At 37.1% G+C, this 241,965-nt stretch overlaps 1 protein-coding gene across 1 annotated transcript; it reads left to right on the top strand.

The window, feature by feature from the left end:
• The first annotated feature begins 38,230 nt into the window (after window positions 1-38,230).
• LOC120532863 (ras GTPase-activating protein 1-like) lies at window positions 38,231-221,737 on the top strand. The gene is made up of 25 exons (XM_039759308.1): window positions 38,231-39,410; window positions 115,831-115,983; window positions 120,313-120,448; window positions 130,212-130,282; window positions 134,788-134,905; window positions 136,390-136,421; window positions 146,915-146,967; window positions 148,289-148,439; window positions 153,805-153,883; window positions 155,781-155,904; window positions 155,986-156,142; window positions 165,472-165,559; window positions 166,820-166,897; window positions 167,219-167,376; window positions 177,422-177,498; window positions 180,961-181,133; window positions 193,967-194,126; window positions 197,419-197,561; window positions 197,674-197,789; window positions 198,748-198,834; window positions 201,162-201,229; window positions 205,198-205,286; window positions 206,206-206,283; window positions 212,300-212,431; window positions 219,981-221,737. The coding sequence occupies exons 1-25, from the start codon at window positions 38,869-38,871 to the stop codon at window positions 220,062-220,064; spliced, it is 3,147 nt and encodes a 1,048-aa protein (XP_039615242.1). The 5' UTR covers window positions 38,231-38,868; the 3' UTR covers window positions 220,065-221,737.
• The last annotated feature ends 20,228 nt before the right edge of the window (window positions 221,738-241,965 follow it).

The raw sequence follows: 241,965 nt of genomic DNA on the forward strand, positions 1-241,965 counted from the left end.
GCCTGCCTCCTCTGGGCCACTCCCTCTGGCCCAATCGGGGCTCGGTTTGGCACGAGACTGGCATTCCTTGGGCCCGCTCTATCCAATCATCGGCGGGCACGCAAGACACACCGCCAATCCCGCGCCTGTCAGCGGCGGGACATCCGCCCGCGCCATCTTGCCTCCCCTGCTCCGAGCGCGGAGACGCGCCTCTTCGCTGCGTTGTGACTGCGGCGATTCCTGAGCCGCAGCGGCTCAATCCGCAGCCCTCTTCGCTGCCTCCGCCGCCGCTGCCGACAGCGGATCCGTTCGCCCCTCCCTGCTCGAAACAAAGGTAAGTTCACCTCGGGGCGATGATTGCAGGGCAGGGCACTCACCTCCCAAATCCGCCATGCCTCGGCGTGGCCTTCAGCGGCAACGCCGCCTGGCTGTCCGCCCCGACAGCGTGACTGGAGCCCGCTGCGCCCGCGATGTCGAAGTTCTCCTCCGCACTGGGAAAGCCATTCCGCTGTCCGAGGCGGTTTCTGGGGCGTAAACGCCCGCTGGGTTGCACGGGCGGCCCGCGGCCAGTGTGTGGGTCCGCTGCCGCGCCGGCCGTTCACAGAATTATTTTGTTTCAAGAACACAGGTCCCCGCCTTGAACCAGGCGGAGTATCCTGCCGACTACGCCACTGTGAAACCTGGCCCCGGCACAGACAGACGGACATCATTTTTGCACCCACACACCGTTTATTTACACTATTTACAACAATATAATCGTCACGTGCACTCACGAACCCCAGTGCCTCTTGCACCGAATCCCCCAAAGTCCAGGGCCCACAGTCTCTGTGCCTTTGTCCTGGCCGCTCCTGTCCGCTCTCCAGCTCAGTCCTTCTGCCTCCCGACTTCCACCACCACTGGAGGGAGGGCTGCCCTAAATAAGGCTCCCGGATGAGCCCCAGGTGCTTCCGCCATCTGCTCCTTGGCCACGCCCCAGCGCAGAAGTGTCGGCTGCCTTCCTGGCAGCTCTCCGGCGCCACACAAAGTCTTCCCCGGCACTTCCTGGTGTGGCGGAAGTGCCGGGCTCCGGGATACTAGGCACGGGCGCCGCCTGGCGGTGGCCACGGGTCCCTACAGGGCTGGGCTTCCATGCCCTCAACCCGTGGCCCCTTGCCTAACCAGGACGGACGCCCCCTCGCGGTCTGGAGGAGGCACAAGCCCTCCTCACGCCCCTCCTATGCCCCGCCGGGCTCCAGCCCCGGCCGGGGCCACAATATATATATATATGTATTTGTGTGTATATATGTGTGTGTATGTTTGTATGTGTGTATGTATATGTATGTATATATATATATGTAGATATATATGTATGTATATGTGTGTGTGTATATATATGTGTATATGTATAGATATGTATATATATATGTTTGTGTGTGTGTGTAAATATATATGACAGCAACACTCATCACTCACAACAGTGACAAAACAATTACATTGACAATCATGTTACGCTATTTTCAAAATGTTTCCTTTTCTTTTTCATTGCTTCTTTAACACACTACTTCTCCGCAGGACTACTTGTCCTGAAGCCACTTGTTTGATATTTTGGCTGTGTGCTTAGGGTAAAAGATGAACCGTCGCCCCAGTCTGAGGTCAAGAGCGCTCTGGAAGGAACAGGTTTTCATCCAGGATGTCTCTGTACATTGCTGCAGTCATCTTTCACTTCATCCTGACTAGTCTCCCAGTTCCGGCCGCTGAAAAACATCCCCACAGCATGATGCTGCCACCACCATGCTTCACTGTAGGGATGGTATTGGCCTGGTGATGAGCGGTGCCTGGTTTCCTCCAAACATGACGCCTGACATTCACAGCAAAGAGTTTAATCTTTGTCTCATCAGACCAGAGAATTTTGTTTCTTATGGTCTGAGAGTCCTTCAGGTGCCTTTTGGCAAACTCCGATTGCAACTCTGATTGCTAGATTGCTGCAGAGATGTGACCTTGAGAGATGCTCTAGACACAGTGGCTCCCCTTAAAACAAAAGTGATCAAAGCACATAGAAACTCTCCCTGGTTTAATGAAAACACTCGAGTTCTTAAATTAGTGTCGAAAACCGGAGCGCAAACGGAGAACAACAAAACTACATGTCTTTCAAATTGCATGGACAGAGAGTGTTAATAAATATAAAAAAGCCCTCTTTAAAGCTCGCTCAGAATACTTTTCTACATTAATAGATAGCAATAATAAAAATCCTAAAATTAACAAATTAACAAATGGGAATTCAGATCAACAGTGCAAAATACCAACAGATATTAGCAGTATAGACTTTATGAACTTCTTCAATGAGAAAATTAAAAATATAAGATCCCAGATCTCTGCATCACAGTACAAACCAAATACTAGCTTAGCAGACCCTGTCTCACATTGCATTCAGCACTTTAGTAATTTTAATCCTGTAACTGAGCAGGAAGTCTTAACTTTACTTCTAAAATGAAGCCCACTACTTTTTCCCTAGATCCAGTGCCAACAAAACTAGTAAAAAGTGCAATGGATGTTCTTGCAGCCTATTCTAAACATTATCAATAGTTCATTATTGCATGGCACAGTACCTGATGCACTAAAAGTGTCAGTCATTAAACCATTACTTAAAAAGTCAGACCTAGACCCACACATACTAAATAATTATAGGCCTATTTCAAATTTACCATTTTCTCTAAAATACTAGAAAAAGTAGTCGCCAGTCAGCTTCAGTCACACCTTACGCATTACAATTTATTTGAGAAATTCCAGTCTGGTTTTCGCACTGGTCATAGTACAGAAACGGCACTAACACGGGTTGTAAATGACATTCTGATATCCTCTGATGAAGGAAACTCCACTGTAATTATGTTGTTGGACTTAAGTGCAGCATTTGACACCATTGACCATTCTATTTTACTGCACAGGCTAGAAAATGATGTTGGGTTTACAGGCCCCATGCTCGCTTGGTTTAGTTCTTATTTATCAAATTGATTCCAAAATGTACAGAAATGTGCTGACAGTACTCCATCATTATACACAGAAGTTCAATATGGTGTCCCGCAGGGCTCAGTACTGGGACCTTTACTGTTTTCACTTTACATGCTTCCACTGGGATCTCTCATTAGGAAACATAATGTTAATTTTCACTCGTATGCAGATGACACCCAGTTATACCGTTCATTTAAATCAAATGAAGTTTCTCAGATCTTTAATTAGTTGCGTTATTGAATTAAAGGAGTGGATGAATAAGAACTACTTGTCTTTAAATACAGATAAAACAGAGATGTTAATTGTTGGAGGGAATGACGCTGATCACAACAATATTTTGTCATCATTTAACTCAGTTGGAATCCCAGTTAATTTTACTGAATCAGCCCACAATCTAGGAGTTATCTTTGACTCTAGCATGTCATTTAAAGCGCATATTACAAAGTTGTCCAAAACATGTTTCTTCCATCTTAAAAATGTTAGGAAATAAAGGCGCTTTCTAAATAAACAGGATTCTGAGAAATTAATTCATGCATTTATCTCTAGTAGGATTGACTACTGCAATGCGGTGTTCACTGGCTGTTCAAACTGTTCTCTATACAGCCTCCAGTTAATCCAAAATGCGGCTGTAAGAATTATTACAAGAACAAGAAAATATGAACACATAACTCCAGTTCTTAAATCCTTACACTGGCTCCTGGTTAAGTTTAGGGCAGATTTCAAAATCCTCCTTTTAACATATAAAGCATTAAATGGCCAAGGTCTGGCTTACTTGTCTGAACTTAATCATGACTTACAAACCTAAGTGCACATTAAGATCTCAAGATGCCGGTCTGCTTACGATTCCAAGGATTAATAAAATAACAGTGGGAGGTCGAGCTTTTAGTTACAGGGTCCCTAAACTGTGGAATGGTCTGCCTGCTTCTATAAGAGATGCCCTCGGTCTCAGCCTTTAAATCCCGGCTGAAGACTCACTACTTCAGTTTAGCATATCCTGACTAGAGCTGCTGATTAGCTGTACAGACTGCATCTCTGTTGTTAGTCATTAGCACTAAAACATAAGTAACATGATAGTTATAATTGAATACTAACCCTTACCTATTCTGTTTCTGTTCTTGGTACTCAAATGTGCCACAGCCCACCTGCCAAGTTGTTTGCCTGCCTATGGTAAAGTCATCCCTGATGGAGGATCGCAGGAATCATGGGAAAGAGGGTCCTTTCATCGGATTGGCTGGGCAGCACGGTTTCAGCCATGGAATGGCCAAATGGGGGAGGCAGCTTGATGGATGAGGTCTCCAGGACTCTAAAATATCCAAATCTTGTTATGTGATATTATCTACTGTTAAATTCTGCTCCAAAATTGTAAAATATTTATTTTTATGCTGTATTGAGGATTTGTTCTGTGTATTGTATTGTATTGTATTGACCCCCTTCTTTTGACACTCACTGCACGCCCAACCTACCTGGAAAGGGGTCTTTCTTTGAACTGCCTTTCCCAAGGTTTCTTCCATTTTTCCCTACAAGGTTTTTTTGGGAGATTTTCCTTGTCTTCTTAGAGAGTCAAGGCTGGTGGGCTGTCAAGAGGCAAGGCCTGTTAAAGCACATTGCGACACTTCCTGTGTGATTTTGGGCTATACAAAAATAAACTGTATTGTATTGTATGTTTGTCCTTCTGGAAGGTTCTCCTCTCTCCACAGAGGCCCTCTGGACCTCTGACAGAGTGACCATTGGGTTCTTGGTCACCTCCCCTGACTAAGGCCCTTCTCCACCGATCGCTCAGTTTAGATGGCCGGCCAGCTCTAGGAAGAGTTCTGGTGGTTTCGAACTACTTCCACTTAAGGATGATGGAGGCCACTGTGCTCATTGGGACCTTCAAAGCAGCAGAAATTGTTCTGTAACCTTCCCCAGATTTGTGCCTCGAGACAATCCTGTCCCGGAGGTCTACAGACAATTCCTTTGACTTAATGCTTGGTTTGTGCTCTGACATGAACTGTCAACTGTGGGACCTTATATAGACAGGTGTGTGCCTTTCCAAATCATGTCCAATCAACTGAATTTACCATAGGTGGACTCCAATTAAGCTGCAGAAACATCTCAAGGATGATCAGGGGAAACAAGATGCACCTGAGCTCAATTCTGAGCTTCATGGCAAAGGCTGTGAATACTTATGTACATGTGCTTTCTTAATGAATACTTATGTACATGTGCTTTCTTAATGTTTTTATTTTTAATAAATTTTCAGAAATCTCAAGTAAACTTTTTTCACATTGTCATTATGGGGTGTTGAGTGTAGAATTCTGAGGAAAAAATGAATTTAATCCATTTTGGAATAAGGCTGCAACATAACAAAATGTGGAAAAAGTGATGCGCTGTGAATACTTTCCAGATGCACTGTAAATATATCTTCTTCTTCTTTCGGCTCCTCCCGTTAGGGGTTGCCACAACGGATCATCTTCTTCCATATCTTTCTGTCCTCTGCATCTTGTTCTGTTACACCCATCATCTGCATGTCCTCTCTCACCACATCCATAAACCTTCGCTTAGGCCTTCCTCTTTTCCTCTTCCCTGGCAGTTCTGTCCTTAGCATCCTTCTCCTAATATACCCAGCATCTCTCCTCTGTACATGTCCAAACCAATGCAATCTCGCCTCTCCGAATTTTTCTCTAAACCGTCCAACTTGAGCTGACCCTCTAATGTACTCATTTCTAATCCTATCCATCCTCATTACACCCAATGCAAATCTTAGCATCTTTAACTCTGCCACCTCCAGCTCTGTCTCCTGCTTTCTGGTCAGTGCCACCGTCTCCAATGCATATAACATAGCTGGTCTCAGTACCGTCCTATAGACCTTCCCTTTCACTCTTGCTGATACCTGTCTGTCACAAATTACTCCTGACACTGTTCTCCTACATTCCCACATTCCGCCTTCCCTGCACTCTCTTTTTCACCTCTCTTCCACAATCCCCATTACTCTGTACTGTTGATCCCAAGTATTTAAACTCATCCACCTTCGCCATTCTACTCCCTGCATCCTCACCATTCCACTGACCACCCTCTCATCTACACACATGTATTCTGTCTTGTTCCTACTGACCTTCATTCCTCTCCTCTCTAGAGCACATCTCCACCTCTCCAGGGTCTCCTCAACCTGCTCCCTACTGTTGCTACAGATCACAATGTCATCAGCAAACATCATAGTCCACGGGGACTCCTGTCTAATCTTGTCTGTACATCACCATTGCAAAGAAGAAAGGGCTCAAAGCCGATCCCTGATGTAATCCTACCACCAATTAGAATGCATCCGTCACTCCTACCACAGACCTCACCACTATCACACTTCCCTCGTACATATCCTGTACAACTCTTATGTACTTCTCTGCCACTCCCGACTTCTTCATACAATACCACAGCTTCACCTTGTCATGTGATTTCCCTAGGTCCACAATGACGCAATGCAACTCCTTCTGGCCTTTGCTAAACTTCTCCATCAACATCCTCAGAGCAAACATTGCATCTGTGGTGCTCTTTTTTTGGCATGAAGCCATACTGTTGCTCACTAATCATCACATCACTTCTTAACCTAGCTTCCACTACTCTTTCCCATAACTTCATGCCATGGCTCATCAATTTTATTCCCCTGTAGTTACTACAGTCCTGCACATCCCCCTTATTCTTAAATATCAGCACCAATACACTTCTTCTCCACTCCTCAGGCATCCTCTCACTTTCCAAGATTCCATTAAACAATCTGGTTAAAAACTCCACTGCCATCTCTCCGAAATACCTCCATGCTTCCATAGGTATGTCATCTAGACCAACGGCCTTTCCACTTTTCATCCTCTTCATAGCTGTCCTTACTTCCTCCTTGTTAATCCGTTGCACTTCCTGATTCACTATCTCCACATCATCCAACCTCTTCTCTATCTCGTTCTCTTCCTTCACCAGCATCTCAGAGTACTCTTTTCATCTGCTCAACACACTCTCCTCACTTGTGAGTACATTTCCATCTTTATCCTTTATCACCCTAACCTGCTGCACATCTTTCCCTGCTCGGTCCCTCTGTCTAGCCAATCGGTACAGGTCCTTTTCTCCCTCCTTAGTGTCGAACTTCCTATACAACTCATCATACGCCTTTTCTTTAGCCTTCGCCGCTTCTCTCTTCACCCTGCACCTTATCTCCTTGTACTCTTGTCTACTTTCTGCATCTCTCTGACTATCCCACTTCTTCTTCGCCATCCTCTTCCTCTGTATACTCTCCTGCATTTCCTCTTTCCACCACCAAGTTTCCCTTTCCTCCTTCCTCTTTCCAGATGTCACGCCAAGCACCCTTCTTGCTGTCACCCTTACTACATCTGCTGTAGTTTCCCAGCTGTCCGGTAACTCTTCACTGCCACCCAATGCCTGTCTCACCTCCTCCCTAAACTCAACCTTGCAGTCTTCCTTTTTCAACTTCCACCATTTCATTCTTGGCTCTGCCCTCACTCTCTTCTTCTTCTTGATCTCCAATGTCATCCTACAGACCACCATCCTATACTGCTTAACTACACTTTCCCCTGCCACCACTTTGCAGTCTTCAATCTCCTTCAGATCAAGTCTTCTGCATAGGATGTAATCTACCTGTGTGCATCTTCCTCCACTCTTATACGTAACCCTATGTTCCTTCCTCTTCTTAAAATACATATTCACCACAGCCATGTCCATCTTTTTGGCAAAATCCACTATCCTCTGACCTTCTTCATTCCTCTCCTTGACACCATGCCAACCCATCACCTCCTCATCTCCATTGTTCCCTTCACCAACATGCCCATTGAAATCCGCTCCAATCACCACTTTCTGTCCCTTGGGTACACTGTTCATTACTTCATTCAACTCACTCCAAAAATCTTCTTTCTCACCCATTGCACACCCAACTTGCGGTGCATATTCACTAACAACATTTATTATCACACCCCCAGTTTCCAGCTTCATAATCATTACTCTGCCTGACACTCTTTCACCTCCAAAACACTCTTGACATACTGTTCCTTCAAAATAACTCCTACCCCATTTATCCTCCCATCCACCCCATGATAGAACAATTTGAATCCACCTCCAATCCACCTGGCCTTACTCCCCTTCCATTTAGCCTCTTGCACGCACAATATATCAACCTTCCTTCTCTCCATCATATCTGCTAACTCTCTCCCCCTTACCAGTCATATTGCCAACATTCAAAGTTCCTACCCTTAGTTCCACTCTCTTTACTTTCTTCCTCTCCTCCTGCCTCTGGACATGTCTCCCCCTTCTTCTTCTCCTTCTCCTTCTTCTTCTTCAGGCAACAGTAGCCCAATTTCCATCAGCACCCTGTTGGCTAACAGTACTGGTGGCGGTCGTTGTTAACCCGGGGCTCGTCCGATCCAGTATGGAAATTTGTATTGTTGTCCACATATTGATTTGGCAAAATTTTACACCGGATGCCCTTCCTGACATAACCCTCCCCATTTATTTAATGTTGTTTTACTGATGAACTCTCCAAAAACCGACATCCATAATCAAAATTATTAATTCAAAATTCAGAAATCCAAGTGTAAAGTTTTAAAAGGACAAGAACTAAGCCTAATAACTTATAAGACTAGCCCAAAATAGGACCCAAAGAACAGCTAAAGTTGTCTTTTGCAGTCCTCACACATGATAGCTGTACCTGAGAGGGGTAGTTCTAATAGTGGCTCTGCTCCTGCAACATTGTTAAGTATCAGGATGATCTTACAATCATGAAGTGAAATAAAGGCAGAACATCATCATGATTAATAGAGAGGGAGAAATGAAAAATATAAAAGAAAAATGAAAACAGGGTAAGGCAACGCTGGAATCCTAACAGCACAGATAAATCCATACCATACCATTTTCCAAGCCTGCTTAATTCTGAGCAGGGTTACAGGGGCTAGAGAACCATCCCAGCTAGCATTGGGTACAAGGCAGGAACAATCCCTGGACAGGGTGCCAATCTATCACATGGTGAACACACTCTCATTCCTGTATGCCCACCACCATTTTTTTTAATTGTATTGATTTTATTAGAATCAAATAACATTGCATACAAATAAGTTTTACAAAAAAAAAATGTTTGAAACAAATCAACCCCCACCCCTGAGAAAGATAGCTAGGCCAGCAGTGTAAAACCTTATGCTAGTAAAAATAAGTAAATAGATAAATTAATAAATGAATAAAGATAAATGGAGTAAAAGAGGGGAAAGAACCTGCTTCCTAAATTCTGTTAGTGCTGTTAGGACTGCAGGCACAGTATTTTGTGGATCAGATATATACAGCACCATTTCATCTGCCTATAGAGAAACTTTCTCTTCCAGTCCTTCTCTGATAATCCCCTTTATCTCAATAGCATTTTGACAGTGAACTGTCAGTGGCTCAATGGCGATTGCAAAAAGCAGTGGTGACAAGGGACATCCTTGTCTGTTACTACGCTCTAGTTTAAAGTAGTCTGAATTAATGTTGTTAATACAAACTGAAGCTTCTGGATTGGTATACAGTAGTTTGATCAATGCACAAATGTTTGGGCCAAACCCAAATTTCTCCAGTGCCACAGCCAATTTAACATTGCCAATCCACCCGTCCTGCATGTCTTTGAACTTTGCACTCAGAGGAAACTCATAGAAAGAAAATGCAAACACCACACTGGGAATACCCAGGATGTGAACTCCGGTCTCCTTACTGTAAGGCAGCAGCACTACCACTATGCCACCCCACCGATAAATCATTCTACAATTTTGTTTACATTAATGGACTAATTAGTTTCTGGTAGCTTGCTAACATTTCTGATTCATATAAACTTCATGAAAACATCTTTGTTATTTTTCTCTGGTGCAAAGGAAAGTTTGTTTTTTTCTGGTCTATTGCATCCCTGTCCTGTTTAGTTTAGTTTAGTTTCCCATTTAAGTGTTATTTCTTTCCCTCTTTGTGGAGTTTCTCTTTTTTTATTGTGATTGTTTTTATAAGTATATTTGTCTATTTAGTTACACAAAGCAGAACAGATGAAGTAAGTCCTTGCAAGCTACATCATAAGACATTCAATAGCTTCTCCTGTTTCTTACATGTAACATAAGTGCTTAGGGCCTGCATCATTTTCAGTGCCTTTACTTATGTTAATCACCAGTACATTCTTTTTCTTTTTATTCATGTCTGCTGTCTCATATCAGTCTGGGCTAGGAGGAGGGTTTTATTTAAATAATATTTAAATTTAGATATAAAGATATAAAATAGATTCACAGTAAAATACTGTAGATATAGATATAGATATAGAAATCAGATGGGCATTGTTATGATTTTTTGGGATTTTTCAAGGGTTTGTACTTATTTTTGCCCTTATTTTCCCCTTATTGTTGATTTTGACCATATTTTGTTATTTTATTGATGTTTTACCATCACCACTACCATTTTCAGCATCTTTGTTGATAGAATTAACTACCATTGCTACCGTTTGACAAATGAAAGTCATGTCATGTGACATCAGAAAACTGAGCCAATATTTAAGGCTCAGATTAACTGTTGCCAGCGTCCAGGCTTCTGGATATTATAAAACGTTTCCATGTCCATTGTTCTCTGGTTTTGTTTCATGGTTGTGAATTTACAGCTCTCCTTTTTTGACTATGATGTTTGGTTAATACTTTGTTTGAGTAATTATGATTTTTGACAGATACTTGGCTGAAACCCTTGTACGTACTAACAACTTTCATTTCCTTAGTGATTCATTTCCAGGTCTACTGCTAATTATCTTAGATTTACAAAACTGTTAGGCAAAACAGACATTTAGGATTAGCTTTCCTTGACATCTCACAATGCATTTGCTGTAGGGCAGAAAAACTATTGTTTGACACTTCTCGAAGCTTGCACCTTAGCAGTGTAATAGATGAGTGTCCTCATCATGACTAGGACAGCCGACTCCATTTCCAGTTTTAGAATATAACTGAAAATGCTGCTGTACCCTGAAACCTTAAAATTTTATCCAGTTTCTTTGCATTAGCTTATTATGTCAGTTAGGGGTATGTGTTTATGCTTTTTGCAACATTTGCCCTCTGTATGCTCACTTCTTTTCTCTATTTTAACTACAGGTCACATATGATATAACCTGATTAACCTGCACTTAAGCATAAATGAAACTGCACCATACATACCATTTTGGTAATAGTTATCATGCACTTCTGATTTATAAACTGCTTTGGATAAAAGCATGTGCTAAATAAATAAATATAAATGATACCATCAGAAAAACATTGCTGTTTTCAAGGTGCCTTTTTGAATTTACTAGAATACAGCATTTGTTGCGTCTGCTGTGCCTTTATGTTAGTCAAGATACTGTATGCTCTTAAGGTTCAGTGATGCAAGGTGTTATGAGAGGCTATAGCAATGTGAAGGCAAGAAAAAGCTGGCTGAATTCAAGATGGTGAAGTATGGTGTTCACACACTTCCATAGTGCCTAATTAGTTACAGTACAAATGTATTTTACAAATGAAATAAGATTGATACATTTATTTGCACAGAAACTGAATCTGCAATCTTGTGATTTATAGCCTGTCTCCTAAACCACTAGACCACACTGTATTGCCAAAGTTTCACACTCAAGAAACATTTCCAAGTGTGAAGAAATTGAGCAATGGGGTTCACAAATGTTCAGAGGTGTAATCCTTCCACTAAAAAAGAAATCTCAGCTTTAATCTGTTTGGTAGAACTTATTTAAAATGGTCTCACGAAAGTGTCTGCTCAGAGTGTCATCAGCACAGTACACTTGAATTCTCTTATGTGAAAACATCAGGCAATAACACAGTAGAAGGACTGCCATGTAAGCTAAGGTAAAATATTTAATTCAATTAGGACTTGTAATCATGAAAATAGCACCCTTAACTTTTTGATTTAGGATAAGGAGAGGATTTAAAGATTGTTGGTGTATAAATCCAGTTAAGAATAAGAATTGGGACATGAGATGCCTGGAGAGAAAATATGCTTGCAAGAACAACTTGTTTGGTTGTGTCAGTACAATTACTTGGTGCTGCTTGGTGATACTATGTCCCTAGAGTATCAAGGAATAGGTATCTTCAAAGTGATAACTTAACGGAACATCACTAACTACAGGGGACATTAGCTATTTGTGACAGCAGAGTAATATTATGCCTTATACACTACATGATCCTGTGTTACCTTTTATATTCAACAGGCAATACAGAGGTTGTATGGTACTTTGATGAAAAGGTGAGACAGAGTACAACAGAGACACCTTGGGCCAATAAAGGCACCTCTGGAAAGGAAGCCTCAGGAGATCAAGCGACCTACTCTAACTCCAGAAATTACCCTCAGGACATGCCTTGAACTGGTTTGGGGACTTTAAAGCTTCTTCCACCTAATAGAAGAGCTTGAAGGTATGCGCTAAGTAAGTGTCAGGGGATGATTTGGTGAGAGGTGGAAAGGCCAGAGTCACAGACCAAGATATGGGAAGTGAAGAGAGGAATGTTTTGTTGAAGTCCTGTGGTGGGCAAGGACATAAGGCACCCTACTGAGTACACTAGGTCTGTTAGTCAGACACAGAGAAAAAGTGGGTTTCATGTTTTTCTTGCCTTTGTTTTAAATTTTGAGGTCTCCTTTTGTAATTTACTGTACTAATAAACTCTATTTTTCACAGGTTTGATCTCTTTGGCACTTATTCTGGATTCCAATTAGACAAAAGCTTCCCTGCTTGTCATAACATGTAAAGATGTCAAGCTACACTGGGTTGACACAAGTGTTCAGCGAAGTAATGAAATTACACTTTATTAACAAGTTCATTATCATACTTTGCAAGTGTGATATACAGTACATAATTACAATATAAAGAATACAAAGTACATGTGCTGGTGCAATAGTGCAATGAATAGCATTACTGTCTCACAGCACAGTGAGGATCTATTCTGTGCGTAATTTGAACTTTCTTCACAAGTTCAAACGGGTTTCCCCCAAAATCCCAAACACATAATTTCCAGGTGATGGAGAGCTTTCACTTGGCCTCTTGTGAGTCAAGTTGTCTTCTGATGTTCTAGACTCTTCTATAGGACTGCCACCTACCTTTCTCCCAATGCTGTCTGGATAAACTCTTTTCCTTTCCTTTAAGGGACATCAGAAGGATAAATAGACTTAAGTTGTTAAAATAAAGATGAATGTTATTTTTGTGCTCTGCATAGACTACTGTCTCTGTTATACATCTTAGAAATAGACTGCTCTCTAAATGACTGAGGCATTGCATTACTCATTGCATTCTATTATTCAAAGTTCTTTTATGACACTGTTAGCAGAAAGCATGCTATGCAATAAAAACTAACCAACAAATTCATGATTGCATTAGAAAGGTTCTGTGAGTTGTTCCTCACAGGACATTGCACTCTGATTGGCTTTCAGAAGAGATTTATTAACAGGAAACTCAGGCTACTCCTTTAACCATTTAGATGAGGTTAAAGTTAGGATGTGGTTGAGAGAGACATCAGGCTTGTTTCCTGTAAAAAAACAAAAGACGTAAATGACTACGATTATGGCTTTTACTCAAAAAGACTAATTAAAACAATCATTCAATGATGATTTTTTTCTCTGATTGTGTGCCATGCAATACCGCAAATCTGATTTGAATTACAAGCATCCCTCTAGATCTGGCATGAAGAATGGATGTATCAAATGGTGAAAAAATAGCATTACAGTGACAGGAAAAGAAATGGCTTTTAGGCAGTGGTAATTTTGCAAAATGCAAAGCCTTGCTGCTTCCTCGTCAGGTTGTTTTAGCAACTGAGATCATACTAAAAAGGTAAAATAACATACACTTGGCCTGGTATCCTCTGGTGGCTTTATCTACTTTTTAGGTTCTGGACTGGTTTTTAGAAAATATGCTTCTGTAATATAGTTCAGTTTTCTGGTGAAAAATGCTGCTTCTTCCTAATGCAATCAATAGAGCAAAAATAAGCAAACGTCACTGAACTTCCTTATTAACAATGTATTTAAAATGGAGGAATGCTTTTTGCCAAATCCTAACTGGAGCAATACCCATCATAAGCAAAAAATCTTGTGATGTCTTGTGACTATATCTAGTGAAAGACATAGTCATTTGCTTGTATGTTTAATTCCTTTTCTTTCCTAATATTTTACCCCACTACCTATCTACCATAATTTTGATTACCCCACGCTCTAGCTATTATGACAAGTCCACTAGCTGACAAAAGAATAGTAGGGCACAATGGGCATTAGGGCACTACGGAATAGGAGATAGGCTCACAATAGTGAATGGAGGTCCATCAATGTACAAGTGACTTAAATGCATACCATAAAAGATAAGTGTACTGAAAACATATGGTAAGTAATCTGAATACTCTGATGAAACACTGACAGAAAGCCAGTAGGGTTTCTCGAACTAAATAGCTGATGAAAAAAGGATCCTACACTTGGTAGAGGAGGAATATTGTTGTAGTATAGGTGACCTATAAAGTACTAAAGGGTGTCAGAGTGGTATCAGAGGTGTAGCTTTCCAGCGACATGCAGAACATTTAGAGCTCTGGGATTCGGGAGAATTTCCGTGATCCCAGAATTAGTTCTAGGAATAGCCGCTAAAGTGACCCAGAAAGGTGTTTTTTATTTGACATAAACACATGTTCCATTTCATTCTAAAACAGAAAAACTCAGTCCATGAGAGTCAAGGCTAACTCATTGCTGTAAATGAACTCTTCACTTATGATGACTTTTGGTTTTTCTGTTTCTGTACTCATTCCCTTAAATTCAAAATTATCCTTAGTTTGAAACTTTGATTGATTTCTGTTCTGGCATATGTTTTCATAATAATGCATTTACAGACTAACTGGTTTGTTACTATTTATTTGTTGTTATTTGTTGTAGTAATATTGTATGTTGTGTATACTTTTGTACATATATTTAAATGAGGAGAGTTCATAAAGAGTTGGGGTACAATGGGATACCCCATTTAATGTCCAAAGTTTAAATTAGGAAAAACTATACAATCACTACAAATGGCTTTGCAGGCCAGTAAGTTTAGCTCATGACCTATGGCCCTCTTTGACACTTTGTTTACTAGTGAATACTGACCTCCGATCAGCACACTCTTTAAATAGGGCAGGAGGCGGGGCTGCTGATGATCCTCCTGAAATGACATCAGCACTGTTCCTTTTTGGGTTTTTCTCCATTCTACAACAGGAAACAAAAGAGTGGTTAGTGATAGTGTCACCTTTTTTATTTTATATATATATTTTGCATGCAATGTATGTTTTTGTGTGTGTGTCTTGGTTAGTATTGCATAATTGTTACTGTTCTGTGGAGACATGAAAGTAGGAATTTCATTGTACTGTGTTCACTTGACAATAAACCTGAACATGAACTTACCTTAATAATTACTATTTAAGCACCTTTCATCCTTCAGCACCTTCAGCTATTTGTGATTCTGAGAAGGAATTAGTAGATGCAGTTAATTGATGGATGAATATTTAGGTGCAAAGATAACCTAATTTAGAATAGGTGATGGGAGTGTTATATGTTATAGTTAATGTACTGAACTTTATACATTAAAGATGATATTCAATATTCCCTTCAGGTGCATATGTTATCTTAAGTATATAACTCACTTGACTTGCTCATGCTACGGTGACAATTACAAGTCAATAATTGTACTAAAGTACTGTAGAATTGTATTTCACTACAGAACGATACTATGTGTAATAGATTTTTTATAGATAGATTGTCACAAACACAAGCCATGGGGTCAACTACTGACTTTGAGCCTGTGACAGAGATGGGGAAAGGTGAAGATGTGACAGTCTTTAACGACCTGTCTTTTGGAGCAAAATTTTTCAGGTGAACTATGACACCCTTTCAGCTCCTTGTGCAGCCCCTATTTATATCAACATTCCACTGGATTTTGTTCCATAATAACAAGAAAGACACACCATTGTATGTGGAATGCTCAAAAGCAAGTATTTTGAAGACTACACTCCTATACCTTGCTTTTTTCTTATTTTTCTTTTGATTTTATCTCTAAGTTAAACGGGTCTTCCGCCTTGGCGACCCAACGCCCTGACACTATCTGGTCTTTTACTTCGCAGTATCTAGATACTGTGTTTTTTAAATTATTGCGTACATAGTATGTACTGTTTTTATTTTGTTGTATTGTAGATTATTGTCTTTAATTATACAGTGTATCTAGAGTGTGCAGCATTCTAATTTTGTTAATAGAATTTTCAGATGTAAGAATAATTAAGAATCGTCAGTACATGGAGGCCAGGAACAATCTTTTTAGACTGACATAATGATGCTCTTCAGTAATTATAGGGTGATGGTTGGACAAAGTTAATTAAACATTTACACAAACTTTAAAAACTTTTTACAGGTATTTCTTTTAAATGTTATCTCTTAAGCATATTTTTGATTCATTTTTCAGTACTATTTCATATTAAGGTTGTTCTGTGTATCAACAGAGTATTTCTGATATTTTCTTACTTTAATATAATGATGACAGTATAGACCCATCCTTGCAAATGTTTCTCACCACCTTTTTGTGATGCAGTTTTCTTGTTCACATAGATCTTAACAGCTTGAATACTGAGTATATGTATTGTGAAACCTGGCCCCGGCACAGACAGACGGACAACATTTTTGCACCCAACACACTTTTATTTACACTAATATTATTTACAAGTTCGCTCACGTGCACCCCCAGTGCCTTCTTGCACCGATTTCCCCAAGTCCAGGCCCACAGTCTCTTGTGCCTTCCTGGCCGCCTCCCGTCCTCTCTCCCCAGTTCCGTCTCCTTCCTCCCGACTTCCACCAATGACTGGAGGGAGGCGGCCCCTTAAATAATGCCCCGGATGAGCCCCAGGTGCTTCCGCCATCCTTGGCCACGCCCCAGCGTGGCGGAAGTGTCGGCTGCCTTCCTGGCAGCTCTCCGGGCGCCACACAATGTCTTCCCCCCGGCACTTCCTGGTGTGGCGGAAGTGTCGGGTTCCCGGGATAATCAGGCACCGGGGCGCCGCCTGGCGGTGGCCACGGGGCCCTACAGGGCTGGGCTTCAAAGCCCTGTACCCGAGGCCCCGTGCCTAACCAGGACGGACGCCCCCTCGCGGTCTGGAGGAGGCACTCGCCCTCCTCCGGTCCTCCAAGGCGTCCCGGCCGGGCTCCTGCCCCGACCGGCAACCGCACAGGATAAACCGGCATCGGAGCGCCGCCTGGCGGTGGCCACGGGCCCCTACAGGGAAGGGCTTCCATGCCCTCAACCCGTGGCCCCAACAGAACCAGGACGGACGCCTGGGTCTGGAGGAGGCACAAGCCCTCCTCACGCCCTTCCTACGCCCCGCCGGCTCCAGCCCGTCAGCACAGTATGTAAATTGTTGATGTAACACATTTGAAAAATACACTTGTCTTTATTGTGAAAAATTTCTAAGCTGAAGAAAGAAGGTCGAAAATAATGCAGAAACTGGATGGTTAAAGGTTAAAATCACTGTCATAAAATACCCCTGAATTTCAAGTGAATTCAGCTCAACTTAATGTCAAGCCTAAACTAGCTGTCAAGTAATAATAACCAATATTTTTTTTTCAAACTTATTTACAAATGATTTTCACTTAATCAGATTCCATTGATAATGAAATACTGGCTAAATGAAAATTATTTTTACATAAGCTCAAAAAAACTAAAAACGATTTGTCGATTAGAGAGAGAGTGGCAGAAGCCGGTAATGCAGAAAGTGAGAAGACTGGGGGTAGCTGCCCCCAATTCTGACTTCTAAAACACCCTCACTGGCATTGAAAGAAAACTTGCTAGAACTCTGTGAGAGGTAATATGCTCTGTGAGTGCGAGATTTTGCCAATTAAGGCAGAAGATGATGCAACCTGGAAAGAACAGTGATGAGAATAATCAGGTGGATGTGTAAAGTATCATGGAGGGAGAGGAAGATGCATGTTGAGTTAAGAGAAAGACTTGGTATAGAAATGGTAAGTGCTGTGCTGAGGAAAAACAGGCAAGGTGGTTTGGGCATGTGAATGATAAGGTGATGATGTGCTTCAGGAGGTGGTGGAGGGCTGGGGCCAAGAAAAAGACTGAATAAGCAGTGATTGGGGGTGATGTATAATAATATGAAAATAAGTGGTCTCACCCTACAAGACCACAGATACTGGAAAAACGGATTTAGGTGGTAACAGGCTAATATGGGTATTGGAATAAAATGGCTGTTAAACTGGTGGCGGTGCTGCTGATGATGAAAATGACAGTTTTTCAGATCATAAAAAGTTGATTGATAACATACTTTAACTATAATTTAGTTTTATTTCAAATTATGTTTTTTTTTTTTAAAAACATTACAATAAAGTGTTACATTTGATTTGACAATAATGGTCCAGTATTAGCCACACTGAGGATATATGGAACAATGCTATTCAATGAATAAATGAGAAGTGCATTGAAAATGCATTATTAATAGCCAGCATAATGCTGTACAACTACATTATGTGAGTTTTTCAACAAACTAGGTGTACTACAAATTGGTTCTAAGGCATCGGGTATGGTTTTCAGAACCAACTGTAAAATTACTTCTTCAGCCACAAATATAAAAATATTAAGTTGGTAAGCATAAAGGGTAAAATGCTATGATACAATTAACACAATATAGAAACTTACAGATCAATCTATAAATTATTTTGCCAAGCAGATTATTAAAGAAATCCATAAACTCATTGCTACTAAACTAGATGGCTTAAAGCCAAACAGTTCTGATTTGTTAGGGTAGTTATTCCTCTAAACAAAACTGGATGTTTTTTAATATTTAATTCTAATAATCTGGAGTAGTTATGAGCCTTGACGATAGGTTTTTGTACTGTTAAATACTTTCAATACAAGTAGACCAATAAACTTGCTCTTTTGTTGTTTCAGTTAAGTAATTCTCTGTTTACTCTAATTTAAGAAAGTGTGTAGTATTACACAGTAGTGACTTCCTGTTGACTTCATTTGCTTTAGTTTTGAGAGGATCTTTTTTATCTAAGGCCTGGTCTACATGCAGGTTGCCATCTTATCTACATTAGCATTATGCTTATAGATTAGTTCTGATGTTGTAAGAATAGTAATCAGCTTTTGAGTTACTATTTTTGTTTACATGATTCATAATTCTGATTATTAAACTAAATGTTTATTGATAAGAGCCGGAACAAAGCAGCCATACATGAAGCAGCACTAACCAGGCTACCTCAGAAGCAAATCATAAGTAGTCAAGTAATAATTTGTAATGGTTCAGTTTGCAAGAGTATATTTTCAATATTGTAAGCGTGAATGATAAATGACTGAATTTAAGAATAAAATGATGAATAAACCCCTGTTGGATTGATATTATTAAGGGATACATGGGGAAATAGGATAGGATTCCACTAAAAAGTAGGAATTGATAAAAAACAAAACCTGCAACATTATTTCAGCTAGACCGAGTTGCCATATCTTTGGTGATGACCTGTAAAACCTGGTGAACATTAAGCCTACATATTTCTCCCAATGTTTTTGCATAAAAAGTTAAACTATTGAAGCAAATCAATGTTGTTCAATTATTTTATACCACGGCCTTGAAGAAAAAAAAAAGATTATTCTATTTACTTACACATAATTAAACTAACATTCACCTAATCTAGTTCAAAGTCACAGAGGATCAGAGCCATTTTCATCAGCTTTTTGCCGGAACCAAGCCTAAAACCCATGCATATCCATTGCAAGTGTCCATTCTTACTCACCTAAACAGAGCCAATTTAAAATGTGTCATTAGTCTAACATGTACAGCCATGACAATGTCCTCATACTTACTGCACAGAAAAAAGAAAGCATTATTTTAGTGCAAGTTCTCCAGGCACGTTTTAAACTATTAGAAATGAGGATGCTATGGATGCGGCAAAGCAAACCTGCAAAAACAAAACATATAATGCAAGGGGAAGCGCCATAGACAAAAGGAGAGAAAACACAAAACCATTTAAATAAAATAAGTGTATTGGGCAATTTGTAGCATCACATTATGTGCAATCCCTCTCAGAAAAGTCTAAAGGTGGCACACATTCATTTGTTGGTAATACTTGTTGCAGGTGGTGATAAAACTGGATCCATCTTTTTTTGGATGCAAATGTTCTACAAAAAATATCCACAAGCTGTTCAAAAGCAGCAGGCACATTATCACAAGGCAAAAAACCTAAAGCTAATAACATTTTAAAGTGCAGGAAAACCAATTTGTCATATTTGTAATTGTCCTCTAAATTTAATTTCTGTACTTTTCTCCACAGTGACTGTCTGAGATGGAGAAAGTAACTGCCTAGTTGAGCAGCTGGGAAGACAATTTTATATGCATTCTGGCAAACATGAACTGACAAAAAAGGCGAGGTGATACCTTGAATATGCATACTGTACATTTGTTTTCCTGTGCATATTTGTCACCGTATGATTTTCTCAGCAGATTATCATTGGCACACATTTCTCTCACACTTTCTTTGTCAACGAACCAAAAAATCTTGCTTTGCTATTTTTAGTGAACTCTGGCTCTCTCATAGAAAAGGAGGAAGAAAACATTCTTAAAGGTAACAGGAGGGTAAAGGGTGCAGATCTATTAGTATAACCATATGTAACTGTTCTGTTTTTGTAACACTGAATGTTGCTGACAAAACCAATCCAATATGGAGCTGGTTAAACCCTCCCATTAACCCACCATCCTAGTTTCCCTATTAAATTCAAAAGGATCTCACCTTTTTCCCTCTATGTTTTTCTCTGTATTTTCTTGTAATGAAAGTCTTGTCCCCTATTATAAGTCCCTAAGTTTCTTATGCTGTCTTGATTTGGTGAAAATATGAAAAACGTCTTGGGTCTTCACCACATAGCCACAAATTACTGTCCCATTTTCCATAATACTGCTCTTTGTGCTTGTGGAAAAAAAACATTTCCTTCCAACACTGGGCAAGTCTAGGTATTATAACATTTGGTGACACTTTTGATGACTCCAGGCTTTGAATGTTGTAAAGAATGAGGTCCAGGGTTTCTGACCCTCTTTCTTTCTTATTTTCTATCTTCACCTCAGGTAAGTTCCAAAAAGAATTTGTGTTCCAATATTTCTCCACTCTCTTCTCAACCCCTTTAAACCTTTCTGTGTTTGCTATTTCCAAACCTAAAGCCACTGACATCCTTGTATGCAACCTGACATACAACCTATTGGATATTTTATTAATTTGTTTTGGGATTATCTCCATACATTCTGTGTATGCTGTCTTTAACTGCCTCATCTTCTATTACCTCTACTAACATTACTATTTTGCAACATAACATAACTTCTACTGGACCTCTCTGATCTTACTTCATTTTTATCCAGCATAGGTTATTTATCTGGGGTTGGATTACTGGTAAATTAGTCTAAGCCTCTTACTGAAAAGCTCCTGATTTCTGTAAATGTTGTTTTAAATCTGCAGTTACTTTAACTTTAAGTGATTCAAATGAATGGATTGTCTGGCTTCAAAGCTGAAGAGTGGCAGTCAAATGTGTATTTGGTTCAGAACTTGTTGGCTAATGGTTTGTTTTGTATTTCCAGTTTTAATTTCTAATTTGTCCTTTTTGCTGTGCCTCTTCTCTGCTGCCAGCCTTATTTCACTTCCATTCTTCATGGACATCAATGACTTTACTCCTTTACGATCTAGGTCTATTTTTGTCTTTCTTATTGGTTTTGTACTACTGTCATTAGTCTGCGAAAAGCGAGCAAGTAAGACTTTAATTGTACTACAGTATGTAGACATTAAATACACTTGAACTTAAATTACAATCATTCAATTCAGATTGGGAGAAATTTAAGAAGCATCTCATAACTGGAGATGAAACTTGGATACATTGAAGGGTTTCCAAGACAACATCACTATGAACCAAAACCTAAATCAAAACAATGGAAACGTGGTGGTTACCCAACATGATAAAAATTCCAAGCTCAAAGCCAGTAACAGTAAGATTACATGCGCAATATGAATACATGCCATAAAAGGTCCACATAACTATTCAACATTATGTTCATATCTTCTGATAACTTTCATAAGTTAGGGAATAGCAGCAAGAAAAATGGTTGACAAGCTGCATTCTGTTGCATGACTATGTCTCTTTTTACATTGCATAGGTTGTAAAGGCTGAATTTTGGAACAGCAGATTCAAAGACACACCATACTCTCTATTTCAGCACCTATTCCTTCTCCTGTACTTTTCATAGGGCTGAAGGGAGGTGTCATATGGGCTTCAGCTGGGGGTGGGGCAGTGTGGCAGACGACCAGGGACCTTGCACTACTGGGATGCCTGGATCAGGGAAGGACTGGGAAAGGGGAAATATCTCTCCTGGGTGCAAGAGGGCTGCCCCCCGATTTCCAACAAAGACCACGGATATAGAGCTGGGAGCTCAACCCTGTGGGGTCCATGGCCAAACCCAGGGGGTGCCTGGATGGTTCCTGAGCCCTGGAGGACAGCACTTCCACCACACCAGGAAGTGCTGCCGCTCAAGGAACTGTGTACGTCTGGAGTGCTTCTGGGTGCAAGGGCAGCACTTCCTAGTGTGGCTGGAAGACCATCACCAAGCACACAGAGCACATCCAGGGCGTGGTAAAAGGGGCCGCCTCACTCCCTTCAAGGAGCTGGAGGAGTGGAGGCGTCCGTAGAGAGACAAAGGACTGGAGGAGCCATGTGTAAGTCGATGGAACCACTGTTGTAAATAGTGTGAAATAAACCGTGTGTTGTGGACATTGCGATCATGTCTGTCTGAGGCCGGGCTATCTGTTACTATATATATATATATATATATATATATATATATATATATATATATATATATATATATATATATATATATATATATATATATATATATATATATATATATATATATATATATATATATATATATATATACTGTGGTGGATTGCCGGCATTTCACTCCGCCCTCAACCCCAGGCCGCCAGGAGGAGCTCTCCCGACAGCATGATCATGCCCCGAGTTCCAGCAGGGCATCATGGACTATGTAGTGCTTGTACACAGCCCTGCTGGATACCTTGGGGGCCACCAGGCGTCGCTGTAGGGGGGCTCGTAGGCTCTTATGTGCCCTATAACCGGGAGGCCACGGTCACGTGACAGGAAGAAACGACGTGCTCCCGGGTTGAAGAAAGGACTATTTACCCTGACCCGGAAGGAATAAGGACTTGTGGACTGTTGGGCAGGAACACCTCCGGGTCAGGGAATATAAAAGGACTGTGGGAGCTCCCAGACGATGAGCTGAATTGGGAGGCAGTGTGGCTAAGCGTCTGGGAGTGGAGGATTGGTTTATTAATTACTGTATTGTTTATTGAGAACTGTGGAGAGGAGCATGCTTTGTGCACTTTATTATTATAATAAATATCATCATTGGACTTTTACCTTGTGTCTGACGTATAGTCTGAGGGTACAAGGGTGCGAGAAGCGCCCTATTCTATTACAATTGGCGTAATTGGCAGGATTCTCTGGCCGTCAGTTTGGCAGAGGACCTGTATTTAAAAAATGTATTGTGGACAGAATACCCCGGGAAGACAACGTCACAACACACACAGGAAAAATCACCACTAACCCTATTTTCAAGTCTGTAATGGTAAAGAAGAAGACAAAGCAGAGCGCCAGCCACTGCGGTCTAAAGCTCGGCATTGCCTACGCTCAAGATGAGCCATGGAGCAGCTACGCGTTTCGGGAGAGATTTCGAAGAGGACGTCTCCGACGAGGTATGTGCAGGGAATGTACTTTACAATCTTTTTAATGTAACACATGATGTCCCATGTACATACCTCCCAGATGTCCATCTGAAGGCTCTGCGGGAGGCAGAGGACAAACCTGAAGGCGATGGTACGCTCTCGTTCAGGCAGCCGAGTAACCCTAAGGACTTCCGCATTACGGGTGCCGGCGAAGGACACGTGACCCACCCCGGAAAATTATGGGAAGGAGAAGGTCCGTGTTCAGCTGCTTGTGGCTTCACAAAGGAAAAGACGGACTTGATTTTTTCGAAGGGGAAAGGGGAGGTGAGCGAAGCACCGCTCAACCCACGAGAAGGTAAGGAGGGCCGGGAAATGGCTGGTCGATCTACCGACAAATTAATACAGGCAGATCGCAGACAGCCAAAGATGGCGGCCCGGTCCTCGTCCGAAAAGAACTCCAAATCCCAGGCTCCCTTGCGGGACCTGTCTGAGCACGTGCCAGGAGCGGCCGTGTTTATTGGCTCCCACCCGGAGGGTAAGGCTAATGATGGCTCGAGCATGCCTCCGGGTGAATTAAGTAACTTTTTGGACGTGCACGAGCTGGAAAAGTTGCTTCAGCCCGTGCACAAATTTTTACAGGTGGTGGAGACAATAAAGAAGATCGCTGGGGATCTGGGAGCAGCGGCAGAAGCGCCTTTAAGGAAGGTGGATGAATTCTTACGGCGATTTGGTCGGGAGTCTCCCATCATGATTGATTTGGCGGTACAGGTGAGTTTTACCGGTACCGTACAGAATAAGGGGACACAGAGTGACACGGGACCGCGGTTAATTAGTAGCGGGTGCCAAGTCACTACTAGCCCTACAAGTGAATGTGGGGTGATGACAGAAGGGGCGGTGGAAGCACCGATCGTACTAGAGCAGCTGAAAAGTGCTGTCTCTCGGAGCGATGCGGTGCTGAAGATGCCGCCTCTGGTTTCTTTAAAGTCAACGGGCATGCAAACAGCAAAGAGGCTCTCTTTTCCTAATAGAAAGACTCAAGCTGTGCACCGAACCCAGAGTAAGCAGGAGATCCCCGAAATATACCGTGGGTCTCCTAACAAAGTGGAAAAAAGAGCGGAGAGCAGAGAGGCGGCCAGAAAACCCTCCTTAGTGGGGGAAAGGGTGGAGCTGACAGAATTCCCGAGATGTTTCAGGTCTCGGGAATAGAGACATTCAGGAGGACGTCGGCGGTGCTACAACTGTCGGCAACCAGGACACGTGTGGCGTGATTGTTCCCGGAGGACAGGGGAGCGGAGGGATAGAAGATACACCATTCCCCCAAGGTTCGCCGGGAGGTGCAAACAATACAGCCAAGGTCCGGATGACGCGTCCTCCTGGAGGAGGACGCCCTCGGGATCGACGCGCCCGCCCCAGTTGTCGCCGCTAAGGGGGAACTGTGGTGGATTGCCGGCATTTCACTCCGGCCCTCAACCCCAGGCCGCCAGGAGGAGTTCTCCCGACAGCATGATCATGCCCGAGTTCCAGCAGGGCATCATGGACTATGTAGTGTTTGTACACAGCCCTGCTGGATACCTTGGGGCCACCAGGCGTCGCTGTAGGGGCTCAGAGGCTCTTATGTGCCCTATAACCCGGGAGTGCGTCACGGTCACGTGACAGGAAGAAACGACGTGCTCCTGGGTTGAAGAAAAGGACTATTTACCCTGACCCGGAAGGAATAAGGACTTGTGGACTGTTGGGCAGGAACACCTCCGGGTCAGGGAATATAAAGGACTGTGGGAGCTCCCAGACGATGAGCTGAGTTGGGAGGCAGGGTGGCTAAGCGCTGGGAGTGGAGGATTGGTTTATTAATTATTGTATTGTTTATTGAGAACTGTGGAGAGGAGCGTGCTTTGTGCACTTTATTATTATAATAAATATCATCATTGGACTTTTACCTGGTGTCTGACATATAGTCTGAGGGTACAAGGGTGCGAGAAGCGCCCTATTCTATTACAATATATATATATATATATATAGTGACAGATAGGGGGCGCTCTCACTCCCTTGGACCCTTGTCCACGACTCCAAACACCAGGTAAAAGTCCAAACATTGACTTTATTAATCTTCCACAGTGCACAAAGCACCCTCTCCTCCACAATACTCATACACAAATCACAATACTCAATAATAATCCAATAAACAATTCTCCTACTCCCAGACGCGTTGCCACCCTTCCACCCAGCTCAGCTCGCTGTCTGGGAGCTCCTGTAGTCTTTTTATATATCGTGACCCGGAAGCATTCCAATCCCCAGTCCATGTGACTCTCAATCACTTCCGGATCAGGTAAAATGTTCTTTTCTTCACCCCGTAGGCACGTCATTCCCCTTGTCCATGTGTACTTCCGGGGCATAGGGAAAATACCCGTTGTTCCTCCCTGCAGCGTCTCCTAGTGGTCCCCACGGCATCCAGCAAGGCTGCGTATAAAAACTGCAATGTCCATGATGCCCTGCTGGTCTTCGGGGAACCTCCATACTGCAGGGAGGGCTCCACCTGGCGGCTTGGGGGTATTGGCTGGGATAAATGGCCGGCCATAGACTACTATATATATATATATATATTGTGAACCCGGCCTGGACACAGACAGGCGGACATGGTTGTTTCTCAACCACCACACGTTTATTTACAATATTATTTACAACTATAATGTCACTAAGACACAGTCCAATGGTCACTCAGACCTCAGTCATGTGCACAAACCCCAAAACACACAATCCTGGCCACAATGCCTTTTCTTCGGGCCTCCTCCACAGCTCTCCTGAGCTTTGTCCTTCCGCCTCCTGACTCCAGCCTCGAATGAAGGGAGACGGCCCCTTTTATACAGTCCCCGGATGAGCCCCAGGTGTTCCCGGCATTCCTCTTCTAGCCACGCCCCAGCGTGGCGGAAGTGCCGGCTGTCCTCCCGGCAGCTCTCCGGGCGCTGTCCTAATTCTTCCCCCCAGCACTTCCTGGTGTGGCAGAAGTGCTGGGGTAACAGGTCCCCAAGGCATTGGGGCGCCTCCTGGCGGTGACCACAGGCCCCTACAGGGTGGAGCTTCCATGCTCTGTACCCGTGGCCCCCAAAGCAACCAGGAAGGCAAACCCCACGTGATCCAGGGTGGGCACAGACCCACATCCGGTCCCTCATGGCGTCCCGGCCGGGTCATGGCCCCTGGCATCCCTGACAATATATATATATATATTTATATATATATATTTATATTTTACAGTGGTCACAAAAAAGGCATGCCACATTCACCCTATTCTCCAGATCTGCCTTCATGGGATGTGCAATGTCAATAATGAAAACATAAAGTCTGTTATTGAAAAGTGGTTGCACGGGAAGCACAAAATATTTCAGTAGCACATAGACACTTTATAAACATTATGAGAATGCCAGACATGTTACAGGCTAGACATTTCAGACCACAAAGCTTTTTTAGTTGAATAATAGCCAAGTTATCCCAATATCTAATCCAGTTGTCAAGGTTTCTGCTTTAACTATGTGATTCAGCAGTTTCTTCCAGATTTCCAAGACCCTTTGTGTAAAAACATTAAACTGCATTTTTAAAGTGTCTGCCCTGTGTTGAAGATTATCCAGATCTTTTTGAATTATTTGTGCTAACTCCCTTCATGTCAGAGAAGTTTACTAACAGTGCCAGAATCTAGGCCATTAACATAATTTAGAAAAAATGACAGTCCAAGGACAGACCCTTGAGTGACTCAACTGATGACCTCATTCAATGTGGTGCATTCCTCTTTTATGTGTACCCTTATGTCTGTGACTGATTAACTAACCTGAAATGCAGCTTTGCGAATTACCTTTGAGGCAAATGTTTTCTAGTTTCAAAATGAATGTTTGTTGTGTAACTGTATCAATGTTTTATTAAAAGTCTAAAGCCCTGACTCTTCCAGAGATTTTCAAGTCTAGTGTTTGTTTCCATATATTAATTAGTTTCAGTCACACTACATACCTGTGACCTTCAGAAGTGTCTGTCATAACACCATGTGGCTATCTACTAAAGTCTTGATTTTCTTGCAAGTCATAAAAGCAGGCCCTTGTGCGTACAAGAGTTTAAAACCAGTAAGACGTCAGCAGGAAGTACTATGAAAACAATGCCCACAAACAGAGAAGAGTCCAATTAAATCTATGAAAAACTGAAGGACAGAAACAGTTTCAAGAAATAAAGAAGACTTGGTGTTCTGGACCATGCAAGCAGAGGAGATGCTCATGATGAATTAGAGCCAGCACACCATGCCATCTTTGTCATACCATGAGAGAGTGGAGAAAGAAACGGATTGGCTACCAAAATGTGTCAACCTTGCACTATGTTTGTGGCACAATAGTAAATTTGAAACTATAGTAAGAAGTCATGATGGAGTTGTGTAATTGGTCATCCTCAGAATTTTTCTAGTTGTGTATTCTGACATCATTAAAGTAATGAAATGCAGAAGTTGAAGTCATTAAGGATGACATACTCTCTGAGTCAAAGTCATGTAGTGTGATGTTGGCCTAAGTAAACTTTTATTGCATGCTTTACTTACTGAATACCACTCTAGTTGCTTGCTCAAAAAGACTAATGGGTAAGTTTGGTAAGATAATCCTTTATTAAAGCCATGCTTATATATCATTTTCTTAAAAATAGACTTCTATTTTTTATGATTAAAGTTTCCATAATTTTGCAGATGTAGAGGTAAGGCTTTATTGGTCTATAATTACTAGGATACATTTTTGTATCCTTATTGTGGATTGGATTTCCTTTTTTCAAGCCATCAGATAATGTTGGAATATTTTTAGTAAAGGTTTATATAAACCATCTTTCATTTATTTCAGTGTTACTAGTAAAATCCCATCAGGTCTATTGGTCTTCAATGCAAGAAGGGCCTGAAGCATATCTGACTCTTCTATTATAAAATCAGCAAACTCATTACTTGTGTTTAGTTTTGCCTGAGGCATTTAATTTTTTTCTATCTTTTACAAGTTTTTATTTTAAATATTTATTTATAACAAGTGTTTAAAATGTGTAAAATTTTTCATGATGATTACGTTAAAAAATAAAACATAATTTTAGTGGTGTTTCTCTTAAAAGGTTAACCTCAAAATGGCATGACGGAAAACTCAAACACACTGCAAATACAATTAACGTGTTTGGAGCTGAAGTCTGCAAATTGAAGACTAACAGTATCACATTGATTGGTATGGTCAAGATTGAAAACATATGGCAAGTTAAAGGGGCTTTTATTTTAAAGAGAATAAAACCAGGAAATAAGGGGCTTCTTCAGACATGAAAGAAACATGAGAAAAAGGAATTAGCTTCATCGAGAACACAAATATCAAAATTAAAAAATAAACCAAAATATTCAAAGTCTGTGCCTAATGATTCTCTCCCTAACAGCACAAAGAGAGTTTGTTTTGCTTTGTATTTGAATATATCCCAAAGGTAGAACAGTGACTGCTGCACACCACCATCATAAATAGAGACAGTGTGACGATGTCATAAACCACACTCATTGAGATGTCACATATCACCTCCAAGTACCAGTGACAATGACCACCTCAGACCACTGGCCTCCAAATAACTGAATCTGTGGCTGAGAAAACAATGGAAAGAAGCTGATAACGAGGTATAGCAAACCTGGCAAAAGCACTGGAAGAATGTACAAAAAGACCATGTGAAATAATTATACAACAGTGTACCACAGTAAATTATTCATGTTTTGCATTCTACAGTAAATGCAAAATACATTCCCCAGTACAATCATACCAAATAGTGGCTTGTTTTAAGATCACAAGATATTCTTGTTGCTACTTGCAGTAAAAATGCTTTTTTAATTATTATTCTAATGTTACATACTGTTTTCACAAGCAAATAAACACTGCTCAAACAATCTGTTTTAAATTTAATATTATTTGGTGGCTACGGTGGGTTGGCACCCTGCCCGGGATTGGTTCCTGCCTTGTGCCCTGTGTTGGCTGGGATTGGCTCCAGCAGACCCCCGTGACCCTGTGTTCGGATTCAGCGGGCTGGAAAATGGATGGATGGATTATTTGGTGGTCTAAGACTTTTGCATAGAATATATACACACTAACATATTCAATAGTTTGGAATCACCCACATATTTTCATGTTTTTGATAGAAATTGATGATTTTTATGAAGATACCGTTAAATTTATTTAAAAATACAACCTGGATAAGTGGCTATTAGTGCTTGAAATGTCAGATTTATAATGTATCATTCACACAATAGAGATATAGTTTATCCTTAGGACACCGGAAAATAAGGCTTTGCAGTCATATGTGAATAATAAATTATAAATCAGTCATTTCAAGTAGTAATAGGCACTTGCAACATCAGTAATGTGTTGGTTATATTTTTAAAATCAATTTAATGGAACCTTGATAAAGTATTAATTTGTATCAAAAACATGAACATTTCTGGATGACTCCAAACTTTTGAACACTTGTGTATATTATAGCACTGGCAGTCAGTGTGGCGCAGTGTCTAAGGCTTTGGACTTCAAACCTTGAAGCTGTACATTCAAATCCTGCCATTGACATTGTGTGACCCTGAGCAAGTCACTTCACCTGCCCGTGCTCCAATTGGAAAAAGAAAATAAAGGTAACCAATTGTATCTCAACTGTTAAATAATGTAAAATGTACAACAAACACACTTCACATTGACTGGTATCAAATAAAAAAGTACAAAAGGAGTTAGTGGCAAAAATCTAGTTTACTTAGTGCAGACTATAAAAGGACAATTTCTGACACCGTAAAACAAAAACAATTGTAACCTTTTAGTCTTATTTATAATTTTTGTCTTGGTGTAATACTTAAAGTCTGAAGCATTTTGTTCCTTGGATTTTTGAGAAATTTTTCTTCAATCTCATTTGCCACTTGCAAATCTTCTTATATAATATGCTACTGTGGTAGTCTGTCCAGCTATAGCTTGCAAACCATTTGAACTATTGTCCTGAAATTTGGTTCACATATACTAAGTGACGTCTACTATCCACTTTCAGGGTGATGACTGACCTCCAAGGTTATTCCTCTTTTTAGTTTTATTTTATTGTAGAATCAACTCTCAGCAGTGGCCAGCAAGGTGGCCATGTGGTGCATGTGTACGGGCACCATTCTCACCCCTACCACCTTCGCCATCACTTCCCCTACCTCTTCATATCTTAAATCATTCTTGAGGCAGATTGAAGAATTAAGTGCCAGCTTAAGTGAAAAATTAAAGAAAATGTAGTAAGTAACTGCAACACCAACACTGACTTAAAAATCAGTTTTAACGTAAAAAGATGGCAACGAAAGAAGAGAAGAAGTGGGCCGTCAAGGTGGAGAAAAGAAAGATCAGGAAGAAGCAAGTGCATCAACCTCTGAGCAAATGAATGCTAAATGTACAGAGAAAGAGGATGAAAACTATGAATGCTCAAGTCAAGTGTATTCGCAGTGTGCCGTTACTGGTATACTATGCTTTGTACACTTTCCTTTTAACTAAAGAAACTTTATTTACAGGGGGGGGATTCCCTTTCTGTTCATTGGTCAAAAATAATAATAAATGATCAATGATTGTAAAAGATTAAACTGGAAAAGTGGTTTACCTCATTCAAAATCGTACTTTAATGTTTGCTTCATGTTTCTTCATCATGCAGTTGTGTTACTTTACATCATTTTCATCAAATTTTTATAACACTTTTATAACACTTGTGTAACAGTAAATTACTAAACTGAAATGATGTATTTTGAGGCTTTTGTTAAGAGCTCTGGTGCATTTATATAGTTTTTTTTCCCTTTGTCTTAATTGTCACGATCAGGCTTTTGTTTTTTGAACTTTTAATATTTCTCCTTGTCCTCAAAAAATTATACAAACTTTGTTTTAGGGGGTTTGGATGTTAAGGAATATCATGTTGACATTAGTTTTTATGCTTGATATATTTTTAACAATGTCGAAAATAAGTAGCGGTCTTTCGTGATGCCATATTGTTTTTGTTAAGTGCACTTGTAAGAATGTAATATTTTGTCCATGGTTTCCAAGATTTAAATACTGTGTATTCAGCTCAGACTTTAAAACTATTATTCCCTTGTTATTTTGAAAAGTTCCAGTTAACAATTTATGGCTCAGTTTCATGACTACAATAAAACATTAATGTTTGGTCTCTGGTTATATGAGTATTTACTGATTTTTGAATTTCTGCCCCAATACTTGGCAATGATTTTTGTTGTATGTATTGAGCCATGGTTCTTTTTTTCTCAGCTTCCTAGTTAAGACTTTTGGCTTGTCATTTTGGTTATGATTTATCTCCTGAATCCAGTTCCAATTACAATCTGCTGCTGCCCCATGCAGTCAGCACATTAATAAGTAACTTCAGTGAAAGAGCAGAAGATTTCTTGTGAAACTCACTAAGAAATTAGTTCAAGTATTCGGGTTTTGAATTCTAGTAGGAAGGCACCTAATAACCAAGAGTACTTTCTTATAGTCCCATGATACATCTGTCTCAAGCCGATACATACAGGTATAAATTACCTCATTTTTCTTTATTTATGAATCTTGTTGCAGGAATGGTAATAACTGTTATACAAGTATCACCATATAAGTCCAAAAAGATGACAGGGAAGAATAGTGGACAATTATACCTGTCGGATGATGGCTGCACTTGCAAATGTGTGGTCATTTTCAATGTGTGTGGTTTACTGGGTAAATTTAGCATTATTTGGGAGACTTCAATGATACTCACTTCTTTTCAGTCTCCCTCCCAATTCCTCGTTCATTTTTTCTTTACTTCTCTGAGGATAGGGATCTGCACTGGCAGTTGGAAGTTTGCCAGTTTGAATCCTGTAAATGCCAGAAGTGACTCTGCTCACTTGGGCTCATGAGCAAGGGCCTTAACCTGCAATTACTCCTTCCTCGGTATGATGTTAATCTGCATCGAGCCCTGCAAGGAGGTCCTCCAACTTGTAGGTAAAAATTTGGGGGGTGGAGGCTGGATTGGCACTCCAGTCACTGTAAAAAAAACTCACACTGTTACAGTGTGGTACTTAGGTGTCACCTGTTACACTCAGATCCCAATCCAGGTGGCTCATCGTGGGGTGGGGGAGGCAACAAGCTGTAATCAGTGCACGCTCCCAACCAACCTCTGCTGGGCATGTATCTCATGGTGGCTTCATATAGTGTAAGATCTACAAGCAGCATTAACAAGAAACAGATCACTGAGAGAAAAAGTGGTACATGCTCAGCATCTACCAACTTTTAGCAATCTCACCTCACTGTATGCCTCAGAACTATTTGTGAAGACTCATCATAGAAAACAAGGTACACTAAAACCAGGGACCAGCTAATGAACTTTAAAAATCTAGACACACTCGTGCTCATTCTGCCTTTTTAAGTGGCTCTTTTTTCAGTGAGTGGCTTATTATCAATTTAAGAACCAACCTTTAGCATTCTTATTCAAAATCAAATGACAATAAACATCCATCCATCCATCCATTAATCAACCCGCTATATCCTAACTACAGGGTCACAGGGGTCTGCTGAAGCCAAACCCAGCCAACACAGGGCGCAAGGCAGGAAACAAACCCTGGGCATGGTGCCAGCCCACCACAGTTGACAATAAACAGTAACTTTTTATATTTCTCCTTATTGCATTTTATAGTAGAACAGAAAATAATAAAATGCATTAATGTTGATATCTGTTGCACCACTGATAAAAAATTTGATATAGCAAAGCAGATGAAGTTTTCTTCTATGTGAGGATACCCATGGTACTGGCAATATGCTTCAGACAGGTTATATGGTTTTATGTTTAGGTTTTCAAAGAAGTAAGCAAATTATATTCATTTGAACTACGTAATTAAACGTGAATTACTTCTGAAAAGTTTTCTCCTATATATATATTATACTCCACCAATTGCAGCTGACATGAACAATTTTTAATAATGGACACAATCTATACAGGTAATTTACACAGTACATCTGTGGAGCAGCAATATGTGGAAGCACATGATTTTGAAACCTGCAGTCTAATTCTGTACGGTAAGGATCAAAGAGTGAATTGTAAACATTTATAAAATGTATTTTCCACCCATTAGGGCCTTTCTACACATATTTGTATTTATTTAAATGTATAAATCCATTCACTTTTACACCCATTTTCCTTGAAAGGGATTTTTTTTTAACTTATCACCATTTTTTAATTCAGTGCCTTGCAGTAATACTATTAAACTCAAATGCCATTTGTTTCTGTTTTGTCATTCCAACATTTGAAATCATGATTCAGATTCTGTTTAGCATCACTGACCTGCTGTTTATGGAAATAGTTAAGAGAAAGCCAGATTTTGAGGTTAGAAATTATAATAAGTTCATAATATTTCACTTGCCTTTGGAGGTAGAAAGTTATCTTCTAATGCATTCTAATGCATAAAGGACTCATTTATACAGTGCAACCCAAATTTAATTGGTTAAATGCTTTTTTTCCAATAGTTTCCTGTTATTTTGACCTTGAGTAAGAGTAAAAAAAGGTGGAAGTCACTTATTTTTACATACAATATTGGCTAACTTTAAAATTTATCAAGGATTGTGCATAGGTTTCAACACACTCGTTTATCTATTGCTTGGAATTTTAATCTTTCTCCAACATGCTCCTGTCTAAAGTGATCAAAGTGTGCTAAAGACATCATTGTTAAACTAAGTAGTTAATGGTAAGTTGATTGATGGCATTATTGTTTTCAAAAATGTTTTTTAAATGTCAATAGCTGAAAAAAGACAGAAATACCTCTAACATATCAGCTTTAGCCATATTTTATTATGCTCACAATTATTTTCCTAAAAATTGCCCAATTGTTTATCTTATTAAAGGTAATAATAATAATTAATGTATAGCATCGACCTGGATGAAGCAACATTAGTCATTTATGTTCCAGGATACTTACCACACATTTGGTATTAGGTGGTGAAGGGGTGACAGAGATGGTTATCCAGTAAAGGATGGGGATAATTAGGGGGCCAGAATCACAAGGCTGTGGCAGGCAATTCAGCTAGGACATTGGGAACAGCCTACTCTTTTCAAAAGATGCCAAGGGATCTGTTATGACCACACAGAATCAGGACCTCAGTTTTACACGTCGTCAAAAGGACGGTGTCAATTTTTTCACAGCAGTGTCCCTGTCACTGCACTGGGCCATTGGGATCCAGCATCAAAACTTCTTCCAGAAGCAACCCAAGCTAATCTTAGATGGTCTGCCATCCAAGGACTTGCTGGGCCCAAACATATTTATCTTTAGGTGGATTACCTGTTCTGAAGCACAGGTGGTATGGCTGCTGGTCAAGGTACAAAGATCTGACATGATACATTTTAATTTCAGACACTGCATCAACCAAAGCTTTAATATTTTATCTCTAACTTTTCTATTTTTTGTCATCATGGGAATAACCTCTATCTTTTTCCTATTTTGCAAATGCACACTGAGACAGCCTTTGACTTATTCTGTTTATAGTGTATTTAAGTGTACAATAATAGCACAATCAGCATAACTACATATGCTATCTTGACTTAATTGTATGCCAAAATTAAAAAATATACAGTTGTGCTTGAAAGTTTGTGAACCCTTTAGAATTTTCTATATTTCTGCATAACTATGACCTAAAACATCATCAGATTTTCACTCAAGTCCTAAAAGTAGATAAAGAGAAACCAGTTAAACAAACGAGACAAAAATATTATACTTGGTCATTTATTTATTGAGGAAAATGATTGAATATTACATATTTGTGAGTGGCAAAAGTATGTGAACCTCTAGGATTAGCAGTTAGTTTGAAGGTGAAATTAGTCAGTTGTTTTTAATCAGTGGGATGACAATCAGGTGTGAGTGGGCACCCTGTGTTATTTAAAGAACAGGGATCTATCAAAGTCTGCTCTTCACAAAACATGTTTGTGGTAGTGTGTCATGGCACGAACAAAGGAAATTGCTGAGGACCTCAGAAAAAGAGTTGTTGATGCTCATCAGGCTGGAAAAGGTTACAAAACCATCTCTAAAGAGTTTGGACTCCACCAATCCACAGTCAGACAGATTGTGTACAAATGGAGGAAATTCAAGACCATTGTTACCCTCCCCAGGAGTGGTCGACCAACAAAGATCACTCCAAGAGCAAGGCGTGTAATAGATGGCGAGGTCACAAAGGACCACAGAGTAACTTCTAAGCAACTGAAGGCCTCTCTCACATTGACTAATGTTCATGTTCATGAGTCCACCATCAGGAGAACACTGAAGAACAACGGTGTACATGACAGGGTTGCAAGGAGAAAGCCACTGCTCTACAAAAAAAAACATTGCTGCTCATCTGCAGTTTGCTAAAGATCATGTGGACAAACCAGAAGGCTATTGGAAGAATGTTTTGTGGGCGGATGAGACCAAAATAGAACTTTTTGGTTGAAATGAAAAGCATTAAGTTTGGAGGAAGGAAAACACTGCAATCCAGCATAAGAACCTTATCCCATCTGTGAAACATAGTGTTGGTAGTATCATGGTTTGGGCCTGTTTTGCTGCATCTGGGTCAGGACAGCTTGCCTTCATTGATGGAAAAATGAATTCTGAATTATATCAGAGAATTCTAAAGGAAAATGTCAGGACATCTGTCCATGAACTGAATCTCAAGAGAAGATGGGTCATGCAGCAAAACAATGACCCTAAGCACACAAGTCGTTCTACCAAAGAATGGTTAAAGAGGAATAAAGTTAATGTTTTGGAATGGCCAAGTCAAAGTCCTGACCTTAATCCAATCGAAATGTTGTGGAAGGACCTGAAGCGAGCAGTTAATGTGAGGAAACCCACCAACATCCCAGAGCTGAAGCTGTTTTGTACGGAAGAATGGGCTAAAATTCCTGCAAGCTGGTGTGCAGGAATGATCAAAAGTTACCGGAAATGTTTAGTTGCAGTTATTGCTGCAAAAAAGGGGGTCACACCACATACTAAAAGCAAAGGTTCACATACTTTTGCCACTCACAAATATGTAATATTCGATCATTTTCCTTAATAAATAAATGACCTAGTATAATATTTTTGTCTCATTTGTTTAACTGGTTTCTCTTTATCTACTTTTAGGACTTGAAAATCTGATGATGTTTTAGGTCATATTTATACAGAAATATAGAAAATTCTAAAGGGTTCACAAACTTTTAAGCACAACTGTAGTATATACATAGCTCAAAAAGGCACCAGCATTAACACCGTCACATTATTTTATATGGTGAAGAAAATTCTAAATTGATTGTAAGTTTCATGAAGAGACAATGGTGATACATATCTGTTTAATTTGTAAAACTAGTTCTTCCAGTTTTCCTTTATTTTTCCTTTTCAGACAGTAGTTTCCTTTCTAAGCAAAAAATATGTGAACTGCAATTGTGAGAAATTGCCCTGTCCTGGACTGATTCTTATTTTGTGCTTGGCTAAAGTCACTAAAACCACTGCTGTTCCTTAGGTCCCAATATCTACAAAATTTAATTTAAATTGTGAATTACCTGACTACTCAAATTAAGTTTTGTACCCAAATTGTAACTTAAATTAAGAAAATTTAGTGAATTTCTGCTAATCTAATATACTGACTAGACGACATTTGTCCCATATGTACAAAGTATTAAATCCTATGCATTTAAATTAAAGCCACTGAGGGCTCGACCAAAATGACCAGTCACTCTCTCAGATTGCGACATTAAAATATACAGCGTGACAGCCACCGTCACCTCAGTAGGAGCAGAAAACTGACAATTTTTTTTTGTATTGCATTTTGGATCCAGATACAAAAAAGACATTTGAATTGTTTTCGATACAATCAGAATCGTAGCTCGGTAACGTGTACTTGGATTTTGTCTTGATAATATATTTTCCAGTATAAATTATATACCGGAACAACTATAGTAATTATTCAATTAATATTATCATATGCCGGGACATTTATATTCCTGTATAAAACCGTTTAGAAAACAGTACGGAATTTGTTACGTTTTGAAAGAAACTCGTGTAATAGAATTTAAGCTTTAATCCCTTTGACACCCCAGGATATTTCAGAAAAAAATCCATTCAGACCACTGATTTTTCTTAAGCTGCAATCACTGACACTAAAGTGCCAACTTTATTAACACATATTTGAAACGAAACACTCTTGCATCAGAAAAGAATAAGGGACGCACTGGGGCGGTATGGCAACCGTACAATTCAGAACTAAAAGCTCCGAATGGAAATCTTTTCAGCAACTTTCTTGGCAATAACAAACGATAAGCTAGACATGCCTAGAGATCCCGGATAGGGCTTCTCGTGTGGTTTTCGTCGCATAGCAAGGCCATGCAGTCGCAACGAACGCGATTTTCTTTACAGAGTAATACTGCCTCTCGAAGCATGCATGAACGCCCTCCCGCTCCTACTTTTTGGAAAAGCAGCTGACTGTGTAAAGATGGATTGGCGTTTTTGCTTCTCCTGCTCTGTGTTTCGACGATCGCTTAGTCGAGTCTATGCGCTTGCTCACTGTAGTTGGCCGGGTTTGTTGGAGGGTGCGCTTACGTCTCGGTTGGCTGCTGGTGGAGCAGCTGCGGCGGCGGGTCTCTGTCTTTTTATTTTTACTACAATAAAAGAGACTTTCGAATGGCTGAAAAAGAGTGACCGTTTATTTTGGTTGTGTACTGAACGTGAGCGAATAATACCAACTCTGCAAAAAGAAGCCACGGAAAGTGAAAAGGATATATCTTGGCACGGAAAGGAGCTGGAGAAGTCAAAAGAAAAAAAGGTGCAGACCGACGACGGGATTCCGGACAAGTGGACTGCCGTGCTGCTCATGAGGTATATATGAGTAGTGAGCTTGCAAAGCAAGCCGCGGAGCACGACGTGCAAGCTGCGTGTTGCTCAACTTTCTCAATGGTTCGTGTGTGTGTACTTAAAGTTACTTTTTGAAAAGTTTTGTGCTCCGCGGGAAAACAAAGATGAAAATACGCCTGTGAGTTTGAGATCGGAGCCACGTCTGTTTTCTACCTCCGGGACAAGACGGCTTCTGGTTTTTCTTTTAATAAACGACCCATGCCTGCGTCTTAATCGGGACGCACAAATAAAAAAGGGGACTTTTTTCTTTGTTTCGTCCATATTTCTTAAGGAAAAACATCATGATGGCGGCTGAGATTGGCAATGAGGAGCCGGGCTCAGTTTCAGCTGGAACGGCTGGTGGTGGCGGTAGCGCTGGGGGTGGAGGAGGCCCCCAAAGCGGCCAGTTTCCGATACTCCCCATTGCAAGAGTACGAACAAATAAGATGGTATATCAATCCCAAAACAGCGATACAGACTCAAATTCTAAGTCGGAGGTGTGTCCGTGCCCGCTTCCCCCATTGCCAGTGTCCGGAGGCCAGCCCCCGGTGCGGACTAGTGGCGATGGGTATTCTGCTGCATTTGGGACAGGTCATACTGTAGGGAGTACTGCGTCCTTCTCCTCATCAAACTTCTCGTTAGGAGAAGGGCAAGGTAATCGGAATTCACCTAGCTCTGGGGGCCCGGATGGATCAGCGTCCACTAATCCTGCATCGCCTCAGCCAGCAGTCCCACAGCCAGCTTGTGGTGGCCAGGGAAATGTAGATGAAAGCGATATGATGGACGGACAGGAATACGAGGAAGAGGAGGTGGCATTCCCCCTATCTGCGCCACCTACGAACCAGTAAGTTGTTTGAGCTTGCGTGCATGCGGTCGACTTTTTCACAGCTCGGTTGCATTTGTGGGGGCTGCCGGGGCAGTTACTATCTAAAGGAAACTCATCCGGAAGTTTTGACGTAGTATGGATTTTCAGGATGCCAGTGCTATGGTATTTTCACCTTTACAGCATAATACCATGTGTCCGATGTACTCGTTTTCACTTAGTTTAATCCCCGTCGTGTTTGATTAAAATAATTGTAAAAGTTGTTTTTGAAGTAGTTTTTTTTAAATATGTTAAGTCTGTTTGCAACGGCGTTTTTTTTATTATTTTTTTTATCCGTTTGTAATGTAGTTTACATTGAGATACAGTGGTATGTTTCCATGAAACGAATCATTTGTAAATTAAACGCAAAATTTCAATGTGGTCGTTAAATAGACGGAATATTTACACAATTATTAATTTTCACACATTTAACAGAAAACACATCCTACAAGTATAATTCATAAATAAGTTTTGAATTTTGACTTTGGACGAGTTAATTTAGGTTGCGTTATTCCCACCCACTCGCTTCTTAAAAATGTATGTGGATTTTAAATTCTGTGCTTGCCTAACGATTTCAGCTACTCCTGGATAATAATCAGATTCTGGGACTTGAGAAAGCAATTCTAAATCGGTTACTAATCTTTATTATATAAAAGAAAGGCAAAAGGTCATGAGAACTAGTTCAGGAAAAGTACCCACTTAAGACTGACACATGCTTAAAATTTCAGGTTATAATGATACTCTTTCATGACTTTTTTTGTTGTTTGTAAAATAAAAAGAAAATAGTTTTAACCGTGCGTGAAAATTGGGAACAGTCTCTGTTCCCCTTCAGGTTTTCGTCAGCATCACGCTTGCTTTTTTTTTTTTTTATAGAACCGTCTTCATCAGCCACTGATGTTTTGCATACTAATTATTGTTAAAGGTTTATTTATGTCCAAGTGGTTTCTTCCAATTAAGTAGCAATTTGGTTGATGACATTTTCTTAGTTTTTAAACTAATACTGCATTTTTGACATGATGGCTGTCTATCAGAAAAGAGTTGATTTCTCGTTTTTGGGGATTTGGAACTATTTTTTTTTTTTGGACAGACGTTTCACAATCTCTTGCTCAATTTTTGAAGATTTGTGGAAGCAAGAGATTGACAAAGCATAGTGATGCAGTTTCGCAGGTGAAGATTAAGGAATCCAAATTTTTAGATTGAATTCCTTATTTGTAGGGGGTGATTTTCTACCATCATCCTTTTTTATACTATGGAGCTGTTCATAATGTTTTAAAAAAATGTGCATCTGTCTTCATAAAATAATTTATATTTTCTAATATTTAATTGTTTCCATCCTTAATCAGAGTCAGTTTTCCGAAGGGACTGTTAAATACATTTTTTCTGTTTCAGTACTAACTAGTTAGTCTTTGTGATATTGTGAAATAGTAGAGTACTATCTAAAATAACATATAAATTGCAGTTTACTTCTGTAATTGTATTAATATGTCAACTTCAGTTGATGTGATATAGAAAGTAAAGAGAGAAATATGAAAAGATGAAGTGGGTAGCAATGCCAAGCTAAGTACCATCCTGCTCTTATGATTCTGCAGCATGCCATCCTATTTCATTTCATGCCTTCTTGCACTTTTAAATATACAGTGCACAAATTATGAAGCACCATGAAATATATACAAAAAATATATATAGTATATGTAGTTTCCTGAAGTCCCATATTCTACTTTCTTAGGTCATCAGCATCATATTATGGTGATTATAGAAGAATTCCACAAATGTCCTACTATGGCTTCATCATATACAATAACTCGCTTGCATAAGATACACAAAATTCAACTGCCAAATGCTGAGAAGTGAAGGAAAATAGGTGAGACTTTCTAACTGCAAAGCAAAACATCTTAGATAGAGTGTCATAAAGCAAATGTGAGAAGTGCGCGTTATAATAAAGTAACAAGTCTACAGCCTTTATTTAAATTCTGAGAGGAAAGAAAAGCCTCCTTGTATTTGTAGGTATTTTGTTTCTTAGTTTAGGTTACCTTTTCCAAAAGAATCTGTTTTTCTACAAGTTTTACTAACCCTTGTAAGTTTAACAAAGCCAGCATCTTGACATGTACGTTTTCAAATATTTAATCCTAATTATTATGAGAGTCATTCACAACTGCTCACTGAGAGAAAACCGAGGACTTGTTGGACTAGGTATCTCTCTATACTGGCCTGTGAATATGTGTGAATTCCCAAGTATTTGAAAGAAATTGATGAGAATATGGTACCCTGGTCCATTCAGCTCAGCATGTTGCTACCACAACCCCAACAAGATAAGATGAGCACAATGAGTTGTACCTTGGTACAACAATGTTTGTCATGGTGAATTGGAATGATTTCTTTCTTTCTGTAGTGCTTATTATTTTGTGATGTCATTTGATTTGGGAGTCTGCAGTGACCATAGATGCAAAAAAAAAATATTTAGTCAGTGTTTGTTTTAATTAAAAAGTAGTTGTCTATCAACTAAACATTTAGCTTTTAATACAACAGTTTAAAGTACTATGTGACATGAAATTGCAAGTTTTTCAATTTGAAGAATGTCATTAATGCTTCCTGTAGATAGGTGGCTGAATTACACAACATAATGAACCAAGCTTGAATGTTGCATGGTACACCAGTAGCTCTTCAAGGTGCCAGCAGAGTAATTTTAAACGGAGTAATACAAATAATATATATGAATATCATAATATATAATATTACAATTTAAAAGTATTACAGCTTACCCAAGGTCTGAAAATCCTCAGAATAATATTAACAATAACAGTATTTCAGGTATAAATAAATCTGAAGAGCCTTTCACTTACTTACTTACAATTCTAGATACAGACAGCATGAATAGGTCAGCTAACTCACGAATCTCGCACTTTGTTTTTTGCATGGAGTTTGTATGTTGTTTTTAAACATGTGCCTGGTTTGGGTTTCCTCTCACATTCTGAAAGGCATGCAGGTAGTTAATTTTGTGATTCCTGTTTTGACAAGTGTAACAATGTGCACAGCTGGGTGGTGTGATACCCTGGTGCTCTGTCCATAGCTGGCTCCTACCTAGTGCCCTGTGCTTCTGGAATAGGCTCCAGCCCCCCTGACCTTAAGCAGGTTTAAGAATATTATGTTGTATTATCCTGTATATGCTGTATATTACTCTTTTTTAGCTAACCCCCAAAAAAAGTATTTGGAATAATAATTAGTTACTTTTCCGTTTTGGCGTTATCCGGTTGATTGGAGTTATCCCACATGTACACACATCAGTTGTAAGTCATAAATGTAAACACTGATGTGTACATTATTTACACAGTTATTTGAATTAACTTCAGTTTAACTTGTCAAACTTGTGCCTTCACCTCTTGTACCACATTATGCTGCAGTTACAGTGATTGTCATCCATTCACATGTGCACATAATTACAGAATTAAATGTTGGCACTTCTCTTGCTCCTAAAGGTGCTGTCATGAGCTGGAGTCCACTGCTCTGGATTAAGAAGTATTGATAAAAGACAGCTGAATGCAATAAAATGATCTCTGCAAGTACAGTATTAGTTCATTTTGATTGTAATTACTTCATAGACTCTTAATTATTACTCTCTCTTTGCTTTTCATCTGTTTTCTTATCTTTCCATCTGTTTTTTCTTATTTGGCAAAATCCTGAACCTGAGACCTTATTTTAGTGCAACCCCTTGGAATACAATTGTTCAGCACTATCAAATGATGTATGTTGGAAAGGGATCTTTATCTTAGTATGTATATATTACGTTTGTTTATTTCAGTTTTCAGCAATTGAAAAGTTAGTAATGATAAATTAGTTCAGTCAAAATTAGAATCCAGACATCATCATATCAATGCCACCTGAACCTCTTAGTATTAGGATTACCCTAAATGCTTTTTGTTAATAACCTTTTTTTCCAACAATGCTTTAACAGTTAAACATTAGTTGAATAATAGCACTTAGTAAAAGATTGAATTTAATTACGACTTGCCTATGACGTCTTTCATTTCTAAAATACATTCATGTCTTGTTCTGAAGGCATCTCTCATAGATGAGTAGATGCTTCCATCTGTGGATTAATCAAGAGTTAACGCTATAACAAAACTCACTTTAGCTGTATAAATTACATTATTTGTAGATACAGCTTAAACTGCCAATGATGACACAGATTGACTATACTATACTGTATGTACAGTAATGATCCCTTTCATTTTAGTTAAGTTTTACAATGATGGACTGCAGGGCTGTGTATTGGCAAGAATCTGTAGCTACAATATGATATAAGAGTTATGATTCAATATATTGTGGTATATTTCAATATATCAATTTCTTTAAATTCAATTTTAATTTTAGAACACACCATCATATGCATATAATCAGAGTAAAAAAGTTTACTTTTTTATGCAGTGTGAACAGTGGGATCTGCATTTGAATTTATCAAACTCCCTGTAACATCTAACCTCATAGCACTTCTTTTTGTACATTCCGAGCAAAAGAGGTAACATTTGCCTATATCAGTAAAGACTCATAGTATGTTAATTTTTAATTACTCATGTAGTTAATAAAAGAAAATGCATAGTCCCTGTAACATCCAACAACATAGCAGTATTTTTTTGTGCAATCTGAGCAAAGGAATTAACATTTCTATGTATCAGGGAAAAAAGGTGTTTGCAGTACTCTTTATGTAAATAAATTAAGAAAATAAATTATGAACAGTGTTACACATATGCAGAGTATGTATTTTAGATCCTGCTTTAAAGGTTGACATTCTGTTGAGTACAATGTATGCCAGTTTTTAACTTCTCAGTCTTGAGCAATTTAATAAATGAAAATGTATAGCCCCTGTAACACCCAACATCATAACACTATGTTTTGTGAATCTGAACAAAGGAATTACAACTGCCTATATCACTGAATAATAAAAGTGCTTTCAGTATTCCTAAAAAACATTAAACAGGAAAATGCATATAAATGGTGAACATTCTTGGACACTTAACTTTGACTGCACGTTTTTCCAGTTTGTATATATGTCCTTGTTTATTTTTGTCAAGGTGTACAGAAAGATGAGCTGGTCAACATGCCCAGCTTACAGAACACTTTTCTGTTGCGATGTCTCCTGCAGAGGCAAAAACTCTCACCATAGAGATGTTAAGCCAGAAATGCACAGTAAACACTTTGCTACTCTGGATAGCTGAGGGTTCCTTTCACCATCTGAGAGGGTGTTCTGGGAGTGGCAAAATGGTTTCTTCTCTAAACCTTTTAATCTCGGCTTCAGCAGCATCATATGCAGATTTTGAAGAAGATGTTGCCTTTGGCAGAGGCAAACGTAGCTCTAAGCAAGTCAATCAGTGCACAAGCTTGTTGGTCTCTTCATGGGGGTGTGGAGGCAGATCCATCCTGGTAGTAAGGTGGGTGATCACTGTCTTCTGAGTGGTCAGCCTCCTCCATCAGACCATCTACCTCCTCATGCTACTGAAAAAAAATTAAAGCATCACATCAAGCTATTATTCGGTGGAGTGGTGGCTCTGTGGCTAAATATTTGTGGTGACATATGGAAGGTTGCTGGTTCAAATCCCCTTACTGCCAGAAGGGATCCTATTTTGTTGGGCCCTTAAGTTGAAAATTGCTTCAGGGGCTCTGAACAGTGGCTAACCCTGCACTCTGACCATCTAATGTAATGCGAAAAGAGAAATTCCCTCAGGAATTATTAAGGTCAAAATCAAAATTTATTTTACAGTAAATTTATATTAATTGCCACAATATATAATCTGAGTTCAAATTCCTCCTATTGCACATTTTTACTTTTGTACATAATTGTTTCAGTCCAACTATTAAAACTTAGGCCCTGTCCACACGGGTGTTAAAATTTTGTTTAAATGAATGTGCTCTGAGTTACCTAGGTGTCTTTTTTTAGTGGAGCTTAATTTACTTCAATTTGACTTTCCATTCACATTTGTGTACCTCTGTTAAACACCAACATGCAGCCCAGATTGTAGTTTTGTGTGTTTACCTATGGGGAGCAGTCATCAAGCAGTTCCGAGTGTTTTTAACCTGTGGGGTTTGAGGTTCATCCTTTATTGGATTCATGAAAAATGTATCAGTTGGCTTTATTATACCTGAACCTCAACCACCTTGTGTTAAAACTCCTCCTGCACAGCGTGTGAAGAAAGGGAACTTTTGTGTAGTCTATGATAAAATTCAGCGATTTCTGCATATGTTCTTCAAATGCTGTCAGATGTCAGCTTTGAGTTTTGGTTGCCTACTGTAGTTGGTTCAGTACCATATTGCACGCCTGTTAACCCTGAAGAGAGTCTACTTGTCATCTTTAGGTAAATAATGTGCAAACAGTACTCATGCTTGCACTCACCCACCAGCATTAACAATCCATAGTAGCTAAAGTTATCTCATTGGCACAGACCTACAAACTGTTTCGAATAGTCCACTATGATCATTATAATTTTCTTGATAATGTGTGAGTCTATACACTCTGCTCAAACACTTTTTAATTGGGGTATAGCATCAAGTCATTGAAATGTTTGGGATATTGATCTAGTCCGTTAAGTAGCAGAGGTGGTTGTTAATCAGTTTCAGCTGCTGTGGTGTTAATGAAATTAACAATAGGTTCCCTAGAGGGGCAACGATGAGACAACCACCAAACCAGGAGTGGTTTAATAGGTGGAGGCCGCTGACATTTTTCCCTCCTCCTCTTTTCTGTTTTTTCACTAGTTTTGCATTTGGCTACGGTCAGTATCACTACTGGTAGCATGAGGTGATACCTGGACCCTACAGAGGTTGCACAGGTATTCCACCTTCTCCAGGATGCCACATCAATATGTGCCATTGCCAGAAGGTTTGCTGTGTCTCCAAGTACAGTCTCAAAGGCTTGGAGGAGATTCCAGGCAGGCAGGCAGTTACTCTAAGAGAGCTGGACAGGTCTGTAGAAGGTACTTAACCCACCAGTGGAATAGGTATCTGCTCCTCTGAGCAAGGAGGAGCAGGATGAGAACTGCCAGAGCCCTACAAAATGACCTCCAGCAGGCCAGTGGTGTAGTAGTAGTTTGTTTATATAGTGCTCTTCACAGACCAAAGGTTATAGAGTGCTGAACAGCAAATACAGTACAAATACAGCAGTTAAAACATAAACAAAACCAATGAAAATAATAAATAAACAAACTGGAACTATTCAGCACTGATTAAAAGCCTGTTTAAAAAAAAAAATAATAATTTTCAGAATCAGCAGACTTAGCTGCACACAGTCTATAAGGCAGGCTGTTCCATAGTCTTGGTGCCACAGACTGAAAGGCACAATCCCCAAAGGTTTTTAGCCGAGTGTGTGGGACAAGGCACTGTTGCCCAGATCTAAGAGTCCGACAAGCTGTATAGCTTTGGAGCAGAATGGTTCGTACTCATGGTACTTTGTCTATGCAAAGCTCTGAAAGTAAGTACCAAAACTTTAAAATGAATTCTATAAAACACTGGGAGCCAGTGCAGTGTGTGCAGAATGGGAGTAATATGATGGCTAGTGCTAGTTAGGAGCCTGGCAGCTGCATTTTGGACTAAATGAAGACATGAGAGAGAGGACTTGCTCAAACCCATATAGAGAGCATTATAGTAATCAAGTCATCAGGAAATAAAAGAATGAACAAGCATCTCCAATTCTGACTTTGAAGCAGCATTTCTTAGTTGAGAAAGATTTCTTAAATGAAAGAAACATCAGTGGCTGACTGATCTTACATATTAATCAAGCGTCAGGGACTGGTCAGAAATAACCCCAAGGTTACGTAAACTCGATTTAATAACAGGAGAGAAAGAAGATAATCTAATCTCAGAGTAAAGAACAGGAGGAGCAACGATTAGTACCTCAGTCTTTCCTGAATTCAACTGCAGGTAATTACTACTGAGCCTGTCATTAACCTGAGACAATCAACCAATGTGACCAAAGTATTAAGTTGGGTAGGTTTAAATGAAACATAAAGCTGTAAATCATCTGCATAGAGATGATACGAGATATCCTTAAAATAATTAAGAATCTGTGATAGGGGAAGAATATATAAAGAGAAAAGTAAAGGTCCAAGAACTGAGCCATGTGGCACTCCCAATGTCAAAGGAGCAGACTTGGGTGAAAAGCCAGCCACACCGACTGAGAAACTCCTGTTCGACAAATAAGAGGAGAACCTGTCCAAAGCAGAGCCAGAGACACCTAACAGCTCTAATCTATTAATTAAGATCCGATGGTTCACTGTATCAAAAGCTGTGGTAAGATCTAACAGTACAAGCACAGAGCACCGGCCTGCATCAGCAGCAATTAAAAGATCATTAAAAACTTTTATAAGAGCTGTTTCTGTAAAATGTAGGCTCCGAATCAAAGAACAGCTGCTCCTCTAAGAAGGCACAAGTTGCTGTTCAACCACCTTTTCCAAAACTTTGGCAATAAAAGCCAGTTTTGAAATTGGCCTGTAATTACTCAAAATAGAGGGATCAGAATTAGATTTTTTCAACAGCAGTTGAATTACAGCTTGTTTAAAATACAATGGAACCACACCAGATCTCAAGGAACAATTTATGATATTCAAAAGGAATGGACCTATACAACTTGAAGATTTTAACATTGATGACATTGGCAACCGGTTAGAAGGACAGGACGAAGTTTTCATCTTCCTGAGCAAGTCAGAATGATCAGAAAGTGAAACTTATGAGAACATAAAAAACTTAGAACATGAATGAAAGAGGTCATTAGGTAAGACAGAGAGATAAGTTAGGAACATGCACTGATACAGCACATTGCTGCACCTACCACATGACAAACCACCTCAGGATCCCATATTAGAACCCAAGTGCAGCCAATGCGATAAGTGACCCCTCAGCATCACACTAGTTCAGATGGAGTGGAAAAGTGTGAGATTTTGTTATGGTGGCTGGAGTGCCAATTATGCTACCAACCCCCAGGTTTTTCCCTGCAGGTTGGAGGGCCTACTTGCAGGGCTGGATGCAGATTAATGTTCTACCCAGGATGGAGCAATTGCTGGATAAGGGCCCGACGAAGTAGAGTCACTTTTAGCATTTACAGGAACAGCTGGAACAATATTAGCCTGAACAACATTAACTTTGCAAGTAAAAAATGTAAGAAAATTGTTAGTCACTATCAGAAAAAAACTTAATAGATCAAGATGGAGAAATAATATTTTGAATAGTATCAAGTAGCACTTTGGGATTACGCTTGTGAGTCTGAATAAGATTAGAAAAATAAGCTGTTGTAGCATCCCTAAACCAAAGAATTAAAAGAAGTAAGTAAATCCTTTAAGTGTGAACGATGAACTTCCAGATTTGTAGACTTCCATAGGTGCTCCGTTTTTCGACAGGAATGCCTGAGATTAGGGTTAGGGAACTGGGTGGGTAACAGAACGCTGCCTGATTTTAAGAGGAGCTATCTCATTCAAAGTACTGGTACAATGGTCATTAAAACATTGAACTTCTAACTCAACATTATCAACATTACTGCCAGCATCAGATGCCACAAACAAATCAACAAACTAATTAATCACTGACTCATTAATGAAAGGAGTATGCCTAGAGTTAACACAAGGAGACAATTCTAAATTTGAAGACAAGTCCAACAAAACACACTTATGATGACTAAATGTTGCATCACAAATTGTAACATCATTCAAGGTAACTCCATATGAAAAAAACAAATCCAATGTATGCCCCCCAGTATGGGTAGGGACAACAACATGTTGCACAAAATTAAGAGTCAGTGATACACAAAAATTTGGAAGCCACACTAAATGAAATATCCTCCACATGGATGTTAAAGTCACCAAGTATTATTATTCTATCCAGCTTGATAATGGTGGATACAAAATCTTAAAAATCAGGAAGTAAAAGACTAGTCACACCAGGTGGACGATACATTAAAATACAATATATTGGGGTTACATGCCCAACTTTAATAAATCAAGTTCAAATGTCTTATATAAAATGGTAGGAGCCGAATGACATAAAAATAACTTCTTAAACACCATGGCAATCCCACCTCCACGACTGGAGTGCCGTGGTATGCTAATGAAAGAACAGTCCTCAGGGCACAATTCTGTCAGATTAGTAAAATCAGAATCGTGCTGCCAAGTCTCCGTTGGGAACATGAAATCCAACTTATGACTAGTAAAAAAAGTCATTCAAAGTAAATGACTTATTTTTGCATTAATCAGTTCTTCCTTAGCTGGTAGAGTCATAAAAACAGCAGCTGTCAAAGTAGCATTTCCTGGAATACGATATGTGAATGTCTCTGACTAAACAATCAGAAATGGACTTCATGAGGGTGGCCTCTGGTGTGGTCCTCTGGTGTGCCCTTTGTTCACTACCCGACACCCTGGAACTCGATTGACATTTGCCATAGAATTCCAGAATTGGCATGTCACAGATGAGAGCAGGTTCACCCTGAGCACATGTGACAGACGTGAAAGGGTCTGGAGAAGCCATGGAGAACGTTATGCTGCCTGTAACATCGTTCAGTATGACTGGTTTGGTGGTGGGTCAATGATGGTCTGGGGAGGCATATTCATGGAAGGATGCACAGACCTCTACAGGCTAGACAACGGCACCTTGACTGCTATTAGGATGAAATCCTTGGACCCATTGTCAGACCCTATGCTGGTGCAGTGGGTCCTGGGTTCCTCCTGGTGCACAACAATGCCTGGTCTCATGTGGCGAGAGAGTATGCAGGCACTTCCTGGAGGATGAAGAAATAGATACCATTGACTGGCCCCCTCGACCTAAATCCAATAGATCACCTCTGGAACATTATGTTTCAGTCCATCCGACACTCCCAGGTTGCACCTCAGACTGTCCAGGAGCTCAGTGATGCCCTGGTCCAGATCTGGGAGGAGATCCCCCAGGACATCATCTGTTGTCTCATTTGTAGCATGCCCCGACATTGTCAGGCATGCATATAAGTACGTGGGGGCCATACAAACTGACTACAATTTTGAGTTGCTGCAATGAAATTTGGCATATGCACTATCCTGCTGCGTCATTTTTTCACTTGGATTTTCGAGGTGTCTTTGAATTCAGCCATCTGTAGGCTGATAATTTCCATTTCCATCAAATGATGTGGCATCCTTTCATTCCTAACGCATTACCCAGTCCATATCAGTTTAGATGTCCAGCATGATTTTTCTTCCCATTGAGATTTGATGTGTTTGTAGTTCTACATAGTTTAGATATATAAGGTCATAAAATTTAATAATTCCAAATATCATATATACCTATGTCTCTCTTTTTTGTCAGTGTGGCTTTGACATCATGGGCCTTAAGGCGCATACTAATTCAGCGTAACCAGGAACACTCAATAAAATTGAATAAAACAAAATCAAGTGTCAATGAGATACGAATAAGGCAGATTTGTCAGCGTTTGTGACTGACAGAATAAAAGTGAAAACAAAAAAAGGTAACTTTTACAAGTACTTCAGGCTTTATACATTATATAGTTTATGTATACATTTTGTCATTTATTACTGAAATATGAAAAACGTTTCAGTTTTAATGATGTATTTTTTTGGTTAAGTTAAATACACTTCTTTTTTTTTGTTTAAACACTACGTGCACTTTAGTTTGTATTGTTTTAATGTTTTTTTTTTTTTATTGTGATGGTCACACTAATATAAAAACGTGATTATTGTCAAATTCCTATGTTTCACTGGTTATTTTAATTTGATTATTATTAATTTTAATCGTGTTAATGCAGAGACAATTCAGGGTGACATTCACAGGTTGACAGACGTGAGCAGATGAGGACTGGAGCCCAAAACAAGATGTGCAACCACAGGTCGCAGGCATCAAAATAGTCAGGCATGAAATAATCGTGTCTAATCGACTAATTGAAAAATAAATAGAACGATTAGTCGACAACCAAAATAATCATTAGTTGCAGCCCAATATCTAGCTGTCAGGGGTTTTAACACATTACAAATAAACCACTTTCTGCCACAAATTTTTGCATGCAAACTAATTGAAAATCAATAAAAGTTTTTGAGAAAGTGTCTTCAAAATGTGATTCTTTTGTACCAACAAAATAGGCTGTTTTTAGCAGCCCAATTAACTGTCTTACCCTGTGATGCTGAGCTGCTGTTGATGCACTGAATATGTCACTGGACTAGTCTGCCTCTTGTTTCTGTTTTGAAACTGCATTATGATCAAAGCCATTTGAGTGTGTATCTAGTGTGGAAAGTTTATCCACTTACATTATATTCTTGTAATGAAGTGATGTTCAGTTTGAGGGGATGTTGTAGAATTATGGTTTTGGTAAGTGCTACATCTAAAACCTACTTTTCAATTGAAGATGTTATACCTCCACAGTTTAAGCACTTGGGCTTGTGTATGAACACATGCCAAAAAATATAAAACACTTGAAAGGATGCTTAATTTGTTTGTAAAACAGGTGAGGAGATTTTTGTTACCACTAGTCCTTCAGTACAGTAAAGATGCTAGCACCCTAGCATTGGCAATAGAAACTCACACAATTATTACTAAAAAAAAAAAATCATACTCTGCAAAAATCAGTTTTTGGTCAGCACACTGTATGATTCTGCATAACCACTTAATATTATGTTACAGAATGGCTTCATTTGCCAATACAAAAATCTCATACATAGTGTTGGGTGATTTTAACAATCTAATTAATTAATTAATTAATTCTAATTTGCATCTTAATCCAATTTGCTTATAAGAAGAGTTGTGTCTTGTGTACCTCCTATGAGAACTACCTTGGGAATTTCTAACTATTTGCCCACTTCACCGTAACTAATTCCTCATCATTTGGGAAACCAGCAGTTCTACTTAGAAGTGGTCTTGTGTTGCTGATTCCTTTCACCCTATCACATTGAGAGCCTCATTTTGGTCAGTTGTACAAATATTCTTGTGTTGACTCATCAGCACCCATAATGACAGAGGTATGAGAAGAGGAATGTGTACTGACTATTAAATCTACAGCTTCATCCTTGGACTCGGCACCCATTTCACCACCAAAATTCAGAACATCTGTAAAACAGCTGCTGCTACACTCATTTATTGGTGAGCCTTATGATAATCTCTTCCCTCCCTCAAGAACAATACGCATATGTTCATGAAGTCCTCTGCTTGGGAGAGGCACATGTCTCTTGTTGGTTGGAAAAAGCCACTGTTTTCCATGGGAGAACTCTGACCTCCGATTTGAAGGTGCTAACTTTCAACCAGGCTGCTATTTGTCAACCTTCCATGTGAGTTCTAATTCCTTTACTGCCCGAAAGGTTATGTTCAATGTCCACATAGTCCGTATAGTACAAGAGTCTCATGCACTTTTGCCATGTGGGTTATGAGTCACATGCAGATCCACACTGCTTCTGTGCCAGATCACCCTGTTATTTGGACACTAGGCACTTGCCAGTGAGCACGTCTTAAATTAATACAATTTATAAAAATAAAAATAGAAAGTAATAGTAATGATGGTGCAACAGATTGTTCTTTGGCAGAATATTATGGTGGTCAGATATTTACATGATGCTTTGTCAGTAAACTGCCTCTTTCACAGAAACTGGGGAAAAAAAAACTTTTCACTTAAATTACAGGTTTTATTTGAAAGTTTTGGAGTAATGTGATTCTGACTACATAAGCCAAATTGCAATTTTAGTTAATTTATTTAAAACTATTACGTTTTTAAGAGAATTGTGTGTGTGTTCATTGCACAGCCAGTGCCAAAAGTGCTACTAAATATTTTTTTTCCATTTATTATTATTTATTTTCAATGTATTATATAAATGTTGTATAAAAGTCTAGATTTTGTTTAAAATATCTATAGGTAGTAGTGTGCACCGATATGGAAATTCTGTGTGATACCAATAACCGATATGGTTTTGTCCATCTTTGCTAATACTGATAACCAATGGCCAATATTTTTTTTTAATTTCAGGTCTGAATGTTTTGGTTATGCTGAAAATATATTATGCATTATCAAAGAAACAACAGTAGCATGTGAAACAGAGATTAAATTTATTTTGATTAACTTGCTGACTTTTGTGCTGTTCTTTGCTATAGATATTAGCAGCCAGTACTTTCTGTGGGGGGAAAAAGAGCAAGATATGGCTTCTCTCTATAGAAAAAATACTCCAGGTCATGTACAGAAATCTGCTTAACATACACATTCTGGGTAACTTAAGCACATCAAGACACTATGCCATTATATAACATGACATTGGGTATATTAACAAAAAAAAAAAATTGTGCATATTGTTTTGTGCTATAATCAGACATATATTACTTTAACTAAAACTAAAATTAAAGGTACAATGAGAAAAGTAATTCTAGGTTTAAGTTGACTTCTTTAAAAGTACAAATAGTAGGTTTTTATTACCAAAAACAAGCATTTCTGTCTTTTCACCAGCAGGTCTGTTACTCTTTTCATTTACTATATTTGACAAAACTGAAAAAAGGCCTTCACTGTCTACACTGGTACAAGGTACCAATAGGTAATTGATTGCTGCCTTGGCCAAGGTTGGTAAAACGGGCTGCACTACTTTTCCAATACTGGTGGGTGCAGTTATTTCTGTAAATAGGGGGCTCGCTGAGATATTTATTCAGCTGTAAAACAAGTTTACATACGTTTACCTTTATAATAAAAAGAATATATATGTTATTAGGTTGACCAGATTTGTGGTAAAGAAAAACAGGACAGCCATCTATACCAACCACTGCCAGTAATAATAATTTGTGATGTTGAAAGCTTTATGTATAATGATTTGGGTCATATAAAAGGCGTTCTGTATAAAGTGTTATGCAACACAAGCTGTTCCAAAATGAAACACTTTGTAGCACAGGTGTGCCTTGAAATATTTAGAGACTGCTGTATATTTCAGGGTGATTTTGTTTTAAAGTAAAGCTTACATTAAAACTGGTATAGATCTTGTCTTAAAATCTTTTACAGTTCAGACACAGGAGACACATCTTTCACAAGGTACAAAACTTGAAGCTGTATTCTAGCATGCATGCGAACCTTTTCCTCCTTTTTTTTAAGTGCGCACTAAATTAAATTCTTCCACTATTTTTTCACAGCAATGCAAATGTCTAAAATGAAAAAAAAACACAAAGTGCGCCGCTGCAATTTGTCGGCAATCTGGTAAACATAAATTGTAAAAATCTGATGAAAAAGGCGATATGATGCCGTTAATGTGTTCCTTTTCTTCTCAACTAATGTTTGCAGAGCAGTTTGCCCCACACACTTAAGTTATGCATGGTCCCAGCAAGCCGCCTTGCAGTGCTGACTGTGAGTTTCCGACAAATGCACAATGATACTGATTGAATATTTGGAAGCTGAAGTATATGGTTTAAATCCGTAACAAAGTGTTTTTTTCCAATAGGGACTTATGGTCAACCTAATCAATATGATTATTGTTAATAATTTTATGATGCTGTTATTTTACCTTGGCGACAGTTGAATGTGGTTTTGCTGCCACATAAGAATTTTCTTCAAGAATTTCATACACCTTTAGCAATGTAACAGCAACATCTTTCAGAGTGCAAATCTTTTTCTCTTGTGGTTTGCTGTTGCTTTCTGCATTTCCTTCACCAGCTGACATCTTAACCAGTAGTTTTCTGAAGTGCATTTTGTTCTTTTGTTCATTTTGTTTTTTGGTATCTTGGTCAAAAAAATCGATCATTGTACAGTGGATAGATAGAGGCTTGGAGAATGAACTACTGAAGTGTTTTGTGACGTTTAAGCGCTTCAACAGATGGAATCACATCCGTAATTGTAGATGAACCTGTGCTTGTGTCTTTAGTATGTTTCTTGAATGGTAAAGTCCCATTGATGCACTGTGAGAGAGGGAGGAAGCTCATACTATGCAGCACCATACGCGGCATATGTGTTCTTCTGATCAACCAGACTTTTCAGCTGTTTCAACAAGTAGGGACATCTTGCTGCAAATAGCGAGCTGTCAGTGCTTAAAATGAGTAACTATTCACTTCCCAATAACAATACAGTTGGGAGATGCTTCTCTGGCTCAATAAGCCTTCATTTACAGTAAGCTGCAAAGTGTGAGCCATGCAACTTAAACTTTTAATGCCACTTTCTTCTATAGCTTTTGCCATATTGTGAGCATAGTCATGAAGCACAAAGTGAACATTACTTTTGAAATGTTCTACTTTGCTTACATGGAATTGAAAGCTTGTGTGAGGAAGTTGCAGAATGAGAACCGGAAAACTCATTAGCACACAACACCACTCTGTTTGACTCAAAATTTTCATCAGTCCAGTGTGCCATTAGACTCAGCATGCTCATGGGGCTGACCTCTGAGCTCCACATATCTGTAGTGAAGCTAATGCTGGTGACAGTAACCAGGTTTCCATCCAAGGAGTTTTTACGAAAAAAATATTTAGCGCTTCAAATTTTAGCTGATGGAAATGCTAATTATCGATAAAATGTTGTACATGTCGACATAATATTTTTCCGTTTAACTTTAGCGCATAAATTCCATATCGATACTTCAGATGTTGCAAAAACTATATTGGAAACACTTTTTTTCGGGAAAAAAAAGGGCTTTAACGCAAATAAATGTGTCACATGATACATTTTCATCACGTGCAATCAAAACGAGAATAGCGGAGCGGTTCGCATGGTATGATGAAGAGACTCGTTTTCTCTTGATGAGCCAATGCAGTAGCGGATAGGCTGGGTCTCCTGCTACTAAAAGGGGTACCTGAACTCCCTCCATATCAACTGTAGCCTGGGGGTGTCTCTCAGGATGTCTTTTTTCTTATTATTAAATGGCAGATGTTTTAGCATATATAAGAAATTCTTTCATTATTATTAACTTTAGTTTTTTTTTGATTAAACGTTATTTTGTATTAATTCAAATTTCAGTTTTAATTAAAAACCTTAAGGGAAGCAGGTTACAGTACTAATTCAGTTGTTATCGCACTGAGAAGGGATGTTGAAAGGTAGGCTCACCTGTACAGATCCGATGCTCAAACACAGCTGCATCATGGGCACTTCCAGGAGTGCCAACGCAAATGTCTGATATCATGCACCTGTCATCAACAAGGGCCTGGAGAACAATAGATGGCCACCCTTTGTGATTAATGTAATCGCGGTAGCCTTCCGTCGGTGGAAGAATAGGCACATGCGTGCCATCCAGCACAGCGTAAATCTGTGGCACAAGATGCACCAAGAAATTGTGGTATGAAATTTCATTGGCCTCCGCTACAGTCGGAAGTCTGATATAACGCCGCATTAATTTTTCTTTAATAGCAGTGCACACAGCATATACACATCGATGGACGGTAGTTTTACTAACCCCAAAAGTTTCTCCAACTACTTTATACTCGGCGCAGGTTGCCAGCTTGTAAAGGGCGATGGCAATTCGCTTTTGGGTTGGAACCAGTGGTCGGTGGCAACCTGTGATGGGCGCAACATCAGGACTGATGAATCCACACAACATCTCAAACATCGGCCGTGTCATTCTAAAATGTTGCAGCCAGAGATTTTCTGTGAAGTGTCTCCCCACCACCACCTCTCAGAAGGTCTTATTCCGTCGTCTCTCCCATACCCGTGGGTTTCGTCGCACTGGGGTACTTTCTTCGAGCTCTAGGGCTATCAGACAAGCAGCTGCTTCATTCTGCTGTTGTCTTCGGATATTATGTACAATTTCAATTATTTGTGAAACTGAAATAACAGTAATCTGGCAAATTTCAAAAAACTGTCTGAATAATCTCTCCATTTCTTTGTTTCTTTGTTTAGTTGAGGGGGTTTAACGTGGAAAACAAAAGGTAGATAATTTGCGACATACACAAAATTATGTATGGAAACGGCTCAAGGGCAGATTTTTTTTCGCGATACAACAAAACTTATGCGACACTTCGTTTTGGAGGGGATGACGTCATCATGCACACCATTTTATCGATAAAAAGCCAGTTGGATGGAAACCAGCTGGAGACAGCAAATTTCGCACATTTTTTTACGTATATTCTGTTTGTTGATAACAAAACTTCGCAAAAAACTGGATGGAAACTTGACTAGTGTTTATTAAAAGCTCATGGATATGTGTGACAATCACATCATATAATGCAGGCAGTGAGACATCTGCAAAGTATCTATCTCCAGCTTGGAAAAATGTACCGAGGTTCTAAATGATGTAGTAGCCAACTAAATCTGTCAATCTCTCAACTAGGGAAAAATGTTGGTCATCGAGTGCGATCATTTCCATTATTTTAGTAGTTATGCCTTTAGCACTGGCGCTGTCTTGAGTAAACGTCTTTATGTTTTGAAGGGTTTGCTGTATGAGGCTAAAGCTAGTGAGCCTGGTAGCATCTGATTTAACTTTCATTTTGGTAGCATTAACTGCTAGAACTTTTGTATATAATTCGTTAGGTGGTTCTTCAGATGGGTAATTAAATTGGTGTTATTGAAAGATTTAATTTTGCATCCTCCTCGCATTATCTCAATTTTGCAGTTAGAGCAGATAGCAACTCTGTTGTCTTCCTTTTTCACAGAAAAATATGACCACACAGCTGACATGCTGCTTTAGTAACGATATCTGCCCAATGAATAAACAATGCGCGTAATGCTCCTGTCAGTAAAACAGTGAGAGCAAAGGGCTGTGCTTGCATGCATGTTTTTCTGCACCTTAATGTCTGCCTCACCAAACAATAAAAACAACATTTAATTATTTAGTTAACTGACACTATAAGCCGAATTATATTGGTTGGCTGTATTAATTAAAATGTACACATCTGACCGATTTCGATGTCATCATTTTTAATGAACATCGGTCAATAACAATACAGTCCCCAATATGTCGTGCATCTCTAATAAGTAGTTTATTTTTTAAAAAATACATTTCTGAAAATTTTGCAGAGACCTGTTGGTGAAAGGTACCATTCGCATTTAGGGCAATACGCTTAGTGGAGGATGCAGTTAATTAATTCTTGCAGTCAATTCTTCTGCACCTGGACTTGCCTGGCACCTTGCGTCTTGTTTGTAGATTTCTGTTCAGCATTCAATACCATTGTTCCGGAGTTGCTTCAGAATAAACTAATACAGTTAGGTGTACCCTATGGTGTCTGCCAGTGGATTATGAGTTTCTTGACAGGTAGGAATCAGTATGTGAGACTGGTCCTCCATCTGTCAAATCCAATGTCAGTTCACATAGACTCCTTTACAAGGCTGTGTTCTTTTATCCCTCCTGTTTTCATTTTATACAAATGACTCATTTCTATTAATGATGTGTCTTCCTATCAAAGAAAGGTCGTCTGTCTTGTAGAATGGTGTTCCTGTAACAACTTGGAGCTCAGTGCTATTAAGACAGTCAGTGGAAATGAGGATTGACTTCCACCCACAAGTCAGTAACTGTCCACCTCTGCAAATTAATTGCCAGGCTGTGTCTGGTTCAGTTGTTATCCATTATCCAACCTGCTATATCCTACATTTTTGCTCTTTTAATGTAACTCATTTTTACTACTGTATTTTAAATTGCATTTTTATTGTGACCACCTCCATCACCGTTTGGCGATGAACAGATCTTTTAATGCTGGGAGATTACAGCCAATGATTTCCTCAGCTGAACAAATCACCTGCTGCAACTGACTCTTAGGAGGAGAAAAAAAAGGAAACCAGAGTAGGAAAGGTTGCCGCTGACTCCACCCACCGCAGCAGCCATCTGCTCATTAAATTGCCATCACAGAGGATGTAGAGGTCTATTGCGACCTGAACTACATGCTATCACAACAACTTTTTTCTCGTAAATAAGCTTATTAGGGTTTAGGGCTGCAACTAATGATTATTTTGGTAGTCAACTAATCGTTCAATTTATTTTTTGATTAGTCACAATTATTTCATGCCTGACTGTTTTGATGCCTGCGACCTGTGGTTGCACATCCTGTTCTGGGCTGAAGTGCATGTCTTACCTCATGTGCTCACGTCTGTTAACCTGTGAATGTCACCCTGATGTCTCTGCATTAACATGATTAAAATTAATAATAATAAAATGAAAATAACAACCAGTGAAACATATGAATTTGCAAATAATCAGATGTTTTTATATTAGTGTGACCATCACAATTAAAAAGAAATACATTAAACAATACAAACTAAAGTGCATGTAGTCTTTAAACAAAAAAAAGTGCATTTAACGTAACCAAAAAACACATTGTTAAAACTGAAACGTTTTTCATATTTTTAGTAATAAATGACAAAATGTAGACAATCTATATAATGTGTAAAGCCTGAAGTGCAAAGATCAAATAAACACTTTCACAAAAGGTTCAAGGACGATAAAATAGCTTCTGTGGTGCAGCGGTAGGAATTGCTGACTTATAATCAAGAGTCCTCTGGTTTGATCCTGACTGCCTTGTATATTTACCGTTTTGAGTAGTGAGTTGCTGTTATTGTTATTATACAATAAACACCTACATTTGATTTGCATCTGTAACAGCCACTGTAAATGTATAGTACTTGTAAAAGTTACCTTTTTTTTTTTTCTTCACTTTTATTCTCTCAGTCACGATCATGATACATATCATCCCCCCCAGGGATCTGACACTGTTACTTTTTATCTGCAACTGGGAATAACTGTAGATGTGAGTGGTGTTTTGAGACAATCAAACTGGAAATTATTTGATCTGGATAGATAAAAGCTGACACACAAACGCTGGCGAATCTGCCTTATTTGTAGCTCATTTTCACTTGATTTTTGTTATTCAGTTTTATTCAGTATTCCTGCTTACACTGAATTAGTATGCACCTTATGGCCTGTGATATCAAAGCCGCACTGACAAAAAAACAGAGATATGGGTATATATGGTATTTGGAATTATTCATTTTATGACCTAATAGAACATTTTGGCACGGATGCAATATTATTCATATTCATTCGCGTCCCTTCTTGCAGTTGTAATCAGTGAACGCATGTTCCTCTGCAGGGTGAGCCATGAACACTCTTCTTTTCTCAGTGGACCCTGTACATGCCTTGCAAAGTACATGTGTTTTGATTGCTGCCAGGTCAAGCTTGTTATAGCACAAGCAACCGGCCACCTGCGTGCTCCTGCTAGCGCTGAATAAGATCACGCCTTCTGATGTCAGCGTGTAGCAACGGGAATAAAAAAAAGAGACAAATATGTTGGACATTTTGAAGAAATCATTGTAATATTATATGAAAATTAACAGATTGGGTATAAATTTGTTACTTGTAAAAGTTTGCTTTTTTCACTTTTATTTTCTCAGTGTCGTTCACGCTCTCCTTCCCCTCCTGATCTTACCCTAACTAACTGAGCCAGCATAAATTCTCAATAGACGGCCGCATCACAGCATCGCTGTGGTGCTGCCATGAAAAGAAAGCTCCACTTTGCATAATCTGCATTCAACTTTTTTTTTCTTTTTCGGTGAAGTGCTCCCACATTTTAGGAAGTTTCTGTTTCAGTTTTTTCTCCATCTCCTTCCCCCTCCTCTATCCAACTCGCCATTGCAACCACATTTATTTTCCTTTACATTCTTCTTCTCCTCAGGTGTTGTTCTTCGTTGGTAGGACTGTGTGCAGTCTTGAAAAACAATAAGAAATGATACTGCCCCACAGACGTTAATGTAGTGCATTGCAGTTACAAAAACTAATGTCGTTTTTTGTGAGAGGAGCCTCTATTGAAGGTTCTGTTTATGACGCTTCAACAATAAAAAATCCACATTGATGATTTTTTCAGTAATCATCATCGATTACGTCGATTAATCGTTGCAGCCCTACTAGGGTTACACCCTACTGTTTTACAACATATAACTTGTAACTGTGCTGTTTGTCTATTCGTAAATGCTTCATACTTGCTCAACTTGTACTATTTGCTAACTATATTGTTTTTTATAGTTTTTCTGTTTATTTGAAGGTATTATTAAAGTTTGTAAATGCTGTATTTTGTATTGTTCTTTACACAATGTCAACAAACAAACTTTTTTTAAAAAAGAACACAAAGCAATTGTTTAACATATCCAATCAGCAACAAAATTACTTTTGACAAATGTTACTGTCTTGCATGTTGCATGAGCCTGCATTTCACATACATATCACATACATGTTACCCAACAAAGTCCTGCAAAGTACGATATCGCTCAAAGCAGCCAATTGCATACATTGCCACATTGCACTGCTTACAATATGTGTTGCACTGATGCCTCCTTTTCAATTATCTGTTGCTGCACTTTCTCACATATATCATTAGTGTGTACTGTAGATAGACAAGTCACCGTTTGACATTGTGCCATGCCAATGCCTCCAAGTTTTCCACCCGCATGAAAACTGGATTGTCGCCTGTTTTCATCTTCAGCCAGTCTGGCTTCAACTGTGAGGGACTGTCTCTCCTGTTCACCCTCACTGTGCCACAAGCTCCAATTCTGCTCTTGAACAATTTTAGGCATGTATAAAAATAGTCCATGTACACAACATGACCCAAATGTTCATAGCCCTGAAGCAGCTCCAGCACAACCTGACTAGTCAAGGGACAGTTCTATCTTTGAAAGAAATACTTTCCTGTATATGTAATTACTTTCAGGCATAAACCAGTGTTTGCTTCTACCAGTACAAAATCCTTTATGCCATACTTTGTGGGCTTGACTGACATATATTGGCTGAAAAAAAGGCGTCCCTTTTATTGTATCATAGATTCATGGGGAAGGGGAGCCGACGGAGCTGAGAACACACCAGATGATTTTTCAAGCGTTTGACGCGTGATGACTCGTTGAACGGCCGAAAAATCGGCAGTGCATCTGTAAATGTATGGGGGCTTTAGGCTAGGTTCACAGTTCCCTGTAATAGTGGAACACAACACAATGGAAAACGGTGCCGCACCTTACCTGTGCATTACATCCCATATAGTGACGCATACAGTCAATGAAAAGCATGCTTTATGGTTACTTGACATGTTCGTTTTGTGGTAACATTATGCACTGCGTGCATTGGGCTTTATTCTTACAGCAGAGAAGTAGTTCATTATGACTGTTTGTGAATTGGGACATTTCAACTTACTTTTTTAATTCCCATTTAAATTTAGTCGGAGTCGGCAAAAAGTTAACCAGGTACCCAAAATTGTCTCTGACTCCACAGCCCTGAACATTTCTAAAGAATGCTTTCAGCACCTTGTTGAATCAATGCCACGTAGAATTAGGGCAGTTCTGAAGGCGAAAGGGGGTCAAACACCATATTAGTATGGTGTTCCTAATAATCCTTTAGGTAAGTGTATATGTGTGTGTATATATATGTGTCTGATCGCTTGGGCCTGCTCGAGGATTCGCTCCACCATTGCCAGTTTGGAGCCCCAGCGAGTTGCGCAGTCCTGCCGACGGATGGATGGATGAATTAATTAATGAATGATGAATAAACGATTAAATGAATGAATAGGCCTAAATAAACGAATGAATAAATAGGCATAAACAAATGAATGAATAAATAGACATAAATAAATGAATAAATAGGCCTAAATAAATGAATGAATGAATAAATAGGCCTAAGTAAACGAAATTCGTTTTATTTAGGCCAATTCATTCGTTAATAAACGAATGAATGAATAAATAGGCATAAATAAATGAATGAATGAATAAATAGGCCTAAATAAACGAATGAATGCATAAATAAATAAGTCCATTAACGTTTCTTATTCCATTTGGTCAAATTTGCATGCACATTTATTTTAGGCTAAATAAGTCCCTTATGCGCATCAAGCCTGCATTTACTTGATAAAAAATACAGGAAAAAATTACAATTTAAAAAATGGTTTTCTATTTTAATATAGCCTACTTTTCAATATAATTTATGTGATGCAAAGCATATATATACTCGGCAAAAAAAGAAACGTCCTCTGACTTTCAACTGTTTTTACTTTCAGTAAACTTAATGTGTAAATATTTGTATGAACACTAAAAGAGTCAACACCATAAGACATAAACTAAAAATGTTTCACAATGTGTCCCTGAATGAAGGGAGGCTCAAAATCAAAAGTACCAGTCAGTATCTGGTGTGGCCACCAGCTGCTTGAAGTACTGCAGTGCATCTCCTCCTCATGGACTGGACCAGATTTGTCAGTTCTTGCTGTGAGATGTTACCCCACTCTTCCACCAAGGCACCTGCAAGTTTCTGGACATTTCTGGGGGGAATGGCCTTAGCCATCGATCCAAATCGATCCCGCTCCAGGGTACAGGCCTTGGTGTAACGCTCATTCCTTCGACGATAAACACAAATCCGTCCATCACCCCTGGTGAGACAGAACTGTGACTCATCAGTGAAGAGCACTTTTTGCCACTCCTGTCTGGTCCAGCGAAGGTGGGTTTGTGCCCATAGGCGGCGTTGTTGCTGGTGATGTCTGGTAAGGACCTGCCTTACAACAGGGCTACAAGCCCTCAGTCCAGCCTCTCTCAGCCTATTGCGGACAGTCTGAGCACTGATGGAGGGATTGTGTGTTCATGGTGTGACTCGGGCAGTTGTTGTGGCCATCCTGTACCTGTCACGCAGGTGTGATATTCGGATGTACCGATCCTGTGCAGGTGTTGTTACACGTGGTCTTCCACTGCGAGGATGATCAGCTGTCCTTCCTGTCTCCCTGTAGCGCTGTCTTAGGCGTCTCACAGTGCGGACATGGCAATTTATTGCCCTAGCCACATCAGCACTCCTCATGCCTCCCTGCAGCATGCCTAATGCACGTTCACGCAGATGAGCAGGGACCCTGGGCATCTTTCTTTGGCTGTTTTTCACAGTCGGTAGACAAGTCTCTTTAGTGTCCTGCGTTTTTAGAACTGTGACCTTAAATGCCTACTTTCTGTAAGCTGTTAAAGTCTTAACGACCATTCCACAGGTGCATGTTAATTAATTGATTATGGTTAATTGAACATGCATGGAAAACATTGTTTAAACCCTTTACAATGAAGATCTGTAAAGTTATTTGGATTTTTGAAACATTATTGTTGAAATACACAGTCCTGAAAAAGGGACGTTTCTTTTTTTGCTCAGTGTGTGTATATATATATATATATATATATATATATATATAATATATGCCCCTTTTTTTTATATTTGAGCCACTGCCCCTGAGGAACTCTCTGCACGTTTTATGCTTACCGTTATGAGACTATGTTATGAGTCCAAAGTCCACTTGCTTCTTGTGGAGTTCATGCTTACTTTGCTAGCTGTGTGAAAAGGCCCCGACAATATTACGGCATAGTCCGAGGGCGCGAACGTTTTTTTGCCTCTGGTCATGCAATCCATTTGTGACAGCGAAGTTCAGATTGTGACTGAAGCAGCATAGCCATGGCCAAGGCACGGACCTGATTGTGGCATGAATGTTGGCAGTGTTGTCAGTGGTTATGGCTGAAAGTTTTTTCTCGTCAAGTTGCCATTCCTGAAGTGCAGCTCTGAGCGCAGCAGCAAGATTGTCCGCTGTATGACTCTCAGGAAAATACGTAGTTTGGAGACATTTGGATTCAAGTTTCCAGTCAGGTGTAATAATATGGACAGTCAGAGACATATATGGTGTCATACATACATACATACAGTACATACATATCTACATATACACATATATATATATATATATATATATATATACCTTTCTACATCACACATACATACAAACATACACACAGGTATATATATGTGTCTATATGTGTGTGTATATCTTTGGTCACTTAGTGCAAGGAAAAAATAATAAAATGTAGTCTATATGTTATTAAACAGTTAAACATTAACGTTTTAAGAAGTACAGGTACATTGAGCACTACTAGAGTGGTTGCGGGTAAACTACATTTTAAAGACTGTGTAACACAACAGGTAAGTAGTACTAACAGCAGCTAAAATGTATATGGATGATCTCTCGGTAGTAGATCCCTTTTGAAAGGCGCTACACGACGGCTGTGGTATAGAAATTGCATTTTCTATGTGAAAGTCCAAATTTCTGCCTCTGGTAATGTGCCTTACCGGCATTACCAGCAATTAAAGAAAATTAGTTTTGTGTCCTCTGCAGTGTTAAGAGAGAAAGGCTTTGGTTTGGGATTAAAGGAAAAAAGGTGTAAAGAAAGGAAAGTTGCCTTTTTCTTTTATATAGTATAGAGAGATGTGTTCGCTGACAATATGAGCACCTTTTGGGGACAGTCGCGGTGGGTCTTGTGTAGACTGGTGAGACGTCACTGCCATTAATCGGCTGTGATGGCACTGTCAGTCCTCCACTCCTGTGCGTGTCTTCATAATCTGAGCTGACGACCTCATAATCGTATACGTGCAAAAGAAAGTGCGAAGCGCCTTAATATTAGTTTGCCGCGGTGTAGAAAAGGGATCCCATGTTTACACTTGTCTGGGCTATAGCTCAGGGGGAGGATGAAAAAAATTAAAAGTGCTCACTTTGACTTAAGGCAGAAGCGCAGTCAGCGTCTCAAAGGCCGACACAGCTATGCGCGCGTGCCGGCTGCTCGACTTTTGCTGGGCAGGAGACCCCACTTTTTGCAGACACGTTCACGATATCAAAAGTCTCCGCGCTCTTTGGATGTCATTCATATATATATATATATATATATATATATATATATATATATAGCAAAATACCCGTGCCTCACAGCGGAGAAGTCGTGTGTTAAAGAAGTAATGAAAAAGAAAAGGAAACATTTTAATAATAACGTAACATGATTGACATTGTCATGAGTGTTGCTGTCATATATATGCCTGCCTGTATAAGTCACCCTCGCTTCGCTCTTACTTTTTTACCGTTCATTTAATCATGGCTAGTGCCGGAAAAATTATAAAATGGAAGGAGAATTACACTGAGTATGGCTTTACCAAAACAATTATTGATGGCGAATCGATTATTCATAAAGCTTGAATTAGTGATCTGTTTTTCTGTGTTAACCTCATATTTTTTCATACTTCTTCTCAAACCAAGGGGGTGCGAGGGTAAAATGAATCGGGAAGCGCTGATCAATGTAATCGGTGTACTAGGAAGTCATGCATTGACAAAAGTTCCCCTTTGCTTGTAATGCAAAGTGTGATTAAATGCATAATTTTTTAACGCGTTATGGAGCACATGCATCAAAGCTTCTCAGCTGTGCTTGTGCTAATAAAAGGAAACATTTTAAAAATAATGTAACACTATTGTCAATGTAACCTTTTGTAAGTAGTGCCTGGAGGATTCAGTGTGGAGAAACAGACAGCGTGTGTATTTGTGAGTATTTGGTGGCAGTGTGACGAAGTTGCTACGGAAGACGGCGTTAGCCGCGGAGCTCAGCTCAGAGCGAAATGAGGTGAATGGGAGGGTAGATGATGACGTCACTCCTCCACCCGCCTTAACTGTCAATCCCCCCACAAACACAGTCTCGAAATTTGCATAAGCACAGCCTTTGACCAGCAATTTGAACTTAGTTAGAAAGTGATCAAAACTGTCGTTTATACCCTGCATCCTCTCATTAAACTTGTATCCCGCATTAGCCGTGGGCATGACAAATGCCAGCGGCAGCCTGTCTATGAACTTAATTTAAACTTTAGGTTTACACCTTGCTTTGTTTCTGAAGTAGCAGCACTCATGAATATGGTTGTATATGTCATTCGCTTGCTTCTTATTGTTTCGCTGCCTTCTCAATCGCATAATGCATGTTTTCTTCAGCGCTTTTTGGAACTCTTCCTGGTTTTCTACGCACTACGTTGACCGTCAGTTCATGTGATTACGTGGGAGGCGTAATGATGTCACATGAAACTCCGCCCCCACGGCTTTCGAGCTCAACTCCATTACAGTAAATGGAGAAAAATAGCTTCCAATTATGACCATTATGCGTAGAATTTTGAAATGAAACCTGCCAACTTTTGTAAGGAAGCTGTAAGGAATGAGCCTGCCAAATTTCAGCCTTCTACCTACACGGGAACTTGGAGAATTATTGATCAGTCGGTCAGGTCAGGGCTTTGCCTTTTATTAGTATAGATAACATCCCACGCTCATGTGCCTCTTCACTCGCTTCCTTACTTTCCTCAGCTGTTCGTCGTGCTCATTGCTCCCTTCTTCTTTACTCCACCGCTTCAAACCTGTTATTGTTCCCCTTGATCCATATTTTCTTGCTGGTGACTCCTGCCTTTTCATTTAGTTATTTCCCACTCTTAATCATCCGGGCATGCCACCGACATCATCCGGGCATAAACCTACGACACTTACATTGACAATCATGTTACGTTATTTTTAAAATGTTTGCTTTTCTTTTTTATAACTTCTTTAACACACTACTTCTCAGCTGTGAAGCATGGGTATTTTACTAGTTGATAATACACAAGAAAGTTATCACAGGTGTCTTGCTCATTTTCTTTTTTTTTGTGTGTTTTAATGACTTTGCAGTGTTTTAACATAGGAGACTTCCAGAAGAACACTTGCCCATATAAATGTTTTTTTTTAGAAACCAGGTTTCTGCCTTAACCGGGCTATGCACCATAACCCAGTTACATGTATGCATGTAAATGATCTAATTGCTTATGGAGTAATCTCCCATTCTCATAACATAAAACAGGAGAGTCCGACACAAAAAATTGATTAATTTGAACAGGTTCATTGGAACGTTTGGTATAAATGGCTTGTGTTTTTGTGATAGGTTTTTATTGTGTAGAGTTTTTCTTTGGTTACTTGAGAATACCTTCAAATTCTATCCAAAGAAAATACATTGTAAAAGTGTATATTGAAATTTCCTGAAGATATGCATTGTAGAGTTGGCTTTAATGAATTTAAGATCTGTCATTTTGGGGTGTGCATGAAGGGAATGTGGAGGAGCTTGAATTTTATGCAGAGGTACTGCTTACTACTAATACTTCCACTTACTATTGAAGAAACAGTGGTGTTATTCATAATTAAAAAAATATGTATACAAATGTCCCAGTCCTTAATCCCATTATTTAATCTTGTAGCTATGCTTCTTAGTGTACTGCCAAATGTTTAAATTCATTACCTATCTTTTATATCGACTACGAGACTTGAAACACAAAGTTATTTTAGCGTAATACAAATATATTCTGTTTAAGGCAAAATCAATTCACTTGTGGATGCAGCATTTGATTTTTCTTAGACCTTTCAGAGTTTGTTTTTGGTGAGCAGGACATTTTGTGTGATGCGTGCAAAAGTTTTTAACGGACAGTGTGTCAGATAAGAAGCCTTTTCTAGGGTGATTGTTCCCCTAAAATGTATTGGATAATTGTGTACATGTGACTGTTGTCCTTTGAGTGGCTAAAGTCAGAACCTAGTACCTCATCTGAGTAGATGCTATTGGCTTTTTATTATCATGCAATTATTAACATATTACATATCTGCTTTAAGGAACACTAGCAAAATACCTGCGCTTCGCAGCAGCGAAGTACTGCATTAAAATTTTTATTAAGAAGAAAAGTAAACCTTTTTAAACTGAGGGAAAATAGGCCAATAATTATTTGTTAAGGATCTCTTTGTATACCATGTTGTCAGTTCGGCCCTCCGGTTGTAACATGACCAAGCTGTGTGCTGAGCTTACTCTTAAGGATGCAACTAAAGTTGGCCATGTGAGCAGTAATCTTGTCTCAAATCTCACAGCTTGGATTGCTGCTGTCATAATCGGTTTGAGTTTCATGGTTTGTTTCAATTACGACAGTATTTGCAGGATTTGTTGTGTTGAAGTGACATTTGGCATCTGTCAAGCGTTGTAAGCACACAACTGGTTTCATCGATAAAATCACATCCAGCTTTCGAGAGTTTAAACATCAAAGTGTGCACTACTGAAATCGTCACCTGTGAATCTAAGTTTAAGAGGCATTGACGGTTGTCTAAAGGTGTAAAATATTTGGCCATTTCGGTACACTTGAAAGCAACAACCAAACAATTCAGTGGCAGCCATCAACTCGCATGCAGAACCATAGGTGAAGGGCTTAAGCATTTCACTCTTATAGTGCTCCTGTGTAGTATAATTATCTCCTGCACCATCATCAGTCCACACCTTGAACCTGTCCCAGTCATCTATACTAATAAAAGGCAAAGCCCTCACTCACTCACTCACTCACTGACTCATCACTAATTCTCCAACTTCCCGTGTAGGTAGAAGGCTGAAATTTGGCAGGCTCATTCCTTACAGCTTACTTACAAAAGTTGGGCAGGTTTCATTTCGAAATTCTACGCCTAATGGTCATAACTGGAAGGTATTGTTCTCCATTAACTGTAATAGAGTTGAGCTGGAAAGACGTGGGAGGGCGGAGTTTCATGTGACATCATCACACCTCCCACGTAATCACGTGAACTGACTGTCAACGCAGTGCGTAGAAAACCAGGAAGACCTCCAAAAAGTGCTTAAGAAAACATGCATTATATAATTGAGAAGGCAGCGAAACAATAAGAAGTGAGCGAGTGACATATACTACCATATTCATGAGTGCTGCTACCTCGGAAAGAAAGCAAGGTGTAAACCTAAACTTTAAATTAAGTTCATAGACAGGCTACCGCTGGCGTTTCACATGCCCACAGGTAATGCGGGATACAAGTTTAATGAGAGGACGCAGGATATAAACGAGAGTTTTGATCACTTTGTAACTAAGTTAAAATTGTAGGTGAAGGGGTGTGCTTATGCAAATTCCGAGACTGTGTTTGTGGGGATTGACAGTTAAAGGCGGTGGGGAGTCACGTCATCATCTCCCCTCCCATTCATCTTATTTCGCTCTGAGCTGAGCTCCGCTGCTAACGCCGTCTTCCGAAGCAACTTCGTCAGACTGCCACCAAATACTCACAGAAAAATCCACAAGTTAATACACACGCTGTCTCTAGAGTTTCTACACACTGAATCCTCCAGGCACTACTTACAAAAGGTTACATTGACAATCGTGTTACGTTATTTTTAAAATCTTTCCTTTTCTTAGCACAAGCACAGCTGAGAAGCTTGATGCATGTGCTCCATAACGTTAAAAATAATGCATTTAATCACACTTTGCATTACAAGCAAAGGGGAGCTTTTGTCAATGCATGATTTCCTGGTACACTGATTACATTGATCAGCGCATCCCGATTCATTTTACCCTCGCACCACCTTAGTTTGAGAAGAAGTATGAAAAATATGAGGTTAACACAGAAAAACAGATCACCAATTCAAGCTTTATGAATAATCGATTCGCCATCAATAATTGTTTTGGTAAAGCCATCCTCCTTCCATTTTATAATTTTTCCGCCAATAGCCATGATTAAATGAACGGTAAAAAGTAAGAGCAAAGCGAGGGTGACTTATTTAGGCAGGCATATATATGACAGCAACACTCATGACAATGTCAATCATGTTACGTTATTATTAAAATGTTTCCTTTTCTTTTCATTACTTCTTTAACACACTACTTCTCGCTCAGTGAGGCGGGATTTTGCTATATATATAATATATGAATGACCTCCAAAGAGCGCTGAGACTTTTGATATCATGAACGTGTCTGCAAAACTGGGGTCTCCTGCCCAGCAAAAGTCGAGCAGCCAGCGCGTGCATAGCTGTGTCGGCCTTTGAGACGCTGACTGCGCTTCTGCCTTAAGTCAAAGTGAGCACTTTTAATTTTTTTCATCCTCCCCCTGCGCTATAGCCCAGACAAGTGCAAACACGGGACCCCTTTTCTACACCACGGCAAAATAATATTAAGGCGATTCACACTTTCTTTTGCACGTATAAGATTATGAGGTCCTCAGCTCGGATTATGAAGACACGCACACGAGTGGAGCACTGACCGTGCCATCTCAGCCGATTAATGGTGGGGACGTCTCACCAGTCTACACAAGACCCACCGTGACTGTCCCCAAAAGGCGATCATAACATCAGCGAACACATCTCTCTATACTATATAAAAGAAAAAGGCAACTTTCCTTTCTTTACACCTTTTTTCCTTTTATCCCAAACCAAAGCCTTTCTCTCTTAACACTGCAGAGGACACAAAACTAATTTTCTTTAAATGCCGGTAAGGCACATTACCAGAGGCACAAATTTGAACGTTCACATAGAAAATGTAATTTCTATACCACAGCCGTCGTGTAGCGCCTTTCAAAAGGGATCTACTACCGAGAGATGATCCATATATATTTTAGCTGCTGTTAGTTACTTACCTGTTGTGTTACACAGTCTTTAAAATGCAGTTTACCCACAACCACTCCAGTAGGCTCAATGTACCTGTACTTCTTAAAACGTTAATGTTTTACTGTTTAATAACTTATAGACTATATTTTATTATTTTTCCCTTGCACTCAGTGACCAACATACATACATACATACACACACATATATATAATTTGTGTGTGTGTATGTATGTATGTGTGTGTATATATGATGTAGATAGGTATGTATATATATATATATGTGTATATATAGATATGTAGATATGAAGATATGTATGTGTATATATATATATGTGTGTGTGTGTGTATATATATATATGACAGCAGCAATCCAAGCTTTGAGAAAACAGTAAAAAGGAGGCGTGTCAGATGGTGGTACATTTTCTGATGCAGCTACCGAAAACAACTTTGTGACGCTGCCGCCAAATACACAAAACAATTACTTTGACAATCATGTTACATTATTTTTAAAATGTTTCCTTTTCTTTTTCATAACTTCTTAAACACATGACATCGCTAAGCGCTGGTATTTTGCTATATATATATATATATATATATATATATATATATATATATATATATATATATATCACATTCCTCCAGTGTCCTAACGGCAAACTCTCATAGCTTGTTCTTAATTAGTTATCTGTTAATACTAATTGGTTATTAGAAAAAACTTTCTAGTTGCATTAGTACCACTTAAACCTGTTATTTCGTTCATTTCTAAGGCAATGTACTGGCATTTTAACATTTAGTTCTGGGTTGAAAAATGGCCAAAATGAAGCCACTTTTTATTTTTTGCAGAATGAGGGTTATTCCTTATGACAGATTAGTAATCTATTTTTAAATCAATTTAATGATCTCTTGACTAAAAAGGTATCAGTTTCTACCAGAAACATTAAACATTAAAATATATGGGTGTCCCCAAACATTTGACTGGTACTTTATATTGGCTTTAATTCCAAATAGAGGAGTTGTAGTTGGTGGTACCAAAAATTTAGGAGTCTGAGCTGAAGGTTTGGTTTACCGACTGCACAGCTCCGACTGTTAGTTAAATTGGTCTTCAGCAGTCTACCATGTTGGCAGCACTAGCAAGGAAAATGCATTATCAGATGAAATCACATAGCAGGTTTTTGTAGTGATGCAGAAAGACTTGTAACCAATCAATTTGATTGGCGGCAAAAGGCTGTTGACAGATGATCAATAATCCTGAGCCAGAGTGCAACATTCAATTTAGAAGCATTGTCACCAGGCATATATATGCTACAGACATTTTTTTTTAGCTCAATATACAAGCTCAGACTTACTAGTGTGTTGAAATGGAGTGGTCACTTATTCATCTGTCTCCATGAGCCTGGCCCAGTAAAATTTTTTGTTCATACACATTAAAGTTGCGGTCAGTGACTGACGTCTCATGTATCTTAAGTGTGGCAAGAGGCTACTTGAGCATGTCCAAAATATTAATGTTGTCAAAGGTGGCTTTTCTTTCTCGACTGCCAGTGCAACAGCCAGTGCATATTTGTGTATATACTGTATATCCACATAATAAATAAAACCTTTTCCAGAAAATTAATCGGGGTCTTTCCCTCTCTCTTTTTTTTTTTCTTTATTTTTTCTTTTAATAGTGGCATTATTAAGCGATGAATTATCAATTGTGACTTTGGTGTTGGGATAGCAGTAGGCTATGTAGTTACCACTTGCCACACCTTTTTTTGGGATACACGAGAAGATTATATCTGTATCGTCAGTTAATGGGTTAAAACAATTTTATCGGCATTGGACTGATGACTAAATTGGACCATTAATTTAAACCGATATTGATGACGCATTCACTGTGTTCCGGATGTGCCAGACCTTTAGGTGATGCTGGGCTATTGTGCGAAAATGTCTGCGGTGTGGAAGTTTTTCAAAGTGAGTGAGAGCGACATAAAATATGCCATTTGCAAGACTTGTTCGACTAATGTTTTGTGCGGAGGAAGCAAAGTGCGAAATTTCAATACCACCAACTTAATTACACACTTGAAGACACGCCATCCTGACAAATATACAGAATTCCTCAGAGCAAAAGAGGAGAATCCTGCGCCACCACGCACAAAATCAAAAACTGCAGTTGCTCAACGTGTTGATCAGTTACTTGAAAACTCAAAGAAATTTGATAAAGATAACCCTAAAGCTCAAACAATTACTACAAATGTGATGGAATTTATTGCTCTGTACGATCAGCCATTTTCTGTTGTAGAAGATACGGGATTTCGAAGGCTGCTTGAGCATCTTGAGCCCTGTTACCAGATACCCAGTCTGCATTATTTTTCTGACATAGCGCTTCCAGAGTTACATAAGATTGTGGAAAGTCATGTGCACAAACTCCTTGCTGAAGATGTCACAGCCATAAGCTTTACCACTGATATATGGACATCTGATATGAGTGCTATTAGCATGCTTAGTTTAACTACTCGGTGGATTGACTGCAAGGTTGAATTGCAGAAAGCAATCTTGCACGCCCAAGAATGCTCTGGATCACACACCGGTGTTGCACTCTCTATTGCAGGGGTTCTCAACGTCGGTCCTGGGGACCCCCTGTCACTGCAGGTTTTTGTTCCAACCAGCTTCTGCTTTTAATTGAGCTCCTGGGCTAATTAAGTGAACTGATATTTCCCAAGTTCTGTGTTTAGCGAACAAATGTATTAATTAGAAAACTAAGTTTGCTAAAAAAAAAAAATGTACCAAGCATTTATATAGTATTAATGTATTTTTTTTTCTTTAGCAGTATTTTCACCTTGATTTTCATTCTACTTTTCTACTTTTCAAGGTGTTCTAATTGTTTAATTAATCCATTATTTACTAATTAGTAGGTCTGATGCTAAAGTAGTTGCAGCCTTTGATTATTCAGTGCTGTTTGCCAGCATGTCTGCTCATTTTTAATTGTCATTATTAAGATACAATGAAGGGGGGAAAACTGCACAGAGAAAGGGCAAAATCAACAAAAGAAAGTTAAGCATTTAAATCTTTAGCAAAAGCAGAAATATTTATAAATGTCTTATAAATGTAAAAATCATGCTGCTCTGGTTTTCTGAATGTTGAATGAAAGAAAATAAAAACAGCAAATTAAATGAGCTCAATGTTATCAGGTGTTGTCACTGATTAGGAATCTGGTTGGAACAAAAACCTGCAGCCGCAGGGGGTCCCCAGGACCGAGTTTGAGAAACACTGCTCTGTTGCGTTTAAAAGAATGTTTGAAACATGGAAAATACCCAACGAGAATGTTCATGTAGTTTTTCCGAGACAATGTACGCAACTTTGCAAAGGCTATGGAGGAATGCGGGATCCTAAGTTTGCCATGTATGACTCATACTTTACAACTTGCCGTGAACGATGGCGTACTATCCCAGCGCAGCGTCTCTGATACAAGAGCGATCGGCAGAAAAATAGTCGGTCACTTTAAGCATTTACAATTAGCCAACTCGCGTCTCAAAACTATACAAACTGAACTTGGTTTGCAGCCGAAAATGCTTCAACAAGACGTTTCGACTAGATGGAACAGCACATTCTATATGCTGCAAAGCTTCGTCAAGCAGAAAAGAGCCTTTGGGGCTTATGCCTCCGATTTTGAGTTACCTGCAACTCTAACGCCTAATCAGTGGGGTTTGATCGAGAACATAATCACACTCCTTGCTCCATTTGAACAACTGATAAAAGAAATTAGCCAGTCTGAAGCCTTGGCTTCTAACGTTATTCTCAGTTAATGCTTTAAAATAACTGTTGACTAAAAGCGCTCATACTGACTTCGGAGTCAAAACTAGTAAAAGCGCTCTCTTGGATGCTGTAAACAATCATTTCATTGAGATTTACACAGAATCCATGTATTGTGTTGCCACTATTGTAGACCCGAGATACAAAGACCGCCATTTCAATGCAGATGTAAAATCACTGGCACTCAAAATGTTGCAAGCCAAGATTGAACTTGCATCGAACGAAATGCAAACGAGTGAATCACAGATAGATGGTCCACGACAGAAAAGGGCCAAGAAAAATGACGAGGTGGCATGCACGAAATGTACAGCGAAATTCTTGAAGAGAACACATTGATGCCTCAGGAAAACAGCCAGATGACAACAGAGGTGAATTTAAAAAAAAACCTCTGTGGAGATCTTTACAACATTGTTTTAAGTAAATAACTAGGGCTGTCGAAGCGAATATCACTATTCTAACATAATTCGAATGTATGAATAAATAATCATGGAAGGCAAGAAAGAAAAACGGCAATCGAATGGAGAAGAGTGGTTGTTGGTTTTACCTCGCACTAACTTTGGCTTCATGTTATTTAAGACGTGCTGGACACTGTTTTGTGGGATTTTACAGATCTGATTTTGCATGTAACTTTTTTAGGATCAGCCTATACATGTTTCTAAATTGTTAACCCATATTGTTATTAGTCATTAATTAAATGGTCGGCATCTTCTGTGTTAAACACACCCATTTTAAAGATCACTAGTTTTCATCAAGCGACTGAGCCAACGCCTATACTTCTCTGCTTCATATTTTTGTTCGGTGCGTGTTAACTAAATACAGTAATCCCTCCTTGATCGCGGGGGTTGCGTTCCAGACCCCCCCGATAGGTGAAAATCCGCGAAGTAGAAACCATATGTTTGTATGATTATTTTTATATATTTTAAGCCCTTAGAAACTCTCCCACACTGTTTATAAATATTCTCCGCACAGTTATACAGTAAACCCTTGTTTATCGCGGTTAATCCGCTCCAGACAGATAAATGAATTTCCACAGTAGGATTCTTTATTTATAAATCTAATATTTTCGCAGTTAGAGCATAGAAAACCTGTTTACGACCTTCTAAATAAGTTTTTTAACATTATTAGAGCCCTCTAGACATGAAATAACACCCTTTAGTCAAAAGTTTAAACTGTGCTCCATGACAAGACAGAGATGACAGTTCTTTCTCACAATTAAAAGAATACAAACATATCTTCCTCTTCAAAGTGCGTGTAAGGAGCGGAGAATGTCAGAGAGAGAGTAAAGTAAACAATGAAAAATCAATAGGGCTGTTGCGCTTTTAAGTATGCAAGCACCGCGATAAAGCAGCGGCAATGAAGGGATCAATGCGAAGGTAGCCTTTCAGCATTTTTTACAGGAGCGTCCGTATCTTCTAAGCAAACAGCCTCTGTGCAAAAAGCCCTTCTGCTCACATCTCCTCCGTCAAGCGCAGAGAACGTCAGAGAGAGAGAGAGAGAGCGCAAGATTAAAGCAAACAATCAAAAAATCAATAAGTGTGCTTTTGGACGCACCTCGATAAAGCGGCATTTCTTAGAGGAGCGTCTGTATCCACTAGGCAAACAGCTTCTGTGCAAACAGCACCTCTGCTCACACCCCCTCCATCAGGCGCAGAGAATGTCAGAGAGGGTGAGATAGAGGCAGAGACAAGCAAACAATCGAGCACCGCGCAGGAGGCATATCTTATAGCATTGAGGAGTTTTAGTTAATATGTAATACGTGCTCTGATTGGGTAGCTTTTAAGCCATCCGCCAATAGCGTCCCTTGTATGAAATCAACTGGGCAAACAAACTGAGGAAGCATGTACCATAAATTAAAAGACCCATTGTCCGCAGAAATCCGCGAATCAGCGAAAAATCCGCAATATACATTTACATATGCTTACTTATAAAATCCGCGATAGAGCAAAACCGCGAAAGTCAAAGCGCGATACACCAAGGGATCACTGTAGTTTCATAAATAAACATAAACTCGCTTTACATTTTTTTGTTACTTTGAAAAATGCTGTCTGCTAATAATTGATATTACACAAAATACTGAAGACCTCAACAAAGTAACATTTAATACACTTGTAAAATTCATTTGTAAAACACTTAAAAGGTCAAAATGCTTCAGTTTATTTACTGTAAAAGATAGACACATGCATATAAGGTCCTCTGGCCTCTAGAAAAAAAAAAAGAAAAAAATGACTGCATTTACTTTGTTTGAGCAATTTTGTTTGTTTTTCTTTTGAACATTGTCGTTAGAAAGTGCCAGTGCTGTGCGTGTCTTATTTCTCTTTGCGTTGCTTTTTGTGGGAGTGCCAATCACATTCATGGAAGCCACTGTTTTCACCTGAGTCTCTTAAGCAATAATGAGCAACTTGTAAACAGATCATGATCCACAGTGAAAAGTAAAAATATTTGATGTTTCCAAAAACAGCAAATACAATACAGACATGCATTCAATTCAAATGCTATATACTTATTTTTATTGTAAGGTTTTTAATCTTAATCTGACAGCCCTGGTAAAAGCCAAAATGTAGATCTATCTTTTAGATATGAAAGATGACGCAGAATATAATACTGTATATGTATGCATGCTACTTGGCAGGTGCAGGGATTTCTTTCTGAAGCACCAATCCTGAGGAATTAAAATCCACTGAAATACTGGAACAACAACTGGAGTCGGTTTCCTACCATTGCCAAAGTAGCACGCAAGTTCCTGTCAGCCCCATGTACTAGTGTGGACAGCGAGAGATTATTCAGTTTGACTTCTAATGTGATCAACGAAAAGAGAAACAGAATTTCCTGCGACAAGGCAGAAATGCTCTTGTTCGTTAAGAAAAACCTCCCCATCATGCTTAAAAAATAGAAAAGAATAATAAGCCTCTAGAAAAAAAGTTATTTAATTATTTATTATTGTGTGCTTTTCCGATTCTTAAAATTATAGATTGGTTAGATTTATTCCACTAAAAAGAAAGAAAAAAAGTTATGTGGTATTTAATACTGCAGACTGTACAACAAAGGATCAGATAGCCAGCCAAATGTGGTTGAGCAGAAGCCATTTTAATGATTGTAAATAATCTGCAAAAGTTGTTCTTAAGTGGTATTGCTTATTTCATTGTCATTGTACATTTTACCATTTTTTCAGTTTTCATTTTTTTGATTATTGTTGAATTTGTTGTATTTGTTCCATCAAAAAGTAAGAGAAAAGTGTTATTTAAAGCAACAACCTGCAAAACTGTTTCCCATATAACCAACAGGTAGCCAGCCAAATGTGGCAGATATCATTTGTTTTTAATGATTGAATGTGGTGTGCAAAATTGTTATACAAATAAATGTTCACTTTATAATTCTTGTCCATACAGATGAAGTCCCATTTTTCTCTGTATCTTATAAATATGTATATCGGCATCGGTAGATAAGTACATAGGCATTATTGGATATCGGCATCGGCCCAAAATTCCCATATCGGTGCGTCTCTAAGTTTTTTTTAAAACAGTAATATGCTGAAATGGTATTCTGATTCATTTTAATATGACTACACATGCACATTCTGTCCTTGGTATCTTGTTGTATTTCTGTTTCCCTGAGGATTCCTGTCCCTTGTCATGCCCTTTTTTGCCAAAAATGTTCAAAATCTTCCCCAGTTCCGTAGGACTTATCTTGAGTGTTCATTAGTGTTGTATCAAATTAGTCCTGTCATATATTTTTTATCAGCTTAGTGTTCAGGCTTAGAAAAATATATGTGAAAATGAGATACAGTTCATATAAATCAACTATAACCATGTATGGTCTTTTAAAAGTGAAGCACAATGAAGTTCCTTGTCCTTTCAGAGGTCAACATTCAACAGCTAGCCTTATCAGACAACCTTGTGAAGACTGATTTACAGGTCAGACAAGAGCAGTCATCAAAACAGTGAATGCAAAGATATGCTTCCTTTTAACTTAGTTGGAAAAAAATGGTTGGCTAGTGCAACTGGCAAGATTTGGTCTGAGCCTACTGCATTAGTGCCATCATAGAAGCTGTTTTCCTTTGCAGGACTCATGAAATACTGACTGCACTTTTGTTTTCATCCAAGACAGTAGGATAAAAAATGTTGATAGGCTATTTAAGGAGTTGCTTTTAAGTTCTCAGTGGTCACACATAGTAAGGTGTTTTACCATATTAGCTGTTATGGATGCAATGAGAAGTCAAGCAAAATTGTATCTTTTATTGGCTAACTGAACAGATTACAACATGCAAGCTTTTGAGGCTGCCAATAAAAGGTGTAATTTTGCTTGACTTCTTGTATCAGTCACACGCAACTTTAATGTAGGTTAGTTTGCAAAGAGTGTTATTAACATTTTACTAGAAAAAAATAATATATAGCAAAGACTTTTGTTGGTGTTTACTACTTTTGATTTGGCCAGCCTGAAATGGTTCTTACTGTTCAGAAGTCATGAGATAATACACTTTTCCCATGAGATAATTCATATTGCTTTAGGGTTAAAAATAAATTAATCCTAAGCTATGAAATTTTCATAAAGCATATCTAGAATGTTGTGTTGCTTATTGAAATTCCTAAATAGGAACCTTGCAAAATTAATTGAAATCAGTGTACATATGCACAAGTTTTACATACGTTTTTGTTTTTTTTTTCTTTTGTATTAATATCTTAAATATTAATGTAAAATATTTTCAATGCAGTAACATACAGGTAAATGCTGTATGTTACCACATGTATGCAAGAATTTCACTTTATTTCGTACATCTGACTCTAATGACCCAACAATATAAAGTTACTGCAGTGCAAAACATACCAAATTTAAAATCAAACATTACTACTGCAATGGTTGCCCTTTTATTTTCTGCATGAATGCCTTACTGCCCATTAGCTGTGGGTCCTGGCTCGAGCTACGAAGAACTTCTGTTATATTTCCTTTTAGGAAGAATGAGAATTTGAACGTTCTTCATGAAGCTGAGACATCTGCACTATGACTTTATTCCCTGCAGCCGAGTCACTCACTGAGTATGGATATAGCAGGGACAGATGTATAAGTTGACTGGAAAAGTAAGTATTGGGGAAGTTGTTTTTTAAGCTAACAAGTCTATTGTTTACTAAGCAATGAGGGCCATTCTCCTTTACAGATTGTATTTCTAATTAAAAATGTAAGCCGTTATACTAAACGCAAGCTCACAGACTATTTACATTTAGATGAGGAATGTCCCTTTTAATTAGAGGACAAAATGAAAAGGTTTGAACTCCTCAAGCAAGCTACTAATTTAATTCCTGCCATATATTCTTCTACTCTTAGGAATTTTTATTGTAAACAAAAGTAAAGTTTAAAATGAAGACGAAATATATTATTAATAAAACATTTTCATAAATTAACATAAAATCATTAATAGTTTCATGAAGTTTTAGTTTTTCACTTAAGTTTTATTAAAGTATCTGAAGAGACTAATTGGGAAATAAAGAAATACAGCGCTCATCTCAACTAGACTTATGCATGGGCTGACCTGGGCTGCTGTGAAATTAATCAATTAAACAATATGAATAAACATTTGTTCTTTACTTTTCAAAGATATACTCCGATCTCTGAACTTGCTGATCAAGTCCTTTTTACACTTTTCCTGTTGTTTCCACAGTAACTCATCCATTGCCAGCTGCATGCACACAGTTATCCCTTTATTAAACCAGATACTTTGATATATTCAGTATTTTTCAAGTCAAAGTGATTTCTTTACAAGTGCTTTCTATGAATTTAAAAAAATATCTATTTACAATGTAGGGTATGGGATATGGAGGAGAAGCTTAACAACTTCTCAAATAGTCAATATTTTCAATCCAAGACAACCATTGACTATTCATCCGCACCTTTTGTGTTTCTGACATATGTTTGTGACAACAAAAGGGATCTGGAAATACTCATTGCATGTTCCTAATACTATTTTTTTGTCGTGGTAAGGGTGCTTTTTGTATTTGATTGTGCAAATTCTCATGTAAAAACTAAAGTAAATCAAAACACTAACAAGCACATGGCATGAAAGGTTTACTATGATTTGGAGTGTCTGGAGGAAAACACCCCCACCTCATAAGTGTCACTTAAAGCTGCCGTATATGTTACTTGAACACTGTTCTTAACTGAGGCGATTTACTTGCAGCAGGTTATGCACGGGTTAGGGCAGCATTTCCAACTCACTGATACATTTGTACTCTTAGGGGTTTTGGCCAAACAGTCTCTGGTCTTTGAAGTTTCATCAAAGTACGCAGCTCTGACCAAATTTGTTTTTCTGCCACTTTAGAATTAGAAAGCATGTATGTCTTTCGCATATGCCCTGCTGAGTCTTGTGGAGGATGCTGGACTTTGGAGTCCAATTGGCCATTACAAAGACTAGTCTGACTCAATGGCATCATTTTACTGCAGAAATCCAGACATTGTTCACAGCTTACTTTACTATCTATGCAAAAAACAGGATGCATCACATGTCGTTATTTCTCTCTTGTTTATTCCTGTGGTGCAGTGCTCTGTGATTTGCAGTTCCAAGTCTCTCCTGTCATCTTTCAAATGACCATTTTTGGCTAATTGGCAACCACTGACGGAGCTGCCCCTGGGGACTTAAGTGTATTGCGGCCATCTTGCCTAGGGGTAGAGGAATGTATGAGCTGGCAAGACACAGACTTGCTGGTTATAAGGTAAGAACATTGCATTCTCAGTGATCGCTTTATCAGCCGTTCAGACCATTTGACAGACAAGAGTATGTCCTTGTAAAAATGCCCCCCTTTAAATGTCGGTCATCTTAAATTGGCTGCAGCAAGGGCCAGTATATCCATCCATGTATATGTGTAAATGTGTATTAGGACTGGGAATCGATTTAAAAAGAAAAACACAAAAAAATAAATAAATAATTGCATCATTGTATTTAATTAATCACATCTACTGTAATATTAAAACATGTAATCGTAAAATACTTAAATCATGAAGTAAATATACATTGAATAAAAAATAATGTAGAATCAACACAATGGAATTTAAAAATTAGTGGCAGGGATTAAACTTAAACAATGAACTTAATACTAAAATTTTAACAAAATACAGTGATCCCTCGCTATATCACGCTTTGACTTTCGCAGCTTCACTCTATTGCGATTTTTTTCTCATACACGCTTACGTCACTATGCATGCGTTTTCTGAGAACTTTTATCTAAGCCCTATGATGGCTCCTGAACATGCTGCTTTTTCTAAGCCTTCTGACAATAAAACTAAGCGCCGGAGGAAGATGCTTACTATCCAGGAGAAGGTGAAACTCTTGGATATGATTAAAGATGGCAATACCCTACAAAAGCCTCCTCACGCATATGAAACGACAGCGCCAGCAACTGCCTGTCAAGATGTTCTTCAGCCGCGCACCCAGACACCCACTGCCTACTCCTAGTACTTCTTCACTGAAGACAACAACGCACCTGCTGAAGATACTGCACCAACTCTGAAGACTCTCCTACTGAGTTCGTGCCTTCATAGGTTAGTGGTTGTGTGCAATTAAATGTACAGTACAATAATCTATATAAAAGCGTTCGGGATTGTCCTTCCGTCCTGTGAGTGCAAAGCATAGCGGTATTCCGCTTATTACAGACTTACTACTTGCGGCTTGAGGTATGAAGCGACGTGATGTGAGCAGAGTTCTGGTGCTCTCATCGTTCCCTTGCTTTTGTGCGCGATGTGCTGGAAAAATAGACAAAATTATGTCTCTGGAAATAATTAATGTTGATGGAGTACAAATACCTCACCACGTAGTAAATATCAGGGGAGATGGTTCTTGCTTATTCTCATCTATAGCTTATTTAGTGCATGAAACTCCATCTTTAGCGGTACAGATTCGGGCTGACATTATACGACTTTGGACAGGCACTTGAGGGGATAAAAAAATAAACGTAGGTTTTCGGGAGATGTTATGAATGGGCACTTTGATGTTCTCATTCCCTACACTTACATGCCTGATGTACACTTGGAGCGCACAGAAATTGAGAATAAAAGTCGGTTGCCTTAAAAGGCGAGTGCGCCTAGTAATATGATATTTGTAACGTCTAATATGTCTTATTTTCTCTTATTTTGTCTAATATATTGGGTAATACGAGTGTAATGGTGACTAAAGGGTGTTATTTCATGTCTAGAGGGCTCTAATAATGTTAAAAAACGTATTTAGAAGGTCGTAAACAGGTTTTCTATACTCTGTGAAAATATTCGATTTATAAATTAAGAATCCTGCTTCGCGAAAATTCATTTATCACGGTAGAGTCTGGAACGGATTAACCGTGATAAACGAGGGTTCACTGTGCTACTTAAGCAAGTACAACCTAAATTCGAATGCCTTCCTAAAAGGTTGGAAAGTTTAGCACATATATGACATTTAATGCTTTTATAGTTGGTAGAATCATAGTGTGTCTTGGGAGTTTTGTTTTACAAAATGTGTGCCACCACAGAAAAATGGCTAAAAAAAACTACCTACACCATTGCTCCTGGCACGCTAGAAATGATCTTTGTAGTTGCTATCTTGCTTAAAAACTAACACTGTGAATTACTTGGGTGGTTATGTTGTGTTCTTTGCATAAATTAGCAAGTATTACCTCTGTGTGACAAATCACATGTGAATTTTAATCGTTCAATTTGTAGTGTCACAGTGTTGTAAGAGAACAGAATGGTGATCTGCTCTTTTTAATACCTTGTCCTATAAAGACCCTAGGAAAGAACGGAGGCTTCACATTCAATCTGATTACGTGAAACATGTCCACAGATTTGCTTTTAAGCATCCGTCCATTTTCTAACCAATTTATACTGTTTGCTATCACAAAGGAAACATTTCATGCACTATTCATATAGCACTGTGTGCGCTGGCAGTGTGAACAGCTGTAGCAAGTAAAAGTCGAGGGAAGTTCAAGACAAAGTGGCTGTTTGACTAGCCTAGTCTGGCAATAATCTGTTCTACTTGCTGACCAAAACAAAATTTATTTAGTTGTTTGAAGCACTGCGATTATGCCAGTTAGTAGAATGGGCAAAACGAGCATACTTATTTGCTAAATACAGATATGTAAATGCTGAATCTGTGTTTATTCTAATAAATAACTAATGCCTATCCATTTAATCCTCTAAATGTAACAAATGTAGTGAAGGCACATATTTGTCATATATTTGAAAGGTATGTTGTTGACTGTAATACAATCTACCAGTTGCAATCCATTTCATATTTTACTTATGAAATAGCTAAGCAATAAGTCTAAACAGTTATATAAGATGCTTTGAAAACAGCAGAACAAAGGACATTTTTACAGGATTTCTAAAATGATTAAGTTAAAGCTTACAATATTGTTTTTGCGAGAAATTAAAATGTAAAAAAAAAAAAATAACAGAAAGGACATAGTTGGAAAATTAAAGTTCCATGATTTGGTGACATTTGAAAATGTAATCAGTATGACTCATCCATTGCTCTTTAGTATGTTTTTAACCAGCTAATGATGCCAATATAAATCTTACAATAGCAAATGTTACAAACCTAAAGAGTGATTCTCTGACAAACCAGATTTTAAAAGCATGTTGTAACAAAAGCAGCTTTAGAGATTTTTAAATTAACATTTTCTGAGTTATCTTGTAATTCATTAGTTCAACAGTACATATTTGCAGTTTGCATTTTTATGTTTCACTTTTCAGTTACTGGAGGGAAAATATCAGAAAATAAATTTGATATGTTCACGTGGTAAGATCAGGTAGGCTGTTCATGTTGATATCCTTTATAAACCCTATTCTGAAATCACCTCAATGTTATAAAATTTCCCCCATTTAATGTTACACTGCATTCTAATTTGATATTTTTGATTGCCACTGCTAGTTTACTTAAATGATAGTTGAGTAACTTCTTGAATGGTATGCCAGTATTTTAAAGCTGCTGTTACTACTGTGACAGTGTTGCATAGTTTTTGGCAAGCAATGTGGCATAGTGGTTAAGACTTTGGAAATACATCCCTGAGGTTGTGGATTCAATTTCTGCTACTGACAGTGTGTGACTATGAGCAGGTCACTTCACCGGTCTGTGCTTCGATTGGAAAAAACAAAGAAATGGAACCAGTTGTATCTCAGATTTGTAAGTCACCTAGAATACAGGTGTCAGCCATATAAGTGAATATATTAGTATTTATACATCTTCTATTCTATTACATAAAATTACACAATTTTGTTCACTTTCATAATATAGGTACCTTTAATAAAAAGTGGTTGAATGAGATTTCTGTTTTTGTCGATGAATCTAGTATTGAGAATTTTCATTGGTATTGGTTTGGTATTGAATACTAAAATGCTGGTTTTGTAACATCTGTAGTTGATGGTTAGTTTGTATTGAGGCAACATGCTTTAGAAGGCCCAAATATCTGATTTGTTGTGATGTTTTTGGAACATAATCAAGGAAAAAAAAAGCTCTATACTTGTAAAACGTTTTATAATTTATTTTATTTTTTTATTTTTTAATTGGCATTGCAATGTGGGATTACGAGATTTTAATTCTAGACAAACTACAAACTTGCAAAACATGGTAAACTATCGAATGTTTCTTATGTTTGGTCCATGCTTCCCTAATCAAAAACAATTTGATAAAAACCAATAACTCAGTTCTTCATTTGTAATGTTAACTTGGGTGTCACTTTTAAAGACAGACAAGCAAAATACCTGAGCTTTGTAGTGGAGAAGTAGTGTGTTAAAGAAGTAATGAAAAAGAAAAGGAAACATTTTGAAAATAACGTAACATGATTGTCAATGTAATTGTTTTGTCACTATTATGAGTGTTGCTGTCATATATATATATATATATATATATATATATATATATATATATATATATATATATACATACACACACACACACAGTGGAACCTCGGTTCACGACCATAATTTGTTCCAGAACTTTGGTCGTGTACCGAAGCAGTTTCCCCCATAGGATTGTATGTAAATACAATTAATACGTTCCAGACCGTACGAACTGTATGTAAATATATGTAAAGATTAAGCACAAATATAGTTAATTACACCATAGAATGCAGTGTAATAGTAAACTAATTTCTTTGCACATGCTGTTTACACAGAACTAATAAATTTAAGTCATAATCTAGCAGAGATTCAAAGCCAGTCAATCAGTGGACAGGCAGGGAAGGTAAACAATGGTGCAGAAACGCTGAAGTTTATCTCTGAGAAGTGGGAAATGATACAGGTGCACTTATATGGAAACTATGGAATTAAACTGCTTGAACTTGTTGCACAAACATTTCACAGAGGACACAGGAAGGTACATCTATTATGTCCTATGGTAAAGCATGCTGTTTAACCAGATGCAGCTCACACTGATGCTTCTAACTGTGGCAGGCTGTATGCTATATATGGGATTTGTTGTAACATGATATTTTTAAACTGCTTTGTGACAATACTTGTTTAAAGTGCTATATAAAATGTTATGTTAGCATTAAGTAGAGTCAAAACTAATTTCTTCACACACCACATATCTACAATGGTGCATTCTGCCATTTTTTTTTTCTGTCTAACATTGCCTCGCTGACTCCAGTGGAACCTTTTAATTTATCCTGATAGTTTTATATTCAAATGATGCATTAAAAAATATTGATCATATCATGGCACTGAATATATTGCCCATGCCTGCAATGCTGTATGCAGAGATTATCCAGAAACCATATATACAAGTGATCCTTTGTTTTCAGACATAATTAATTTTAGAATTGAAAAGGTGAGACAGCACAGTAAAGCAAGACTCTCTTTACTGTACCAGTCAACCTGCAAGATGTAACAAATGCTGATGCAGTGCTGAGTCATTTCATGAAATGTATGGTGTGCAAACTAAAATACTGTATATACTGATACAGCAGGTAATTTTCAAATGTTTTGCTGCGACTGTGATAATGACCTAAAATTTTCAGTTGCTTGTTGATGATCAAATAATCAATGTTTCAACAGTGCTTCTATCACAAATTAAGTGTTCAGTCTTAGTAAGTGAACATTAGCTCTCTGATTTTCAAAGGTTATATACTCCATTGCAGACAGATTTTGCCTTATGCAGTTACAGTCAGTGCACAAGAGAAAAAATAAGATGTTCACCATTAACCGATATGTACACTGAACGTCTAATAGGTATACTGGAAGTTGTGAAAATCTCCTTACTATTAGACCAAGCACTGCAGGGTATGAAAATGCTTTTTCAGTCTTAAACCTCATCTTTACTAACACGAGGACTCACTTAATGGTCCAAACATGACACATTGCAGCTAATACACAAAGCACTGGCTATGGTAAACTAAAGATGTTTGACATTGTAAAGGACATAATGCACCTCAGAATAATCCTGAATTTCAAACTGATGATGATTTTGACAGAGAAATAAATTATTTAGAGGCTAAAAGGTCTAAAATTAAATTTGAGAATACAATATAACTGCTGTATTCAGTTCATTTTTGATAAAATATTGTTATGTACATTGGAAGAAAAGACTACTTGTCAACACAACATAATCCTTTTAAGAATCATCTGTTAACTAAAGTATTCTCTTCCAAGATGCTGATTATATTTATATTGTTAGAAGAGTGCTGTGCACTCACATGCAACAAATCATTGCTGTAAAAATAATATGACATGGCAATTTCCCTTTTTTTTGATAATCAAGACTATAGATATTTGGGAGTATGTAAAAAAAAAAATATATATATATTTATACAATAAAGTTCTGTAAAAGTACTGTTAAAAGTGGAAGGGTTTTTTTAAATAAAATTTTCAGTTTGTTTTAATTAGCTAAAAGAAGTTGTTATTCTAAATGTGAAGAAGTTAACACTCTGGTACGGTTTTGCTCAGAAACTAAAGAGAATTAAACCTGTGTTCTCTCTTTTTAACATTGCTTTTCCTGTCTACTGGTCTTGAAAATGCTATCCTTAAATTCATTGTGAATTTGTTCAGCACTGCATTGTTTTTGGTTATGACAATGTAATTTCTTTGGTGTATTTAGCTAAAAACAGCTGAAAGCTTAGTAAAATTTCTCTACTTTTGTGTAATCTCGTGATGCATGAGTAATTAAAGGATTGTTATTAGGTCTTGAATTAATTGACTTTGTTGGAGATGGAAACAGAAAGCTGTCTCTTTTAGCTATTGTGTTTTCAGCTTGGCCATCTGGCGTAAATATAGGCTGGCAAGGAGTAGCATTTGGTGAGTTTTTAATTTATGCAACCACTTTTGAAGCCTGAGTTGCTGCACTGCACATGATGATAGGATACTGATTTTTTTTTCCCCTTTTTTTTTCCAAGAATAACCTGATCAGTCTTAGTTTTACCATGTGTAGAAATAGTCAACAGGGCCATATGAAAGGCGAACTTATAGTAAAAATGCAATTCAGAATACATAAAAAGTCTGATATTGGTACTACTTTTAGGAATATATTTAAAAACTCAAATGTAAAATAGATATAATATGCCTTCTGTATTTTGTACAAGCACACAATATATATGTTTATATATACTGTAAATACTGTATATGAAGGAAATAAAGGAGTAAATGCTTCATTAGTTGTACCCACTCCCTTACTTGCTCTTTAGTGAAGCTTGAATTCCTCAGAACCTGTACTCAACAAGTAGAAGCGACTATTGCATTCAGATGTTGAATATTGATTCTGAACTGCTTGTTTAATCACCTTTATTACATAATAATAATGATTAACTTTATATAGCACCTTATAATACTTTTACATGCAACTGAAGGTGCTTTCCATAGATGAATCAACAAAAAAATATTTTCCGCATTTACTTGGAAAATATAATTCACATTTACATAATTGGACTAGAATATAGTGAGTGTAAAGGGCACAGCATTAATATGAATTATTTCCATGAAAGAGTTTGGTGTGACTATTATTGTTGTTGTTGTTATTATTATTATTACTGTTATTATTATTATTATCATGATTATTATTTGAGCAGAAAGATTCCAAAGAAGGAAAACCTGAAGACAAAAAGGGGTACTATTAGAGAGAACAGAAGAAACTGTGGTACAGCTCACAAAAGGCCAAAACTTTGACATTTCTAGTACATGTGTTTTTAAAAAAACAAACCTTGCATGTTTAGAAGAGCAAAGAGAACAAAAGAAAACAATAGAAGGGCCCATAGTAAACTGTTTATGGGAAGTGATGTGCAAGCAGTGCACACATTTGAATTGGGTGTGTTGTTGATTGGGATTTCTAGTGGCAAAAGTTGTTCTTAAAAATCAGGTTGCCGTCAATGGGAGTAGATAGTGATAAATCACGTTCTCAGACCGACTAAATGGACAAAGACTTGAAGATTGCTACTTATGCTTTTTATGTAAGGCTGAGACAGTTTTTGTCTGAGTGGACAGGGAATGAGAAAAAGTCAAGTAGATGAGAGGAGAAAAGAGAAGACAGTGAAATTCCACTAGATCTGGTAACTGACTGGAGTTGGAGATTAAAGAAAAATGAGGATTATGAAATACCTCAGCAATTGAAATGTCACAGTCTGGCTATTTTGGGAATGAGATTAGATTATCTGTTATATGGAGACTGGGGTTATGTTTCCTTTTTAGGGTGCAATATAGCTCCCTAATTGGAATTCTTTTATAATTGCGGCGTTTTAAGTAACCGAAAAATATTGAGATATGGTATTAAAAGGCAATATCCCTTCCATAGTGATACGGCGGTAAAAATCACATAAGAGAAAATAACTTAGCTTTATTTACTGACGATTTACATGGAATTACAGACGGGAAGCCATTATAGCAAAACAATACCAAGGTGGGATCTTGATCTATACAGTCTGCCATTGTTTTGTAGCTGCACTGGAAGGCTTTTCAGGACGGATGACGATATCACCCATCCGTCCATCCGTTGGCTTCAGAGTATTTGGCTGCTGCCTAAGTCTTTTTATACTGTCTTCCCCACGTGCAGGCCCTTACGTCAGCAAATAGTCCATTTCCAAACAAGGAAAGAAGATCCAGTGCTCACTTCAAACAGAGTACAAAATAGCATACACCTGTCTTTAAGCTGACTACACATTCCTCAAGCTGTCTCCGTCCATCTTGTCCTATGTTTGGCTAAGCACTTCTAAATGCTGAGAGCCCTTTTGGCCTGGCCTGTACATGTGAATGGATTTATAAAATAATTTTTTGTACACAGCACAGTGACATTAAACTTACATTCTTGTTACAATGCACACATTGTCACTGGATCAGTGACAAAACAATCCCTGAGGGTCTTACCTACAAAGCAAAAGGTACTTGATCCCCCTTCACAGTGTAGACAGTTCCTCAAGAACGTTTGTGGAAATGTGGGGTGTAGTGCCACTATAGCTCCTGTTTCATTCATCTAATACCAGCGTAAGTATTAACAATGATAAGTTACAGTACATTTGGACAGTTACATTTAACATGGTGTTATTAAGTAGTGATCATTGTATCTCACCAGTGGTGTAGGTGGAGATATTCTGTTATGTCTTACATAGTCAGTGTTGTAACTAAATATCACTGAGCCCATGCAGTGGGTACCATAGCCTCAGATTACATTATAAATCTATATAGCATCTTGATGGACTTCACTATTCTTTAGCAGTCATAACATTTCTAGCTATTTCTAGCATGTTGATATATGTGCACCACCCTTTGGTGTCTGATCCCTTTATACAGTATGAGTTACAATAGTTGTAACATAAATCAGATGCTATTCTAGATCTATTGCAATGATTATTAATTGTTCTTAACTAGTATTATTGCATAATTGTACGTTATTTTTATCCTCCTCCAGTTCACTATCGGATGTTCTATTCCCTTTCAATTTACAATTTAACATCATTGGTGGTAAATTATACATATTCTCATACCTTTGAGCCCCATATGTTTCAAGTATACTCCTAAACTTTCTATATTCATGCCTTGTCCAACTCAGTGGTTTGTAGAGAAAGTCTTTTGCTTGGTGGCTTTGCAGACCCTTCCGAACAAATGTGTGGCTGGTACAGGAACTAAAGTCTTTGCCATTACTGAATCAGAAATTAAACAGTTCGATTGCCATTAGAGAGCTCATTAGATGCACACATGGTGACTGTCCTTTTTAGCAGAGGAACACTTCACTTCACCTGCACTGGATGCAGCAGTCAATCAAGGGAACCCTTCGCATTCAACAGCTGTCATCTCACTTCAGTGGCATTTCACAGTCTGTTTCTGTCAAAGTCCATAAAAACTTTGTTTCTGCAGAAAAATGTCTGCACAACCATATCAAGGCTTCAGATTTACTTAGCTGGACTTGCAATCTTTGCTTGATTCCGCACTCCTCCTATTTTGGATAAGCGAGTCGTTGCTTCACCAGCTATTATCAGGTATATGCAGCAGATCGAGTCATTAGTGCATTACAGTCACTTCAAATCTTCTTTCGTAGCATACCACCTTTTCTTCATTGATAAAACTGCACCACTGATTTGGAGAGGCCTTAACATCCACTAAATTGAGTGGCCAAACTAAAATACTTGCTATGCTAATTAAAGAAGGGTGAAGGGTTGAGCAAATACATAACATAAAACAATTCTTTATCAATCATATGTATAATACAATGCACCACTATTAATGACAATCCTAGACTCTCGTATTATAAATAACAGTTATAGATAAATTAATATGGCAAATTATTACATTTAAACCAGGCCAGTGAAAATATTTCTTCAGTAGGATAATACACTAAACAAAATTAACACATTGCATCAGTTATACTTCACAGATGTCTTAAATTATATCAAGACGTTGCATATTTAAACTTGAGTGTTTTTCATAAAACTAAAATCTTATAACATCTATACCCTATAATAAACTGTAGCTTATCTTTATCAAGAGACAAATATTTTAAACATCTTTAAGATATTACAACAGCACAGTCTATATAGACTAATGGTTGTAATGTATAACTGAACAATCAGTGTGAATTATCACTGAGCACTAACTTTAATACATTGATGTAACAACAAATCTTCATAAAATTAATCACTAACAGATACAAATCAATACATGTATTCAGTTCTAATACATTTCATAATTACTGAAGTGATAATAATAATACTCATTTGACATACATCAATATATATAAACCCTCTATACTGTATTTTATATAAAGACTAGAGAAAGAAATTAGTCTAGTTTAATATGGCAACATTTAACCTTTTGTATATTTTAATTATTATCATTTAAACATTTTTATTATACAGGATGTTATACCCTTACACTTGCACTAATCAGCATGCAGGGAAATAATTCCAATAACTGCTGTTCATTAATTTATGATTGATAATCAAACATTCACCACCCTTTGGTCAGATTATTTCTAATTTCTCTGCCCAAACTTGCTGTTAAGATATTTCTTGCAGATTTGTATAGAAAAATAGTTTGTATGTTTCATCCATTGGTCACAGGGTTTGCTGAATCTGGAGAAAAAGAACATCTATAGTTTTGAAGTTGCGTATTCTTTATGCTTATAATACTTTTATTGAAATTCAGATTTTAAAATTCTTAATTCTTCAACTGACCATGCTATAGGCTGTCTTTCTGCCTTCAGTTAAAATTTTCTAAGATTCATCTTGGTCAATAAGTCATGGCTTTATTTAACACTGCATCTGTTTGTAGGCTTCAAAGACATTCCAGGCTCACTGACTAGGCACAGAATGCGTTACAAATACAATTAAATTTGGATATGATCTCTTACTACTATGTTATGTTAGTATATGGGACGTCGCCCATCTTTTAGGGTTTTGTTTCACATTATTGATTAGTCAGCTGACAAACACAGAAACACGTACTGTTAATAGACACATACTTACAGATAATGACATATGTATGTGACAAATAAATAAAGAATAAGAGCATCTACTACCCCAGACTCTGAATAAGAATAATTAATCTTCTATTTTCCTTTCCCATTATAAGTAGTTTACTTGGCTAAGGCAGAAGATTTTAAACAACATTTGGCACACTGGAAAAAGCAACTGTTCACAAACAAACAGCCTTCACTCTTTGCAGTCATTTCAACACATTTAGCAATTGCTTCATTCTTTCAAATATCATCCCATATTCTTATACTTAAATTCTCTTTTACAATTGTACATCATTCACAGAATAAAATTCTCTTACAGTTGCATTTCATTCACAGAGATCTCTATCACACATGCTATAAACATACTCGAGGTTGTGTTTTTTTTATTTTATTTATGAAAGGTTTTCACCGTTCAACGCACTTAAACACTTCTTGCCCTTAATGCTTATCATGACCGTCAAGCAACTTCTGAGGACGCAAGCTGGTATAACTTACATTAAATTAGGAGTGTATCTCTAGCTCAGTTTCATACGGCGCTAGTCTCCAGATCATAAAAACTCCGTGGCGAACTGATTTAGCGACAATCAAGGAAAAATATTTCCGTGGCGATCTGATTCAGCAACATGATGAATCCACCCATTGGGAAATCACGCAGCACAATTCCACAACAAGAAAGCATTTCTAGAAAAAGTTGCGCAGTCACAAAGAATATCCTGACTAACCAAGGAAAATGTACATGCTTAAACTTTTATTTCCAATCGCCGGGAAAGTGTGCTAACCACTGCACCACCATACTCTTTACCTTTATGGTTCCTAAAATACACAACCTCTATTCACGCACATCAGGCACATTCTGCTTCTCGCAAAAACTTGTCTCCCTTCTCATTTATTATTATAAAAAGGGCATTTTTTCCTTTAAACTTGATCAGGGTTTAAAAGGAAAAATGTTTTGCATGTTTATGATAAGCTTTCAGCAAAAGTGGAGACATTTTATTTACTGTAACTCAATTATACATATCGATAATTCTTTTTGTCATGTGAGAAACTGTCTCATTTTTAAATCCACACTTATCCAATTAATACCTTCTTAAAAGTATGGCCAGTACTTGCAGGAAGGTAACAGAGGCATGCTTCTCATTGCAAAGTTTAATTAAATGTATTTATTCTTTTTCCAATTTAAATTAGAGCTCTGTTACATTTGATTGCTATCTGTGTACACATTATACAGTTTCATTTTAAACACTAGCTTATGTCGTAGATTCGTAATTTAAGCTATATTTATTAGATGATTTCAATAATTTCATTAATATCTGTGTGTTTTACCACATGGCATAAAACTTTTAGCAGTATAGGTAGGGGGGGTTTGCCAAAACCTTTAACCTTTTAGGCAAAGTGATAGGAACAGCTACATAGCTCATAAGCTACTTTTTAACAGATGGATGAATCGTGTATTTTGGATTACATCGGGCTGCTTTTATGCCATTAAAGATTTCTACAATTATTTTTACTGAGTGCGATCGAGCCTTTATGGATTCTATTGCCATTGACACTGCTTATCTTTATGTATTTGACTACCAGACCCGCTGGATGCGTGACTCGTCAGACAAGGTAAATGCATGCCTGCATGCATCAACTTTTAATAATGCGCAGTTTTTCATAGCTTTTACAAAGTACTGTTTCTAATGACTAAACGATGCAACTTTTTTAAACAGTGTTCCCCAACATGCCATTTACTTCTTTGGCAGGCTTTGGACTTCGTACAGCATCTGATTAATCTGTGTTGTCCACTCGGGTGTCGTTTCACTTTATTCTGGACAACCAGTCTCGTGTCTATATGTTTAAATCTGTTGTTTTACAATTTATTGTGTCTGACTTAGTTTTGTCCTTTATTCCCACATTTTGTAATCATGCTTTGGACTTTTAAGTCCAACTCGCATAGTGTAACGTTACCACGACTCACCGTGTTTTTTTTTATTATTGCCCCATGCACTGTGGCCCATGTTACAAGACTGCCTCTTGTACTTTGACAGGATTAATTAATATGCCTATTCCAGTTAGGGCCAGGCATTTAAGGCAGTATAACTTGGTCACGGGAGTCCATGACCATGTGCGCGACCATCCCGATACACTCAGCATCTGACCTAGACCTTCCATGACGTCATTATAAGAAGCATTTTACATATATATATATATATATATATATATACATACACACACACACACTAGCAAAATACCCACGCTTCACAGCGGAGAAGTAGTAAACAGAAACAAAAATATCATCCCTGGTTAAAATTGGGCAGACTTAAAAATAAAGTGGTAGTTTAAGTACATTTTCAGAGTGGTATTGTCTTTAAATAATAATAACCAAAATTTCAACATAAAGTGCAGTTTTTCTTCTTAAAAAAATAAGTCAGAAACATAAAAGGTAATTTGACCAACTTAATCTTTAAACTCTGAGTAACCTTAACCAAAATTATTTTGTACATTAGGCTAAAACAGTGTGATCATTGAACATTTTGTAATTAGATGTAATTAGAATTACTAACGGTCACGGAAGTCCAATGATCCCCAGTAAGAGCCACAAAGTCCGCTTTCTGTAATGCATCTAATTTTGCTTGCTTTTCAGTGTGCACAAAACCATGCTTTTATGAAGGCTTCGCTCGGGTAGGTTTTTGAAATGAAATTTGCCTCCGATTAGTTGTAGGAACGCACTTCATTCCAACTCTAACATTTTTGTAGCTCTGATGTGTGCATCAATGTAATCGATGTACCAGGAAATCATGCATTGACAAAAGTTCCCCTTTGCTTGGAATTGAAAGTGTGATTAAATGCGTTATTTTTTGTTATGGAGTACATGCATCGAAGCTTCTCAGCTGTGCTTGTGCTAAGAAAAGGAAAGATTTTAAAAATAACGTAATATGATTCTGCATTAACCGCATATTTTTTCATACGTCCCAAACCAAGGAGATGTGAGGTTAAAATGAATCGGGAAGCGCGCGTACATACTCAGTGCATCCCTTCTCGGGAATTGAACCTCAGATGTCGGCGCTAGAGGCGAAGCCTCTACAATTGCGCCACGGCGTGTGTCTTGTCTATTTGAGAATATGTAGATCTGGGTATATATATATATATACATTCGCAGCGGAGAAGAAGTGTGTTAAAGAAGTTATGAAAAAGAAAATGGAACATTTTAAAAATAACGTAACATGATATTCAATATACAGTAATTGTTTTGTGAGTGTTATGAGTCTTGCTGTCATCAAGTATTTGATTATCATTTGTTTCAATCAGGGTCATATTTGTACGATGTGTTGTGTTCAAGTTACAGTCTGTGTTTGTCAATCGTTGTAAAGATAAGAGGTTTCATTCATCGATTTGTTTCTTACTGCATCAATAAGCAGCTCGTCTTCCTCTTTATCTGAGATGTGACACTGCATGCACGGGTTTTTTTTTTTTTTTACTTTTCTTCCTTTAGCGGGACATTCACTTTTTCCTCCGTGTGCTTTGTTTCCGCAGTAGCTGCACTTATGAATATGCTTGTATTTATAAATACGCTTGTATGCATCACTTGCTTCATAATCTTTTTCTGCCTTCTCAATTGTGAAATGGCATTTTTTGTTCAGCGCTGTTTGGAGGTCTTCCTTGTTCTCTACGTACTTACGTAGGAGGAGTGATGATGTCACACGAAACCCCGCCCCCCACGGCCATCCAGCTCAACTCCATTACATTATATGGAGAAAAATAGCTTCTAGTTATGACCATTACGCATAGAGTTTCGAAATGAAACCTGCCCAACTTTTGTAAGTAAGCTGTAAGGAATGAGCCTGCCAAATTTCAGCCTTCTACCTACACGGAAGGTTGGAGAATTAGTGATGAGTCAGTGAGTGATTGAGTGAGTGAGTCAGTGAGGGCTTTGCCTTTTATTAGTATACTAGCAAAATACCCGCCTTGGAGAAGTAGTGTGTTAAAGAAGCAATGAAAAGAAAAGGAAACATTTTGAAAATAACGTAACATGATTGTCAATGTTATTGTTTTGTCACTGTTGTGAGTGATGAGTGTTGTTGTCATATATATATATATATATATATTTACACACACACACAAACATATATATATACATATCTATACATATACACATCTACATATATACACATACATATACACACACACATAAATACATACACACATACATACATACACACACATATATACACACAAATATACATATATATATATATATATATATACATACACACACACATATATAAACATATATATACATATACATACATATCTACATATATACACACACAGCTATTTCATTATCAGTGCAATACGCTGTTTGTTAAAACGGATGACACCCGCTCTTACGTGCAAGTCTGCGTGGATATTATGAACTATCGTATTTGTTCAAGTTCTATTTAAATTTTAAATAGAAGGAATTTTTATTTAGTCGACAGAAATATCTTTGGTAGGAATGGTAAAACAGACAGGAATATTATTCCTGAATAAATCAACTCAAACCTTAAACAACTTATAATATTTTGCTCTCCATAAAAATATATCCTGTCTAAATTATACAAGTTAGAAATAAAGTAAACATTAAAAGAACAAACATTCAAATTTCTTTACTCTTATGTAATTTTATATTTTATAAAAAATAAACTTAGATTTTAAATATCCCAAAAGATTTTGCTCTCCATAAAAATATATCCTGTCAAAATTATACAAATTCAAATATGAACATGCTGCATAACAAAACCTAGAAATATAAATAAAATGTGTTCCTTTCAGCAATAACAAATCAAATCATTCAGTTGTCTTTGCTCATATGTCATTTTAGAGCTGGACGCCTGGCATCTTTTTGGCAACAGGTTCGTTTCTGTTTGGTGTGAGGTTCTGTGTTGTGGAGATTCTCAGGATGGATTGCAGGTGCTCATCAGTGAGGCGACTCCTGTGTGCTGTTTTGTTAGTCTTTATCACTGAGAAGAGCTTCTCACACAGATATGTGCTACCAAACATGCACAAGGTTCGAGCCGCATGTAGACGGACTTTTTTTGTTCTTCAAAGTCACCAAAGCGCCGTGCAAACTCAGTGCGCTCAGTTTATCAGCAAAGTGCGATTTGGGAACACCGTAGTGACGACTTGGTTTAACATTACTTGGTAATAGGGAAAGTGGGGCAAGTGGTTGTGTCTCCCATAAAAGCAGCTCAATTGAAATCACTTTGTGATTGTGCACGGTAAAACGTCCGCTGAAGTGTCAGATTCTTATTTAATTCTTCTGCTTTCTGTATCTTCTGCATTGCATTCAGGTCTTTCAGGTTACCCTGATGTTTTGTTTTATAGTGCCGTCTTAGATTAAATTCTGTAATTACAGCCACATTAGCTCCACAAATGAGACACACGGGTTCAGTAAACATATACTCAGCCTCCCATCGGTTTTAAAGGCTCTATTTTCAGAATCAACTTTTCTCTTCAGCATCGTGTGAGCTAGCTTCGCAATAACTTGCAGCATCTTAAGGTAGACTTGATTAACGGTAACTGTTGGCAAGGCAGCTGAAGCGCTGCATTATGGGATCTGTAGTTTATTGTGTTACCAGCGCTTCATATACCGGGCTTTAATAACAATAATACAGTATATAAAATGATCTCGCGGGCGGATGTGGCCCCGCTGCCCTTGAGTTTGACACATATGGACTAAATAGAACTTGAAAAGATATATTTTTTCAAATGTGATCGCAATTCAGATAGAGTTGACGCGCACTACAGCCTGCATGCCTCAATAAGTCATCCTCCCTTGCCCTTACTTTTTTACCGTTCATCTAATGAATACACTGAGTATGGCTTTACCAAAACAATCACTGATGGCGAATAAAGTATCCATTATTCGAGTATGTAGATCGGGTTATATATATATATATATATATATATATATACCCGTATCGCAGCGAGAAGTAGTGTGTTAAAAAGCTAGAAAAAAAAGGGAACATTTTAAAAATAACGTAACATGACTGTCAATATACAGTATTTGTTTTGTGAGTGTTACTGAGTGTTGCTGTCATCAAGGATTTGATTATCATTATTTCTTTCAATCAGGTTCGTATTTGTAGGATGTGTTGTGTTCAAGTTACATTCCGTGTTTGTCAATCGTTGTAAAGATGACAGGTTTCATTCATCGATTCGTTTCTTACTGCATCAATAAACAGCTCGTCTTCTTCTTTATCTGAGACCTGACACACTGCATGCACGGGTTTTTTACACTGTCTTCCTTTAGCGGGACATTGACTTTTTCCAACGTGTGCTTTGTTTCCGCAGTAGTTGGATTTATGAATATGCTTGTATGTATGAGACGCTTCATATTTTTGCTGCCTTTTCAATTGTGTAATTCGGTTTTGTTCAGCTCTTTGGAACTGTTGCCTTTTATCTGTGCACTGCGCCAGTTCACGTGAGCTCGGTGTACATGCATCGAAGGTTCCCAGCTGTGCTGGTGCCATCTCGTGCTATGTCCATGGCTGTATTTAATGTTACCTTAGTCCTGGCACTTAAAACTTTCTCTCGCAGTTTAGCTGAGTTTATGTCAAACACCACCCTGACCATCTCATCTTCCTCTCCATAAGCACAGTCCTTAACCCGTGAATATTTAGTGGCAGTTTGCTATTGGATTGCGCTGACGGACGGCCTTATATGGGCAGGCACTAAATTACAAACGCCAGCGCAGCCTGTCTATGAACTTAATTTAAAGTGTAGGTTTACATCGTGCTTTGTTTCAGTAGCAGAACTCATGAATATGGTTGTATATGTCACTTTCGCCGCTTCTTATTGTTTAGCTGCCTTCTCAATTATATAATGCATATTTTCTTCAGCGCTTTTTGAGGTCTTCCTGGTTTTCTATGTACTGCGTGGTTACGTGGGAGGCGTGATGATGTCACCCGAAACTCCCACGGCGTTGAAGCTCATCTCCATTACAGTAAATGGAAAAACTGCTTCCAGTTATGACCATTACGCGTAGAATTTCGATATAAAACCTGCCCAACTTTTGTAAGGAAGCTGTAAGGAATGAACCTGCCAAATTTCAGCCTTCTACCTACACGGGAAGTTGGAGAATTAGTGATGAGTCAGTGAGTGAGTGAGTGAGTGAGTGAGGGCTTTGCCTTTTATTAGTATAGATATATATATTTACACACACACACATAAACATATATATATATATACATATTTATACATACAGTGGTGTGAAAAACTATTTGCCCCCTTCCTGATTTCTTATTCTTTTGCATGTTTGTGACACAAAATGTTTCTGATCATCAAACACATTTGACCATTAGTCAAATATAACACAAGTAAACACAAAATGCAGTTTTAAATGATGGTTTTATTATTTAGGGAGAAAAAATCCAAACCTACATGGCCCTGTGTGAAAAAGTAATTGCCCCTTGTTAAAAAATAACCTAACTGTGGTGTATCACATCTGAGTTCAATTTCCGTAGCCACCCCCAGGCCTGATTACTGCCACACCTGTTTCAATCAAGAAATCACTTAAATAGGAGCTGCCTGACACAGAGAAGTAGACCTCAAAAGCTAGACATCATGCCAAGATCCAAAGAAATTCAGGAACAAATGAGAACAGAAGTAATTGAGATCTATCAGTCTGGTAAAGGTTATAAAGCCATTTCTAAAGCTTTGGGACTCCAGCGAACCACAGTGAGAGCCATTATCCACAAATGGCAAAAACATGGAACAGTGGTGAATCTTCCCAGGAGTGGCGGGCCGACCAAAATTACCCCAAGAGTGCAGAGACGACTCATCCGAGAGGTCACAAAAGACCCCAGGACAACGTCTAAAGAACTGCAGGCCTCACTTGCCTCAATTAAGGTCAGTGTTCACGACTCCACCATAAGAAAGAGACTGGGCAAAAATGGCCTACATGGCAGATTTCCAAGATGCAAACCACTGTTAAGCAAAAAGAACATTAGGGCTCGTCTCAATTTTGCTAAGAAACATCTCAATGATTGCCAAGACTTTTGGGAAAATACCTTCTGGACTGATGAGACAAAAGTTGAACTTTTGGAAGGCAAATGTCCGTTACATCTGGCGTAAAAGGAACGCAGCATTTCAGAAAAAGAACATCATACCAACAGTAAAATATGGTGGTGGTAGTGTGATGGTCTGGGGTTGTTTTGCTGCTTCAGGACCTGGAAGGCTTGCTGTGATAGATGGAACCATGAATTCTACTGTCTACCAAAAAATCCTGAAGGAGAATGTCCGGCCATCTGTTCGTCAACTCAAGCTGAAACGATCTTGGGTGCTGCAACAGAACAATGACCCAAAACACACCAGCAAATCCACCTCTGAATGGCTGAAGAAAAACAAAATGAAGACTTTGGAGTGGCCTAGTCAAAGTCCTGACCTGAATCCAATTGAGATGCTATGGCATGACCTTAAAAAGGCGGCTCATGCTAGAAAACCCTCAAATAAAGCTGAATTACAACAATTCTGCAAAGATGAGTGGGCCAAAATTCCTCCAGAGCGCTGTAAAAGACTCATTGCAAGTTATCATAAGCGCTTGATTGCAGTTATTGCTGCTAAGGGTGGCCCAACCAGTTATTAGGTTAAGGGGGCAATTACTTTTTCACACAGGGCCATGTAGGTTTGGATTTTTTTTCTCCCTAAATAATAAAACCATCATTTAAAAACTGCATTTTGTGTTTACTTGTGTTATATTTGACTAATGGTTAAATGTGTTTGATGATCAGAAACATTTTGTGTGATAAACATGCAAAAGAATAAGAAATCAGGAAGGGGGCAAATAGTTTTTCACACCACTGTATACACATATATACATATATATCTACATATATACACACACATATATACACACATACACACACATATATACACACAAATACATATATATATATATATATATACATACATACACACACACATATATAAACATATATATACATATACATACATATCTACATATATACACACACAGCTATTTCAGTATCAGTGCAATACGCTGTTTGTTAAAACGGTTGACTCCGCTCTTACGTGCAATAACAAATCAAATCATTCAGTTGTCTTTGCTCATATGTCATTTTAGAGCTGGACGCCTGGCATCTTTTTTTGGCCACAAGTTCGTTTTTGTTTGGTGTGAGGTTCTGTGTTGTGGAGATTCTCAGGATGGATTGCAGGTGCTCATCAGTGAGGCGACTCCTGTGTGCTGTTTTGTTAGTCTTTATCACTGAGAAGAGCTTCTCACACAGATATGTGCTACCAAACATGCACAAGGTTCGAGCCGCATGTAGCCGGACTTTTTTTGTTCTTCAAAGTCACCAAAGAGCCGTGCAAACTCAGTGCGCAATAACTCTAGCCGCAATAACTTGCAGCATCATAAGGTAGACTTGATTAACGCAGTAAGTGTTAGGCAAGGCAGCTGAAGCGCTGCATTATGGGATCTGTAGTTTATTGTGTTACCAGCGCTTCATATACCGGGCTTTAATAACAATAATACAGTATATAAAATGATCTCGGGCCAGATATAATTACGCGGGCGGATGTGGCCCTGCCCTTGAGTTTGACACATATGGACTAAATAGAACTTGAAAAGATATATTTTTCAAATGTGATCGCGCAATTCAGATAGAGTTGACGCCAGCACTACAGCCTGTATGCCTCAATGAGTCATCCTCCCCTCGCTCTTACTTTTTTACCGTTCATCTAATGAATACACTGAGTATGGCTTTACCAAAACAATCATTGATGGCGAATAAAGTATCCATTATTCGAGTATGTAGAGCGGGATATATATATATACATATATATATACCCGCGTATCGCAGCGGAGAAGTAGTGTGTTAAAAAAGGTAGAAAAAGAAAAGGGAACATTTTAAAAATAACGTAACATGACTGTCAATATACAGTATTTGTTTTGTGAGTGTTACTGAGTGTTGCTGTCATCAAGGATTTGATTATCATTATTTCTTTCAATCAGGTTCGTATTTGTAGGATGTGTTGTGTTCAAGTTACATTCGTGTTTGTCAATCGTTGTAAAGATGACAGGTTTCATTCATCGATTCGTTTCTTACTGCATCAATAAACAGCTCGTCGTCTTCTTTATCTGAGACCTAACACACTGCATGTACAGGTTTTTTTTACACTGTCTTCCTTTAGCGGGACATTGACTTTTTCCACCGTGTGCTTTGTTTCCACAGTAGCTGCATTTATGAATATGCTTATTATACGCTTCATATTTTTTGCTGCCTTTTCAATTGTTTAATTCGGTTTTCGTTCAGCGCTCTTTGGAACTGTTGCTTTTTATCTGTGCACTGCGTTAGTTCACGTGAGCCACTCGGTGTACATGCACCGAAGGTCCCCAGCTGTGCTGGTGCCATCTCGTGCTATATCCATAGCTTTATTTAATGTTACCTTAGTCCTGGCACTTAAAACTTTCTCTCGCAGTTTCGCTGAGTTTGTGTCAAACACCACCCTGACCATCTCATCTTCCTCTCCATAAGCACAGTCCTTCACCCGTGAATATTTACCTGTGGCAGTTTGCTATTGGATTGCCGCTGACGGACAGTCTTTAATGGGCAGGCACTAAATTACAAACGCCAGCGGCAGCCTGTCTATGAACTTAATTTAAAGTGTAGGTTTACATCGTGCTTTGTTTCCGAAGTAGCAGAACTCATGAATATAGTTGTATATGTCACTCGCTCGCTTCTTATTGTTTCGCTGCCTTCTCAATTATATAATGCATGTTTTCTTGAGTGCTTTTTTGAGGTCTTCCTGGTTTTCTATGTACTGCGTGATTACGTGGGAGGCGTGATGATGTCACACGAAACTCCACCCCCACGGCGTTGACGCTCATCTCCATTACAGTAAATGGAGAAAAACTGCTTCCAGTTATGACCATTACGTGTAGAATTTCGATATAAAACCTGCCCAACTTTTGTAAGGAAGCTGTAAGGAATGAACCTGCCAAATTTCAGCCTTCCACCCACACGGGAAGTTGGAGAATTAGTGATGAGTCAGTGAGTCAGTGAGTGAGTGAGTGAGTGAGGGCTTTGCCTTTTATTAGTATAGATATATATATATATATATACATACACACACATACACTAGCAAAATACCCGAGCTTCGCTGCGGAGAAGTGTGTTAAAGAAGTTATGAAAAAGAAAAGGAAACATTTTAAAAATAACGTAACATTTGCTTTCTATTCGTTTGCATAAGCACAGTCGTTCACCAGCAATTTTGTGTAGGTATTTAGACTTTTACAGTTTACTGTTCAGGTACCCATTTCCTTCCTTTAATCCGCTTCTTCTCTGCTGTTTTTTTTTCGTTTATTACAATTATAGTTATTTCTTGAGTCCCTTTTTTGGCTGACTGCCTGCCCGCCCATATAAGGCTCTGCGGTGTCTTCATTCCCGTTTCCTTTATTGAATCCGCGGCTTCTCTGCTGTTTTATTATTCGTTTATTACGATTATAGTTATTTTTTGATTCCCTTCTTTGGCTGACTGCCTGCCCATATAAGGCGCTGTGGTGTCTTCATTCCTTTCCTTGGTACGCAAAGGAAGCAGCCTTTTTATTTAATCCACGGGTTCTCCGCTGTTTTATTGTTCGTTTATTACAATTGTTATAGTTATTGTGTAGGTATTTTAGACTTAGTTTACTGTTCAGGTACCCATTTCCTCTATTGTTCCAACCGTACCCCCATTAACATGTCTATCGAGGTGATCACCATCGATCAAAGAACTATCACTTACCGAGTGGTTTCCATCCCCGGAGATGGCTCCTGCCTTTTCCATTCTCTGTGTTACATATTGCATGGACATATCAGGCTCACATTTGATATCCGGAGGGACATTGTGTCTTATTTATTGAATGACTGGGACCGGCTCAAAGTGTGGACTGACCCCGCGTCTTCTCATTAAACTTGTATCTCGCGTCTTAGGCATGACAAACGCCAGGGGCAACGTGTCTATAAACTTAATTTAAACTTACGGTTTACACCGTGCTTTGTTTCCGCAGTAGCTGCACTTATGAATATGCTTATTTGCGTCACTCGCTTCATATTCTTTTGCTGCCTTCTCAATTGTGTAATGCATTTTTTGTTCAGTGCTCTTTGGAGCTCTTCCTTGTTCTGTGCATACTGCGTTCACAGTCAGTTCACGTGAGCCGCTCGGAGTACATGCATTGAAGGTTCTCAGCTGTGCTTGACTATCTCGTGCAATGTCCACGGCTTTATTTAATGTTAGCTAATACCCGGCATTTAAAAGTTTCTCTCGCACTTTCCCTGAGTTTGTGCCAAACACCACCCTGACCATCTCATCTTCGTTTGCTTAAGCACAGTCCTTCACCCGCGAATATTTAGCGGCAGAGTGTTTCTATTGGATTACCGCTGATGGACGGCCTTATATGGGCAGGCACTTAATTACGTGGGATGCATGACGATGATGGACGCAACTTCGCCTCACACTGCGACCGAGCTGCAGGCTATGGCCTTATATATGTACATAAGTAGGTTCCAGTTATGACCGTTACGCGTAGAATTTCCAAATGAAACCTGCCTAAGTTTTGTAAGTAAGCTGTATCGACTGAGCTTACTTAGCTTACTTATTTCAGCCTTCTACCTACACGGGAAATTGGAGAATTAGTGATGAGTCAGTCAGTGAGTCAGTCCGTCCGTCCTTTGCTTTTTATAAGAGTACATATATAAAATATAATAAATATGATATGGTTATTCATTTAGCCACAATCCTGCTCGCACCACCATTAAATATAGAGATTTATTAAAAAGTGATATCACTCCCATAGTGATACGGCGGTAAAAATCACATAAGAGAAAATAACAGCTTTCTTTACTAACGATTTACACGGCATTGCAGACAGGAAGCCATAATACCAAGACAATACCAAGGAGGGATCTTGATCTATACAGTCTGCCATTTTTTCGTTGCTGCGCTGGAAGGCTTTTCAGGACGGATGGCGATATCACCCATCCATCTGTCGGGTTCAAAGTATTTGGCTGCTGTCCAAGTCTTTTTTTATACTGTCTTCTCCAAGTGCAGGCCCTTATTTCAGCAAATAATCCATTTCCAAACAACGAAAGAAGATCCCGTGCTCACTTCCAACAGAGGACAAAATAGAATACTTGTCTTTAGGCTGACTACACATTCCTCAAGCTGTCTTTGTCCATCTTGTCCTATGCTTGGCACTTCTAAATGCTGAGAGCCCTTTTGGCCTGGCCTGTACATGTGAATGGGTTTATAAAATAATTTCTTGTACAGAGCACAGTGACATTAAACTTACATTCTTGTTTTTATTAAAATGGGGATATGGGTATAAAGGTTTGGGACCTATATATTTATCTTCTTTGCACCAAAAAGTTAGTGCACAGAAGTTAATGGATCTAATTTAAGGGTTTGCTGTTTTATATTTACAGAAATAAGGTTAATGTCAAGTGATATACATGTAAATCAGGTTTTGCCATCCTTAAATATACATGTTACTTGTCAAGATGAAGTGTTTGATGGAGGTTCTTTTTCCATCCCACATGAACTGAAACCGGGGAGATTGACTTCTTGCCAATAGTTTAGGGGGTGGGAAAGGGCAAAATTTCAACAAGAGGCAATATTAATCTTAACAGCCAGTCTAGAACAGAAGGATAAAACATGTGAGACGTAGAGGATATACAGTCTCTAACACTCTTAAAAATGTGTTGATAATTTTTTTCAGTGATGTGGTGTATAGAGGATGTGACGTTGATTCCCTAGGTATGTGATCCTGTTTGCACAATTTGATAGTCAATGATGAAAATAATTCAGTAATGGGAGGCTCGAAAGGGAGAAAAGCAGTCTAATTAATTTTATATCCAGACAGGGCTTTGAAAGAACTAAACTAGCTAAAGACTTGAGAAAGGTCAGAGAGGGTATTTCTCAGAAACAGCAAAATGTCATCAGCATGGAGGAAGATTTTGTGAAGAGTATTGTGTACATTGTTGGGAAGCTGACACTTCAATAATATCTCTCTTTTACCAGATTGCAAGCAGCACACGTTTCTGCTTGGCGGTGCCATTGAATCCTGCAATGTACTGGTACATGTGCTTCGTGCCTTACACCCAGTGCTTCTAGGACAATAATAACACAAGTGTCTTTGCTACAGTAAAACAAGTATAGTTATGTAGTGACTTATGGAACCATATGGAACCAACAGTTTTGCATTTGTGAAATTGGTTGTATGTCACTCAAAAAGTGCATGGGGTCATTGCAAGTTGAGACTATGCGAGTCTGATGTGGGGAACTTAGTATGCATACTTCAATTGCTGGTGTGGAGTAGCACAAACTGATCTTTGAGTCATGTCATGGCATCCAAATGTCATATCTGCATAAGGTAGTATTTCTCAACTACTGAGTCACACCACCGGTGAGCTGTGGGATGTTGTCATTGGTTCACAAGTGGTTTGTCTATGCCAGTGTTTCTCACTCAATGGGTTGCAGTGCAGGAGGCCTCTGATGGCTCATGGTGTGCCTTCATTGGTTTGTAAATGGCTCGTGGTTGGTTGCCTAAGCATTGGCTGCACTTTGTAATATGCTTCCATGTTCCTAAATGCGCTTGTTTTGCCCTACCTGGATCACACTTATTTCACCAAGGGGGGAGTTTGACATTATTGCTAATGAGTTGTCAGTGAACTTAAAGGCAGAGTTGGGTCACAGGAGTCGGGACCATAATTAAAACAAATATTGGTGAAAGGGAAAGTGGTGTTGGCTCATACTTTAAAGGACCCATCAAGATCTGAAACCTTGTGAAAAAATAATAATATTGAAAGATTTGTTACTGCGGCTGGTTTTGCCCATTTTTAAAACTTTATTACACTACAGTACCCTGTATTCGGATTCAGCGGGTTGGAAAATGGATGGATGGATGGATGTTTTCCTGTGATCCTCAGTCCTAAGTCTAAGTTATCTTGACTTGGTCGGCCTTTAATCAGCACATGACTGTATCATGTTAGGGAACTCTTCACTTTACTTTTAAAATGTTATCCAGACACTATGCTGCGAATGTATTGCTGTGCTTAGCATTTTGTGTTCAATTCATCAACATTAATTAGTGATTTCTGAAATACTGTGACATTATTTCAACCAAGAAAAGGAATAATGTGATCGTCTGAGCATTTGCCTCAGGAATTTTTTTAAAAGCGTGTGTGAAGCCAAGGTGGTGAACAGGGTGAAGTGGAATTATGCACAGTCCTTAAGTGTAACACGATTAATGGTTTACATGGCCAAATAACTGGGTTAGTCCCAGAGAAATCTTTGTTAACCTGTTTCGTAGAATTCAATATCCTGATTTTCTAACTGCAATAAGGGTTTATATGGCATTTTAGAAACCACATTTATGTGAAAAACTGGGTTATTAAAGCACAAGTAAATACATTGACTGACTGGAGGAATTAGTCATTAAGTCATTTGTGGAAATTAGGTAAAGTATGGCCGTGTGCCCCCCACACGGCATTTCTCAATTCCTATTCATCCTCTTCCAAATCCTTCCCCATGCTGGCTGCGGCCTCCCATACACCCCCACGCCGCTTTTCTCGATTCCTATTCCTCCTTCGGACTACTGCGTTCCCTGCTCCTCTCTCATGACCCCCATTGGTGTCATGTCACTGCCGAAGTGAAAGGTCACGTGACCAGGCTAGATATAGGGTGATAATGTGATGTGACCAAGTTTGAAGAGGAAACAGGATGATCCAGAAGATAAATATATATAAGAAATGTAAAAAGACAGCTCTGTAGGCTGTTGGAAATACCTGCATGACTTTTGTCGGCCAGTTAAAGAAGTAGATAAAAATGGTAAAATATTAAGATGTTTAAAAAATTTTTTTGATTATTATCTCTTACTCAAACATGATTATTAAGCAGAAAAAAATCCACCAGTAATTTTGTCATTTTGATGATAATGATTATTTTATGATTTTTTGGGAGAAAATAATCAAATAAAGTAAATAGAAACTGCAGTGTCATCTTTCACTTCATAAAAAGAGTTATCAGGAAGGCTTTCTTAGTGTTTAAATAAGATCTTTTATAAGTAAAAGCAGCAAAAGTGATATTATTCTCAAAACACAACAAAGGAATTTGTATTGTAAACATAAATACAAGAACCTAAAAATGTTCCTCTTTGCATAGTGCATGTATTATGCAATTCAGAATTCAATCAAAGACAACAGCCAGTCAGTATATTAGACTTTACACTATGTTACATTAACAGCAGCAGTAAATATTAAAGCTTGGGTAAATAGATAAACCTCCCAAATTTAAAGAAAGTTGACAGATTTGAGATATAAACAATAACACATTTTATAATAAGTGTAATAACTACGCTCTTATGTAATATTTTACAGTAGTCATTGTGGATGGATACACTGTATTCAATAGCTGTATTGTAAGTTTGTGTAGGCTTTTGCAATAAATTAAAAAAAAAAGAAGAATATTCAAGAATATTCACAAGTCCCTCACAGGTTGTCTACTAAAAACATAAGTCCTTTTGATTTACTCTAGTTTAAGAGTGGCACCACTTTCGAAGACTTTATATAACACTGTGTCTTTTTCAGTGTAATTGATGACAATGTTTGTCCCACCTCTCTTCCATTTCTTCTTATATGGTGGTTTCCTGTTAAATGAGAAGACAAGCAAAATAACACCTTTTATTAATTTGACCCTTTTCTATGTTTTCTCTCTTCACAGTATCTTAATAATGATAATTAAAAAGAAGCAGATCAGACAAAGAGGCAAACCAAGAATAATGAAAGGCTGCAACTACTTTAGCGTCCGACCCTCTAATTAGTAAATAATGGATTAAATATCTAGATCACCGGGTGAATGAAAATCATCATGAAAATATTGTTAAACTTCATTACTCCCATATAACTACATAGTATACTTCAATAAAAAAAAAAAAATACCAAGCTTAGTTTTGCAATTTCTACATCAATCCCAAAACACAGAAACTGAGAAATAATAGCTGACCTAATTAGGCCATGAGTCCAATTGAAAAAAGAAGTTGGTTGGAACAAAAATCTGCAGACACATTAGGTCCCCAATGTTTGGGTTTGGGAACCACTGCTGTATAGCATATGAAGGGCTGGAGTATAACATTATTTAACGAAGGTGTATATTAGGGAATATAATTTTTATCTTGAAGTGTTTCTAATATTGATTGTTTATTTTAAACAATGTGATGCACACCTGGATTATTTTTATATTTACATTAATTGTTGGTGATTCAAAACATGTGCAAAGAAATTCAATCAAGACTTTCATTTTAAGGCTAACCAGGCCTATCCATTACCTTCTGCCTCCTTCTGTTGTCTCAAATTACAAACATTCACAACCCAATAGTTAAGCTGAAAGTCAGGTCTTTCAGTCTTTCAATATCCTCCTTTTAATATGTGGTATTTTTGCCTTCCTTATAAGTAGGCTTTCAGCCGACTCAAACTTTTTAAAGAAGGATTTCTTAATGTGAAGGATTTCTATGAAACACAACACTACACAATTCCGAAATTTACAGTAATTTGTTGAGCTTCTTTTTTAGGGTTTTTTCCATTTTCATAATCAGATTGGTGTGACTTTTGTTCTGCAGTCAGTGTGTATGAGAATTTTACATACACACTCCGCCTCTGCATGACTTAAAAATGTTCCATTTCGCTTGGATTTGAAAAATAAATTTGTTTATAGTGACAACCATTTTTGTAGTTTATTGTTAGGTGAGTTGGGGCGGCACGGTGGCGCAGTGGTAGCGCTGCTGCCTCGCAGTTAGGAGACCCGGGTTCGCTTCCCGGTCCTCCCTGCGTGGAGTTTGCATGTTCTCCCGTGTCTGCGTGGGTTTCCTCCGCGCTCGGTTTCCTCCCACAATCCAAAGACATGCAGGTTAGGTGGATTGGCGATTCTAAATTGGCCCTAGTGTGTGCTTGGTGTGTGGGTGTGTTAGTGTGTGTCCTGCGGTGGGTTGGCACCCTGCCCAGGATTGGTTCCTGCCTTGTGCCCTGTGTTGGCTGGGATTGGCTCCAGCAGACCCCCGTGACCCTGTATTCGGATTCAGCGGGTTAGAAAATGGATGGATGGATGGATGTTAGGTGAGTTAACATATTCTTTAGCAGTTATTTAATTATTTCTGATGTCCTCCTAATTTTCAATTAACTTTTATGAGTGACATATAAAACATTTTGTCCCTTAAGATATGCTTTGAGTGTTTAACGTTCAAAGAACGTTAAGATATGCTTTGAGTGTTTAATTTTCAAAGAAATTTCCTGTCATTCCAGTTTGGTGCGTATACTGTATGTTCACCAGAATTATTTTAGTTTTGTTTAGTCTCCTAACCACTATTATTATCTTGGAGACTACAAAGGAGATTGACTTGTATATGAAATTTCCTACTTTTTGGGGATTACTGTTAGAGCACTTTGGTCGACCTCTGTTGTTTTAAATGTGCTCTGTAAATTTCCTTGACTTTATAGGTTGAATGAAACACTTGACCAATTCAGTCTCTCTTCAGTTGAAATGAATCCCTCGAATCTATTGGTTCTCAAGCAGAAATTCTGTATCTGACTTAAATGAATTAAGATGTGAGAGGACTTTTTATTTTGAGTTAATGATTAATACAGTACATTTAAAGTTCCAGTTTACCTAGTTTAGTGAGAAAAAAGACCTCTTCAGAGTTTACTTTTGTAACATACTTCTACAACTCAAACTAATGAACACTGCAAACAGTTGATGCATTCATCAAAATAGCACATTTACAATACTGGTATTAGAATAGTGTGTAAATCTTGTGCTTTCTCTTTTAACATCTCTTCCCAGTTTTGGTCCCCAAAAAAGGCTAAGATCCCTCCCACTCAAATATGAATTCAGAGCCTCTTCAAATAAAAATTAATTGCCTTAAATACCAAAGCTCACTTTTCATTGAATATGCTAACATGATGTTAACATACATTTCACATTTTCAGGTTGATTGTCCTCAAATTCATTGTTTTTTTTTCCCTCTCAATAGTGTTCTCCACATACAACAACATGAATTCATAGCTTTCGTAAAACTTACTTGAACATACATTTTCATCCTTTATTTCCTAATATCATTCATATTTTGTCTTGATTATTCCACAAATCTGAGTAAATTCTAAATATTCTTAAACATGAGTAAAATTGAGAATGATCGTCTGGTGTTGTTATATTTGAGATGCAATCATACATATATATTTCATATTTTCTGTTTTCAATACATTTTAACTTTTCTTGGCTATTCTTTCACTGGTATAATATAGAGACACAGTCCTAAAGGAGTCCATTATTCGTCTCAGGTCACTGGATAGCATCCAGGTCTCGCAACTATATAGCAAGACAGGAAGCAACATGACTCTAAAGACTTGGACCTTTGTCCTTTTGCATAGATATCGGGAACACCACACACCCCTTTCCAGCGACCTCATGACCCCCCCATGCTCTCCCAGTTCGTCTACTGACTTCATAGGAAGAGTCACTAGAGACATGAATGTCACTGCCAAGGTAAGTAAACCTCTCAACAAGGTCAATACTCTCTCCGCAAACAGACACACTGCTGATGGCTTTTCCCAAGAGGTCATTAAAGGTCTGGATCTTGGTTTTTATCCAGGACATTCGCAAGCCCAGACACTCAGACTCCACACTCAGTCTCTCGAGCGGAAAATCCTTGGGTAACATTGCTTTGACTTTGTGTCGAATGAGCGGTTGCTCATGGAGTCCCGAATGAGGCACATTACCTGCATTGTGAGGGAACGTCAGTTATAGCACTACGGCCATGTGGCGCGTTTTCACGAGGGTGATAGCTCGTAAGATCCTCGTTGTTGGGGACCCGAGTGGCTGGACCAGGCCAAGGGGTCGCCCACATAACAGCTGGCTGTGGCAGATAGAGGGTCATTTCCGGAGGGGGGGACTGGACCGTGCGTCTGCCTAGGGGGTTGCAAACTGGGATCCTGAGTTGTTTCGCCATGTAGTGGGTGCGACAACGCACTGTACCAGTGCATGCTCCCCAACTTGACTTGGTAAAATATCAAAAACTTCGTAAAGGAATACTCCACCCAAAAATAAAATTTTGCATAATACTACAGTTTAAGCTAGTGATCTTCATTTTAGTTGGTCTGTCTTTTAATACTGTATTCTTAAAGACTTAATATGAAATTGTTAAATGGTGAATTAGTTGAAAAATCAGTTTTACCTTTTTATTTGTTACAATATACATGAAGCATAGTTTAAAAATTTGTCACTCTGTTTTTAACACAGTATATTACTGATATATAATTATAAAATATTTTTTACATAAATTTGATGTATTTTCCAATAAAGGCCTTTGAAACTTATGAAATGTTTTTAATTGTTTAATTGTTAATCAGTATACCATAGAAACTTGAAAAATAATCTGAAAATGCTGAAGCAGCAACTTTAGCAAAACACATTTGTGTCACCGCCAAAACTTTTTGCCTCCCCTATACATAGAAGAATGCAATGCTGTCTTAAAATTTTACATGTATTGAGTACAGGTGATGATATCCCAAATATATTTCAAATGCTGGATTTTTACACAAGTATAAGAAATATCAAAGGTTGATTACTCACATAAGAAACCTTTAAACCAGTAAAACAAAGGTTGTTTTACAGTAGTTCTAGAATAAAAGATTCATGAAAAACTGACAGGTTTTAAAATTGGGAACAATGTAAGTTGACCAATTTATTAAACATACCGTGTTTTTTTTAACCAGCTAATTAAACAAACATATATCTTTGCAATTATCTAGATAAAATTTGTAACAGAAACTCTGACAGTATTATTTAGTGAAGCTTTGGATTTTTATCGATTTAACATATGACATTGTGTTTTATTCTAGTTGTCTTTGTGTGTGGCAATGTCATTTCGGCATGTAGTTGGCAGTTGAACTCATTGTATGCCTCAATATATACCTTAAGGAATTTTGTCCTGTATGTTCATTTCATTACTGCAGGTAATTTGGAGTCTCTGGTACTGTGATATGTGTTAAGAAGTTGTCCACTGTATTTTGTCTGCAGTTTCTTAGTGCGTAAAGTTTGCTGCTGTGTTTAGCATTTTAGCTTTTCATATGGCTTGGCTGTTCTGATATAAAAATAAAAACTAAATTACTGTCTACTGCTATTTATTTACTGTTGCTGTTACATTTTATGAAAAGAATAATGGTAAAGAAACATTAATCTATACTGTTTCTCTTTCAGCAAATTAGTAAACAATTCTAAAAGTAGATCAGTTCAGTTTACAGTTGATTTTTCAATGCAGCGATGCTACTTAAGTAAAAAGATTGGTGTACTATTGATCACCTTTCAACCTAAAATGTGATGCTGTAGCAGATAATGCCATATGAACAACTTTTGTAGTGGTATTGCATATAATTTAATCAAATGACTAATAAGCCTCCAGAATGGTTAAAAATTTGCAGGCTTTTCAGCCTGAGTTGATTTCCCTGTGGAGAATTAACATGAGGCAGAGGCATTCTCCAGAAAGCCCGTACAGAAGCAGGAAATCCTTTGTCATAGAGCTGAGTGGTATGCTGGTAGAATGTTATTCGCTAAACACTATCTAGTAATTCACTGCTTAAAACTTGTTTTAAACTCATTACTATAATAAAGCCATTTGGCTCTTTGCTATCACAATAAATAAATCATTCTGTACTCCTGTATTGTTGTTTTACCTTCTCCAGATTTGTAGTATTTATTTTCTACTTTCTTATGCATTCCATTATCTGTGCTGCCCAAGTCAATACATACAGAATGCTGTCTTCTGTTTTACTATTCCTCACAAGTCTTGTTAATTTACCAAATTCCTATAAATTTAAGACGTTTTTCAGAACTTTTCATTTTAGAATTGTCATGCCTAAATTTCAGATGCAGTCTAACAGGGTGCTAAGTGCCGGGAACCTTTCACAGAGTAAAAACTTTTTTTTTTTTTTTTATATAAAGGTTCCTCAGAGAGTCCAAAAATTGCTCTTCCATATACTAAAATTCAAGGAGTTATTTCCATTTATGATACATCATTGAAACTTTATCACTGAAATGCTTTGTAGATTATACAAAACTTATTACACCTGATGTATTTGATGAAAAAAAAAATGACAAAACACAGATAGTCTCCAAATTTAACAGGGCTCAGTTTTTAAAACTTTCAGGAATTATCCATATTGTGCTCGCAGTATGTGCCTACATCTTACCATTGAGCAGAATGGGATATCACAGACTGAGTATTCAAAGAAATATGAAGAGAGGGATCATGTTTGGTGGAAAAGTCTCAAGTGTACATATAATGCCATTTGATGTTTTAGTTTTTAAGCAAAACTTGTTATCAAAGATTCTTTGTGTTTTTGGTAGTACCAAACAATAATAATCAGGTTTTCAAAGACCGCCATAAATTAACTGCATTACTATATACCTGTACTACGATCGAAGTTAACCAGATTACCATGTTATCTGGTAATATTTAAATACATGTACAATTTATTTTCTTTGTAAATGACAAGATCTGTTAGGCGGAATTAATTGTATCTGGAATTTATATATTATGTTAATATGTTTCCTGTAATGTATTTTGTTATTGTTCTCTTTTAGATGGTATCATGGAAAACTTGATCGAACAATTGCTGAGGAACGTTTGCGGCAGGCTCGAAACCCGGGCAGTTACCTCATTAGAGAAAGTGATCGGAGACCAGGGTCCTTCGTACTGTCCTTTTTGAGCAAAACAAATGTGGTGAACCATTTCAGGTAAAACAATTTAGATGCATAGGGGTAGGTTAACAGTGTGTCAAAAATACTGACGGAAATTGTGGAAGGGAATGCCAGTGTAATGACCATTAAATCTGTTGCTGTTGTATTAGTAATAAAGAACAGCATGCATATAGTGCATTTGTTGACATATGACTGAGTTCAGAAAATTCATTTATTGATTTAATATTAAGTAATCGAAAAAAACTTTTCTCATTGTCTGAAGATTTTTATTTATGGTGTAGTAGAATTATCTTATATTGTACTTTGTTGTGTTTTTTTGCTATTAATTGCATTTTTCTGTGTTTTGAAAAACATCTTGTAATACTCTATTGCTGTCTGTAAAAATCATTGCATCAATATTGATAAAGTTGAAGTGCAAAGAAAGAAATCTAGTGTTTTCAAATCCAAATACATTTGCCTTTTCTGTGACCACCCACTGTTTATCTTTTGTACTCGAGATTCCTATACTAAGGAATTGCACAACATAATGATTTGAAGTTTTAAGGTATCAAGATAGGAAATTATGATAGCTTAGAATAGGGCTGGGTGATATAATAAAAAAAAACAAAACTTTTATTTTAAATTAATGGACAATTTATGATTTATTTGAATATTTTAACAGATACTATTTTTGAGGTATAGATGAACAAAACGAGAAGGTTGCCCACATTTTACAAACTGAAATATAACTGTATACATCTTAGAAATATACAGACACACACATATACTGCATATAAATAAAATATAAAAAGAGAGAGAGGAAAGGTGCAAAATAAGAAACCTATTTTGTGCAGACTGATCTGTACTTTTTTTTTTTTTTTGCAGTTTTTACATTTGAAGCTGCCTTCTCTGCAGGCTCCATATTCCTTTCATGTCACTTACAGACAACTTTCCATCAGCTTTGCAATTTTCCTTATAACATTTTCTTTTTATAATATGCATTGCTCTTACCTATAGCTTAGAAGCACCTTCTGACCACCACAGGTCAGTTTTCATGTTTTCCCAGACAAACAGTTCACCTTGCAGAGTGCACTAGCCAGATTCTCCCTTATGCTACAGCTCTTCAAGGTGACTAGCCTGTACGACAGAGGTTCTTAAACTTTTTGACTTGTGAACCATTTTTAGTTTGTAGCTTTGTGGCCTTTACAGATTGACGTAATTTACTAACATTACATTGAAGAGTGGGCAGATTGGAGTTGTGTGTGTCTACATTTACTAACATTAGATCAATCAAAGAGCAGGGTTTCGAGTTTCTGGATTTAACAACAGTGAAGAACTAGCTCTTGTTACAGGCCGACTTCTTGTTCTTTTCTCCCATCTTAGCCTAGGGCCAAAAGGCACAATGGACATCTCTGGTGTATTCTTCACCCAGCCTCAGACAAGGCATGATCTCTTCATAATCATGCTATTTACCTAGATGTATAGTAGGGAAGCACAACTTGTGTGGTACATGCTGAAGCGTTACCTTGTGCTTTCTTGTGTTGGTCCCATTTGCAGGGTGTTTGCTTTAAGTGCTGAATTAAATTTGATATGCCACCACTTTTAGCTGCTATCTTCTTTTTTGCAAAATTTGCTTTTTATACTAGTTTGTTCAGCATTTAAATTTTCATACCCAAACCAATTCCAACAACAGACTTAACACTGCAGCCTTTCTTTGGAGAAAGCACTCCTCATTTTTTTTTGCATTAATATGAGTCTGCACATGTGACCAGCTGATCAAGCTGGAGTGTTTGCTCAACTGTTTAACTCTCTGGAGGCAGTGCCAGGCAAGTTTAGGGGCATTTTGGCTGCTATTTCCATTAAGAATTCAATGCTAGATTTTAAAATAAAAACTCGACAAAAACATCACCAGAAATTTTAGAGTGTACACTTTCACATGTGCCCACTGTTAAGAAAACATCATTTTTAAAATTTAGTGAATTGGACACATTTTACTGCTACTCTTTTTTCCCAGAAACAGTAGTGTTTCATCAGGAGTGCACTTGCAATGCGGGAGGTACTGTATTCACATGCTAATAAAATGTAAATTGATCTTCGCTTTCAAGGATGAGCACAGCTGTAGAGCATAACACACACTTGATCATTATGCTGGCTACGCTTTCCAAACTTGGTGCACATGGGGAAAGCATGAGTCTTGTTTGCTAGTGCATTTTGAAATACCATTCAACAAATTTATGTAGCATTTTGGGCTTTGGTAGGTGTGGTTGATTTGGCACTGGTAAAAATGACATTGCATGTATAGGTGCCAGGCTACTCTCTCCTGACACATACAGCCCTGGCAGGCAACGGTAATTGGGGCATTTTTGTACGCGAAAACACCCACTAAAAACAAAACAACCAGTGAACACACTGAGTGCTTATGTAGGCAAAGAGACCTTGTGTTAGGGAAGGACCTTCATTTGTGAATTTCCCCTTGGGAAAATCTATCTATCTATCTATCTATCTATCTATCTATCTATCTATCTATCTATCTATCTATCTATCTATCTATCTATCTATCTATCTATCTATCTATCTATCTATCTATCTATCTATCTATCTATCTATCTCTATCTATCTATCTATCTATCTATCTATCTATCTATCTATCTATCTATCTATCTATCTATCTATCTATTATGGCAGAAGATGAACACTACTTGTAAATGCAGTATGTGTGATATCCTACATTGCACCGAGCTTACTAGAAACTGTTTTAAAAATGGCAAAACAATTTTTTTTTTTTATTAAAATCAAAACAGTTCACAAGTGCCTATGTATCATACCTTCCATGTATATTTTTGCAGTGGTCTTTTCCAACTAGGGTAAAGTAATAAGTCTGAAACGCTGATACGCATTTTAGAAAAGCATAATTTACTAACATTGAAATTTATTAAAATAAGACAATTAAATACAAACACTTTCATACTTGTATGGTGTAATTAGCACCCGTTGAAAAGTCATTCACCTTTCCACACTGAATATAGACATGTATGGTGCTATAACTTCTTCTGAGATTCCAGCCAGCTTTCATTGTTCGACTCTCTAACAGAACATGCAGTAGTGAAGCAAACAAGAAAATGTATGAAGTAATGAAGTTAATAATCCATCAACTTGGCACTGCCAGATCTAAACAGCAGCGTGGTGAACTGCTTGCATACTGAAGTGACTTTAGTTGCAGGTGGAAGTCCCATTTTACTTTATGGTGCTAAGCAAAGTGCAGCAGTCTATTACCCAGCAAAAGCACTGTGAAGAAGCTGTCTGTTGTTACAGTCTTGCATTTGTCCAGTCTGATAGCAGACACGGAACATCATATCTTTGATTTCCAGTACAACAAAGCAGACTCAGCCACAGCACTGCTCTTGTGAAAAGAATGGAGATAAACACCATCAACTCAGAGAAGGAGAGGCAAGTTTGTTGTAGCTCGTCAATGTCTCTGAGAGAATAAAACTGGGTAATAAAAAAACAAGTGCTAACTTTTACAAGTAGGAAAAATTTATGCTGGGTGTTACAGACTTAAATCAAATGTATGTGTTTATTATATTCTAGTAATAATAATAATAATAATAGCAGCTCGCTATTCAAAACGCGGAACGCCTGGTATCTAACCCAGGACCTTTGGGTTTTAAGGTAGCATGTCTTACCTCTGCACCATTCAAGAATGCGTATAAACTCCCTGTTGATTGACATTTGACCTTGGGTATTTAACTCATTGACATCAGCATGTAAATCAAATGTTTTTTTTTTTCACTGGTTATATTCTTGAATAAAAGCACACATGTTTATTTGATATTTGGACTAAAGTCTTCATGCATTATACACTTATGTCATATATTAGTATAACATGGAAAAGGTTTCTACTTTAGGTATTTAAATCAGCTTAAGGCTGTACATCATTACATTACTAGAGATATGTATTATATTAGACCAATTTCAAAATGTTTGCAATTGACAGTATATGGTCAGTATTCTTGTATACTTTTATAGATTTGTATCCAACAGCAAGTTGGGAAATACTATTACTCATAACAGCAGTAGATTATTGTTCCATAAACTACCAGTGATAATTTTGATTAGCCCTCTGTTTATGTCTTATTTTTATTATTTGTGGTTTGCAACAAGTTTATTTTAAAAAGTTATGTTAAAAAAAAAAAAGAGCACTGGATAACAGAATACTTTTTCTTTAATACTTCATCTGAGTATAGTGGCTTAACTATTAAAGGTATGCTTTAGGTAATACCAAAATGCAAACTTGTCCAACAGTATAAAATATATGTTTAGTCTGGTAGTATAAATCATTTTACAGATAAATAACTGATATTTTCTTCTTCATTATTCTTTTTTTAGGATTATAGCAATGTGTGGAGATTTCTATATTGGAGGTCGGCGCTTTTCTTCACTTTCAGATCTAATTGGTTATTATAGTTATGTTTCTTGCTTACTTAAAGGGGAAAAGCTGCTATCCCCTGTTGCACCTCCAGAGGTAAGATAAACTTGTTAAACTGTTGTTTTTAATATCTTTGAAAGCTAGTGTTTTTTTTTAATTTACTAAAGATTCCGAAGGTATTACTTAATTTGTTTGTTATGAAAGATTAGGGCTGTTAGATCGAACGTTGCTATTAGAATATAATTCTAACTTTTAAAAAGGTCGTACTTGAAGTCAAAAGTTGACATTTATAAATAAAAGAACAATTGTTCATTTTACACTAATTGCACTAATTTTGACTGTGATTTATTACAGATGTGCTGTGCAAAGCTGCAGTATTTTATAGATCTGTTGATTTGTAATCCTGAATGGTTGGCCTGTTATCTTTATTAGTAAAACTTAAAGCCATACCCCTTCACAACATTTTTTTTTTTTCTTTTTTTCTGTCCCACTACTCCTCACTTCGAACAACAAGTATACTTGGAGCAGTTTGTCTAAGTAGTTTTCTGGCACCCCAAAAATTGTTATATCGCATCTGTCCAATTCACTCTTAAACCTGAGATTCCTGACTGTTTAATGCCAAAACCTTTTTCGTTAAAGCAAATTATCTACATTGATTCTGATTTTCCTATTATTGTAACACTTTAAAATCCCAACTTTAAACAGCCAATATGCCATATCCCACAATTAGTTTCTGTCTTATGTGGCTGCTGATTTGACTCACAGTGCAAAGAACGATGACTTGTAATTAAAAATGTATTATGCTCCACTACTATTAATATTTTTGCATGAAATGCTTATGATAATGTTACGTGTTTACCATTTGTTAGTACTGAGCTGGCACTATGAATGTATTGTGATGTGTATTTAAGTAACAGTTTCACAAGTACTTTCAGATTGTTTGTTCTTGTTGTGGCTGATGCTGCCATTACCATAATAATAAAGTATATATTAAAAGCAAGTACAAATGTTAAAGTTATCATCATAGTTTTTAACCCAAGTTCAAATGTATTGGAATATTCATACATTGTTTTATTACATTTGACAGCCCTTGTGTAGATACTGATCTTTTCATGTCAATTCATTTTTTTTTAAATTGATTCATTGAAAATCATTTTTAGGAACCTAAAGCAGTTCAGAAATCTCCTAGTTAACTATGTTGAATGATGATATCACCAAAAGTAAAATGTGTAAATGACAGCTTGTTTAGTCCTCCTTTCAGCACATGACATAAGAATCATACCTGTTTTTAATGCAGTACCGCCAGAGGGCCTGAAGATCATGGGCATCCAATATTGATTTTTGGCATTGTCTGTTGCGCAAAGAGATTTCTCCAAATTCTCAGAATCTTTTGATAAAATTATGTACTGTAGATTGCAATTTTACATTGAGGAACATTATTCTGAAATTGTTCCACAATTTGTAGACAGCTTTTTGCATATTGGTGAACATCTGCCTGTGTTTACTTTTGAGAGACTCTGTGTCTCTAAGATGCTCTTTTCATACCTAATTATGTTACTGACCTATTGCCAATTAACCTGTTTAGTTGCAAACTTTTCCTTCAACTGTTTCTTTTTAGTACCACTTTGCCAGCTTTTTGTTGCCCCATCCAAACTTTTCTGAGATGCGTTACTCCATATTCAAATGTAGGTAATATTTTTTATGAAATAGTAAAATGTCTCACTTTCAACATTTTATACATTGTGTTCTGTTGTGAATAAAATATGAGTTTATGAGATTTGCAAATCATTGCATTCTGTTTTTATTTGCATTTTATACAGCATCCCAACAAAAAAAGTATATTAATATAATGAATTGTTGTGCCAGTGTGCATGACACTGTGCAAACTCTTTCCTGTTATAGAGTGTCTGCATGGGATTTTGACATCTGTTATATTTAAATGAAAAGTGTTGAAGAATCACTAGAATTTTTTTCATTTTGGTTTTTGCTCTTGCTGTTGCCACTTCCACTACCATACTAAAGTAAAATCGAGAGTGGTCTCCCCTAGACTTTCTCGTATACTCAGATATGGGGGATAGATATTTGAGGAGTAAACTGCAAGACAATGATTATATTTTTATATTATGTACATTAAAGAACTGTCGGCAACAAATCAAATCAAATTAATAATATATTGAACAATTACTATAAAAGTAAAGTTGAATAAATCAGACTCTGCAGCTGCATGAATAAAAGGGAAAATATCACTTCTGGCTAATTGAAATAGCCCAAAAGTTGATAGAAATCTGCGTTCTGTACCTAATATTTCTATGCAAAATTTAGTTGAAATGAGTGAAAGTGTATTCAAGTTATCGTGTTTATACACACACACACACACAGGTAGACAGACATAATTCCAAAAATGGTATTTACAGACTCGGGGAGATCTAAAAGGTTGAGATTCATCAAAATCTCATCATTGAATTTTCGGACAATTACAGTTCTTTCCCTATACAGTGATACCTTGAGATACGAGTTTAATTCGTTCTGTGACTGAGCTTGTAAGTCAGAATGCTCTTATCTCAAGTCAGTTTTCCCCCATTGAATGAATTGAAATGCCATTAATCCGTTCCAGACCCCCAAAAAAACACTGAAATTTTTTTGTTACATGTTTTTAAATAAGAAAGATGTACTTATAAATAATGAATATTGTATAAAAACACAATACAATAGAATGTACTGCAATAAATTGGTTTAATTAAGTACAGTACAGTATAATGTACAGCATTTACCTTAGAGATAAAACGATTTGAAGATGGTGGTGGAGAAAGGCTGAACTGAATGTTATTCACTGATTTTTGCCCTTTTCGTCTCACCTTCCTCACTTTCATCTGCACGGGTTTTCAAAAAAATGCGGTCCAATGAGGTCTGTTTCATCCTCCCTTTTAGAATGTTTCTAAAGTGCGTCATGCAAGTGGCATTAAATAGCGCAGTTGCGCGCCCAGTTTAAACTTTTTCTGGGTGTTTCTTTTGAATAAAGTCTGAAAGTTTCTCCCACATTCCCAACATTTCCTTTATCTCACTTGTAGAGATAACTTCCTCTGTAACACTTATTTCCTGCAAAACCTCTGTGTGCTGCTGCGTCTGTAGCTCCTTTAGCTCCTATGTTGTCAGTTCCTCAGAGTGCTCCTCGATGAACTCATTGATGTCACCTTCATCCATGTCCATGCCCATGGTGTTGCCGAGGGATACAATCTCCTCCACCACTGCCGCTTCGGATTCAAGTCTTTCAAATTCTGTTTCAGACACAACCTCAGGCCACAGCTTCTTCCATGCAGAGGTCAATGTCCTCTTTGTAACACCCTGCCAGACCAAATCGATAATTCTGAGGCATTTCACAATGTTATAGTGGTCCTTCCAGAACTCTCGAAGGGTGAGGTTTGTGCTCTCCATCACCTCTGCCGCTAAATATTCACGGGTGAAGGACTGTGCTTATGGAAATGAAGATGAGATGGTCAGGGTGGTGTTTGGCACAAACTTGGCGAAACTGCGAGAGAAACTTTTAAGTCCCGGGGTCTTAGCTAACATTAAATAAAGCCGTGAGCATCGCACGAGATAGCGCAAGCACAGCTGAGAACCTTCGTTGCATGTTCTCCGAGCGGCTCATGTGAACTGACTGTGAGCGCAGTACGCAGACAAAAAGCAAGAGCTCTAAAGAGCGCTGAACAAAAAACGCAGTACACAATTGAGAAGGCAGCAAAAGAATATGAAGCGAGTGTCGCATACAAGCATATTCATAAGTGCAGCTACTGCGGAAACAAAACATACGGTGGAAAAAGTCAATGTCCAGCTAAAGGAAGACAGTGTAAAAAAAAAAAACCTGTGCATGCAGTGTGTGATGTCTCAAATAAAGAGGAAGACGAGCTGTTTATTGATGTAGTAAGAAAGGAATCGATGAATGAAACCTGTTATCTTTACAACGGTTGACAAACACGGAATGTAACTTGAGCACAACACATCCTTCAAATACAAACCTGATTGAAAGAAATAATGATAATCAAATCCTTGATGACAGCAACACTCAAAACAGTCACAAAACAATTACATCGACAATCATGTTACGTTATTTTTAAAATGTTCCCTTTTCTTTTTCATAACTTCTTTAACACACTACTTCTCCGCTGCGAAGCGCAGGTATTTTGATATATATACTCCGATCTACATACTGTGAAATAAACGAACCACACGCCGTGGCGTTAGCTGACTTGCTGACCAACCACAAGCGTTACCTGGTAGGTAACCACCCATACAGTCAGATTGTGAATCAGACTACGGATGCCTTGAATGTAATTACCCCGATCTACATACTGTCAAATAAACAAAACCACAAGCCGTGCCGCAATGTAAGAGGCTTCGCTGCTGACGCCTGAGGTTCGATTCCCGAGAAGGAGTGCAGTGAGTGTGTACGCCTGATGAGCCCAGAATTAGAGCAAAACACATGTCGCGTAATGTTTGCATTATTTGACAGTAAAAACTATTTCAACTATTCTATGATCTGCTTCTCGCAACTGAAAGAGGGCAGCGTGGCCAACTTGCTGACCAACCACATGCGTTACCTGGTAGGTAACCACCCATACAATCGGATTGTGATTCAGACTATGAATGCCTTGAATGTAATTACCCCGATCTACATACTGTCAAATAAACGAACCACACACCGTGGCGCAACGTAAGAGGCATTGCCTGTGACGCTGATGCCCGAGGTTCGATTCCCGAGAGGGATTGCAGTGAGTGTGTACGCCTGATGAGCCCAGAATTAGGGCGAAACACATGTCGCTTACTCTTTGCATTATTTGACAGTAAAAACTATTTCAACCATTCTATGATCTGCTTCTCTTAACTGAAAGAGGGCACTGTGGCAGACGTTAGCCGACTTGCTGACCAACCACAAGCGTTACCTGGTAGGTAACCACCCGTACAATCGGATTGTGATTCAGACTATGAATGCCTTGAATGTAATTACCCCGATCTACATACTTTCAAATAAACGAAGCACACGCCGTGGCGCAACGTAAGAGGCTTGGTCTCTGACGCCTGAGGTTCGATTCCCAAGAGGGAGTGCAGTGAGTCTGTACGCCTGATGAGCCTAGAATTAGGGCGAAACACGTGTCGCATACTCTTTGCATTATTTGACTGTAAAAACTGTTTCAACCATATATATGTGTGTGTGTATATGTAATATGTATGTGTGTGTGTGTGTGACAGCAACACTCATAACAGTGACAAAACAATTACATTGACAATCATGTTACGTTATTTTTAAAATGTTTCCTTTTCTTTTTCATTAATTCTTTAACACACTACTTCTCCGCTGCAAAGCGCGGGTATTTTGCTAGTTTGCTATAAAGTAAAGGCAAAGCAACTTCGGAAAAATTAATAAATAAAACATGATGACTGCTGTTGTTTGAATTTACTTTCTAAAGATAATTGGAGTCATGAGTTAGCCAAACCTGGAAGTCCATTCAATGAAATGAGATTGGAGGTGTGGTGTAGAGATATTTGCTATTCACAAGAAGCATCTGCTGATGTGGAGCATACCTTGTAAAAAAAAAAATATCTTTGAAGATCTACAATCAACAAATATTGATTTAAATAGAGCTGGAATGTGTTACAAAGTAATTTCAAAGAGTTTAGATATTTGTCAGCTCACGGTTAGACATACCGTGTCTAAATGGAGACAATTTAGTGCTGTAGCTGCTCTCCTAAGAAGTGGGCACCCAGCCAAAAAGAGTTGAAATGCACAATGCAAACTGCTCAGCGAAGTACAAAAACAACCCCAGAGTAAGAGCTAAAGGTGTAAAGAATTATTGGAGCAGGTTAACATCCCTGTCCATGGAAGCACACCACACAGAAGCTACTACTCTCCTAAAATACATCACTGCACATCCAATGTTGGCTGAAAACCATCTTGTTACTCCAGTGTCATTGGGAAAACATTTTGTCGACCAATGAAGCTTACGTTGAATTGTTCAGGAATAATGTGCAGAAATACAGTACATATGGCATGAAAACGATACCTCATACCTACATGAAAACATCTTTGCTGACTCTGGGCCTGGACAGCTTGCCAATATCAAGGGGAAAATGAATGCCCAACTTCATCAAGGCAGCTGCAGCTATAAGTAGGGTGATACAGTAGGACAACAACTTGTAAGCTTTGAAATAAATCTACTACAAAATTTCTTCAGTAAAGGAAAATCTGTCTTTTGCAGTGGCCCAGTCAGACCCAAGACCTTATTTTAATAAACATGCTGTAGAATGACCTCAGGAGAGCCAAACACACAACATCTTATGCATATGGCTGAGCTAAAGCAGTTTGTTAATGAAGAATGGTCCAAAATTCCTCCTAAATGTTGTGTAGGTGTGACCCGCAGGTACTTGAAGCACTTGTTAAAAATTATTGCTGACAATGGAGTTTCAACTAGTTACAAAATCTAAAGGTTCAGTTACTTTTTTAACAGGGCACTGTAAATGCTTGATAGATACGATAAAGACATGAAAGATTTATTTTTTTGTGTCTTTTATTAGCTTAAGCATATTGTGTTTGTCTATACGTGTGACTTAGATGAAGATCAGGTCAACTTTTGTGACCAATTATTATAGAAAACCAGGCAATTCCAAACGGTTCACATACTTTTTCTTGGCACTGTACATATAAAATATTTCATGTAGGAAGTAAACATGTTATATTTAAATGTACAGCAGAAGGTTTTAAACATTAAAATACAACTTTAAGGGCCTAGGAGTCTTAGTGGATTTGTCTTTATCTACATCCAGTGTGTATAAGCCATTAGGAAGGTTAATAGAATATTAGGTTATATAGCATGATGTGTACAGTACAAATTAAGGGACACTATGTTTAAAATATAATGCAGTAGTGGGGCCTCATCTGGTGTACTGTGCAGTTTTGGTCTCCACATTACAAAAAACACTAGAGAGAGTTCAGAGAAGGGCAGCTAGACTGATTCCAGGGATGGAAGGTTTATGCTGTGCAGAAAGATTGGGAAAGTTGTACCTTCTCAGTTTAAGAGAAGTGACTTGAAGATTTTAAAACTATATAAGGAATTAGTGAAGTGGATCCCAGTTATTACTTTAAGTTCTTCAACATGATTACGGATGCACAGATGGAAATTTGGGTAGATCTCACACAAATGTTAAAGTTTTTCGTTAAACAGAGAATCATGGACACATTGAATAAATTAGGTAAAAGGGTAGAGAGTAGTACTTTAGGGACTATCAAAAAAAATAGACTCTTATTTTAGAAAAATAGTCAAATAGGCATGACAAGCTTTGTTGGGATAAATGGCCGATTCTTGTCAAAACTGTTCTAATGTTTTAATATAAATGTTAACTGTGGACAGTAGAGTTTTAAATTTGCATGAGAATTAAACATATGTCAACAAATACAAAACTTAGTTACATGGAAAAAATGAATAACATTTTTGTGAACATATATATTCTTTGCCGCATAGAAGAAAATGACATTTCCCGCAGAGGAAACAATTATTTCTGTATTTCATTTTCTTCTCCATTCATCTCTACTGGCTTATTAAACTAATCAATTTAGATATGCTTACAAGCCTTAAGTTTTACTCCGTTAGCCATGCTCTCTCTTTCAGGGGGTGGGGGTCGACTTGTTCTCAACCCTTCTTTTTGTAAAAATTGATTGATTTGTAAGGAATGATTGCAATAAAATTAATAAACATTTCAAAAAAAAGAAGAAAATTACATTTCCAAAAATGACTAACAGAAAATAAAAATTGATCTAGAGCTAGTATATCCATAAGGCATGCTGAACAGAGGCAATCACTACTGACTCAACAACTACATATCTTGTAACATCAACATATACAGTGTGACAGATAGGGGGTGCTGTCATCCCCTTGAACCCTCTGATCAGACACCAGATAAAAGTCCAAATAATGCATTTATTATAATAATAATAATAATAATGTGCACAAAGCACCCTTCTCTCCACAATACTCATACAAATCACCAATACAATAATCAATCCTCTACTCTCCCAGACGCGTTGCCACCCTTCTTCCCCACTCAGCTCGTCCGTCTGGGATTTCCCGGAAGTGCTTCTGAACCCTCAGTCCATGTGACTCCCCAGCACTTCCGAGTCGGACTAAAAGCTCTGCTTTTCATCGAGGAAGTACGTCATTTCCTCTGTCCCTGTGACCAGGACGTACTTCCGGGTTATAGGGCACATAAAAGTCTCTGAGCCTCTCTGCAGCGTTCCCTTGTGGCCCCCATGGTACCGAGCAGGGCTGTGAAGGAAAACTCTAATATCCGTGATGCCCTGCTGGAATTCGGGGCACCTCCATGCTGCCGGAAAGGGTCCATATAGCGGTGTGGGGGTATTGGCCGGGATGAACGGCCGGCCATATCTCACAGCAGTAAAAATGTAAATCACAAAAATGTTAATTTGGCTTATGTTTGTGTGCATTTGCTATACAATATTTTAAAAAGGTGTTTAAACAGGAATGAGTTAAGATGTATAGCTTTGTTCACACTTCATGTCAAATATTAGATAGATAGATAGATAGATAGATACTTTATTAATCCTAAGGGGAAATTCACATAATTATTAGTCTTTCTTTTCTCTGACATGGTAGCATATTTTATTCTCGCCCTTTGTTGTCCTCACAGCAGTAAAAAGATAATCTATTCTGTTAATTTTTTTTTTTTTTCAGGTGTTTGATATTAGTACATATTTTTCATACTTAAAGGTGTTAAATTGGAAACTGTCTGAAGTTGTATGTATTCTCCAACAATCATTATTTGAAAAGTGATTTTTAAGAGATGACAAAATTGCAATACAATACATTCCCTAATGCATTTGGGCAAAATTAACGCAGTAACATTTCCAAAACTTTGAGCCAGTTAGTGGTAAGAAGGAGAAGAAAAAATGGGACACTAGAACCATAAGTGCATTCTGGGACTTAGGTCCAGGGTGGCCTTAATGCATTATATATTCACAGACAATATGCTTTTTTCATCCTCTTTCATCCTCATGACAGTTGATTTTCATTTTTAGTAGTATTAAGTATAGCATTTATAATATGGTAAGTAGTTATTCAAGAGCCAAGTATTGTTATGAAATTGTACTGTAAATGTCAATGACCCCCATGACCCTGTAGTTAGGATATAGCGGGTTGGATGATGGATGGATGTCAGTGTTAATTTTCAAGACTTTATTACAAAAGCCATAATCACAATTCATAATTAAATATGTACAATTTTTTTTGTAATTTTTTATAAGATATATACTTTCAAAAATGTGTTTAGAAAGAATGTAACAAACAGTCATGCAAGGTATATGCAAATACTGCTTCAACACAAAATTATGCTTTATTGAACAGCTTCCAACATTACATGATTGTAGCACTTAACTCACACAAGCACATACATATGCACACTGAAAAAACTAGATTTGCCCTAGTTACTGTAAAACAAATGCCTCTTTACCCCTGATTAGTAATGCAGTCTGAGCTTTAAGAATGTTTTCTTCGTGTTGTTAGTAAAATTATATCCTTCCCTTTTCAAGTGTGTTTTAGTTTATCGTGCAGTTTTTTTTTAAATGGCAAAAATAAAATGTTGTGAGAATGATTGATTCTGCAGTTTGGTCTTAATTTTGGTAACTGTATTGCCATAAACCTGCTTCTCTTTCTTATCTCAGCATTTCTTTATAAATTAGTTATCATACTATTTATTTAAAACTCAGAAGAATTAAGATCTCTTTAATTACTCTTTAATAGAGTTACATTGTAATTTTTATTTGAAATCAAAACTTGTAAATGTGTATATTTTACAGCCTGTTGAAGATCGTCGGAGAGTCAGAGCTATTCTGCCATATACCAAAGTGCCTGATACTGATGAAATCAGGTAATTTTTTTTCTGCAAATTGTCTAGAAGTTCTGTTCTTTTTTGCTTTAAAGAAGTATTAAATAAAACAAAAGGCTACCTAAAATTACCTTGCCCTTCTCCCAGTAATGCATCAGAATGCATTAACAGAACATATCTAATGAGAAATAATTCCAAATAAATTGAGTCTTGTACTAAGGTAGTAGAGTAAGCCATTTTAAGGTTGATTAAAGACGAATCATCAAAAGTAACCTTTGAAAGCCAATGTAATGGGTTTTGTTGGGTTACATTCTCCAACTGAGAAAAATTGAATATTTTATTTATGAATTATACCTTGAATATTAGATGTTTTTGTTTAAAGATTTGTTAAAGAACATCCATCCATTTTCCTAACTGTCTTATCCAGGGTAAGTTTGCAAGGTAGCTTGAGCCTATTCCAGGAATTAAGAGGCACAGGTAACCTCGCCTGCTCATCCTCATGCATGTAGCAAGCAAACAGGAGTGCCTTAAAGGAATACTTTACCAAAAATTGATACTACTTTTAAATGTTACCTCATATAGTTTGCAGTGGTCATGTTTCATGGAGAAATTAAATATTCAAACTAATCATGGTTGATAAGTGTCCAGTGCTGAACAGTGGCAAACTTTTATGGTGAAAATATGTAAAATGTATTAATTTTTTGCAAAATATTAACAGTTCCTGAAATCTCTGCATTGAATGTCAGCATTAAAATATGAGGGGGAGTCAACCTAAAGTTAGAAAATGGGATTTATCAGAAAATGAAACAAACCTTAACAAAACTGATAATGTCATTTCTCAGTGTAGTGTCCACCCTTATCAATGCGCTTGCGCCACCTGCCTGGAAGTGCCTGGATTCTAGCAGAATAAAAGGGTTTAATCTTGTCCTTGCAACCACTCGTACAACGTTTTCTTCATGTCATCATCTGTCTTGATTCGACGACCATCCAGGTGTTTTTTTTTTTTAGAGGTCCATAAAGATGGAAATCACACGGTGCCAAATCTGGCAAATAAGGAGGATGTGGCAATACCTGAAACTTCAGTTTCTCCACACAACTCTTGGTGTTCTTAGCAGTGTGTGGGCGGGCATTGTCTTGCAAAAGGACTCCTTGAATCACGTCCCTGGTGTTCCCTGCCTGGAGTGTGCATGTTTTCCTGGGTGGGTTTCCGTAGTGTGCTCCGGTTTCCTTCCAAGGACATGCAGGTTTGGGGATTTGGTGATGCTAAAATGATGCTAGTGTACATGTGTGCCTGTATTCATTTTGCGATGAGCTGATGCTCCATTCAGGGATTGTTTATGTCTTGTGCCTGATGCATGCTGGAATTGGCGCATCAGGGTGCATGTAATCATTAAACATCCATCCTTTTCAAAGATATTGTGACAGGTTGTCCTCGGAACTTAATGAATGTTTTCACAAAACAGGAAAGCTGAACATTTTCTCACCATGATGATATCTCGGACTGCCAGCTGGTGGAATCTTCCACATATATGTAAAGTATGCGTGCAAGTATAAACAGTACAACGTTTCAGTAGAGTCCGCTGGAGCATGCATTGCGTGAAGTATAAAACTGGCCTAAAACTGTCAAACATGCAGCTCAAAAACTTATCGTCCTTATTGTACCACTTTTAAGATGTCCTTGAAGCTGTTGTCCCGTGAGCTGCCTATCATGCAAGGTGTTTGCTCTCTGAAATTGTCTTCTGATTCTTTTGAGGCTTTGGGTCTGCCAGACCTGTTCCTGTCACAGTTTCTTCCAGTTTTAAAGTTACTTTTGATGGTGAGGAGACTGTACTTGTTGACACCTTTCCTTTATTTGCAATTTCTTTAAAGGCCTGTATTTTATAATAGTCAGTCTGTCTTCCTTTGCTATCTGGCTTTTTCTTGACATTATGATAGCAATATACTACTCTTTGCAGAGCAGTATTGTCGAAATAATGCTTCAGAGAACGTAGTAACAGATTTTTTTCCAACACTGCCTTTATACAGACAGAGTTTAAGTATTCAGGAATAGTTTTGGCACCTGTAGGAATTGTTGCATGAACCTTCAAGGCTAAATTAGCTTGCACTGCTGCAGAAAAGCTGTCAATCCGTTACTTGTTCCCAGAGAAGATGCTTTTTTTCTATAACTCTGAAAAATACATTATTTTTCAGGTTTTGATAACCTAAACTTTTTTTCACAACTTCTGGTAGTCAGCTGCTTACCTGTGTATCATTTCAGGCTATTCACTAAACCTAAACTGCTTAAATTTTAATCTAGTTTTCTGAAACTTTTGAATAGTAGTGTATAGGTGTGTTTCTGTGTATTTATGCTGTATATTTAATGTGTGTATATATGGACATTGTGATATACTGTAGTATTCTTATTCTTCAAGGATATTTGCAGGGAGAGTTCAATTATATTTAAGGTATCTCAAATGGAGCACACTGTGCATATGTTTCAGTTTTCAGTAACTCCGTGTGAAAAGATTTGGAAAGTGGTTTAAATTGTCTGTCTAAAAACAGAAAAACATTCTGTTGAAATGGCTCCTGAGTCACATGCACAGCAGAGGCTTCTATCTGATGCTGCCTGTTTTAGTTTCAATAGTGACATCAGTATGGGCTGACCATAAGCAAAGACCAAGTAAGGAGATAACCGAAGATGCTACATAAAGGAAGAGGTGCAAGACCAGATGGAGTCAGTCTTTGAGTTCTCAAGACCTGTGCTGACCAACTTTGTAGTATCCTCTGTCACCTGTTCAGTCTATCCCTGCTGTTGTTGAAAACATCCTGTATTGTTCCTGTTCAAACGAAGGCAGACACCTCTTCACCTAATGACTACAGACCAGTGGCACTTGCGTTTAGCCACGTCATGAAGACCCGATCCTAGACCATATGAATCGTCCTGTGGTATTCCAACCTAGACGACCTGGAGTTTGCCTATAGGGAAAAACTTGGAGTAGAAGATGTAACTGTTTGCTCCACAAGACTTATTCTCACCTGGAGAAAGTTGCCACAAAAATTGCATTTGGAAATTTTAACAAGGGTATACAGATAGGGTTTTTTTGAGCTTATGCATCTTTTAATTTCTCTTATGTATAGCAAATGCTTTTTAAATTAATTTTCTTGTGTATTAAGTTTTTGTGAGATGGGAGCATCATTTTCATGGGGTGTATAAATGGAATTAAACATGGATGTTCCAAAATGACAGAGTTCTATATTTCAAGCTCATTTTCATTGAATTATTGACCTGTTTTTCATGTTATTGTATTATGTAAACAACTTTCATTTTAAGTGTTTATCAAATAAATGGTATTAATTTTTCTTTTTGTGTCATATTCATTGTAAGTTTATTTATAGTATCAAAATCTAGGGGCAGTAAAACAGACTGACGTGACCACACACAGTAGCGTGGCTTTCTAAGCAGACACTGGAATATGACTTTTTGGCTTTGTGAACAAACATTATTATTTTATCTGTTTAGGGTAGATTTTTCTAGAAAGCTTATGTTTCATTCACATTGGTATTTATAAACTGGGCAATGGTATAGAGCAGGCCTTGAGTGCCGCAGTGGCTGCAGGTTTTCATTCTTGCCATCTTCTTAATTAGTGGCTTAATTGCTGCTGATTACTTCTTTCAATTAACTTGACTCAGGCTCCATTGTTGTTTCTTTTTCTTTAATTAGCAGCCATACAATAATGAGACAAAAAACAAGCCACCACATGACCAGCTGCTCTGTGCCCATTACACAATATCTGAAATTAAAGAGAGGTGATGGTCTTGGTAAGGTTGATCTCTCAGGTTACCAAAACATTTTGACGGTGCTCTTAGAAAGAACAGAAAAACAACAGTTTTCGAAATGTGTGCTATGGCAGAATGAGAGCAGCAACAAGCCATGGAATTAAATAACGGGTTTAATTAACAGCAAGAATTGGCTTCTCATTAAGAAAGTGATTGGAGTGAAATTGGTTGGAGTTTGAAGCCCCAGTTTAGCTGGTGATCTGTTATCTCGTTTTTGCTTGGCTGTCATTTAATGAAGAGAGGAATCAATGCAGAGGGCTGAACTCTTTTAACAGAGCTATTAAAGTGATGGGGAACAAGTTAATTAGCAGTGAAAACTGGTCACTAATTAGGAAGAGAGTTAGAATGAAAACCTGTAGCCACTGCGGCACTCCAGGCCTGGAGTTCGCCACCCCTGGTATAGCGAATGAGTTTTACCTTTCCTACTTTGAAAATGACTTTATAATCACTGCAGCAGTCACCATATCACTACAGATCTAACCCAAAGTAACTAATGATGCCCATGTTTTTTGTTTTGTGAAGGATAATTATCTGTCAAAAGTTTTAGAGCACCTCAATTTTTCTATTTTTCCTTCAAATTTAATCAGCTCCAGTAGTGTATTGTAGATATTGTTTATTCAGTGAATCATGGCAAAATATTTAATGCAATGAGAAAATGATTTATCAAGTGTTCCTCACTATTATTCCTCTCTCAAGTACAAATTATTAATGCATGATTTTCTCTTTTCCAGTTTCCTTAAAGGTGACATGTTTATTGTACATAATGAGGATGAGGATGGATGGATGTGGGTAACAAATGTCAGGACTGATGAGCAAGGACTAATTGTTGAGGATCTTGTGGAAGAAGTGGTACGTTAGTGTTTATAACTGAAACAATTTCTAAATGTTTTTTTTTTATATGTCAGGTCCTTTTTAAGTCTTTAACTAAAAGTACTGTAATTGGCAATTCATTCTTTCCCCAAACCTACTAAATGTTATGTAAATTGATTATATTTCTGTACTAAGTTAAACAATGTCTTGTATCCTTTGTTTTTTCCTGTACAAGTAATGCTCTTTTTATATTACCTGTTCTGTGCTATGTTCAGATTAAACTGGTTGCTGTTTGCACTGATAAATTTCTTATTCAAATTAAACAGGATGCTTTTCACACTGATAGATGTTTTATTGAACGTAACTTGAATTGATAAATTGTGGTGTCCCTTTTTAGAGTTGCTTGGGGACAGGGATTTTTCTGTTTTATTTTTCTGTTTATTTCCTTTTATATTAAGGTTAAACATAATCATAATAAAAGCCTCCACACACAAAAAATTGTAAAAATATTTTTTATTTGAGTTAATGCACAAAATGTTTAAACAATGTTTTATTTATAAATTGAGTTATCTTTGCCTTTTTTACTGTAGTAGTAGGGTATTGTACCCTGTTAGCCATAATTGATGCAATGAGAAGTGAAAGAAAATGACACCTTTTATTGGCTAACTGAACAGATTACAATATACAGACTTTCAAGGCATCTCTGGCCCCTTCTTTTCTGTCAGCTTCACTTCTCATTTCCTTACTGATAATGTCTGCTTGAGCTGAATATCAAAGACACTAAAAAGATTTAATTTATAGACAATCTCTAAGTGATTTTTTGAAGAATTGGAGATACAGTTGAAAATCAGTTACCTTTCAAAAGTGAAATTATCTGAACCACAAATATACTGTACTATAGTCTCTCATCTATGGGTCTGTAAATCCAGTGTTTTTCATATTTACCCTAGTAGAATCCTTTGGAAGTTGTTGATCTTGCAACAGAAATGTGCTGCGAGCAACATCCTGATTCCACTTACAGTGGATGTGGACTTTGCATGAGTGCAAATCTCAACTGATATTATACTGTTTCATTTATGTATTATTTGAAGTAGTTTTCTGACATCCATTAGTTTTATCACCATAAAACCACACCCCCAGTCTTTTAAATTTTCTTTTTTCCAGGCAGTTTTGACATGCCTGCTTCTTAACATCTGGAATGTGACATCACTATTGACAAATATAAATCTGTCCACAGAACTCTTTTACCTTTAATAAGTAATTTGTATTAAATTGTTCACCATTGTGATTCATAACATAGCTTGCATTTTTATCTACCATAGAAAACTCTTTTTCCAGCTCCAGAAGGACACTGTAAGACTGTTAAAACATCAATTGGTTGGAAATCAGACTCTCTGACAGTGAACCTAAAACATCTCACTTTAAAGTGTCATTTGAAAATTTAGAAACTAACAAAGATACCATTTTTTATTGTTCAAAAGCTTACAATACTGGTAAACATTTTTTATTTATTTAATTTGTAGGGAAGAGAAGAAGATCCTCATGAAGGCAAAGTGTAAGTAATTGATTTAAACAAATTAAAAAATTGAACAACACTATTAAAAATGCATTATTTTGGTTTTTACGTCAATTGAAAAGTGTTGACTTTATGCCATTTGTGGAACAGCGTTAGAAAAATATACCTTTCTTGTTAAAGTATTCATTCTAAAAGTAAACAAATGATAGAGTATATATTTAAAATATTTTTAGTATTCTATAAATAAAAATATGACTTAAAATATGACGGACTCTGGTGATGTTTGGTTCTCTGTTCATAAAGTACAATTTGAATAAATTATTACAGTTTATCTGTTAAATTTAACACCAATAATGTAATCTGTTATAAATTATTCTTTCATACACTGTGTGCACAATTATTAGGCAAGTGAGTATTTTGACCATATCATCATTTTTATGCGTATATTCCAACTCCAAGCTGTATTAACTTGAATGCTTATTGGATTTAAGCACGTCAGGTGATGTGTATTTGTGTAATGAGGGAGGGTGTGGCCTAAGGAGATCAACACCCTATATCAAGGTGTGCAGAATTATTAGGCAACTAGTTTTCCTCGGCAAAACGGGCCAAAAAGAGATTTAACTGACTCTGAAAAGTCAAAAATTGTAAAAAGTCTTTCAGAGGGATGCAGCACTTTTGGAATTGCTAAGATATTGGTGTGTGATCACAGAACCATCAAACATTTTGTTGCAAATAGTCAACAGGGTCGCAAGAAACGTGTTGAGAACAAAAGACGCAAATTAGCTGCCAAAGATTTGAGAAGAATCAAACGTGAAGCTACCAGGAACCCATTATCCTCCAGTACTTTCATATTCCAGAGCTGCAACCTACCTGGAGTGCCCAGAAGTACAAGGTGTTCAGTGCTCAAAGACATGGCCAAGGTAAGGAGGGCTGAAACCCAACCACCACTGAACAAGAAACATAAGTTGAAACGTCAAAACTGGGCCAAGAAATATCTGGACAGATTTTTTCAAAGGTTTTATGGACCGATGAGATGAGAGTGACTCTTGATGGACCAGATGGATGGACCTGTGGATCAGTAATGGGCACAGAGCTCCACTCCAACGTGGAGGTGGGGTACTGGTATGAGCTGGTATTTTTAAAGATGAGCTAGTTGGACCTTTTGCATTGAAGATGAACTCAAAATCAACTCCCAAACCTACTGCCAGTTTTTCAAGACACTTTCTTCAAACAGTGATACAGGAAAAGACCATGATTTTATGCAGGCCAATGCTCCATCACTTGCATCAAGTTCTCACTGCGGCCAGCCAGTAAAGGCCTTAAAGATGAAGGAATAATGACATGGCCCCCCTTCCTCATCTGACCTAAACCCTATCGAGAACTTGTGGGCACTTCTTAAACGCTAGATTTAAGGGGGAGAAAAACAATACACCTCTCTGAAGAGTGTCTGGGAGGCTGTAGTCACTGCTCCACAAAAAGCTGATCGTCAACAGATCAAGAAACTGACAGATTCCATGAATGGAAAGGCTTATGACTGTTATTGGAAAGAAGGGTGGCTATATTGGTCATTGATTGATTGATTTATTTTTTTTGAAATGTCAGATGTTTATTTGTAAATTTTGAGGTGTTTGTTTATTATTCTCACTATAACAGATGAAAATAAACAAGTGAGATGGGAAAATTTTCATTTTTCCTTTAGTTGCATAATAAATCTGCACACTAATAGTTGCCTAATAATTGTGCGCACATATGTATTCCCCTGATGATGTTCACACTCACATTTCCGTTGTGAAACATTCAGGTTTCAGGTTTATTAACATTTTGGATTGACTGATAGCACTGTGTTTGTTCCATATTAAAATTAATCCTCAAAAATACAACTTGCCTAATAATTGTGCACACAGTGTATTTTATTGTGAATCGTAACAGTAGTGAAAATGCACTTTAATATTAATGCATGCATTGTAATATGAATACATTTTTTAAGGAGAATTATGTTCTTTTAGGGACTAATGAAGTGGTCAAAGTTGGATTTTTTTTTTTTTTTTAATTTTAGAGGTGCAGGATTTACTGTAGATAATGTCCTATATATTTGTTATATAATTACTTATTATAAAATGTAGTGCATTACTTTTGCATTAATTGTTCTTTTTTTGTATGAAAAACTGTGCATTTGACTGGCCAGCTTTTGTTGTTAAATCCCAAGCCCATGTATGAACCTCCTTGTATAAACCTTCATGAAACTGACCAGAAACACTGCCAAACATAACTGTTTTTTGTTTAATAAATACAATTAGCCCTTCATGTGCTCTGAATTAAATCTTATTTATCCCCTTTTTACATCTTCAGCCTGAGCCACTGATGATTTGTGGTATGAACACTGGCTGCTACATCATCCACTTGCACTGTTTCAACATATTAATAGCAAATAACTGGATTTAAACTAAACTAACACCTATTAATATGATTCTGTTACTGCACTGCACACAGCACACTCTTTTCTGCTTGGATGTGTGAGTGATTAATGCAAAAGATCCTCAAAAGGATATATGTGCTTCTTGCCTTATACAGGTAAAATTCCATTATAACTAACTCCCAGGGACCTAAAAAATATTTTGTTGTAACGAGGTTCTGTATTTGTTACTATAGTGCCTTCTTTAACTTGTATCCAGGCGTTTGCAATAATTTTGCAATAATTGAATAATTTCAATAGCTTCTTTTGCGTTACTTTTAATCTCCTGCCTACAAGTTATGCTGACGAGAATTTTTCTCAGCATTTCCTTGCGATAATACACTTTCAGGGTGCAAATGATGCCCAAATCCAATGGCTGAAGCACTGCCATGCATTGCATTACATGCAATTGGGTGGGAGGTATTCAAAGTGAACATTATCTGAATGTGGAAGCATGTTGTGGGCAGTACAGTTATCAGTCAGGAGCCAAATCATTATTTCTTCTTCATATTTTGAGGTTTCTGACTTCCCACCCAATGGGAACGACACGCTGAAGTGTGTCCTGAAGCACGATTGCAGTGTCTGTGGAAGATTGTTTATCTGTTGCTGGGGCAGGGCAATAGGAGGCTCACATTGCTGCAGTAAAAAGCCACAGAAGCAAATCATAAAAGATCATGGTCGAGCTACAAGTCTCTGTCTTGCACCCCAAAACACGAGGCTTAGTCTCAGTACTTCAGCAAAAACAGCTTTATTTAGCTTGAAACAGGAACGGCACAGTTATTTATTGTAGCGTGATCTGCCACTCTGCTATACACAGATATAGCAGTCAGGCAGTATTGTGGCCAGATCAGTGATCAAGTAATCCTGTTACAGTATCTGCATTTTCAATTTACGTGCTCCTAACCTTGAATCACCCATCAAGATCTTTTCTGTTTACTGTGAGCCTGCTATTGCCCCATACAGACGCGCAGATCTCACTTTGGGACGCTCTTCGGCTTGCTGTCTAGTTGGGGGAGGTCCCAAGGGAGTTTACAAATCTCACATTTTCTTGAATGTGTGCCGAATTAATAGGAAAGTTTCTTGAACGAGCATCACTGAACCACATAAAAATGGCTTTTTCGACATCTTCAAATGCAGCAGTTCACATACATTTGCAACCTGAGATTTTTCTACTTTTTTTACTCTGTCTTTCAAGAAAGTTGACAGTGTCAATGGCGAAATTCCGAATTCACTGGCAACATCTTTTTTTCTTTTTGCAGCAATCGAGAGCTGCAAAAAATGTGTTTTTTTTCTTCTAATATGAACTGTTCTCATTTTTCCGTGTCTGCCTATTCTATATGAGGGTGAGAGTGAGTTAAATTCCAGTGGATGTTTTTCAAATGTTGACAAGCAATAAGTAAAAGGTATCACTGAAAACCACAGGAAGCAAAAAAGGCAACAAAAAAACAGTACAAGGAAAGTTCAAAGAAAGAAAAAAAATTACAGTGTTTCTGTTTGGGGATCGTTGTGCACAACTGAGCTGCGGCCACAGAACTAACTGCTCTGTGGATGATTCATTCAGGCATTTCAAGGTCTTTTGTGCACTTCATTGTAATGAAAGTATGTACTACTACTTCGTAGTAACAAGATTTCTGTAGACTCGTGTCATATGGGGAAGCTGTCGGGACCATAAAAATACTTTGTTGTAATGAAAATTTCGTTGTAAAGATATTCGTGTTAATGGAATTTTACCTGTACCAAGTGCTACTTGGATAATAATACAGCAGGTATTTTTACTTTAACAAGTTAAGCATTGCATTATGTTACCTCTTTTGAAAATTAATCAGACTACTTAATGTAAGGTACTTTTAAAATTTTACCCCAACACTGCTCCTGAAATTGTGCTGCTCGGCAAGTTATTTATGCACATGCATACACACAGAGATGTATTTTCACAGTCAAGGCTGGTTTTGTAAGGCAAATGTTAAAGTCAAAATATGAATCCTAGACCTATACATGATTATAAAGCAACACTTAGTTTCAGAATGGATTTCTTACAGATTTTCCACCAGAATTCATGAATTGGCTTGTTTAGTGTATGACTAGGTAAATAAAGCCATTAAATTATTTATTTATTTATTTAATGGATTATATTCAAAGTATATGCAGTATGTTAATAGGTGCATCTGAAGCCATGATGCATGTTTAAGTACTATGTAATTGTTAATTGTATTTTGTGTTTTTAAAATTCTTGTATGTAGTATAAAAATTGGGGGAAAAAAATAACATGCCCCAATTTTCGACTTTTTTTTTAATGTATTTTTATTTTAAGTCTTGCGTATATTCCTGTTAGTTTGATACTTTTTGAATGTTTTTGCAGGATGTACACATTATACTTCTTTATGCCATATCTTTCTTTTTGCAAAAGTGTACACAAATTGTAATGTATTCCCCTATATCAATTTTGTATCTTGGTGAAAAATCCTTGAATATAGAAGACAAAAAGTTAAACTTCTTTTATGCCATTTTATTAAAAGTTATCCTTCCTTAGTTCACGTAATTTTATTTTAATTTTCTCTTGGAAATAATGCAGTGTGTATCTTTTTATGTATATTGCACTGCACTGTGTAACATTAAAATTATATTGTTATGATGTGTCACCATGTTTTATAAATTAAAATAGGTCCACTCCAATATATACAGTGGTGTGAAAAACTATTTGCCCCCTTCCTGATTTCTTATTCTTTTGCATGTTTGTCACACAAAATGTTTCTGATCATCAAACACATTTAACCATTAGTCAAATATAACACAAGTAAACATAAAATGCAGTTTTTAAATGATGGTTTTTATTATTTAGGGAGAAAAAAAAAATCCAAACCTACATGGCCCTGTGTGAAAAAGTAATTGCCCCCTGAACCTAATAACTGGTTGGGCCACCCTTAACAGCAATAACTGCAATCAAGCGTTTGCGATAACTTGCAATGAGTCTTTTACAGCGCTCTGGAGGAATTTTGGCCCACTCATGTTTGCAGAATTGTTGTAATTCAGCTTTATTTGAGGGTTTTCGAGCATGAACCGCCTTTTTAAGGTCATGCCATAGCATCTCAATTGGATTCAGGTCAGGACTTTGACTAGGCCACTCCAAAGTCTTCATTTTGGTTTTTTTCAGCCATTCAGAGGTGGATTTGCTGGTGTGTTTTGGGTCATTGTCCTGTTGCAGCACCCAAGATTGCTTCATCTTGAGTTGGCGAACAGATGGCCGGACATTCTCCTTCAGGATTTTTTGGTAGACAGTAGAATTCATGGTTCCATCTATCACAGCAAGCCTTCCAGGTCCTGAAGCAGCAAAACACCCCCAGACCATCACACTACCACTACCATATTTTACTGTTGGTATGATGTTCTTTTTCTGAAATGCTGTGTTCCTTTTACGCCAGATGTAACGGGAAATTTGCCTTCCAAAAAGTTCAACTTTTGCCTCATCAGTCCACAAGGTATTTTCCCAAAAGTCTTGGCAATCATTGAGACGTTTCTTTGCAAAATTGAGACGAGCCCTAATGTTCTTTTTGCTTAACAGTGGTTTGCATTTTAGAATTCTGCCATGCAGGCCGTTTTTGCCCAGTCTCTTTCTTATGGTGGAGTTGTGAACACTGACTTAAATTGAGGCAAGTGAGGCCTGCAGTTCTTTAGACGTTGTCCTGGGGTCTTTTGTGACCTCTCGGATGAGTCGCCTCTGCGCTCTTGGGGTAATTTTGGTCGGCCGGCCACTCCTGGGAAGGTTCACCACTGTTCCATGTTTTTGCCATTTGTGGATAATGGCTTTCACTGTGGTTCCCTGGAATCCCAAAACTTTAGAAATGGCTTTATAACCTTTACCAGACTAATAGATCTCAATTACTTCTGTTCTCATTTGTTCCTGAATTTCTTTGGATCTTGGCATGATGTCTAGCTTTTGAGGTGCTTTTGGTCTACTTCTCTGTGTCAGGCAGCTCCTATTTAAGTGATTTCTTGATTGAAACAGGTGTGGCAGTAATCAGGCCTGGGGGTGGCTACGGAAATTGAACTCAGGTGTGATACACCACAGTTAGGTTATTTTTTAACAAGGGGGAAATTACTTTTTCACACAGGGCCATTTAGGTTTGGATTTTTTTTCTCCCTTAATAATAAAAACCATCATGTAAAAACTGCATTTTGTGTTTACTTGTGTTATATTTGACTAATGGTTAAATGTGTTTGTTGTTCAGAAACATTTTGTGTGACAAACATGCAAAAGAATAAGAAATCAGGAAGGGGGCAAATAGTTTTTCACACCACTGTATAATGCATTTAAAAACCACAGTAAAATTAACCTGTCACAGAGCCTGATCGAAATGTTTCTGGCTGCAATTAACATTACGAGAGAGACGAGAGAGTGTTACGGGAAAAAGTGCAGTTAATAAGCTGAGGGTTTTTAAGGTGTTACTTCAAACAATTGTGTATATAAATTATGAACATTAGCTTAGAGTACTGTGATGCCATCTGCACTTAATGGCCACTTTCTTAGATATACCTGATTGTAAACACATGTAGCCTGCTTCTCCAAGCAGTCAATCATTTGGATGCTTTCACTCTAAATAGCATGCAAACTTGATCAGGAGATTTAGTTGATGTTTGACCAAAGACCTGAATAACCAAGAATCATGATCTAAGCAAGTTTGATTAAGTTGTGATTGTTGTTATAAGACATTATGATTCCAATGTCTTAGGAACGGCTCAAGAATTTTCATGCACTGCAGTCTGTAGAATTTACAGAGAATGATGCAATAAAAATATCTGGAAAGTGGCAGTTGAGGTGGCCAAAACACCTTATTAATAGAAGCAATCATTGTAGACTAGGAGACTATATCAAACTAAAAGAGGGCAATTAATTTTCAAGTAACATCTTTTTGAAACAGTGGACTTGCACAAGGACTTCTATAAATACACTGTTAAGTCCTTTAAGCCAATGAGCTACAGCCAGCAGGACCACTCTTAATCCTACTCCTCTCAGGTAAGAGCAGGGATATGAGGCTGACGTGGACCTCACCAAATGATTGAAGATTGGAAAATGGTGAATTTCGATTTCTACTCCAAAATGCATATGGAGTCTGAATATGGTATAAAAATTCCAGTGATACAGGCTTGTGGTGGTAGTGTAATGATGTAGGGACACACACCTCTCACATCCTGGCGGGCATTTTTCAGCAATTTCCACCTGAGATGAGAACACTATAATAAAGCCTTATTATGCAATAAATAAAGGAAAGACACTCATTTTTCCCTAGAACTTAACACGTAACTTCTCAAATTTGATATAAATTGTGCTTGCGTCAAGTTTAAACATTCCTTTACTCAAAAACTGTTGCCAAATGTTGTTAGAAAATGCAGTATATTTCAAGGTCAAGCAATGTTAGGTGAATGTTTTCACCCTTGGTGTGTTCCCATTCATGTCATCTGGTTCTGTGAAAAGTTGATAACACAAACAAATACATTGTTACAGGTTTTGGCACCATGGGCACCCATCCCACCACAGGAACCTTTCCTGGCAGGGATGCCCAAAATATAAATATAAATAATATAAAATTTATATAAAATATAAATTTCTCATATATACATGCATGCACACACACACACACACACGCACACCTCCCCCCGTAAAAGCGGATTTTCGTTTATTTTGTTCGCCTTTGGCACATCTATTTTTTTTCCAAACGTGGCCATGTTATACATCAGCTATAAAATGATATAAAGCTTGCAATGGCACAATCCACTGAGCCACAGTCACCTGAATGGAATTCTTTGCTGCTTGATGCCAGTGTTGATGTGCCTCCTGCTCTTTGATGGCGAGTATTTTGCTAAAACTTTGTCGCATGGTGACATGCTTGGGCTTGGTGTATTCAGCAGAAAATGCTATACATTTTTCTTACATACAATGGCTATATTTGCTGTTGCTTTGTGAAGTTTTATGCACCAACACACAAAAATTTTTCTTCCTAATGGGCATCAGAGGTTGATTTGCATGTCAGAGCGGCAGATTTTGTTCAAACATGGCAGTATTGGGTGACATTAGAAATGTTATTGTATCAGCTATCTAATGGTGTGAAGTTAGAGAGAGAATGTTCCACTCAGAAAAAGCCACCCTTGCCAGAAATACTACATGTTAGGTGCCAGCCACCTCAGCCATGTTGTTGCATTGTTGGATTACTCAGTGCTGCTTCCATATAGAGACACGTGCAAAGCCTCCTTTTATTGACTGGAACATGCTGTAAGTACCAAAATGTGATTTGTTTATTTTTGCTGCTGTTTTGTGGAGTTATATACTAGAACACGCGAAAATGTGGCACACTGTGTGACAGTTCCAGTTTTTGGCTCATGGCAGACTTGTGTTTGGTCGACTCGGTTGTTAGAAATTTGCTGGTTGAAACTTTTGATTGATGTATAACATTTGGGTATTCCATGTTCAAAATTACCAGGCTGGCTTTAATTTTTTTGATTTTGTTGTATGACGCAGCACACATGTGATTTAATATCAAATTAAAAGTCAACTTTACATACCGTAACAATGTGATCTCTATGAGTGTATAGTAGACACCCGTGGCTTTCAAACAAGTTGTTGTTTGTGTCTGTGCATGGCGTATTTCACCTGTATGATGGGTCGAAATCTGTTTTAAAAGATATTTTTTTTTCCCCAACCGCAGTTGGCCTGGTACCAAGCCCCCTCCGGGTTTAATACCAGTTTAGTATCACATGAATGCCATATCATATTTAATCATTGTTAAAGACCACAGATTATCTCAAGCTGGTGGCATGATGGTGATAGTGACTTCAGTTTATTCCAGTGGCCTGCTCAGCCTCCAGATCTCAGCTCAGTGGAGCTAATAGAGGATGAGGTGGAACAGGAAGTTTACAACATTATTGTGTTGCTGAAAAATCTGTAGCTACTACATGAAATTAGTATAGACCACAAGCCCTAAGAAATGTTTCTTTCCTTTTTAAATCTGGGCCTTGAAGAATTGTCTGTTTTGAAGTGAAAAGGAGTCAGACCTAGAATTAGATGGGTGTAACTAACAAAGTAGCCATTGACTGTATGGAACAATAAATACCATATTTGATATGACATATTAGCACAATTTAAGTATATGATATACTTTTATTTTCTATTATTCAATTTTAATGTAATTGTATTTAATAGATTTGTTGTTCCAAGCAGTCTAACTAAGCATTCTAAAATGTTTTCTGCCGAATGCTTTACTTATAATTATATATATAAAAAAATTCTTTATTAAATGGAACACAAAGTAACTATTGAAATCAAATATTGCAGCAACAGAAATGATTACTCTTTTAATGACAGTTTTTGGCAGAAGAGCTTTATCCTCCTAAAAGTATTTCTTGATTTTATTTTCTTGCTTTTTCTCTGAAGAATTTAAATTAACTTGCGTAACTAAAACAAGCGCACATGTAACAATGTGAAATTTGCATAATTCTTCCTTTTTGTTATGTCATTCATACACTAATACATTAAAGCAAAATATTTTATTTCCTTAACAAATTCTTTATATTTGATATGGAGATGTTCATACAAACAGAAATAAAACACAAACACTAAAGGGCAGCAGTTCTCATCATTTTCCAACAGCAAACAACTAACCAGTTTAATACACACTTTTAAGATATTAATCAAATTGCTGAAAAACAATGATAAGATCAAGCTGTTATAGCAAATACACTCTATATTGCGTGTCCCCAAATGCATGTCAATTATTTTTGTTTAGTTGGCTATTTATTAGCAGCTGTTGACTATTAAGTTGACTTTGTTTAGTTAACAACTTTTGTAATGTACTTTTTTATTTTAATAACTATTTACTTTAGTACACACTAATTACCTGTTTGTTATCATCATAGATGGGCTTGGATACCAATGATGTTTTCTTTAAACTCTTTTCAAGGGGTGACTAACTATATTTCTGTCTGAGAATTAACTTTCATAATTCTGTTTACTGTTGCTAATTTTTTATAATCTAAAACATGGATGTCAGTTTGCCATTATACCTTTTACAACTATTCAATTTCTTTTTAGCTGGTACCATGGAAAGATCAACAAGCAAGAAGCATATAATTTGTTAATGACTGGTATGTATGCAATATCAATGTGTGTAATGTATTTGTTGTAAACCTGGAAATTTTGCTCAGATATTTTTAACATCTTGTTTTGATTTTCAATGGGCATTTTTTAATTTGAATGATTTTTGACAAATTTTATATATACAGTTTCTTTGTGTGTGTTTGTATATACTGTATATACATATAGACACCTGCATACAAGCAAAACATAGCTTGTAAAACATGTTTTCTGAAAAGCGAGATAAAGAGTTTGTGTTGAAAGAATTCCATATTTACTGTTCAACATTTCATTCTCAATATAACAATCTCTAAAGATTGCATATCACTACCTGACCTTCAGCTATACTACTGGGTTGTGAATAGTGTTGGATTGATACAAAAATTTTGACTTTGGTATTGATACCAACTTTTAGACCTCGGGTATGGTGCACCATCTCTCTCTTGATAGCTGTGAGTTTTCAATTGTGTTCAAGTGTGTCTTTTTGGGTCGGAAGTCTATGTAACTGATGTTTTTTTTCCCCATCAGTAGCAAATGTTTTGGGGAATTGAGGAAAGCTGATGTTTACTTCTGGTACTGAAATATCACAAAATGCTGGTACTGTACAGTTTTAAAATTGGTGTTTTTCGGTACTTTTCCAGTGCTGATATGCTTCACAACCCTAGTTGTGAATATTCATAATTTGAGACAATGGGACGAAGAAGAAAATGCTGAATCTGCACCTGTGTGGTATCATCTGGAAAATAAAATTTTGGAATAGGTTCTCTCCCAATGTGCTCTACTCTGTGCTTCAATCATTAATAAATGTTTCTAGTAATTAGATTGTACTTCATTCACTTAAAATATGGAACCAATATAGAAATTAATTTATAGAAAGCACATTGCTGTCTGCTGCTTAATTACAGGATAAATTTGCATTCCAGTTGCACAGTATTTAAGTCTTGGAAGATGCTAAAGTACAGTGACTTTTCTTTAATATGCTAAAAATCTTCACTCTTAAAAATGTCATATATGTACTGTAGTTTGAGAATTATATTTATTTGTATAGTAAAAATAGTTTATTACAAATCCAACCCCTACTGATGATAATAGGTGAATTAATACTAGACCCATTGAAGTTAAATTGTTCTGTTTAATTATTTATATGCACTAATTTAATTTTATTTAAATTTGTTACATTATCTTATTTCCTAGCTTTCAAAAATGCTTTTTTAAATATATATATATATATATATATATATATATATATATATATATATATATATATATATATATATATATATATATATATATATATATATAACACTGATATGTACTTGGTTGTCTTTTTAGTTGGCCAAGTCTCCAGTTTTCTTGTTAGACCTTCAGACAATACGCCTGGTGACTATTCACTCTTCTTTCGAACTAATGAAAATATCCAAAGGTTTAAAATATGCCCCACTCCAACCAATCAGTTTATGATGGGAGGAAGATACTACAACAGGTAAATAGCGCTTTTACTCTTGGAGTAATATTATGCAATGTTCTGTAACTATTTTTTGATGTCTATGGAATTTCTAACTTGCTTGTGTAAGTTGTGTACATTGATGATTAATAACTTAAACACTATACGCGTGTTTTTTCAGGAAAATAGTAGATGCCGTTATAACATGCAAACAACAACACAAAACCCTGTAAAGAGTGTGAGAGGTCAACACAATCCAGTCGTTGGTGGTCCCATTATAGAGTGTAATGGCTGCTGATAGAAATTACTTCCTATAGTGCTGTCTTCAGCAGCACACATGTTGTGAATGGCAAGAATTTTCTTAATTGTCCTTCCCTACTGCCTCTTTCTCTCTCAGTTCAGAGCTTGTCTTCCTTATTGAGGATGTTTGCATCTCCTGCAGTAATTCATTTCCTCAAGCAGACTCTAGCATAGAAGGTTGCACGTGCTCCAACAGAATGATAAACATCTGTAGTTGGCTGATTAAACATCTGTAGTATAGACCTGCATATTCCAGAGGACATGAGCCTCCTTAGAAAAATAGTTGCAGAAGAAAGAAGGGTCCTGAACCTCCTGAAATCCACCACTTTTCTGTGTTCTTGCAAGTGCTGAGCTGCAGCTGGTTCTATATGCACCACTGAATATTTACCACCAAAATTCTGTACTTAATATCTTGCCCTTCACTAATGCATCTCTTCATAGCTTTAACATATGAATTTCTGTTAATCACACTACTCAGTATTGTACCTAATGTCTGAGATATACATAAGGAACAGAACAGGAGCCAATACTACCCTTAGGAGGATCTCTCTTCTAACAGGACTGTAACCATACAAACTTTGGTCTGCTAGTCATGCAGGTCATATTCCAAAATGCCATAGATGCATCTGTCTTCACCAACCACAGCTTCTCCCTTTCTCTCCAGCTATAAATAATGTATGGTGTTAAAATGCATTGGTGAAATAATATGAAAAAATAATCTTCACATTATTTCCTGCTGTATCAAAGAAGGAGCAGGCTCTCTTCAGCAGGTGGATGTTATTACTAGTTTGATCCAGGTAGGCTAAATGATGTTACAGAGTTAGTGTAGATCTGAGCAGATGTTCATGGTGAGCTAGGACTATCCTGTGTATGATTTGCATAGTGTATAATGTCAGAGTCATGGATCAACAGACATTTAAGACATTTGATTTCCCTTTCTAGGAAATGGGACCAGGCATAATGTTTCCTGTGCCACTGGGCCCTTTTCAGCTCAATGCAAGCTTCTCTGCATGTACCTTCTGCATCGCTAGGAAGATAACATCAGCCCTACAGTTTTGCACAGGCAAAGTCTCCATAATTTTCTCATCACCTGGCATACAGTAAAGGCCAGTCCAAAGTGGCTAGGTGGCAGGCACTGTGACAGAAGAAGTGATAGCTATGTCGGCAGAGTGATTTGATGTCTGCAGTACAGGAATGGCTGAGATAGAAAAGAATGTTCAGGGGCATGAGCAGATGAGATTCAGAGGAGATGTGTAGTAAGCACTTTATCAAAAAATGATTACATTTGTTTGCCTTGATATTGCCCGTTAACCATTAAAGATGAGAGAAAAAAAATTGGATACTATTCCCCTCCTAAACATTCTGTAGTATCAAAAATAAAGGATGAAATCCACAACTGTAAAAACACATAATGAAAAACAAGTTCAAGGCTTCCAACAACTTTAAACTCACTTTCCATAGGATATTAGCTTGGAACTATACCAGTGGCACCAAGTGCCGCCATGGGATCCTGGGAAAAGAAAACTGAATTGGAAAGAATCATGATGATGTCCTGGGTATTTCTTTTTTATAATAAATAATTAATAAAGGTGCAATGTGAACTACCTTATTTGTTGTTCTAGCTTGGGGATATGCTAAACTGATTTTAAAAACTGGTGTTGAATGGGGCATTACACAGATTTGTGACTATATAGCTGAAGCCTTAACCATTCATAGTAGTTTTAGATTATCCTGGTCACATTTAGAAGAACAACAGTTTGAGTTTATGACACATTCTTAAAAAGTACGTAAAGAAGGTCTTTTAAGTAAGCCCAGTCTATTTAAAGATTACTTTGTTACAAGAATAATTTTGAATGAACCCAGCATTTAAAAAATGCAAGGGCAGAGACTCTAGACTGATAATTGGTTGTAGTTCCCAGTGCACGGTGCTTTGACCAAAGGAGTTCAATACCTGTCATGGTAGCGCCCATAGAACTCGTTTTATTTCCACCACTGTTAAAGAAAGAAAGGAAGTTTATGAAGGAAGTATACTTGTATATTGTATGCCAGCTGCATATGTAGCCATGGCTGAATCAAAAGTCAGTTTGTAAAAGGAGTCTTCTGAGACCATTGCAGAGGACTTTCAGACAGTTTTAAGAGGTTCTGGAAGTCTTTTCAGGACTTCAGAATAATAGGAGGGAAATAACAAAAGCTATTCTGAAAGGACCTAGGGTGGAGTAACATTGACCTTGGCCAAAGATAAGGTATTGCTAAGCACTGGATGGAACATTTAGTGGAATTCATAAACAATGTATATACCTTCCTTACTAGACACACTTACTGGAAGCAATATTTGTTTTATTGCCAATTTATGTGGCTGAGTTTGATGTTGTGGTTAAAATATCCATAGTGTCTTGGTTAGATCAACTCTTCAGTATTGGTTTGATGGTGGTGACAATAGATTGATCTGGCTGAGAGGTAGTGAATCGGCTATACAAAGTGAAAGTTTGTGTTCTCGTGAATCTCTTCCACATCTGCAGGTAGAAGTGATTTTGACCAGTACATTGATACTGTGTCTGCAGAACTTGAGGCAACTGCATTAGATGGTAGAGAAGCAAACAGTAAGTCATTTAACACATTTGTGTGTTAACTGTTCAATCTGCCTCACTGTCTTCAGTTGCAATTACAAGATTGTGTCAAATAACCAGCTGAAACAAGGTTATTCTGTACAACAGGGGTTGCCCACACTTTTCCGCCTTGCAAACTACTTTTAAAATGACCAAGTCAAAATTATCTACCTACATTAAAAATGATATATATATTAGTATCAGAGGTGGGTAGTAATGAATTACATTTACTCCGTTACATTTACTTGAGTAACTTTTTAAAAAAAAGTTGTACTTCTAAGAGTAGTTTTACTACACCGTACTTTTTACTTTTACTTGAGTACATTTGTGAAGAAGAAATGGTACTTTTACTCAGTTACATTGGGCAACTCTCGAATTGTTACTTTTTTTCCATTAGATAAAGTCTGACAGACAATTTTCAATCTGCTCTGTGTACCGTATGTTGTCATGTTGCATACACGCCTTCCATTGCGTCTCCAGCTCTGATGCAGGGTTTTGGATGTTCCCCAAATCAAGGCGCTGCAGCTTTGAGGACCGATGTTACATTTTTCGTTTGAAAGCATTAACTGAGCTAATCATATTGACAATGATTTTCTCTTTTCCTTGCAGCTGTAAATTAAGCTCATTCAACATGTTGGTCAGATTGGTTAAAAAATGCCAAGTCTAGCGGCCATTGATCGTTATTAAGTTGCTTGTATTCTGCATGTTTAATGACAAGGAGAGACTCCTTTTTCTCCGGCCAGGGTCTTGAAATCTCAGCAGGAATTTCTCCCTAGTCATCTGCCTCAACGAAGGCATCTTTTATCATCTCTCCATCTTGGAAGGACTTCTTATGCTTAATAATCGAGTGACTCACCCGGAACGATGCTTCGGTGTGTCTGCCTTTGCTTTTGAATTCAGCCGAGTGATAACTGCGATTTTAGTTCCCTCTCTCTTTCTCAGATCACTTTTCGGAAGGAAGTCAGTTTCGTAGTTTTTATGAACAGTTCGAAAGTGCCTTTCCACATTTTCCTTCTTTGGAATAGCAATGACAGATTGACAGATCAAACAAACGCACTTCGATTGTGACATTGTGAGAGAAAAAAATCCTCTTCCAATTCCACATCCAGCCCATAACCAACAAATTTTTTTTTTTAAATCCCTTCTTTAGTCGATATAAATTGGAAGGCTAACTAGATCACATAGATAGCCGTAGTTTTGCAGTAGCTCGTGCGTTTGATCGTGCGTGCGGGATGACCAGCGTGTTAGAACAAAAGAGATCTCAGACTGGCCACCCTGTATGTCAATCAAGTGGCAAATGCCATATGGAGGATATATGATAGACCAAGAGTTCCCAAACTTTTTTAAGCCGCAGACCCCTTTACCAAAAAGTTTAAAAATCGTCGACCCCCTAGTCATTTACTTTACTTACTCAAATTAATACATTTTAACAGTACTCTATATTAAATATTTCACTAGATATTAAACTTTTCATTTTAATCACTTGTAATTAATGATTGAAAAAGATAAAAGGACTATGGAATATGGCATTATCTTTTGCAACATTTAATATCGAAACCTGCACTAACGAAAATTAAAGCAAAACAATATGAGTAGAGTTTTTTACATTTTTGACATTTATGAAATAAATATGTAAATGTCAAAATAAGTACAAATAGTCCAAGCTGTACTGTCTGCATTTCTTTTTTGGTTCGGTCATATTATTATCTTAAGAAATAAAAACTTTTATTAACAAACAATTTCGACAGCCCCTGTGATAAACAAAAATAAATAAATAAAGCTCGAATAAACTGTGCTCTTTTCATTTTCTTTTTCGTAGCACTACTCCTCAATAAATAATTATATTCAAAGTTCAAATCATAAATAAGTACATGTCGCATCAAGCGAACCATTTTCCAGTGTTTTATGAAAGCATGACTGTACAAGACAGATTGATTCAGCCAATATCGATTATCCGTCGTCTTGTCCCAAACAAGTGTGGACATGCATATCAATATCGACCACTTTGGGAACTCTTGTGATAGACTAACATTTAAAAAAAAAAATTTTGAATGCAATGCGATCTACCTGCACTACTTTTCTGATCTACTGGTTGATCGCGATCAACGTATCGGGCACCCCTGCTGTACAAGCTGTGCCAGCCTCTGTCTTTTTCTGAACATGTAACCATTGTTATCTGGATGTTTTTTTTAGATGAATGACCATTTTTGAAATGTTGGTGGCAGTTATGAGCATGAAACATTGCTGTATTCAAAGCCAATTAAATATTTAGTCTTGCCATTTCTGTGTATTAACTGCACACATGCAAATCAGTTTCTACATGTTCACTTGCTTGTAATATGATCTTGTTGGTAATATAAAAAAAATTAAATTGGAAAATAGTTTAAAACATGTCTCAGTATCTGAAACTTAAAGAAAAAGCAAACATCTTTTCAGAATAAAAATAAACTCCTTCAGGAGCATGTTTAGTTTTGTTAATTTTTTTTATTTTGTTCTAGTATTGATGATATCATAGATCACTATAAAAAAGAGCAAATTGTGGAAGGTTACACCTTAAAGCAACCAGTTTCAGTACAGGTAAGTAATGTTTCTTAGAGCTTTAATTCTCTGCACCAACTACTAATTATGTAATATATAATAATCACAAAAAATCTAATTGAGGTCAGTTGTTTTCTAGTCTTGAGATTTTGAACCTGAAATATGGTAGTGGTTTTTTTTTTAATTTAAAATAGACAGATATACACACACACAAACAGTGGATAGTACTCAGACCCTTTTTCTTTTTTCACATTTTGCTTTATATGTTACAGATTACCTATATTTATTTTTCCCACATGAAGAAACACTCAGTAGCCAAGAAAGACAAAGTGAAAACAGGATTTTTGGCAAGGGAAAAAAAATCACATTGATGTTAGAATTCAGACCCTTTGCTATGACACTTGAACTCTGGGCCAAATGCATCCCATTTTATTGATCATTATTGTTATTATTTCTCAACCTTGTTTGGAGTCTACCAGTGGTTAATTCAGTTGATTGGACATGACTAGGATATGCACACAACTATCCATATAATGTCAGTTGTTGACAGTTATGTATTGGACCATAAACCAAGCCATGAGTTTGAAGGAATTGCCTGCAGATCTTAAAGACAGGATTAGGTTGAGGTACGGATCTGGGGACGGCCACATATAAATTCTGTAGCATTGTAGGTTTCCAAGAGCTCTGTTGCCTTCATAATCTTTAAGTGGAAGAAGTTTTTAACAATCCCAACTCTTCCTGGCCAAACTTAGGAATTGCTTGAGAACAGATTTAATAAATGAGGTGACCAAAAATCCGACAGTCACTGTCTCTGAGCTCCAGAGAACTTGTGTGTAGATGGGGGGGAAAACTTCCATAAGGACAACCATCACTGCAACACTCCACCAGTCTGGGCTTTATTATAAACTTGGAGTTTGCAACAAGGCACCTAAAGAGTTCTCAGATCGTGAGAAATAAGATTTTCTGGTCTGAGGAAACCAAAATTAGCATTATGTCTGGAAAACAAGAATCACTCATCACTTGTGCATTACTATTTCACTGGTAGTGGCAGCACAATGCTGTGGTGTTGTTTTTCAGTGGACTGGGAGACTAGCAGGTGTTGAGGGAAAGCTGAACAGATCAAACTACAGAGATGTCCTTAATAAAAAACCTGCTACAAAGATCTCTGAAGTGTAGACTCGGATGAAGGTTTGCCATCCAAACAGACAGTGACCCTAAGCACAAAGCAAAAACAACAGAGGAATGGTTTAGAGACAACTTGAGTTGCCAATCCAGAGCCTGGGCTTGAACCCAATCGAACAACTCTTGTGTAACCTGAAACTGGCTGTCCACCTATGGTCACATCCAACTTCACAAAACCTGGGAGGATTTTATTGGGAAAAATGGCAGAAAATCCCCAAATCCAGGTGTGCAAAGCTTGTCATACCCAAGAAGGCTATAATCACTGCCAAAAGTGCTTCAACTAAGTTCCGAGTAAAAGGTATGAATACTTGTGTCAATGTGATTTTATATTATTATATTTCTAATAAATTTTCAAGAATATCTGAAGTCCTGTTTTTGCTTTGTTGCTGTGGTGTATTGAGTGTTGCTTAATATGGGGGAAAAATCAATTTAAATTATTGTTGCACAAGGCTGGAATATAGCAAAATGTGAAAAAGTGAAGGTGTCAGAATACCTTATAAATGTACTTTATGGTTTACATAGATATTGTCCTCCTGTAATTACTGAGTAACCTCTTAATGAATAATTGGTGATTGAAAGGTGTGAATAATGGTAGCTTCCTATTGGCTTGTAACCTGTACACTTGTAGCAAACCATAGCTTGTGTGCCGGTATGCAGAGGTTGCCACCATGTTTTTGTGTATGTACATTATGTGTATATAATACACATACACATTGGTACATACATATTTCTTATAGTTCTGTTTTTTTTTCAGCACCATGATCAAGTGCTCATAGATATTGTAGATGGGAAGGAAATCTACAATACAATTAGACGCAAGACAAAGGATGCTTTCTACAAAAATATTGTAAGAAAAGGCTACCTCCAAATGAATAAAGGTAAAAACGTGTGTACCAGATTTTATGTAATTTATTATTATTGTTTAGTATGTTACATTTCATTTAATATTTATATTCTAGGAAAAAGTAAAAGGTGGAAAAATCTGTATTTCATTTTGGAAGGCAATGATTCTCAATTAATATATTTTGAAAGTGAGAAGAGAGCTACTAAACCTAAAGGCCTAATTGATCTTAGTGTTTGTTCTGTGTATGGTGTCCATGACAGCTTGTTTGGCCGGTAAGACAAAGAATTAATTTATTTACTTATTCTTTTTTATTTTTTGCTAGTATGTAAGTAAATTATTTGATTGCAAGTTAGTGTATTTAGCATATTCCACATTTTTTATATTTCAGATTATTGCTTATATAATTAATGTATTTACCCAGCAAGTACAGTGATCTGCTTGCCAGCACACTAATGAAATTAAAGTAACAATTTTCTGTCAAGTATTCTAAAGCAATGATTGAATTTTCAGAATAAATGTGTTATAGGTCTTATTTTTGTGTGCGTAGAAATTAAGGTTTTATTGTGTATTATTGTTTATTTTTTGCTTTGTTCTAAATAAGTCATATGCCATATTTCAAACCTAAAACATGTCTATAACAATTTTGGGTTCATAAGAAAATAGAATTCAGTAAATAATTGGAATTGTGTTTTACAAAAATATTATATGACAAATTGTAAGGATACCCCCAGTGGGACAATACGCTGAAGAGCTTTCCAAAGCGCAATCTCTGCATCTATGGAAGACAGTTTATCAGTTGCTGGGGCAACTGTGGGCTCCCAATGCTGTAGTAGCTCGCAGCAGATCTAAGTCAGTCGCGGTCGCACTATAAGCACTTGCCATCCATGGGTGATGCAAGGAACGTTATAAATGCAGGACCGCTAATCTGGCCCCAACCATGCCTGATTGCTGTGTCTGTGTATAGGAGAATGGTAGATCCCACAACAATAAATAACCTTGCTGTTCCTGTTTCAAGCTGAATAAAGTTGTTTTTAATGAAGTATTGAGACACGGCCTCGTGTTTTGGGGTGCAAGACAAATAAGCTAAATCCATGTTTTGAATACTTTGAATGAGGAGGATAAAATATGCTTAGAATTATATATCTGATCCAGTGCTGCAGAGAGCAATGAATGTGCCAGCTGTTGAAATGCACTTTCAGTTTTCAACCTTTTGAAAGACATACTTTTCATAAGTAATTATGCTTTTTTGAGCAGTGCTAATGCAATTGAGGTGAATTTAATACTGGCCAGACAAGGTTTTTATATTTGAAGTATTGTTTATTATATCCACTAAAAATGCATTAGCTTTAATCTAAACCGAAATATGTAATGTAAAGCTTTATACTAGTGGAAGAGCTAGCAGCAAAAATAATATATAAAGCTGGTCAGACCTTGGCAAAATTTTACAAAAACATACACAGGATAATATCAGTATATGGTAGTAGAGAGAAAATACACCAGTTTTTTGGGCTTTCTGCACTTGTATTACACTATCATTCAGTGATCCTCTCTATGAGGACAATGCGATTTATAGCCAGTTACCTGCAACTTTAAAATGGACCATTCCCCACTTGTATACTTATCAGACGCTTTTTATTTATTTCTCAGCCTAAAGCTTCATTTATTTTGTTAAATTAAAACTACTAAAGAAAGCTTAAGAAATACAGTATATAGAGAATGTTTAAGTCATCCATAATGGGTCCAGCCTGAATGATATGCTTTATGAATTTCTTTAATGGCATCTTTATTGTATTTGTTCCATGTGGTACAGTTATTGCCCTCCTGAAAACCAATTTTTGATTGGGCAAACATATTAAATAGAATTTTAGCCTTCGAATTTATTAATTCTAATCTTATTATACCCTGATAGTTATTCTTGTTAGCATCACTTGAATGTAAATATCTGCACAGCTATAAAAGAGAAGGTTTGTTGTCAATCTGTCTGTTCCTCAGAAATATGCAATGCAGTTAGGTTATCCATGTTTACTTGCATATTATGGTAGATTCAAGAAATATAGGAACAAGACTTGAAGTGTCCTAGACAGGGAGTACAATTCTTGGGAAAGAAACTATTTAAATCAGAACTGAACTTAGAAAATTCTAATCTAGATGTTTAATTTCATGGTTTTACTTTGATGAATTTTTAATTTGATTAAAGTGACAATTCAAAGACAAAGTGAATTGGTATTTCTGAAGTAATCATAAGACTGATATTTCAGAAATATGGCACTGCTTACATCGTTTGTACTGATTGAAACTGTTTGAATCTGTATTACAGCAAAACCCCTTTTGTGTTGATGTACAATAAAAGACAGAATGACATAGCACAGGTAGCTAAAGAGTATCCTCACTTAATTTTACAGGGATCCTCTTGTTCCTAAGCCATTCTTTAATATATTTATTTGAATGTTTAGGATTATTGTCCTGATGATACATTCACTTTATGCCTAGTTTGTGTTTTCAAATTGACAGCTTGACATTCTCAAGAATTACATTATATTTTTCGATTCCATCAATGATGCCAAGAACCATAGTAAGAAACACAGTTCCGTACAGAGAATTCCTCCTCCAGGCTTGACAATAAGATAAGATTGATAAGATTTAGTATAGGCTATATTAGCTCTTCGCCAAACATGGGCTCTTTTTTTGTGCCATTCATTTTTTGTCGCTTATCCAGGTCCAAATTGAGGTGGTGGCAATCTCTTGAACTTGCACTGGGTCTGCACTGAGGTCTCCTCCTAGTTTGACATATCCAAAACACCTCCCAAGAGAGGCAACAAGGAGTCATCCTAATCAGACACTCAAACCACCTCAACTACAACAACAACATTTATTTATATAGCACATTTTATTACAAACAGTGTAGCTCAGAGTCTTAACAAGATATCAAAGAGAAAGTTACAAGAAAAGAAAACATAAGACTGGGCAATAATATTAAAGATAAGTAACAAAGAAAAAATAAATTTATAGGATCGTAAAGAACAGATAAGTATCAAGTAGAAGAGTAGTGTCCTTATGTATTGTACAATATCATAGTGAAAGTCTCTCTTTTTTCCAGAAAAAAGTCCAGTTAAGCTGGAGAAAAGTCAGAATTAGGGATTCCAAAACTAAAAGACCACTCAGTCCCTTCTGGACATTCTACCTAACATAAATGTTTTTCATTCATTCCTCTTTGTTTCCAGGCTTCATATGAGAAGATTTGATTAAGTCTGTTTCGTGGACAGCTGAGGCACCTGCCTTCATTCTAGCATCACATGTGACTTCATGGTGCCTTGATCAGGCGGTGGTGACACAAATTGCCACCACAGAAGAACTGAAAAAGATAGCAGAGAAAAGTAGAGATTAGTAAGGATTGCAAATCCCTGAATAATATATTAATTCTATGTCATATAGTCTGTCCGGAGTACAGCTAATATGTAGCTTCGAGAAAGACAAATTAAAGTACTTGGTTTATTTATAATGTAAATGTAATAATTGAATTTCTGTTGGTAAAGTATTCCATATTTTAGGTGCATAACAGCAAAAGGTTGTCTCGTCACTTCTTTGAAATCACCATTGGAAGATCTAAGGTTTCGACTAGGAGTTAAGGGAGACAGGCATTCCAAAATATAGGAAGAAGCAAGATTACTTAAGGCTTTATACACCATTGGTAGTATTTTAAAGTCAATTCTAAATGATACAAGTAACCAATGTAACCATGCAAAAACTGGTGATGTGCTCAGATTTTCTTTTTCTAGTTAAGATCCTTGCTGTAGCGTTCTGCACCAATTGCTACCAACTATTATATATAACTATATAATTTTGGTACACAAAGAAAGTAGTAAATAAAATGTAACGTGTCATAGCAAATAAAATTAAATATGTAATGTACTCCTGTTGCTTCTTAGCCTAAATGTTATTTAATAACTATCCAAACTGTTATTCAGTTAATTGTTATTGGGATATATGCAATTGTCCACAATCCTGCTTAAGTTTGTTGTAGTCAGGATTCATCTTGCACATATACTGATTCGCAAGACACACTGTAAATTTGAGTTTAAGAGAGACCTGTTCTTTGATTTGTTAATGTCTATGCATTAAAAAGTCTGCTCACAAATATAGATAGAAGCAAAGAAAACAAACATTTTTCTGGCAATAGTTTACCACTGAAACCCACCACTGGGTTCAGGAATCACTGTCAAGCACCAATAAACTTAATGTATGCAACTCTGTGCAGCCTACTCAGCAATGGAATCATGGAACTTACCCATCCAGGTTCAATGTCCTAAGCATCCTTTGGAATGTTAGAAAAATTTGTCCTGCAGTGTGATTTGAAGTTCTCCTGGACAGGGATGTCTGCCAAATGTTCCCAACACTTTCTCACTATATGTTTAGGTTTGCCTGGTCTGTCTTATATCTTCCCCCTCAATATGATCCAACTTGCAGCCAGGTAGTGATCAGTTAACAGCTCAACCCCTCTCTTCACAGGAGTGTCTTAAGTCATAGAGTCGGAGATCTATTGACATGACTAAGAGGTTGATCATTGACCAATGTCCTAGGATATATAGATATATTTACATTCTTTTAATTGTGAGAAAGAACTGTCATCTCTGTCTTGTCATGGAGCATAGTTTAAACTTTTGACTAAAATGTGTTATTCCATGTCTAGAGGGCTCTAATAATTATAACAGTGTGGGAGAGTTTCTAAGGGCTTAAAATATATAAAAATAACCATACAAACATATGGTTTCTACTTCGCGGATTTTCGTCTATCGCGGGGGGGTTCTGGAACGCAACCCCCGCGATCTAGGAGGGATTACTGTAGTTCCATTTTGGACATATTTGTCCAAAGAACACACTTCCGGGGCACTTCAAGCTTGTCAAGGTAATCACTTCTTTTTGACAGAAGAGGCTTCTTAATGGTGACTCTTTCATAGATGGCATCTGTTTTTAATTCATGATGTTGCAGTTCAGAGATGTTTTAAGTCATAAGTGTTAAACTCACAATTATTACTAAGACTCTAATGCTTTTCTTGGAGGAACAGAGAACTAACAGAAAATATAAAATTATCTAACTATTATGTTTTCTCATTGAGTTGTTTTGCTCTTTTGAAAGAATCTTCTGTAACTCAGTGGGGAATACATATGTTATCTACAACTAGAAAAATTACAATAATGTTTTATTTATGTAGTGCCTTTCATACACTCAGTGACACTTTACAATTCAATAAACACATTAACAAGACAGTAGAAATTACACACAAGGTAATAAATAATACTCATCGAAGTGATGTGTTTTCAACAGGTGTTTGAAATGAATAATAGATTTTTCCTCAAAAAGACTGAGAGGAAGAGCATTCCAAATTTTTTGGGCTATAACACCAAAAAGCTCTGCCACCCATAGTTACTAACCTATATTTAGGTACAGTGAGCAAGTTAGCGTCTGATTATGTTAATGCATGAGCAGGAGTGTAAGGATGCAGTAGCTCAAACAGCTAATGAGTGGCTAAACCTTGAAGGGCTTTAAAGGTGTGAAGAATAATTTTATATTTGATTCTTGAAAAAACTGGTAACCAGTGCAAATCATAAAGGACAGGAGTGATATTAGCAGATTTTTTAGTGTGTGTAAGTAGATGAGCAGCAGAATTCTGAACATATTGTAATCTATTGATATACTTAGTCAGGAGGCCATAAAGCAATGCATTGCAATAGTCCAGATGGGTAGTGATGAAAGCATGAATCAGTGTTTCACTATCCTTCACACTGAGGAAAGAATGCAGATGAGCAATGTTGTGAAGGTGAAAAAAAAATGTGTGGTTGAAAAGTAAGAAGCTGATCAAAGATGATGCCCAGATTATGGACTGATGATGAGGGTTCAGCTAGGATCCCTTCGATGTCAATTTTTCGCCCACGAAGGGTAGAGAGGATAGATTTGGTACCAACTAATAAGATTTCTGTTTTATCAGCATTAAGTCGTATAAAATTATCTGTCATTCAGTGATTGATTTCCCGAATGATGTCAGTGAATGCAACAGGTGAAGAGAAGGTACTATATATAAAGTTGTGTGTCATCGGCATAGCAGTGGAAGCTTAGACTATACTGATGAATAATCTCATCTAATGGGAGCATATAGATGTTAAAGAGAATTGGACCTAGAACTGACCCTTGAGGGATACCTTGTGTAAGTGAAGTACTGGCAGATTTGTATGAAGACATAATACTGGTGATCACTGAGGTAGGATGTGAACCAAGAAAGAGATGTGCCAGAGATACCAATAGCTGAAAGTCAGGATAGTAAAATGTTATGGTTAACTGTATCAAATGCTGCGCTTAAGTGAAGGAGAACTAGAATCTACAGTTATAAGGAAGTCATTGGTTACCTTAAGTAAAGCAGTTTTAGCGCTATGTAGGGCTCTTAATCCATACTGAAAAGGCTCAAGAAAGTTCTGCAAGTTTAAATAATCATTAAGTTGAGCAGAAACAACCTTTTCTAAGATCTTAGCCATAAATGGAAGATTAGAGATTGAGCAATAAAATTTTAGCTGTAATGGATCTAAGCCAGGTTTTTTTTTTAAAATAGGGGTTACAGCAGCAGTTTTTAAATCACTTGGAACAACATACTGTAGGTGGGGAAACTACAGTTGATAAAGTGAGAAATGAGAGCGTAACGTTTCAATATAAGCCTTAATCAGTAAAGCAGGGGCAGGGTCTGGGTCTAAGTACCAAGTAGATTGATTTGATTTAGATGTTACTTCAGCAATATAAGGAATATAATATAATATAAAGGATATTGTGAATTTCCCCATGGGATTTGTAAATTTCCCCTTGGGATTAATAAAGTATCTATCTATCTAAGTTGATGTAGTGGGGTTAAATTTAGATAACTAAACAACAGAAGATTTAGAAGTGGAAACAGTTGACAGAGATGAGGAATGGTTGGTAGAGAATCCTTGATATATGGTCATAATTTTTGACTGAAAATAGTCCAAAAATATATTACAGTGCTCAAAAGAGGAATAAGGATTTTTAACGGCAGGTTGATAAAGTCTGTTAACTGTATAACAAAAGAGATCTAGGGCAACAAGTACCAAAGTCAATAAGGGTGGAATAGTACTTTGAACGTGCAGTCAATAAGGCACATCTGTATTCCTTCAGGTGTTCGATGTAAGCCAGGGCGTGAACAGCCAGGCCAGTCTTCTTCCAGAGCCTTTCCAAGTAGAGACCAGTTTGTTTTATGGTATGCAATTCTGCTGTCAACCATGGAGAGGTCCGGGAACAATTATGGATTTAATATGTGCATAATGATCCAAAATTTGTGACAATGTGAAATTATATAGTGACAAAATTTGCATAGTGCAAGACAACCCAGAAACATAATGGAGACAGGAAGCACCGACAGATATAGAAAAGGGTAACTGATCAATATTCTTGATATTTCAATCATATAGATTTTAGACTTATTTTAGGCAGGGGATAAGTGAAACTAAATTCAATCAGCTTGTGATCTGAGATATAGATAACAGACCCAGATGTACAAACATTCAGCAGACCAGTGGAACATACAAGATCCAGAATATAGCCCTTAGAATGGGTTGAAAAACCAATATGCTGCACAAAACTGAAACAATCCAGTACTGAACGCAGCTCACAAGCAGATGGATAGTCAGTATCCACATGAATATTAAGGTCACCAAGCAAAATAACAGCAGTAGACATGCCACAGACAAGAATGAGTATTCATAAAGATGAGAGTAAAATCCACCTGAACCTTAGGAGGCCTGTAAATTAATATAATGTGCAGCAAAGTCTTTCCAGTGATTTTAACAACCAGTTATTGAAAAGACACACTGTTATGAAATTCAAGAGTGGTTGCTTTAAGACAATCACGCTGGACCACCGTCAATCCACCACCTTGGTCCGTCAGGTGGGGTTTAGACAAGTAACCAGAGGGGGTAAGCAGATTTAGTTGCTTAAGTAATCACTTGGATTTTGCTACGTTTTTATAAGGAACAGCACGTCCAGTTTTTTTTTTAGAAGTAAATAAGTCGTTGGGGGAAGTAGTTTTATTAGTTAATGATCTGCTGTTCAGGAGCGCACAGTGGAGAGTTAAGTCAGATTGTAATCCTTGGTTACTCCAGTCAGGTACCTGTGGCAAGTGTCTCAGCAAATTCCATCCTGCAGACAGTCTTTTTGGGAAAACAGGTCTAACAGACCAAATTATGGAAATCGTGTCGGCGGATGCAGAGAGGAGCAGTGAATATACTGTGGATGAGCAACGTCAAGCTCCATGCATAAGCCGTATGTCACTGCTTCCAGTCTGGAGTGCATACGGTAAGCACGTAATTATGTTGAAGAGTAGGTAATCATCATCGGAAAAAGCAAAATCAGCCACTACCACTTTAGCCAGAACCCATTAACTAACTCCAACTGAGCAATAAACATAGTCAGCTAAGAAAGTGTTAATTGTAATCAGCTAAGAAAGTAAAGTCTTCCTCACCAACCATGCCAGCTCAGGGCGTGTACAGGGGAGAGGGCTCATGAAATATAGGCAGTGAACAGAATAAAAATTTACAAAAACACCAGCCTGGATCAAGTGAGAATCCATCCATAACAGCAACAAAGCCTAACACAGCAAAAAGACACTGGTGAGAAGCGGCAGCCAGATCGCGCACAGTGTACTCTCATCCGGAACCGGAAAAGCAAATGCTGTCCTGTTTAAGAGGAGGAAAAATACTTCCATTTTTTTGAATTTTGAACAATGTTTTAATCTACCAAAATAAGCCTTCTGTGGGCTGTTACTCTAGGTAATGAATTCTTTTATAGTGTTTATTTTTGTTAACATAGCTCTCCAAACAGGTTAGGTGTGGGGCTTGAAGATTTAATACATTTCTGTTCTCTTTTGGAAATATTGTATTGTGCTTTTATACCTTTAAGTACATGTTTTTTTACATATTGTGTGATCATTAAAATCTATAAAATTAAAAATCAAAATGCTTTGAATTGCATCCAAAATGTTTTCAACCATATATTTTGAGTTAATTTTTTAATACAAGACTGAAGTGCTCTAGTTTGTTCACAAATATATATGTGTAAGTAGGCAGTAGAGAAGTTCAAAATTCAATTGGGTGCTTTTCATACATGATATGCTGTGGCCTGTCTGTGAAGTTGTCACACTACACCCAGACTAGAAGATTTCTTTTTAAAGTTTGGGATGGTGGGCTTTGGTAGCAATGTGAGAAACAAGCTTGCCTATGTACTTGTCACTTCTGAAGTCATATTATTCCTAAAAATGCATTTTTGTATTGAAACTTCATAACATAGTAATATTTTTCAACATATGCATTATATTTGTAATACCAGTGAATACTCTGGTGATTAGAGGGTAGCAAATTTTATCAATATGGAAAGTACTCAAATGAAGCCATGCACATAATGTCTGTGAAAGGTAATATTGTATGGTACCATCCAGTATAACACATATTTAAGTACAAGTGCTTTTAAATCCAATGATATGGTATCATTGTATAATTGGCTTCTAATTGTGTAATATTCACCATTTACTTTTTTCTTTCTTTTAACTAGGCCAAACTGTTTTCAGATTGTAGTTCAGCACTTTAGCGAGGAACATTTCATTTTCTACTTTGCTGCTGAAACTCTCGAGCAGGCACAGGTATGTACACACACACACACACATATATATTTAATTAGGCAGCCCTTTATTTTATGACTTTAATGGGCAGACCTGTAAATTATATCAGAAGCCTCAAGTTAAGGATACAAAAGACATAATTTGCATGCTTGTTTCAAAATCAGAGTATTGTTACTTTTCAGGTTGATTGCCCCTTTTACTCACCTAACTTTATTTGTGCTAAAATTGTCACTGGCATTTGTCCAGCAGCAGATCAAGGAAATATAATGAAGAATTTCACTGGACTAAATGCAGCATTCCTCGCTTCAAGCTCAAGCAGGATGAGAATAATGGGCATTTTTTCCTTAATGTGAGATCATTGTTTGCCTGTTTATCCTAAGCTGCCATTTTCTGCAAGTGTGTTTCCTTTTAAGTTTGATTCTTTGGCTCATTCATATTGTTTGTGATAAAGAATATAAGGCAGGGTTTGAGCTGATATCAGGTTTAGTTACTTTTGTAGATTTGATGTCATTGTCATCGTATCTGTTTTTATGAGTTTCTTTTTTTATTATTCTATTTTCTGTTCTCCATGTTACTGCCTGATTTTCACCTTGTAGCTTTTGCAGTAGCTGCATCATTTTTTATTGCAAGTCTGTTTTTCCAAGTTTGTTGTTTGCTAGCCCAACACCATTGTGGTTGAGAAATAAAAAAAAAAAATTTTTTTAAATAAAAGAGCACACAGTTTCTGTTCAGAGGCACATGACAGTGGTATTTACCCACTTTAAATTTCATGCAGGGCTGCTTGGGAATTCAGGAAAATTGCCTTTATTTCCTGAGTATCTAGTGATCAAAATTTATAATATAAAATATTGTCTTTTATACCTTTTTGCCAACCTACTCAGCTGGCAGCAACAACAATCTGACAACTAAATACCAACTAAGGTAATATTTTACCACGGTTTAAGTTAGCCAGTGTATGTAATGCAATGTGTCAGCTGAAGCTAGACTGATTTGATGCTGTTCTTTACCATGGTGATTCAGCAACTTCCATCCTATAGATTACTAATAGGCATGGAAACTGATGAATTATATGCTCATCATGAGCAAGGTGTTGGTGAAAACTAAGTCTGGGAATGGTCTCAGTTTGTCAGTTCATCTGGATAGAATCAGATCCTTCAACATTCTTATCCAGAATTTTAATAACATTAATACTTAAAGACTGTTTGAGCTATTCTTTTAACGTCTTGGTTAAAGCAGCCAGTAAATGTACATTTCAATTTCCTTTGTAATTGATTGTTTTAGGGCTGGATGAAATGTTTGCAAAAATTCTGTAGTAATTTCAGGAAACCCACTCAAGGATCCAGTAAACGGCTAAGGCAGGTATGGATATTTTTGCATGAAACATGACATTTGTGGGTTTTTTATTTCTTTGAAATCCTTAATACTTTGTTTTGTTTAACATGCTTTTAAAAAATGTCACTACTTAAATTTTTCGGAAACATTCTAAAAGGTGTGTTTCAGGTTGCCATGCAGAACAGGTTTTGTATTGTTACTTTTTTAAAAACAATGTTTTGTTCATTAAACAAACTTGTAGATTTTGTTATAAAATTTATATCTTGTAAAGATGTGTACTTCAAACTGATAACTGTTTGTTTTGTAATATTCTGAACAAAACAGTAATAAATGCATATTTTTTTCCAGGTCAGCAGCTTAGTTTTAAATGTAGAAGAGGCACACAAACTTCCAGTGAAACATTTTACAAATCCTTACTGTAACATCTATCTAAACAGCATTCAAGTAGCTAAAACACATCCAAGAGAGGGACAAAATCCTGTGTGGACTGAAGAGTTCATCTTTGAGTAAGTTTGTGAGATTATTTAGTTATAGTGTTGCTTTTTGAATAATAATTGCTATTTAAATTTTAAACTAGTGAAGAAAAAATGTAAAACTTATGGAATTATTATGCCGTAAATTTTTTTACCTGTACTAAATGCAATGGAATCAGTGTTTGCCCTTCTCTTTTTCATATTCCAGACTTTCAGCTTTTTTTTTATATCATCCCTGTGTCTTTCTTTATGCAGTCACCCATTTTCTAACCCATTTAAGCAGTTCATTTTTATTGGGGAAACCATTGCCTATGTTGGCAGCATTGGGTACAGTGCGGGAGTAACCCTTGCAAGATCTGTATATCACTTGCATTAATAAAGGGCTCTTGTATAAACTAAGTAGTCTTTCTATGCGTGACTTGTATTGTGCCAGGTTATGAATGAATAGACAAGAAATAAAGGAAGTCCTGGAACTACCATAAGAGAAAAATTGTTTACAGTAAAATCTATAAATTTCACAGTCTATATATTGAAGACTGACCAAACAATGACCAAATATTCATTTATATTTGTAATTTCTTTACCAAACAATGTAAATTGTTAAATAAAATAATGCAATCAGTAAAAAATAAGAACATACAATCAATTTACAATTTCATTTATCATGGAATAACCTGAAAAGCTGAAGGAATGTAAAATATGTCTGAGAACAAGGAAGAACATTTAATTTCTGGAAGATTATTTGAAAGCAATTCTGTGAAAGTATAAAACACTTTTGACCAGGAATACTGCTATGTTTCTCTCGAAATTAGAGCTTAAGCACACACGTGTCCAATATATTTTGCAGCCTGAGAATAATGGCCATTTTTCCCTTAATATGAGATCATTGTTTGCCTAATTATCCTTATCTGCCATTTTCTGCAAGTGTTTTTCCTTTTAAGTTTGATTCTTTGGCTCATTCATATATTTCTGAGCAGGCATTAGCCACAGTTCTGCTCTTGTGAAAAGAATGGAGATAAATGCCATCAACTCAGAGAGGGAGAGGCAGATTTGTTGTACCGCATGAATGTCACTGAGCGAATAAAACCGTATAGTAAAAAAACAAGCGCTAACTTTTACAAGTAGCCAAAATTTACACCGGGTGTTACAGGCTCAAATCAAATGTATATTTTTATTATAATGTAGAACTAATAATAATAGTAGCAGCTCTATTTAAAACACAGAGTTCTGGTTTCGAACCTAGGACTTTTGGGTTATAAGTCAACAGCTCTTACCTCTGCATTATTCAAGAATATGTATCAACTTCCTGTCAATTGACATTTGAGCTTGGGTTTTAACTCATTGACAGCAACAAGTAAATTAAATGCTTTTTTTTCCCTTTGGTTATATTCTTGAATAAAAGCGCATGTGTTTAAGTGATATTTGGACTAAAGTCTTCACACATTATACACTTCACGCTGTTATTAATATAACATGGAAAAAGTTTCTGCTTTAGGTATGTGTTCAGCATTTCTTGCATTTCCTTTCATCCTTCACTTGCCCAGATTTTTGTAAACATGAAACACACATGAAATGTATGTATTACAAATAATGATATACTGCATCATTTGCCCTGTGTAACTCCATTCACCTCACCTCACATGGAGATAAGGAGCCTTGAGCCGGGTGAAGTTTTTGCCCAAGTTGGGCTCCGTCAAGGGGGGATGGGACAGCAGGCTGTTTGCTGCTTGTACTTGAACGACACATTTACAAAATAAGACACTGATGGAGAGGTGCAAAGGGATTTAAGGTGGGCTGGGATTACAAGTAGGCTTCAAGGATTCTAGTGTTAAATTTGAATTGCTTGCAATGAATTCACTGAAGAGTAACTTTATTGAGACCTAATGGGATAGGTATATCAGGAATCTGATTTAATAAGACTTTCATTTTACTTTGCCCTGAAAACATGCACTCTAATAGGCTGAAAAATGCAAGTGTTCTATCTAGCAGACACAGTGATAAGTGTTTGTTGATTCGAGAGCTAAACTTCCACTTTTTATTTTTCTTTCTTTTACTACATAAATTCTTGAGCCGTGGCACAAACCTGATCTTGGTTAATAAGAGACAACCTAGGTGGGCCTGCTTGTAGTCAACTATGTAGAAGCTAGTAAATTAAGAAGATGTAAAAATTAAGACTTTGGGGCACTTTAAAACTTTAATTTCAGACCAGTTTCATGAAGCTTACATATTTAATATAACCTGGAGAAACACACCAGTAATAATCAAGACAGTTTGTTTTGGGAGCTGTCCAAAGAATACTAACAAAAAGTAAGATTTAACAAGGTATGAGTTGCTGGGTGTGATTAGCATGTCTGAACATAAGCCCAAAAAATCTAGTTTAATTCAGCTTTCATGAAAATTTCTTCATTAAAACTGTCATGTCACCTGCTAAATAAATTCTGATTGAATGAAACTGGGAAGGCTAGCCCTCTGATGTTCAGGTTGTACCAGGTATAGACAGTTAAAAACACCTTTAATCTGCCTAAAAACTCAATTACTCCTTTCTAGTGGTTTCTCACACTCTGAACTGCCAATGGAGATGGTGTTGATTGCATGGGGATGACTTGACTTTCTGATGTCTGTTTCCAACAACAAATGCCTTGCATGCCACTGAAAGCATAGACGAAAAAGGCACCCTGCAATTTTTAATTCCAGGTGTTTCATGTCACAGCTTTAACAAAGATTCTGTTCACATCAATATGAAAATTGTACACGTTTCAGCCCTTTGGTTTCTCTGGATTTTCAGTGTTTACTCAAAGGCCACTTTATTAGGTGAATGTACTTGTTAATGTAATAGCATACTCCTCCAAACTGCCAATTGTATAACTATAAGTCAGTGTATAAAACTTGAACATGTGATCTAGAGGTTTAGTTGTTCCTAATAATAAAGTCTGGCATTTTGCAAGCCATTTAATTTTTCCTCATTGAATGAATACAGAGTCTGTTGTTGCATACATAATACAATGACATGCTTTTACTGTTATGTCTCCTCAGAAGAGTGACAATAATACAGCATTATCGTAAGACATAAAAATTATACATAGAGTGTATAATATAATAATGGTGACTAATAAACTGAAATATTACCTTGACACAAGCATTTGGACCCTTTGTTATAACACTTGAAATTTGGATTGGGTGCATCACATTCAATTCATCATTACTGAAGAATTCCTACACCATTTTATCTGATGTATTCATGATTAAATTAACTTTTTGATAAGGTTGAGTTTTTCTTGGACTTGAAGCCATGAGATTGATCCACCATTGAAAATCCAAATGTTTTAGGACACCCCAGTTTTTCCAGTTTTTATTGAGATTTAAGCAGTTCAAATCCAGTGAATTGCCTGAAATGCTACAAAGGTCATGTTTAAAATAAAAAATCTGGGTTATCAAAAACTGAAAATTATGTAATTTTCAGTGTTATAAAATATGTTTTTCAATTTTTAGCAAACTAAACTCTTGCAGTTTGTCTCTTACCTTTGTACCATTTCAGATTATCATTAGACTTGTACTGCTTACATTTCAATTATAGATTTTTTGTGATATATCTGCATTTTTTTATTGACCAAACATTACATCTTACCTGAAGAAGGGGCCCGAGTTTCCTCAAAAGCTTGCATATTGTAATCATTTTAGTTAGCCAAAGGTGTCATTTGGATTGACTTTTCACTACATTCATAATGGCTAACACAGTACAATACCCTAGTACTACTTGACCAAACATTAAAATTCAAAAGAGGTAATGGTTTCCAATCTGAGCTTCACAATCAGTGAATCATTTACCCTTAAATGATTTTATTGTTTAATTACCTGCTCTTTTTTTTATTCTGTTGTTCTGCATTTGGAAAAGAGTATTAATGATATTTAGTGATATTTATGTTTATAGTACAGTTGGAAATATTTATAATTTTGCCATAGTTCAAAGTTTTGACTTTCTTTTCTCATTTACTTTTTGGTTTACCTTTTTTCCTCTGGGGTTTACACCCCTAATTATGTCCTGATAATGAATAGGGTTGGGTATTGGCATTGATGCCCTGATTTTATTATGATTCATGATGGCCCAATTCAATCCGATATCAATTTTATCTTGACTGAATTAGCATTCACTGATATAGTTGAAGTGGTTTTTTTTTTTGTTTTTTTTTGAGATTACTTAACTATGCATGGAGAACATTTACTATAATGTGACAAATTTCAGTTTCAGTAACACATTATTTGATAAGTGTCTACATAGGGAAGAAATATTTGATTTGTAAGGAACAGGAAACATCAGTATTTGGAGGACGTGGAACAAAATATAATTGTTCTTTAAAAAAGAAAAAAAAAAACTTTTTCACAGCACTGCACTCATTCAGAATTCACAATAATTAACTTATGTATCGCCACATCAGAGTCGACACATATTGTTGGGTGTCCTTGTTTTAATATAATGCAATGGCATCTACATTATAAAACGTCAATATCGTCTTGCAAATAATTGCTTCTGAAATAGTAAATGTTATTCATGTGTTATGAATTTCCATGTTTACAGTAGACCCCCGCAAAGTTGCAGTTCAGGGTTCGTGGATTTTTCCTTAGAACCTTAACTATTAATTGTTAGTGGAAATCGCAAATATCCTCCGCAATTTTTTATGCCTTTTTTCGTGGCAGTACTGTGCTGTAGAGAGAACAGGAAGCAACCGCTGATGGAAATGCGGTTTGGGATGGTGAAAGTAACCAATCCGAGAGCGTTATTCATTTCTCGTTTCTGCCGATTGACTGCTGCCCTGTGACGCGTCTCCAGCTGAGTGGGTTCACCACCGCTGAGGGAAACGCGGTTTGGGATGGTAAAAGTAGCCAATCCATGAGCGTTATTCATTCCTCCTTGCTGCTGATTGACTATTGTCCGGTGACGCGTCTCCAGCTGAGTGTCCTTGTGTTTTCCATTTTGTTATGTGTATTAATTTTGTTATTCTTAAACGCGCAAGATGTCGCCGAAACGCCCTGCACCTTCTAAGGCTTCTGGCACTGAGCCTTAGCGCCAGAAGAAGTTTCAAACACTTCAGGAGAAGCTTGAACTACTGGATTTGCTCTGGCAACTAAAAAGGTTACACTGCAGTAGCGCGCCACTATGGCATTAATGAAAGCACCGCACGTTACATAAAGAAGAACGAAGCAGTGATCTGGAGTACCGTATGTGTAAGTTTCTGTGATAGTGCCAAAAAGTTAACAACCGTAAGGAATAAAAATATCGTCAGGATGGAATCTGTCTTGGTATTTTGGATTGCCGACTGCCGGAAGTAGAACATCCCCTTGGATGGTAACATCATCCGTGAGAAAGCATGTAAATTGTACCAGCATTTCTCTACAGGAGACAATGTAGCAACTTCCTATCACAATGTTCCTGAAACCTATAAAGAAAAGCCGGCACGAAACCTCACCAGAAGAAGACCCATCTAAAGATACGACGACTCCTGAAGCGCCTGAAGAAGAGGCGCTACCTGAGGAGTTTTAAATCCTCTGCATCGTACTGCACAGCTATTTCATCATTATCATCGATATCATTCATCATTGGTACCTGTACATTTTACTGTATTTTAATTAAATGAAATTATGTAATTTACTCTACTTATAACAAAGAAAACGACAGCACATACCAAAGAAAACGCGCTTGCGTGAATTACATCACGTATAGCGGTAACATCGGTATTTTACATTCTAGCACCACGGGAGACATAGCAGTACAGTACTATACAGTATACGGGTTTACCTTTACATTCTGTTTTTAGGTAATGTATTCAGGTAATGTATTAAGCTGAGTTTGTAACGAAATTAAAGTGCTTTGGGGGGCATACTTGTATTTAGGGTTTAAGCTATAAAAATAGACGCTTAAAAGGCATTTTTTAACCACATCCAAAAATCACGGTTTTTCACAATTCGCAGTTGCTCTAGGAACTTAACCCCTGCGAATTTTGGGGGTGTACTGTACACCCTTCAATTAAAACTGTTAGCTAAATTTATTCCCCTATTGGACATTTAAATCAATCCTGAATAAGTAAAAATAAGAGATACAGGGAAGACTGATACCTTTCTGTAATTCTACAAGTTAAACATATCCTCAGTTGCTAATGTGTAGCAGTCACATTAACCAGTCTCGAAAATGTGTCCTCACAATTCTTCCTTAGACACAAAGGTAGCTTTTTAAAATGAGGAGCTAGTGCTGATGCTTGTTGACAGTGGCATTGGATAAATGGAACATAAAACAAAAAGAACTATCCATCATGACTGACAACTCTGCTAATATGATCTGTGCGGTACAGCTTATAGAAATACTTCACGGCAGCTGCTTTGTGCACACACTGTCTTTGGTATTGCAGGCTGCTCTGAAAATTCCAACAAGTGGCCGGGTGAGGGCTGTTGCAAACGTTTTCCACACTACCAGTACAACTAGCCACGTTCTTAAAGAGAATCAACATTTACTGGACTTGATAACACACAAACATGTGACTGATACAGTAACATGGTGTTTCAATGCATTGGAAATGCTGGAAAGGTTTTTGGAACAGCTAGCCAGCCATCTCCGCAGTGAGCTGCAGTGTGCTTGACTGCAATACATGCTCCATAGTTATGTTTTTAATGTAGCAGCATGTGATTCGTCACGTAGGAATCTGCTGCCCTGGATGTTCAGTTGTCGCCAAGTTACAACTACTCTCTCCACTGATCTGAGCTATGTGGAGACGTTTAACTTAAGATCTTCATAAAGCCTAAGTACAATAACTTCTCTCATTTGCTTTCTGTTTGATACAGCATACGCAGTTCAGCAACCTGTATGATTTGTCGAAAGCCCTCATTTTCAGCAACTATGTGGGGTCTTGCATCTTTTCAGATAAAAGCTATAGATTATTTTTTGGCACATAGCAAATTAAACAGAAGCTTGAAGCTACACGCCATCTCTAATGTACAGTAGATTTCGCTCTACTCGTTTGAATATCGACTGAGATTAGCTTTATGGGTGACGTTGGGATAATTGATTTCTCATTTGTTGTGTTACAACAATACTGAACTTCTGAGCTGCACAGCTAACTTATGGCTTTGTTTTTATCCAATTGCTTTTTACTGACACATCATTTATTTTCACATCTGATTTAAGTGTTGAAAGCTGTGATTTCGGTGGAGGAGGACACAGCATTTTATGCAGTCCTACGTGCAGCCAGATACTTCTCAATTTATGTGGAGAAGTAAAGTGCTTTTTCTGTAGAAAACCTTAACAGACATGCTAGCAAGATCTACTTCATTGGAGGCCAAAAATGAAGACGAGCAAAAATCTACATGTGGTAATTCACAAGATTCACAAGATCGAACTTGTGACTTTAAGAATCAATATAGAATTGTTTAATTATTTGGAAAATCAATATTTTTACCCAGGCCTCATAATGAATTAATTAGATACCAGGGCCAAACAAAATAGCATTATGAATGATTTTGCACTAGAAATTTCAAAACTGGTTTTGCTAATTTTTTTTTGTAATGTGTGTTATAGGAAATCAATTTAGAGTTTATTTTTTTAAATTTCCTCATTGAGATTTTCATTCTCTTTCCAAGTGTTTTAGTTATTTAAGCCATTCTTTCCTAATGAGTATAAGGTATTGTGGGTCTAACACCATGTAGGAATGTGTAATTAAAATCAACATTTTCTGTATTCAGAGCCATTTAATCTGGTGTCTGTTCCATTCCCTTTAGCGATTCAAATGTATTATTTGCTTTATCCAATACTAAAACCAACCACTCCTTTGAGTTTTAAGCCCATCACACACCACCATCAGTGTAAAATTTTATGACTTTATGAGCATGCACTAATGACACTGGTGTTCTTATTTTACTTCTCTGTGCTACAGTTTATAACTGTTTGCTAGAAATGCAGTGTAGGTTTTATGTGTGTATTATTTATTTAGATTTTAAGTACAAACCGGATTCCAAAAAAGTTGGGACACTATACAAATCGTGAATAAAAACTGAATGCAATGATGTGGAGGTTCCAACTTCTAATATTTTATTCAGAATAGAACATAAATCACGGAACAAAAGTTTAAACTGAGAAAATGTATCATTTTAAGGGAAAAATATGTTGATTCAGAATTTCATGGTGTCAACAAATCCCAAAAAAGTTGGGACAAGGCCATTTTCACCATTGTGGGGACTGAGGAGACCAGTTTCTCAAGTTTAGAAATAGGAATGCTCTCCCATTCTTGTCTAATACAGACCTCTAACTGTTCAATCGTCTTGGGACTTCTTTGTCGCACCTTCCTCTTTATGATGCGCCAAATGTTCTCTATAGGTGAAAGATCTGGACTGCAGACTGGCCATTTCAGTACCCGGATCCTTCTCCTACGCAGCCATGATGTTGTGATTGATGCAGAATGTGGTCTGGCATTATCTTGTTGAAAAATGCAAGAGATGACGTCTGGATGGGAGCATATGTTGTTCTAGAACCTGAATATATTTTTCTACAATGATGGTGCCTTTCCAGACATGCAAGCTGCCCATGCCACACGCACTCATGCAACCCCATACCATCAGAGATGCAGGCTTCTGAACTGAGCGTTGATAACAACTTGGGTTGTCCTTGTCCTCTTTGGTCCGGATGACATTGCGTCCCAGATTTCCAAAAAGAACTTCGAATTGTGACTCGCTGACCACAGAACAGTCTTCCATTTTGCCACACTCCATTTTAAATGATCCCTGGCCCAGTGACAACGCCTGAGCTTGTGGATCTTGCTTAGAAATGGCTTCTTCTTTGCACTGTAGAGTTTCAGCTGGCAATGGCGGATGGCACGGTGGATTGTGTTCACTGACAATGGTTTCTGGAATTATTCCTGAGCCCATTCTGTGATTTCCTTTACAGTAGCATTCCTGTTTGTGGTGCAGTGTCGTTTAAGGGCCCGGAGATCACGGGCATCCAGTATGGTTTTACGGCCTTGACCCTTACGCACAGAGATTGTTCCAGATTCTCTGAATCTTCGGATGATGTTATGCATAGTTGATGATGATAGATGCAAAGTCTTTGCAATTTTTCACTGGGTAACACCTTTCTGATATTGCTTCACTATCTTTCTGCACAACATTGTGGGAATTGGTGATCCTCTACCCATCTTGGCTTCTGAGAGACACTGCCACTCTGAGAAGCTCTTTTTATACCCAATCATGTTGCCAATTGACCTAATTAGTGTTTATTGGTCTTCCAGCTCTTCGATATGCTCAAATTTACTTTTTCCAGCCTCTTATTGCTACTTGTCCCAACTTTTTTGGGATTTGTTGACACCGTGAAAATTTCAATCAACATATTTTTTCCTTTAAAATGATACATTTACTCGGATTAAACGTTTGATGTGTCATCTACGTTCTATTACAAATAAAATATTGACATTTGCCATCTCCACATCATTGCATTCAAATTCACAATTTGTTTAGTGTCCCAACTTTTTTGGAATCCGGTTTGTAGTTGATTCTAAGTTAGAAACCAAAGCTGTTCTAAAAATTAATTGAATGTTCTTTTGGCCATATACAGTTGAAATTGACTATTTCTGATGTAATATAAGCACAACTTTAAGTTCTAGTAAGAGGAAAATAATCCATAAAGGCATACCATGATTCATGTATCCTCTATTAGCATGCTTTAAGTGGAGTTTTGTTCATGGGTCTACTTTTATAACCTGGATTAAAATCCATACTGTGGACCCTCTTTTTTCCAGAAACTATAAGGCTGTACATTTACCAGTTGCAGCTAACATGATTGTGATAGACTGTAGTGATTATGCATTTTACAATCCTTTTGCAAGATTAATTTGTATGTGAGTTATTGATGTCCCCCCCAAGTGTTTGTGAATCAGCATTCAAGGATATGGGAATGTAAAGGAGCCAAGAGTGCCACCTTCTGGGAAAACAATGTATTGTGAATTTTTTTTTAAATTCAGTACGAATATATTTTCAAGTAATGTCACCCAGGATGTTAGGGGCATTATACAGTATATTTAATAAATTTTCTTTCTTTTTCTTCTAGTGATCTTGCAAGTGAAACAAACAGGTTTGAGATAACCTTGAGCAACAAGACAAAGAAGAATAAAGATTCTGATATATGTAAGTATATATTTTTTATTTGTAAACAGGCTTGTATTGGTTTTTTTTTACTATGCAACGCAAAGTTTTATAGGGATCCATTCCAAATTCCTGTTGCTTTTACCATTTAATTTTTCCATCTATCTCTCAGTTTATTTTATTTTTATATAGCACACTTCCCACATGGTTTAAACAATGAAGATCATTTAGTAAAAACATAATAAATACAGTAAAGGACAAAAGTACCTTGTAATTCATACATTACACACCTATATAAATCTGTCTCAACAACCATCCCCACCCCCTCCCAACTGCCCCCCCAGGTTCTTCTTTGGGTATGTGTATACATAAATACATTATGCATTGTGTATAACAGAGAAACTCCAAATATGTGCAAAGGTGGTAATACCATTGAAGACATTTAACTGCAATCAAGGGAAGAAGGTAGGCAGAATCCAGAAGTAGTGAGTTACTATCTGTGCAGTGTAGCTAATTACACATTTTAGGGGCTGTTATAATTTAAAAGCAGTAGTGAGAGCAATGAGTAGCAAGCCCTAAGTTCCTCCATCATCAGCAGTTAAGAGTAGGTTGTTCTTATTGCAGATAAGCAGGTATAATGCTAATATGAGGTTAAAATCCAAACTGAAGTTAGTGTAATGTTTTCAAAAGCCTAAAAATAAACTTTACATTCAAGAATTTTAGACAAATAAGAATAAGTTTGGATTAGACAAAAACAGAAACAAACAAAGGGATTTGATTTGCTTCTTTAGTACTAGAAGAGCTCATTTATGTTTGAGGACATTGTTATATTATTTATATGTAAACATATTTGCATTTAAATACTTAAAGTACAATTTCCTATAAAATCTTTTCAACTACAGTAATAAAATGTTATTACTTTCTAGCACTGGACTCTGATAATCAATTCACTGTTGAATGTGCAAGGAATATTTATTAAACTATTATAGACACATTTCCATTTTAAAATACATACAATTAGAAACTCACGGAAACATGTAGATAAATACCAGATCTGTTTCTTTTTAAGTAATATTTAAATTTTAATTGTATCTGTGCCAGATTGGAGAATATCTGTCAAGTAGAAATGTCCTACTTGTAGAAAACATTGAATGTAAAAATTTCTTATAATTTTAGCCTTGGATTAGAGAAAACTTTCTTTCACAGCCATTATTATACTTACTAACATAGAATTATGCTGAAATTGTGCACTGTAATGTTAATGTAAAAACAGTGTCACCAAGTCAAGTTAGTCACCAAGCATCGTGTACGTGCACTGGTCATTTTTAGACCTACTAAACAACTAACAAATTGTTTTTAAATTGTGATAAGTTGTCCATGTGAATCAAAAATGCAAACTCTACAGAGGAGACACACATCCAAAAATCCAAGTCTAGGCCAGTAGATTTGTTTATATGGTGTTTTGCTCTTTTGATTTTCATGGTCTGTCTGTTTTCTCATTTTTATTCAGCTTTACATTTTGGTAGGCAAAACTCAAGAGGGTTATAAATGAAGAGCTGTCCATTTTCATAAAGATACTTTTATTATCAATATTAAAACAAGATGTATGTGATGTCAGTAGTATATATTTAATTAAATATTTATTGAAGTAATGGAAAACAATAATTGTGCTAAAAGTAGTTGCCAGGTTGTATTAATGTTTAGTGCCATGTGACACTGCATGTTTCCTTTCAGTTTCTATATTGTGTTATATTCCTTAAAAGTTTGCATTGCTGACAATTGAAATTTTCAATACAAGGTTTCAAAAAGCAAGAAGCCCTAGAAAGGAATCAACCCCAGATCCCATTCTATCACAGCATTTTAAATTTGTATTAAGAGCCAAGAGATTCATATAAATACATAATATAGGTATTACTCCAGAACAGTTCAATAAAATTTGCATGCATTTTAAACTTAATAAGAGTTTAAGGAGTTTGAATTCTGATCACACGGTAAATTTTAAAAAAACATTAACAACAAAGGCATCAATGCAATTTGAAAAAAATACATCACTGAAGTTTGCTGACAATGCATTTAATTCAGTCTTTAAGAATGGAGAAGGGTTATATTATACTACATAAGTGGTCTAAAACATTCCCCTTAATTAAACAGATACACAAAGAGAAAACTCATTAGGAATGTTAATTTAACACCTGCCGGAACATTTTCTTTTTCAAAGAGTTCTTTAAGCCCTTCAGGTTTATATTTAGTTTAATACTGTATATTGATTTTTTTTTTTTTTTTGGTGGGTAATTTCACAAATTTTCCGGAAATTTCACAAAATTGGGTAATGTAGGGAAAGTCGAAATGTATGGTGATTTACATGGCAGTGCTTCTAATACTAATAGTAGTGATATTATAAGTTGTGTATGCAGTAGCCTGACAATGCAATAGTGAAATTGTAAGTGCTCATTAACAGGTTGGTATTATCTGAAGAAAAGTTTTTTTTATAAAGACAAAATAAGAAATTTTTAAATAAACAAAGAGCAAATTGCAAATAACTGAAAGAAGATGTTTTCATGATGATATGAGTCTCATAACGATCTTAAGTCAGTAAGACCATATTTAAACTTCTTGTCTCTGACAATATATTTCTATCCTTTTTGCAATTGATAGAAGGCAAGATTTATATTTTCAGTGTGATACTTGGCTGCCATTCTGCATAGCCCCATACATACTGTAATTAAGCATTGTCAGTAATAATAATAATAATACATTTTATTTATATAGCGCCTTTCCCATGCCCAATAGAATGTCATTGGAGTGTAGGAGAAAAAAATATAAACATTTTTACATGTCTAACCACTTTATGGCAAAAATAAATACAGTGGCTACTTTTGTTGCACTGAATAGCTCATAAGCCCATAAATTAGACATACTGGCTGAAATTCACACCCATGTGGTGTACTTATATATTCAAATAAATGCTTTCTTTTTTGCTAAGAAAAAATGTTTCTTTATTTTATTAGTACCTCACACTTAAGTGTTCAAGTGTCATGTTCCAGTGTATTGAGATCCCATAATTTTGACCTGTTGCCTTAATTACTTTTCAATATTTAGATTTTAAGTGTATCTTGCATCTGCATTCAGATTTGTTTCGTCTCCTTTGTTGTTTTAGGGGTTTTTGCATGCCACTGAGTTTTAGTGCCTGAGGCTTAGCTGATACTGATTATATTCTATCTACCCTTAGCTGATATCCATCCAGGCACTGCAAATATTTAAGTGTGGGATTGGTGGCTGTATTTTTAAAGTTCATTGACAATATCCAAGTGAAGTTTTTCAGTCTGGTTCTTGCAGTTTAAGTGGCCAATTGCACATGTTAATGACATTTCTTAATCATAATTTATATTTTATTATAAAAGATTGTGTAAATGAAAAAGATGTCAAGTATATGACATTTTAAATTTATTTAACATTTAAGATAGTCGAATGCCTAAAACCTTTTTTTTTTCTCTTACTTTTCAGTATTTATGCGCTGCCAACTTTGTAGATTACCAAATGGGCAGGTGATGGATGAGTGGTTCCCACTCAGTTCTCACATTCCTCTAAAAGGTATTGAACCTGGTTCACTACGTGTTAGGTCAAGATATTCAATGGAGAAAATCATGCCTGAGGAAGAATATAGTGAATTCAAGGAGGTAAATACATATATTTTGGTTGAGTGTTGGAATTAAAATCTGAAACAACAAAAGCATCAATGCCATTTGAAAATGAGTTTATGCAGTTATTTAATGTTTTGAAGGTATAGTAAAATATATTACAATTGTATAATATTTTAATGACTAAATTAATGCATATAATGTGCTTTCCACTGATAGATTCAGAGTGTGGTATCTTCAGTATAAACTCTATTAATATGATAGTGTCCCAAGTTTTGAAATGGGTACACGTGCAATACTGATTTTTACACAACTTTAGAGAACCTTTTCCATAACACCAAACCTTTTATTCAGTTGACAAACAAACTAATATTGAGGAAAAATGACTGCAGAGAGACCTCTTTTTTTAGGTTGTTTTTGTACAGCATTATTTACCTCTAGTCCGTGCTAGTCAACAGAAACTGGGCATGTTAGTGTAGTATTGCCCAGAGTCAAATAAGTGTGGTAATACCTAAAGTCGAACAGCCCTGAACACTTAAAAAAATGTCTAAAGGGCACATAATTATGTCCTAACCATTTGGTAGAATTCTATCTATACAAATAACGACAGGGCAATGTCTTAGGAACAAAAGGATGCCAAGTCTTTTAATGGAAATAAAAGTTTTCTGCCTACAGAGGGCTCAATTGTGTAGACACCCTAAAATCAGAGTGAAATGAAGATGTGGCAGGCTAGTCCATTTTTTCAAAAACTTAATTTCTGCTACTCAAAATGCTTTTCAGTATCTTGTGTGGCCCCCACGAGCTTGTATGCATGCTTGACAACGTCGGGGCATGCTCCTAATGAGATGACGGATGGTGTCTTGTGGCATTTCCTCCCAGATCTGTATGAGGGCATCCCTGAGCTGTTGTACAGTCTGAGGAGCAACCTGGCGGCGCCTAATGGACCGAAACATAATGTTCCACAGATGTTCTATTGGGTTTAAGTCAGGGGATCGTGAAGGCCATTCAGTTGTTTCAATTCCTTCATCCTCCAGGTACTGCCTGCATACTCTTGCCACATAAGGCCGGGCATTGTCGTGCATTAGGAGGAAACCAGGACCTACTGTACTAGCGTAGGGTCTGACAATGGGTTCAAGGATTTCATCTCGATACCTTATGGCAGTCAGAGCACCATTTCCTACGCAGTAGATGTCTGTACGTCCGTCCATGGATATGCCTCCCCAGACCATCACTGACCCACCACCAATCCTGTCATGTTGAATGACGTTGCAGGCAGCATATCGTTCTCCTTGTCTTCTCCAGACTCTTTCACGTCTATCACAGCTGCTCAGGGTGAACCTGCTCTCCTGTAAAAGTACAGGCGCCAGTGGCGGACTTGCCAATTCTGGTGTTCTTGAGCAAATGCCAGTCGAGCTCCACGGTGCTGGGCAGTGAGCACAGGGCCCACTACAGGACGTCGGGCCCTCAGGCCATCTTCATGAAGTCTGTTCCTGATTGTTTTGCTAGAGACATTCACACCAGTGGCCCTCTAGAGGTCATTCTGTAGGGCACGAGCAGTGCTCAGCCTGTTCGGCCTTGCACAAAGGAGCAGGTATCGGTCCTGCTGATGGGTTGAGGACCTTCTACGGCCCTGTCCGGCTCTCCGAGAATAACAGCCAGTCTCCTGAAATCTCCATGTTCTGGAGATTGTGCTGGGAGACACATTAAACCTTCTTGCTGCAGCACGTTTGGATGTGCCATCCTGGAGAAGTTGGACAACCTGTGCAACTTCTGTAGGGTTAAGGAATCGCCTCATACTGCCAGTAGAGGAGATTACTCAAGCCAAAACTAGCACGAGTGGAAAACCAGCCAAAAAAGATCAAGAGGGAGAAACTTGAAATGACCTCCACATGTAAAAGCAGTCCTGTTTTGAGGGTTTTCTAATTGTTGCCACTTTAGTGCACCTGTCGTTAAATCCATGAACACCAATACAGCTGAAAGTGATTAACAATGACCTCAGCTGCTTAACCAACCAGAAAATTATCAGACAGGTTTAATTGATTTCATGCCAGGCCCAATAAAAAAAGTGTTCCTTTAATTTTTGTGAGCAGTGTGTGTGTGTGTGTGTGTATATATATATATATATATATATATATATATATATATATATATATATATATATATATATATATATATATAATATAATATATAAAAATCAGTAGCCACCTTGTTAGGTACTCCTATCTAGTACCTCTCTTATCTCCATAATAGCCCAAGTTCTTCAAAGCATGGATTCAGCAAGGTGTTGGAAACATTGTTAAGGATTTTGGTCCATACTGACTTAGTAATATCATTTAATTGTTTTAGATTTTTTTCACCACACTTTAATGTTTTGAACCTTCTGATCTGCCTCATCACAAAGGTGCTCTGTTAGAGTATGATCAGGGAAGTATTAAGGCTAATGAAATAAATAGAATTCCTAGAACCAACATGAAGCGATATCTGCTTTGCAGTATGCACCATAATTAATCTAACTATACATCTGAAAAAGAGTAGAACTTTATAAAGCGATACATTGGCAACAACAATGCTTATATATTCTGTAACATTCAAATTACACTAAGTTCATATTAAAAGGCCTAATGTATCGTAATAAAAAATTTTCACACCATTACAAAACCACCTCAACCTGTACCATTGACACTAGGCAAGATTGGTTTTTTAATTTTGTTGTTTTTGACAACTTTTATAGGTCTATAGGGTCAATATTGTCTCTTATACAGAGTTTATTGAAATTCTAACTAAACATGCAACATGCTGCTATTCTGTGACACTATAATTAGTGAGTAAAAATAACTCGAAACCTCTATCTTCCTTACCTGGAAAAATCCCAGAACATGTGCATAAAGTATAGAGGTTCTATCCAATTCAGTGATATATTGCAGTACAAACATTGAACTAATAGTTTTAGATATTAGGGAACAGAGCACAGACATGGTTGCAGGAAATAGGGAGACTTCTGAGCCTAACATTTTTTTTTGTCCAGTTTTGTGGATGACATTCCCACTGCAGTTTTATTTACATGTGTTTAACTGCCAGGGGTGCAACCTTGAATGGCTTTATGCTACTGTAGCTCAACTTCTTCAAAATCCAATGTGTTGTATGTTCAGAGATTCAATTCTGCTACCACTATTAATTTCACCTAGTTTGGCCATTCTCCTCTGATATCTTTTATCAACAAGGCGTTTCTTTCACACAGAGCTGCAGGTCAGAGAGTGTCTTTAGTTTATTTAACTATTTTCTGTAAGCCTTATACAATATGGTGCATGAAAATCCTAAGAAGTTGGAACCTACATGTCAAGCACAGCTGAACATATCATGGCCAAAGTCATTTAGATTGTGGTTCATGCCATTGTAATATTTAGTAGAACAAGCTGTTTTTGTTAACAAATCTGTATTCCTAATTAATAGTTATTGTGTGTATAAATTGTAAAATAAGTATTTCATTAATTTTTCTTTCTTTCATACTATTTACCTAATCTTCTTGCTCATTTTCTGTCCTTCATGTTTTTTAAACTGCAGTAAATGGTAGCATTTCTTATCTTATAATTTTAGTGAAAACACAGGCAAACAGACTTAGATACTGCCAGCTGACTACTATATGATTAGCTTAAGAAAATGAATGAAAATGTCTTCTGAATGATGGACTGGTTGCAACAAAAAACAACCATTTAGACCACTGGCTCCCAAAGTAGGTGATATCGCCCCCGTGGGGGTGGTAGTAGCCTCAGGTTTAATTGGGGTCATTCTATAAAAATGAGTGCGGTTAAAGTACAGAAAAAAGAGGGATAAGAAAATCTTGAAAAAACATTTTCGTACATATATCATATTGTGTAGCATAAAGTTAAAATCGTAGAGATTACTTTATTTTTCAAATAAACACACTAAATGTAAGTTTTAACCGATTGGGCGTCAAGTCTGCTGACAGGACTTGACAAGCAAGAGTTGGCAGGCAAATGTGTCACATCTTGTACTTAATATGTGTATGTAAAGACTTGTTGAGAATAATACTATAAATAGGTAATATATATAAAATCTCGTTTAGATTGTTTCTGAATTGTGTGACAAACAGGTTACACTAGTACAAGTGCAATCAGTATTTAAAAGCTTTATTTCATATTCCATACCTTCGATCTTTAAGGATCACATACAAAGAAAGGTAATTGTATTATTGTACTAGCAGAATACCTGCGCTTCGCAGCGGAGAAGTAGTGTGTTAAAGAAGTTATGAAAAAGAAAAGCAAACATTTTAAAAATAACGTAAGATGATTGTTAATGTAATTGTTTTGTCATTGATATGAGTGTTGTTGTCATATCTATCTATTTATATTATATATATATATATATATATAGATATATAGCAAAATACCCTGCGATTGGCAGCTGAGAAGTAAAAGAAAAGGAAACATTTTAATAATAATGTAACATGATTGACAATGTAATTGTTTTGTCATTGTCATGAGTGTTGCTGGCATATATATATATATATATATATATATATATATATATATATATACACACACACACAGACACATATATATACATATAAACATATATATAAATATATATATATACACACGTCTATACACATATATATACAGTTATATATACATATATACATATACACTGTATATACACATATATATACAAATCTACATATATATATCTACATATATATATTAGGTGGGACTCGATTAAAAAATTAATCCAATTAATTAGAGGCTGTGTAAGAATTAATCTTGATTAATCGTATGTAATCGACACGTAAATTTGCCCCAAATCGCAAATGTTTTTTTTTAATTTAAAACGGTTTTAGTGGGCTTACAGAATCAAATAATAGACATGGACATGAATATTGTAAACTGAAGCTGTTTTAATTTCTGAAAAAAAAACTTTTAAACTGCATTTGAATTCAAAACAGAAACAAAAATATCATCCCTGGTTAAAATTGGGCAGACTTAAAAATAAAGTGGTAGTTTAAGTACTTTAAGTACATTTTCAGAATAGTATTGTCTTTAAATAATAATAACCAAAATTTCAACATAAAGTGCAGTTTTTCTTCTTAAAAAATAAGTCAGAAACATAAAAGGTAATTTGACCAGCTTACTCTTTAAACTCTGAGTAACATTAGCCAAAATTATTTTGTACATTAGGCTAAAACAGTGTGATCATTGAACATTTTGTAATTAGATGTATTTAGAATTACTAACGGTCACGGAAGTCCAATGATCCCCAGTAAGAGCCACAAAGTCCGCTTTCTGTAATGCATCTAATTTTGCTTGCTTTTCAGTGTGCACAAAACCATGCTTTTATCAAGGCTTCGCCGGTAGTCGAAATGATCAGTCGAGGAACGCTTTATTCCGACTCTAACATTTTTGTAGCTGTGATGTGTGCATCAGTGTAATGGATGTACCAGGAAATCATGCATTGACAAAAGTTCCCGCTTGCTTGGAATTGAAAGTGTGATTAAATGCGTTATTTTTAACGCTATGGAGTACATGCATCGAAGCTTCTCAGCTGTGCTTGTGCTAAGAAAGGGAAAATTTTAAAATAACGTAACATGATTCTGCTAACCTAATATTTTTCATACGTCCCAAACCAAGGAGATGCGAAGGTAAAATGAATCGGTAGCGCTACATAGTCAGTACACCCTCTCGAATCGAACCTCAATGTCGGCGTTAGAGGCTTAAGACTCTACAATTAGCCACAGCGTGTGGCTTGTCTATGCTAAAGTATGTATTGTAGATCGGGTATATATATACATTTATATATATATATATATATATATATATATATACCCGTACGCAGTGGAGAAGTAGAAGTTATGAAAAGAAAAGGGAACATTTTAAAAATAACGTAACATGATTGTCAATATACAGTAATTGTTTTGTGAGTGTTATTGAATGTTGCTGTCATCAAGGATTTGATTATCATTATTTCTTTCAATCAGGCTCGTATTTGTAGGATGTGTTCAAGTTACATTCCGTGTTTGTCAATCGTTGTAAAGATAAGAGGTTTCATTCATCGATTAGTTCCTTACTGCATCAATAAACAGCTCGCCTTCCTTTTATCTGTGATGTGACAAACTGCATGCACGGGTTTTTTTTACACTGTCTTCCTTTAGCAGGACATTCACTTTTTCCACCGTGTGCTTTGTTTCCGCAGTAGCTGCACTTATGAATATGATTGTATGTATAAGACGCTTCATATTTTTTGCTGCCTTCTCAATTGTGTAATTCGGTTTTTGTTCAGCACTCTTTGGAACTGTTGCTTTTTGTCTGCGCATTGCGTCAGTTCACGTGAGCCGCTTGGTGTTCTTGCATCGAAGGTTCCCAGCTGTACTGGTGCCATCTCGTAATGTCAGCTAAGACCCGCACTTAAAAGTTTCTCTCGCAGTTTCAATGAGTTTGTGCCAAACACCACCCTGACCATCTCATCTTCCTCTGCATAAGCACAGTCCTTCACCCGTGAACATTTACCGGCAGTGTTTGTATTGGATTGCCGCTGATGGACGGCCTTATATGGGCAGGCACTAAATTACAAACGCTAGTGGCAGCCTGTCTATGAACTTAATTTAATATAAACTTACGGTTCACGCTGTGCTTTGTTTCCGCAGTAGCTGTACTTATGAATATGCTTGTATGCATCATTTGCTTCATAATGTTTTTCTGCCTTCTCAATTGTGAAATGGCGCTTTGTGCTCATCGCTGTTTGGAGTTCTTCCTTGTTCTCTACGCACTTACGTAGGAGGCTTGATGATGTCACACTAAACTCCCCCACGCCATCTCCAACTCAAGACTCCATTACATTATATGGGGGAAAAATAGCTTCCAGTTATGACCCTTATGCGTAGAATTTCGAAATGAAACCTGCCCAACTTTTGTAAGTAAGCTGTAAGGAATAAGCCTGCCAAATTTCAGCCTTCTACCTACACGGGAAGTTGGAGAGTGAGTGAGTGAGTGAGTGAGTGAGTGAGTGAGTGAGTGAGTGCTTTGCCTTTTATTAGTATAGACTAGCAAAATACCAGCGCTTCGCAGAGGAGAAGTAGTGTGTTAAAGAAGCAATGAAAAGAAAAGGAAACATTTTGAAAATAACGTAACATGATTGTCAATGTAATTGTTTTGTCACTGTTGTGAGTGATGAGTGTTGTTGTCATATATATATATATATATATATATATATATATATATATATACACACACACATAAATACATACACACATACATACACACACATATATACACACAAATACATATATATATACATACATACACACACACATATATAAACATATATATACATATACATACATATCTACATATATACACACACAGCTATTTCAGTATCAGTGCAATACGCTGCTTGTTAAAACGGATAACTCCCGCTCTTACGTGCAAGTCTGCGTGGATATTATGAACTATCAGATTTGTTCAAGTTCTATTTAAATTTTAAATAGAAGGAATTTTTATTTAGTCGACAGAAATATCTTTGGTAGGAATGGTAAAAACAGACAGGAATATTATTCGTGAATAAATCAACTCAAACCTTAAACAACTTATAATATTTTGCTCTCCATAAAAATATATCCTGTCTAAATTATACAAGTTAGAAATAAAGTAAACGTTAAAAGAACAAACATTCAAATTTCTTTACTCTTATGTAATTTTATATAAAAATAAACTTAGATTTTAAATATCCCAAAAGATTTTGCTCTCCATAAAAATATATCCTGTCAAAATTATACAAATTCAAATATGAACATGCTGCATAACAAAACCTAGAAATATAAATAAAATGTGTTCCTTTCAGCAATAACAAATCAAATCATTCAGTTGTCTTTGCTCATATGTCATTTTAGAGCTGGACGCCTGGCATCTTTTTTTGGCCACAGGTTCGTTTCTGTTTGGTGTGAGGTTCTGTGTTGTGGAGATTCTCAGGATGGATTGCAGGTGCTCATCAGTGAGGCGACTCCTGTGTGCTGTTTTGTTAGTCTTTATCACTGAGAAGAGCTTCTCACACAGATATGTGCTACCAAACATGCACAAGGTTCGAGCCGCATGTAGACGGACTTTTTGTTCTTCAAAGTCACCAAAGCGCCGTGCAAACTCAGTGCGCCAGTTTATCAGCAAAGTGCGATTTGGGAACACCGTAGTGACGACTTGGTTTAACATTACTTGGCAACAGGGAAAGTGGGGCAAGGTGCACTGGTGCATTTGTGTCTCCCATAAAAGCAGCTTCACTTGAAATCACTTTGTGATTGTGCACGGGTTAAAACGTCCGCTGAAGTGTCAGATTCTTATTTAATTATGCTGCTTTCTGTATCTTCTGCATTGCATTCAGGTTACCCTGATGTTTTGTCTCATAGTGCCGCCTTAGATTAAATTCTGTAATTACAGCCACATTAGCTCCACAAATGAGACACACGGGTTCAGTAAACATATACTCAGCCTCCCATCGGTTTTTAAAGGCTCTATTTTCAGAATCAACTTTTCTCTTCAGCATCGTGTGAGCTAGCTTCGCAATAACTTGCAGCATCATAAGGTAGACTTGATTAACGCGGTAAGTGTTCGGCAAGGCAGCTGAAGCGCTGCATTATGGGATCTGTAGTTTATTGTGTTACCAGCGCTTCATATACCCGGCTTTAATAACAATAATACAGTATATAAAATGATCTCGGGCCGGATATAATTACACGGGCGGATGTGGCCCGGCCCTTGAGTTTGACACATATGGACTAAATAGAACTTGAAAAGATATATTTTTCAAATGTGATCGCAATTCAGATAGAGTTGACGCACTACAGCCTGCATGCCTCAATAAGTCATCCTCCCTCGCTCTTACTTTTTACCGCTCATCTAATGAATACACTGAGTATGGCTTTACCAAAACAATCATTGATGGCTAATAAAGTATCCATTATTCGAGTATGTAGATCGGGTTATATATATATACATATATATATACCAGCGTATCGCAGCGAGAAGTAGTGTGTTAAAAAGCTAGAAAAGAAAAGGGAACATTTTAAAAATAACGTAACATGACTGTCAATATACAGTATTTGTTTTGTGAGTGTTACTGAGTGTTGCTGTCATCAAGGATTTGATTATCATTATTTCTTTCAATCAGGTTCGTATTTGTAGGATGTGTTGTGTTCAAGTTACATTCCGTGTTTGTCAATCGCTGTAAAGATGACAGGTTTCATTCATCGATTCGTTTCTTACTGCATCAATAAACAGCTCGCCTTCTTCTTTATCTGAGACCTGACACACTGCATGCACGGGTTTTTTACACTGTCTTCCTTTAGCGGACATTGACTTTTTCCAACGTGTGCTTTGTTTCCGCAGTAGTTGGATTTATGAATATGCTTGTATGTATCAGACGCTTCATATTTTTGCTGCCTTTTCAATTGTGTAATTGGTTTTGTTCAGCTCTTTGGAACTGTTGCTTTTATCTGTGCACTGCGCCAGTTCACGTGAGCCGCTCGTGTACATGCATCGAAGGTTCCCAGCTGTGCTGGTGCCATCTCGCTATGTCCATGGCTGTATTTAATGTTACCTTAGTCCTGGCACTTAAAACTTTCTCTCGCAGTTTCGCTGAGTTTGTACCAAACACCACCCTGACCATCTCATCTTCCTCTGCATAAGCACAGTCCTTAACCCGTGAATATTTAGTGGAGTTTGCTATTGATTGCCGCTGACGGACGGCCTTATATGGGCAGGCACTAAATTACAAACGCCAGCGCAGCCTGTCTATGAACTTAATTTAAAGTGTAGGTTTACATGTGCTTTGTTTCAAGTAGCAGAACTCATGAATATGGTTGTATATGTCACTCGCCGCTTCTTATTGTTTCGCTGCCTTCTCAATTATATAATGCATGTTTTCTTCAGCGCTTTTTTGAGGTCTTCCTGGTTTTCTATGTACTGCGTGATTACGGGAGGCGTGATGATGTCACACTAAACTCCCCACGGCGTTGAAGCTCATCTCCATTACAGTAAATGGAGAAAACTGCTTCCAGTTATGACCATTACGTGTAGAATTTCGATATAAAACCTGCCCAACTTTTGTAAGGAAGCTGTAAGGAATGAACCTGCCAAATTTCAGCCTTCCACCCACACGGGAAGTTGGAGAATTAGTGATGAGTCAGTGAGTGAGTGAGTGAGTGAGTGAGGGCTTTGCCTTTTATTAGTATAGATCAATAAAACACCCTTTTACATGTCAGTATATTTACATATTTTTAACATATCTACTGTACGTTTCTGTGTTGTCTAGTGTTTGCAGTAATATAGATATTTTTTTAAAGGCCTTACATTTTTTTTAATTTTAAAAAATTTTCTTTTCAAATATTTTAAAACCAAAATATTTTAGCCAAAGCCATAAAATGAAATTTTTTGATAGGCCTAAAATTTTTTTTTTATTTAATTTTTTATATATATATATATTTTTTTTAAAACCAAAATATTTTGACCAAAGTCATAAAATGAAAATTTTTGATAGACCTTAATTTATTATTTAAGTTTTATATAAATTTTTTTTATTATGACGGTCGGTTCTCTGCTGGCCGCAGCTGATATTTTACTTTGTCAATGATGCATTTCTAAACATTTTTGAGAAATTGAGCGTATAAGTTTAATACAAATATTTTGAGTCCATTATTAAAAAACAATAGAAAATTTACTTTCAACAAAATTATATAATAGTTTAATATGAAAAATTACATTATTTTATTTTAGAATGTGTTTTGTTTGTTTTTAATATCTAGAATAAATTATTTTCAATCAATTTATTATATAAATTTTTATTTTCTACAGATCTTAAAATGGCTGAATGTAAGAAAAAATTTAGACAATATAGTATTGAACTATATATTTATTCAGTAACCTACAAACAGTACTTTACCAATGTGCCTGATTTGCCACAGAGTTTTATCAAATGAAGCCTTCAGGGCTACAAGAACATTTGTCAAGTGTTCATACTGATAAAAAGATGGCGATTTATCTTATTTTCAAGCACTTAAAAGAAAAATTTGTGACACAACCGACATTGTCAATTTTCTTTTCAACAATATTCACTCAGGATGACGATGTGTTGCATGCTTTTTACATTTCATTGCTGATTGCCAGGTTGGGAAAACTGCATACTATTGATGAAGAATTAATTCTACTGGCTATTAGTGAGGTAATATGCAGTGTGCTTCACAAGCCAGCGTTTGATATTATTAAGAAAATTTCTTTAAGCAATAATGCTGTACAAAGAAGAATTGATGAAATGGCTTAAGATGTCGAATACTCATTATGTGCATATTTTAAACCATCTTGGTTCGCTATACAGCTTGATGAGTCAATTTTGTCAGGAAATGAAGCCTTACTTTTAGCATACGTGCGATTAGTCAAAGAAGAGAATTATTTGCAAAATTTTTGCAAACTGATACTAAAGGAGAACCGTTATTTCTTGCATTGGAAGAGTTTTTTTTTTTAAAGAAAAAGAACCCGTAGTAATATCTTGTCAGTTGCTACTGATGGTGCTCCAGCGATGATAGGGCACTACAATGGTTTTCTTGCATATTTAAAAAAAAAAATGTTGCTGAATGTATACGCTTTACACAATGTCATCCACCGCCAACATTTAGTTGCTAAAAACCTAAATGAACGCCTGCATAGATCATTACAGTATGTCATTAAAGCAATCAACAAAATCGGAAGCAATTCATTGAATGATAGATTGTTTAGACAACTTTGTTGTGAAAACGATAAAGAATTTAATTGCTTGCTGCTTCATACAGAAGTTTGTTAGCTATCAAAAGGTGCCTGTTTGGATTGATTTTATACACTCTTTGACTCAGTGCTAGAGTTCTTAAAAAACGAAGATGATGCTTTACGAGCCAATTTGATCGATTTAAAAAATGACAGACTTCTTTAACAAATTTAATGAAACAAATCTGCTGCTCCAAGGTGATGGACTGAATTTAATAAAAAGAAAAAAATATTATTTCTGTGTTTGTGGCAAAACTTCTTCTGTACAAACAAAATTTAGGACAAGGGAATTCAGCCAGTTTCTAAATTTACTAACAGTAGAAAAACATGATGAAGACTTACTTGCCTATTGTCAGTACTTGGAGGCTAAAACAATTGATAGAAGTAACAACAAATGAGGAATTGAAATTTAAATTCAAAGACGGTTACCAACTGTTTATACCTGTACTCTATCCTGGATTATGGGCTACAGTACAAAACTTATTAATTGCATTTCCTTCAACATATTTAGTGGAATGTGGATTCAGTGCGGTCACAAATCTGTTAACTAAAAAAAGAAACTGACTGCAAATAGCTGAACCTGGTCATTTAAAAATACTGGTGACAAAAATAGAGCTGAACATTAGTAGATTCATGTCAGTGCATCAGGTCAGGGCCGTCTTAACGCGTGGGCACGCTGGTAGGTAGGGGCACCAGTGCACTGCTTTGCCTGGGTGCCTATAATGCTGTTAAAACAGCCCTGCACCAGGTTAATCCTTCTCATTAGGATTATTTTTAATGTTATTGTATGTGTAAAGTATATGTTACTATAGTTGATTTTTTTAGATATTTTTATAATTTCAAGCTTCAAGGTGTCTGTCTTAAAACTAACTACATTTTACTACATAAAAAATTGTCACTGTGTGTTTGTTTTTGTTCACTTAAAAAAGGTAGATTTCCATGTGGGTGAGTAATCTTTTTTTTTTCTGAAAAAGGGGCGGTAGGCCAAATTAGTTTGGGAACCTATGATTTAGATGTCTGAGTTACAGTGTGTATGAAATCAAATACCAAAGAGGTTAAGATGTTCATATATTTGTTTTTCAGCTGATCTTGCAGAAGGATTATCACGTTATCTATGCTCTAGGCCATGTGTGTGGACAGGATCGCACTTTGCTGGCAAGCATTCTATTGAGGGTTTTTCGACATGAAAAATCTGAAGCACCTCTTTTAAGGGCGCTGAATGACAAAGAAATAAGCATGGAAGGTGAGGATGTTTACTATTATCCATGTCTAGATATTTTTTGCTAGTCTGAAATTATATATTATTTATTACATTTTTATTTTGCTTTTCAGCAGTTTAACACCAGTCCAATGTAAACTATGTGTACATTATTAAAAATATACTGGAAAATAAAATACATTATACTTTTGTTTTCCTTTACCTTCATTATTACGTCTGCCAATATGTCTTTTAATTACTGGCTTACAATATTACAGAAAACGTGTTCATGTTTTTGCACTACTGGAAAGCGCTATTAGATTTTTTTTTTTTTTTTTTGCAACTTTGGTTACTCTTAGTTGTCTGCAGCCTTGGTGCAATTAATTACCTTCTAATATATTCCCATTTCACATATCTTTACAAAGCTCTATTATTATGAAGGATTTCAGTGTGCCTTGATTTTTATACACTACACCATTTTAAATCCATGCTCAACTGAGACCAGTTTCTGCTGTTATGTAACTATCCTAATTAGTTTATTTTGAAAAATCACCCTAGAATAATTAATTGATTTTTTCAGACTTCATATTATTTAAATATGTCATTGTGTGCTTCCAAGTTAGGACACACCAAATGTTTTTCATATTTGATGTCCAGTCAGTGATAAATACTTTTATAGTGTCAACAAGTGCAAGTTGAAGTTCATAATTAAAATGAATGCATGTAAACATAGCCATCTTTTAGCATGTTTTGAAATTTCTATTTAAAGTATCTTACTGTAGTAAAGTTTATGAATTGTTGTTGCTGAAACCTTCTACTAGCCTATTAGGCATTGCTGGGTGACTACGTTATTCTAAAGATGGGCTCAGCTTAATTGACCTAATTCTTGGATTTAATCCTAAAGTACAGATATAATTTGTGGTCTGTATTATTATTTTTTATATATTTTATTGATTTTAATCTGAATCAAATAACATTCAAAACAATCAAGTCAACTTAACAAACCAAAATTCAACCCCTACACAAGAGAAAGAAAGGAGAGCCAGCAACCAGAGCAAATCTTCAAAAGCGGCAAGAAAGGAAGAATATCCTTTTCCCCAAAATGGAAGCTTATTCTAAAATGTTATTGATTAGATCCTGCCATATTTTTAAAAAGTTTTGAACAGATCCTCTAGGTCAGAACTGGATTTTTCCAATTTCAAATAGTATAGAACATCAGTTATGCATTGACTTAAAAGAGGTCGGGTGGAATTCTTAGAACTGAGCAAGATAAACCAATGTGCTAGTGGTGAGGTAAAAGCAGTTACAGTTTGTCCTTCTCCAGTTTAAGCCCATCTGGGAGTACATTACATACAGCTGTTGTGAATTAGGACTGACTGTGGCACCAAGGCTATCTTTTAGGCTTTCAAGGATTTTTGTCCGAAATGATGTTAATTTGGTATATGCCAAAAACATGTGGCCCAGTGAGGCTAGAGCTAGATTGCAATGTTCACATGTCATATCTTGCCCTGGATACATTTTGGACAATTTTAAATGCGATAAATGTGTTCAATCAAAGTTTTAAGTTGAACATTTGAGTGCTTTGCGCATATGGAGCTAGAGTATATTCTATGCACGACTACCTTCCACTCCTTTTCTCATATATTAAGTGAAAGGTCTTTTCTCCACCATCCCGTGGGATCTTTGAAAGGAAGGGACTTTTAAAATGTTTTTATATATTGTAGAGATGCTATCTGAGTCTTCAAGACTAAGCAATATTTCATCTGGAATAGAAATAGGTGGGAGGTTAGGAAAATTGGACAGGTTCCATTTAGCAAAGTTTCTGATTTGAAAGTAGTGGAAAAATTGTGTTGATAAGAAATTAAATTTGAAGCTTAATTGTTTGTGGGATGCAACAACATTATCTATGCACATATTCCAAATTTTAAATACTGCATATGCTTGAGAGGTTAGAAAAGGGTGGTTGTCTCATAGAGGTGCAACAGATAAATGCTTCTCTGTCTTAAAGTGCTTCCTTTATTGGTCCCATTTTCTGAGTGAATAAAGGGTTTTATTATATTTTTATTATATTGAATTATTAGTATATTGATGATGATTTGTATTTACTGGGGCATAAAGCAGAGAATATAAAAAAGTACCACAAGATTTTAATTCTATTGCCGATTAGGTTGGTGTATATTCATTGATATGTGCAGATGTCCAGGCCTTTTGGCCTGTGTATTATTCTGATAAATTAAATGAAAGCTATTAACCTTGGACACCTACAGCTTTTGTCGGTAAAATATGTGTAACCTAGAAATGTTGAGTATATAAATACATTAAATATAGCACTACATTTCATTAATGCAATATGCATGGTAAATGTTCTCTACTCTGCTATTTGTAATCAAGTCAAGTCGGGGAGCATGCACTGGTACAGTGCATTGCCGCACCCACTACACAATGAAAAAACTCGGGATCCCGGTTGGCAACCCCCCCAAGCAGACACGTGGTCCAGTCCCACCCTCCGGAAATGACCCTCTATCTGCTACAGCCAGGTGTTCTGTGGGTGACCCTTTAGCCTGGTCCAGCCACTCTGGTCCTCGACAATGAGGATCTTACAATCCGGATCACCCTCAGGGATAAACATACCACATAGCCATAGTTCCATAACTGACGCTCCTTCACAATGCAGGTAATGTGCCTCATTCGGGACCATGAGCAACCGCTCATTCGACACAAAGTCAAACCAATGGTAGCCAAGGATTTTCCGGAGAGCAAGACAGGAAGCACCAGGACTCTAAAGACTTGGACCTTCGTCCTTTTGCATAGATATCGGGAGCGCCACACACCCTTTTCCAGCGACCTCATGACCCCCCCCCCTGCTCTCCCAATCCGTCTACTGACTTCATAGGAACAGTCACCAGAGACATGAATGTCACTGCCAAGGTAAGTAAAAATGTCGACAAGGTCGACACTCCCTCCACTGACAGACACACTATTTGTAATGCCTTTTTGTTTAGTTTCATTCAAAAATTATGTGAATGGTTAAAAAAGGTAGTGGTGATGGTTTTGCTTTTTTCATTGCATTTTACATATGTAACATATAGTGAAGTGTAAAGTGCTATATAATACATTAAACAGAGAGTGAGAGTATAATAGATATTGACCTGATGAATGTAATTATGTTTATAGTGTGTTATTAGCTAGGTACACTAGACACAATAAGACTCGTAAAAGAAGGTGGTATTGATCCAACATTAAATTAACATTTTACTATGTTTATATGGATACCCTGACAGAAGGTTTTTAACCAAAAGTTTCATATGATTTTTTTTTTAATTTTATTTTATTTCAGATGAAGCCACAACACTCTTCCGTGCAACAACTCTGTCCAGCACGCTTATGGAGCAGTATATGAAAGCTACAGCTACCCCATTTGTCCACCACGCTCTTAAAGACACAATATTGAAAATAATGGAAAGCAAGCAGTCCTGCGAGGTACTTTTGCAAATTGTTTTTGATAATGTAATTTTTATGATTTAAAATATTTGTTGTTTAATTGACACTGTATCTTTCATATTTAAATATACTTTTTTTTTTTAATTCTAAGTTAAATCCTTCTAAGCTGGAGAAGAACGAAGATGTCAATGTCAACTTGAGTTGTCTGTTGAACATCCTTTCAGAACTTGTTGAAAGAATATTCGTAGCTGCTGAGATACTTCCACCGTAAGCATTTAATTTGTAGTATTAACATAATCGAGGTGAATAAAGTACTGTAACACTTATATATGTTGGTAGTTTACATAAGTTTTTCTCAGTTTTTTCTGGTTTATTTTAAAAATACCATACTGTTAGGTGTTTGAAATAAAACTTGTACAGTCTTTTGCTTAGTTTTCTTTAGACATTAATTCAAATGCTATTTCTATGTTTTATAGTATGCTTTTACTGTGGGTGGAAAGATTTCCAACATTGCTTATTAATTACTCTAAATTAGTTGCTTAATGACATCAATTGTGAATTTGTGCATTTTACAAAAAGTTTGTTCAAATTATCCTTTCAGGGGTTTTAAAAAAAATTGTTTAGTTTATTATGATGCAGTGCCTGTCAGTTTATTATTCCAATGTAAACACAGCATATTACTGACCTCCTTGGAATAACTCAGTTTTACTAATCAGCAAAATTTACTTGATAAGTAGCAATTACTTAAATGATGCTTACAACCAAATGTAACGTATAGACAGTATAAAAATATGGGAAAGTTATTTTAATTATGATGTTTTTAACAAATGAGTGTTTACATTTCATATTTTTTATTTACTTTTCATAAGTATGTTTTACTCTAATGTCTCTTTTTAATCCTGAAACAGCAAGCCTGAAATAATGTTAATTGTAATGTCCATTTTAGGAGCTGTGTTTTATTTACCTAAAAACCTTTATTTGTTTGCCTAAAAACCTTTATTATTTTAATGAACTCTGTTATCTGTAGGGCAAATATATATATACGTATCAGGTAATTGTTTTCAAAATATAAGTTTCTTCATTAATGGTCTTACATATGTAGAGAGTGTTAAGGCAAAATTTGTAAGTATAGTTACTTGGAATTTATCACTCTTACTTGCCTATATTTTGCATAATGTATGAGGGTCAATATTTTTTTTCTTTTTTCATTCTTGCATGTCCAAAGAACTTTAAGGTTTATTTATGGATGCTTACAGAAATCAGTACAACAAAAATGGCCACACAACACAACAATGAGAACTAGAGTTGTCAGGTAGGTCTCAGATACATTACTGTAGTACTTTAAAGGTCAAATAATGAAATATTTTCAGCTAGAATTCTGTTATGTTTTAAAAGTGATGCAATAAGCCCAGATTTTGGTGTGATGCAAAAGAGATTTGGAAAATCGTTTGACTTTTTAATTTTTCAGTTTGCTTGCCAGAGGTTTTAAAAGATACTGATACCAAATTTCCATGAAGCGTAATTTCTTCAAATGATATATTATAATAATCAGGTGCTTAGAACAAAATGATAGTAGACAAGCAATATTTATGTGTATAACAAGTAAACCTTAAAATTTTTACATTGAGAACATTCCAAAGAGGCACAACAGAAATGCTTATACTGTACTCACTGCTTTTTGTGGTAGTTTTAGTTCTCATACAGCAATGACATCCAGTAATAAATGAGTAGTTAAATGGAGCCTATCTTTTGAAAGCCTTTCTTTTAAAGGTTTAAATACCTGGAACCAGATAATTATTCAATCTTCTGGTTCCACATTATTCATTGCATTAGTAGAAGAGCAGAATTAGAGTTGCCAGTCACCCAAACCTGTACAACCAAAACATTTTTAATGTAATTTTAGGGTCTTGGATGGGACAGCACTGATTTGAAGGCAGTGACCATTCCTGAATATGATGGCAGTTTATCAATGTAATTAATATTCTCAAACCCATTTAATCCAGTTCAGGATTACCTGGGTCAGAATATGACTTCCATCACTTAGGCCAGCCTTAGGTGTAGCACTAGTCCATGAAGTTCAGGTTTATACTCCAGCAGCTGGTACTGGAACTGCAAACGTTAAACACATTAGGTAATGTTAAAACAAAAAAAGGGGGTTTGGGGGGTTGCAGCAGAATCATGTATGAGCACCAGCTGAAACTCCTAACACAAACAGTTCTACTCCATGTCAATACTAAAAACAGTTTAAACAATAACAGCCTAAAATGGAGAAAGTAAACTAACCTATAGCCTTATGGCTTCTCCATAAGCAGTTTGGAGTCAGGTGTTCTAATCAGTGAGATTGGAGATGTGGGTTAAAGGTCCTCTACAGTATAAGAAAAGCTCACAGAGGTTGCAAATCACTGTTCAAACAGAATTGCAATATAACAAAATAGGGGAAGGCATATGGTTGTTGGTGGCAGAAAAGTTTCTACCTGTTGAGTCTTTCACTTGTGTCGAACAGGGCTTAGAAAAATCAATTGTATTGTTCTAAGCCATTTGTCTATTTTAAAAACGTCCGTGTCTCACACCCCACCCCATTCCATTGTTCTCTCTGATAAATGATCAGATATTGAAATGCACTCAAAAAATGTTGATTGCTCATAAAACGATACACTTTGCTTTTACTTTCAGTCTGCAAATAAAAATGCATATATAGGATTCTTTTAAATTGAGTTAATGAAGATATATCTATCTATCATTCCATGCATGCAAATAATACCACTTTTCCAGTTCCTATTCTCACTGCACCAAACCTAGCAATTCCTACAACTGTTGCCTTGTTTTGTCCTTTTTCAGGTAGTTTTTCTCAGAACATGTTTTAATAGCAGACTACCACTGAGAATCAGAGGAATATATAATGGATTGCATTTGCAGTTTTCATGCAAACTAATGTTATTTTAACGCTGTTATAGCTGATGAAAGTGATGTCAGTCTGCAGACACTGCTTGCAATTTTTTTTAGTTTTCCACTTTTGGTATTTTTTTTTAGTATTGTTTTTTATTCTGCTTTTTAGATACATTATAGTATTTATGTGATAGTTAAATATTTTAATGCCATGCTTGGAAGTAGTTAGAATGTGTAAAGCTGTATTATCCCATGTTAAAAGAGAAGCTACTAAACTATTTGTTTCGTATTCTCTTGCTAAAGCTGGTGTTATAACATTAAACTAAACTTACAAGGGCACAGATTCAGTCCAGATTTGTGACCTGAATCAAGATATTGCAAGTCCTCTTTGCATACACAATCAAATTAAAAGGATGTTTTTTCATGGCACTGTACAATTAAACTAAATATTCTACATTCACATGGGTTTTGGAAGTTACAAAATACTATTATTGTGTTTTTTAATTTATATTAATGATGATTATGTGGAAATGTTTAATTGGAAAAGTATACATATTAAAAAATAAGTAAAAATAGGATAATACAATTCTAAATTTAGGAAGATGCAATGTTTTGCACAGTTCTAAATATATACCTTGAAAATCTAAAATGTTTTGTAAAGTTAGAAAACTGAACAGAATAACATTTTATAATTCATAACAGCTTTTAAATTATTTTCAAAATTTATTCAATTGCTTTTTGCTTTTCATGCAGTGGGTTTGTTTTTTTGAGACTGATTTGTCCAGCAATACTGAATCCAAGAATGTTTAATATTATTTCAGGTATGTTTTCTTAAATTTACATAGTAGATGTATATATGTAATTATATAATATGTTTTTAAGCTTTTCCTTCAATCTTGCTATTTTGTTCAAGTACTGTACATACTGCTGTGTATATTATTTTAGCTGAATTTGTCCAAAATTACCAAAGTTCTTTAGCTTTCAGTTTACTTCATAGAACAGTTCAGGCAATTGTGTGATGCGTTTTCAAATGAATTCACAATCTAAATACCTTCGTTTTAATAGTTTTAGTAAAATTCAAAGCAAAACAGTTCACACAAAAAATAGAGAAAAATTGATATTACAAGGAAAGATAAGTTCTTGTTTAAAGAAAGTTATGTTTAAGACTTATTCTCTAAGTGTTACACTTTCAGATGTTCATATCAAAATGGTAAGCATGGTCACAAAATTATGACAATTTCCTGTTTGCAAACTTATTTAGAACTCCATGCTAGCAGCGAACTTGTTTCCTAAAAGACTTAGTTAACACTCAGTTTTACAGATATAGCTAAGAAAGTTTTATTTCATGTTAATTTACAGAAGGTAAAAGATTATATTATAATCTAAGTAGCTATGAGAAGGTGATATTCTATTGAAATTAAGCAAGCACTTAAGTAAATTTAACATTAACCTTCTAAAATTGGCTGTTACAATTATAAAGATTATGATGTCATATTTAATGCCATTTAAAAAGTAATCAAAAAAGTCAGTTTCAGTTAACAGAATAATTAACTTTAGGATCATTCTGTATATGTATTGGAATGTCCTTTTATCTTGACAGTTATTTAACTTGTGGATATTTTCTGGCCAAACATTTTCAGCAAGGGATGATTACAGGAGATTCTGTGCAAATCATTTCCTTTGAGGCAGAATTATCACAATATTTATTGCTTTCATCCATGCATCTCTCTTCTTAATCTGTTCATCCAAGGCAAGGTTGTGGGGCAGTTGGAGCCTGTCCCAGCAAGTACTGGATGCAAGGCAGCATCAACACCTGAACAGGGCACTAGTCATTACAGTATTACAATTCCATTGTATCTTTACATCTGACTAAATTTATATTAGAGAAAATAATCTCCAGAGATATGGTCATGTTCCCAAAATGTCCCGTAATGTCTTGAGAGGAAGATCATCTTGGCATCATGTATATTGATGGTTGCATAGCACTGGCCAGTTGGTGAACTTTATATTCATGAGTGAAAAGCAAGATGTGATTCTGAGGAGCATTTACCAAGAACAGTAATAAATTTGTAAAGCAGAATAAAACCTAGGGTAATGTTTTCCAATTAAGCAAATGGTAACCTAATTCTAGATTTCCCATTTGTCTTTTTTGGTACGTGGCAGATTTAGTGACAGCTACTTTACTTCTCTGCCAACTTAATTTTAAAGTTCAGGTTATGTGTATTCTTTATTTTCTACTTTGGCTTTAAAAGTAAAAGTTTTGAATCTTTTTCGGGCTCTACTTGTAAATAAAGAAAAGAATATAACATGCCCTAAAAGACTTATTTTGCACTTTTCCCAAGCATTTTAATTATTCATTAAATATAATCAATTATTTTTCAAAATGTTAACTTTAAAAAATATTAATTGTACCCCTTAATATTAATTGCTGACAGGCTTGAGTGATATATATAATATAAGCAGTATATATATATATATATATATATATATATATATATATATATATATATATATACACACACACATATACATACACACATACACAGTGGAACCTCGGTTCACGAACGCCTCGGTACACGTACAAATCGGTTTACGACCAAAAAGTTTGCAAAACTTTTGCCTCGGTTCACAAACAAACACTCGGTATACAAACAAGCCAGTTTCCCTTTTGGTTTGTACATGTATATATATGTGTGTGTGTGTATAAGATATATATATATATATATATATATATATATATATATATATATATATATATATATATATATATATACACACACATATATATATATATATATATACACATATATATATGTATATATATGTGTATATATATATATGTGTGTGTATATATATATATATATATATATATATATATCTATATATATATATATATATATACATATCTATATATATATATATATATACATATCTATATATATATATACATATATATATATATACATATATACATATATATATATATATATATATATATATATATATATATATATATATATATATTCCTATACAGACACACACAGGGGGTCCTTGGGTTACGACACAGATCTGTTCCTGCAATGTTCCTGTGATGTAACCCGAATTTTGTTGTAAGTCAAAACACACTCTAGCCTAAGTCACTTAACTGTCTTAACACATTTGCAAAATCATAATCTGTACAGTACACTGTACTGTAGTAACAGAAAAAATGAGTTTAAAAAAATGCTTACCTTTATTCCTTCTCATGTCTCAATTTTTTTAAGTTTTTATGGGAGTGAGAGTGGTAAACTCGCAACGTTGTATGTTGAAACATTGTAACCCGAGGACCCCCTGTGGGTGTGTATATGTATATATACACACACACAGCAGTATGTGGGTCATGTTCTGCTTATTGCATGTTTTACTTAAGTGGAACCAAATGTTTTCTGGTAACTTTGTCAGGTAACAGAGTAGCAATGTAAAGAAACGCACAGAAATTGAGAAAATGATACCCACAGTCATTTATACAGAGATGGCTTGATTTTAAGAGTGCAGATGTAGAACAAAATGAGGTATTTGTAATCTTTGTTTAAAAACCAATTCAGGTACCATAATCTGTTCCATCACCTCAAATAATAACCCGAGTAATAAATAGAAGGCATGAAAGTTTGTGGACTTATCCATCCTCCAACTGCCATGTACACCACACCTCTCCACATAAGTTAAGCTATGGATTCTTTCTCTCAAAGTGTGCAATCTAGTAAAAAAGAGTGTTAAATAGAAATATATAACTCCTGCTATTTTGTCTCATACAGCCAAAGACAAAGTTCATTATCAGCACTGTGGAGAGAGAACATATTACAAACTGCTGCCCTAGGCCATCGACTCCAGATACAGTACAACATTTCAAGTCATATGCTTGTTGCTGAAGAAAACCTCTAAAACTATAAATCGGTTTACGCATTTTGCAAATACAATTAATCTGTGATCCAGCAGAACCTATGAACCTTACCTTTGCATAACTATTTATTTTATCAAGGACCTAGAGCTGAAGTCAATTTGTCTTTAAACGAGACACTTTTCCCAATGATCACATAGCTGAATTAATAGTGGAGGCAGCATCATGGGACCAATATATTCAAAGCAGCAAATCTGAAAAAGTCGAGGAGACTGCACCTTTTTGCCCTTCACCTCTGAAAACTTTGAGTGAAATATATTGAAAATGAGAGTGTGGGTGTGTTAGTGACAGAGAGAGAGAGAGAGCGCAATACTTACTTTATTGAAGTAAAAATAGCTGCATTACTCATTATTTAAAAAAAAAGCATTACTATGAAAGCCTTATTAAAAATATTTAATTATTTCGCACAAGTATTACTTTTTTTAACACATTGCCTGCTGCACTTTAATATCATGTACATGTGCACTCCAGCCGTTTGGTGACAGCTAGTGAGAAAGAAGTTAAGAGTGCAATCAGGTAAAAAGAATTAAATAAAAGTAGTTCCAGTATATTTATAATATACAGTATGGTAAGTGTTTTTGTTTTCTTTTTTCTCATATGTTTACCCTGCCAGGGGAGTTCTCTGGTTTTTTTGGACCTTAGAAAAATATTTACATTTTTAGAAAAAAGGTGTCCATTGTTTGAGAGATTTACCAAAATATGTTTCCTTTTAAATGTCATGAATCTTAAGTTCAAGTTTATTTAATTAAACATGTACTTCATTACTACTTTCTTTAATTGTAATAGTGTACTTAATTATTTTAAATCAGACTGAAAGCTGGTAATTGTTTATTTCTTCTTCATGAACTGCAGATCCGCCTTCTCCCACAGCTGCAAGGACTCTTACTTTAATAGCAAAGGCTGTGCAAAACTTGGCAAACTTGGTAGAATTTGGAGCAAAGGTAAGGAATGAGACTATAATTCAGTAATGATGATAAAAATATGACTACATAAATGAGCTAGTAGAGATTAAACTCCTTTATGAAATCCATATGGTCCTATATCCAGAAAAATTAATTACATTTAAAAATAACAAGGATGTACTTTATCAGAACACGGTAGCTTTAAAGGAAACATCACAGTGAATGGAATAAGACACAGATTAACAGAAGCCACAATCCCACCAGCAAGAGTGGAGTTTTATGAAAGGTTACCATTCAAGTGCAGAAACAATGAAATGTTTAAGAGAAAATCATGTTTCTTCTATGTTATTCAAGCTATATTTATTAGCTGAAATACTTTTTATTCTCAGAAATGTTTTTATTAGTTTATCAACTTGTATAATTAATATTTCAATAATTAAATGAAATGTGTTTTTTTTTTTATTTTCTTTTAGAATTAGAAAATTTGAAAGTCAATCTTACTATAAATGTTAATATAGGTATGATTTAGAAATGATAGTGAAATAATGAGAATAGAATAGTTTGAGGGTTTGCTTAATTAATCTCTATTCTCAGTAATTTAAAAATGCAATTTCTTTATTCAAACACTTTGGCAGTAGCGTTTATATACTTTTAATATGACTTAAGCAGCTGGTGTTTCAAATTTGCATTTGCTACCTGTTGTTATATTGCATATATGTTATCATATATAATTATGCTGTAAGTGCTTGTGGTTAGTCTTTCCTCTATGTATAGTTGAAATATCACTCTTGTATTGTTTGCAGCTTTCCTAAAATAAGTGTCTTTTTGACATGCATAATTTTTGAAGTGAAAATATATAGATCCTGGAATTTTATATTTATTTTTTTTAAGATTAAATGTTTTGGATAAATTAAAATAATTATATTAAGTACCGAGTATGTTGCTGTCTCTTTTGCAGGAACCTTATATGGAAGGAGTGAATCCATTCATCAAGAAAAATAAACATCAAATGATTATGTTCTTAGATGAGTTAGGGGTTAGTAATTGTATTATATTTTGTTTTTATGCTAAAATTACAATTTTGTAATTTGTACAGTTAATTACATTTTATAAATATATGAAGATTTTGAAGCAAAAATACAAATGTTTAATATTGTGAGTAATTATATATAAATTAGTATTTTTCAAACAGATATGTCATGCATTAACTATATGTTTAAATAAAAAGTGAAGCAAATGTTTTACTGGACCTAGATTCATGTTGGAAAAATGCTACATAGAATTATTGTCAATTTGGCACAAGAGAAAGTGCTTCCCTATTTTTTTTTTCTTTGCTTCAGGTGTAGGAGTTTGTGCATATACATATTATGTATGTAATATTTGTATATATTTATATATATATATATAAACATATATATATTGTGTGTGTATAATTTATTTTAATTGTTTTACGAAATGCTGTAATTATGTCATCAGCTATGATCCTTCAACAGAAAGAAACACCTCAAATTTTTTCAGTACTATAACCATCAAGAGGGGCATCCGAGTTTATTCTTACTAATGGCCAGTTAGCTCTGCCTTCTGATAAGCACATCTCTACAGCCTAGATCACAGGTGTCAAGCTCCAGTCCTGGAGGGCCGCTGTGGCTGCAGGTTTTCATTCTGATAATCTTCTTCATTAGTGACCATTTTTGGTTGCTAATTAACTTCTTTTTCTTTAGTTTTAATTCACTTCACTCAGGCCCCTTAGTTGTCTCTTTTGCCTTAATTAGCAGCCAAACAATAATGAGAAACGAAACAAGCCTCCACATGACCAGCTCACCTGTGTCCATCACACGATATGTGAAAATAAAGTAAGGTGGAGGTCTCAGTAAGGTTGATCTCCGAGTTCATCCAAACATTTTAACGGTGTTGTTAGAAAAAACAGAAAATCAACAGTTTTGGAAATGTCTGCTGTGCTAGAATGAGAGCAGCAACAAGCTGTGGAATTAAATAACGAGTTTAATGAACAGCAAAAATTATAGTTTCTCATTAAGAAACTAGTTAGAGTGAAATTGGTTGGAGTTTGACGTTTCAGTTTAGCTCGTCATAGTTTGGCTCGTTTCACATCTCATTTCTGTTTGGCTGTCATTTAATAAAGAAACAAATCAATTCAAAGGGCTGAACTCTTCTAACAAGGCTATTAAAGTGATGGGGAAAGGAAGTTAATTAGCAGTGAATCCTAGTCAATGATTAGGAAAAAGGTTAGAATGAAAACCTGTAGACACTGCAGCCCTCCAGGCCTGGAGTTCGACACCCCTGGCCTAGATAGCCTAATACAGCTTGAGACAATGTAAAAAAAGGTCTATAATATCTATAAACAGATATTGTTTGCATGTATTTTCACTTTACAGTCATCACTCGCCTATCGCAGGGGTTACGTTCCAGAACCCCCCTGCAAAAGGTGAAAATCCGCAAAGTAAAAACCATATGCTTATATGGTTATTTTTATATATTTTAAGCCCTTATAAACTCTCCCACACTCTTATAAACATTTCTTGCACAGATATACAGCATAAACCCTTTGTATTCTCATAGATATTTGGTAAGATTCATTGAAATTATGTATGTAAACACACTGTTTATATACAGTAAAACCTAAATAATATGTGGTGTTGCTGTTCCCTTCCTTCAGCATATCCAAAACTTTTATCTTTTTGACAGTCGTTGGCATCTTCCATTGGCGCTTGGGCACGGCGCCTGAAGCAGTAGCAGGAGCAGATCGTTTTGGAGCCATAACAAAGAGCTTGACTATGAGCGAGACAAGACTTCCTGGTTAACGCCCCGGAATCAAATTTGCCACTCCATCGCTGAGCCAATCAGCACACAGGAACTTAACTGCATGCTCTGATTGGGTAGCTTCTCAGCCATATGCCAGTAGCATCCCTTGTATAAAATCAACTGGGCAAACCAACTGAGGAAGCATGTACCAGAAGTAAAAAGACCCATTGTTCAAGCAGAAACCTGTGAAGCAGCAAAAAAAGTGTTATATATTTAAATATGCTTACATTTAAAATCCGCGATAGAGTGAAGCCGCAAACGTCGAAGCGTAATATAGAGAGGGATTACTGTAAATGTTACTGTATGTTTTCAGGTTAAAAAAAAACCAAAAAACTTTCTCGGAGTGTGCTGCTTAAAACTGCCTACATGTATTTATTTGTGAAAAGCGAAACAAAAGGTTTTAATCAGCTAAGCACATTACATAATAAAGTAAAAACATATTTTTCTATATAAATAGATTTTGAAAATGACTTCATACTTGCATATTCCATGGAATCTATAGGTAAAAGGCAAGTGGCATTACAAACTGATTGCAAAATTACCAAACCTACAGTTATTTAAGTAATGAAAAAAAAGCGCTTTATATATTCTGACGCTGACATTATATATTCAAGTTTTGACTTTATATATTCAGAAACAAGTTTTGACTTTATATATACCGACGCTGACTTTATATATTCAAGTTTTGACTTTATTTATTCCGACAGTGACTTTATATAACCAAGTTTTGACTTTATATATTCGGGAATGACTTTATATATACACAAGTTTTGACTTTATATAGTTAAATTTAGTCATCATTGCATTACTTTTTCTTTACCATAGAAATTTAAAGACTAAATTCAACTTCCATTCCTACCAAAGATATTTCTGCCGACTAAATAGAACCTACTTATATCCAAATTCAAGCTATTGAGCTGTCACCTGCCTGCCTGAATAAGTCACACTCGCTTCGCTCTCACTTTTTTACCGTTCATTTAATCATGGCTAGTGGCGGAAAATTTATAAAATGGAAGGATTACACTGAGTATGGCTTTACCAAAACAATTATTGATGGTGAATCGATTATTCATAAAGATTCAATTGGTGATCTGTTTTTCTGTGTTAACCTCATATTTTTTCATACTTCTCAAACCAAGGGGGTGCGAGGGTAAAATGAATCGGGAAGCGCTGATCAATGTAATCGGTGTACCAGGAAATCATGCATTGACAGAAGTTCCCCTTTGCTTGGAATTGAAAATATGATTAAATGCATTATTTTTTAACGCGTTATGGAGCACATGCATCGAAGCTTCTCAGCTGTGCTTGTGCTAAGAAAAGGAAACATTTTAAAAGTAACGTAACACGCTTGTCAATGTAACCTTTTGTAAGTAGTGCCTGGAGGATTCAGTGTGGAGAAACTCTAGAGACAGCGTGTGTATTAACTTGTGGATTTTTCTGTGAGTATTTGGTAGCAGTGTCACAAAGTCACTTCCGTAAGACTGCGTTAGCTGCGGAGCTCAGCTCCGAGCGAAATGAGGTGAATGGGAGGGGAGATGATGACGTGACTCCCCCACCCGCCTTAACTGTCAATCCCCCACAAACACAGTCTCTTGGAATTTGCATAAGCACAGCCATTTTTAACTTGGTTACAAAGTGATCAAAACTCTCGTTTATATCCTGCGTCCTCTCATTAAACTTGTATCCCGCATTACCTGTGGGCATGACAAATACCAGCAGCAGCGTGTCTGTGAACTTAATTTAAACTTTAGGTTTACACCGTGCTTTGTTTCTAAAGTAGCAGCACTCATGAATATGGTTGTATATGTCACTCGCTCGCTTCTTATTGTTTCGCTGCCTTCTCAACTATATAATGCATGTTTTCTTCAGCGCTTTTTGGAGCTCTTCCTGGTTTTCTACGTACTGTGTTGACAGTTCACGTGATTACGTGGGAGGCGTGATGATGTCACACTAAACTCCCCCCACGGCTTTCGAGCTCAACTCCATTACAGTATATGGAGAAAATAGCTTCCAGTTATGACCATTACGCGTAGAATTTCGAAATGAAACCTGCCCAACTTTTGTAAGGAAGCTGTAAGTAATGAGCCTGTCAAATTTCAGCCTTCTACCTACACGGGAAGTTGGAGAATTAGTGATGAGTCAGTGAGGGCTTTGCCTTTTATTATTATAGATACATATATATTTATATATATATATATACTGTATATAGCAAAATCCCCATGCTTCACAGCGACGAAGAACTGCTTTTAAATTTTTACTAAGAAGAAAAGAAAACCTTTTTAAACTGAGGGAAAATATACCAATAACTATTTGTTAAGGATCTCTTTGTATACCACGTTGTCAGTTCAGCAGTCCGGTTGTAATATGACCAAGCTGTGCACTGAGATTACTTTTGAGAATGCAACATATAGTTTTGTCCAGGAGGAAAGCAATGTTGTCTCAAATCAATGGCAACCTTTTGTAGGGTGTGTCCCTGAGATTTATTAATTGTCATCGCGAAGCAGAGCCTTACTGGAAATTTGAGGCATTTGAATTGAAATGGGAGATCAGAGGGTATAACGGTGAAGCCAGGAATACATTCAGAGTGTGGCGCTCTGCTGTTTTTTTGTGTAGCTGCCTTCACACAGCTTCTCCGATGCTTTATAAACGAACGCCATATAAGGCCATCGTTTCTCCTTGCTTCGCGGTTCTGTACTGTTTTATTGTTCGTTTATTACGATTATTATAGTTATTGTGTAGCTATTCGAGACTTTACTGTTCAGGTACCCATTTCCTTTATTTAATCTGCGGCTTGTACGTTATTTTTTGTTCGTTTATTACGATTATAGATATTTATTGATTCCCTTCTTTAGCTGACGGCCTACTCATATAAGACGCTCCGCTGGTTTTTTGTGAAACAGCCTTTACACAGCTTCTCCGCTATTTTATAAACGAACGACATATAAAGCCATCACCTTGTCAATTGTGTAATGCGTTTTTTGAACAGGTTTGATGCATGAAAGTGATCACTCATACTGCGTTCAGTGAGTTCACGTGAGCTGCTCTCTTGTGTGATGTTGCGATGTCCACGGCTTTATTTAATGTTAGCTAAGACCCGGCACTTAAAAGTTTCTGGCTGCACTCCGGTTGTAATATGATGAAGCTGCGCGAGCTCACTCTTGAGAATGCAACGTATAGTTGTCCAGGAGAAAAGCAATCTTGCCTGAAATCAATGGCATCCTTTTGAACGGTCTGTTCCTGAGACTTATTACTTGTCATCGCGCAGCATAGCCTTACTGGAAACTGGAGGCATCTGAATTGAAAAGAGAGATCAGAGGGTATAAAGGGGATGCGAGGAATACATTGAGTGTGGAGAAACTCTAGAGACAGCGTGTGTATTAACTTGTGGATTTTTCTGTGAGTATTTGCTGGCAGCGTGACGAAGTTGCTTCTGCAAGACCGTGTTAGCTGTGGAGCTCAACTCGGAGCACATTCTTTTCCTACCTTGTCAATTGTGTAATGCGTTTTTTGAACAGGTTTAATGCATGGAAGTAATCACTCGTACTGCGTTCAGTCAGTTCATGAGAGCTGCTCTCTTGTGTGATGTTGCGATGTCCACAGCTTTATTTAATCTTAGGTAAGACCCGGCACTTAAAAGTTTCTCACTACAGCAATTTTAACTCCGTTACAAAGTGATCCAAAGTCTCGTTTATACCTTGTGTCTTCTCATTAAACTTGTATCTCGCGAATAAAGTATTCGGTGTCACACGCAGCTCTGTGCCCCAACACGGCCATCGAGCTAACGTCCATTACAGTATATGGAAAAAAATATGTTCCAGTTATGACCATTACATGTAGAATTTTGACATGAAACCTGCCCAACTTTTGTAAGTAAACTGTAAGGAATGAGCTTGGCAAATTTCAGCCTTCTACCTACACGGGAAGTTGGAAAATTAGTGATGAGTGAGTGAGTGAGTCAGTGAGAGCTTTGCCTTTTATTAGTATAGATTTGGATGGTGAACCCTGAATATATTGCCAGCTAGGGTGACCAGAGTATAGACAAGGCTGTGTAGCATCATGAGTCATATTTTTTAAATTTGTAAATCTTATATATTATTCTAAGATTCTGAATTGTTTTGTGAGTTTTTATGTTATAGTTGGTTTTTAATATGAGTAGCTAATGACAGATAATTTGGAGAAGCATTAGGGATATATCCTAAAATTGTTTCATTTTATTTTTCCCTTTTCTGCAGAATGTTCCTGAACTTCCCGAATCAGAGCACTTTACAACTGACTTGTCTCGTGATCTTGCTGCTTTACATGAGATCTGTGTAACACACTCAGATGAACTTCGCACTCTTAGCAATGAGCGTGGGGCACAACAGGTAAGAAAAGTCAAGATCACATTTAGTTAAATGAATTTTTGAAGCCATAGTTTTTATGACTGTTGTGAATTCTCAAATAAATCTGTATTCTAAGTATAAAAAGGTAGTGTCTTCTCCTTTTTCTCATATTAGTTAGGGAACATGTTAGAACCCAGAAACTTGTGAATTCAAGATTAGGGTGAATTTCTGTATGAATTTACAAAGTAATAAATATGAGTAAACTTTAGGAGAAATGGTTTACTTCCCATATCCACATGGATCTGTAGTTTAGGGTAATTTGTTGTTGTAAATTGACCCTCTTTGTGAGTGTGGGTATGTACATGAGTGGGTGGTATGCCCAAATATTTTGTCAGTTTTGGTAGATACCTTTAATATATTTGTATATACGTTTCAGAAACCAACACATTTTTAACAAAGCACATTTGTTACTGATTCATGTAATGATTAATTAACACATGTTCCTTTTACCTGTTGAAATGCCGATTAACACTCTGGTACTAAATATGTTTGACTGCAGGTAAAATACAGCTTCTATCTCATATTCATTTGAGCGAACATAGCACAAGGCACATCCTGTCCTGTCTTTCCTGTTTGCTGTAACTCCCCAATCAGGTTGAACTGCATAGCAATCTGGATAATATTCTTAAATGGATACACTGTTATTACACACAATTTATATACAAGTATTCATACAAAGCATTACCTTGACGGTACTAAATTATTGGCACAAAATCACTTTACCAGTTTCGTTTTTTTCATTTTTCCTTGTTTTAATATGTTTTTCACTAATTATAGCAAACCAGTAAGAAAGTGCTCTCAAAATACATACCAGAAGAATCACTTCATCTGGAACACCAAATTAACTAGCATATCGGCCCTGTCCAGGGCTGGTTCCTCTTTTGTACCAAGTGCTGTTCCCTTAAGTGGATTGAGTGTATGTGATAAAGTTAATGTTATTACAAATTTCTAAATTTTTAAAGGTAAACATGAAAACTGTTTTAGGGAAAAATATTACTATTTCATGCTTGCTCAGTAGTTAGAATAATGCTCTTCAAAGGAAGATTAATTTTGTTCGTTCTTGATATTTTTTTTTGGAACAAAATGGCAATACCTAATTTTACATTGTATTTATTTGTGTGTCTTTATAAATGACATGTTGATTCCTAGAGAGATGATGTACATTGTAAATGGTGAAGGAATTTGACACTAAAATGTAATGGAATTTCATAAGAGTTTCCTTTGAGTTGTATATGGATTTCCAGAATATGGCATTCATATATACACCAGTGTACATAATCATTAAACTGCTAGAAATTACTGTTGGGAGTCATAGAAATTTATATTTATAGCCTGAATAATTATTAATTTTAAAATTATCGACAACCATTATATACAATCTACAGTACATGAATCTTGTACTTATGGTAACTTAAAAAAGGGCACAGAGTAAAAAATATACATCTCCCAAAGCAGACAGTGCAGTCATTAAAAGAATTTACATTTGCCGTATGTACCGCTATTTAATCAAGTTGAATTAAATAAATTCTTTGGAGTCCTAAAACCCAGGAGCTGAATTACCCAGTGACTTGCATTTAAAATGCATAATAAAAAGCAGCCTGTTTAATGTAATATATTCACCCGCAAAGTCAAACATTCAGGATTATCAGAGAAGGACTTGGAACAGAAAATTTCTCTATATGCAGATGATAAGGTACTGTATATATCAGACCCACAAAATATTGTGCCTGCTGTCCTAACAGCACTAACAGAATTTCAGAAGATTTCTGGCCTCAGAATCAATTTGAATAAAAGTGTGCTCTTTCCAATGAATTCTCAAGCATACAATATTAGATTGGACACCTTTCTTTTTATCATTGAAAATCAGCAGTAAACATAAAGATCTTTTTCAACAAAAGTTCACCATCTGTATGGAAAAAATTAAGGAAGACTTGCATGGATGGTCAACCCTTCATCTCACTTTAGCTTGAAGAATTAACATTGTTACGATGAATATCCTCCCTAAGCTTCTCTTCTTATTTCAAAACATTCCAATATACATCAATAAATCATTTTTTAAGAAATTAAATTCAACCATAACCTCATTTATTTGGAATTTAAAACATCCACGTATCCAAAGAGCGACCCTACAAAGGCAGAAGGTGGCATGGCTCTACCTAACTTTCAGTTTTTTTACTGGGCAGCAAACACAAACTATAAAAACCTGGACATGGACACAAATAGATGAATATACACAGGTTTTGTCCACAATAGAAATAAAATCCTACAGTCCTTCTTTATATTTTCTGCTTTGTGCCCCAATTAATACAAGTTATTGCCGATATACTAACAACCCAATTGTGCTTCACTCACTCAGAATAAGGAACCAATGTAGGAAGTATTTTAAGATAGAGAATCTTTTATCGGTGGCACTTCTGCATGAGAACCAACTTTTTCAACCCTTGCAAACATATGCAGTTTTTAATATCTCGAAAACATTTGGCATTAAATCACTTATTGAGATCTGTACATAGACAATGCCTTTGCATCCGACAAACAATTACACACCAAATTTAACTTTCTAGCAACACATTTCTTTCACTATCTGCAAATTAGAAACTTGTTAAACAGAACCTGCCCAATTTTTCCCACCTCCCTCTATGCTGGAAAAAATATTGCTCAGTTTCGAGGACTTAGACAGCATTTCTGCAATATATATAAAACCATTTTACAGTGCCTCCCTTTTAAAGATCCAAGAAGACAGTGGGAAAAAGATTTCTCACTCAACATCTCAGAAAAGGAGTGGAAAGTAGCAATCCAGAGAATTCACTCGAGCTCCATATGCGCAAAGCATACAATTATTCAACTCAAAATTATATATTGAGCACATCTGTCGTTTAAAATTGCCCAAAATGTTTCCAGGGCAAGATCCAACCTGCGAACGCTGAAATCAAGTTCCAGCCTCACTGGGTCACATGTTTTGGGCCTGCACCAAATTAACATAATTCTGGACCAAAATGTTTCAATGCCTTCCAGACAGTCTTGGTGTCTCAATCCCTCCTAACCCATTAACAGCTGTGTTTGGTGTTCTTCCAGATAGGCTTAAAGTGGAGAAGAACAAACAAACTGTAATTGTCTTTACTACACTATTGGCACGCAGACTTATTTTGCTAAACTGGAAGAATACAAACTCTCATCTTTTAAGTCAGTGGGTAACTGATGTTTTATATTATTTGAAATTGGAAAAAATCTAATTCTCACTTTAGAGGATCTGTGCAGAAATTTTTCAAAACCTGGCAGAATCTAATTAATAACATTTTAGAATAAGCTGTTAAAGCACTGAGGAAGCAGATTCTCTCCCCATCTCTCTCTCTCCTCCATTTATCTTTATTCACTTATTAATTCATCTATTTACTTATTTTTACTAGTTGTAAATTTTATTCTGCTGCCCATGCTCTCTTTCTCAGTGGTGGGGGTTGATTTGTTTTGAATCCTATTTTTTTAAAATTGATCTATTTGTTTGGAATGATGTGTGATTTCAATAAAATCAATAAAATTAAAAAAAAAAAAAAAAAGAACAGCTCTACACTGGAAATTGTGAGGGAGTGTGTGATATTGTAATATGCCATACATATAGATAGCAATAAACAGCTTTATATGTTAGCAAATTAAAATGTACAATTCTGAACAAGTAGCCAGTACAGGGAAATGAGTGAAGTAGTTTTATTGTCATGTGCTAAAATTGAGTACAGAATTCTATATGTGCTATAATGTATTTTGTAATTTGTCTGAGACCACAAAAAGGAGAATGTTACAGTTGTCAAGCTGAGAGTTAACAAAAACATGATGAGGGTGGAAATGACGTTACATAGCACTCCTTGGAAAGGTGCAGTTGTCTCAGTCTGTAGTTAAAAGTACCATACTCCTCTGTTTATCCAAACCTTTAAAAGGGATTCATTGCCCAGGATAATAAGCAGCTTCCACGCTCTCCAGGCAGTCCAGCCTGACTCCCAAGAATGACCTAGTCTTTTAATATATTTAATTTAGTGGTATGTTACTAGTCTATTGCTCTTTCCCCAGCACAATACAATACAGGAAAATACATTGGTCTTTACAGAGTTATAAAAAACAAGAAAGAGTGTCCTGCATACACCAAACAACCTTAACCTCTTCAGGAAATAGATGCAACTCTGACCCTTCTCATAGTACAGCCTATGTGTTGGTACTCCACTCAGAGTTGTCCTTTAGATGCACCATGAGATATTTTTGTGATTTCACCATTTCTACATCTGCAGATAGTATGATTAAGTATTGTATGTAGTCTGAGCTGTTCGGGGGTAAACAGGAATGGAGCCAATAGAGTTCCTTGTGTGGCACTGGTGCTACTCATGACCATATGCAATGTACAGTAGTTAAGCTGCACAAACTGTGGTCTGTCAGTTATGTAGTCCATTGTTCAGATCACAGTGGTAGAAACAACCTTCATTGACCGGAGCTTCACCCCCAGCAGTTTGGGCTATATGGTGATGAATGCAGTAGAGAAGTCGACCAACCATATCCTCACACTGCTAACCTGTTTTTTCAGATTGGAGTAGGTTCTCTTCAGCAGATAGATAACATAATCGTTCACCAATATGTGGTCCTGGTAGGCAAACTACAGAGGGTACAGTGCTCTTTTGACCAGGGGCTACAATTGAGCCAATATTAGCCTTTCCAATGTCTTTGTAATATGTGTTTGATGGTAGAGCCACTGATCGGTAGTCATTTAAGACTTTTGGTTACTCTGTCATGGGGATTGGTGCCACACAAGATGTTTACCATGCAGCTCTAACTCTTTGTAGGATCAGAAATAGATTGAAGATATGCTGTAAAATTACACACAGTTGCCCAGGGCACTCTTTTAGTACCTTAGGATTATCAAGTCCAGCAGCTTTGCATTAGTTGAGTTTCCATAGTTCTTTCTTCATCTGGTCAACTGTGAAGATCATTCCTGGGCAACTGAGAGGCTGGCAGAATGGTGGGTGCTAAGTTGTTATAGATGGTGCATGAGGACAGACACTTTGGCCATTGGTTATTCAAAAATAAGGATTGGGATGGGAGGGTGTATGAACAGTGATGCATAGTCTTGCAGAGTAATGTGGACTAGAGTAGTGTTGAATTGATACTAAAAGTTTTGACTTTGGTACCGATACCAGTTTTACAGGCTTGGATTGTTCAGAATCAGTTAAGACATATCTCCAACCCCTCGTTTTAATCCAGCCTCCCAGGTAGGCATGAGATTGGGAGGAAAGCGCGTGCAGAAGTAACGAGTCCAGCTCAGGGTGGCGAAGGAGCAGTACAGGAGAAAGCTGGAGCAAAAGTTGCAGAATAACATTAGCATGAAGGAAGTGTGAGATGGGATGAAGATCACCACTGGCTGCAGCTCGAAGCGGGGTGACACCATCAAAAGGGACGTGGAGAGAGCAAACCAAATGAACAACTTCTTTAACAGGTTTGAATACCCTAACCCACTCTCATCTCGGAGTACTGCATCCTCCAACCATCCTTCTGCTGATACCAGCATAGGAGAGACATCTCCACCCACAATTACAGCAGCGCAGAGAGCTGAGGAGACCGTGCTAGCAAAGCAGCAGGTCCAGATGGAGTATCACCATGACTGCTGAAGGCCTGTGCACTGGAACTGGGGAGTCTTCTACAGCGCATCTTCAACCTGAGCCTGGAACAGGGGAGAGTCCTGAGGCTTTGGAAGACAACTTGTATCACCCCAGTCCCAAAGGTATCACGTCCTAGTGAGCTGAATGACTTCCAGCCTGTTGCTCTGACGTAATGTGATGAAGACCATGGAGCGGCTGCTGCTTCACCACCTGAGGCCACAGGTCCACCACGCCCTCGACCCTCTGCAGTTCGCATACCAGGAGAAGGTGGGAGCGGAAAATGCCATCATCTATATGCTGCACCGATCCCTCTCCCACTTGGACAGAGACAGTGGTGCTGTAAGAATTATGTTTTTGGACTTCTCTAGTGCCTTTAACACCATCCAACCTCTGCTCCTTAAGGACAGCTGACAGAGATGGGAGTAGATTCACACCTGGAGGCATGGATCGTGGACTATCTTACAGACAGACCTCAGTATGTGCATCTCCGGAACTGCAGGTCTGACATTGTGGTCAGCAACACAGGAGCGCCGCAGGGGACTATACTTTTTCCGGTCCTGTTCAGCCTATATACATCAGACTTCCAATTCGATTCGGAGTCCTGCCACGTGCAAAAGTTTGCTGACGACACTGCTATCGTGGGCTGCATCAGGAGTGGGCAGGAGGAGGAGTATAGGAAGCTAATCAAGGACTTTATTAAATGGTTTGACTTAAACCACTTACACCTGAACACCAGCAAGACCAAGGAACTGGTGGTGGATTTTAGGAGGCCCAGGCCCCTCATGGACCCCGTGATCATCAGAGGAGACTGTGTGCAGAGGGTACAGACCTACTGTATAAATACCTGGGAGTACAGCTGGATGATAAATTGGACTAGACTGCCAATACTGATGCTCTGTGTAAGAAAGGTCAGAGCCTACTATACTTCCTTAGAGGGTTGGCGTCCTTCAACATCTGCAATAAGATGCTGCAGATGTTCTACCAGACGGTTGTGGCGAGTGCCCTATTCTACGCGGTGGTGTGCTGGGGAGGCAGAATAAAGAAGGAGGACACCTCACACCTGGAGAAACTTGTTAGGAAGGCAGGCTCTATTGTAGGAATGAAGCTGGATAGTTTAAAATCTGTGGCGGAGCGACAGATGCTGAGCAGGCTCCTGTCAATCATGGAGAATCCACTGCATCCATTGAACAATGTCATCTCCAGGCAGAGGAGCAGCTTCAGCAACAGACTGCTGTGATTGTCTTGCTCCAATGACAGAATGAGGAGATCGTTCCTCCCCCACACTATGCGACTCTTCAGTTCCACCCGAGGGGGGGGATTAAACGTTAACATTATTCAAAGTAATTGTCTGTTTTTACATGCATTTTTATCACTGTTCAATTTAATATTTTTTTTTTATCAATATGCTGCTGCTGCTATCTGTCTATCTATCTGTCTATGTCTGTAGCAAAAATCCCAAAATACATGCATTGTACTGTTTAACCAGTACTTTTCCAATACTGGTATGTTACACAACCCTGAACTGGAGTTGGGGGCATAAGGGCAGTTAAATTTCACAGATTTTCCAGGCACATTGGCACATTAATATGAATGCTAAAGTTGCAAAAAGATTTTAGAGGAAACTTGGAACCTAAAAGCAACACCTCTGTGTTTCTTTTGTCTTTCACTTAATTCTCATTAGTTAGAAGATCTTATTAGTGGATTGTCCTGATTTCAGCCTCTACATCAGTAGGGAGTGTCTCAACATTTGATATTCACTTGCACGTCATTATGGAAATTATAATGCTACAAAATTGAGGCTTTTGTGTTAGAAAGGTCATAATCCAAAGAACGTTCTTCGTTCATATGATTCATGTATCTATAGACCAATAACAATTTTGTTTTGTTTGTGTTTTCAGCATAGCTTGAAAAAGCTCCTGGCAATCACTGAACTACTTCAACAGAAGCAAAACCAGTATTCAATGTCTAACAACAATAGGTAGCTCGTCCTTGGAGCATATCAAGGGACCCAGCATGCATCACTGCTGTCACCTGGCACCACCGCCTTGCTCTTAATATGGCACACCTTTGTCACTTTCCCGTGCTGTATGAACTATGCAAAAATGGAGAATTTACCTGGCAGTTGTACGCCAGTGACTTTGTGAGCTGTGTGTGAAGGACGTTGCACTCTGCTCGGCTTCTCCATTTCTGATCACAGATCTCTGAGCCTTGGGTACACTAGTCTGATCTTTACAAAAGTTGTTTGTAAACACAGTGACATTTTCTCCTGTTTGAGTTGCCAAAGTTTTCAGCCATTGTCTGACACACATGAGGACTGACATGAAGAACGAACAATAGACTTTTGTTACAACTGGATTATCAGATATAATGCATTTTATACTGTAATTTGTGATTTTATGTTTATCCTAATATATATAATATATATAATATCAATCCAAGACTGTTTCATGTTTAAGTATAACTGAAATTTGTTTTGGACTTTGCAGGTTAGGTAGAAGCAATTTGCAAAAAAAAAATTATATATGAAAATAAATTGTTAAAAAATGTCAAGGAAGGCGGCATCATTTCATTTGTTGCTGTGTCATTCGCTGTCTTTCCATATACAAGAGCCGTATTTACTCGCATATGAGTATCGTATACATACTATGCACAGGAGTGAGAAATCTTGTGAAACAACAGGAGTTTTGGCAGTAATGCCATGATTACAAAAGAACAGATGTTTTATTAACACTAGATATGCCTATTCCTGAAACACTGACATGTTTTAAGCTACGGTTTACGCAGGATATTTTCACGAGTACAGCTTGGAAGGAAACCACCTCTAGTAACACAAACAAGCAACAATTGCTGGATGGGTGTTTTCCTTTCACGTGTGTGTGGCTGTGCATGGTGGCAATTAGTGCTTTAACTTCGGTGGCCATCGGCAGAAGCCAGTCAGGACCTCGATTCTCAGCTCCTCGAAAATTTTTTTTTTCTGAGGTAATTCAACGGAGTGAAACAGAATGGGTGGATTTGTGAAACAAAATGGAAAACGTCGGTCAGTGCCAAGTTTTCAAGACATGCACCCTATTAAAATATATCTACAGCTTTACTATTTTCAGTCAGTCTTCCATTAAAACAATTGTGTTTTTGTGACAAGAATTATGGCCAGTATAAAATTAATAGACTCATGGATTGAACAGTCGTTTTACACATTGTGTGTCTGAATTGATGGCCTCATTGCAGTCCTGCATTTTTCCAAATGCTCTCAGCACTTTCACATGGATCACCAATCGTAATGTTAATAGATGTGGCAAGAAACTTTTCTGTATTGTAGGATTTGCAGTTGGTGCCCAATGCTAACACACATTTTATTCGACTAGTGTCTTAGGTTTTGAGAATTTTATTCAGTCTTTAACAACTCTTTGTGTTTCTGTTTTATTTCTCAATGAATTCCTTAATGCTGACAAAACAAAACAAAAAGGTGGTTTGCATTATGGGGATGCTGCACTCATATCTAATGTTGATATAAGGCATAATATGTGAGTAAATACGCTAATTCATAGAACAGATACTGAATGGAGAAACACACTGTGTAAAATATTTGCAAAGCTCATAATTATGAGCACAATTGTTATTGTATTTGCATGTGTATATTAAACATTTTTCTTAAGTATCTACTTGTCTTTTTCTTTCAGAAATCAGATGCATTTGTTTGAAGCCTTAAACACTTGATTCCCCCTCCACCCCACATGAAAGTATTTTTCAATATTAGGTCAAAGATTCAAACGTTATCCAGTTTTTAAAAATAATGTAACTTAAAATCATACAGAATAAAATATTTTTCAGAAGGTTAATAATGCTTCATTTCAGTAATTTTTCCTTTTCAAAATCATATTCTGGATTTGGTCTCATCTGTTGCAAGAAATGGATGTCTAACACTGCTGCCAGCGAAAGATTGTTTCTTTTTTTTATTGTCTATCCAAGATGTCCTGTCTTTAATAAGCCCGAGGGGATTCAATTACAAGTGTGTTAAAACATGAGGGGACCAAGGGGTCAGAAAGAGCAGGAAACAGTAGCTAAATTTACCTCAAAATCTAAGCTGGTTTGAAGTTCACATTACGGCCTGCCACAGACTGCATTGGAGGAGACCGGCGAAGAACTGGATCGGCCTGGACCTCACGTTGCAGCACCTGCTCCAGCCGGCAGCACAACTTTGAGTGAGGCGGGCGATGAGAATTCAACAGTCTCAGGTGGGATATCAGAAACAGGTTTCAATACTACCAACAAACGGCATCAACTCCAATGGGATATGAAACTGCCACCAAAACATGCAGAAGATGAAAATGAGTTATCTGAGCTGAAGGTATTAACCACCGCATAATAAGTGATGCAAAGAAGGAAATAACAAAAATACACGACAGAATAAATAATAGACAAGCTTCTTCAGGATATAAAAGACTCAAGAATTGATGAAAAAGTACAAGAAATTAGCAAAATCTATACTAATAAAAGGCAAAGCCCTCACTCACTGACTCATCACTAATTCTCCAACTTCCCGTGTAGGTAGAAGGCTGAAATTTGGCAGGCTCATTCCTTACAGCTTACTTACAAAAGTTGGGCAGGTTTCATTTCGAAATTCTACGCCTAATGGTCATAACTGGAACCTACTTACGTACATATGTACAGTAATCCCTCCTCGATCGCGGGGGTTGCGTTCCAGACCCCCCCGCGATAGGTGAAAATCCGTGAAGTAGAAACCATATGTTTCTATGGTTATTTTTATATATTTTAAGCCCTTATAAACTCTCCCACACTCTTATAAACATTTCCCACATAGTTTTATAGATAGATAGATAGATAGATACTTTATTAGCATAAACCCTTTGTATTCTCTTAGATATTAGGTAAGATTCATTGAAATTATGTATGTAAGCACACTGTTTATATACAGTATAACTTAAATATTATTTTAAAGATACTGAGTGTCTCCGATATCACGTATGTTACAGCCATTACGATAGACAGGCCACCAGCAATAAATACGTGCAATGCAAGAAATATTGTAAACAGAAAATGTGTGTAAATGTACCAAGTACTGTAAGTAGAAAATTAATTATGGTTACTCACCAACAATGACACAACGACTTGTCCGATAACGATGAGTTTAGTTTTACTGCACAACAAAGGAGAGCATTACAGCTCTTCTAAAGGAGCCTCTTCAGGCGACTGTAGCACCACCGTCTTCTTCTGGCAGTCTTCAATCCAAATCCCTAAAGCAGATTCCATCCAGACTACTGCCTTATTACACCCACTTACAACTCGTTTTACACCCTGGTTAAAAGGACACTGCGGCCGTAGATCTTATATTCCTTTCCTACTTTTTAAATTAAAAGAATTGTAGCCTCATTGATGCTGTAATGGCGTCCTACAGCGGTGTAGCTTTTCCGTTCCTTTAACATGTCCAAAACTTTTACCTTTTCGGCAATCGTTAACATCTTCCGTTGGCGCTTGGGCACAGCCCCTGAAGCAGTAGCAGATCGTTTTGGAGCCATAATGAAGGGCTTGACTATGCACAAAGATAAACACAAAAGAGCACAAAAGTTAACTCTCTACAGCGAAACACGTTGATGCTGAATGAGCGAGATGAGACTTCCTGGTTAATGCTGCGGAATTAAATTCGGCGCTCCGTCGCTGAGCCATTCAGAACACAGGAACTTAACTTCATGCTCTGATTGATTAGCTTGTCAGCCATACGCCAATAGCGTCCCTTGTATGAAATCAACTTGGCAAACCAACTGAGGAAGAATGTACAGGAAGTAAAAAGACCCATTGTCCGCAGAACCCGTGAAGCAGCGAAAAATCCGTGTTGTATATTTAGATATGCTTGCATTTAAAATCCGCGATAGAGTGAAGCCGTGAAAGTTGAAGCGTGATATAGCGAGGGATTACTGTACGGCCATAGCCTGCAGCGCGGTCACCGTGTGAGGCGGAGTTGCATCCTCCATCAGCACACCTCCCACGTAATTGACTGCCTGCCCATGTATAAGGCCGTTCGTCAGCGGCAATCCGATAAATATCGCGGGTGAAGGACTGTGCTTATGCAAACGAAGATGAGATGGTCAGGGATAGACTAGTGTTTGGCACAAACTCAGCGAAAGTGCGAGAGAAACTTTTAAGTGCCAGGTCTGAGCTAACATTAAATAAAGCCGTATACATCGCACGAGATAGCACAAGCACAGCTGAGAACCTTCGATGCATGTACTCCGAGCAGCTCACTTGAACTGACTGTGAACGCAGTACGCAGGCAAAAAGCAAGAGTTCCAAAGAGCGCTGAACAAAAACTGCATTAAACAATTTAGATGGCAGCAATAGAATATGAAGCGAGTGATGCATACACGCATATTCATAAGTTCACCTACTGCGGAAACAGACCACACGGTGTAAAAAGTCAATGTCCAGCTAAAGGAAGACAGTGTAAAAAATGTGGTAAATTGAAGCACTTCGCTAAAGTTTGCAGGACTGGGAAAGGTAAACCCGTGCATCCAGTGTGTGATGTCTCAGATAAAGAGGAAGACGAGCTGTTTATTGATGCAACCCTCTGACGCTGAAAAGAAGCCTTTGTAGACCTATCAATAGGAAAGCAAGGTGTAAAGCTTAAGTTTAAATTACATTCATAGACACGCTGCCGCTAAATATTCGCAGGCAAATCCACAACTTAATACCAGGAATGCCTGTTAATCATCTTAGATTCACGAGTACCGATTTGGGTGGTGATCACTTTGATGAATGAAACCTGTTATCTTTACAACAGTTGACAATGAAGATGAGATGGTCAGGGATAGACTAGACAAACACAGAATGTAACTTGAACACAACACATCCTCCAAATACGAACCTGATTGAAAGAAATAATGATAATCAAATCCTTGATGACAGCAACACTCATAACACAAAACGATTACATTGTTACGTTATTTTTAAACTGTTTCCTTTTCTTTTTCACAACTTCTTTAACACACTTCTTCTCTGCTGCGAAGCGCGGGTATTCTGCTAGTGGAGAATAAAACCAGAGTACTTGGTGCACACCTGAAAGACGTTAGGCAAACATTTCCAACTCGTATTGAGGAAGTTGAACAATTGATATCTTCTGCCGACAAATGCAGAGTGCTTGGTGATCAATTAGCTGTGTTTGAAGATTGATGTAAAAGGAACAACATCAGAGCTGAAGCACTTCCTGAAAACCATGAAAGCCCAAACCCAGTGAAATTCAGTCTAACTTGTTTCCAGTTAAAGTGAAAGTGATTGCTGATGGCCAATTCTATAGCTTTAGCCTCTCCCAAAGAAGCAGAAAATGAGCTGAAAACTCTGATTCCAACATCATTTAAAATATGAATGTGAGTCATTTTGTATTCTGGCAATGCAAATAAGATCCTGCTTGCAACTCGGTCCGTCTGTAACGTAACAAATATTCTACAGTACAGTCTCGATTACCCAAGGTAATGGCGGATAATCAAAAAAGTTAATACTGAAGGCTTATGTGTGAACATAAGTTATGACAAAAATAAGATCTTTCCATGCTTTGCCACTGTAATATATTTAAACAACTTCAGAAATAATACATACAGTAATTTCATAACCAAAATATTTTTTCTTTCATTAACGAAATACAGTACAGTATTGGTCTTTCGTCTATTTGTGGTTCCCACGTCTTCAGTATCCTGTAGGCAGCAACATAATATCCGCAGGTATTGTAATAAAATATTAAATTAAAAACCTGATAAAACAAGCAAAGATTAATGTCACTACATTTATATCTGGTTTAAGATTGTGGCGATCTAACTTCTTTCCTACTCACTTTTAAAATTCATCTTCTAAACTTTTCCAAAAAATCCTCTGACCATCATTTTTTATCTGCTTTTCGTTCCTGTTGTTCCACATATCGATAGCATGTTGACCATCTGTATGCGATACATTTTTTTACAACTTCTGTACACTCTTTTGTCCTCCCCATCATCACTTTCATGTTTTCCTTCAGTCAATAATTTCACTATCGTGCCATCAGTCATTTCCTGCTGTTCATCATCATTCAGCCACTCTTCGATATCGTTTGAAGTGAGTGCCTTCTTTGGTTTCTATAGTTGACTGGCAGCATATTATTTAAATTTATATTTTTTGAGGTTCTGGGTTTCTTTGATTTTCCTATGAGAGTTCATTTAAGTTTATGCCTACTTGATGCATTTGATCAGGCCAGTACCGTCACTCTCTCCTTGCTCTGCTTGTGCCCAGGTGCTGATTTTACTTTTCTTGTTGCAAGTGTTTTGGTTGGAAGCATTTTATAATTAATGCCCGTTTCATCACTTTAGCGGTAAACCCTTCTATTTCCTGAGTACAAGCTGACAATTTCTCCCCAGTAATGTTTAACTGTCTCACTTTTTTTTTTTTCCCCACCGGTCCAACCAAGCAGCACCAGCTGTAAATTCTTCTTCCCCTTCTTTGAAATGCTTATGAAAGTCTAAAGCTTTAGCTTGTAATATCGGTCCAGAAATTGGGTCGCCTTTTCTTCTCATCTCAGAGCTTGTGCATTTTTTTTTTCACATTCTCCTTTCTTCATTGTTTTTCTGTATCCGTATTTTGACATCTTACCGAAGCTCTTTCTAAACACCATTTTTCAATTTCCACTCTCTCTTCCAGTCACCTACGTCAATAGCCACTTTTTTAGTGTTTCTCCCTTATCCAAGCACTTAATCGCATTTCACTTCACGACTAAGGGCACAACAAAACGCTTCCGCTTCCCACTCCTGACAACTTTTACTTTGTGGTTTAATAACTTTAAAACTTGAATAATACTGTATCTTTTTTAAAAAATTGCACGTAAAAAATACAACGTACTGTACATAGAACTGCAGCTTAGCTAACACACTACAGCTGACGACTGAGGCTTTGGCCACACTGAAGGCGATTTCCAGCAATGAGCAGCATTGAGTGTGTGAGCAAAGAAAATAGGACACTTTGTATGAAATGACCTGGCCGCACAAAGAATTTTAGGCAGTTATGGATTAATCCAGTCCTTGTTAAAACGGTAATCAGGTTTTGACATTGTGTGGTTAAAATAGTGCTGTAAATCTCCGTGAATACGAAGATCGAATCCAGTGCTGAATTCTGACGTTCATTTGCATGAGTTGAACTGGCTTGGCACAGCCACAACATACAGTACCTCGGATAAGACGGAACCTCGGACTCAGATAACAGACTGTACTCTACTTCCTTTTTGGTCACTTTTTCACTTACTATATTTATATCTATTCTATTGAATATTTATATATTTGGGTAACCATTAAGTAAGTAGTCATTTAAAGTGTCACTGGACTTAAAAGTTCCTCTTTTTTTCCTTAGGATACTTTTTATCGTTCGGTTTATGTTATGTAGACTATACAGGGTGGTCCAGATCTAATTATACAGATCCAGAACGTCTGGATGACTTTGATTTATTTGGGGACGATTCCAGTTCGGCGCGAAGACGATTCTTCATGTCGTCAGTTCACACACTTCTCGATGATCTGGGATTTTTGCGGGTGATTTTTTATGTAATAAACTTAATAAGTTATAGTGTAATGAAAATTGCATAATTACATCTGGACCACCCTATACTATCATAAGATATCTCAATTTTAATCCTAACCACAGTTTGTTTTGGATGTACCGTGTCTGTTGGTTTCTCAGACTGCTGGTCTATCCTCATGTGAGGAGGTGAAATGGAGGAGGGCTCGGGCGGGAGAAGAGAAAGAGCAAGTTTTTTCTTTTTTTAAATCTCTTTTATCCCTACAACGGTAAGTGCCAACATAACAATAAGCCATAATATGTGGCAATACGTCAAAGTTAAAGCGAATTTATTAAAACTATGCTCTCTCTACTTTTACTGAATATTAGAAAATGCCCTGAAAAATCTCGGAAGCAGCGTCACTCTGACCAAAATCACGAGGCAGACTTGTACTTGTACCCTCAGGAGTCAGTGTCACAGTAGAAGAAGTGCAAATCAAGAAGGCTTTTCATCCCTGCAAACCACTAGCGGGAACTTTTCACAGAATGTTAACTAGATTGTTTGATTAGCTGTACAGTATAACTTATGTATACTGGAGAATATAACTTGACAAATCCACTTGAACGGGGCACGTGGACCTCAAAAGTGGGACTCCACTTGCCACCCCCAAATGCTGCTTTTGCACACCACAGAGTAGTTAGTAAATGTGTGTATCTAAACGGAAAGAAATACACACAATAAGTACTTATTAAACATAATCAAAATGGCAAAACTGAAATATTGTACAGTAGATTAGCCAGGCAGAGTAATTACAACCACCACATTTTAAGCTGTTTAAATTTGACATGCTATTCAAAAGGTGAACCAGCAGATGGCACTAGTAACCCCACTTCTAAATACGGGTACCATGTAAGACACAATATGGCATTTGTGTGCCAAAAGGAAATGCCTTACGTTAATAAAATTCTGTGCTGAAATTAGTGTCTTAAAACAAAGTGAAGTACAACAAATTGCCATTGAATGTTAACAGAGAATAATATTAATGACCCAAAACAGAAATGTGGTTATCATGGGGTATTTACATATTCAAGAACTAAAGGTTACTAGAAGTTAAAGTGTTGGTTAAGCACTTAAAGTACACTAAACATGTTAATTATTAAAGGTGAGATTAAACTTGCTTTGTCAGTAACGTACAACACACAATTAGCAGGTTTAGACACCAAATAGAAAGCACAAATAAGCATGCAGTCTGTGAACACACTGGCTGGGCACATGGAAAAAAAATTGCCGTGCATTCGCAGTAAACTCACTGGCGCGTTCTGCCCAGCTCTAATGTGAAGAAGGAAATTTTGCACAAGTTATTTTAACAATTCACAGGCGGCTGCCATTCGTAAGGTACTTGTGTTTTACTTGCATAAACCTCGAGCTTCCACACCAAGGCAACTGAATGTTCATGCATTCAGCATATAACAGAACAGTTTCATAAAATCATTATGAGTTTCGGAGCTTTGAAATAAAAATGTTGCAGTGAACAAAACTTCGGTGAAGAATTTGCTTCTCTGTTAAATTTGAGAATCGGTCAAAGGCCTTGAAAACTTTATGAAACTGAATCTTGTAAGTCAGTTACTTTGGTCTGAAATGGAGTAGCAGTACAACCCTAGATAAAAACGTAATGAGCGAGTGAAGGAACCTACACGGATCCAGGACTGCCAGATGTGTGGTTTTCACGGCAAATTGATGTATTTTGAAAGTGTTGTGCAGGAAGAAATGAGATTTGGCTGTGCTTTTCTTTTTTTTGTGAAGTTTTCAAAGTCTACATTCGGTCGCCCAAACAGCAAAACTCCAAGGAGGACCGCAACCTGGATGTTGACAGGGCCAAAACTTCTGTTAATTTCACCTTCTCACTTTTTGTTAAATTCATGTTCTTACTTTTGATTATTATTTTAATGCTCTGTCTTTTTGTTATTAATTTCACCCCCAAACGTTTTGTTAATTTCATGTTCTCAAATTTGTTTGTGAATTTCACGCTCTTACTTTTATTTGTTAATTTCATGCCTTTGAATGTTATCTTTTCACTTTTTATTTTTTTATTGTTTAGCCCTTTGCTTCGGGTCACTGTATAAATAAATGCTCACTTGTGCAGACATTGACGAAATTAACTGTTAAAGAAAACGGCAACTTCTATGATTACTTAATACACTGTGGTTGTTGAAGTGCGGGTCATTGGTTTTAACTTTCGTCTTCTCTTCTGGAGATGCGAGTTGCTGTGTTATTGGTGAACTGTAATGGATACCACAGTGAACAACAGCACTCTTGACAATATGTGACCACTGAGCCTGGTTACTACATACAATACTGTAGGAGACACATGGGGAAAAGTATTCAGCCGGCATGGATTTCCACAGTTTGTGAGGGCATATGTGCCATGCTATCATATTCAGGTACAAAGTGCAGTGCGGTGAACAGCTCTTTAAAATGAGCGATTGACACTACCTTTCTGCAGAGCAATGCATTCATGGCGTACTAGAGATGTGTCTGAGCAGAGAGGCATTACCTCTGCTCTGTCTCCAAAAGTTCAAGACACATTTACTTGTGGTGCAATATATTTGTGGAATATTAGCGCCAGTCTAAGCAAAGATACCCAATTGTCCATTTTCTCCACTAACTCCTTTACCTAGTCTGGGGGTATACCAGTGTTCCCAGGCCAATTGGGACACATAATCTGTCCAGCATGTTGTGGGTCTGCCCCGAGACCTCCTCCTGGTTAGATATGCCCAAAACACTTCCCAGAGAGATATCCAGGAGGTATCCTAATAAGATCCTAAAAATCTCAACAGAAGACCAGCAACGTGAAAGAGCAGTGGCTCTACTTTGAGCTAGTCATCCTATATCTAAGGCTGAGCCCAGACACCATGAGAAGGAAACTAATTTCTGCTGTTTGCAGCTATTTCTTTTGCTCATGGCCAAGAACATGCAGTATATTGCCTTTCACTTCAGCTCAACTCCGGTCTCTCTCTTCACCACAACTGAAGGGTACGTTGTTAGCATAACTGCTGAAGCTGCTTCAATATGCCCATCAATCTCTCAATTGGAACAAAACCCCAAGATACTTAAACTCCTTCACTTGTTGTAGCACCTCCTTCCCAACCTGGGGAGGGCACTCTACCATTTTTTCGGTCAGACTTGGAGGTGATGATACTCATCCAAATCACTTCACACTTGGCCACAAACCTCCACAGTGTGTACCGGATGTCACCACCCTGTAAAGCCAACAGAGCACATCATTTGCAAAAAGCAGAGATATGACCCTAATGTCACTGACTCCACTCCTCCATGAAGTGTTACTTTATTATGGTAGAGTTTTTTGTGTGCTTTTACCTATGGAGAGCAACCAGAATGAGGAACATAGAGCTCTCCTCTACTAAATCCCCACCTACCTGAAGAGCCATAAGGGTCTGGTGTATTGTGGTTGGGGACTCAGTCAAATGCAGGTGTCTTGGCAATCTGATTTCCAGATAAAACCACTATTATGCCCCAAAATGAAGTCTAAGAGAATTTGTCCGGACTTGGAGGACAATTTACAGGTTCAAATGCTGATATTTGTCAGCCAGCCCGGGGGTTGGCGCTCTCCCTTAATCCTCTCTCCTCTTGTTGACTACTAAACAAACCAGATACAGAAATACAAGAATATAAAAATACACTCACCTAAAGGATTATTAGGAACACCTGTTCAATTTCTCATAATTATGAGATAATGCAATTATCTAATCAACCAATCACATGGCAGTTGCTTCAATGCATTTAGGGGTGTGGTCCTGGTCAAGACAATCTCCTGAACTCCAAACTGAATGTCAGAATAGGAAAGAAAGGTGATTTAAGTAATTTTGAGCGTGGCATGGTTGTTGGTGCCAGACGGGCCGGTCTGAGTATTTCACAATCTGCTCAGTTACTGGGATTTTCACGCACAACCATTTCTAGGGTTTACAAAGAATGGTGTGAAAATGCCTTGTTGATGCTAGAGGTCAGAGGAGAATGGGCCGACTGATTCAAGCTGATAGAAGAGCAACTTTGACTGAAATAACCACTCGTTACAACCGAGGTATGCAGCAAAGCATTTGTGAAGCCACAACACGCACAACCTTGAGGCGGATGGGCTACAACAGCAGAAGACCCCACCGGGTACCACTCATCTCCACTACAAATAGGAAAAAGAGGCTACAATTTGCACGAGCTCACCAAAATTGGACAGTCTCGATTTCTGTTGAGACATTCAAATGGTAGAGTCAGAATTTGGCGTGAACAGAATGAGAACATGGATCCATCATGCCTTGTTACCACTGTGCAGGCTGGTGGTGGTGGTGTAATGGTGTGGGGGATGTTTTCTTGGCACACTTTAGGCCCCTTAGTGCCAATTGGGCATCGTTTAAATGCCACGGACTACCTGAGCATTGTTTCTGACCATGTCCATCCCTTCATGACCACCATGTACCCATCCTCTGATAGCTACTTCCAGCAGGATAATGCACCATGTCACAAAGCTCGAATCATTTCAAATTGGTTTCTTGAACATGACAATGAGTTCACTGTACTATAATGGCCCCCACAGTCCCAATAGAGCATCTTTGGGATGTGGTGGAACGGGAGCTTCGTGCCCTGGATGTGCATCCCACAAATCTCCATCAACTGCAAGATGCTATCCTATCAATATGGGCCAACATTTCTAAAGAATGCTTTCAGCACCTTGTTGAATCAATGCCACGTAGAATTAAGGCAGTTCTGAAGGCGAAAGGGGGTCAAACACCGTATTAGTATGGTGTTCCTAATAATCCTTTAGGTGAGTGTATATCGTATATAAGGAACAGAAAGCACTGCATACAAAACAAACCATATTTCAAACCAAAACCCTTTTACACACTTAAAATAAAACAAAGACCACAAAAAAAAATTTTTTAATGGTGTGGCTGCAATGCTATCAAAAACCTGCAAGTGAAGTAGACATAAACAGATGTAAAAAGTGAATGGCAAATGACAAAATCTCTAACAAAGAAAATCACAAGTAACTCACCGTGCAGTTCACTTATGAATCATTGTCTAAAACAATGTTTCACGTGGCCATCCAAAGAGAACGAGTGAGATGTACAATGGATAATTTTTGGACTGCAGTTGACTATTGAGCGATTGCTTTTAGGTTGAAAACACTCAACAGATGGATTTCTAGAAACAAGCGAGAGCAATGTTGCTGTGCAGCTTTAAAAATTCTAATGACCCAAATGAGACATGAAAGGATAAAACAGAGGTTCCATCAACATCAAAATGCGGGTTGTCACTGTCATCCCATTCCATCTTCAGAGAATGGGAAAAATCCTCTCCATATACTGAATGTATAGATGTAAGAGAGCAACAACATTGGATACAAGTAAACTATTTTGTATTTGCTACCCCACGACAATTTTTCAGAAGGAAACATACTTATGTAAAATGATAATGAAGCTTGACTGCTCCTCAAAACCACTTTGTTGACTATATCACTGCTCCAGCTTATTCAAAACTCAGCTGCAAGAGTCCTTACTCGAACCAGCAGCAGCGAGCACATCACATCCATCCTGCTCCGTCTTCACTGGCTCCCTGTGTCCTACAAAGCCTTAAATAACCTCGCGCCAAACTACATCAGTGACCTTCTCCATCACTAAGTGTCTGCCCGCCCACTAAGATCCTCTGATTCTGGCAATCTTGTTGTGCCCCACACTAATCTACACTCCATGGGTGACAGGGCTTTCCACTGTATAGCGCCCAGACTCTGGAATGAGCTACCGATATTAATTAGATCAGCTGACTCCATGAATTCTTTTAAAAAACAACTCAAAACTCATCTGTTCAGGAAGGCTTTTAGCTCTACTTGACTTCATTCCCCTTCTCTCAGTTTACCTCTCTGTCAAGATGCTCATGTAACCCGTATGTGTGCTAGACCATCAATTATGTTGTCAATTATGTTCTTTATTTATTTTTTTGGTTTTTACAATGCTATATACTGTATACCCTGCCGTTCTTTCTTATACAGTCGATTCCGCTTAATCGGGACACCGGTTAATTGGGGCAGCCGTTTATTTGGGCCAAATTGTAAAGAACAAACCCGGACAGTGTAATCGTACATGTTTTCCATTCGGTTATTTGGGCCACCATTCAACTTATTCGGGACAGGAGTCACTAGCTGTTTTAAAGCCGAGATGGGTAAGATGAAAATGAAAGAGCTCAGTTCAAAGTAAATTTTCCAAGAATCGCACAAATGAAAGATGAGATTAGGAGTCCCGTTAAGCGAGCCACTCGGGGATGTCCATGAGAGCAAGAGAAGGGTTGAGCCAGTGTTATCTTTAGGAGCTTCTTAGTCATTTGCTTCAGGAGCTCCGAAAGTCGCGTTTGAAGCGTGAAGTGGTCCTGAAGACATTTTATACGCTGAACTCCGACACTGCCTTTTTGGCAAGTGATAATAAGCAGCAATTTTTTTACCACTTGTTTTAAATTGAGTCGTGCAAATTGCCTGAAAAATTATGAATTCCATGACGGTTGACAGAATTCTTTTCTTAATTTCATTCATGATAGGGTGCTGTTGTTGGGATGCAATGGAAAGACCTAATGCTCTCCGATAAAATTGACTTGCTTGATAAAATCAAAAACCAAGCGCCTAACACAAGCACCCTTATGCTGGTGAAGATAACGGGCGTTCTGAAATCAACAATTTTGCGTGTTCTAAAGAACGAGCAGAAATTGAGAGGTGAATGGGCATTGCGAGAAAATGCACAGGGAACAACCCATAAACAGAAGCGTGAAGACAAGGAACTGGAAGTTGAGAACACAATCAGTGGTTCACTAAAGTGACTACACGCGATGTAGCTGCACGAGGCGTGCGTATCAGTGGGCCTATTCTGAAAGCGAAGGCGGAGGATTTAGCTAAAAAGTTGGGTCATGACAAATTTAAGGCAACAGATGGATAGTTGTCTAGATGGAAATCTAAGCATGAAATTAAGTTCAAGAAAGCACATGGCAAAAAAGGCAGTGCTGATGCTGACAGCGCTGAAAAGTGGAAGTCCAGTCCGAGTTGCTTCAGCAGTTTTGTGCAGATGACATTTACAATGCCGATTAAACTGGCCTGTATAATCATGCAACACCTGACGGTTCACTGTGCTACAAACACAAAACGCTAGTGGGTTCCAAGAAAGCAATGGATCGCGTAACTGTGTTATGCTGTTCTAACATGTCAGGAAGTGATAAAAGGAAATTGTTAGTTATAGGTAAAAGCGCTAAGCCTCAATGCTTTAAGGGGCTTAGAATGGACGGATTGCCATACCATGCAAACAAAAATGCGTGGATGACTTCTGAAATTTTTTCAAAGTGGTTGTCAGAATGGGATGTGGAATTGCAGCGCAAGTCGAAAAAAATTGTGTTGCTTCTTGATAATTGTGCTGCTCACCTTCACTTAAATTCTTTGAAAAACAATCAATTGGAATTTCAGCCTCCTAACGCCACATCCATCCTGCAACCAATGGATATGGGAATCATAAAAAATTTGAAAACTTTGTATCGAGGCAAATTGGTGAGCTACATTCTAGAAGCAATCGAAGAAAACCTGTTGCAAGAAAGTTCAACAGCTACGGATGTTAGTGGGAAGATTAACATATTGCAGGCAATACAATTTGTTGCTGACAGTTGGCGAGAAATAAGCCAGAGCACTATCCAAAACTGTTTTGCCCATTGTGGTTGGAAGAACTCTGAGCAGTCTGAGACACGAACTAACAGAAACTATGTTGATGAAACGACTTTGCAGGTGCAAAGTGTGGAAAATTATGAGAAATTTATCAGCATTGATGACAACATCGAGTGTTACAACGAAAATGAAGATTATGAAGATGCGATCATCGAGGAAATTGCTACGAAACGCAAAGAGACAACAGATAACCAAGAAACTGACGAAGCCGATGCGCACAAAGAAATTGACCAAGTGACTCATCGGGATGCCAGGAAATTTATCGCTGGATTGTGATTGTATTTCATGCAGACAGGCAACGAGGGCAGTCCTTTATCTGTATTAGATGCATGTGCTGATTTTGTGTAATGCCAGTCCATAAAGAAAACAAGATAAAGCAAAATCAACAGCTTTCTTAATAAACAGGATTAACTATCAGTAACCACATGTATGAATCGATTTACTACCTTTCTCTTGTTATTTGGATAGAAGGGAATACTGTATTATAATGTTTGGATGACAAATTTGTCAATTCGTTTTTAAAAGAATAAACGGCAATTTATGGTGTGCAACATATATTCAAATGTATGTTAATGTATTTCCATTACAAAATTTTACCTTTTTTTAATTGGGCCAGCCGCTTAATTGGAGCAAAACTTTTCCATCCAGATGTGTCCCAATTAAGCAGAATCGACTGACTTGACCATGGGAAAGGCACTATATCAGGGGTGCCCAATGTGTGGATCGCGATGGACTGGTAGATCAGAAAGGTAGTGCAGGTAGATTGTGTTACATTAAAAAAAAATGTTTTTAAACGTTAGTCTATCATATATCCTCCCTATGGCATTTGCCACTTGATTCACATACAGGGTGGCCAGTCTGAGATCTTTTTTCTTCTAACACACTGGTCATCCTGCAAGCACGATGAAACACGTGAGCTACTGCAAAACTCTAGCTTGATCTAGTTAGCCTTCCAATTTATATCGACTAAAGAAGGGATTTAAAAAAAAATTGTTTGGGGAGGGTATGGGCTGGATGTGGAATTGGAAGAGGATTTTTTCCTCACAATGTCACAATTAAAGCGCGTTTGTCTGATCTGTCAATCTATCATTGCTATTCCAAAGAAGGAAAATGTGGAAAGGCACTTTCGAACTGTTCATAAAAACTACAAAACTGACTTCCTTAGGAAAAGCGATCTGAGAAAGAGAAAGGAGAGGGAACTAAAATCACAGTTAATTGGACAGCCGTCATTTTTCACTCGGCTGAATTCAAAAGCAAAAGACAGACACACCGAAGCATCATCCCGGGGGAGTCACTCGATCATTAAGCATAAGAAGTCCTTCCAAGAGCTACCGCCTTGACTGCATTATTCGGCTCTACTTATTTATGCGAGTCAGCCTTTTCCCACATGAAGATTATTAAATCCAAATACTGTAGTGACCATAAATGTATTGAATTGTTATTGTGCCATAAAGGTTATTCAGTTATGCAAGGTATGACATATATATATCATTTTTAAAGTAGGTAGATCATTTCGACCTGGTCATTTTAAAAGTAGCTCGTAAGCCGAAAAAGTGTGGGCACTCCTGCTCTATATAAATAAAATGTATTATTACTTATCAGTTACATATTTTAAACCTCACGTTTAAGAAAATTTGAATATATTCAAATTAACCATAAAAATTCTACTAGACTAAGGACATTTATTCCACAGGGAAAACAAAACAAAAAAAAAAAAACAACTGGAAATAGTAGCCGATAAACTGGCTGGTCTACAGGAGAGCAATTGAAGATGTAATAAACATCCTCCGTGCTTACCAGACGGAGCTCAAGGTCCAAATCAAGTGGGTTTGATCACCTCTCAGTTACCACTTGCTGTTCCCATCATTTTCAAAGCAAGATTGATGTAGCCCACAACTTGTAATTTACAATCAATAGCACACTCTCACAGCTTTCAGTTCATATTATGCACCATCAGTTAACACAAGGATGTCTCAGACTTTAAATTACGTCAATAAATTTGCTCAAGGCAATCAGGGCAACACCTTCCTCTAAGCTTCTCAAGCTCCCTGACAGAGCAGTGGCAGAACTCAACCTCAAGGCCTTTGGATTACAGAAAAGCCCTTTCAGCCAGTGGACCTAAAAGAGAACTCCTATTGGTGTACTGGCTAACTGGACTTCTAAAGCTGGCAGTCTCTCAGCTTCGTTACACTCACCCTTCCTATTACAAAATAATCGAATCGGTATCTAATCTATCTTTGAAGTCATACTTTATTAAAGAAAGACTGTCATGCTCAGTGTATTTCATGTTATTTTCAGTTCTTTTTTTAAATTGGCTTTTAGTTTACCAAGTTATGGCTAGACGATAAAATGCTAAAGATAATTATCGTGAAACAACCTTTCGTCAATAGAAACATAAGACATGGTCATTAGAAGGTCGATATAATTTGTTCCATTCATACTTTGACAGACAACACAAAAAGCAACTGATAATGAGAATAGCGCCACTCCAAATCAATCCTGTGGCTCGAATACAGTTACAGCCAAGTCTGGTTAGGTTGACACACACAGAACGGAGCTGGCAGCAGCACATGTGCTAATGTTTGGGTTGCAGCAGCCTCACCTCAGGAGTGGAAGCAAGATAACACAGAAAAAAAAATCAGCGTTACCAAAGAACACACCCCAGCAGACACAGACCATGGCTCAAAAGACAAGGACAATGTTGAAAAGAAGGGTTCGAGGAATTCGGAAGTGTGGAGAAATTCAGGTTATTTAAAAGTCCTAGAAGGAGCAGAGAAGCATGCACTACATATTGTGTCGAAAGTATGCTCTCACAGAGACAGGCAATACTACTAATCGTTTGTGCCTTCCTTTTGTTTTTGCCTTCACCACAACTGAGTAAATATGTCAATTTTGGTTCTGTTGTCCTTCGTTTACATTTGAAAGCTGCTTGAATTTGTACTGAGAATATATACAGAATGCTGTCATCTATTTATCTGTGGGCTTGTTTCCCAACCATTTAAAACAGTTTGAATCTATACAAAGGAAAGGATACAGTATAGAGGTAGTTTTTTTGAGATTTTATTTTCTAATAATTCCTACTTTATTTATTAGGAAATGACTAAAGAATTTACTTTGAGTTCTCCTGTAAAACGTGAAAGCTTTAAGATTTTATTTTATTTATTTGGAGTTGACCAACACATTTAGTGTGTTCTCCAGTAAAATCTGAAAGTTTCTGAATGGTCAGAATTGAGACTTTTTTTTTATTACCTATTTTATTTATGTGAAACTGACCAAAGAATAGTTGTGTATTTTGTTTGTGTTCTCCTGTAACACTTGAAGCTTTTGACTTGTCAGCATTAAGATTTTAGTTTATTATATATACTTATTTTATTTATTTGAAATTCAGTTGTGTAATGTTCTGAAGTACATTTGTCATGTTCACCTTCTGACAGAAAATAAATAATATTTAAACCAAAATTAACCTTATGATATCTTCACATCTCATAAGTAAAAAGGAACCTTTAAGCTTGACAGAAATAGTGATTTGATTTATATCATGATAAACATCGATATCGACCAATATGATACTTTTCAAGTACTGTATTTTATTTATTTGAAATACAGTTATATAAAAAGGAACCTTTAAGCTTGACAGAAACAGTGATTTATTTATATCATGATCAGAGGTGGGTAATAACGAGTTACATTTACTCTGTTACATTTACTTGAGTAATTTTAAAAAAAAAAGTGCTTCTAAGAGTAATTTTACTGCACCGTACTTTTTACTTTTACTTGAGTACATTTGTGAAGAAGAAATGCTACTCTAACTCCGCTACATTGGGCAACACTCGAATCGTTACTTTTTTTCCATTAGATAAAGTCTGACAGACAATTTTCAATCTGCTCTGTGTAGTGTATGTTGTCAAGTTGCATACACGCCTGCCATTGGATCTCCAGCTCTGATGCGAGGTTTTGGATGTTCCCCAAATCAAGGGGCTGCAGCTTTGAGGACAGATGTTGCATTTTTCGTTTGAAAGCATTAACTGAGCTAATCATATTGACCATGGTTTTCTCTTTTCCTTGCAGCTGTAAATTAAGCTCATTCAACATGTTGGTCAGATCTGAAAAAAAACGCCAAGTCTAGTGGCCATTGATCGTTATTAAGTTGCTTGTATTCTGCATGTTTAATGACAAGAAGAAACTCCTTTTATTCCAGCCAGGGGTCTTGAAATCTCAGCAGGAATTTCTACCTAGCCATCTGCCTCAACGAAGGCATCTTTTATTATCTCTCCATCTTGGAAGGACTTCTTGTACTTAATGATCGAGTGACTCACCCGGAACGATGCTTCGGTGTGTCTACCTTTGCTTTTGAATTCAACCAAGTGATAAATGACGCTGTCCAATTAACTGCGATTTTAGTTCTCTCTCCTTTCTCTTTCTCAGATCACTTTTCGGAAGGAAGTCAGTTTCGTAGTTTTTATGAAAAATTCGACAGTGCCTTTCCACATTTTCCTTCTTTGGAATAGCAATGATAGATTGACAGATTGTGAGAGAAAAAAATCTTCTTCCAATTCCACATCCAGCCCATAACCAACAATTTTTTTTTAAATCCCTTCTTTAGTCGATATAAATTGTAAGGCTAACTAGATCACTTAGATAGCCGGAGTTTTGCAGTAGTTAGTGCGTTTGATCGTGCATGCAGGATGACCAGCATGTTAGAAGAAATGTATATCAATCAAGTGGCAAATGCCATAGGGAGGATATATGATAGACTAACATTTAAAAATATTTTTTTTTGAATGCAACACTTTCTACCTACGCTACCTTTCCAATCTACCAGTCGATCACGATTGACGTATTGGGCAACCCAGTGCACAGTATATCTTGTCACTGTAAGTAGTTTGCACTGTTCAAACATACCTACTGTAGGTATTGGGTTCAAAAGTTTTGTTGTGAAAAACTGAGATTTGGAACTTTGTGTTATTTGTGCTTTATTTTGTAAAGATGTTATTTATTTTTACTCATTTTTTATTTTATTTGGAAATAGCAGAATTTGCACATTATTTTATATTTTTGTCTGTCTTATTACAACATTTCTAAAAAATAAATAATTTATTATGATCAAACATTTGCTCAGTACTTGAGTAGTCTTTTCACCAAGTACTTTTTTTACTTTTACTTGAGTAATATTATTTTGAAGTAACGCTACTCTTACCTGAGTACAATTTTTGGCTACACTACCTATCTCTGATCATGATATATATATCAATATCAACCAATATTGGGAACGTAGCTTTAAAACATAGGAGAGGGCAGACATGCAGTTCGCTGTAGTCGCTGGGTGTGTCAGTTAAGACACAAGAACTAATCCAACAATTGCTTTAATGTTGAAATGCCAGATGTACACGTGTGATTCTAACAAGGCAAACAACGAAAACAAACATTTAGTCAATATATAAATGCTATTCTTCAGTACTAATTGTAATGTTGTTTCACTATGTAACACAGAAAACTGATGGCACTGTAGCTAGAAAATATCAACATAAAGTATTTGTAATTACAAGCTCAATGCTGCAACATAACCGGTTTACATCCATATTAATACATAACATCTCTTAAAGACTTAACGCAATATCCCAATAATTAATAGAGGCAGATTCTATATTAAACAGCATATAAACATTCTCTATTTTACTGATTGGTATTGAAGGTATTTATAGTAATAATAAACACAAAGTGATGTGAAATATTAACATGACTATTAGTTCAGGACAGTTTCCTCTCTAACATTTAACACATTACTTGTAAACACGTACATAAGAACTTACATTTGGTCAACAAACACATAAACTTAAAACTTTCTTTAGCATCTCCAGCAGTTCCGCCTTTGAAAACTTACATGCTCACTGCACACTCTGCTTGGGTTCACATGACAGGGCCTCAGCACCTTTAAAGACACATGAGCCTCTTTTACAAGCGGTATGAAAAAAATTACTGTAAAAACATTTTTTTCCATATCGCCCAGCCCTACTGACAGTAGATAATTTTTGAAATATCTTTTAATATATTTTCATGATGAGGCTTAATTGACGTGAGGTAATCTCGTACAATCACAAGATAATCTCATCAGAGTTACCCACTCTCTCCATTCTCTTTTGCCCTACTTCTTTAGCCTTTGGCTATAGATTTACGTGAATGTAAGCAGTGATTTTCCTATTTATATCAGTAGCTCCACACATGCATGTTTTATATGTGGATGATACTCTGTTACTTTTAAATACTGTTCCGTGAGACTTCCCAAACATACTAAAGTTGTTCCACAACCAGAAAAAAAATATTATTATAAGATTTTTATAAAGAAGCCAATTCTGTTCTGCCTCATTCTCAGTTCACTACCAATATCATTCTTTCTAGAATCCCTATAAACCATCAATTTAAAATACTTGAGGACATATTTTTCCATCATTGAAAATAATTTATTTTTCTAACAGACTAAAAAAATATAAAAGAAATTAAATTACAGTATTCTGTTTTCCAGGTCCTCACTTTTTCTGACCCTCCTTGTTCATATTGCAATAATCAAAATTAATGCATTTAGACAGATCACACTTCCACTTCCTTT

Source organism: Polypterus senegalus, chromosome 7 (assembly GCF_016835505.1).
Source record: "Polypterus senegalus isolate Bchr_013 chromosome 7, ASM1683550v1, whole genome shotgun sequence".
NCBI lineage: Eukaryota > Metazoa > Chordata > Cladistia > Polypteriformes > Polypteridae > Polypterus > Polypterus senegalus.

Coding starts and splice junctions, on each gene's coding strand:
- LOC120532863 (XM_039759308.1), top strand. CDS start 38,869: ATGATGGCGGCTGAGATTGGCAATGAGGAGCCGGGCTCAGTTTCAGCT. Junction 115,984..120,312: donor AATGTGGTGAACCATTTCAG/GTAAAACAATTT, acceptor TTCTTTTTTTAG/GATTATAGCAATGTGTGGAG. Junction 201,230..205,197: donor AATGTTTAATATTATTTCAG/GTATGTTTTCTT, acceptor CATGAACTGCAG/ATCCGCCTTCTCCCACAGCT.